Source organism: Schistocerca cancellata, chromosome 8, assembly GCF_023864275.1.
Source record: "Schistocerca cancellata isolate TAMUIC-IGC-003103 chromosome 8, iqSchCanc2.1, whole genome shotgun sequence".
In the NCBI taxonomy this organism is placed as follows: domain Eukaryota; kingdom Metazoa; phylum Arthropoda; class Insecta; order Orthoptera; family Acrididae; genus Schistocerca; species Schistocerca cancellata.
In genome coordinates this window covers 532,574,740-532,863,097 of record NC_064633.1, presented here as the reverse complement: position 1 = coordinate 532,863,097, position 288,358 = coordinate 532,574,740, and the positions used below count along the sequence as shown (strand labels likewise).

Here is a 288,358-nt window from a genome sequence, read left to right as displayed (position 1 = left end):
TTTAGTGGCTCATAGTTGTACCTCAGGCCACTTTGCAGCCTTCTTCTTATAAACTTATAATACATTTGTTTTCAGAACATTATCTTATTCAGAAAGAAGCATACTCTAATCTCCAATATTAAACAAGTCCAATTATTGAATTATTTAAGCTATATGGAAAATAAAAATTTGGCCTTATGTACAACACCTTTCCCTATGTCAATAAGCCTTTAATCACTGTCATTCAGCATATGTGTGAAAGGCAAAAATAAATTTTAAAAAAAGATACTCTAAACACCTAAAGCACTGCATAGTGGAAACACATACGTATACTAAATTTGCAAACCAGTTCATGTAACAAAATCACCACGCTTCTGGCACAAAACGTCAGTAAGTGGTAATTATGATTTGAAGACAGCTAATGCCCACATATCGCAACCCAAAACGATCCACTACAGTAACTTTAAGCGTAAGATATGCCATCATTGTTACATGAACAAATTATTTTTTGATGTTATAATCTATACCTAATATTTCCAATAAGGATTTTGCCTAGTTGTGGCTTCCAATAAACCAATGATGAGTTCATAGATTTTGAACTATATCATGATTACGAAATTTTCATCTTCATGACGCCAAAAATTCCTCCTCTGACTAAACTTATCAGTTTTTCTATAGTCCATGTTTCATGTTGTGTTGGCCATTATGACCGGAAAAATTTATATTTCACTGACTGTTATCCGAAATCTGTATTTTCGGGTGACGCGATCAGCTACATGGTGATTGCGAAAATAGTGTTGTATTGTTTTGTAAAGATTGGCTGTCTACAGCACATGCGCTTATTTCCTCGACCAACAATACGTTCAATTCCAAAGTTAAGTCTTGACTGTGCAGTCAGCCAATTAGAACCAAGTTATCATCAGCCAATGAGAATGTTCGACGCTAATCGACTGGAAATGAACTTCTGACATTGACAGATCATTTGTATGTCAGTTAGAGCAGTGTTTGAACATGACTCGAACTGTTCGAACAGTTTACGTCACAGTTCGGGAATCTCGGGTTGTGTTCGATCTTTTTATCACCCTGCTATCAGGCGACTTTTGATTGTACTATCACAATGACCAGTCTTAACGTTTTTAATGCACAACGGATTTTAACAATAAAAAAAATTGTGAAACACAGGCTGAAGTATCTTCAACAGTGTAGGTCACATGTAACAACAGCAACTAATATATAAATAAAAGATTGCAATCATGATTCCATATAATTCTCCAGGTTTCAGTCGTCTTGTGATCTGGTGAGGTCTGATGGTACTATCTGCAAGGGGGGTCACTCTGCTGTTATTTATTCTTGGATTGAAAATTAGTCACTTTATCATGATAAATTTCGTTTGTTCAGCATTTAATTCTTGATTAGTTGTCTTGATCCTTTCACCTGTATGTTGCAATGTTGGTTTCAAACTGATTTTAATCTGCTAACGTTTTTACGTATTATTGAGATATGTGAACAGGGACTGAATTGCTTGTTTCCAACCTATCTGGTGAATCATTACCGCCTCTGATAATCATATAATGTATTATACTGGGTTCAGTCAACAATATTTTTTGTAGGAGAACATTTTCGTCATTGTTATCTTTACTTAGAAATCGGCATAAATGTTTATAAATCTATACATACTATTATGAGAGCTCAGTATTTTAAATATGTTCAAACATAATAGGAGTTTTACAGTGGTAGAATTTAATGCTGTTTCCTCCACTTAACGAAATTGAGAAATTTGTTATGGCTAGTTCACAGTTCCTTTCACATCCTTTGCACTCTCCCATGCAGGTCAAATGTCAGTTGATTGTTCAAACAAGCTCAATACGTTTATTGAATGCAGCAGTGTATCAGGAAATCTCAAACCTGTTTTTTGACCCTAGTGTCCGTAACGAAATGGCTGTGAGTTGCAAAAGCCACAAGTTGTATCAGTTCTGCAAACTGTGACACTTCATGTGTTGCCTCCTTTTATCCTCACAAAGCCATGGTTCACCTTGACATTTAATATTTCGTGTTTGTTAATGTAGTAATGTGGAATTCACTGAATCTGTTAATATGAAGACAATGGCAGTGTAAACATTGTGAACCAGTGAAATATGGAATGGGTGCATTCATGCACCTACAAAACTAAGATTCGACATGAAGTTTCATATTTTGTGTATATAGATCTAATTTGAAGTTGTATTGTGAAAGTCATTAAAACCTTGACTACAGAGTGGTTAGAGTGTTTTTTCGTAACTCATAGTGAAACTTTTGAATTTGTACCCTCTATGGCTTTGGGTAATATTCTAAAAAGCTAATGATAAAAAAATTGTGGAATAATACTTCGTTACAACTTGTAGTGAAATGTGTGTTAATGCTAGAAATTACCAGGCGTTTAGATAAATAATACCAATCTATTACTTAACAAAATTCCAACCACAATACAATCATAATCTGATTTGGTTTACTGAGCCATCTTTAAGCATTTTCCACACAGTTGATAATGTCATTTATATGCATTTTATATAGCTAAATACATTGTACATAGCTACATAATAAGTCACACATTTTTAACATTTTCAAGGAATATATATGGTTTATACTGGACACATTTACTGACCATTAAACATAAATTCCTCATGCAGAATGACAAAAGGAGAAACATTGTGTGTAACACACTACATATGCTGAGAAAAACATTTAAACAAATATAAATGAGATATGTTTGATACATGCTCATCATTAAGTATAAATGTACTATTAAAATGAAATGCAACTGTATGATACAATAACATTTTTGGAACGTCTCAAATAATATGGTGGTCATATCATACAGCAAATTTACTAGATTAGATCATTTTTATTACATATTTTAAATTATTCTGTTGTATAGAATTCGTTTTGTTCAAGCCTTCTTTTTGTATTATCGCTGAAGAGCTTCAGTTATAAAGGTGTGCTGTGAATGGTTGCATATTAAATAATTGTATCCCCATGTACGTGTAATTATTTTAGGTGTCTTTTAGTGCAGTTATGGGATGTCCAGCATCTGCCTTTGATGTGTGTCATGGTGATGTGTAGACTGTCTTTCCATGATATGTACCAAGCAGCTGACACCCAAACCTCCAGACATCAGTCAGATTGGTACCAAATGTTGTATGTCGATAGTGTATCAACCAAAACTCCGGTTTAGTTCGAGCTATGTGCTGTCATCCAACAGAACGGGCGGAAACTTTAATTAAAAGTAACACCAGAACTATGAAGGACAGGAAAAGCATAAGTGTGAGTTACTGATACTTATAGCTTCCATGGGGTAGTTGGTCAGAATCAGAATCAGAATTTTTATTATCCCATAACATACAAAGTCAAATCACAGATCTCATGTACTGGGGACTTGTCAAAATTACATTTACATTACAGTTACAATTTGGATATACAGTATTACAAAAGCAATATATCAACACTCCAGTATAAATGTATTACAAAGTAATATATAACAACAGCATTTATGTAATGAACATATTTTTACAAATATTTATTTGACACAAAACTGCTAAGCTTAATTTACAGGTGATGTTACCCTGCTCCGACTTCTACATCATCAGTCATAAATTCTTCTATGGAGTAATAACATTTTGCCACAAATAACTTGTGCAGCTATGGTTTTAGTTGCCCTAGCTCCATGCTGTTTATTTGTTTCTTTTATAGCATGTTGTAGATTTTCATGCCCATATATACTGGGGTTTGTGGATATAACTTTAACCTGTGAATAGGAAGCATGAAGTTTGTCTTATTCCTAGTGGTGTATTGATGCTTAAAATTGTTGTTTGTGAATAACGTAGGGTTACTGTATACAAAAATAATCAATTCATAGATGTACAAACAGGGGCCACTTACTATTTTTAGATTTCTTAACAGCGGGAGACTATATTCTTTTGGTCTTGCGTTACACATATTTCTAATAATTGGTTTTTGTAATTTTAATATTCTAATGATTTTGTTTGTATTACCCCAAAAGATAATGTCATTCCTTATAACCACTTCAAAATAGCTGCGATAAACTACTTTTCTTATCTCCATGCTAATTGAATACGAAAAAATCTTCATAGTAAAGGTCAGGTTGTTTAACTTATTTGCTAAGTATTCTATATGTGAAGACCAGGATAAATTTTGGTCCAAATGTATTCCTAAAAATTTAACACTATCTGATTCTTTCAGTTTCTGGTTTTTGCAAGTAATATGAATTTCATTTATCTTAGAGTTTTTACTTTTAAACTGTAGTAAATGTGTTTTTCCAATATTCAATTTTAACCTATTTAATTGGAACCAGTTTTCTAAACTGTCTAGCAGATTTGTGACAGTTCAGGGAATTTGTTCTGAGTGAATGCTTTTGATGATGGTGGACGTATCATCAGCAAATAAAATTGAATGTGAATTTATGTTTAGTGGCTAGTCATTTATGTAAAGTAAGAATAAAATTGGACCCAGAATTGAGCCTTTTGGAACGCCTTGTGAAATAATCATCCATTCAGAGAAGAAATTTCCCTTGCTTGATGATACGACTACTCTTTGTTTTCCCTTTGTGAGGTATGATCTGAACCAATCTAAAACACAACCTCCAATTCCATATTTTTCTATTTTATACAGGAGCAATTTATGGTTTACACAATCAAATGCTTTTGTGAGGTCACAGAACAATCCTGCAACTTTGCTAGACTTGTCTAAGGCAGAAAAATATTTTTTTCACAAACTCATTTATGGCGTCTATTGTGTTTTTGCCTTGATGAAAACCATATTGATTGTCTGACACTATGTTTGATTTTTCTATAAATTTTTTGATTTGCATTACTACCACTTTTTCAAATATTTTTGAGGAAATTGGGAGAATAGAGATTGGGCGATAGTTCCCCATATCTTCTCTTGAGCCGTTTTTGAACAAAGGTTTTACCTCTGCAAGCTTCAGGGCATCTGGAAAGTGGCCTTCTTCGAGTGATTTAGCAAAAGGGTGAGCTATTATCCTGGCACCTGACTTAACTGCTTTAGTAGGTATGCCATCCCACCCTGCGGTATTTTTGTTTTTAAGCTGTAATATAGTGTTCCAGTATAACCATCTACATCTGCAACTGATTTTATACATTTATAAGTAATTGTTAAAATATTCTGAAATCAGAGCAGTATTTGTTATAGCTTTATTTCCCACCTTAATTTTGGAGATAACTTTGCTGTTAGTTCTCATCCCCAGTTCTGATTTTACTACAGACCAGACTGCCTTTGATTTGTTTTCATGAGCCAAAATGTATTTATTATTTACCATTTCTTTTGCAGCTTTCACTACCCTTTTAAATAAGTCTTTATACCATTTGACATAAAACAGGGTCTTTGTTGTATTTCAACTCATTGTGCAGTTGTCTTTTCTTCCAACAGGATATTTTTATTCCAGCAGTGATCCAATTTAGCTTATTTGCACCTTTGTGTGGAATACTCTAAGTGGAAATATTTCATTAAATACATGTAAGAAACTTTCTACAAACCTGTTAAATTGTAGTCAGATTGGAGTATTATCTACAACTTGCCACTCCACCTCTTCTAATTTAGAGCAGAACTGTTATAATTTTCAGCAGTAAAATGTCTTTTGCTATAAGTATTTTTAGTGCTTGTTTCATTTGCATTTGCTGTTTCAATAAACAGAGCAGAGTGGTCTGAGAGTCCTAATTCCACACGTAACTTCTTTGCATCAACAAATTTATAATTTGTTTAAATGTTATCAATACAACTTTCTGTATTTTCTTTTTCTCTTGTGATTTCCCTGAAGTTTACCTTGAAGCCAAATTTTTGGATTAAGTCCATAAACTTTATTGAGTCATTGATTTGATAATAAATTTATATTGAAATCAGCTGCTATTAATACCTTTTCCTTTTTCTCATTCATGACTTTCTGTAAAAGATTTTTTAATTTCGGTAATAATAATTTTGTTATCTCTACACCTGTGTTTCTATATATAGAAACAATAATAATATTCTGTGTTTCTAATTAAATGAGCAGCTTTCAAATACTCCTTCTTCATTTAGAAAATGGAAACTGTCTTTTACTTCATACTCTACAGAATTATTTAAAACTATGTCTGAGCCCCCACGAGTAATATTTGCTCTACAGAAACTTGAGGCTACATTGAAATTTTTTAACTTATTTAAAATTATGATACTATCTTTTGTAAGCCAATGCTCATTTAAACAAACAATTTTAATATTTTTACATTCTGAGAGTTAAATTGTAGTTCATCAATTTTTTTCGTTCTTTCATTCTGATGGGTTGTAACCATGCGATTTATGTTCAACTGCATTAAAAAAGTGCTGTTTTTTGCCTAAGGTTTAAAGAATAGCTTTCTTTATAGGATTTTTGGAATTCCTGTTGTTTTTTTCCTTATTTACAGTTTTTGTTGGAAATGTTTGGGAACCAGTACAATCATGTATAGAAACGTTTCTTACCTTTGAATTTGCCTTAGACTCACTGGCACTAAAACATCCTTTAAGTGCAATGGTTGTCTGATTTTTCTATTTGGGAGTCGACTGGTTGTTGCTGTCATACTGGCAGTTGGTGGTGGATTTATTCCTGTTGCTGTTGGGCTGGCTGTTAATGGTGGGATGGTTTCTTCTGCTGGGAGTCAAGTGGTTGTTGCTGTCATACTGGCTGTTGATCGTTTCCCCTGCTGCATCAGTACCGTCTTCAAGTTGGTGAGAGTGATCGTTAGATCTTTGCATCAAGCATCGTGGGTTCAAACCCCAATGATGAGAATTATTATTAATACTATTAATACTTCTGTACATGCGATGCAATTGTTTCTTTATTCCACTGTTCCCGGTTCCGTTTGTTTATATTTATTCTGTGAAACTACAAATGCTCTATACTCTGTTCATCATATTTTGTGGACATTATATTGTGGCAGTTTTAGATGGGGAGTGTTTTGAACTGTGGTTGCGTAAGATACTGGTAGAGGTCGGGCCCACACTACCACTGCCAACTACAACAAGCAAGTTCACTATAGCGGCTACCAAATGATTTGTGTACTCCAACTTGCTTTGTGTTGTGGATTGCTTGTTTCTTTTTCTTTCTTATTATGAAATGAGTGAGGAGACTAATGCAGGTGCATAGAGGGATTCGAATGCGTCTCCCATCATAACAAAAGCAATCAGCGATGGCTACGACCGTCACATCACTTTCACTTTCATGGTAGCGCAGAACGCAAACGTAGGCTGCCAGCCCTTCGAGAGGGAGGCGGGACTTATTGCCCTGCACCACTTCTCTTCCCTTGGGGATCAAAGTTGTCGTCTGTTTGCGGTTGCGGCCGACTGCCACTATATACTGTCCATGTAATAAGAAAAAACCTGATGTAAACAAACACAAACGCGAGGATTGGTCAGAGGCCGTAGCAGATGTACACTGGTGTTGCTATGGTCTTGGAAGTACGTCCTACTTATGTATCAGATACAATGTTATTACTAAGATACATTAAGTGATGCTTTTAAGATATTTTAATGCATTAACAACCATCAACGTTTTTCTTAATCACGCTTTAACTATGTAGTTTTTAATTAAAAAATAGTGTGCAGTCACAGTCTCTGTACTGTTGTGCTCTTGATTGTTGCACTGTTAATACGCAGTAGGAGAATGGCTGAGACTGTTTCCTCCTCGCAGTGAAACCCGAGTGTGAAATATGGCTAGAAGTGCCGAAAAATGGGTTGTTCTTAATGTTTTTTCATAAATTTACAGAAAACAGTTTTTTAAGTTATACAATCGAGAATTACAGACGGTGAAAGCTCTCCCGAACATGAGTATAGATATCAAGAAACCGACAAGCTCTACAGCAAAATGCACAAAGGAGCAGAAGGAAGAATTAAAAGAGAATGGAAGAGCAGTCACCATTCAGCAATAGATAACAAAGGAGGTAACGAATTCGACTACATTCAACACAGGTATGTCAGACACTTTTAATTTAAATGAAGAAAGTCCCCATCCCAGCAGGGGCTTTGAAGACAGCACTAGGTGGCAACTCCTTTAGCACACAACTTATGTAAGAAAAGAATGATATACCAAGGGAAAATCCTTCGCAAACAGATGCCCAACTAATATATGATCAAAATAAAGATATTAGATATCATAGTGATACAGTAGGCCCATTTTATGTGTATGTTGGCAGACTTAATGGTAATGTGCGTATTGTCACCGATGGCCTTGGGGAAGGTACTATTTATCTCAGATTCTGAATAGAAGCAGAAAATTGCAAATCTCAAGGTTGTGGGAAGAAACAGAATTTATATTAATTTGTCAACGATGGAGGCTGCAAACAAGTTTATGGAGGACAATCCATTACATCATAAACAGATGGTAGCATACATTCCAAACCATAGAACACTTCAACAGGGAGTTACCAGAAATGTAGATCCAAAATTAACAGGGTTAGAGCTGAAAGGTGCTTTTCAGTCTACAATTATAGTCACCAATATACACAGCATCATGAAGAGAATAAGTAATTTATAAACAATGAATTACATATCCTGGCAAACATGTATGTTCACATTTTCATCACAGTTTCTACCAGAATATGTGACATATGGCATGAAGTGTAATGTTAGACCACACATACGCCTAGTGAGGCAGTGTTTTAGATGCCTTCTTAGTAACCAATGTGTCACAGACTCAATGCAATCAGTGTGGAGAGAACCATGAGACAGCTCAGTGCACAAGAGGAATAATATACTGTGTCAACAAGATAAAGCTTGTCCATTATACCTAAAATAACAAGAGATTAAGGAAGCGTCAGCAATATACAATATATCCTTTAAGGAAACTGAAAAATATGTAAACCAAACACCTTATGCTGCTGTGGTAAGGAATCTTGAGAGGAGTAAATCAGAATGGCAGAAAGAGTCCCCCACCCCCCTTCCCATTAAAAGTATTCAGCTGAGATTCACAATGATTGTTCACCACAGTAGACCAAAACAAATAAAGAATATGCAGATTCAAAGTCCTCTTTTTGCAAATATAAATTTACCAATATCACCTGTTAAAGGGAATCCACATGTTCCATCACCATATACAGCTGAACCCCAACAGGCAAGGAGGGGAGGATAAAAAAACAGCAATAACTGAACAGCTGGTGGCTGAAATAACAACTCTAATAACACAGTTTACCTCATTAAACAAGGAAAGTTCAAATAAAGCTAATATATATAATATAGTTGCTTCAATAGTATCAAAAAAATAAATATGGATCACAAGAGAAATAGGCTGTACTTACATTACACTTCTATAAACAGGATAATGGATATTAAAGTTCACAAATGAAATTCTAAATCCTTACATGCTAATTGAAAGTCATGCATGAATGATCTTTACACTAATGGCTATTCTATCGCTGTTATAAGTGAAACTTGGATTAAAGCAAACATGTCCATTAGATGTCGAAGATATCAAGTAATAAGACCGGATTGAGAGGATGGGAAAGATGGAGTAGCCATACTAATTAGTACAAAACTCAACTATGAACATATTACTATTGCAGTACCCAACCTTGACTTTCAAGCAACAGCAGTAGAAATAAGTACTATCAAAAGCCGATTCTCCATTGCGTCTGTATATCGTCCCCCCCAACCTGTAGGAATTTTGAAGAACACATCAGACAATATTGTAACACATAACAAAACCGTTCGTAATCTGTGGGGACTGTAAAGCCCAGCACACAGAATGGGGGTGTAATTTGAATAATAAGGGAGAGGGGTATGTAATGTCTTGCACTGATGATTATAGCTTGATCATATACAGTTACAGATCCTTAGCATTAAACCAAGGACTGTGAAAGAGACCAACTGCAATGGATATAACATTAACCTCTCACTATATGAATCAAATCACAGCATGGTCGTTCTGGAGAAAACCATGGGATCAGATCATTTTCTCATAACTATGAATATGCAGTGTGATCAGTGCTACAAAAATAACCAAGCTCATATTGCCAACAAATTGAATTGGAACATGACCAAAGTCGATTGGTATAAATTTTGACAAATTCTTGAATTAGAGGTTAAATCAATAGGAAAAAACCAACAATATCTACACAGGGCTTACATGCAACTACAGAACAGCATGTATCACATAGCAAATGAGTCCATCCCAAAATAACCTTTATAAACGAAAGCAAGATGACTGGGTTATCCAAGGGGAAATGAAGACTGCACTAAAGCAATACAAGACAGAAGGGCAGCGTTATGTGAATGTGTTAAACAACCTAGAGTGAACAACTTTTTGTTCTATGAACAAATGACAGCTATAACCAAGAAAATACTGAAATCCACCAAGAAGAGTAGTTGAATGTATATTGTAATAGTCTGACCAAGAATACTAAACCATCAGAGATATGGCAGAAGGTCAACAGATTTAGGAACACAGACCCTACAGTCAAAAATATACCATCATGTGAATGGATAGAAGAGTTCTGTGTGCTTATTGCCCCACCAAGAGTTCATAATAACTTATTCAGAAGACAAAGGGAAACTCCTGTAAATAACTACACAGTTCAGTATCGATGAGTTGACATTAGTCATCAAAAGCAGCCCTAACACTTCCCCAGGAATGATGATTCAGGTCACATATTCCATTATACAAAATGTGCCTGACAATGTTGTAGAATTGCTTCTCCAAATCTATAATGCAATTTGGATGCATCAAGAATTAGTCCAAAAATGGAAGGCCCAAATCAAAGTCCCCATGTATAAAAACGGAAAGCTCCACTATTAGCCACTTCTTACGGACCAATTGCACTGTCATCATATATTATGAAAGCATTGGAAAACTAAAAAAAAAAGGTGATTGGAATGGTTGGTATAATCCTCATCCTTACTAGTTGGTTCACAATTCAGGTACCATGGAGGTAGAAGCTGCAATGACAATGTTTAAATATTAGTTTCCTCCAGGTTAGCTGGCAAATATACAGCAGCACTATATTTGGATGTTGCAAAAGCATATGATGAAATTCAGACAAATATACTATTATATAAGTTATTTACTTTTAGGAACTCACTTCAGTTTGTAGAAGGTACATCATCATTAATCAGTGAATGAACTGTGTATGTAGAAATGATACTTGGTTCAAGGGGTCGTGCATGGTGGACAGTATCATACCACAAGGATTTGTACTCAGCCTACTGCTATGTGCAATATGCACTTATCAGCCAGAACATTATGACCAACTGCCTAATAACTGGTATGTCCATCTTTAGTAAAAAAGTAATGAGGCCTTGGTAGGCCTTTGGTGGGAGATGGCACCACATCAGCACGCACAATTCACCTAATTCCAGTAAATTCGGGGGAGGGGAGGTGATGAGCTCTGACACCACATTTAATCACATCCGAGGCATGTTTGATCAGATTCAGATCTGGTGAGTTGTGGGGCCAGCACATCAATTGGAATTTGCCACTGTATTCCTCGAACCACTCCATCACACTCCTGGCCTTGTGACATGGCAGGTTATCTTATTGAAAAACGCCACTGCCATCGAGAACCAGGATCGTTATGAAGAAATGTACAATGCCTGCAGCCAGTGTACAGTACTCCTTGCGGATCATGCTGCCTTGCACGAGCACCACTGGTCCCATGGATGCTGAAGTTAATGTTCCCCAGAGCATAATGGAGCTGCGCCATCTTGTCCCCATTACTCAGCACAGGTGTCAAGAAGCTGCTACCATGTAAGATGACAGATTCACGCCGTCCCATCAGCATGATGAAGAAGGTTTTAACGTCAACAGTATATTTAAAAAAAAATAAAAGCCAACTTAACACTATTTCTCATGGCCTAATATTTGAAACAAAAGATCCTCTGCATGAAGCGCGCGATATTCAAATGCGTGCACCTGATATTCTGATTTCTAATAACAGTTCCAGTTGTAAATAATTAAAGTAGCAATCCGAGAAACATCTACTTCGACCGATTCATCAAATCTGCAGAATTAATTGCGTAACATGAATCAAGCTGAGACAACTTATGCTACCTACACATTATGATCTTTGTATAATTGTCGATATATTATCCAGAGGTGCATAGTTACATTACTTAAGGCAAATTTCGTGTAAAAGTTGGGGACGTTATAAGGCACCACGCTTCATCAAAGCATGCAATGCTGTGCCACTGTGCCAACGTTCAGTGCCGATGGTCACGTGCCCATTTCAGTCGTAGCTGCTGATCTACATCTACATCTACATCCATACTCCGCAAGCCACCCGACGGTGTGTGGCGGAGGGTACCTTGAGTACCTCTATCAGTTCTCCCTTCTATTCCAGTCTCGTATTGTTCGTGGAAAGAAGGATTGTCGGTATGCCTCTCTGTGGGCTCTAATCTCTCTGATTTTATCCTCATGGTCTCTTCGCGAGATATACATAGGAGGGAGCAATATACTGCTTGACTCCTCGGTGAAGGTATGTTCTCGAAACTTCAACAAAAGCCCGTACCGAGATACTGAACGTCTCTCCTGCGGAGTCTTCCACTGGAGTTCGTCTATCGTCTCCGTAACGCTTTCGAGATTACTAAATGATCCTGTAACGAAGCGTGCTGCTCTCCGTTGGATCTTCTCTATCTCTTCTATCAACTCTATCTGGTACGGATCCCACACTGCTGAGCAGTATTCAGGCAGTGGGCGAACAAGCGTACTGTAAACTACTTCCTTTGTTTTCGGATTGCATTTCCTTAGGATTCTTCTAATGAATCTCAATCTGGCATCTGCTTTACCGACGATCAACTTTATATGATCATTCCATTTTAAATCACTCCTAATGCGTACTCCAAGATAATTTATGGAATTAACTGCTTCCAGTTGCTGACCTGCTATATTGTAGCTAAATGATATGGGATCTTTCTTTCTATGTATTCGCAGCACAGTACACTTATCTACATTGAAAGTCAATTGCCACTCCCTGCACCATGCGTCAATTCGCTGCAGATCCTCCTGCATTTCAGTACAATTTTCCATTGTTACAACCTCTCGATATACCACAGCATCATCCGCAAAAAGCCTCAGTGAACTTCCGATGTCATCCACAAGGCCATTGATGTATGTTGTGAATAGCAACGGTCCTACGACACGCCCCTGCGACACACCTGAAATCACTCTTACTTCGGAAGACTTCTTTCCATTGAGAATGACATGCTGCGTTCTGCTATCTAGGAACTCTTCAATCCAATCACACAATTGATCTGATAGTCCATATGCTCTTACTTTGTTCATTAAACGACTGTGGGGAACTGTATCGAACGCCTTGCGGAAGTCAAGAAACACGGCATCTACCTGGGAACCCCTGTCTAAGGCCCTCTGGGTCTCGTGGACGAATAGCGCGAACTGGGTTTCACACGATCGTCTTTTTCGAAACAAATGCTGATTCCTACAGAGTAGATTTCTAGTTGCCAGAAAAGTCATTATACTCGAACATAATACGTGTTCAAAAATTCTACAACTGATTGACATTAGAGATATAGGTCTATAGTTCTGGACATCTGTTCGATGTCCCGTCTTGAAAATGGAGATGACCTGTGCCCTTTTCCAATCTTTTGGAACGTTATGATCTTCTAGAGACCTACGGTACACCGCTGCAAGAAGGGGGCAAGTTCCTTCACGTACTCTGAGTAAAATCGAACTGGTATCCCATCCGGTCTAGCGGCCTTTCCTCTTTTGAGCGATTTTAATTGTTTCTCTATCCCTCTGTCGTCTATTTCGATATCTACCATTTTGTCATCTGTGCGAAAATCTAGAGAAGGAACTACAGTGCAGTCTTCATCTGTGAAACAGCTTTGGAAAAAGACATTTAGTATTTCGGCCTTTAGTCTGTCATCCTCTGTTTCAGTATCATTTTGGTCACAGAGTGTCTGGACATTTTGCTTTGATCCACCTACCGCTTTGACATAAGACCAAAATTTCTTAGGATTTTCTGCCAAGTCAGTACATAGAACTTTACTTTCGAATTCAATGAACGCCTCTCGCATGGCGCTCCTCACATTACATTTCGCTTCGCGTAATTTTTGTTTATCTGCAAGGCGTTGGCTATGTTTATGTTTGCTGTGAAGTTCCCTTTGCTTCTGCAGCAGTTTTCTAATTCGGTTGTTGTACCACGGTGGCTCTTTTCCATCTCTTACGATCTTGCTTGGCACATACTCATCTAACGCATATTGTACGATGGTTTTGAACTTTGTCCACTGATCCTCAACACTATCTGTACTTAAAACAAAACTTTTGTGTTGAGCCGTCAGGTACTCTGTAATCTGCTTTTTGTCACTTTTGCTAAACAGAAAAATCTTCCTACCTTTTTTAATATTTCTATTTATGGGTGAAATCATCGATGCAGTAACCGCTTTATGATCGCTGATTCCCTGTTCTGAGTTAATTGTTTCAAATAGTTCGGGTCTGTTTGTCACCAGAAGGTCTAATATGTTATCGCCACGAATCGGTTCTCTGTTTAACTGCTCAAGGTAGTTTTCAGATAAAGCACTTCAAAAAATTTCACTGGATTCTTTGTCCCTGCCACCCGTTATGAACGTTTGAGTCTCCCAGTCTATATCCGGAAATTAAAATCTCCACCCACAACTATAACATGGTGGGGAAATCTACTCGAAATGTTTTCCAAATTATTCTTCAGGTGCTCAACCACAACAGCTGCTGAGCCAGGGGGCCTATAGAGACATCCAATTACCATGTCTGAGCCTGCTTTAACCGTGACCTTCACCACCCACATTATTTCACATTTCGGATCTCCGTCAATTTCCTTCGATACTATTGCACTTCTTATCGCTATAAACACGCTTCCCCCTTCACTGTCCAGCCTGTCTCTGCGGTATACATTCCAATCTGAGTTTAGAATTTCATTACTGTTTACATCTGGTTTCAGCCGACTTTCTGTCCCTAGTACTATGTGGGCATTGTGACCGTTTATTAATGAGAGCAGTTCTGGGACCTTTCTACAGACGCTCCTGCAGTTTACTATTAGCACATTAATATCGTAGTGTTAAACGTTGGTACACACATGGGTCGCCAGGTGCAGAGGCCTATTGCTAGGCGTGTTCTGCGCACTGCGTGTTCGGACACACTTGTATCCTACCCAGCATTAAAGCCTGACGTTAGTTCCGCGACAGTTCGCCGCCTGTCCTGTTTTACTAGTCTGCCCAGGCTACGAAGTCTGACATCTGTAATGAGGGTTGGCCGCCCAACCCCACGGTGTCTGGAAGTGGTTTCACTTTCGCTTCGCAACGTGTTGAGTACACTCACCACAGAACTCCTCAAACACCCGCCAAGTCATGCAGCTTCCAGAATGCTAGTGCCAAGCCTCCGGACCATTACAATCACGTCTCAGTCAAACTCAAAAAGATCTCACATCTTCCCCATTCTACACACGGACAGCATGGTCACTCATACTGATGCACAGTGTGTGCATCTGACTTGCAGTCATTCCCTGCCAGGTTATGCTGATATTGCCTGCTTCAAAATCGCTTTGAGCACTGTGGCACTTAACTTATAAGGTCATCAGTCCCCTAGAACTTAGAACTACTCAAACCTAACTAACCTAAGGAGATCACACACATATATGCTCGAGGCAGGATTCGATCCTGCGACCGTAGCGGTCGCGCGGTTCCAGAATGTAGCGCCTAGAACCGCTCGGCCACTCCGGCCGGCTGATATTGCCTGGATGGGTTTATGTCAATAGTAGGTCGGTGGTCATAATGTTCTGGCTGATCAGTGTATACCTGTGATTGTTGTTGTTGTTGTGGTCTTCAGTTCTGAGACTGCTTTGATACAGCTCTCCATGCTTCTCTATCCTGTGCAAACCTCTTCATCTCCCAGTACCTACTGCAGCCTACATCCTTCTGAATCTGCTTAGTGTATTCATCTCTTGGTCTCCCTCTACGATTTTTACCCTCCACCCTGCCCTCCAGTACTAAATTGGTGATCCCTTGATGCCTCAGAACATGTCCTACCAACCGATCCCTTCTTCTAGTCAAGTCGTCCCACAAACTCCTCTCTCCCCAATTCTGTTCAGTACCTCCTCATTAGTTATGTGATCTACCCATCTAATCTTCAGCATTCTTCTGTAGCACCACATTTCGAAAGCTTCAATTCTCTTCTTGTCTAAACTATTTATCGTCCATGTTTCACTTCCATACATGGCTACACTCTATACAAATACTTTCAGAAACGACTTCCTGACACTTTAATCAATACTCGATGTTAACAAATTTCTTTTCTTCAGAAACGCTTTCCTTGCCATTGCCAGTCTACATTTTATATCCTCTTTACTTCGACCATCATCAGTTATTTTGCTCCCCAAATAGCAAAACTCCTTTACTACTTTAAGTGTCTCATTTCCTAATCTAACTCCCGCAGCATCACCTGACTTAATTCGACTACATTCCATTATCTTCGTTTTGCTTTCGTTGATGTTCATCTTATACCCTCCTTTCAAGACACTGTCCATTCCGTTCAACTGCTCTTCCTAGTCCTTTGCTGTCTCTGACAGAATTACAATGTCATCGGCGAACCTCAAAGTTTTTATTTCTTCTCCATGGATTTTAATGCCTACTCCGAACTTTTCTTTCGTTTCCTTTACTGCTTGCTAAATATACAGATTGAATAGCATCGGGGAGAGGCTACAACCCTGTCTCACTCTCTTCCCAACCACTGCTTCCCTTTCATGTCCCTCGACTCTTATAACTGCCATCTGCTTTCTGTACAAATGTGATATGGAAAGGGTAATAACTCAGATAGAATAATACAGTTTACAGATGATATATGTGTGTTTATTTCCCATTTAATATAACACAAAGCAATGAACAACTTTATGTCACGATAAGGAACGCGAGTCAGTGGGTTCGTGAAAATGGCCTGATGACTGCACTGGAGAAATCTTCGTTAGTCATACTCACTAGGAAAGTCCATGCACCAAGAAACTATTTGATGCATGAAAATTGTTAGCTGCAGCAGGCAGAACATGTGCATTGTTGGTGCTGCACATTTTAGCGATTTTGATCTACATAAACTTACAATCAGTGTTCTTTTTCGGCACGCCAGTGTGAAAGTGTGCACAGAATTAGCTTAGTAAAAAATCCGTGCAATGCGCGCGTATATTTATACACTAAAGAGCCAAAGAAACTCGTACACCTTGTAATGGTCGCCTGGTCGTAGATATTGCTAATTGCTATAATCGCACTATTTCACTCCCATTTACGGAGCTTGTTAGCACTTGATGTTAGGTTGGCGCCATTAAAATGCATTGTAGTAATCACTGCTGCTTGCTGGATCGCTGCTGTGTCTCGATGTTGATGCTGGCTCTAAATCTGGTTGTCTAGGGTTAAAACATGAGGTCCCGTGTTTTTTATGTGCTTTTGATGATAAAGAACGAGCGAAACCACAAATATGTAAACTTCAAATATTTGTTGCTCTGGTGGCCATCTTAATTCCACTGTCCACCAAAGACCATGACACAACACAAAGTAGTACTTTCTTTACATGTTCTTTGCATTGTTTATCCACCTCAAACAATAACACACAAACACACTTTACCAAAGTGACATTCCGACTGCCTCTCGACCGTTCTTGCTGCTTGTATTTATAACATTGTCAAAGAACTACTAAAAAGAGATATAGTTTACAAGTCACATGTACATCTGTTATCATAATTTGTGCAGAGAAGTTATTAATTTGCATCGAGTGACATAATTTAACATGTTATTAAAATGACAGACAGATTTGTTGACTTGACAGAATAATTCTTTGTTACAAAAAGGCCGTTTTTTAGAAGTTTGTCAATTGACTTCTCTAATTTGCATAAATAAGTAAATAACATGAATTATTAAGAATTACATTGGTTATCGTCTAAAATAGGATTGCTTACGTGAATACTGAGTGAAAACGCTCCTAGTGAACAAATAGGTTTCACTGGGTGATTTTTATTTAAGGAGATCCAAAATACCTAAGTTGGCCACTATTTTTCGTACTTCATATTAATTATTTAAGATGAACTTAGTGTTTTTACATGATGACATTTGCTGTATCAGTGATCAAGTGATATAAACTTTTGTGTGGGTCAGTTATTCAGTATAATTTAATGGGTTGACTGTTTAAGCAGACATGTTATGCAATCATTGTTAACATACACAATAACTTTTCTATAATCATAAATTCTCATTAAACTGGTTGAATTTGGAGGGTATCGCATACTTCGGTAAAGTAAAGCCTTTAATATGATCCGTTACAACCTGTCTAATATCGTGTAGGACACTCGCGAGCACACACAAGTGCCGCAACACAACATGGCATGGACTCTAATAATGTCTGAAGCTGTGCTCGAGGGAATTAACACCATGAATACTGTAGGGCTGTCCATATATCTGTAAGGGTACGACGGGTGGAGATCTCTTCTGAACAGCATATTGCAAGGTATCTCATGTATGCTCAATAATGTTCATGTCTGTGGAGTTTTGTGGCCAGCCGAAGTGTTTAAACTCAGAATGTTCCTGGAACACTCTGTAGCAATTCTGGACAAGTGAGGTGTCGCATTTTCCTGCTGCAATTGCCCAAGTCCGTCGCAATCCGCAATGGACATGAATAGATGCAGGTAATCGGACAGGATGCTTGCATACATGTCATGTCAGAGTCGTATCTAGACGTATCAGGGGTCCTATATCACTCTGCCTGCACATGTCCCACACCATTACAGAACTTCCCCAGCTTGAACAGTCCCCATGCTGAAATCTAAGGTCCCTGGATACACGAAGTTGCCGCTACACCCGTACAAGTCCAGCTTGATACAACTTGAAACGAGACTCGTCCGCCCAGGCAACATGTTTCCGGTCATCAACAGCCGTGTCGGTATTGACGGGCCCAGGCGACGTGTAAAGCTTTATGTCGTGCAGTCATCAAGGGTACACGAGTGGGCCTTCGGCTCCTAAAGCCCATATCGATGATGTTCCGTTGGATGGTTTGCACGCTGACACTTGTTGATGGCTCAACATTGAAATCTGTAGCAATTTGTGGGAGAGTTGCACTTCTGTCACACTGTACTATTCTCTTCAGTTGTCGTCGGTCCCGTTCGTGCAGGGTCTTTTTCCGGCTGCAGGTATATCGGATATTTGATGTTTTACTGGACTGCTGATATAGGTACACTCCTGAAGTGGCTGTACGGGAAAATCCCCACTTCATCGCTACCTCGGAGATGCGTGCCCCATCGCTCGTGTCCCGACTAACACGTTCGAACTCACTTAAACCTTGATAACTTGCCATTGTGGCAGCAGTAACGGATCTAACAACTGCGCCAGCCAGTTATTGTCTTCTATAGCCGTTGTCGATCGTAGCTTCGCATTCTGTCTGTTTACATATCTCTGTATTTGAATACACATGCATATACGAGTTTCTTTGGCGCTTCAGTGTACCGGTATATAAAAGCTGACATAAATTTTTCCTTGTGTGAGATCACGTGTACAAGTCTGTGAGCCAGTTTAAGGACATAGATTCGCATATTTTTACTGTTCCCGTCGCTCCTGCATAGTCTTTTATTGACTGTTTGTATTGTGATATATTGTGAAATTTCAAACATTCGCGAGAGCCGCGATAAACTGGGACTGTTATCTTCAATTGTAGGCTTAAACTAAATTGTGATCTTTGAAAATTTTTGAGAAGAATAGGCCTATCCTCGTTCAGAACAATCGTTCTCTACTTTCATTGTACAATATTTACTTACAAATGTGCTCAAAGAAGAATCCTACAGCTTATGTACTCTGTTGTAGGTACTAACTGTATGATTTACGTAGGGTTTATGTTTTCCTCAGAATAGTGTACGTTACACATGCTACAAAGTATTTATTAAAATTTTCGTTTCTTAAGCGCTTAGCTTCGCGTCAGCGTGTAACAATTACACGTGAAGTCACATTCACAAAATTCCAGCGCTACAGTCTGTTCCTCAGTTAATTGCGCGATATTCATTTCTGAGTTTCAAGTAACAACACTTCACTGTGTTTCACTTTAGCGGATCATCACATTACTTCAATGCTGTCGTCTCGGTGAGTACACAAATTCACTTGCTGCTAAGAGTGCCGTCCATACTCGATATTTCAGCAGGCGAAACTGTATTATAACACATATAACGTCTCTTGAAAGCAAATATTTCTTTTTGCTCTTGTATAAAGAGTCCTCCCGTGAAATGCAAATTTATGTGCACAACTTCACCACTAACAGTTATGTTTGTCATCGACAACTTATTACTCAGCCCCTGTCGGTAACTGTCATGTTACTTACAAATGTGCTCAAAGAAGAATCCTACAGCTTATGTACTCTGTTGTAGGTACTAACTGTATGATTTACATAGGGTTTATATGTTCCGTAACTTTCTCACTTTTTTCTCTTTCTTGGCAACATTAATTATGTTGTGTGGCTGTTTACAGTAGTAAAGCCTAGGTTTACAGTGTTTTTTTCAGTATGTAGTGCGAGTTTAGTCATTACAACTGGAGCTAAGGACATCACTGACTGTTTTTACCTCACACAAACTGGTGTGTACCGCTGAAATTAGTCGCGAGAATTAGTGAAGAATACAAGTCTGCTTATGGCACAATGTTGCATTTCCCTACTATCGGACTAAAATCTCAATAGTTTTATTACTTCCCTTTAAAAATACTATCCACAGTAACTTGCTGTTTATGTTTACAAACTACATGTTAGGCATAAATAGAAAAATTATTTTAAGCTACAAATCATTGCATCTGTACAAAACTTAAAATATACTGATGGAAAAACTTCATCATCTGTTGGCTTCTGCCTTACTTTCTTTCCTTAAAATTGCATAGCAAAAAAAAAAAAATTGCATCCATGAAAATGTTAGTACGATTACATCTTACATACCAACACATTTACAAATTCTCATAATATTTACATAGTAACATCCACTCTAGGAAATGTTTACTCAGCAAAATATTTCTTTATATTCTGGTTTAGCCACTGCAAGAAGTGGACTGCTGTATGATTTCATGGATGGTCCTATAACATCCCATTCTAACATGCAACGGATCTCATTTGATACAGCTTCTCTGTTGGCCCACAGGACAGAATAGGTAGAGTGGAAGAATGTTTTGTGAGGCTTTACTTGCATTGTATACAAATATCCTTTAATTATACTGGGCTTTTCATCAAAAACAGATATATATTTGTTTTGTTGTACAGTGTTTAAATAAACTGATTCATAAACTTTGATTTGTATATCTTGTCTGCAAGCCTGTACATCAAATTGCTGTTGACTGGGCTTTGTTTGGTCTGGCAACATAGACAACTGATTGTCACATAAAATTACTTCTGGTTTTATGTATTTGATTCGTGCTCCTTGACTCAACTTACTTTGAACCAGCTTGCATTTAATGACTGGTAGAGCTATACCCCTCCCATTCACTTTTAATACACATGGGCCACAAGAAAGGTCAATTATTGCATCTCTTTCTTGTAAGAAATCTACACCCCATATGCAGCTCACTGATAAACCTTCACAAACTAGGAATGTGCTCTCTATGGCTACATTACCTGCCTCAACTAATACAGGAGTCTGAATACTTACTCGCTTTGACTTATTTCCAAACTCACCAATGGTCCTACAATTGTGTACCGGCAGCGAATGTCGTGTTTGAAGTTCACAAATCTTATTATAGAATTCTAAAGCCATACAATTTGTAGCTGCGCCCATGTCAACAGTAAGTGTGGTTGTTATTCCACCTACTACTGTGTGAAATGACGCTTAGATTGTTTCCTTTTCTGTTAGTTTACACAAAAGGTTTTCTTCGCAAAGTTCATCACTCAGATTTTTGCCCTGATTATATATTATTAAATACACGCTCTCATGACATTGATCCCCTGTTTCTTCAGCGACCGCCATAAGAGGGCTGTATGAAGTCACATTTAATTTAACGCCTCTGAAGTGCTGGGCATAGTGTTGCCCACCGCTTCTGTAATTCTTAGCGGTAGCTGTTGCCTCCAGTTTTGTCCAGAACTATTATGTTCCCCTGGCACTGTTCAGTGGTGCAGAAGCGCCAGCTGATTGTGCATTGGTTCATGTATTAGAATGCCAAGTACTGTTCGACTGCTGTGGTAGTGGTTGCCAGCGGTTTGGCTGATTATTGTTATTACTGTTGTCTTGCCTACGCCTCTTATTAAAAGGAGGAGAATTTCTTCCATCCCTTTGTCCTAGATTATTATTACCATTGTAAGATTGAGGCAAACTATTCCTATTTTTGCTAACATTACCGTTTTTATTGTGATTATAATTACTGTTGTTAATTGATATTTGAGCATTACTGCTCCCCATTCAATTTCGCTTCTTCATGCAACAGGTCAATAGACTCAAGGGTTGACATGAAAAGTTCTACATCTGAATCTGGTACATAAAGTTATAGTTCTTTTATTGAGACTGGTAATTTTGATTTTAAAAGCCATATGACTTCTGCTTTGGCCATTAGTTCATCCCAATATTTCATCTTGTTTATATTCTTCTCAAAATATTTACGCAGTGTACCTACTTTACTATTGTAAATCTCGGGATTATACACCTCACGCCATAAACGTTCTTGTGTTTTAGCTGACCAATACTTATTTAGAAAAGCTTTCTCGAATTCCTCATAAGTATGCCAATAATCTATTACTTCACTTGCCCATAAGGCTCCATCACCTTGAACATGGGTAGTGACAAATTGTATTCTGTTCATCATTCCATGATTCTGGTAGTATACCAGATAAATGATAAAAATGACAGGTTGTGGTATTTTGCGATCTGATGTAAAACTTTGGAACTGTCTGTATTTTAGTAAATTCTCCTACACAAGTATGTTAGAAAGAGAACTGGCCTCCCCCTGTTCACAAGCTACGTGAATGGGTTGCAGATTGGGCAATGTTGCCGAACAGCTGATTAATGTCGCTGCTCAAGATGTCACAGTCTGCTTCCCTGGCAACTTATTGACACGTAAATCAGACTCGCCTGCTGCCTTTTTAACGTGTCTAGTTCTTGTGTAATTGTCTGTTTCCATTCAGAAACCTGTTCGGTGTTTTCACTTAACATGTTTGCTGCCGACAAAGCTTCATTTGTTGCTTTCTTTAGGGTTACAGGCAGTTCGTTCTGTAAACATTATTGAAATTGGTTATCTTTCATGTTCAACCAGTTTACAAAGTCCAGAGTAAACTGATTGCCTTTCTCTACAAACATCGCTTCTACAGATTTCTCCTGTTTGATAGCGAGTGCCTGTACCTGTGTAGCTATTTACTGCACAAAATTTTCGAATGTACTTTGGGCTGCATTAACTTGAGCGACCTGCTTGGTTACATCATTGGCAGCTTCAGGCAAGTTCTTGTATGTTTTTCACATTTCGACAAATTCATCACAAATATTTTTTAAGTTAGTTTCAATTTTACTGAATTTTCTATCAACTTCGTCACGAATTTGTGTGTCAATATTTTCTTGTACCTGATGGGCTATGGCGTTCAAATTTTCGTTTACTAATGTTGTTGTATTATTTTGAAATTCAGTAGCTCCACTTTGAAGTTTTATGTTCAAACTGTCAGTCAAAATGGCTCTGAGCACTATGGGACTTAACATCTATGGTCACATTTTGAAGTTTTGCGTCTAAACTACCAGTCATACTAGTTTTGATATCAGTGTCTGCAGTTTACAGTTTTGCATCTAAATTGTCAGTCACATTTTATAGTTTTGCATCTAAACTGCCTGTAACATTTTGTAGTTTTGCATCTAAACTGTGTCTTACATTTTTCTGAACTTCTTTAAAGTGTGCATTTCGTTCATGAACAGCGCGATGTAAACCTTGCATCTGTTCTCTGAAAAATGTGAACAGCTCAGCGAAATTAGTAGATACTGATCCACTCTGGGTGGGTTCGTCAGTATGTTCGGTCGTAGGTGCATTTTCACCCACCGATAATTCATAATTTTTAGTTTCCTGACTCGCCATATCTTACTCGTCACTGTCTGTGTCTGACTCTATTACTACTGGCGTAGCCATTTTAATGTTTCTACCAACTTCGGCCATGAATTAAAAAAAAATACGCTTCATTGAATTTAATAAAATTGACCATTAATTCTACTCAACTTACATGCGGCAAATTTTATTTAATAAGAGTTATTGTTAATGGATAGCAATGTCCTTACCTTATTTCTTACTGCGCTTCAGCAATGTCTCGAGTCGTGATTCTTGGTTTCAAGGACTGTACTTCACGTCTCGTAATACCCAGCTAGTTGTAATTGTCTCGTATCTCTTTACAGTGGTTTTTCATGTAACAGAAATAAACAAATTTTTTAGATATCGAAATTACAATGATACATATACATACATATGTACATACATAAATAGGTCCTGTACTAAGGGAGCCATTTTAATGGGGCCTTTTTTATTATTATTGTTTATTATTATTGGGTTTTCATATTAGTATTTAATTTTATATTATTCTGACTTTTAAAATGTTTGAACTCAAATGCAAAACTGAGCCAAATTAAAATTATCTTTGGCTAAATGAGTCGTCAGTTAAAGCAAGAAAATTACATAGTTGAAAAATCATGGAAAAATATTTTTACATATTGAAATCTGAACGCAAGTACCACCACAATAATTAATGATTGATATATTTTTATCTACGCTCCTCTACCGATATTGTCTGTTGGCGAGTATAATTTTGGGACGTGATTTACGCCTAAAAGTTATCGGACTTCGTTTTGTGAAAAGTGCAATTTTAGATGCAGGCTCTATTCTGAAAGCAAACCAAACGTATTACATTGATTGGTGCCGTTTTTATCTATTTACTCGTGTCCAGAACATGACATACATCAGATGTGTGTGCTGGCGGTGGAAAGATTTGCCGCTGGAACGTTGCCCAGGGTACGCCCGATCGTTTGGTTTTTCATGACATTAACTGAACGATCTGCGCGGAGGCTCTTTCTGTGTACCCCATTGGTGCCGTTAATATGCGATCACTCACTAACAGACATCTCCACACAAAGTAAGCCACATTTAATTATCAAATTCATAAAAATGCTAAGGAAAAAAGGTATGATTAGTCGTAATAACAAACACAATGAAATTAAATAGTTATTATTATGCAAATTGAGCACAAATAACAAATTCTCTACGTAACATAGACCGAGCAATATATCTTATGACCGTACCACACAATGGCTGAAAAGAAAGAGAAAGAAAAAAAAAGGTTGCACTTCCTTCTTTGCTTAAATTACATAGATAATCCAATTACAGATATATTAATTTCATTGTAGTCGCAGTGTCTATTGTCAGCGATAAATAGTCTCAGTGCTACTATGCGAAAAACAGTCACGAAATTCGCTAACACTTGGGGAAACATTGCAACTTGCTCTCAGTGTGTATGGCTAGGGGCCTAATTCAGCCTGTTGAAGAGACTATGCCAGCAGACGTGAGGGAATTGGATGCATCCAGCTGCAGATTGTGGCGTATGTAGGAACAAATGATGCCTTTCATCTGGGATCTGAGGCCATTCTTGGGTCATTCCAGCGACTAGCACGGAAGGTTGAGAACATCCGCCTTGTGCTTAGAGGTTCAACGAAGCGCACAATTTGCAGCAATGTCCCCAGGACTGATAGTCTCCCTTCGGTTCAGTGGCAAGTGGTAGGACTGCACTAGAGATTTCGAAGATTCTGTGACAAGCTAGGCTGCGACTTTCTGGACTTGCGCCATAGGGTTGAGAACTGTAGGGTCTCCCTGAATAGGTGAGGTGTGCACTACACATTAGAGGCTGCTTCTCAGGCAGCTGACTGTGTTTGGCGCGCACACAAGGGTTTTTGTGTTAGGCAATTCTCCATCCAATCCAGATAACAAATGGTTCAAATGGCTCTGAGCACTATGGGACTTAACATCTGTGGTCATCAGTCCCCTAGAACTTAGAACTACTTAAACCTAACTAACCTAAGGACATCACACACATCCATGCCCGAGGCAGGATTCGAACCTGCGACCGTAGCAGCCGCGCGGTTCCGGACTGAGCGCCTAGAACCGCTAGACCAACGCGGCCGGCTCCAGATAACAATAGCTGTAGGAAATCCAGAAGTATCAGTGTATCAGATCGAAAGAAATGCCTCCCACACGTGAGAGTAATAAGATCTTAATGGTAAACTGCTGAAGCATTTGCAAAACAGTAGTAGACTATGAAGCTCTCATGAAAATCAGTGAAGCTCACATAACAGGAAACTGATTGAAACCTTAAATTGATTGCAAAAAAATTGATGGCAGTGAGAGTTTTGGGGAAAATTTTAATGTATATCGAAAGGATAGTTAAATGGGAAATGAAGTGGGGAAACATTAGAATTTGCTCTCAGTGTTTATGGCTAGAGGCCATGCCAGCAGACGTGAGGGAATTGGATGCACCCAGCTGCAGATTGTGGTGTATGTAGGAACAAATTTTAATGTATGTAGGAACAAATTTTAATGTATGTAGGAACAAATTGTAATGTATATCGAAAGGATAGTTAAATGGGAAATGAAGTGGTGTATTTGTCGCAGTAGGCAAGAAACTCAAATCAACCGAGATAGAAGTTAAAGCTGCATGTGAGATTGTTTGGGTAAAGCCCAGTATCAGTTGTGGACATAAAATGGTAATTGGATCCTTCTATTGCCCACCGATTCATCCGCTAATGTAACCAAAAACTTGAGAGAAAACCTCAGTTTACTTGTACATAAGTTCCCCAATCATACTGTGACCATCTGTGGAGACTTTAAGCATCAAACAATTAAATGGAAAAATTAAAGTTTTGTTAGTGGTGGGCATAATAAGGCATCCTGTGGAACTTTATTAAATGCCTCCTCTGAAAACTGCCTAGAACAGATAGTTAGGAACCCCATTGTAAGAGAGGATTGGTCACGCGCTGCCTGCAGACCAGAGCGCAGTGTCAGCAGCAGCAGTAGTAGTAGCTCGCAGTCGGGCAGTTGGGCAAGGCCGGTCATGGAGAAATATGCTGATGCCTGAGCGATGTAGTATAAGGTAAAAGCAAAATATTATTGTTTAGCTACGGTCGCAGGTTCGAATCCTGCCTCGGGCATGGATGTATGTAATGTCCGTAGGTTAGTTAGTTTTAAGTAGTTCTAAGTTCTAGGGGACTCATGACCACAGATGTTAAGTCCCATAGTGCTCAGAGCCATTTGAACCATTATTGTTTAGTGCCACGTGCATATGTTAATTGTTACGATTGATTTTGCACATGTAAATATTTTTCAGTAATTTTTCAATAATAATCTTTCTTATAAAGATAACTTTTGACAGTCATTCATCTGGATTTAAAGTTTTTACTAATTTATCCTATCCATAGTCATGCCAATTATAGTAAAAAATATTTGATTTCATACATAACAAAATCTAGTGGGCAGCATTGCACTGGGCTGTGCCAGAAATGTTTTTTATAGGAGCAGATATATACGCATTATCCGGCGACATCATTGAGGTAAGAATTTTCAGTTTATTCAGAATGATTTTCAGGGCCATGTCGCAGCACTGCTGACATCCAGATTTACCAGTTTAGATTCTTAGTCAGTTAATTATTGAAAGGTTACATTACGAGATTTTTTTTGAAACGTTATATACGAGTCACATTTTTGTTGACAGATTAGTCACATTTTTATTGGGAGGTTACGGACCATATTTATCTGTTGGGAGGTTACACTTGGCGACAGCCGGCCAGGATCGTATTTTTTTTTTTGGTGAATTTCTGAGAAGTAGTCAGTTATATATCTGCTCTTATTTACCTAATGTTAAATGTAGTTTGCATCTGGCGCAATGCATTTACTTATTTGTCACTCCTTCTTCCACAAATCATTGGAAATTTATTGCACCTTGTTATCATTGTATTTGATCCATTTTTGCTTTGTCTTTGTTTGATTTTGTGCCTTCCTTTGACTTGTGAAAATGCCGCGAAAAACTGCTCACAGTACTTCGCGATGCATAATGAGTGAAAAAGCCGACTTGAATAATTTGACTGATAATACTAACGACACTCAGTGTCATAATGATAATCCTCCAATTACAGATAATCAGTGTGTGCCGACCACCAGTAATAATTCTAATCTAAATGATGAGCAAACAAATTCAATTATGCCCACAGTAACTTTAACAATTGATGACGTGGCACGTTCCGCTACAATGAGCGCTGCCCAGTTTGACACACGTGATTTGCAAAATTTACGCAGTGAACAGATAAATGTTTCTAACGAAGATGAACATTGTACTCAAAATACGTCTGATTTATTTGATTCTGATGCAGTGACCAACAGTGCATATCCAGCTAGTGAACCTTTTCATGAATCAATGACCCAATGGTTACAAAAAACGTGACAAGTGTAGATACACCATCACACAGCACAGAGAATAGAGTCGCTAATTTTGGCATGCATCAAGTTGTGGCATTATTGCTAAAACTTAATGACAAACGCGACAACCTTAATTAATCGAACAAACAACTTAATGAAAATCTCAAACAGTCGAATGAAAAACAAGACAACAATTAAAAACAAGACAACAATTACAGGCAACTTAATGAATCTAACAAACAACTTAATGAAAATTTCAAACATTTGAATGAAAAACACGACAACAATTACAAACAACTTAGTGAACAGATTACAGCCGTTGCTGTGCAATGTGATGATACCAAGGAACAGTTACGTGAGGAAATTAAGGCTTGTGCTAGGAATAGTAGTGAAGAAATTAGATCTGTTGCTCAAGAAATAAGTAATAAACATGCAGCCACAACAAAATTACTTGGAGATGAAATGAGTGCAGTTGCTAAACAATGTTCAGAAACCGCAACACAGTTACAGGACGAATTTAATGTCAGCAGAACTTTCACACACGCTGGATGCGAAAGTTGACAAGAAATTTGAACAACGGAAAAGCCAAACTGATGAACGTTTTAATCACCACCTACAAAACAGCGAAACGCGTTACCTTAAATTCATACAGGAACAGAACAAAGTAAAGAAACAAGACATGGAAACAATTACTACACAGAGACAGGAAGACAAGCGTAAGTTGTTTATGAAAGCAAAAACATATCGTCGATGAAGAAACAATACCTCGTAACTGACAAATTTCCGATTTTTCGTTTTTCAGTCAGATGACGTCGTTGGGCATCTGCTCTTAACGCCATAATGCCGAATTTTTAATTATTTACCATGAAAAAATTATCTAAAACAATACCGCGTATGTGACAAAGCAGATAAATAGATGGCAATACCGCAGAACTGTAGAGAATTAAATACCACGTGTCTACAATCTCAGGATACTGTAAACAATACCGCGTAAATACAGAGGCGCGCGTAGCCACAGCACATTGTTACTGCCTTATTACGTATTTAACAGTGCTCGAAAGTGGTTCCATGTTTGTAGCTTCATTCGTGATAATGGACAGCGATATAGATGACGATCTTTTTACTGAAGAAGAAATTGTTTCTCAGCTGAAATCAGCTTATGAAAGCGGAGAATCGTTCCTGAGAGTGACTGACAGCGGTACGAAAATTGTTTTATTATTTATCTTTGAGTGTTAGTAGCACCGCAAGTGTCTCATTGTGATATAAATCAGAGCGCCCCCACTTCACCCGCTCTGTGCTTTATTCATTTCTGCCAAATATTTCTAGACTGTTCACTTTCTTGTCTGATCTACCGTAAATGCAGAACAAACAACAGGCGAGAAAAGTCGTAACGCTGAAGTTACATTTCCCGAAGGAGAATTAATTTTGTACATGGGGTTCTCAGTTACTGTTCCTGCAACATCTAATGACGCAGGTAAATTTTCTTGGAATTATTGTTAATAGTATTACTGATACATGAATTTGAACTTCATCTTTGTCTGCTTAAATTAATTTATAAATATTTATCCATCTAGAAACTTCAATGGCTGTATCCAACAATGCTCAGAGTGAAACCACAGTCACAGTTTCCACTAGTTTCATTACACTTCAATGAATATATGCCGTAGTGTGCACACGGCCCTGAGCCGTAGTAGTGCTATTTCTTGTTTAGTTTTCTGCGCTGCTTCCAATTCTTTTACTATCCAATTGTCTATCAAAACAACTCTTCAACTATCGATCTATCTAGGGTTAGGAATGAGTAAAGAAAACTTGACATGACAAGTTTTACCTGAAAGTGACAGTTTTCATTAGACGCTCCAGAAATGACAACTACCAGAACTTTAACACCACACAAAATTTAATTATCAGCATCGTCAAAATTATTGGCAACAGCAAACACATATTGGCAACAATAGAGGTCATTTCTACATCGCGTAACATAAACAGTCATTCCACATTGTTCACAGATATGTATGTACACAACTACAATACACCAGACGAAGCCGACTATGACGTTATGCAAATGATTTCTGAGAGGGTAAAGCAGAGCAGTGCAAATACAGATGACGAACGTACTCAACTACGCAATATTCTTTTACAGCAAGATCCAGTTTTTGACAACATCCCTGGTACTATGTCCGGTTTTATGTATGAATTCAAAGTTAAACAGCATGACACATTTAAAGACAAACATTATCCCATTCCATATATCCACAGAGAACAAGTCAAAAAAGAATTGCAAGCTATGCTTGACCAAGGTATTATTGAACCAGCAATTAGTGCGTGCATGAACCCGCTCCATATTGTTAAGAAAAAGGATGGCTCACTTCGCCTCGCATTTGATTCGCGACATGTCAACGACATTATTATTAATGAAACAGATCGCCCACAGACAATAGAAGAATTTCTACAGAAATTTCATGGCAGGCCTACTGCTATTTATTCCACATTACATTTAAAATAGGGATTTTGGCAAATTCAGCTCCATCCGAACTGCAGAAACTACACAGTATTTCTCTGTTTTGGTGATTGTTGTCAATTTTCCATATTACCGTTCGGTCTAACAATTTCTTCAGCAGCATTTATTCGAGGTTGAATACTATACTTCCGACAGAACTTAAAGACAGAATCACAATGTATGTAGACGACATCCTTGTCGCAGAAGCTAACTGGTCTGAACATAATTTGATTCTTGACCAACTGTTGCAGACTTTTAATGCACAAGGACTCACAGTTAATCTTAGCAAATAGTACTTCGGCAAAACTTCCATAAAATTTCTTGGACATGTAATTTCAGCAGAAAGTATTGCGCCTGACCCGGAAAAACTTCAAGCTTTACGTGACATTACTGAACCAACGACCAAGACACAGCTAGGCAGCTTTCTGGGATTAATTAACTTTTTCTGTAAATTTATTCATTACTCTGCTTTAGACATCCATAGATTATGTTAGTTGACGGGTAAAAACTCTATTTGGACCTGGGATAGCCAAGCAGTTTGAATTTGTTAATCTGAAACATGCCTTGTTGAACACACCACTTTTATCACACCCAGATCCTACCAGAAATTTTTCCATTGCCACCGACAGTTCTAACACCGCTCTAGGCGTACACATTTTTCAGGAAATTGAAGAAGACGTTACTACAGTAATTAAAAACATCGCCTTTGCAAGTCGCATTCTGTCACCTGCTGAACGCAATTGTTCTGTTACAGAGCTTGAAACATTATGTGTTGTATGGGCATTTACCAAATGGTTCAGAGCGCTATGGGACTTAACATCTGAGGTCATCGGCCCCCTAGAACTTAGAACTACTTAAACCTAACTAACCTAAGGACATCACACACATCAATGCCCGAGGCAGGATTCGAACCTGCGACCATAGCGGTCGCGTGGTTCCGAACTGAAGCGCCTAGAACCGCTCGGCCACATCGGCCGGCGGCATTTACCAGATTTAGGCATTTTCTTTATGGAAGACATACTATGGTTTGTACAGATCATAGAGCTATACAGTTTTTACTTTCCGTTAAATTTACAAATGACAGGTTAAGCAGATGGAAGCTTTATTTACAGGAATTTAATTTTACAATTGTTCACATTCCCGGTACACAAAATATTGTAGCAGACGCACTATCCTGTTCACTCAGCAACGATCAGCAAGACATCGCCACCGACTTCTGCCAAGCAAATTTTAGCCTCATGTATATTCAACAAGTTGCATTTGAAAATAACATTTCGTCGTCATTATGAGACATAGCACAAGAGCAGAGCAAGGGCAACGCATGGAAAGAAATTAAGCACCTTTGGCAAGATAGGAATAACGTTAGCATTAAAAACAATTATACTGTACGCAACAACGACGTTCTGTTTCGCCGCTTTCACCCTGACAGCAACAAACTGCTTATTATGCATTCCTGACGAGCTTGTTAACACATTAATTTGGTATACTCATTTAAGTTACACACATTATGGAGTCAGAAAATGTTTTCTTACACTGAGACAGAACTGTTATTTTGCCAATATGGATAAACGTATTCAATGAGTTTTAGTGTCATGTAAAATCTGCCAGAAAGCTAAATCAGACACGACCTCACATATTCCACCGTTGTATCCAATTCTACCCATTAAATTGAGACATATGGCCGCTGTAGACATTTTTGGACCGATTCCCAGATCTAATAGAGGTTTTTGTTACATCTTTGTAGCTCTTGAATTCACTTCGAAATTTGTTACCTCCGCTCCGTTACGCAAAGCTACTAGTAAATCTATTTCGAATGCATTTGTAAAACATTTTCTATTTCATGTCGGGCATGTATTGAAAGTAATTTTGGACCACAATTTCGATCTGCGATATGGACACGCATGTTACGAGCTAGAAACATTTCTCCAATCTATATATCCAGATATCACGCTTCTTCGAACCCTTCTAACGATTGATAAAAGAAATCGGTAAACTATGTAGAATATACAGCCATAAAAGACATAATGATTGGGACACACACACATACTCCCATGCAGCAAAGGGTGACCTGCTAGAGGCTAGAAAAGTGAAGACCTGGAGCACTGGTACCTGATGGTACACACTATATTACCACCATAGGATGCACAGAGCTTCATCTGCCTTGTACAACCTGCCCAGGCTCCAGGATGATACCACGAACTCCACACCCCACTGGCTGTATGTGACACTCCGATGCCCCCCTCCGCAGTTGGCAGTGATCTCCCGCTATCACTACCAGCCTCTCTCCGCTGCCACCAAGCTGTCACCCACCACAGAGAGCCGCATTATGTGTGGCTACTGTGTCTATCAGCCGACCATCCCCTTCTCACAAAAGGGGAGGGGGGAGGGTGGACTGTGTGGTGATGCACAAATTCCTTACACAGTGGACCACCTGTCTGCTGTAACAGATGGGCTAGTACCATGCACCACCTGTCTGCTGTAACAGACGGGCTAGTACCAAAGCATCTACATCTACGTAACTACTCTGCAATTCCTATTTAAGTGCTTGGCAGAGGGTTCATCGAACCACAATCATACTATCTCTCTACCATTCCACTCCCGAACAGCGCGCGGGAAAAACAAACACCTAAACCTTTCTGTTCGAGCTCTGATTTCTCTTATTTTATTTTGATGATCATTCCTACCTATGTAGGTTGGGCTCAACAAAATATTTTCGCATTCGGAAGAGAAAGTTGGTGACTGAAATTTCGTAAATAGATCTCACTGCGACGAAAAACGTCTTTGCTTTAATGACATCCATCCCAACTCGCGTATCATATCTGCCACACTCTCTCCCCTATTACGTGATAATACAAAACGAGCTGCCCTTTTTTGCACCCTTTCGATGTCCTCCGTCAATCCCACCTGGTAAGGATCCCATGCCGTGCAGCAAGATTCTAACAGAGGACGAACGAGAGTAGTGTAAGATGTCTCTTTAGTGGACTTGTTGCATCTTCTAAGTGTCCTGCCAATGAAACGCAACCTTTGGCTCGCCTTCCCCACAATATTATCTATGTGGTCTTTCCAACTGAAGTTGTTCGTAATTTTAACACCCAGGTACTTAGTTGAATTGACAGCCTTGAGAATTGTACTATTTATCGAGTAATCGAATTCCAACGGATTTCTTTTGGAACTCATGTGGATCACCTCACGCTTTTCGTTATGTAGCGTCAACTGCCACCTGCCACACCACACAGGAATCGCTTTGCAACTGATACTGATCTTCGAATGACTTTACTAGACGGTAAATTACAGCATCATCTGTGAACAACGTAAGAGAACTGCTCAGGTTGTCAGCCAGGTCATTTATATAGATCAGGAACAGCAGAGATCCCAGCACTTCAGTTTTACTCGATGATTTGCCGTCTATTTGTGTTGCAGACTATTCGCTTTAGGGTGCGCTTGGGCATCTAAACGAGTCAGGCAGTTTTTTACTGGCAGTGCTCGTTCATGATCAAACGAGTTCACAGTAGTTTACTACTTTATTTGAAGTATTTGTTGCTTTTAAACACACTGTGTCGTCTGAAATGAACAGAGTGCGAATTATAAGTATATTGTTATTACGTCGACAAATGAAAAGGAGAAAAAATAATCTATTAATTTGGGTGCATCCAGTTAATGAAAGAAGAAGGGAGTTTGGAGCTTTCTACACGTTGTTTGAAGAGTTGAGGCAGGATGACACGAAATTCTTCAATTATTTCAGAATGTCGGTGTCTACCTTTGACAGGCTCCATGGGCGGTTGGAAGATACTATTCAGCGGAAAAATACCAAAATGAGAAATTGTATTCAGCCTGTAGAAATGCTGGCAAAAACACTGAGGTAAGTTTGGGATAATCATTTTCAAGCTAGTTTTAATGTAACGGTATTTAAAATTCCGAAGAAAGATACAAAATATCTACATTACCAAAACTTTAACCGAGCGAGGTGGCGCAGTGGTTAGACACTGGACTCGCATTCGGGAGGACGACGGTTCAATCCCGCGTCCGGCCATCCTGATTTGGGTTTTCCGTGATTTCCCTAAATCACTCCAGGCAAATGCCGGGATGGTTCCTCTGAAAGGGCACGGCCGACGTCCTTCCCCATCCTTCCCTAATTCGATGAGACCGATGACCGCGCTGTCTGGTCTCCTTCCCCACAACAAGCAACCAACCAAAACTTAAAATAAACAAACGCACATTAGTATACAATATAGTATTAGAAATTGATGCCCATTGTTGTGGACGGATTCATTATCTATGTCTAGATTACTCACGTCTGCAAGAAGAAACCAGTTAACAACTGTGGACATCACGACTCGACTCTATTCACACTGAACAAAACCGCTGTCGACGGTAGAAAAACCGCTACGTGTGTAAGCGTGCATTTGGTCAAGTGCGCAACTACTTTAAATTTACCGCTCGTTTTTTCTTCCGTTTAATGTGCAAGCTCTGACTTACTCCTGTGCACCACTGTGGGAACGGCGGCGACGGTCAATTGACCGCTGCGGAAAAATCCGCCGTGTGTGCAACCGGCCTAACACTACCACCGGCACTGCGCAGCGAGGATATTGGCTGCGTCTTGCCGCTTGTGTACTTTACATACGACCATAATTTCTTCGGATTTTCTACCAAATTTCGAGACAATGTTTCGTTGCGGAACCTATTAAAGGCATCTCGCATTGAAGTCCTTGCCAAATTTCGCGCGTCTGTAAATTTTAGCCAATCTTCGGGAACTCGCGTTCTTCTGAACTCCGCATGCTTTTTCCGTTGCCTCTGTAACAGCGTTCGGACCTGTTTCGTGTACCATGGGGATCAGTTCCATCTCTTACCAATTTATGAGTTATGAATCTCTTAATTGCTGTTGCTACTATATCTTTGAATTTGAGCCACATCTCGTCTACATTTGCATAGTCAGTTCGGAAGGAATGGAGATTGTCTATTAGGAAGGCTATTATGACACTTTATCCGCTTTTTTAAATAAAATTATTTTGCGTTTGTTTCTGGTGGATTTGGAAGAAACGGTATTGAGCCTAGCTACAACGACCTTGTGATCACTAATCCCTGTATCAGTCATGATGCTCTCTATTAGCTCTGAATTGTTTGTGGCTAAGAGGTCAAGTGTGTTTTCGCAACCATTTACAATTCGCGTGGGTTCGTGGACTAACTGCTGGAAATAATTTTCGGAGAAAGCATTTAGGACAATCTCGGAAGATGTTTTCTGCCTACCACCGGTTTTGAACAAGTATTTTTGCCAACATATCGAGGGAAGGTTGAAGTCCCCACCAACTATAACCATATGAGTGGGGTATTTATTTGTTACGAGACCCAAATTTTCTCTGAACCGTTCAGCAACTACAGGGCGTTTCAAAAAGAAAGAGCAGATTTCAAACATTTATTTCTCAAAAACTACAAATGATAGAAACACAATTCCAACGGTCCTTCACTCAATATGAGTACCAAATGTTACACAACAAATATCAAAACTGTACCTCAATATGAGCACCATTTGTTACACGACAAATATCAAACCGGTATCTCATTTCTTGCCACACACGACGCAACTGGTCTTTAGTTACCGAATTCACGGCCGCAACAATTCGATGTCGTACCTCTTGAAGAGTAGCGGGCATAGGTGGGACATAAACACAGTCCTTTATGTACCCCCACAAAAAAAATCGCAGGGAGTAAGGTCTGGTGACCTGGGAGGCCACAGACGATGACATTGATCTTGTGCTCCTGCTCTTCCAATCCACCGTCCTGGAATGGTGTTATTTAGGTACCGTCGTACAGGTTCAGAGAAGTGTGGTGGGGCGCCATCTTGCATGAAGATGAAGTGATTTGAATCTTCCTGAAGTTGAGGAAATAGCCAGTTTTCTAACATGTCCAGGTAAATGGTTCCTGTGATAGTTTTCTCCATGAAAAAGAAAGGTCCATAAACTTTGTTTACCGAAATTGCACAAAAGACGTTAACCTTTGGTGAGTCTCTTTCATGTTGAATAACGTCCCTCGGAGTTTCACTCGCCCAAATTCGTACGTTATGCCGATTAACTTTACCAGAAATGTGAAACGTTGATTCATCTGAAAAAATTAATCGTTCGGCAAAATTGTCCTCTTCCATGTCCTGTAGAATTGCAGTTGAAAATTCGAACCTTTTGTTGTGGTCGTCAGGACGCAATGCTTGCAATAACTGCAGTTTGTACGGCTTCATGTGCAGACGGTTACTCAGAACGCGCCATACCGTTGTTTTAGACATGTTTAGTTCGTGACTTGCCCGTGTCGTGGATTTTCTAGGGCTCCTTTCGTAAGCTGCACGGACACGCTCGACATTTTCATCCGATGTGCGTGGACGACCCGTGCTTTTTCGCTTGCAGATGCAACCATCTTCTACGAATCTGTGATGCCACTCATAAATTTGCTTATGACGAGGCGGCTGTTTGTTGAATTGACGGCGGAATGCACGTTGCACACCAACAATGGACTCTAACTTTGCAAATTGCAGCACACAAAATGATCGTTCCTGTGGTGTCGTCGCCATTTTCCTACAAACAAACGCCAGCGCCACTGCGGATTTGCATGGAACTTCTGCGCGGACCATTGAAAAACTTTGAACCTTTCTCTGACAAGAAACGTTTGAATTGTGTTTCTATCATTTGTAGTTTTTGAGAAATAAATGTTTGAAATCTGCTCTTTCTTTTTGAAACGCCCTGTATATCATCGGAGTCTGGGGGTCGGTCTACTATGCTATCTCCGACTGTTTTATTGAAAAATGTTGAACCACCCAACAAAATGAAAGAATTAATATCATTTCCTACATCTTGTCGACTATGCCATCATGAAATAATTGACATTGCGCTCAACAACATCAAAAGTGCCGCAGAAAACAACCATAACAGGTTTGTACACGCAGTGAATTTCACATAGGACAGAAGATATTAGTACCCACACACTATTTATCCAACAGAGGAAAGAGTAGATGCAATGAAATTGAGCTTCTATAAGCTGGTCCATATAGAATTCGCAGCATTCTTCGCCCCAATGTAGTACGTGTCGAAACTTTGGGAACCAGAGAAACCAAGGGCAATCACCATATTTCCAATATTAAACCGTTTATGGAATGAACATACTTTATGATTTATCACATCGTAATGCCATCTCCAGATATTTATAGGACCACTTATTGATGATATTCACAATTTTTTCTTGGCAAGTGCCCGGCAAGGTAAGGTTCGTAGGTCGCTTTTCTTGTCGTTATATATCAGACTGTGCACATTTTCCATTTTTTAAAAAATGTATATATGATGGTTCCCCCCCATGAACCATGGACCTTGCCGTTGGTGGGGGAGGCTTGCGTGCCTCAGCGATACAGATAGCCGTACCGTAGGTGCAACCACAACGGAGGGGTATCTGTTGAGAGGCCAGACAAACGTGTGGTTCCTAAAGAGGGGCAGCAGCCTTTTCAGTAGTTGGAAGGGCAACAGTCTCGATGATTGACTGATCGGGCCTTGTAACACTAACCAAAACGGCCTGAGTGTGCTGGTACTGCGAACGGCTTTAGGCAAGGGGAAAGTACGGCTGTAATTTTTCCCGAGGGCATGCAGCTTTACTGTATGGTTAAATGATGATGGCGTCCTCTTGGCTAAAATATTCCGGAGGCAAAATAGTCCCCCTTTCGGATCTCTGGGCGGGGACTACTCAGGAGTACGTCGTTATCAGGAGAAAGAAAACTGGCGTTCTACAGATCGGAGCATGGAATGTCAGATCCCTTAATCGGGCAGGTAGGTTAGAAAATTTAAAAAGTGGAATGGATAGGTTAAAGTTAGATATAGTGGGAATTAGTGTAGTTCGGTGGCAGGAGGAACAAGACTTCTGGTCAGGTGACTACAGGGTAATAAACACAAAATCAAATAGGGGTAATGCAGGAGTAGGTTTAGTAATGAATAGGGAAATAGGAGTACGGGTAAGCTACAACAAACAGCATAGTGAACGCATTATTGTGCCCAAGGTAGATACGAAGCCCACGCCTACTACAGTAGTACAAGTTTATATGCCTACTAGCTCTGCAGATGACGAAGAAATTGAAGACATGTATGATGAAATAAAAGAAATTATTCAGATAGTGAAGGGTGACGAAAATTTAATAATCATGGGTGACTGGAATTCAAGAGTAGGAAAAGGGAGAGAAGGAAACGTAGTAGGTGAATATGGATTGGGGCTAAGAAATGAAAGAGAAAGCCGCCTGATAGAATTTTGCACAGAGCACAACTTAATCATGGCTAATACTTGGTTCAAGAATCATAAAAGAAGGCTGTATACATGGAAGAAGCCTGGAGATACTGACAGGTTTCAGATAGATTATCTAATGGTAAGACAGAGATTTAGGAACCAGGTTTTAAATTGTAAGACATTTCCAGGGGCAGAGGTGGACTCTGATCACAATCTATTGGTTATGAACTGTAGATTAAAACTGAAGAAACTGCAAAAAGGTGGGAATTTAAAGGGATGGGACTTGGATAAACTGACTAAACCAGAGGTTGTACAGAGTTTCAGGGAGAACATAAGGGAACAATTGACAGAAATGGGGGAAAGAAATACAGTAGAAGAAGAATGGGTAGCTTTGAGAGATGAAGTAGTGAAGGCAGCAGAGGATCAAGTAGGTAAAAAGACGAGGGCTAGTAGAAATCCTTGGGTAACAGAAGAAATATTGAATTTAATTGATGAAAGGAGAAAATATAAAAATGCAGTAAATGAAGCAGGCAAAAAGGAATACAAACGTCTCAAAAATGAGATCGACAGGAAGTGCAAAATGGCTAAGCAGGGATGGCTAGAGGACAAATGTAAGGATGTAGAGGCTTATCTAACTAGGGGTAAGATAGATATGCCTGCAGGAAAATTAAAGAGACCTTTGGAGATAAGAGAACCACTTGCATGAATATCAAGAGCTCAGATGGAAACCCAGTTCTAAGCAAAGAAGGGAAAGCAGAAAGGTGGAAGGAGTATATTGAAGGTCTATACAAGGGCGATGTGCTTGAGGACAATTTTATGGAAATGGAAGAGGATGTAGATGAAGATGAAATGGGAGATACGATACTGCGTGAAGAGTTTGACAGAGCACTGAAAGACCTGAGTCAAAACAAGGCCCCCGGAGTAGACAATATTCCATTGGAAGTACTGACGGCCTTGCGAGAGCCAGTCCTGACAAAACTCTACAATCTGGTGAGCAATATGTATGAAACAGGCGAAATACCCTCAGACTTCAAGAAGAATATAATAAATCCAATCCCATAGAAAGCAGATTCAGAAGGATGTACGTTGCGGTAGGTACTGGGAGATGAAGAGGCTTGCACAGGATAGAGTAGCATGGAGAGCTGCATCAAACCAGTCTCAGGACTGAAGATCACAACAACAACAACAATATATTATGGTTTCCCTATCAAAAGTAGAATTTTCTCTGTATGCACTATGAAATATTTAAGATATAACAAACACCAGTTGACTTTGACAATTTGCTTATATATCTTAATATCTTGACTATTCTACATTTTTTTGCTACCACATTATGGTATTGTGTGAACATTTTTGCACTTGAAAATTGTCTATGGTTTTTACCTAATACGTTTTCTGTCATGCTATGCTGTATGCTTAGTCATATCACTAGAAACAAGTTTTCATTTAATAGGTATATGATTTAAATGCAAGATATTAATCCATATTCATCATTTTCAGAAAGCAATAATGTATAAAGGAAATAAATTAAACAACCACAGTGGTTTACTATGAAATGGAAATCCCACCATCGGAATGAACGAAAGGAAATGCAATACCTAGTGTAGTTCTAAATGATGACTTGCATAAGACTTAATGTATCGTTCACCTTCTGACCTAATTACCACCAGTAACTGCGATATTCATATGTCCTGTCCATACTCATGGTCATGGAGCACTCCATTTGGTTTTTGCACTAATGCTACGATGATGTAAGATTATGGATTCTACAAGACTGTGGTGTGGACATATCAAGCTTCCACCACTCTGACCAACGGAGATGCCATTGTGGTTCCTACTGTTTGGTGTACCTACTGTACTACCAAAAGGACAACATACAGTCTTAATACTACATTTCAGTGTCTTGGCTACACTGATAAGTATTTCAGGGAAAAGAACTTCAGTGTATCACACTTGGTGTTGTGCTTCTGTGAAAAGATATGGACTTTTGTGCAGTGATGTGCAACCCACTGTGCTAAAACCATGATGCTATCCTTCCCATTCCTTTCCTAAGTCTTGTAAAATTGGCAAAGAATGTTATAATGCATATGCACTCTATTTCATTTCTTAATATGTTCTGTATGTTCTGTTCTTAGTGTGTGTGCGCTTTATGTCATTTCTTAAAATGTTCTGTACTTATATTATTTATCAATAATGTTATATATATATATATATATATATATATATATATATATATATATATATATAATGAAAGGAGGCTGTATACATAGAAGAAGCCTGGAGATACTGACAGGTTTCAGATAGATTATATAATGGTAAGACAGAGATTTAGGAACCAGGTTTTAAATTGTAAGACATTTCCTGGGGCAGATGTAGATTCTGACCACAATCTATTGGTTATGAACTGCAGATTGAAACTGAAGAAACTGCAAAAAGGTGGGAATTTAAGGAGATGGGACCTGGATAAACTGAAAGAACCAGAGGTTGTACAGAGTTTCAGGGAGAGCATTAGGGAACAATTGACAGGAATGGAGGAAAGAAATACAGTAGAAGAAGAATGGGTAGCTCTGAGGGATGAAGTGGTGAAGGCAGCAGACGATCAAGTAGGTAAAAAGACGAGGGCTAATAGAAATCCTTGGGTAACAGAAGAAATATTGAATTTAATTGATGAAAGGAGAAAATATAAAAATGCAGTAAATGAAGCAGGCAAAAAGGAATATAAACGTCTCAAAAATGAAATCGACAGGAAGTGCAAAATGGCTAAGCAGGGATGGCTAGAGGACAAATGTAAGGATGTAGAGGCTTGTCTCACTAAGGGTAAGATAGATACTGCCTACAGGAAAATTAAAGAGACCTTTGGAGATAAGAGAACCACTTGTATGAATATCAAGAGCTCAGATGGCAACCCAGTTCTAAGCAAAGAAGGGAAAGCAGAAAGGTGGAAGGAGTATATAGAGGGTTTATACAAGGGCGATGTACTTGAGGACAATATTATGGAAATGGAAGAGGATGTAGATGAAGATGAAATGGGAGATAAGATACTGCGTGAAGAGTTTGACAAAGCACTGAAAGACCTGAGTCAAAACAAGGCCCCGGGAGTAGACAACATTCCATTAGAACTACTGATGGCCTCAGGAGAGCCAGTCATGACAAAACTCTACCATCTGGTGAGCACGATGTATGAGACAGGCGAAATACCCTCAGACTGTAAGAAGAATATAATAATCCCAATCCCAAAGAAAGCAGGTGTTGACAGATGTGAAAGTTACCGAACTATCAGTTTAATAAGTCACAGCTGCAAAATACTAACGCGAATTCTTTACAGACGAATGGAAAAAGTAGTAGAAGCCGACCTCGGGGAAGATCAGTTTGGATTCCGTAGAAATGTTGGGACACGTGAGGCAATACTGACCTTACACCTTATCTTGGAAGAAAGATTAAGAAAAGGCAAACCTACGTTTCTAGCATTTGTAGACTTAGAGAAAGCTTTTGACAATGTTGACTGGAATACTCTCTTTCAAATTCTGAAGGTGGCAGGGGTAAAATACAGGGAGCGAAAGGCTATTTACAATTTGTACAGAAACCAGATGGCAGTTATAAGAGTCGAGGGGCATGAAAGGGAAGCAGTGGTTGGGAAAGGAGTGAGACAGGGTTGTAGCCTCTCCCCGATGTTATTCAATCTGTATATTGAGCAAGCAGTAAAGGAAACAAAAGAAAAATTCGGAGTAGGTATTAAAATTCATGGAGAAGAAGTAAAAACTTTGAGGTTCGCCGATGACATTGTAATTCTGTCAGAGACAGCAAAGGACTTGGAAGAGCAGTTGAACGGAATGGACAGTGTCTTGAAAGGAGGATATAAGATGAACATCAACAAAAGCAAAACGAGGATAATGGAATGTAGTCAAATTAAGTCGGGTGATGCTGAGGGAATTACACTAGGAAATGAGACACTTAAAGTAGTAAAGGAGTTTTGCTATTTAGGGAGTAAAATAACCGATGATGGTCGAAGTAGAGAGGATATAAAATGTAGACTGGCAATGGCAAGGAAAGCGTTTCTCAAGAAGAGAAATTTGTTAACATCGAATATAGATTTAGGTGTCAGGAAGTCGTTTCTGAAAGTATTTGTATGGAGTGTAGCCATGTATGGAAGTGAGACATGGACGATAACTAGTTTGGACAAGAAGAGAATAGAAGCTTTCGAAATGTGGTGCTACAGAAGAATGCTGAAGATAAGGTGGGTAGATTACGTAACTAATGAGGAGGTATTGAATAGGATTGGGGAGAAGAGAAGTTTGTGGCACAACTTGACTAGAAGAAGGGATCGGTTGGTAGGACATGTTCTGAGGCATCGAGGGATCACAAATTTAGCATTGGAGGGCAGCGTGGAGGGTAAAAATCGTAGAGGGAGACCAAGAGATAAATACACTAAGCAGATTCAGAAGGATGTAGGTTGCAGTAGGTACTGGGAGATGAAGAAGCTTGCACAGGATAGAGTAGCATGGAGAGCTGCATCAAACCAGTCTCAGGACTGAAGACCACAACAACATATATATACTCTGTGACTGTATGCTTAGTAAACTAAATAGGTTATAGAAAAATTTGTTGCTCATGGCAAGTCCAATTGACTCACCATCGCTGCCAAATTTTTATCCCCCACCCTCCCCAGTGGAGGGTTATGTAAGAGGTCCATGACTAAGGAATTTATTGCTAGCGCACTCGAGCAGATGTAACTTCGATAGATTGCTCACTCTCTGCCCGCGATATGTAAGCTAAAATTGAATCGCAGACTAAAGAGCAGTGTCAGCAGCAGTAGTAGTAGTAGTAGTAGTAGCAGCTCGCAGTCAGGTGGTTGGGCAAGGCTGGTCGTGGAGAACGATGGCGGTGCCTGAGCGATGTAGTATAAGGTAAAAACAAAATGTTATTGTTTAGTGCTGCACGCATATGTTAATTGCTACTACTGATTTTGTACTATTGTTATATCAAAGTCACATGTAAATATTTTTCAATAATTTTTCAATAATTATCTTTCTAATAAAGATAACTTTTGATCGTCATTCATCTGAATTGAAAACTTTTACTAATTTCTCCTGTCCATAGTCATGCCAATTATCATAAAAAATTATTTGTTTTCATTTGTATCAAAATCTAATGGCTAGCATTGCACTGGGCTGTGCCAGAAAAATTTCTTATAAGAGCAGATGTATCCGCATTATCCGGTGATATTATTGAGGTAAGAATTTTCAGTTTATTCAGAATAAGTTTTCAGGGCCATGACGCAGCACTGCTGACGTCCAGATATACCAGTTTAGATTCATAGTCAGTTAATTATTGAAAGGTTACATTACGAGATTTCTGTTGAAAGGTTGTATATGAGTCACATTTTTAGTGAGAGGTTAGTCACATTTTTATTGGAAGATTATGGACCATATTTGTCTGTTGGGAGGTTACACCATTCATGATGGAAATACACTCCTGGAAATTGAAATAAGAACACCGTGAATTCATTGTCCCAGGAAGGGGAAACTTGATTGACACATTCCTGGGGTCGGATACATCACATGATCATACTGACAGAACCACAGGCACATAGACACAGGCAACAGAGCATGCAGAATGTCGGCACTAGTACAGTGTATATCCACCTTTCGCAGCAATGCAGGTTGCTATTCTCCCATGGAGACGATCGTAGAGATGCTGGATGTAGTCCTGTGGAACGGCTTGCCATGCCATGTCCACCTGGCGCCTCAGTTGGACCAGCGTTCGTGCTGGACGTGCAGACCGCGTGAGACGACGCTTCATCCAGTCCCAAACATGCTCAATGGGGGACAGATCCGGAGATCTTGCTGGCCAGGGTAGTTGACTTACACCTTCTAGAGCACGTTGGGTGGCACGGGATACATGCGGACGTGCATTGTCCTGTTGGAACAGCAAGTTCCCTTGCCGGTCTAGGAATGGTAGAACGATGGGTTCGATGACGGTTTGGATGTACCGTGCACTATTCAGTGTCCCCTCGACGATCACCAGTGGTGTACGGCCAGTGTAGAGATCGCTCCTCACACCTTGATGCCGGGTGTTGGCCCTGTGTGCCTCGGTCGTATGCAGTCATGATTGTGGCGCTCACCTGCACGGCGCCAAACACGCATACGACCATCATTGGCACCAAGGCAGAAGCGACTCTCATCGCTGAAGACGACACGTCTCCCTCCATTCACGCCTGTCGCGACACCACTGGAGGCGGGCTGCACGATGTTGGGGCGTGAGCGGAAGACGGCCTAACGGTGTGCGGGACCGTAGCCCAGCTTCATGGAGACGGTTGCGAATGGTCCTCGCCGATACCCCAGGAGCAACAGTGTCCCTAATTTTCTGGGAAGTGGCGGTGCGGTCCCCTACGGCACTGCGTAGGATCCTACGGTCTTGGCGTGCATCCGTGCGTCGCTGCGGTCCGGTCCCAGGTCGACGGGCACGTGCACCTTCCGCCGACCACTGGCGACAACATCGATGTACTGTGGAGACCTCACGCCCCACGTGTTGAGCAATTCGGCGGTACGTCCACCCGGCCTCCCGCATGCCCACTATACGCCCTCGCTCAAAGTCCGTCAACTGCACATACGGTTCACGTCCACGCTGTCGCGGCATGCTACCAGTGTTAAAGACTGCGATGGAGCTCCGTATGCCACGGCAAACTGGCTGACACTGACGGCGGCGGTGCACAAATGCTGCGCAGCTAGCGCCATTCGACGGCCAACACCGCGGTTCCTGGTGTGTCCGCTGTGCCGTGCGTGTGATCATTGCTTGTACAGCCCTCTCGCAGTGTCCGGAGCAAGTATGGTGGGTCTGACACACCGGTGTCAATGTGTTCTTTTTTCCATTTCCAGGAGTGTATATTGGACCTAATCGCAACAAATATACGTGGCCTCTTTGAGGATGTCCACAGTGAAACTGGTATGAGTGACCATGACACGGCCGGCCGGAGTGGCCGAGCCGTTCTAGGCGCTACAGTCTGGAACCGCGCGACCGCTACAGTCGCAGGTTCGAATCCTGCCTCGGGCATGGATGTGTGTGATGTCCTTAGGTTAGTTAGGTTTAAGTAGTTCTGAGTTCTAGGGGACTGATGACCTCAGAAGTTAAGTCCCGTAGTGCTCAGAGCCATTTGAACCATTTGACCATGACACTGTTATGGCAATAATGATTATCAAAGTTCAAAAAACAACTAAATAAGCAGAAATATATATATGTTCATTAAACTAGATAAATAATCAGTAGCGTCATATCTGAATAAGGAATTTGTAACTTTCAGCACATGGCAGGAGCATGTAACGAATCATTGTTCAGATTTAAAACAATAGTTGACCAGTTGCTGCATCGATATGTACCCAAAACAGTTCATAATGGGAGGGAACCTTCATGGTATACATTCACTGTAACGAAACTTCTAGAGAAGCAGTGATTACTGCATAATGGGTGTTAAACAAATCTTAGGGCTAAGGATAGACAGATGCTGAATGAAACACAGTTGGCAGTCAAGATAGCAATGTGTGATGCATTCAGTGACTATTGTAGCAAAATATTGTTAAGTTCTCTTTCATAGAACCCAAAGAAATTCTAGTCATATGTAAAGACTGTTAGTCCAATCTCTAGTGAATGAGGCAGGAACTGAAACTCAGAGTAGCAAAGTAAAAGCTGAAATGCTTAACTCCGCTTCCAGGCCGGCCGTTGTGGCCGAGCGGTCCTAGGCGCTTCAGTTCGGAACCGCGCTACTGCTACGGTCGCAGGTTCGAATCCTGCCTCGGGCATGGATGTGTGTGATGTCCTTAGGTTTAAGTAGTGCTACGCTAGGGGACTGATGATGTCAGATTTCAAGTCCCATAGTGCTTAGATCCAACTTCGTTTTCAAATGTCCCTTCACGAAGGAAAACCCAGGAAAACTGACCCGATTTAATCCTTGTACCACTCGAAAGATCAACGAAATAAGTATTAGTATCAGTGGTGTTGAGAAACAGCTGAAATAGTTAAAACTGAACAGAGCTTCAGGCCCCAATGGAATCCCTGTCAGACTCTATACTTAATTTGCGGCTGAGTTAGCCTCTCTTCTAAATATAATGTCATAGATTCCTTGAAAAAAAGTGCCCAGTTCTTGGAAAAAGGCACTGATCACACCTGTCTGCAAGAAGTGTGGTAGTGATGATCCACAAAACTAACTTTCAGTATCCTTGAGATCGATTTACTGTAGAATCTTATAAGATATTCTGAGCTCAAATATAATGAGGTATCTTGAACACAGTGACCTCCTGAATGCCAACCAGCACGGATTTCCAAAACATCGATCGTGTTACACCCAACTCTCACTTTTCTCACGCGACATACTGCAAGCTTTGGATCAAGGCAACCAGGTAGATGATGTATTTCTTGATTTCCAAAAATCATTTGCCTCAGTACCACAGGTGCACTTATTGTAAAAAGTACGATCATATAGGGTATCAAGTGAAATTTGTGACTGCGTTGGGGACATTTTGATAGGCAGGACACAGTAAGTTATCTTGGATGGAGAGTCTTCATCAGATGTAGAAATAGTTTCAGGTGTGTCCCAGGTAAGTGTGTTGGGATCCTTGCTGTTCATGTTGTACGTTAATGATCTTGCAGACAATATTATTAGTAAAATCAGGCTTTTTGCAGCTGATAGAGTTATCTATAATGAAGTACTATCTGAGAGAAGCTGCATAAATATTCAGTCAGATCTTGATAAAATTTTAACATGGTTCAGAGATTGGCAACTTGCTCTAAATGTTCAGAAATGTAGAATTTTGAACTTCACAAAAAAAAACCGTCCTACCCTATGACTATTAATATGAATGAGTCACTGTTGGAATTGGCCAACTCATACAAATACCTGGGTGTAACACTACGCAGAGATATGAAATGAAATGAACACAAAGTTTCAGCCTTGGGTAAAGCAGGTGGTAGACTTAACAATCATTCTACAAAGTAGATTGCCTACAAATCACTCGTGCGACTAGTACTAGAGTATTGCTCAAGTGTGTGAGACCTTTACCAAATAGGGCTAACAGAGCATACTGAACATATACAGAGAAGGGTAGCATGAATGGTCACAGGTTTGTTTAATCCGTGGGAGAGTGTCACAGAGGTACTGAAGGAAGTGAACTGGAAGACTCTTAGACTAAACAATCCCAGGAAAGTCTATTAACAAAATTTCAAGAGCTGGCTCTAAATGATTCATCCAGGAATGTACTACGGCCCCCTACGTATCGCTCACACAGCAATCATTAGGATACGATTAGAATAATTACTGCACGCACAGAGTCATTCAGACAAATGTCAAGAGCTGGCTCTAAATGATTCATCCAGGAATGTACTACGGCCCCCTACGTATCGCTCGCACAGCAATCATTAGGATACTTACTGCACGCACAGAGTCATTCAGACAATCATTCTTCCCGCCCTCAATATGTGAGTGGAACAGGAAGAAATCCTGATAACTGGTACAATGGGATATACCCTCTACCATGCACCTCACTGTGATTTGTGGAGTACGGATATAGATGTAGATAATGAAATAATACAAGTTAAAGCACTGATTCGATTCTGAGGAATGACACTGGACAGCAAGCTTACATGTATGGCACATTTCAATGCCTAAATGGTAACTATATCCCACTTCACATAGGACGGCGCTTCCGCGCATTGAGGCGGAGCGGAAATGAAGCGGTGGGGGGGATTAGAACTGCGCATGCATGGTAGCAGAGAGCAGGCAAACAACAGTCCATGTTATCGAACACTATTGCTGCGGACAACAGTCAGGCTCGTTTGCTTACAGTACATCGTATTCTACATTCTGATCTATGAGGGAAATAGTAAATATTAAAACCAGTTCCGATCAATAGTCGTGAGAGACATCTTAATTCATGTCTTGACGAAGTTGCGTCCACTGCTCCACAGGTTTACTCTGCATGACGTGGGGAGGCGAGAACAACTGGCACAGCTTTGTGAAGATGTGAAGTACAATTTTTCTCAAAATGACAATTGTCTAACGACAAGATCATTGAAACTGCTTGCAATAATTGTCATTTATTGCGATATGAACTGTATTATAAGCAAAAATTTAATACACAACAAAATTAACTTCAGGCGCAAACCTAAATCATTATATTTGCTTGACAACTGCTGCTGCTCAATAGAAGTTTTAAAAATTTGTAAGGTGTGTGTGTGTGTGTGTGTGTGTGGATGTGTTTGACTATAATTGAGTGTAGTCACTACGCATAAAAAAGAATTAGTGGTAGAAAAGACTAACCTAAAAAGACTATCGTAAAGATGGTCAGTAAGTTTGCATATTTTTCGCTATTAACAGACATTAGAGGTGTAAACTAACTCGTTTGACATTACAGTGAGAGACCGAATTCATAATCCATTGACCATGCAAACATTTCACTCTCATCTGCGAAGAACTCCAGGGAATGCTGACCGATAACATCAAAAACCACCGATATCTCGACAAGTAACAGTTACTGTCATTTTAGAGCCTAATCCAGTTTGTGACTTGAAAATGGCAAGGGTTTACATGTGGAAATATCGCACTTCTGTCGAATTTATCCAGCTGCATTCTTGTGTGTCATTAGAGCATACCTCATGGTGAGAGGAGCTTAACTTCTCGTTGAGCAAGATTTTGAGCATTATAGTGTGCATAATTCAAAGGATACAAAGTCCGAATCATAAAGGCTAGGAAGTTCTCATTATTATGTACACAACTGATATGTTGACAAACACATTGTTTAAGCCACGAGTCCTTAAAACTAAGAAATAGTATTAGTTTGTTCCAAAGTCTACATCATAATACCATCGTCACTTCTGTTTGAGTCCGTTTCCAAACAATGTGATGTAAATTTACAATGATAGGTCTAAGGCTTATATCCATCATGATTTCAAGGTTAAATTCTTCTTTCTGAAGCATTTCAGTATGCCGCACAAACTGTGCCCACCCTACTGGAGGGATGTCGTCTATTGCCTTATGCACAAGTGATTCAATGTATGTTATCTTGAATGTTTTTTTTCCCTCCCACATAGCCTTAACCTTTTGCCCAAATTAATTCCACAGGGCTACATTGACAGTGATACGTGGGTAAATGCAAAACTGTATGACCCCATTCACGTGCAAGGAAGTCAAGTTTGTAAGTTCTGTCACATGACTTGCATAAATTAACGAGCTGCATGAGATCAGCACGAGTCTGGTTTATTCTATGCTTGATATTTTTATTTGCAAGCCAGGGAGAAATATCCGCTTTTCTTGTGTTTGTACTTGGTGTTTTCTCTGTAAAGTTGAATTATAACTGGCAATGACCGATTTCGAAGCAAGGTATGACAAGAATTGTGAATCACGTCACGAAACTGCATTCGTTTCCGAATGGTAGTCACTGCTGTTTTTATTACACGTAAATACAAGTTTACTCTCAGAAACAAAACCAGAGGAAGAGTCAGCATACAGAATAATTATCCGAGAACCTATTCCTATGAGAACTTTAAAACCACCAGTACCATCACTCACTTTCCAGCAGATCTTCCTGGAGTGATTCTAATTGACTCATGTTTCATCAAGATAATACACTGTTGAACTATACCTCCTTCTCTTGTATCGTGAATCTTTATATGGGATGTAGTTCGTGCTGCACCTGTGTCACTTCTTTGAACTAAAAAATGCTTTTCTTAACATATGTGGAACCAACGTCTTTTAAAATTCTTTACATTGACTAAATGCTTACCATCGAAGCCAATTTTCTCCTGCATAACTGTAACACGTTTTTGTGGTGTCGGGCATTCATCATTCACATGGAGCAGATTAAAATACCGTTGTTAAAACCATCAATTCGTGTTACAGTCTCCTTGCGATTTCGATGCATTCCAGGTGACACAAAACAATCTTTTTATATGGTTCCTACAGCTCTGACACTTTCGTTTACAATTCTCTGTACAGTTTTCTTGCCGACACAACATGGTTCTGGAGTCAGTTCTTGTGTCTTCAGATGTCAACTGTAGGAGGTCTGCTTTCAATTCATATTTTAAAAAGTTGTAAATGCGGTAAATAATTCCCTTCGCCTGCTCGTGAAGCACTTCACATTCATTCCCATCATCTGACATTTTTTAATCACACTTAAATATTTACAGATACACATTCACAGCTGTACTGCTTCAAGGAAAAAAACAAACAAAAAAAAGACATCTGAATTAATAATTCAGTTGTTGCCACGTATGGCAACAATGCAGCATGTAGGAGGGAGATTCTTGCGCTCTAGCTGTAACTTGCTGCCAGTCTCTCGGAAAGAGAATGAATATTATTGGCTGTCAGTGGCTAGTGGAAGGGGATGTGCAGAACTGCTGAAAACTGGGCCACCTTCCTACATGATCTTTACTTTAGTTAGCAAATGCTTAATATTATTGAATCACTTACTACAACATGGCGGGGCGCATCCTTTAGGCTGCTGCACCTATATTGCTCTCTCATTAAATCCAGATTGGATTACAGATGTATGTACTACAAATAAACGACTTACAAAATGTTATAAAAGCTGAACAGATCACTGTACTGCTTTATACGCACATACTTAAAAGTAATGAAATCCACACCAACATATGCACTCTTGGTGGAAGTGCATGAGATGCCCCGCCATATAAGGAAGAAATGGCTCAAGGTACCATGCATAGAAGAGAACTTATCATGCTCACAGAATCAAATTCATCATATTCTATGACTGAACCGTCCTTCTTCAAGAAACTGGGGCAGAAAGTCTTTTGACTTCATTTCGGCATATAATGATTTGACAGATGAGTGCAAAGATATTGCCACAAGTATACAGTGCCAATATGACTATTTCATCATCAGGGATCGCATCTCATTCCAAACAATAGAGGGAATGTTTCATTTCTTGGAGACAGTTACGATACAGCACTGCAAAGAGAAATGGCGAAAACAAGACACTGCGTAATCCACATACATAGACAGATGGATCCAACGTAGCAGGAGAGGACAACACATTATCTGTTGAATTTAGACCACAACTGAAGATAGCCCAGAAATATAAATTGTCGGCAACTACTTCTAACTATATGGCCAAAACAATCACAGCATTAAAGATGATACAATGGTGTACGAATGAGAAATACATATCCCAATGCAATATCATCAGACTCAAAAAGATTAGTTCAAGCAATATCAAATATAAAAGTCTCAGAAATCACCAATGAGTACCTACTCCAAGTTCGTTATTGGTATTATGAATGTCTAAGAAGGCAGAAAAAAATTTGTCTTTACGTGGATTTAAGCCCATTGCGGAACCCGAGTAAGCGAAAAGGCAGATCAATTGGCAAAGCAGGCAACAAGCAATGGAATGCCAAAAGGGCATTCGAATCCTAGCAGGTAGAATGGACGCAGAGCTCACAAAACAAAGTAGGCGACTATACGCAAATACAATCAGTTGTTGCTGGGTGTGCATTGAAAATTTGCACATGCATACCTCTGGTACCTTCATTCTCAATTTGGGTCATTCAGAAAAGATAAAAGACCTCTAGCATTTCTTGCCACTAAATATCTTCTCTCACTATCCCCCATCAAGTTCCAATCGAAAAGGAAGAGCTACAGGGAAAGTGTGGCAAAAGACTTGCTGTGCAGAATAATAAAAGGTGTAGCATAAACTAAACTTAAAATTTATTTAATATGTTGCAGACAAATTATTATATAATATTTATGATGGTAGTAGGTAAAATGGCGCCAATCGATGTAGTAGTTTGTGATTCAGCTCCCAAAAACAACAGGTTCATCCATGATACTAAATGTGTAAAATGTAATATAAACATAAGAAATGGTGTTTTGTGTGATTCCTGCGATCGTTGGAATGATTTTGCGTGTGCAAACATTACCGAAAATGACCTACCTGAAGAAAGTGCCGAATGTATCTGTCCAAAGTGTGCTGATGGCCACTCCAGTAAGATAGGTAGCATTGTAAAACCTAACACGGTATCTGATGATCATAAAAACTCTTTATTGTTAATTATTGCTGAGCTACAAGAGGACTTGAAAATTCTGAGCAATGAAAACAGAAGATCAAGCTTTACTTGGAAGAGAGTAATCAGCAGGTATGTGTTAACGTGTCTAAACCCGTGTAAGGACTGCCAGAAGGTGAGGTTAGGACTATAATGGTTCATAATAACAGGTCACACAGTAGACGGGTAACTGTAAAAACGAATGGGATTTCTTGCAAACCTGTTAACAATAAATATGGGCAGGACTTTGTTCTACCAATGAATAACAAATATGATTCACTTCAAAACACAGATGATACAGAAATTGTATCAGCATGCTCATCATATAAGGTGGTACAAGAGACTTGGAACCTAGTAAATCTGTAAGAAAGAACGTAAAATCAAGATTTGCGCAGACAGTTATGGACGAGAGTTGTCAGGTATGATAATGGAAAGTAGGCCTTCCGTGAGTAACGAGTTTGTACTTGAAGCAATCGTTAAACCATGGGTTGGTTTATGAGAGGTTTCAACATCAATCAAGAAAGACAGCACAGCCCTCACAGGCTAAGACTTTGTAGTGTTAATGGCCGGAGCAAACGACGTCATCAGAAACGAGAGGAAGATAGCGACATCGACACTGAAGAAGACTCTGGAAGTGTAAACCCACACCAATGTGATTATCATTAATGTGTCTCATCGACATGATTTGTTTCAGTGGTCATATGCGAATAATGAAAGTGAACAACCTAAGAAGGAGTATAAAGCTGTCTGCAAGCAGTCTAAAAATGGTACTATAATTAATACCAGAGTTGTAGCAGAGACTGGTATACCAGGCATGGCCAGCACTTCAACAAACTAGGTAAACGTTTTTTAAGTGATACTGTTCTCATAGTAATATCGGATAAGCTTGGGAAGGAAGAGAGGCCAGCACTGTGTTTAGATTATATCTCAACTGAAATGACAACAAACTTATAGGCACAAATCAGGGTGGATGTTCCAGTAGTACAGGGACACTACCTGGTCAACTTTCATATGGTAACATTAGGTTGCATCAACTAAATAAAGATGCAAATAAGGCAAAGCCACAAGTAGAGTTTTAAATAGGCTTCCAGCAGTTTAAAATGTTATCATAATTAACACCAGTAGTTGTGGCAGGGATTGGCATACCAAGCATGGCCAGCACTTCAACAAACTAGATAACATTTTTTAAGTGATACAGTTCTTAGAGTAATATTGGATAGACTTGGGAAGGAAGAAAGACCAGCATTCTGTTTAGATTATGTCTCAACCGAAATGACAAAAAACTTATAGGCACAAACCAGGGTGGATGTTCCAGTGGTAAAGGGACACTATCTGGTCAACTCTGATATGGTAACATTAGGTTGCATCAACTAAGTAAAGATGCAAATAAAGCAATGCCAAAAGTATAATTTAAAATAAGCTTCATCAACATTCAGGGTATTGCAGACAAAAATTTAATAGTTAATGAATTTTCCAGTTAAAACATGATGGATATTTTGTATTTAAGTGAACGTTGGTATAAAGTATTGGATGATTACACATTGCTTAGTTGCTACAGTAGAGAACATCACTTACATGGAGGTGTAGCAATATATGCAAAAACATCTCTTGCACCAAACTGTGGTAGGATAATCTCCACCCACTTTGTGCTGAATTACATTTTGAAATATCAGGACTAGTAATTGAGAGTATTTAGCTAGTAGTAGTCGTAGTAGTAGCAGTGTACAGGCCACCTTGTGGTGACCCACATGTCTTCCTTGATAAATTTGAGGACCTCCTAATCTACTTCAATATACCAAAATGGGAGAAATATAATATTGTCGTTGGAGGGGATGTCAATTCAAGCTTTAATGTTCTGCAGAGCAAAAAAACTGTGACAGAGCTCATAAATTTGCTTCAACAATGTGACCTATACTATGTCAACTGTAAACCTACAAGGAGCTATGCCTGTCTAGACAATGTATTTACAAATATTAAGAGAACTTGTATGTATACTGATGTAATTAGTATTTCAAAAATCATGAAACTTTATGTATTAGTATTAGTAATGTAACTTGCTACTAGACCAATGAATAGAGAGAGGATGGATAGGATTAGACATGAAACTTCCTGGCAGATTAAAACTGTGTGCTGAACTGAGACTCAAACTCGGGACCTTTGCCTTTCGCAGGTAAGCGCTTGCCCGCGAAAGGCAAAGGTCTCGAGTGCAAGTCTCGGTCTGGCACACAGTTTTAATCTGCCAAGAAGTTTCATATTAGTGCACACTCTGAAAACATCCGCTGGCTGTGGCTAAGCCATGTCTCCACAATATCCTTTCTTCCAGGAGTGTTAGTACTGCAAGGTTCACAGAAGAGCTTATGTGGAGTTTGGTACTGGCAGAAGGAGAGGAGATGAGGTACTGGCAGAACTGAAGCTGTGAGGAGTGGTTGTGTGTCGTCAATTTAGGATCTACTTTGTATGTTTCCAATATCTGTAGTAACCATGGGTGGGGTACACTATCATAAGCATTTTGGTAATCAATGTATGCGTAGTGTAGCGACCTTTGTTTGGTTTTAGCTTGATGTGTCACCTCAGCATCTATTATCAGTTGCTCTTTACATCCTCGTGCTCCTTTTCAGCAGCCTTTTTGTTCTTCATTTATAATTTTGTTCTGTGTCGTATGTGTCATTAATTTCTGTGTAATGACTGAAGTTAATATTTTGTATATTGTTGGTAGGCATGTTATGGGGCGGTATTTTGCTGGGTTTGCTGTGTCTGTCTGATCTTTAGGTTTCAGATAAGTTATTCCATGTGTAAGTGTATCAGGGACTGTGTATGGGTCTGCAATGTAACAGTTAAGTAATTTAGTTAGATGTGAATGTGTTGAGGTGAACTTCTTTAGCCAGAAATTTGCTATTTTATCTTTTCCAGGGGCTTTCCAATTGTGCATAGAATTAATTGCTCGGGTGACATCATGTTGCAAAATTATCACTTCAGGCATTTGTGGTATCATCTTACATGTGTCTGTTTCTGCTTGTATCCACCGTGCATGTCTGTTATGTTGTCCCGGGTTTGCCCCAGAAGTGTTCCATGTCTGTTATGTTTGGTGGATTGTCTATTTTAATGTGTGTGTTATCTATTGTCTGGTAAAATTTCTTTTGGTTTGTGTTGAATGTTTGGTTTTGTTTCCTTCTATTTTCACTTTTTTTGTATCTTCTAAGTCGCTTGGCCAATGCTTGTAATTTCTGCTTCTTTTCATCTAATTGCTCTATCGCTTCTTGGTGTGAGATTTTACCTAACCTTTTTCGTTTTTTGTCTGATATTTCATTTCTTATAAATTGTGTTAGCTGTCCGATATCTTTTCTCAGTTTTTCTATTCTGATCTGTAGCCTGTGTTGCCATGCTGGTTTTGTGGGTTTCTTCTGTGTGTTGGTTGGTTCTGATCTCTGCCTAGTGTGTATATTTAGTGTAGAGAGTGCTCTTATACAAACCAGTAGTTATAACTCTTCCATAGTTGTATTTTCATTTATTTTGTTGTGTATGATTGTGTTGCTAGTTGTTTCGACTTGTGGGTATCTGGGGGTCTGTGCAAGAATGGTCTAATGTCTGTATTTATGTCTTTGTATTCTATATATGTCAGCTGAAATTTTTCTTCTATATCTAAGATGTGTGTCACTTCGTGCTCTATTTGTGCTTATTCTGGTGGCTGTCTTAAGATTTCTTTTCATTCTGATTGTTTAATTGATGCGTGTTGGTCTTTGTTTGTTTGCTCTGGGATGTTTGAGTCCATTACTGTATTTTCTTCTTCTTCTGATTGCACATTATTTTGTTCCAGTATTTGTTGTACTTGTCGTTTGATGTTTTCTAACTCTGACTGGGGTATTCTGTTATTTTTGATTATTACACGGGTCTGATCAGCTAGTCATTGTTCTGTTAAAAATTTTAACTCTGGGTATCTGGTAATAAATGTTGTGTATACTTGTGATCTGTATCCAGTTGTGTTGGTTCCTAAGTTTGTTGCTTGGTAATAACAGAACATGAGGTGTCGATTAACTTCATCTGACCATCTCATCCTCTGTCTTTGTTTCCATTCTAGAGTGGTTGCAGGAAGAATATCCTGCAAAACACCTCTATTTGGATTTAAATCATTTTCCGTGTGGCTAGCAGTGTCGTTACCATTGTGGACGGGCATAGGGTTCAAGCGTCGTCCCCGACCATGACAGCGCTTGTCCGAGGCTTCATTAGTTCTCTCCTGAACCAACTAATCACACTAAAAGGGGGGTTAGCGCTATTAGTGGTTTGTTCTTTTCGTCGCCTTTTACGACTGGCAGAACATACTGGAGGCCTATTCTTTTCCCGGGCCTCCACGGGGTTTATTATTATTATTATTATTATCACGATTTCCGAAACGGTTTTGGTTTCAGTACTTTTGTGGACCTCGACAAGCAACATCCACATTAAGTAGAATCACAGGATATTTCCAGAGCAATTACATCGACTGCATATAAACCAAACACCAGCCTGTTCTTGTGACGATACTACTGAGGGAGATACGGAAGTATATAATGTCAATACAGAAAATATAGTGAGGCGAGGAACAAGTTTTTAGCATTTGCTATCGTGAATAAAATCCCACAACCAATGTCAGTGAAGTCCTTGCTATCTGAACCCAACATTAAAACCTACAACAATGTACTCTAATATTTATATGCAATGGACAGATAAAGATATAAAATTTAATAATAAACAGGAAAAGCGAAGCTACACTAAAAGAAGCGTATATTGAGTGAACAAAGATATTATTATTACGCAGCAGTGACTAAATGGTACCTAACGGAAGTCGAAGAAAACAAAACAAACAAACAAACAATTCACGCATTCTGTCCTACCCTTCCACTTTTTTCCGTACGTGTATTGTTGCGTAGCTAACAAAAAATTCGTTGTCAATACTTTTACTGTGATCTGTCACTGCACTGAAGTGGTTTCATATGCAAAAAGTCTCTCTAAAACCTGAATAATTGTCATCATCTCTTTAAGAATCATAGTATAAAATAAAAAAGGAGGTAAAATCCAACTATTTATAATGTCGTCAAGAACCACCACAAGTGTGGCATCAGTAGAAGAGGTCACGGTAAGGCTTCGAAATACATTACTGGCGGATACGTAGGCTATTTTAAGACAAGCGGTTCTGTGCGTGATCGTACACTACTTTATAGTTTACGGTTGCTATGAAATTTATATATGTGCAGCTGTTTACTGACCTTATTTATAATCGTTTGTATAATCATCTGTCGATGCCTATACAACACAACAGCTGTCTACAGGCAAATAAATATGAAATATATGTGAAATACATTGTTAGCCGCGCCAAGCGGAAGATGCGCTTTGTCGGGGCGCATCGTTCAGTTGACAATGTGTTTACGGTTAATCCTAGTGCGGGCACACCTACTATGTGTAGCAAGCTAGCTACAAACAACATTGCCTTGTACCGTTGCATTGATGTTTTACAATTGGGAGCCCATACTTCCTCATTCATTACTGCCTGAGCTGTCAGTGTGATAAGTTATGTTGTCTTTCATCCAAGTGAGCATCAGTAATATAAAATAAACTAGGAGCTACGTGATAACAAATTTACAGTTCGTTCAAGGAAATGACCCACGTTACGAGCAAGTGGCAGAATCCCACAGTGAGGCAGTTGTCTACGAGATGATTAGTATTTGAATAAGTGGTTGGAGACCTGACGCAGTTGCGCTGTTTCGAGGGGTCACTACTGTGGGGTTAACACTTGCACACGGCGATAGAGTAATATAATGAAACTTTGTTTTATCATTGTTTTAATTGAAGAGTGTTTCAGCTCATGAATGTAAGGTTATGTTGTCGTTGTTTGAGTAAAGTGTGCAATATAAAGACAGCTCTTATTTACATGTGTACAACTACGCCGCGCCCTCGCGCATGTAATGAAAAACGGCGTACCCGCTCGAGGGTTAAAGGTATATTTTTCATGTTTGCCTGGAACTTAACGAACGTTCTGCGTAACATATTTCAGTATAAGTCAGTGACCATGAGCTACAGTTGTGTTCGGTATTCTGCAAATTTTGACAGCGATTCCTTGTTTGGTAAATAATGAGAAAAGTGAACGCAGAATTCCCATATTATAGGGTTACATACCGAATGGGATTATGTGATACTTGAATTTTTTTACCATTTTTGACCTGTTTGTTCTAAGTTAATTCTCATTGCGATGTAAATGTGGGTCATAAGAAGTCAGTTGCTGAGGTGTCAGATTGTGTTGTGTGTATATTATGTTCCACGTACTCACTTGCGTAAGAGCTGATTTGTGTGTGTGTGATAATGGAGGAAGCACAATAGTTTATCATTTCAAGAAGATGTAACAGAGGCAGATAAACATACAAGCAAATATCAACAGACATATTAATGTAAATAAATAAACTTGCAAATGAGAACAAATTCTCGACACGTGTTGTGCTTACTGCAGAAACACAATGAAAGGTGGAGGATCATGTATTTATCTTAAGAACGGCAATGAATTTAAAGTCAGAAATGATATTATCATGTTAAGTGTAGACAAAGACTTTGAAGTGTCAGCAATAGAGATAGGGTGAAGGCTCTAGTTTTGGCCACTACCCCACTTATGGCCACCTTGATGTCAAAGGTTAATTTTTAAGCTTCTCTGGAATACCAGCCAGTTCTAATATAGATTATTACAAACTTTGTGAAAGGCTCTATTCATTTGTTTACATAATCATTCTTTTGTCTGTTTTTGTTTGGAGACACCATTTTGTGAAATGACCAGTGTTGCAAAAGCTGGGTTTTGCAGAAGTTTTCTTTAAGCAACACATGATCTGTTTTCTTGTATTTTACATGTTTAAATAAAACATCATAAGAAACTTAATCTGTTCAGAGGTAAGATAAGACATTATATTTTCATTTCTTTTAAGTTTTATATCGCTCAGCCTAAAAACATGCTATCAAAAGTATGTGGCCATTAACAGACCCATATTTAGCCCTGGTTCCGTGTTATGGCCATGCACGTGGCCGTAAGTGGAGACATATATGTATCCTGTTTTGGCCACTTCTAAAAACTGATACAAAAACATCAATATTAGTGTTCTGTCCTACATTACACTAGGCTAATTTTATTTAAATAGGCTTATTAAATTAATTTTTGGTATTTTTATATCAATGTATACCTCATTGTTAGTATTGTCTTGGCATATCATACTAATTTACCTATGCTTGTAAGATACAAAATATGCAATAGGCACTATTCAAATATGCAACATTCTTTAACTCAATCTTTGTGCATTATTTATAGGAAAAATGAGTCAACCAAAGAATAAGAAGTTTCAGTATTCTCCCAGCAAAGTTAAAGATGCTCTAAAGGCTATTGATGAGGGAATGAAGGTTGCTACTGCAAGCAAGTTGTACAAAGTTCCAAGGACAGCATTAAGAAACAAAATTTCTGATGTATCTCCAAAAGAATCTACAGGGCACTGTGGTCCACATTCTGTCTTAGATGAACAAATTGAAAAAAAATTGGTCGACTGGGGTTTGGAGTGTTCTAGCATGGGATTTCCAGTTACTAAAGAAAATCTCTATGCATCTGTGCAAAAACTTATTGAGAGTGCAGATATGGAAAGTTTTAAGGCTACATTTAGCAACAATCGACCTGGAAAAAAGTGGTATTATGGATTTCTTAAGAGACACAAAGTTCTGTCACAAAAACATGCAGAATATGTCAATAGGGCTAGAGGTTCTGTCACAGAAGAGAAAATAAGAAACTGGTTTCACGAAGTATCCATCACTTTAAATGATATGGATGTGTTAAATGACCAAAACAGAATTTTTAATATGGATGAAACTTTTTTTTCTGGCTCCTAAAGGGGAATTAATCATAGATCCTCGTGGCCATCATGTTTATGATGAGTCATGTAACTCTGACAAAGATAACGTTACTACATTGTTTGCAGTGAATGCTGCTGGAAAATTTGCTCCTCCCTTAACACTGTTCAAATATGCAAGGATTCCAGCATCATTGGTGAAAGCAGCTCCTCCAAACTGGGGCATTGGAAAAACAGAAAATGGGTGGATGACAGGTGAAAGTTTTTTTTGAGTATATAACAAATGTATTTGATCCGTTCTTGAAAGAAGCTGAAATTCCCCAGCCTGTAGTAATATTTTTAGACGTGCACTTCTCTCATTTGACACTTCATGTGAGCAGATATTGTAGGGAAAATCAGATCATTCTAGTTGCTCTCCATCCCAATACTACACACATCTTGCAACCATTAGATGTAGCTGTCTTTGGACCTATGAAAAAAATGTGGAAGAAGATTGTTCAGAAATGGCATTTTGAAAATAATGGCTCAGAAATTTCAAAATCTGATGTACCTTCTGTTCTGTCACAAATTATTACAGAACCTAAAATGGTGGCAAATATTCGTGCTGGTTTCAGGGCAACTGGTCTGTTTCCATTTAATGTGAACAATGTAGATTACAGCAAGATAGTTGTTCGTAGTATACCAGCGTCAACCACAGTTCAGACAAGTGAGGAACTTCAGAGGAACTTCAGAGACATTTCTCATATATAGAAAAGCAGTTTGATCGTGTCCTTCTAGATGAGTTCAGAGCAACCAAGAGAAGGAATAACGAGTAGGAAGGAAATCAAGAAGCATTATTACTTTTCAAGTTCTGGAGAAAAATAGCTGATAAGGTTGAAATGCATGGTGCTAGTGGTAACACTGATGACATTCTGACAGATAGCATAGCGCCTCCCTCTGAAGATAACCAAACAGAGAATGTTTCACAAAACACAGACAGACTTAATTCTTCATCCATTCAAATATATGTTGATGATATTGACATATCTTCAACACGCAGCAGCATTTTTCAGATTTCAGATATTCCTTCAACACCCACCAACAGTCTTATTCCTGCAGATATATCAACAACCCCCAACAGTATTTCACATAGTTCAGGTACTCCAACATCCAACCACAGTCCATCTTCAGTGCGTATCCAAGTGACACCACCAAAATCATTAGCGACAGTTTTTGAAAGTGTCATCACTTGGCCAGAACCTAAACAATGAGGCACAAAGAGAAAGAAAGAACATACACCCACTGTTGTGACTAGTGACGAGTGGGTGGAATATCATGAACTGAAGGAAAAAGAGAAGCAGGAGAAGGAGCAGGAAAAAAGGAAGAGAAAAGCTGTGAAGGAGTTAAAGTCCAAAGAGCAGCACTTGGCATTATCTCACGTAAAAAGGGGAAGACAAGAAACAGACAACAGTTAAGTTCTTCCGAGGAAGAAGAATGGACGGGCAGTGGAAGCAGTTTAGATGACTAGGTAGATGGAGATGAAGATGAAATACCAGAAAATGTGAAACTATCTTCGAGTGAGAATTTGAAAGTAGGGGACTTTATTTTGGTAAAATTTAGTTTAACAGGAAATAGAAGAACAAGACCTTCAATTTTTAAGTATTTATCTGTAATTTTGAAAGTGCTTTCTGACTCTGAATATGAAATCCAGTGCCTAAAAAGTTCTAATGTTCAGAAAACTTGTTTCGAATACATTGAAAATGATGTTTTGACTATAAAGGGTGAAGATATTATAGGGAAACTGCCAGATCCAGTCTTGATGCAAGAAGGACTTTCATTAAAAACAAAGTTCCCTGGTTCCATTGATACTCGTGAGAAATAAACTTGTCTGGAAGTTGATTTAATAATTACTGGGACAATACTTTGCCTAATGATTTTTTTTCCCTCTGTTCATTCAGTTTCTGTACCTTTTAACTATTTGATGTATGTTTGTTGTCTTATATACTTGTATAAAGCACAAATTACTTTCTGGCACATGGACTGACAATTATTTTAGCCATAGTTTTATTATAATATGAAGTGGCCATAAGTGGGGAAACAACTGGCCATAGGTAGGGTTAACATGGCCAAAACTGGGGAAATGCGCCATTTATTTTTCAGTATTTTTTTCTGCTTTTGTTATACAACTTAGAATATTTGTTTTTACATGGTTGTAATGTGTAGACTTTGAAACAATAGATACGATTTTTTGAAGTAATTTGTATACTTTCTTCCTATACTAAAAATGTGATGTATCTCGAATTGCCCTTAATGTGGCCATAACTGGGGCCTCAACCCTAGTTGCTATAAATATGCCCAAGAACCTAACTATATTATGTGTATATCGTTATCCCAGTGGTAATTTTGAGATATTCTTTTCAAAACTTATACAAAGCCTAGAACTAGCTTTGACTCTGAAACATAATATCCTTTTGTATGGGGACATTAACATAAATGCAACTAAAACAGATGACACCAGTAACATATTTATGAATATCCTACATAGTTTTGGTCTATCATCACTAGTCAACTGTGCAACAAGAATAACCACACATTCATCATTTACCATTGACCATGTAGCTACAGATGTAGGCAGAGAAAACTGTGATGTACTTGTGAAAACTCTGGGACTGTCTGACCAACTGTGCAACAAGGGTAACCACACATTCATCATCTACCATTGACCATGTAGCTACAGATGTAGGAAGAGAAAACTGTGATGTACTTGTCAAAAATCTGGGACTGTCTCACCATCTATGTCAGATTATAGAAGTAAAGGCTTGTGTAAAAAAGAATCAAAACTGCATGTATATAAAAGAGTCTACTCTCCATCAGCTTTGCAAGAGTTTTCCTTAAAGTTAGCACATGAAAGTTGGGAAGGAGTATACATAGAAGCTAAAGTGACTAGCAAGTTCTCCAATTTTATGTCTGAGTTTAAATTAAAATTTGGAGAAACATTCCCCAAAGCATTAATTCCCATTGGAACACCCACCAACAATAAATGGATTACTAAAGGAATTAGAAAAAGTGCTCAAACTTGTAAATACCTAAACTCCATTAAAAAGGACAATAGTGATCCAGTTTTTTTGCACTACCACAAAAACTACAAGAGGATCTACAGGAAGCTACTCAACACTGCAAAAAGATCAGCCAACGATAGGTTCATAAATTTAGCCAATAATAAAAGTAAAGCTACATGGGCAGTAGTGAAACAAGAAACAGGAACTGTGAAGCATAGAGTTACAAACACACAAATCAGGAACTAGGAAAACTTAGAAAGTGACCCGAAAGAATTAGCAAATTATGTGAATACCTACTTTAGCAGCATTGCAACGAACTTACAGAAAAATTTTCCAAAAGTTGCTAATCAACCAATACAGAAGCATATAGCAAACTCAATGGTATTGCTTCCAACTACTGAGGAGAAAGTATGCAATGTTGTAAGGCAATTAAAGAACAAAAACGCGGCAGGTTTAGATGAAATCCCAATGTGTGTGCTGAAAAAATGCATAAACGGTATCAAAGCTCCACTAACAGGAATCATAAATGAATCCTTCAAAACTGGTTGCTTCCTTGACTATCTGAAGCATGCCAAAATTTTACCAGTTCACAAGAAAGGTGACGTAGAAAACATTGAAAACTACAGACCAATAGCCCTATTGTCTTGCTTTTCCAAAGTGATAGAAACAATAATGAGAAACAGGCTTTTGAGCTATCTAAGTAAATTCAACCTCCACTGCAATGACGAGCATGGTTTCAGGCCTGGTAGAGGTACAGAATCTGCAATAGCACAATTTGCAAAAACAGTTTTTGAAGCACTAGATGATAACAACTATGTAACTGACCTTTTCCTAGACCTGTCTAAAGCATTTGCTACAGTTGACCACCAGAAGCTGTCGCTGCAGCTAAAGAAGCAAACACCAAATGGAACCAGTTGTTTTCTTTATTCAATTATTATTATGATGTTACATGTCCTGTTAGCAAAGGGCTTGTCAAAAAGCAACAAAAAAAGAAAAGCTGGGTGACTGGAGAAGTAATCCATGCCAGAAATAATCTGAGAGTGAGTCATTCCAATCCCGGGGACTCCTTACCCTCTCCCTTAAAACCCACATCCTTTCGTCTTTCCCTCTCCTTCCCTCTTTCCTGACGAAGCAACCGTTTGTTGCGAAAGCTTGAATTTTCTGTGTATGTTTGTGTTTGTTTGTGTGTCTATCGACCTGCCAGCGCTTTTGTTTGGTAAGTCTCGTCATCTTTGTATATATATATATATATATATATATATATATATATATATATATATATATATATATATATATATATATATATATATATATATATATATAATAGAGGGAAACATTCCACGTGGGAAAAATATATCTAAAATGAGAGATGATGAGACTTACCAATCAAAAGCGCTGGCAGGTCGATAGACACACAAACAAACACAAACATACACACAAAATTCTAGCTTTCGCAACCAACGGTTGCCTCGTCAGGAAAGAGGGAAGGAGAGGAAAGACAAAAGGATTTGGGTTTTAAGGGAGAGGGTAAGGAGTCATTCCAATCCCGGGAGCGGAAAGACTTACCTTAGGGGGAAAAAAGGACAGGTATACACTCGCACACACACACACACACACACACACACACACACATATCCATCCGCATATACACAGACACAAGCAGACATTTGTAAAGGCAAGGCAAGGCAAGGCAAGGCCTTTACAAATGTCTGCTTATGTCTGTGTATATGCGGATGGATATGTGTGTGTGTGTGCGAGTGTATCCTGTCCTTTTTTCCCCCTAAGGTAAGTCTTTCCGCTCCCGGGATTGGAATGACTCCTTACCCTCTCCCTTAAAACCCAAATCCTTTCGTCTTTCCCTCTCCTTCCCTCTTTCCTGACGAGGCAACCGTTGGTTGCGAAAGCTAGAATTTTGTGTGTATGTTTGTGTTTGTTTGTGTGTCTATCGACCTGCCAGCGCTTTTGTTTGGTAAGTCTCATCATCTTTCTTTTTAGATATATTTTTCCCACGTGGAATGTTTCCCTCTAATTATATATATATATATATATATATATATATATATATATATATATATATATATATATATATATATATATATATATATATATACACACACACCTAAAAACAAAGATGATACCAAATGAAAGTGCTGGCAGGTCGACAGACACACAAACATACACACAAAATTCAAGCTTTCGCAACAAACTGTTGCCTCATCAGGAAAGAGGGAAGGAGAGGGAAAGACGAAAGGATGTGGGTTTTAAGGGAGAGGGTAAGGAGTCATTCCAGTCCCGGGAGCGGAAAGACTTACCTCAGGGGGATAAAAAAAAGATGATGAGACTTACCAAACAAAAGCGCTGGCAGGTCGATAGACACACAAACATACACACAAAATTCTAGCTTTCGCAACCAACGGTTGCCTCGTCAGGAAAGAAGGAAGGAGAGGGAAAGACAAAAGGATTTGGGTTTTAAGGGAGAGGGTAAGGAGTCATTCCAATCCCGGGAGCGGAAAGACTTACCTTAGGGGGAAAAAAGGACAGGTATACACTCGCACACACACACATATCCATCCGCATATACACAGACACAAGCAGACATTTGTAAAGGCAAAGAGTTTGGGCAGAGATGTCAGTCGGGGCGGAAGTACAGAGGCAAAGATGATGTTGAAAGACAGGTGAGGTATGAGCGGCGGCAGATTGAAATCAGAAATTAGCGGAGATTGAGGCCTGGCGGATAGCGAGAAGAGAGGATATGCTGAAGGGCAAGTTCCCATCTCCGGAGTTCTGACAGGTTGGTGTTAGTGGGAAGTATCCAGATAACCCGGACGGTGTAACACTGTGCCAAGATGTGCTGGCCGTGCACCAAGGCATGTTTAGCTACAGGGTGATCCTCATTACCAACAAACACTGTCTGCCTGTGTCCATTCATGCGAATGGACAGTTTGTTGCTGGTCATTCCCACATAGAAAGCTTCACAGTGTAGGCAGGTCAGTTGGTAAATCACGTGGGTGCTTTCACACGTGGCTCTGCCTTTGATCGTGTACACCTTCCGGGTTACAGGACTGGAATAGGTGGTGGTGGGAGGGTGCATGGGACAGGTTTTACACCGGGGGCGGTTACAGGGGTAGGAGCCAGAGGGTAGGGAAGGTGGTTTGGGGATTTCATAGGGATGAACTAAGAGGTTACGAAGGTTAGGTGGACGGCGGAAAGACACTCTTGGTGGAGTGGGGAGGATTTCATGAAGGATGGATCTCATTTCAGGGCAGGATTTGAGGAAGTCGTATCCCTGCTGGAGAGCCACATTCAGAATCTGATCCAGTGCCGGAAAGTATCGTGTCACAAGTGGGGCACTTTTGGGGTTCTTCTGTGGAAGGTTCCGGGTTCGAGGAGATGAGAAAGTGGCTCTGGTTATTTGCTTCTGTACCAGGTCGGGAGGGTAGTTACGGGATGCGAAATCAGCTTTTGCATCCCGTAACTACCCTCCCGACCTGGTACAGAAGCAAATAACCAGAGCCACTTCCTCATCTCCTCAAACCCGGAACCTTCCACAGAAGAACCCCAAAAGTGCCCCACTTGTGACACGATACTTTCCGGCACTGGATCAGATTCTGAATGTGGCTGTCCAGCAGGGATACGACTTCCTCAAATCCTGCCCTGAAATGAGATCCATCCTTCATGAAATCCTCCCCACTCCACCAAGAGTGTCTTTCCGCCGTCCACCTAACCTTCGTAACCTCTTAGTTCATCCCTATGAAATCCCTAAACCACCTTCCCTACCCTCTGGCTCCTACCCCTGTAACCGCCCCCGGTGTAAAACCTGTCCCATGCACCCTCCAACCACCACCTATTCCAGTCCTGTAACCCGGAAGGTGTACACGATCAAAGGCAGAGCCACGTGTGAAAGCACCCACGTGATTTACCAACTGACCTGCCTACACTGTGAAGCTTTCTATGTGGGAATGACCAGCAACAAACTGTCCATTCGCATGAATGGACACAGGCAGACAGTGTTTGTTGGTAATGAGGATCACCCTGTGGCTAAACATGCCTTGGTGCACGGCCAGCACATCTTGGCACAGTGTTACACCGTCCGGGTTATCTGGATACTTCCCACTAACACCAACCTGTCAGAACTCCGGAGATGGGAACTTGCCCTTCAGCATATCCTCTCTTCTCGCTATCCGCCAGGCCTCAATCTCCGCTAATTTCTAATTTCAATCTGCCGCCGCTGATACCTCACCTGTCTTTCAACATCATCTTTGCCTCTGTACTTCCGCCCCGACTGACATCTCTGCCCAAACTCTTTGCCTTTACAAATGTCTGCTTGTGTCTGTGTATATGCGGATGGATATGTGTGTGTGTGCGAGTGTATACCTGTCCTTTTTTCCCCCTAAGGTAAGTCTTTCCGCTCCCGGGATTGGAATGACTCCTTACCCTCTCCCTTAAAACCCAAATCCTTTTGTCTTTCCCTCTCCTTCCTTCTTTCCTGACGAGGCAACCGTTGGTTGCGAAAGCTAGAATTTTGTGTGTATGTTTGTGTTTGTTTGTGTGTCTATCGACCTGCCAGCGCTTTTGTTTGGTAAGTCTCATCATAATGTAACACCTTTGTATGCTTATAGACTATTTCTGTTTAATTATTTGTTTCATTTATATATAATGAAATCAAATTTGATGTTAATAGCCTATTGTATGACACACCCAATACTCTCAGCTGGATTTTCAGCTGGAGTTCATGGGCAAAAAATAAATAAATAAATTAGAGGCACTAGGAGTAAGGGGAGTGGTTCTCAAATGGTTTCGTTCATATCTAGAAAACAGAGTACAGTCATTAGAGATCACACATGTCTCCAGTGGATCAAAGTACATTGAGACACATATATCTGATCCACAATATGTCAATATTGGGGTCCCTCAAGGAAGTGTACTAGGCCCTGTATTATTTCTGGTATATATAAATGATTTCCCGCAACATATCAGCCATGGAGAGAAGATATTGTTTGCGGATGACAGCAACATAGTAATCACCAGTAAGACACCACCACAAATGTTGGAAAATTGTACTTAAGTGCTGAGGGATGTTCACAAATTGTCTCAGGAAAACAAAGTAACTTTCAACGTAAACAAAACAAATACCATATGCTTTAGAACGAACAGAAAACAGAGTCCCTTAAATTTAAAACTAGATAACATCTCCATAGATGATGTACCTACAACAAAATTCTTAGGGTTGCACATTGACAGCCAAATGAAGTGGAATGAACATGCAATGAAACTCTTGAAAAAGATATCCACAACATGTTATGCACTTAGAGTTCTTGTATCCGGATGCAGTAGTGAATGTTTGAGAACTGTATACTTTAGTTATGTTCATTCAGTAATCAGTTATGGTATTATTTTCTGGGGAAACAGTGCTCAGAATTTACAAACAGTATTTAAAATGCAAAAGAGAGCAGTAAGAATTATATAAAAAAAAAAGCAGTTAGTGGGCCCACTGCAGAGAACTTTTCAAAATTTTAGAAATTCTAACTGTTCCTTGTGAATTTTTATTCCACACCATAGTGTACATCAAGAAAAATATAGAAAATTATAGCACAAATATCAGTTTTCATAACTATAGTACGAGAACAAGTCACTGTCTTCACCTAGACAGGAAGAATAAATGTAAGACTCAAAATAGCTTCTTGTATGAAGGTGTAAAACTGTATAATAAACTGCCCCAGAAAATAAAAGAAGCAGATAACGTACCACTTTAGGAGAAATCTTAAATTGTTTTTGCAGGAACACTGCTTTTACACTATAAGTGAATTCCTTAGTACAAAATGATTGTAAATAGCTTTTATTTCACAATATTTTGATAAGAAGCAAAAATGATTGTAAATAACTTACATGTCGCAGTGTTTAACGACATGTAACAACAAACTGTATAAATATATGAATGTATGCAACTGACAACATCCATACATTTTTAAAATGTCCACGGATGGCTAAATAAATAAAATAAAAATAAAAAAATAAAAAAAAATGAGTAGGTTAACTGGTCCAGTGTTCATTATTTAAATCATGCTTATTTAAATCAGGCTTTCCCGAAACGTGAGATATGATGAACAAAATTAAGTTCTCCCGGGTTTTCCTTTGTAAAGGAACATTTGAAAATAGTTACGTATTTCAGCTTTTCCTTTGCAACCTTCAATTTCAGTTCCTGTCTCATTTTCTAAGTACTGAACACTAACTTTGGTGCCACTAACAGCCTTTACATATGGGTAGAATTTGTTTGGGTTTTGTGAAAGATCATTTGACAATATTCTGCTGTAGTAATTATTGAAGACTTAATTTATTGCCCTCTTGGCAGCCGAACATATTTCATTCAGCATCTCTCTGTCCATAGGTGTAGCTCTTTTTGAAACCTATGAAGCAGTAGTCTTTGTTTCTTTAGAAGTTTCTTTGCAGTGACTACATATCATGGAGATTCCCTCCTCATTATGAACTGTTCCACTGGGTATATATCTATCCAATGCGTGGTCATTTATTGTTTTAAATTTGAGCCAGAGTTCCCCTACATGTTCTTGCCCTTTTCTGCCACCTTTATGTACCTATTATTATGTGTGCTTCACTATTTTTCAGGAGTGCTTCGAATTCTGACACTATGTTGCAAATGCTTTGGCAGTTAACCACTAGGTTTCTAATACTCTCACCTGGGGGAGGAATTTCTTTTGATCTTGTAGGTTTCCTACAAGCATTGTTATCTGGATTGGATGGATAATTGCCTATTTAAAAGACCCTCTGATGTGTAGTGCACACTTGAGCCACTTTTCACAGAACTTTTGATGTCTCTGGTTCAGTCCTTCCACTCAACTGAGAACCAAGGGCCACGATTAGTTCTGGGGACAGTGCTGCATACTATGAACTTCGTTGAAACTCCGTTACAAGGCTGGTCCTCTCACCCTTCTCTGCCAGTCACTGGAATAATCCAGTATGACCTCGGAGCTCAGACCGCAGGCATCATTTGTTCCATTGTGCACCACAATCTGCAGTAGCTTGCAACCTGTTCCCTCAGTGGCTGCCAGAATAGCATCTTTACCATGTTGAATGAGGTCCCCAAACATACACACTGAGTGCACCTGGTGCCCTTTCCTGTCCCTTCATGATGATACTCGAAATGGATGATATGAAAATAAATTTTAATTTAGTGCTATTCACTTCAGTAGAGATGATTTGTTGAGATAAAATTAGTGAAGCTCTGGTGAGCAGAAGAGAACCAAGTTGCTGTATGTAACTCATTACGCACATGTGCTCAGGGGATACAATGGCGAAGTGTTAGTGTCATGATTTAAAATGCTTAAATCTCCTGGTAAAATGTTGAAATGCGCATTTTGGAATACAAATATCAAGCACAGCCTGTGAAGTGGAATATTGTACTTGTCATATTGCAACATGTGCAGTTCAATGCTTTATTGGGAAATTGAGCATTTAAATGGTGCCACAGACACATTTGTACCACATGTCATGTGAGGATGTTCATATGGAATGAAACCAACGGCTTAATAAATGCTCATAAAATAAAGATTGAGATGGTTTTCATAACATTCATATTAAGCACACGTGGAAGCACATGATCAAATATTAACCTCCCTTCCATTTGTTTGAGTTGGGTGAAGCATATATGCCATTAGCCACTTTTCTATGTAGCAAATAATGAGCTTGCAGCATAAAACAGGAGCTTGGCTAAAAGATTTTATAAAACCAGTTCAGTCACACGGACTCAGAAGTATCATGAATGTATTTCTATGAGCAAAGCTATAGCAAAATATCGTTCTGGGTTTAAGGAATTTGTTGTTCATAAAATTCAGGTGAGTCCAGATGCTGCGGCATTTGAACAGACTACATGACTTGTTGCTTGTGGCTGTGCCAACAAATGGTGGATGGCCTCTGTGCTATCAAGAGATTAAAGAGGAGAAATAATCCTGGTCATTAAGGAATAGAGAAACTGTAAATGTGAAAAAGACAAACTATATAACCTTTTGACTAAATAAAAAACCCAGTGATACCATAATAAAAGTAAATAATGATGTACTAGATTGTGTAACTGTTACCAGATTCTTGGAGATGAATGTAGAGTGTCAGTTGAAATGGACAGAACATGTGAGAATTTTGGCAAAGAAGGTATCCTCAGCATGTTATGTCCTGCAGATCTTTGCACTGTGTGGAGCATTTCATGCCTCAAAGTAGCCTACTTTGGATACATGCAATCAATCCTCAGTTGTGGGATAATGTTTTGGTGAATAAGTGCTGGGAAAATACAGACTATTTTCAAGATACAGAAAGTAACTGAATGAATAGTAACAAATAGCAGTAACAGGGCACTTGTAAAGATTTATTCAAAAAGGTAGATATTCTGACAGTTTGGCGTGTGAATACATCTATCAATACATGACCATAAACCGAATCCAGACAGTATTTACATCTAAACAGAAGAAACAACTCAAAAGCTCAGAATAGTGTGTCATACTATGGAACAGAATTGTACAACACTCTGCCAGAAAGATGCAAATGGTCCCCACACCTTTCAACAAAGCCCTAAAAGTCATTTACTAAATAATAGCTACTACACTGTGAATGGGTATTTAAAATAATTATAGATTGTAACTTAATGTTCATAAACATTGCACTATGTAAAAGTTCTGTGATATGATTAGAAAAGTAGAACTAAGTAAAATACTGTGAGAGGAATGTTTATGTTATTGAGAAATATATGTACAACCACCCCCCCCCCCCCCCCCCCCCCCCCCAAGAACCATGGTCCTTGCCATTGGTGGGGAAGCTTGCGTGCCTCAGCGATACAGATAGCCGTACCGTAGGTGCAAGGTGCAACCACAACGGAGGGGTATCTGTTGAGAGGCCAGACAAACATGTGGTTCCTGAAGAGAGGCAGCAGCCTTTTCAGTAGTTGCAGGGCAACAGTCTGGATGATTGACTGATCTGGCCTTGTAACACTAACCAAAACGGCCTTGCTGTGCTGGTACTGAGAACGGCTGAAAGAAGGGGGAAACTATGGCCGTAATTTTTCCCCGAGGACATGCAGCTTTACTGTATGGTTAAATGATGATGGCATCCTCTTGGCTAAAATATTCTGGAGGTAAAATACTCCTCCATTCGGATCTCTGGGCGGGGACTACTCAGGAGGACGTCGTTATCAGGAGAAAGAAAACTGGCGTTCTACGGATCGGAGCGAGGAATGTCAGATCCCTTAATCGAGCAGGTAGGTTAGAAAATTTAAAAAGGGAATGGATAGGTTAAAGTTAGATATAGTAGGAATTAGTTAAGTTCGCTGGCAGGAGGAACAAGACTTTTGGTCAGGCGAATACAGGGTTATAAATACAAAATCAAGTAGGGGTAATGCAGGAGTTGGTTTAATAATGAATAAAAAAATAGGAGTGCGGATAAGCTACTACAAACAGCATAGTGAACGCATTATTGAGGCCAAGATAGACACGAAGCCCACGCCTACTACAGTAGTACAAGTTTATATGCCAACTAGCTCTGCAGATGACGAAGAAATTGAAGAAATGTATGATCAAATAATAGAAATTATTCAGATAGTGAAGGGAGATGAAAATTTAATAGTCGTGGGTGACTGGAATTCGGTAGTAGGAAAAGGGAGAGAAGAAACGTAGTAGGTGAATATGGATTGGGGCTAAGAAATGAAAGAGGAAGCCGCCTGATAGAATTTTGCACAGAGCACAACTTAATCATAGCTAACACTTGGTTCAAGAATCATAAAAGAAGGTTGTATACATGGAAGAAGCCTGGAGATACTGACAGGTTTCAGATAGATTACATAATGGTAAGACAGAGATTTAGGAACCAGGTTTTAAATTGTAAGACATTTCCAGGGGCAGAGGTGGACTCTGATCACAATCTATTGGTTATGAACTGTAGATTAAAACTGAAGAAACTGCAAAAAGGTGGGAATTTAAAGAGATGGGACCTGGATAAGCTGACTAAACCAGAGGTTGTACAGAGTTTCAGGGAGAGCATAAGGGAACAATTGACAGGAATGGGGGAAAGAAATACAGTAGAAGAAGAATGGGTAGCTCTGAGGGATGAAGTGGTGAAGGCAGCAGATGATCAAGTAGGAAAAAAGACGAGGGCTAGTAGAAATCCTTGGGTAACAGAAGAAATATTGAATTTAATTGATGAAAGGAGAAAATATAAAAATGCACTAAATGAAGCAGGCAAAAAGGAATACAAACGTCTCAAAAATGAATTCGACAGGAAGTGCAAAATGGCTAAGCAGGGATGGCTAGAGAACAAATGTAAGGATGTAGAGGCTTAGCTCAATAGGGGTAAGATAGATACTGCCTACAGGAAACTTAAAGCGACCCTTGGAGAAAAGAGAACCACTTGTATGAATATCAAGAGCTCAGATGGAAACCCAGTTCCAAGCAAAGAAGGGAAAGCAGAAAGGTGGAGGGAGTATATAGAGGGTCTATACAAGGGAAATGTACTTGAGGACAGTATTATGGAAATGGAAGAGGATGTAGATGAAGGTGAAATGGGAGATACGATACTGCTTGAAGAGTTTGACAGAGGACTGAAAGACCTGAGTTGAAACAAGGCCCCGGGAGTAGACAACATTCCATTAGAACTAATGACAGCCTTGGGAGAGCCAGTCCTGACAAAACTCTACCATCTGGTGAGTACGATGTATGAGACAGGGGAAATACCCTCAGACTTCAAGAACAATATAATAATTCCAATCCCAAAAAAGGCAGGTGCTGACAGATGTGAAAATTACCAAACAATCAGTTTAATAAGTCACGGATGCAAAATACTAACATGTATTCTCTACAGGCGAATGGAAAAACTGGTAGTAGCTGACCTCGGGGAAGATCAGTTTGGATTCTGTAGAAATATTGGAACACGTGAGGCAATACTGACCCTATGACTTATCTTAGAAGCTAGATTAAGGAAAGGCAAACCTACATTTCTAGCATTTGTAGACTTAGAGAAAGCTTTTGACAATGTTGACTGGAATAGTCTCTTTCAAATTCTGAAGGTGGCAGGGGTAAAATACAGGGAGCGAAAGGCTATTTACAATTTGTACAGAAACCAGATGGCAGTTATAAGAGTCGAGGGGCATGAAAGAGAAGCAGTGGTTGGGAAGGGAGTGAGGCAGGGCTGTAGCCTATCCCCGATGTTATTCAATCTGTATATTGAGCAATGAGTGAAGGAAACAAAAGAAAAATTCGGAGTAGGTATTAAAATCCATGGAGAAGAAATAAAAACTTTGAGGTTCACCGATGACATTGTAATTCTGTCAGAGACAGCAAAGGACTTGGAAGAGCAGTTGAACAGGATGGACAGTGTCATGAAAGGAGGGTCATCAACAAAAGAAAAACGAGGATAATGGAATGTAGTCGAATTAAGTCGGGTGATGCTGAGGGAATTAGATTAGGAAATAAGACACTTAAAGTAGCAAAGGACTTTTGCTATTTGGGGAGCAAAATAACTGATTATGGTCGAAGTGGAGAGGATATAAAATATAGACTGGCAATGGTAAAGAAAGCGTTTCTGAAGAAGAGAAATTTGTTAACATCTTGTATAGATTTAAGTATCAGGAAGTCGTTTCTGAAAGTATTTGTATGGCGCGTATACCATGTATGGAAGTGAAACATGGACGATAAGTAGTTTGGACAAGAAGAGAATAGAAGCTTTCGAAATGTGATGCTACAGAAGAATGATGAAGATTATATGGGTAGATCATATAACTAATGAGGAGGTATTGAATAGGATTGGGGAGAAGAGAAGTTTGTGGCACAACTTGACTAGAAGAAGGGATCGGTTGGAAGGACATGTTCTGAGGCATCAAGTGATCACCAATTTAGTATTGGAGGGCAGGGTGGAGGGTAAAAATCGTAGAGGGAGACCAAGAGATGAATACACTAAACAGATTCAGAAGGATGTGGGTTGCAGTAGGTGCTGGGAGATGAAGAAGCTTGCACAGGATAGGGTAGCATGGAGAGCTGCATAAAACCAGTCTCAGGACTGAAGACCACAACAACAACATATGTATAAACATTTGATGTCATCCATACAATGTATATTATTTTACAGATGAATGATTAAATGAATAAACCAATTTATACATCCTTGTGGACCAACTTTTTCTTTTTCATAAGCAAGAAAACCAGATAAATTGAATGCAATAAAAAAGCACTGGAAGATCGTATACACTATCAGATGAGGAGCTGCAAAAAGCCTCTCGTTATATTGGAAAAGAATGTTGCTACATTAACCATCAGTCATTATTGCCTGGGAGAACTCCATTATTGCTTGAAAGAAAACCTGCAATACATAATTTTAGACTCAAATACAATTCATAGTTAATAGCCATACAGTCTTTCTTGTTGAAGATGAGTAAAAAAAAATATCTTTGCAAGACACTCAAATTTAGCACATTGTCAATTAATAACAGCTTCATCACTGTTTAATAATTTGTGAGTCTGTGTTGTTATGGCCTACCTAGACAGGTTGGTGCTTCTCCTAGATCTTTAACTTCGAAATACTTAGATAACACTGATACAAGTTTTCTTTCATCGCATTGTTATTACATAAGACATAAAAATCATCTACATACAGAGCAACAACTGCATGATTTGTACCTGACTTCTTAATGAACACACAATGCTACTGAACCATCTGGTTGCTTCATGAGAATGGTTTCATCCCAAATCCACATTAGACAAGCAGTTTTAATATCAAAGTCATTAATCTTAAGATCAAGATTTACTGCAAAACTAATGACAATTGTAAGAATATTAAATCTCATAAGTGGTGAAACTTTTGAGTAAATCCATTAACACCATCATCAAAGTGTTTTATCTTGAATCTGAGGAAATAACGATGCTGGCTTCGCAGCAATCTTGAACTGAACCTTCAACTCATCAACAAACTTTCTGGAAACCTACTGATAACTCACCATAACTAACTTGTCGTCTACATAAAGAATGACTAACAGTTTCTTGCCACCTTCTTCTCTGATATGTAAGCAAATATCTGCATCACTTGCCTTGGAACCTGCTGTCAAAAGAAGTGCTCCGAAATTATGCCAACATCTCAAGGCTTGCTTAAGTGCATATGAACTTTGCCTTAATGCACCATCATTGTAGTCTTCAGGCTGTTGCATAATACATTACTTTGTCTAGTTATCCGTACAATAATGCTGTGGACACATCAAACTGTGTGAGATGCATCTTCTCACCTGCAGCAACACTTAACATTGAACGAATTGCGCTCAGCTTAGCTACTGAATTGAAGATTTCACTGTAGTTTATGCCATAGCATTGATTAAACCCCTCGACAACAAGCCTTGCTTTACATTTTTCAGTACTTCATTGTGATTAGTCTTTACACGTAAAACCCATTTACAATATAACTCTTGCTCCTTTTTGTAGAGTAGTCAATTACCATGTCTAAATCTCTAGTAGTGACTTCATTTCATTTTTCATAGCTTGCTTCCAGTGATTTCTTGATTACAGCTTCTCCATATGATTCTGGTTCTTCATTTTTTTTTTTTTTTTTTTAAAAAATCATCTCTTCAGTGGGCATTCCAAAGTTATTTAGCCATGAAGGTTTCATTAATGTTGAGTGATTTTGGAGCTGTTTATGAGACTGGTTAAAGAGTTCCTCTTCTCTGGTATTGGTATCAGCACCTCTTCTCTGGTATCAGTACTGTCCTCTTCAGTCTCTTGGTTCTTCAGACTCTTCTTTGTTGGAGTTTACCTTATTTTCTTCCTGAGCTGCTCACTTTCCCTGCTTATTTTGCTCAGCATCCTGCAATGGTAATTTGACTTGTGCTTCACAACTTGCAACTCTTTCGTGGAAGATTACATCTCTGCTAACAGTTTTCTTTTCTTCTTTCAACCAAATTCTGTAATGCTCACATCCATCTAACTTTACAAGATAGCTCTTGAGAGCTTTCTTATCAATTTTCTACACTCCTGGAAATTGAAATAAGAACACCGTGAATTCATTGTCCCAGGAAGGGGAAACTTTATTGACACATTCCTGGGGTCAGATACATCACATGATCACACTGACAGAACCACAGGCACATAGACACAGGCAACAGAGCATGCACAATGTTGGCACTAGTACAGTGTATATCCACCTTTCGCAGCAATGCAGGCTGCTATTCTCCCATGGAGACGATCGTAGAGATGCTGGATGTAGTCCTGTGGAACGGCTTGCCATGCCATTTCCACCTGGCGCCTCAGTTGGACCAGCGTTCGTGCTGGACGTGCAGACCGCGTGAGACGACGCTTCATCCAGTCCCAAACATGCTCAATGGGGGACAGATCCGGAGATCTTGCTGGCCAGGGTAGTTGACTTACACCTTCTAGAGCACGTTGGGTGGCACGGGATACATGCGGACGTGCATTGTCCTGTTGGAACAGCAAGTTCCCTTGCCGGTCTAGGAATGGTAGAACGATGGGTTCGATGACGGTTTGGATGTACCGTGCACTATTCAGTGTCCCCTCGACGATCACCAGTGGTGTACGGCCAGTGTAGGAGATCGCTCCCCACACCATGATGCCGGGTGTTGGCCCTGTGTGCCTCGGTCGTATGCAGTCCTGATTGTGGCGCTCACCTGCACGGCGCCAAACACGCATACGACCATCATTGGCACCAAGGCAGAAGCGACTCTCATCGCTGAAGACGACACGTCTCCATTCGTCCCTCCATTCACGCCTGTCGCGACACCACTGGAGGCGGGCTGCACGATGTTGGGGCGTGAGCGGAAGACGGCCTAACGGTGTGCGGGACCGTAGCCCAGCTTCATGGAGACGGTTGCGAATGGTCCTCGCCGATACCCCAGGAGCAACAGTGTCCCTAATTTGCTGGGAAGTGGCGGTGCGGTCCCCTACAGCACTGCGTAGGATCCTACGGTCTTGGCGTGCATCCGTGCGTCGCTGCGGTCCGGTCCCAGGTCGACGGGCACGTGCACCTTCCGCCGACCACTGGCGACAACATCGATGTACTGTGGAGACCTCACGCCCCACGTGTTGAGCAATTTGGCGGTACGTCCACCCGGCCTCCTGCATGCCCACTATACGCCCTCGCTCAAAGTCCGTCAACTGCACATACGGTTCACGTCCACGCTGTCGCGGCATGCTACCAGTGTTAAAGACTGCGATGGAGCTCCGTATGCCACGGCAAACTGGCTGACACTGACGGCGGTGGTGCACAAATGCTGCGCAGCTAGCGCCATTCGACGGCCAACACCGCAGTTCCTGGTGTGTCCGCTGTGCCGTGCGTGTGATCATTGCTTGTACAGCCCTCTCGCAGTGTCCGGAGCAAGTATGGTGGGTCTGACACACCGGTGTCAATGTGTTCTTTTTTCCATTTCCAGGAGTGTATTTCTTTGAACTGGGATGTAGGCTTAGCATGTAGAGCCAATTATATGTAAATGTTTTATTCTCAGATTATTACCTAACCTTAACTCAAAGGGACTAATACCTTCCACAGATAATTTTCCAGTTCGATTTAGAAAGGTACACTGATGCTCCAAACAATTCTGCCCACATGGCTGCTGGGAAATTAACTTCTTTTTTTGTGTACTTGAAGGTTCTTGCCATTTCAACTACAGTTCATATCTTACTCTCACTTCCACCATTTGGCTGTGGTGTGTAGGGTACTGTCAGCCTATGAGTAACACCATGTGCATACAGTAAATTCTGAATTCCTTACTGTCAAATTCTTGACCATTGTCACTTAGTAGACCTTTGACTGTGTGACCCAGCATCTTCAAATGTTGAAGAACATATTTCAAAGCATCCTTAACTTCAGATTTTTGCCTGATGATGTAGCAATATTGAAATTTTGTGTAGCTGTCTTTGAACACAACCATATATATCTTCTTCTTCAAAGATTCATTAATAGGTCCACAGACATCAGCTTTTGTCAGTTCCTCTTTCTTGGTTGTCTTCTCTCCCAGACCAAGCAGCAAGCAGTTTGCTTTGCCATAAATGCATGGCTCACGGAATGCCTTTTCCAAGGGAAAACTTATGCCTAATTCTCTTCCTAACATTCCTTTGACATGGTATTTGTCCTGATGTCCTCATTTCTCATGGTACAGTGCAATAATGGAGTCTCTTTAATTTCTTTTACTGCAGCAATTTCTTTGAGCAAAGTTGGTTGAATTTCTGCCTGTATGAGGGTTGGAACTTAAATAGTGGCAACTATTTATTCACAACTGATACAAAAAAGTTACATGTTTGCACCTGTTACTGTCCTTCAAAGTAGTCACCAGCATTGTGTAGAACCCGTTGTGAGCAGTCCGGAAGGCATAGTATACCGTTAGCAGAGCCTGTTCTGCTGATGGTGTGAATGGAGCGGTCTACTGCCTGTTGAATCTCTGGAACAGTTCTGAAGCGAATGCCACGAAGTCATACCTTCATCTTCGGAATCAAATCAAAGTCACGAGGACTTATGTACAGGGAGTATGGTGAATGGTACAGCATGTCTGTCACATCGATGGAACAGAGCAGCCACAGCTTGCGCTGTATGCGCCCATACATTGTTGTGCAAAATGATGGGTGGGTTGCGCAGAAAGTATTGCCTCTTCTTTCGCAAAGCTGGTCGTAGGTGATGCTCCAAAACCGAACAGTAATACTGTGCATTGACGGTCTGCCGTGGAGGAATGTAATGCATTAGGATAACACCATCACAGTCGTACTCGAGAATCACCATAACTTTAGACCACTCCATTTGCACCATTAACAGAACAGGCTATGCTAACGGTATACTATGCCTTCCACATCGCTGACAACAGTTTCTATACAATGCTGGTGACTACTTTGAAGGACAGAAACAGGTGCAAACATGTAACTCTTTTGTATCGGTTGTGAATAAATAGTTGCCACTGTTTAAGTTCAAACCATCGTACATGGCTCCAGAGGGCTTCCGGGTTCCATGCAGTACTGCTTTGTCATCAATTTTAAGCCAACCCTCCCTTGTTGATGGCTTAAATTCACTGATTCCGCTCTTGAGTGGCTGACACTGAACAAGTTTCTAGATAGATGTGGAACATACCACGCATACAACAGCATCATATTGTGACCATCAGTTACAGATCCACTGCCATAAGGGTTTCTTTTCCAGCTGCCTTTACACAGCATGGACTGTCAAATTTTAGAAGGTCTGTAAAATACTCTGACCAGCTGGTCACATGCCTTGTAGCTCAGCTTGTTGCTTAATCTACTTCAACTGAATAGGCTTCTTCACAGCAGACATCAGCACAGCCCTAGCAGCTGCACAACTTTCCTGACTGCTATTTTTGTTTTGTTTTCCATCAGAAATCCACTTTCTGCTATTCTTTTTAGCCCTTTCATTTAGAATAATTGCAAATGTAATCTTGTCTTGATTCATTCTCAACACAGGTGTCTTTACCATCTGGTTTTTGTTTTCTTACATATACTGTTAATGCTTCCTTTTGCATTTTGTCACTTTTTGGATTCTTCATGAAATTCTTTTCTAACATACATAACTGTTCTATTAATTTACTTGTTCTCTTTTCATCCTGTGTTAGCAACATCCAACTTTATTGAAAGGTTTCAAGTTCACTTGGTCAAATATGCAAGGTTTTGTAAACTAGCTTAAGATCTGGTTAGCTTCAGGTCCGTTGTTCAACTCATTTCACAAACCCCTCAGTTTTGCTGTACACACAAAAACATCTTCGTCTGGTATCCAGCTAAAGGAGAAAAAGTCTGTGCAGAGTCTGAATAACTGATTCGTGGATGAAATTTCAAACTGCTACTTTAATGCCTCCTGTGTGTCATTAGCTATTTCCTGTTCCATTACCTTTTGATTCATTCATCACTAATTGCACTAGTCATGGTACATTTTGGGTAACAGTTTGACTTTCGGTACAAGTCAAACTGTTCTTTGTGCTTTTCGGCTCTTTTGTCTGTTGCGCTGTCTTCCAGCGCTTTGTGCTTCACTAATCTCTTAACAGTGACATCCACTGCAACTTTATGGTAATCCAACAAGTCTCTTATTTTCCTTTTCCAAATTGGCCTATCCATGTCTCCAGTTAGTAGTTTAATATTCTTTTAACATACACATTTTTGCAGAACTCTGTCTCAGAATACAGTGTGTGGCCCAAAAGATACTTACTGAATACTAATCTTTTAACCTAAAACTTAGTTGTCAATGTTTCTGCCCTCAAAATGGTGATATATCCCATAAAGAGATCAGAATAGAGATGAAATGCTAGATTGCATTTTACGTCAGAATGCTAACTGTTTGGAGGTGGAATAACTCACAAAGGATACAGTGGGAGTAAAAATAATTATGTTAATTTCCAATCAGGATTGGATTCAAATAAAACTCTACACTGAACTCAAAACTGCACTTTGTTGACCTGTTACGATGCAACCAGGCACAGATATCACTGTAGGAGAGAATAAATTGTGTGATGGTGGACCTTGTTAATATGCTGTACAATGCGACAAAATATGTGACAGTGCACAGCAAAAATAATCTAACTTTGTATATAAAATTAAAACAGCACGTTCTAATAGAAAGAATGCAAATATGCATGTGATACCATGCTGATAGCGTGTAATTGTCGCATTACTAAACTGCTCAAACATAAAATAAATCTGTACAAAAATTAGTGATGGGTAAGATACATGTCCAAATTTTAACACAACAGTAATATTATTATACACAATTAACTTAGAGGTGAAAAATGGTGTTCTTAATTTATAGAGAAAGAAGAAGTAACAGATCAGAGAAATCCTCCTTTGTGTTTTATGCAAAAGAATAATGTTGTGGGAACTGTGCTGTGGTTCCAAAGAGCTACTCTGATCTCTCTAAATATGGCATGGTAATGGACATGGCGGAATGGCCTGGAACATATGCTATGCACAACAACTGCATACGCATCACAAATAACATTTTTATTCAGTGAAAGAAGAGAAAACAATAAGCAGATTACAATTGTGAAACAGTTGTGAGGATCTACAATCTGTGCTAAACAATAAAGAAAGAAAAAAGATGGTGCTGCATGGGAAGCAAACACCAATGCACTGATATGCAATTTTAAATCTTATAAGTTTTGATTCCACAGCTAGTGCAATTAAACTAAGTCTAAAAAACACATAAATTGTTAATAATAATCTGGACCATGTATGTGGGACGAAAGTTCCTAACAACGTCTGGTAATAACAGATGATTATTGATCACGGTACTGATATACCTAATTTAACCTTAAATTTAAAATACTGGGCAGAACTCACCCATTCTGGTCATGCTATCTGCTCTACATATGTTCACATGCTGTAGCACTGTTCAGTGGATGGTGTTCACAAAAAGACTCGATGATTACACTATGTCTGTATATACAGAAATTCAAGTTCAGTCAGTCCGCATGTGTGGTGCTGTTTTATCTATTCCATGTATACAAATCATCTACTTCCTAGCAGGCCTCACCAACCGTTTGCAATTACTCCTTGCCTTTTCTTTGTCTACCTTCAGCTCTTCAAAGGCAATGCAGTGTGCTGCAGTGCTTCTGTACATTTAAAACAGACTCCTGCATCATCTTTTTGCTTGAATGTAACTAATAATTTGGCAAGCTGTTAAATATTGATGGCGTTTCCTAATGAACTTCAGTTATGGTCTGTAGCAAAACACATGCGGACACATCCATTGTGTACCCTTCTCGGTGTCTCCATAGGAAGTGCAGTCTAGAAGAATGTTTCCAGCTGCATGGCTTTTCTGGGAAAACCCAGGCTTGGCAAAGAGATGTGTGTGAGGTATAACTACTCTTCATTGCCACACACGCTCTGTGAGACTGTGTGCACCGGCTGATGCATCATCTGCTTTGGTACTAGCCCGTCTGTTACAGCAGACAGGTGGTGCATGGTACTAGCCATAACTACTCTTCATTGCTACACATGGTCTGTGAGACTGTGTGCACTGGCTGATGGATCATTTTATTTAAAAAGCGGATAAAGTGTCACTAGAAGCCTTCCTAAGAGACAATCTCCATTCCGTCTGAACTGACTATGCAAATGTAGACGAGATGTGGCTCAAATTCAAAGATATAGTAGCAACAGAAATTGAGAGATTCATACCTCATAAATTGCTAAGAGATGGAACTGATCCTCCGTGGTACACAAAACAGGTCCGAACGCTGTTGCAGAGGCAACGGAAAAAGCATGCGAAGTTCAGAAGAACGCGAAATCCCGAAGATTGGCTAAAATTTACAGACGCGCAAAATTTGGCACGGACTTCAATGCGAGATGCCTTTAATAGGTTCCACAACGAAACATTCTCTCGAAATTTGGTAGAAAATCCGAAGAAATTCTGGTCGTATGTGAAGTACATAAGCGGCAAGACGCAGTCAATACCTTCGCTGCGCAGTGCTGATGGTACTGTTACCGACGACTGTGCCGCTAAAGCGGAGTTATTGAAGGCAGTTTTCCGAAATTCCTTCACCAGGTAAGACGAATGGAATATTCCAGAATTTGAAACACGAACAGCTGCTAGCATGAGTTTCTTTCAACCTTAGGGGTTGCAAAGCAACTCAAATCGCTTGATACAGGCAAGTCTTCAGGTCCACATTGTGTACCGATTAGGTTCCTTTCAGATTACACTGACACAATAGCTCCCTACCTAGCACTCATATACAACCGCTCGCTCACCGATAGATCTGTACCTACAGATTGGAAAATTGCGCAGGTCGCACCAGTGTTTAAGACGGGTAGTAGGAGTAATCCATCTAACTACAGACCTGTATCATTGACGTCGGTTTGCAGTAGGGTTTTGGAGCATATACTGTATTCAAACATTATGAATCATCTCGATGGGAACGATCTATTGATACGTAATCAGCATGGTTTCAGAAAACATCGTTCTTGTGCAACGCAGCTAGCTCTTTATTCGCACGAAGTAATGGCCGCTATCGACAGGGGATCTCAAGTTGATTCCATATTTCTAGATTTCCAGAAAGCTTTTGACACCGTTTCTCACAAGCGACTTCTAATCAAGCTGTGGGCGTACGGGGTATCGTCTCAGTTGTGCGACTGGATTCGTGATTTCCTGTCAGGAAGGTCGCAGTTCGTAGTAATAGACGGCAAATCATCGAGCAAAACTGAAGTGATATCAGGTGTTCCCCAGGGAAGCGTCCTGGGACCTCTGCTGTTCCTGATCTATATAAATGACCTGTGTGACAATCTGAGCAGTTCTCTTAGGTTGTTCGCAGATGATGCTGTAATTTACCATCTAGTAAAGTCATCCGAAGACCAGTATCAGTTGCAAAGTGATTTAGAAAAGATTGCTGTATGGTGTGGCAGGTGGCAGTTGGCGCTAAATAACGAAAAGTGTGAGGTGATCCACATGAGTTCCAAAAGAAATCCATTGGAATTCGATTACTCGATAAATAGTACAATTCTCAAGGCTGCCTATTCAACTAAGTACCTGGGTGTTAAAATTACGAACAACTTCAGTTGGAAAGACGACATAGGTAATATTGTGGGGAAGGCGAGCCAAAGGTTGCGTTCCATTGGCAGGACACTTATAAGATGCAACAAGTCCACTAAAGAGACAGCTTACACTACACTCGTTCGTCCTCTGTTAGAATGTTGCTGCGCGGTGTGGGATCCTTACCAGGTGGGATTGACGGAGGACATCGAAAGGGTGCAAAAAAGGGCAGCTCGTTTTGTATTATCACGTAATAGGGGAGAGAGTGTGGCAGATATGATACGCGAATTGCAAAGCAATTGCGGCGAGACCTATTTACAAAATTTCAGTCACCAACTTTCTCTTCCGAATGCGAAAATATTTTGTTGAGCCCAACCTACATAGGTAGGAATGATCATCAAAATAAAATAAGAGAAATGAGAGCTCGAACAGAAAGGTTTAGGTGTTTGTTTTTCCCGCGCGCTGTTCGGGAGTGGAATGGTAGAGAGATAGTATGATTGTGGTTCGATGAACCCTCTGCCGAGCACTTAAATGTGAATTGCAGAGTAGTCATGTAGATGTAGATGTAGATGCTTTGGTACTAGCCCGTCTGTTACAGCAGACAGGTGGTGCATGGTACTAGCCCATCTGTCACAGCAGATAGGTGGTCCACTGTGTAAGGAATTTGTGCATCACCACACAGTCCACCCTCCCCCCTCCCCTTTTGTGAGAAGGGGATGGTCGGCTGATAGACACAGTAGCCACACATAGTTCGGCTCTCTGTGGTGGGTGACAGCTTGGTGGCAGCGGAGAGAGGCTGGTAGTGATGGCGGGAGATCACTGCCAATCGTGGAGGGGGGCATCGAAGTGTCACACACAGCCAGTGGGGTGTGGAGTTCGTGGTATCATCCTGGAGCCTGGGCAGGTTGTACAAGGCAGATGAAGCTCTGTGCATCCTATGGTGGTAATATAGTGTGTACCATCAGGTACCAGTGCTCCAGGTCTTCACTTTTCTAGCCTCTAGCCGTAAGTGCAGGTCACCCTTTGCTGCATGGAAGTGGGCTGGCATCACAGTGTCAGTGGACCACTTTTCAGTGTCGCGTGACTTGGGCAGGTAAAATGCAGCACTGGTAGGATGGTGGTGTGCAGGTCTGGTGTCAGGAGCAAGGTGGCGGCAAGGGCCATGGACAGCTCTGCTGAGGTACATGGTGTTGGAAGGGACAGCACATCTGGCGGTTTCTGGCGACTGTAGGAAGTCATGTGGTGCTGGTGTGCAAGACTCACTCATCCCCTTCATCGCTGGACTTACTTGGAGGTGCTTTGCCGATCTTCTTTTCAGGATAGCCAGTTGTGTTGATCTGCCCAACTTCTTCTCTGAAGATATAATGCTGTTTGGAGGAATTTTCTCTACTCTCAAAATGATTCTGTACAATCAAGATAGTTTTAAATCAATCCCTTTATATTTTCACTTCCACAAACAGAACACCATGTAATAGTTTTCACATAAATAAACAATATTTTGTAAGCCCAATGACTCACAGACTGTCAGAAGTATTGAGTACTTTTACAATAAATTCAGTTCTAGAAATCTCTCAAAGTTCTCGCAAGCCCACCATTAGACTCTCAAGAGAGTAAGTAAGTAAGTGTCTTTTTCTTTTCTTATAACATAATTCAACTGTTCACAATAAAGACTGACATGGCACCGTCACGGAGTAAGGCGCTCATGTTCCTTGTGCTGGGCATGTGGCTTCTGTGGCAAGTGTGGCAACCACTTGCCCGCATCGATCAACCGTCCACATTGTAGCATTCTCTTGATACACGTCCACCCTGCACACACAGAAAACCGGCACGAGGTAGACACTCTCCCGTCTCTCACTCTTGTACGTAAAATATCGGGTGTTCGAAATGGTGGCAAGCCGAGGGTCTCTAGAACTGGCATTGAAATTCATGAGGCACTACACACAGTGCCTTTGACAGGCATCGTGGGTAGCTCTGCTGAGGTAAGTGGAGATGGGAGCGGCAGCATGGCCCCTGCGGCAGCTGTTAACAGGTGCCTGGGTGGCTCTGCCAAGGTAGGCAGTGGTGGGAGCAGCAGCATGGCCCTCAACCTGTGGTCCCACACCCTGAGTTGGTGGCAGTGGCTGGGGTTTGCTTGCAGCACCTGATGGCAGCTCAGTCTCAATGTTAGGTATTGTGCACAGGTTGAGCATGTATGCCAGCTTTAGAGAGTTGATTGAGACTATAGTGGGGTTACTGTGGAGGAACACAGAAAAAGTCTTCTTTCCTCTCATGAGCACCAGGTGTGGACAGGAGAAGTGTGGGTGGAGCAGTAGCTTGTTGGCGTCAATTTGAAGTACAATATGTGTACACGTGCGCCCACGTGTGGATGTCCTCGTGTACACAGGACTCACCCCTACTGTGGAGCCACAGTGGTGCCAGACGAAGGTGTGCCATACCATTGTGGAGGTGTCGCACAAAGGCTGGGATGTGAGTGATGATTGGCAGGGGCTCGTGCTCGATGAATTCACCCACAATGACAAGTGGTTGCCCGTGGATGACTTTGGCAGCAAAAGCACCTGAGTTGACTTTGTGGGTGCGTTCAAACTTACGAGAACTAGCGGCAGGGCATTAGATGAAGCTGTGGTGTGAAGTGTGAGGGCAGCTTTTAATGTTCTGTGAAATCTTTCCACTATCCCCTTAGTGGCAGGATGGTAACTGATCATGAAATGTATGAGCCTGCCACATGTTGCTCCTAGTGTTTTAAATAGGCCTGATGTGAACTGCTGTCCACAGTCTGCCATTATCTGGAAGGGCTACCCAGACTGCAAGACCAAGTGTCCACAAGTGATGTTGCGCTATGGTACTGTCTTTGGCTGCTGGGTGAACCTGTCAATGACAGTGAGTATATACCTGTGGCTATTTGATGACGAGAGGGTTCCAACAAAGCCAGTACTTACATGGGAAAAATGGTGGATGGCAGGAGGGAAAGAAGTGATGGAAATTCAGATGTCATTACCTATTGTGGCACACTGGCAAGGGAGGCAAGAGCATGTCAAGATGGTGCAATCGTGTTGTACACGGGGCCATGCAAAGCGTTTTTGTGTGAGGACCGAGGATGCCTAAAAACAGGGTGAGACAGGCTGTGGAAGTGTCCAAAAGCCTACTGGAAGAAGTCAGGAGGTAGATAGGGGCATATTAATACTGTGGGGCTGTCTGGGCGGTCAGAACTCCCCTGAAAGTTGCACCAAATATACGATGCTGCACAAGGATCTGTATATGATTGAAGGTAAATTTGGGGTCACAGCACAGCTTTTGAAGTTCAGGATTTGCTTCCGGGGCACCTGTTGTTATGATGTAGTCGAGGGGGGCGGTAATGGTGCTGTAGCAACTAAACAGTGACAATGTTGACAACACCTGTCACATGTCATATGTCGGTCATAAATTGTGCGATGTATTCCTGCTAGCAGAACTGTTGAGGGGAAATTTGGCTGCTGTCTTTTTGGCTGAAACCTATGGTGACAGGCAGTGGTTAGTGAAGCTGTAAAGGGGCATCCTTCAAAGGAGAAGCATAAATATCTTATTGCCTTATACATGCCAAGGAGCTTGCAGTCGTATGCGGCCCAGCTCTGCTGCTGCTCAACCAGCTTCGCAGAGAAAAACCTTTGACATGTTGCAGAACGACAGCATCTGTGGTGGATTGGTTGGCATCCGTGATGATTGCAAGAGGGGATAGATGGATGTAGGTGGGACAGAAGGATAACATTGGAAAGGTCTTATTTTGTTAACTCAGAGCTGTCTGTAATTTGCACTGTCCAGGGTATGGGTCTGTTGCCTCTAATGTGGTCGCTCTGGAGGGCAGTACTGATCGATGCCGCACTCTTCAGGTGATGTTGGTGAAAGTTTTCCCCCTCTTTTGAATCTTTAGAGTTTTTTAAATGTTTTGAGGTGTGGGAATTCGACTATGGCACAGAATCTCTCGCGCAGTGGGCAGTAGCTGATAGGATATATTCTATTCCCCTGGAAGTCCATCTCAGAAACACCGAAAATGCACTTTTCCAGGTTGATAATCAATCCTGCACAAGTGGATCAGGACATTGTCCAAGCATGCAAAGCAGCCCAAGGGGTTGTACAGAAAGGCATGATTACTGCTGTCTTTTCCACGTCCTCTGAAGTGGCCTGAATTTGTGTGAATGCTTTAGTGCAGTCTAACTTGCTGAACAGGGTTGTGCCCAGCAGGCTGTTACTTTAGCTGTGTAATAGTGGAACGGGATAGCGGGCAGGAACTAGCCAGGCATTGAGGCCGCAAAAGTCACCGCATGAGCACCAAGCCCTAATGTTTTTGGGAATGAGGTGCAAGGTTGAGCCTGGTGGGTTTTTTGAGGGGCATAACACCCTGGTAGTGATGGCTATCTCGTTTTTGGCTTGCGCGGACCATCGCTTGACCAGTGGGATGGGGTAGGGTCAGCAAAAAACAGCGTGTGGTTTCCAGACTTGTAATGTAGTGCAGCATATTATGGCATGCAACTCTGGGGTCACTAGAAGGGCAGGTGAGGAGGGGAAATTCAGCAAGGAGGTAGGCAAAGGGGTTGCAATAGGAGAACTGCTTGATGGCGAAATGGGGGTGCAGGAAACACAAGGAACAAAGCAGTGGGAAGTAGCATTGACGATGCTGTGGTTTGGCTGGTCAAGGAGGAGGCCATAGTGAGCGATGAAGTCAGTGCCAAAGATAGAGTCCATAATATTGGCCATAGCAAAGTCCAGTGTGAAACCTCTGCTGAGGTCAACAACCGGTTGTAGGAATGATAGGTGGTGTGGTGGAAAAATTTGCCATGGTGAGGAGGGGGGAAGAGTAGAGGAAGATAGTAGCCAGAGGGGGTATACGGTGAGATAGGAGCCAGTGTCAAGCAGGTAAGCTGATGGGGGCAGGAGGAGAGTTGCCACAGTAGTGCATGTACAGGCACTGAGACACAGCAGAGCCATTGGGCATGCTTACTGGTGGCTGCCATCGGAGTTCGGGCCCAATGCACAAGGTGTCCAGCTGTTGGCAGTATCATTGTCGAAACACTCAAGGTACCGTCACAAGCTGTTTCTTCCCAGTTTTATTTGGTCGCTACCTGTTGGTAAGGGGGGGGGGGGGGGGGGGATGAACGGGTGTGCAGGTGGGCGTGCTGGTGGCTGGGTGTCACATCCTGTAACGCCGGAAATGCATATCCTCCTATTTCCATCTATTTTACTATGAATTTTTTCCTTATTTTGTTACCTGAAGATATGACATTTCTGTGTCTTTATATATCATAATTGTTTTACTATTTATGCATTTATGTCGATGCATAATTGGTTTGTTTTGTAAATATTATTTGTATTTTTACACTGGGTCTGGCCTAGGGAAAACTATGCTATCGAAAGAACTACATCGATAGGTCGTGTGGACAACCAAAGTGTTCAGGATCTTTGGTAGTGTTAACTCTGCCGCGTGGAGCGCGGGCAGAGCAGAGAGAGTCTGGCTGGAGTAGTGCAGTGGAGCAGGTGTGTTGTGTGATGCTCCCGCGAGTTGCCGCACTTTCAGGGTTTGGCAACATGTAATTGCGCTCGAATTGCTATGATAGTTTCTGACACGGCGTCGCGGACGGGAAGCATTAGCTGGTGCACATCAAGAGCCCGTTTCGCCTGGTGACCGTGTCGAGAAGAAGGCGCGCCAACATCCAGCTTCTGCAACAGCGACGGCCGACAACGAGTGACTGTCGCCACCTCCTCGATTGACGACTTCAAACCTTCAATCAACCAACAAGGAAGACTGGAAGCACGTAAAGTTTTATAACTGTATGGCAGACCTCAGCTTTTCAAACTGTTCAAATCACAAAATTACAGGAACGTAGCATGAACCTTTGTTGCTCATTGTCCCAGTTGCATTACCAAGCAGGGTCCCTTCCTTTTCCGGAATGAACCAGAGTGTCGTTGAAATTCATACGCCAGCATTAAAGTAATGTCATTCCATTTCACTGCTTTAATTTCACAGTTCAATTAAAGTATTCATAGCTGGCTACAATATTTAGATTACACAAGCACAAATTAAGAGTGCGAGTTTTGTTACCATATTTTAGCTTATGTGTGACTGCAGCTCAGCTTGGTACGTACTAAATTTTACTATTGTTAATTCTTCAGAATCATTTAATTCAAGTTCAGAGTTAAATCTCCTATTTCTAAATTGCGTAGATTCAAGTAGTTTTTGAAATGATCGTTGAGGTAGCCCAAGACTAACCTTATTTTACTGAATTTCGTAGTGCTTCAGAAACAAAGCTCACTATTAATTTCAGTCACTAAATTAAGTTTCAATTTTCCGATTTTATTAATTCTTTTGCTAAATTAAGTCAGAGTGTAGCGAAATTTATTACTTCTGACAAACATTCAGTCTTCACACAACACGTGTCAACCTTCAGTTGCCACGTTTTTAGTGCTAATTATATGTGCAATAACCTTTCTTTTTCAGTTACTATAGTAATTGTCCATAGGACTGGCGAGCGTAATTTTCCCAAAATCTCAAATATCTAATTACCGCTAGTTAATTGTTAACGTAACGACCGCACATTTACTTTCTTTATTAACTTTACCCTTTTTCAAAATTAATTTCCACCAGTTTCATTTGCATTTTTCCTTTCATTTAGATGTAACCCTTTCCTCCCTCTTTACCGACAGATTAACTTCGGTGATGATTGCTTTTCCCAAATTTCCATTAGGTACACACGGTTTAATTTTTCACTGTCATTAAGGTTGATAAGTGAGGGGGAGGTTACAATCCGATAGGCCTGTGTTGGTCATGGGTGTCACCAAGCGGTGTTAAGAGCACCAGAATAGTGGTAAAGTTTTCTTGTTTCCATGATCATGCTGTTCATGAGTTGTGTCCTGTCTGTGATGGCCATCGAGTAGCATGGAGGGTGGGGACCTGACACAGTTCATGAGTTGTGCCATGTCTGTGGTGACCATCGAGGTGCATGGAGGGTGGGGACTTGACACAGTTGTGAGGAGGGATAGCTTTGTATAGGAGGGTTGTTGTGGCTATCATGTGAGTATTGAGTGACTCAAACACCCTTTCAGCAATGACAGCTGCCAAATTTATATTCATGTAGTCATGTGCGGCCAGTGCCATATGAACTATGGCGGGTAGAGATGCGACCCAATTTGTGAGTAATAGATTATTTGGAATTACTGTGGGTTCAGCCAGAACTCGAAGGTGTTGGAGGCACTGTGATGGTTGCTTATCAGTGCATTCCTGTGATGAAAATAGCACACATGTGCGCTGCATTTCGATGAGGCGAGCTGTCCTATCTGTTGATCTCTGAGCGCATTGAATTTGCAGAACTTGGGTAGAACAGTGATGACATAAAATTTCCTAGCTGATTATAACTGTGTGCCAGACTGAGACTTGATCTCAGGACCTTTGCCTGTCATGGGCAAGTGCTCTACAATGTCCTTTCTCTTAGGAGTGCTAGCTCTGCTAGTTTCGCAGGAGTGCTTCTGTGAAGTTTGGAAAATAGGAGCCAAGTTACTGGTGGAAGTAAAGCTGTGAGGACTGGTCGTGAGTTGTGTTTGGGTAGTTCAATCAGTAGAGCACTTTTCTGCAAAAGGTGAAGATCCCAAGTTAAAGAGCCTAGGTCCGGCACACAGTTTTAATCTGCCAGGAAGTTCCATATCAGCACACATGCTGCTGCAAAGTGAAAATTTTAGTATGGTGATGATGTTGCTTGCGTCCATAGCAACCGAAGGCTCAAACTGTGCGACTGTCAGAGCGAACTGTGTGGCATTGCTAGCTACCGAAGTACCTGCAAATATTGCTTCCATGGAAATAAACTGCAGACGGAGTTGCGAGAGTTGAATGGTTGTACATGGACCTTGGGACAGTCTGGCTGGGGGTGAAAGGGGGAAGAGGGTGTGTTGAGGCAGTGACATTTTGCGCAAACTGCACTACTGACATAGGAGCAGGTGCAAGCCAGCCATTGGGTCTGTCATCGTAGGAGGGTTGAGGGGGGGGGGGGGGGGGGGGGGGAATTGGCCATTGGCTGGGGCCAAGCTCAAAGGAAGGGGTTGGCCGAGGTGGAATCATTTCTGGTTTAGGTCACAATGGTATGCTTGCGGGGTGCTGGCCACCTGGAGCGTAGAATTACATGGTGTGAATGGTGGAGAGGGTTGGGGGTAGCAAGGTGGGGAAGAGCTGATGTCAGTAGTCAGTCTCTGGAATTCATATGGGGTCACCAGTGTGAGAACGGTATTGTTGTCCCAAAGAACTACTCTGATCTGTCTAAATGTGTCATGGGAATGAATGGTTTGGAATGGCCCAGGACTTACGCAATGCACAACTACTGAATGTGCATCACAAATAACATTTTTATTCAATGAAGGAAGAGAAAACAATAAGCAGATTACAGTTATCAAACAGGCGTGGGCATCTACACTCTGTGCTAAATAAAGAAACAAAAAAGAAGGCACTGTGTAGGAAGTGAACACTGGTGCACTGATACACACTTTTAAATTTTCCAAGTGGTGATTCCACAGCTAGTGCAGTTAAACTAACTCTGATACTAAAAGTAACATAATAATCTGGATCACTTGTGTGGGACAACAGTTCCTAACAATGTCTGGTAATAAAAGATCACACTACTGATGTAGCTAATTTAATCTTAAATTTGAGATAGTCTTGTGCAGAGCCCTCCCATTGTGCTTGCCCCAACTACTCTACAAATGTTTACATGCAGTAGCACTGTTTATTGGATGGTGTTCACAATAACAGCTCAACAATTACACTATGTCTGCTTATCGGCAAATTCATAACATTGACACAAGCAAGTTGAGTTTAACTAGAGGCAAGACTTAGTCCAGTCAGTCCATATGTTTGGTACTGTGTCACCTCTTTACCAACTGATAAAAGAATTATGACTCATTTGATGCCATCACAGCAGTCTCCATGTACACACATCCTCTTGTTCCCAGTGGGCCTCAGGAACTGTTTGCAATTGCTCTGTGCTTTTTCTCGGTGTACCGCCAGCTCACCAAAGACATCCCAGTGCGCCACAGTGCTGCTATGCATTTCAAATCCAACTCAGCCACTATGTTGTCCTCTTGCTTGAACTAAACTGAACACTCAGCAAGCCGCTAACTCTTAACTGCCCAAATTTTTCAAAATTGGATATTTAAATTTATTTTCAATTTTTTGACTTCTTGTGCATCTAAGTAGTGCATTTAAGATATTATTTGACTCTTCTCTGTCTTAGTTTGTCTGTAACATAATGTGTCCATATGGACATGCTGGGCACTCAGATGCTTATTTGAAATATTTTCTGTGATATTGAAATACATTTGAAGATATGTTTTATTAATCAGATTTTTAATACAAGTAAGGCAAAATTTGAACAAAATAATTTTTACAAACCAATTTATAACACCATACACAAAATAATTCACAATAATTTGTTTTACTGACTTTCTAGGTACACTTCAAAGCATTCTAAACACAGTCCTACATCACATTTGAGTGAACAGCTGATTATTTCTGTTTGCAGTACAAACCTACACATCTGCTCTTTGTTGTGACTCACCGATCATTCAAAGTGCCGCCGCACAATTACGCGCATCCTTTGCATGCAGCAGTGTCTGCCAGCCATGCAGCAGCCACGCCACCTAAGTGGCCAGCCAGGCAGCGGCCGCTAGACTTGGACTCAGTGTTCATTTGAATGTTACCTTGTTCACATGTCTTGCTTCGTCAACTTGCTCAGTGACTTATATGTGTTGTGTCGTTTTGAAATAGATGTGTTCAACTTGACGTTATAACAATTGGCGATGAGGTAATGGATTTTTACTTTTCATTGTTGACCCACAGGTTTCCATGGCTACTGTCGAGCAACTATTGCAAGGTCTCATTTAACAGCAAACGCTTCTAACATTGACGATTCGCTATTTCGTCGTGGCATCAAATGTGGGGCGTTTCTCGTCATTGTCTATACCTCCTTTTCCTCCTTACGACGAGACGGCAGAAGACTGGTGTGATTACGAAAAACGTCTTCAACAGCACTTCTTGGCATTTCATGTCACGGACGAACAAACATGTAAGTCTCTGTTCCTTTCATGGATTTCACCTCAAATGTATCGGTTGTTGTCACAATTGGCTCCTTTGAAAGATCCTGCGTCTTTGTCCTTTGCTGAAATGTGCTCACTTCTGTCTGTCTATTTTCAAAAGCAAACGCATGTGGTAGCCTCTCATGTTGCCTTTTATCATTGTCAAAAACAACCGCATCAATCCTATCGCGCTTGGGCTGCTGAACTTCATGGCCTCAGTCGAAAGTGTCAATTTGTTACTGCCGTTCACAAAGAAACCTATGCCGATTCCATGGTACGGGATGCTATTATCCAGTCGGCGTCTGACAAAGAAATTCAGCAACGTGCCCTTCAGTTGGAAAATCCGACTCTAGATGAAGTCCGATCCATCGCGCAGTCTTTTGAAATTTCTCACGCTGCTGGGGCGCAAATAGAGGCGTGGGGTGACGTCGGGGAAATACAACCTCTGTGCGCTGTTGACGACGCGTGCGGTGCGTCCCCGCCGGACGACGTGGCCGCAGTACGCCCCCACGCGCACCGTAAACAACCCTCTAAGAAACTGAAGCAAAACCCACGGAAATTCCTTCATGGTTGGTTGGTTTTGGGGAAGGAGACCAGACAGCGTGGTCATCGGTCTCATCGGATTAGGGAAGGATTGGGAAGGAAGTCGGCCGTGCCCTTTCAGAGGAACCATCCCGGCATTTGCCTGGAGTGATTTAGGGAAATCACGGAAAACCTAAATCAGGATGGCCGGACGCGGGATTGAACCGTCGTCCTTCCGAATGCGAGTCCAGTGTCTAACCACTGCGCCACCCCGCTCGGTAAATTCCTTCATGTTCGCGGTGTTTTACGAAACATTCACGGGAGGACTGTCCCCAACGTTGACACTGATTCTGCTTCTGTGTTGTCTGTCAATTGCACTTCTTCCCTTTCAGGGAAGTTATTCCTCACTGTCCAAATCCTTGGTCAGGATGTTCGTATGCAGCTGGATACCGGTTCTGCTGCCACTATCATCAATTCTCAGACGTATCTTCAGTTGGGTTCTACACTTCCATCACCTGTCACTCGGCAATTACGGATGTGCAATAAACAGAAGATTTCTCTCTTGGGACAATTTAATGCTGAGGTATCTTACAAATCCGTTGTTCGCACTGTTTCCATATTTGTGGTCGACCAGAGTAACACAGAGAATCTTTTTGGTTTCGATGCCTTTCGCGTTTTTGGGTTCTCCATAGATGACTCTTGTCAATATTGTCTCTGATGCTATTCCTTATGCTCAGTTGGATTCCTTGTCAACGACATTTTCGTCCCTTTTTTCTCCTGGGTTAGGCCGTGCAAACGACTTTGAACCTCATATCACGCTCCAACCCACTGCTCGGCCTAAGTTTCTTCGGGCTCGGCCCATTCCTGTGGCCCTTCGTGATCGGGTAAAACGGGAGCTGGATCATCTCACTACTTCAGGGATCTTGCTTCCTGTCACTTCCAGTGAGTGTTCCTCTCCTGTCGTTGTTGTTGCTAAGCCAAATGGTGATATTCGTCTCTGTGGCGATTTTAAAACCCCTGTAAATGTGCAATGCCTCATTGACACTTACCCTATGCCCCAACCTGAAGAATTGTTCACTAAACTTGTGGGAGGCCAGTATTTTTCTAAAATTGACCTGTCAGAAGCTTATCATCAACTTCCTCTTGAAGCTGCTTCCCGGCAGTTTCTGGTCCTTAACACGCCTTTCAGCCTCTATCAATACCATCAATACCAACGATTGCCATTCGGGGTTGCCAATGCCCCTGCTCTCTTTCATCGGTTCTTGGAACAATTGTTGCTCCCTGTCCCTGGGTGTATAAATTACATGGACAACATTGTTGTCACTGGCTCCACCACAGAAGAACATCTTCAGAACCTCCGCACACTTTTTCATGTCTTACAGACTGCCAGTCTTAAGTACAATCTTCAGAAATCACAATTTTTTCAGGAATCTGTCACATACTTGGGGTTCAACTCTCTCGGGATGGTATTCGTCCGCTTCAGCAAACTGTCGCTGCGATCGATGCCCTTCCTCGCGCTACATCTGTTAAGGAACTACAGGCCTTCTTGGGGAAAATAGCATACTATCACAAGATTTTACTGTCTGCTGCATCGGTGTCTCAGTCGTTGCATCGCCTATTGCATAAAAACGTGCCTTTTCACTGGTCAGTGTCATGTGATGCGGCTTTCCAGAAATTGAAGACTATGCTGAAACAGGCCCCGTGCCTGGCTACTTATCGACCTGGCCAACATCTTGTTCTTGCCACGGACGCCTCTCAATACGGGGTTGGCGCAGTCCTTGGGCACCGTTTTTTGGACAGCTCTGAACAACCCATTGCTTATACCTCCAAAACGCTCATGGATGCCCAACAAAAGTATTCTCAAATTGAAAAAGAAGCTTTGGCCATTATTTATGCTCTTCATAAGTTTGGTGTTTTTCTCTATGGATCCAAATTTCATCTTGTTACGGATCACAAACCGCTTGTTTTCTTGTTTCATCCATCATCGTCACTTCCCGACAAGGCTGCACACTGCCTCCAGCATTGGGCTCTTTACTTGTTTCAATTATGAGATTCATTTCCAGCCGACGGCTCAACATGCGAATGCTGATGCACTGTCTGGCATTCGATAGGGACGAACTTTTGTGTTTCCATCTGGATGTTACCAAGCAGCGGGTTGTGGACTGGTTCCCCATCACCGGGGACTGGCTGGCGGCTGCTACGGGTTCTGATCCTACCCTCTTCCGGGTTTTACGCTGTATTCAGAAGGGGTGGCCAGATCGACCGTCTGCTAAGACTTCTGACCCGTTGCGGAACTACTACGCTTTGCGCTACCGCCTCATGGCTAGGGATGGTGTTATCCTCCTTTCCACCGACAATGCTTCGCTGCCTGTTGTGGTACCTGCGTCTTTGCGTGCTTCGGTCTTGCGCCTCCTTCACCGAGGGCACTGGGGTGTGTCTCGCACAAAATCTCTGGTGCACCATCATGTGTACTGGCCTGGCATCGACTCTGAAATAACACACATGGTCGCTGCCTGCGGCCCTTGTGCGTCACAGGCCGCCGCCCTGAAGTCATCTTTGTCACCGTGGCCTTCGCCTGCAACGCCCTGGGAGCGCATTCATGCTGACTTCGCCAGACCTTTTTTAGGTACTTATTGGCTCCTCATAATTGACGCCTACTCTAACTTTCTTTTCATTGTCCATTGCACGTCGGCTACCACCGCGGCAACCACAAGTGCTCTCGCCCGCCTTTTTCCATTGGAAGACCTTCCCTCTACTCTTGTTACTGATAATGGTCTGTACTTTGCCTCTTCTGAATTTGCGGATTTTTGTGCTTGTTACAGTGTTATGCATGTCACGGCCCCTCCGTTCCATCCACAATCAAATGGTGAGGCGGAACGACTGGTCCGCACATTTAAGGCTCAGATGCGGAAACTTCTGACTTCTTTTGCTGCTGATGATGCGCTTCTCCAGTTTCTGGCTTCTTACCGTTTCACCCCCATGGGCGACCGCAGCGAGGCTGAGCTCTTACATGGCCGACAGCCCCGCACACTACTTCATCTTCTGCGGCCTTCCACCTCACGGCCGCGGGTGCATTCTCTTGGCCAGTTCACTGCCGATGACCTCGTCTGGGTACGGGGATATGGCAGGCGGCCAAAATGGAGTCCGGGCTGCATCTTACCACACCATGCCTGACGCCTGTGTGAAATCCAGATGTACACGGGTGTTGCAGTGCGTCATTCGGACCAGTGTTGGCCTTGTGTGCCGGCAACGCCTGTTCCGAATGCCGCTACACCACCTTCGGCTCTACCTAACGCTTGGGATCTTGGCATCTCTCAATACTCACATCGCAGCCCTCTCACCGTCATTTCAGTGCCAGCACAAGAACGGATGCCACCAGGAGACGTGCCCATGCTGGAACCAAATGACCATCATCTGTTGGAGCCAATCTACTCGCCTCCTTCTCCTACGGACGCCGACACATCTCCCATGTCTCCTGTTATATCAACGGGACTTGCCGCAATGGGCAGATTGGTGCACCGGGCCCCAGCAGATTCGACCCCTATGTCTCCTGTCATCTCGACCCATTACCATGGGGGACACTTCCGTCCGTACGGGAAGCCTCCTGCTCGAGACTTTACGGCCAGTCAAACAACGCCTATGGACATTAGCAATGTCCAGGCCACCTCCATCAAGACCAGTGCAAAAATTTCAAAGGGGGGAAAAGTGTTGTGACTCTCCGATCATTCAAAGTGCTGCCGCGGAATTACGCGCATCCTCTACATGCAGCGGTGTCTGCCAGCCATGCAGCAGCCGCACCACCTAAGCGGCCAGCCAGGCAGTGGCCACTAGACTTGGACTCAGTGTTCATTCGAATGTTACCTTGTTCACATGTCTTGCTTCGTCTACTTGCTCAGTGACTTATATGTGTTGTATCGTTTTGAAATATATGTGTTCAACTTGACATTATAACACTCTTCTCAGTTTTCTAGATATAGTGCTTTATACCATCATATATGATATCACTTGGAACATGTGATTTGTATCCACACATAAGGACTGATAGAAAGCCTGCCTGCTCCTTTTACGGGATTCTTATATCTTTTTAGGTAAACTTGTACAATTTCTCTTCTGAATTCAAGTTGAGTAGTCCTACCTTCCTTTCCTTTCTTCAGCTGCCACACATTATATACAGATACGCCAATCAGCCAAGAAAGTAAAGCCCAGTACCACTTCTTGTTTCGAATGTTTATTCTGCACATGGCAATGTTTTCATCCATTCTATCCACTCCTCCCATGTGTTTATTATAGGCTGTGATAATTTGAGGACATTGTACTTGAACTGTCTTCTTCTCCTTTGCGGAATATCTTTTTACAAATGATACAGGCTCACCTCCTTCACAAGTAGAAGCTACAGTAACCACTGAATTGTCCACCGACTATAACACCATCATCCTTGCAAAGTGAGGGTTCAAAATACCCCCTTTCCTTTTTAACTATCGCTTTCTTTGAGGAAATTGGGCACGATTTGGGAACTCTGTTTTCTCTGGCAGTGCCTGGTGCTCCATAGCCCTTTTCTCTCAGGTATGACAGAACAGAAAAACCTGTAAATAGGTTGTCAAAGAAAAAGTGGAATGGCAGTAGCTTTACATCCAGTGTCAAATCATCTATCATCTGAACGAGTGGGGCAGTAGCCTTACCAAACTGTGCTTCATATACTGTATTTGGATTGGGTGATTTTCCTTGATAAAAGGAAAAATTTACCAGATATCCAGAAGTAGTGCATAAACACCATGCTTTATATCCAAATCGTATCAGTTTCCCCCTGATAAATTGCTTGCAAGAGTGTCTCCCAAAATATTTTATCATTGATTCATCATAAGACAGATGTTGCTGAAGAACAAACAGCTTATTACATTTGTCTCTTACTATTTCAAAAAAGGATTCTAATTTTCCACATCTTGTCCTTTTCATCAAATTTTTTATTGTCATTACTGTGCAGAAATCTAAGAATTTGTTCAAAACGATTTCTCCTCATGGCATTGCATACAAAATCATTTCGTGTGTCTAAATTGGAATCCCAGTATAACCTCTTGTTAGGGAGAGAGTTATAACTACTTAGAATGAGGATCCCAGAAAACACCTCATTTCTTCACAAGTTATATTAGGATTTGGAAAGTTCTTGAAAAGTGTGTAGTTGTATGACTCATCAACTAGGAATTGTATCAGATCGTCATGAAAGAATAATTTGAAAATTTCCACTGCAGACTTATCGACATACGTGTCAAAACACGAATCAGGAAAAGACTTCAAATTTGAAATTGTGCACCATGAACCCAGGTTTTTTTGCATATTTCTGTTCCTGTAATCTATATTTCTGAAATCTGTTTCTGTGTGTGTGTCTGTTAATCTTATTTCAGCTTCAGCCCGGAGTTGTCTAGGATTGAGATTATCTGCTATTCCTCCTTCATCCTCATCATCCGAATCCTCATCCGTGAGGACTGCTGGATCAGGGGGCATGATGTAAATTCCATCAGCCTGAGGAGTGTTTGAATCCTCAAACAGGATGTCTAAAATATCCTGCACAGTCAAACCAGGCTCTAAAGATTCTGCCAGACCTCTGTTATAATATGAAAAGAGAAAAAGAAACGAAATCATTTTTGACCCTGCAACTGCCCAGCGTGTCTATATGGACACGGCTGAAATAATCGTTCCTTAAACATAAAGTGAATCGATGGATAACAACTTTTCTCAAATGAAAATCTCTATAAACGTATTTAGATATACTGCAAACAGTTTCACATGACAGAACGAAGAAGTTCTTTACAAAACATTACTTACTTTACATCAACATGCTCCATTGCGGACGTCAAAGCACTCCCTGAAATACAGGCTGTCACAATCACAGTGTAAATGGTAACAATGAAGTGTTAACACAATGTATGTAAAATTCAAACCCTCCCTGAAAACAATATGTGACTGCCAACGCTAAAAATAATTGTAAGCCAACAATTAAGTAAAAACAAAACTAGTCAACAATTGTGTCCATATGGACACGCTGGGAAGTTATGGGTTAAATATCTGATGGTTTTTCCGAGTGAACTATAGTTTATAGTCACTAGCAAAACCCGTGTGGACACGTCCAACATGTGTGCATTGCTCAGTGTCTCCACAGGAAGTGCAGTCGAGAAGGATGTTTCCTGCCACAAAGAGTTGTGCGAATGACATAGCCACTCTTAATTGCTATGCGCAGTCTGTGATGCTGTGAGCACTGGCTGTTGCTTCCTCTGCTGTGGTGCTAGCCCACCAGTGACAGCAGGTGTGTGGTGCACACAAAAATGAATTTGTGAGTCACATAATACGACGGGTGTTCAGTAAGTAATACAACACTTTTTTTTTCGGAAAGCACTTAAGTTTTATTCAGGATTCCATTACATCCTATTATTACCCAGTCTTTTGGCTACAAAATCCTATTTTTCAACATAAATCTTCATCCTATGCGATTGACTTATGCCACCTTACTGGGAAGGCTCTTATCCCAGCATGGTACCTCTCTTCTTATGGTGATGTTGGTGACAATGCACCACCATCCAGGTACTGCTTCCTGCAGAGGTTGTTCTTCCTTGGATCAAACAGATGTAAGTTGGAAGGTGCGAGATATGGGCTGTGGAGGTGGATGAAGAAGAGCAGCCTAATGAAATTTTGTGAGCTTCTCTCGGGTGTGCAATTTGTACGAGGCCTTCATTTTCTTGGAGAAGGAGAAGTTTGTTTGCATTTTTGTGATGACAAACAAGCTGAAGTGGTTTCTTCAATTTCCTTACGGTAGCACGATACACTTCTGAATCGATCGTTGCTCCGTGAGGGAGAACATTCGAACAGAATAACCCCTTCAGTGGCCCAGAGACCATCGCCATGACTTTATCAGCGGAGGGTGTAGATTTGGAAGTTTTTGTTGGAGGAGAGCTGGAGTGATTCTGTGGATTGCCGTTTTGTTTCTGTTTTAAGTAATGAACCCGTGTGTCATTCCCTGTGCAGTGTTAACAAAAAATTGACATGTGCAGCCTTGTAACATGCAAGCAATTCCACACAGCTGGTCCTTTATTACCTAACAAGGCAGTGGGGAACCTAGTGGGCGCACACCTTTTAGTACCCCAACTGGTGGACGAGTGTGTCAGCACTACCAACAGGGATGTCAAGTTGTGCAGTGAGGTGTTAGATTGTGATCTGTTGATCACCTCAGTTGAGAGCATCTGCACGTTCCAACATTGCAAGGGTCACTGCTGTGTGTGGCTGGCCAGCACACAGGGGATCGGACAGGTTTGTGTGAGCTTGTTGTGACGACAATAGATGCTTTGCCCAATGGCTCACCTTGCTTTTATTCACTGCCAGGTCTCTGCAGACATCCTGCAAGTGCCAATGAAAATCTGCAATGCTCTGGTTTTCTGACAAAGGAAACTCAATGACAGCTCTATACTTGGAATGTACCTCTGTTGCAGATGCTATTTTAAAGGCTGCATATAGCACCATTACCTATTGGAACTTCCATGAAACTACATGAGCTAAAGTGGAAATATTCCATGATGCCTCACAACAAACTCTGTGGTTTTTCAATGGAAAGTTGCCAAGAAGAAAATGTGTTACATTACTTATTGAACACCCCTTGTTATTCCATTGATTTGTAACATATTGCATCCATGGATGTACATATTTCTCACCATGCTACTTAATTACATGACAAAATTTAATTTGTTATAGTGCCCCTTGGAATGGGTGTGACAAGGACTAGGACAACTTGGGGTGGCTGTTTACATGTTCTTGAAAGAAATACAGACCAGTACTTTCTCACTGACTTGTACTCTGAAAGAAGCCCGCTCCCAAAAACAACTGCCTGGTCTCACACTTATGGATCTCTTCTACAGCTCCAGGTGGTGAATCATACTCCTATTAAGCTGTATGGTATTACCACCTGCACTGTTGATTTAGGTCTAGGCATCTCTACATCTACATCTACGTACATACTCTGCAAACTGCTGTGAAGTGCATGGCATAGGGTAAGTCCCATTGTACCAGTTATTAGGATTTCTCCCTGTTCCATTCACATATGGGGGGCAGGGAAAATGATTGTTTAAAAGCATCTGTGAGTGTTGTAATTAATCTAATCTTGTCCTCATGACCATTGTAATGCAGTCCTAAAGTCATCATTTTAAGCCAGTTCTTGAAATTTTGTAAGTAGGCTTTCTTGGGATAGTGATGTCTATCTTCAGGGTCTGCCAGTTCAGTTTCTTCAGCATCTCTGTGACACTCTATTACAGGTCAAGCAAACCTATGACCGTTGATGCTACCCTTCTCTGAATACCTTCAATATCCCCTATTAGTCCCATTTGGTACTCTGGCGGGGCGGGTTGCTCTCTCACTATCCTGTAAACAATCAGTCCACCTAGCTGGATAGCCTTCAGGTTGTCTGCTCCTTCACTCTGAAATAGTAGATACTGATTTAACCAACAAAAGCAGCATTGACGAAAATTAGACTAAATACCTGCTATGCAAAGGCCAAATAACTCCAGTCCATGGGCTGGCAGTCCATGGCTGAAAGTTAAACAGTGAATTATTCAGTATTCGTGCATGATTCATTTGAAAAAAATGTCTAAATTTCCTTTAAGTTGGTTTATTGTCTTTAAAACATGGAAAATGTACATCAAGTCTGTATTTAACCCTCAAGCAGGTGCGCCGATTTTTGTAACACAAGCGGGCGCACAGTGCACTTTGTACACATGTAGTCAAAAGCTGTCATTATGCTACCAAGGGAAACATGTATGAGCTAAATAACAGTTTTATATTAGTTTATTTAAACAACAATACAAGAAACTTATATTACATCGCTAATTTACTATTTGATGAAACAAATAAGAAACTGTCATATCATTCTGTTGCTGCAGCTGACACACCAATCTATTCCAACACTTTTTTAAGCACATACTGAACAAGAACACTCTTTCATTGCAATATAAGAGGACAAAGACTTTACATATTGAAGAAGTATCGGTTATCACAAAGTACCTTCCATCTACACAGTTATTTGATTTGTGCATTTTTGGGAAAGGCTCTACACTTCTCACATGTATACACTGTTTTTACATGTCCTTTGCAAAAAAAAAAGCTGTGGCATGAGTTACACCTTATGGTAGTAGATATGTTTCTTGCTTGTCCACATGTCACACACTGATCTCTTTTCTTGGTGTTCCGCTCCTCAGTTCTTTCAACACTTTGATCTTTGTATTTCATAAGGAAAGTTGCAATGTCGGCAGGAAGTGAAGGAATATTAGCTTTTTCCACTAGAGACAGTGCTAAATCTTTCAAGAAAATTCTTCTCTTCTTTTTTGGATTTGCCTCATTTGCATGAAAAATTATTTGAGCATTGATTCCTGCTGTGTCCTTTAGAGCATAGATTACAACCAGTGGCCATCTTCTTGTCACCTCCCAATTGATTGACTGTGTCGACTCCTTCCTTTGTTATATTGTAATCCAAAACTTTCTCTGGTTTACCTGTAACTTCGTCAATGGTTCCAAAATTGTGCATAGTTGAAAGTAATATAACTGCCTTGTTTTGTTTTGGCACATACGAAACTAGTGTCATATCATTCTGAAAACCGAATAAAGAGCAGTGGATAGCACCATGTTTTCCAGGTAAAAGTTCTTGTGGGATCTCACGTTTGTTTTTCTCAACGTGCTGATGCACGTTAATCGCTTTTGGAAAATGGAGTTGGCTAAGGAATAGATAGTGTACCAATTATCCATTGTAATGTTTCTTCCTGAGCCTTCAGTGTGAGTAACTAACCTTCCTGCAATATCACATGGAGAATTAGGAACATTGTATGGTCCTTTAGGTTGTCTTCCACAATATACTTCAATATTACTACAAAAATCTTTATCCCGTACTTTGCTGCTTTGTTCAGGATATACTGAAGAAAAGAACAGCGACTCTGGAGAGCTTGCAACTTTTTGTTTACTGTCACGAATTGCCCTACACTATAACTGTTCTTTCAGTTCAACACAAAGGCATCTAAAATTTGCCTTATTGCAGCAAGTTAATCAGTTACTCTTCTTTCTTGCCTTGTACTCTTGTCGACAAAACGGATACATTGTAATAGGAACAGAAATCTTCTGTAGCTCATCACAGCTGTCATAATATCTATGCAGTACCATCTGCCGTCCACATTTCTATGACATTTGTGTGGTTTACTTTCTTAGTCCAGATGAAATACAGCAACCCCAACAATGCCATCATTTCACACCTTGAAGTTTCCTTAGTGTCCCTTTCTCTGGAATATTGTACACATTCTTTCTTATATGTATTTTACAATTTCATCAATCATTTCCAGGCTAAGTATTGTCCATAAAGCTTCTGTTTCACTTGTGACCCCTTTGGCAACATATGTAGGCCCATGGAATATTTTCACAATATTGTTTCTTTTTGTTTTTGAAGTCATAATAGGGCATATTTTATTCCATTTACACGTTTTGTTCCTCCCAATAAAAATACCATCAGTGGAGAGTGGCTCTTCACAGTCATCATCTGAATCATGGACTTGATCAGAACCTGAATCGTGGTCACTTGGTGTGATAAATTCCTCTTCTGCTTCAGAGTCATCATCATTTTTGTTGTCTGGTACAGAGTTAAAATCTGGATCCTCGTTGAGTAATCAATCAAGCTCGTTGTCTGTCAGCTTTTATCTCGCCCTGCTCAGTGATATACCCGTTATACATACATATACATGTTATCTTTTGATTTGATTAAAAAGAGACGAAATAAAAGTAAAGGAAAAATCACCTACGTGACCGGGTGCATGGCATGCTTTGTACACTAAGATGACACACTTGCAGTTTATTTTAAATTACTGTAGTTCACGTCAACCTATGACAACTTCTCACTGTGGTAGCTGAAACAATAATGTAGGAATTGGTAGGGGCTTGCTATTGTAAAACAACAATGGAACTGTAAATGACAGTGTTATTTGCAGTTGATGCACTTTATACACAGGTGCGCCCGCTCGATGGTTAATATCCCATCAGTTATGCAGTGTTACTGAGTGTCGTGTTACTGAATGAGTCTGCTGCAAGTTCACATCTGAAAACAGCTGGAAGATATTTAGTCCGGCCTGATATTTTGGATGTCCTAAACAGTCACTGACCCATGACTACTCTAGTCAATAAGAGTCTAGGCCAAAGACGTGTTTGGAGATACCCTGGACATTGGCAGGATACCAACCTGACTGTTGTTTGCCATACGGCTCACCAATCAGGAGTGATGGTCTGGGGTGCAATTTCTTTTCATTGTAAGATGCCATTGGTCATCATCCATGACACCCTTATAGCAAAGTGATATGTCAACAATATTCTATGTCCTGTTTTGTTGCCCTACATGGCAAGCTGTTCTGGGCTTTGCCCACCTGCCCACGATGACAGTTTCTACTGCTTGTCTTTGTGTTTGTCAAATCCTACCTTGGCCAGCTAGGTCATCACATTTCTCCCCAATAGAGAAAGTTTGGAGCATTATGGGCAGTGTTCTCAAACCACCTCAGGATGGAGATGATCTAACATGCCAATTGGACAGAATTTGGCACTATGGAACTTTAATTTTTTGTTCTCTAATTTTACATTTTTTGTGATTCTGCAGCATATATTCGTAGCCCCTGTGAAAAACCCATGAGATCATTGCTAAAAATTCCCCAATTTTACGTTTGTTCCTACTAGGTACCTTACCTTGGTTCTTACACAATATTTCTCTTGAGTTTGTCCCTTTTCTTCCTATTGAAATTTGATGTAGCTGAACAAGTTATAAGTGGCCCAAAAGACAGATGATTTGCACCAAGGGTGGTGGCTGAGTTAAGGGAATATTTTAGACTGTTGTGGAGGGAGAAGATGTGAGAGAGGAAACACTGACATAATTCATGATCGGCATTGCCAACACAACTTGCAACATATAGCTTCACCATTTGATTATGATACAACTACTGCTAGGTTGCAGGGGTAATGGAAAAACAAGACAGTTGATGCAAAGTTCTCCAGACCAAGACAATACGTGACAAAGGGGCCCAGTCACCACCTTTTCTTGTGCCACATGTAACTCAGACTCATCTTTTTGCATGTAATTCTGATGTACTGTATTCAGCAGCAACATCACTCTTCAACCTTTTAAATTCAGACATTGAGTCTCAAAGAATATGTTCAGTCATAATCAAGGAAACATTGCCCATTTTGGGCTGGTAAACTCTTATTGGCTTGTGACTTGTTAAGTCACCCAATAGCCAGCACAGCTAGCACACCATAATCACATATGTGTAAAATGAGCTCACCTACGGGATGTGTGGAGAGGGGGAGTGACTCTTCAATGACGGGAGGGCAGGTAGGGGTGAAAGCATTTTGTGAAATACTGTAAATATACTTTTCGTGTGGGTGATGTGCCATGTCAGAGATGTCACATGGAAATAGAACAAGGGTTCTGCGATAGCACATTTTGAAAACTTTTGTGTTCAAATATGATATGATACAGTTGCAACAACTACATACACTACTCACGTACATATATACTTTGCACCATACTCACCACACACTGTAAATCATAAAGATTGGCAAGAGCGACAGAGGGCATGTAATGAAACTGTAGCACCTGAGCTTTCTTTCAAACTTACATTTTACACAGAGTACAGAAATTCACTGAGCCAACTTCTAATAAGGTTGTAATGTCAGCTGGTGAAGTAAACTCATTTTCTCATTAAGCAGACATTCGCATTTTTGCTTACTGTTTAAACACTTTGCAGCTGTGGTGTTTTTGGTTTAATTCAACATGCTCATCAATTTTTGCTTTTTTTTGATTGAGGACAAAGGATGATATTTCAAAAACAAGTGTTTTGAACGTATAATTCATGATCATAGCATGTCAGAAAACAGCTTGATACAGATACCCATTTCAATCTTGTGATGGGTTTTTACTTGCTGTTACATGTGTGTGAGTTTTTAAGAACTGATGAAATTCATTACCACAATTACTGTATAAACATTGTAGTGTACATTTAATTTCCTTCACGTAGACAGGTTTTATACAAAATGCTGCAGAGAATTGGGATTTTTAATCATATTTGTCAATTACATGTGTTTTTACTCATATTTCGAGGGGTTTTAATATTTTCCTTGATTCAGCATTTTCCTCAAGTTTGCGTTTTTTAAGTGTAGACTGCATGAAACAATAAAATATGGGTTTCACTATATATACCTCAGAAGGACATCCAAAACTGTTATCAATCAGTGGCGAGCCAAACAACTGCTTGCATAATGGCCAGAAGTGGACCAACACATTATTGACTCGCTCAATTTGTGAAGCTCTTTCTTATGAGTAAATCACCAAATTTTTCTGAAATTGTACTCATTTGTTTCTTGTCTGTACATGTATGTCATATCTAGGGATTTCCATCCTATTCAGATAATTCCTTGGTGATGCTTCATTTTTTTGTCCAATCATTTTCATTGTGGTTATATGTGACTCAACACCTCCCCTATGTGGTGAGTTACAATGAAAGTTAAAAAGACCCCTTTCGATGTTTCTGAACCCCATTATATATTTCTCTATTTTTTGTATATGTAGAGTCAAGTATATTAGTAGTGGTAAGTACGAGGGTATACTGAAAAGTACTGCCTTTGAATTTTTTATGTGAAAACTTTTACTGCTTTTTAAACAAAACAGACATTACTAACATTCTACATCTTTATCGTTCATATCTACATATTTATTTCTCAACATAGCCACCCTGGTGATGAACACATTCCTCCCAAGTAGAGCAGTTTCTCGATACCGTCACTGTCAAATGGTTGACTTTGTTGACAGAGCCACAACCTCACCTCTGCTTGCACCACTTCATCACTATCGAGGTCAAGTCCTCGGAGCTATTCTTTAAGGTTTGGAAACAGATGAAAATCAGATGGGGCCCAAGATGGGACTGTATGGAGAATGATTGATGGCAGTGAACCTGAGGTGTCAGAATGTTGTATATGATGCAGCACTTCTGGTGGCCTGGCATTGTAATGCTGAAGGAGAGGATTCTCCATGTGTGGATGAACTCTTCAAATTCAAAACTCAACTACAGCATGCTGTTTCTCATGCACCGATGCACTTACAGTATACATGGTGTGGACAAGAAGAATGAGAAATGAAACTTCCTGGCAGATTAAAACTGTGTGCTGGACCGAGACTCAAACTTGGGACCTTTGCCTTTTGCGGGCTGCAAGAGCAGCTTCTGTGAGGTTTGGAAGGTAGGAGATGAGGTATCAGTGCACACTCTACTGCAGAGTGAAAATTTCGTTGTGAGTGAGAATGGTTTACAGCTACATGAATTTTGTGCCAAATACCAACTGTGCATCGCTGACATGTACTTTGAAGGCAAGATGATGCACCTTCACTCCAAACATTGCTATCAACAAGATCTTATCTTAACTAAGGGAAAATCCCTTCCCCATTTTTTCCACAAGTGCTCATTCCATAGTGCTGATTATGACACTGATCAAATACTAGTAGTGACAAAAGTTAGCTTTGTGTTTAAAAATATTCACTCTGCTATGACACATAGCAAAACCAAGATGAATGTCTGCAAAATTAAGAACCTTGCAACAGTATAAATATTCAGTGATAGAGTTTGGAAAGAAGATAAGATAATTGTATTGCCATTAGGCCTTTACAGCATTTTTTATGTATATAACACAATCATTACATTAGCAAATAGCAATGTTTGGCCATGTCAGTTGCTAACTTACAATTCCATGTTGCAGTCAAAAAATTCTTTTAATTTATGGGGTTGTCAAGAAGCAATTTATTTAATGTTTTACTAAATTCACAATCTGGAAGGTCTTGTACCATCTGAGGAAGCTTATTAAATAGTTTTTGGCCTACTAGCTCATAGCTATTGACTGACTCTGATAATCTATGGTATGACGTGTATGTGGATTTATTATTTCTAGTGTTGTGATAGGTTAACACTTGGTATACATACAGATTTATAACGGTCATTTTTTTACATTCAGAGAACAAGGGCTTACAATGTGCTTTATGATGAGAACATGTAATGAGTCTGATTACTTTCCTCTGCAATAGTAATATGTTTTGAATATGTCTTAAGTTTCCCCAGGGAATAAGTCCATAGTAGACATAGTACTTTGAAAAAGTGCAAAATAAGGTGTCTTAACATATACATTTCTTCTGTTACACATTTCACAAAACATCTTAATAAGTAAATTACTCTGGATAATGTAACACTAATGTATTTTATTTGTTGCTCCCAGGACAATTTGTCATCACAGTATACCCCCAAGAACTTTATATAACAGGGATCATTAAAAGGGCTTTTGTCCTTTAGGCTAGGCTAAGTACCATTTTTTGTGTTTTGTTCTCGATCAGGACAAACCCATTTGACCTGAACTAATATGATGCTTGGGCAAGTGTATTGTCAGCAGAATCATTTAACATATTTAGATCGTTGTTGTAGTTTAGGATGATAGTCTCATCTGCAAAAAGCACTTTATGCAACTTATAAAGGAGGGTAGGCCATTGATTATTACCAAAAACAAAAATGGTCCCAACACAGATCCCTGCGGAACTTCCAACTTAGTTTGTTCCTCAATAGACTTTTCTGTGCTGATATACACAACTTACATACGGTTTTGGAGACAAGATTTTAGTAGTTTTAGGCTGTTGTCCCTGATGCCTTAAAAATGGAGTTCCTGTAGTAATGTGTCATATCCTACACAGTCAAATGCTGTCCCCAGGTCACAGAAAGTGGCATGAGCAACTCTTTTCTCCTCAAACACTTTAAGAACATATTTAATTACGGAATCAGTATTGTGCTACATTAAATATTCCAAGTTTTTCAATATGAGCAGACAACTGATGGTAAATGATGTATTCTACTATTTTGGCTGTGACTGGAACTATTGATATTGGTCTGAAACTTGCAGGGTTGTCTTTGTCACTCTTTTTATACACAGGAACCACTCTAGATAATTTCAACTCCTCTAGAAAGTATCCCTCTGATAAACATTTGTTTATGAAGTGGATTAACAGTGGTATGATGATTTTCTTCAGTAAATTGCAAGTCATGTCATAAATATCAGCACTATCTGATAACTTAAAGTTCCTTACGGTTTTTAATACACTACTAGGCATAACCTCCAGTCTTCCTTTTTGAATTCAATACCAAACTCATTCATCAGACCAGGAATGTCTGAGCAGTACACTAAATCACCTTCTTGTTGAAAAACCTTGGAAAATTGCTGCTCTCTCTTTCTACACGTGTATATGCTGGTTCCAACTGCCAATAAGTTCTTTTCTTTTAATGTAGAGCCAACCAATTCAGCTTTTTCTTTCGTTAAGCCCAGATCCCTAACCAAATTTCATGCTCGGTCTGAGTAAACAATTTGGGTTCTAGACTTTCTGTATTACAATGGAATTCATCATCATCTGGTTCATGCAAATCAGATTGTACATCAGACAACACTTCTGTTGGAATAGAATTTAAATCATCTGATGGTTCAGGAACTGGCAAATCTATGCCATTACCTACTGGTTGGATGGCGGATAGAAGGTTAGGGTAGCTTATTACCTTCTTATTTTTCGAATTATGACCAGTAATATCGACACTGCAAAAGTAAAAATCATCGGAATGATTTCTTGGGTCCCTCCATATCATAGGAACAGCAAATCTAAAGGCTATTTTTCTCCTTTTTGGACCATTTTCTCAGATCTTCAACACACACATAACATACCTTATGCGGCGCCCAAGATTTATCATCATCACCAAATTTAGATCCAAAGTATGATAGATAAATCTTTTTCACAAAGTCTGTAATGTTTCTTTGGTGTTTTTTAGTCACAAATTCACCACAAATATACAAAAACTGTCAGCAGAGTTTTTACAACAACCACCATTAGACATTGTAATGAGCACATGTTCAGGAAATGGGAAAGTGAGGTTAGGTTGACAGTAAACAAAAACCATCCGTTGACACAAAAGCAGAATCGACCATTTTTTGGCAGCAAATGTTTTTCAGCAGTGCTACCAACATCATCTACATTCATTACATTTCCTTTTTAAATTATTTTAACTATATAAACAGTTAAATTCTTTAAAAAATCGCTTTATTTAATAAATTTAACTGTAAAATGTGAAGAAATGGTGGGAGATACAGTTTTTTAAGTATCATATTTGGATTGCCCAACTTAAAAAACATAGGAATAAGGTAATTTCGGCAAAAACGTTTTTCCACCATTGGCCTGTGTTATCGAGCGATCTCATTGTTATCAATGTTTTCCAAAATATTTGAAAGAGCTGCATGCAACCAGATAGTTAACTACAATAATCTGCATAATATTATCCAGAACAATCAGCATGGTTTCCAAAGAGGCCACTGCACTGTGCAAACCATTAATGAACTTATTACAAAAATTAGTAGTAGTCTAGATAAAAATATGAATGTATCGGGCATCTTTTATGACCTAAGTAAAGCCTTTGACACAGTAGATTACAAACTACTACTTCGCAAGCTACAAGCATGTGGTTTAATGAAAAGTCACTGAGATGGACATCATCTTACCTATAAAACAGGAAACAATGAACATTAATAGAAAAAACTGGTAAGAGAGTCTTCTCAAGTTGGGGAAAGGCAGAACAAAGTGTGCCACAAGGATCTATCCTTGCACAAATATTGTTCTTGTATTATATAAATGACCTGCCGACTAACATAAATTCAGACACTATTCTTTATGCAGATGACTCTACAGCAATAGACTGTTACAAGAAAAATGAAAATTTAATTAGTTATCTTCATCAGTCTCTGGCTGAAATTGAGGCCTGGGTGAGAAATAATGGTCTGAAATTAAATCTACCAAAGACACAAATCATTCACTTTACCACAAAACGAGCTGTACAGGATATACTAGAAATAAGATATGAGGACAATCACTTTGCCACCACGAACAGTACCAAAATTCTAGGTGTAATGCTGAACAAGAATTTATCATGGACAGACCACATAGATGATATGTGTCACCATCTAAATAGTCTAATATTTGCAATGAATGTTATAAGCAGTATAATAGAAACACCAGTCATAAAAGTTGTACATCATGCATATTTTGTATCTGTGATTAGATATGGTATAATTTTTTGGGGATTAGAGAAAGCAAACTTACAGAGAGTCTTTAGGCTACAGAAAAAACTCATTAGAGCCATGGCAGATGCAGAAAAGAGACAATCGTGCAGACCCCTGTTCGAGGCCCTTGATCTTATGACTGTTCCTGGCCTCTATATCTATGCGACAATTAAGTGTTCTAAACAAAACCCACAACTTTTTGAGGATAACCTGTTTAAGCATGATTATGAAACAAGAAACAAATATCAATATAAGTTACCAATTCATAGGCTAAAACTGCTGCAGAAGACACCTTACTATATGGGTATGAGGCTGGAAAATAAGGTCTATGAAAAATTTAAAAATTATGAACCAGGAGAAGTTGGACATCATTTTAAAAAATACCTAGGAAGTAAATATTATTACAGTGTAGAATAATTATGACTGACTGTCACAAATAACTGTGCCTGATGTTACGTTTTATTCTGTCATGCTAAAAAAGTACTTTAAGTAAATGTTTATTCCTAATTTTACTTTATTTTCAACATGATTATTTTAAATCATTTTGTGGTACTTAAAATTACAAATTACCTGTAATTATTCTGTATACTTACAATTAGAAGTAGCTTTAAACTGACAAGTCACCTATGTCCCAATCAGCTGATTGTATATGACATGTTATGTGTAAATAAAGTTTCTATTCTATTCTACCATCGATCTCCTTACGTGAGGCAGTCTTCTTAGAAGTGGGCGCAATAGCCCTTTTGATACCCGAATACACTACACCAATGTCTCCAACACCTAAATACTCCGGTATACTTGTACAAAGTTTCTCCCAGTATGTATGAATGCGGTTGCAAACTGTGCATTTAACAACTGCCTTTGCTTTGTTTAGATCATTGTGGGTAGTGTTACAGTGGTTTCAGTTCTAGTTGATAGTTGCGTGACACTTAAATACAAGGAGGGGTTTCAGCACATCAATATTCTCAAGGACCCAATCCCAATGCAAGGATTTTGTACCAAATGTAGTTTATTGATTCATCCAAAACTAGTTTAAAGACTGCTTTATTACACGATGGTAACACGTATGCATCTATACCTGTTGGATGTGCTGTACATATGAAGGAAAGCTATGAAAACCTAGAAATAGTGCTAAGTAAAATGGGCTATTCTGCTCATGGTTGGATGATGTGTTGTGATCTAAAAATAACATGCATGCTCCTTGATCAGCAAGGTGGCTTTGCCAAATTTCCACGTTTCTTGTGTGAATGGGACAGTAGGGCTAGGGATCAACACTGGTGCAGAAAGAACTGGCCTGTGAGTGGGTCTTTAAAACCTGGTGAGAAAAACATTCTACGCAAAAACCTTGTAGATCCAAAACACATACTCCTACCACCTCCGCATATAAAGTTAGGCCTAATGAAACAGTTTGTAAAGGCTTTGCCTAAAGATGGACCTTGTTTTAAGTATCTCTGTCAAAAGTTTCCACACCTTTCAGAAGCTAAACTAAAAGAAGGCATCTTTGTTGGACCTGACATTAGAAAATTGATGTTTGATGTTAACTTTGAATCCACAATGACCTTAAATGAGAAAGAAGCCTGGGTATCATTCAGGCAAGTCATTACAAAGTTCTTAGCAAATGAAAAAGACCCAGAATATGTTTCTGTTATAGCTACAATATTGTTGTTGTTGTTGTTGTTGTTGTGGTCTTCAGTCCTGAGACTGGTCTGATGCAGCTCTCCATGCTACGCTATCATGTGCAAGCTTCTTCATCTCCCAGTATCTACTGCATCCTACATCCTTCTGAATCTGTTCAGTGTATTCATCTCTTGGTCTTCTTCTATGATTTTTACCCTCCACGCTGCCCTCCAATACTAAATTGGTGGTCCCTTGATGCCTTAGAATATGCCCTACCAACCGATCCTTTCTTCTAGTCAAGTTGTGTCACAAATTTCTCTTCTCTCTAATTCTATTCAATACCTCCTCATTAGTTATGTGATCTACCCATCTAATCTTCAGCATTCTTCTGTAGCACCACATTTCAAAAGCTTCTATTCTCTTCTTGTCCAAACTATTTATTGTCCATGTTTCACTTCCATACATGGCTACACTCCATACAAATACTTTCAGAAACAAATTCCTGACACTTAAATCTATACTCAATGTTAACAAATTTCTCTTCTTCAGAAACGCTTTCCTTGCCATTACCAGTCTACATTTTATATCCTCTCTACTTCGACCATCATCAGTTATTTTGCTGCCCAAATAGCAAAACTCCTTAACTACTTTAAGTGTCTCATTTCCTAATCTAATTCCCTCAGCATCACCCAACTTAATTCAACTACATTCCATTATCCTCGTTTTGCTTTTGTTGATGTTCATCTTATACCCTCCTTTCAAGACACTGTCCATTCTGTTCAACTGCTCTTCCAAGTCCTTTGCTGTCTCTGACAGAATTACAATGTCATCGGCGAACCTCAAAGTTTTTATTTCTTCTCCATGGATTTTAATACCTACTCCAAACTTTTCTTTTGTTTCCTTCACTGCTTGCTCAAGATACAGATTGAATAGCATCGGGGATAGGGTACAACCCTGTCTCACTCCCTTCCCAACCACTGCCTCCCTTTCATGTCCCTCGACTCTTATAACTGCCATCTGGTTTCTGTACAAATTGTAAATAGCCTTTTGCTCCCTGTATTTTACCCCTGCCGTCTTCAGAATTTGAAAGAGAGTATTCCAGTCAACATTGTCAAAAGCTTTCTCTTAAGTCTACAAATGCTAGAAACATGGGTTTGCCTTTTGTTAATCTATGTTCTAAGATAAGTGGTAGGGTTTATTACAATATTAAGACGTTTGAAACTTTAAGATGTTTAATGAGCCTGAAAGTTCACTTTTTGAACAGTCACCTTGATTACTTCCTGGACAATATGGGACATGTTAGTGAGCAGCGAGGAGAACGATTTCACCAGGACATTAATGTGATGGAAAAACACTACCAAGGCCACTGGAACACCAACATGATGGTGGACTACTGTTGTTCACTTCACCGAGAAGTTCAGCAAGCAACTCATTTTAGAAAAAGTTACACAAGAAGCTTCAAAGAAAAAAGAGAAAAAAATACAAACCAATACTAGCTGACAAGTGAAACCTCTATTAACACATATCATTTTTAAGTAGCTTATTGTAAATACAAACCATGCTTATGTTGTAACAAAGCATTTCATTAATTTCCCCATTTACGGTATAGCATAGGATTTTTATGCTATATAATAAAAAGCATATTGCTCGAAAACTATGGGTGATACAAAAAACTAAGGGTAGATTTGGATTCAGCTCATAAAAATCTATAAAAATCAGCTGTCAAAGGAAAAAAATTTTTTTTTTTTAAATTTTCGTTGTCCTGTGTAATTACTCACTTCATCGTGTCTGCCTTTTTTGTAAATGGGTCGTATTTCAGCATACTTCAGTCTATCAGGAAAACATCCTTCCTCCAAAGATTGATTCATTATAAGGGACAGAGGATGTGCAATACTATGGGTGACTGCCTTTATAGTCATCACGGATTGTAGTCAATAAATGCAACAAAGGGTGGAACACTATTCCAACCTCTACACACACACACATCCGGTCAACACCAGCTCAAAAGAAATGGAAAAATTTCTCAGCTGTCAACTTGCCATGAGCTGGATGCTGTGCCTGAGGAGGATCTTCAGAAAGCTGTAGTGTGGCTTAAATGCAGGAAACACCGTGGTAAAGACAGTATCCACACACAACTGATTAAACTCCTCCCAGTGCTCTACTGCCTTTGTTTGAAGTGTTGGCCTGAGGGTACTGTACTGCAGAAGATGTGTGTTGCCAACATTGTCACTCTATATGAAGGTAGAAGCAGTCATGGTGATTGCAACTGCCACTGTACAATTTCAGTTCTTAGTACCATTGGAAAAGCGTTTGCCCATGCGGTGCTGTGTAGACTGGAGAAGCTTGCCGTGCATGTATATCGTGACGTGGGTTTTGAGCTCAGTGATCTACTACCAAGTGATCTTCACGCTCTGACAAATTCAGGAAAAATGCCATGAGAAGAAGACCCCATTGTTGATTGCTTTAATTGATCTAAATAAGGCGTTTGACACAGTAAGCAGGGATGGACTCTATTAGTGAAGATAAGGTTCCCTCAAAAACTTTTGAAGATGATCAGGGCTCTTCATGATGAAGGAAGCACAGCAGGTCCTTTTCTTGCAAAAAAAGCAGTTTGTCAAGGCTGTGTACTGGTCCCCACCTTGTTTGATATTCATCTTTTGGGTTTACAGCTCTTGTCTTTCTTCTGTGTTTGCTGTTAAATTATGGAATATAGGTTCCACCTTGTTACATCCTAAAAGTATGTTCACTTTTATAGTAGTCCAATAAACAAAACCCTCTGATCATGGCACAGAGATGCTGAAACATGTTTGGGTAACATGAAAAATCAGTGATGAAAAAAAAAAGGCAGAACCTATATCCCTTGTATGCCATATTCTTCTCGTTAATTCTCAAAGTTACTTTTGGTGAAACATAACTTTGCATCCATCTGCATACCAGACCTGACAGGAAACTTTACAAAATCTTGTTACTCAGATCCAAGCACTACCAGCATTACTGTGAGAACTTATTTGTAAGTAACCTTTATTTGCTGACAATGCAGCATCATAATACATACTCAAGACGACCTTCAAAATCTTATGGTTCTGTTTGCTGCTACATGCAAGCTCTTCTCCATGTCTGTGATTGTAAAGAACACTGCAATTATAATGAAAGGATACACAGATATGCCTGACGTAAGATTAGATGGCTCCTTGTTGAATGTAATCTACAAATTCTGCAACATCAGTTTGCTGGTGTCAGAAGATCTTTCTCTACGCAACGAAATTAATGCAAGAATTGGCAAAGTGGTGAATGCTTTTGGGGAGTTCTGCAGTAGAATGGGGATCAACAAACACTTTATGGTGCCTGCAAAAATGATTGTCTATCAAACATGCATCCTGAGCTCACTCTTGTATGGTGTTCAGACCTGGACATCAAATACCAAACAAGAACATAAGCTCAGCACCTTTCATCTGCAGTGCTTATGAAACGTTCTTGGCATAATGTGGAGGGTCTGTGTGACAAATGAAATGGTTCCAGAATGAGATTTTCACTCTGCAGCGGAGTGTGCACTGATATGAAACTTCCTTGCAGATTAAAACTGTGTGCCCGACCGAGACTCGAACTTGGGACCTTTGCCTTTCACGGGCAAGTGCTCTACCATCTGAGCTACCGAAGCACGACTCACGCCCGGTCTCACAGCTCTACTTCTGCCAGTATCTTGTCTCCTACCTTCCAAACTTTACAGAAGCTTCTCTGCGAACCTTGCAGAACTAGCATTCCTGAAAGAAAGGATATTGCGGAGACATGGCTTAGCCACAGCCTGGGGGATGTTTCCAGAATGAGATTTTCACTCTGCAGTGGAGTGTGCGCTGATATGAAACATCCTGGCAGATTAAAACTGTGTGCCCGACCAAGACTCGAACTCGGGACCTTTGCCTTTCGCGGGCAAGTGCTCTACCATCTGAGCTACCGAAGCACGACTCACGCCCGGTACTCACAGCTTTACTTCTGCCAGTATCTCGTCTCCTACCTTGCAAAATCTCATTCTGGAAACATCCCCCAGGCTGTGGCTAAGCCATGTCTCCGCAATATCCTTTCCTTCAGGAGTGCTAGTTCTGCAAGGTTCGCAGGGGAGCTTCTGTAAAGTTTGGAAGGTAGGAGATGAGATACTGGCGGAAGTAGAGCTGTGAGACCAGGCGTCAGTCGTGCTTCAGATGGTAGAGCACTTGCCCGCGAAAGGCAAAGGTCCCGAGTTCGAGTCTCAGTCGGGCACACAGTTTTAATCTGCCAGGAAGTTTCATATCAGCGCACACTCCGCTCCAGAGTGAAAGTCTCATTCTGGAAACATCCCCCAGGCTGTGGCTAAGCCATGTCTCCGCAATATCCTTTCTTTCAGGAGTGCTAGTTCTGCAAGGTTCGCAGGGGAGCTTCTGTAAAGTTTGGAAGGTAGGAGACGAGATACTGGCAGAAGTAGAGCTGTGAGACCAGGCGTGAGTCGTGCTTCGGTAGCTCAGATGGTAGAGTACTTGCCTGCGAAGGCAAAGGTCCCGCGTTCGAGTCTCGGTCGGGCACACAGTTTTAATCTGCTAGGAAGTTTCAAATGAAATGGTTCTGAATGCTGCAAATCTACCAAGTGTCCCTGCCACTCTCAAGGTACATTGCCTGCTGTGGGACACTTAATCTTATGGACCACTCCCGTCTTCCTTACCACAGATTAGTTAGTGTGATAGCACATGCCAAGAGACCCCCTGGAAGACCTGCTTTGCACTTTGCTGTGAGCATGATAGGAATGAATTTAATATTGACTGTGACAAATGGGAGGAGTTTTCTGAAAACTGTAGCAAATGGAGGAAATTCGTCAAGGATGGTAGCAAGTTCCATGGTGATGCCTCGCTCAACCATTTATCTGCAAAATGAGTATGTAGACAAGCATATCTGATGAACCCTTCTTTTCCTTTGGTGTGGCATACACTCGATCCAACTGTGGGTACCTGGTGATATATTGCATTGGACCACTGAGTCACTAAAGAAAGTGCCTGTGTGATGCTACATAAATCTTTCATTAGGATACATATGTCATTGATGTGCTCATAAATCTTCCATTAGGATATATATGTCATTGATGTGCTCTTCAGGCTAAAGACTGGTTTGATGCAGCTTTCCATGCTAGTATATCTCATTTATATCTTTTCATACCTACACCACACTGCATGTACTTGAACCTGCTTACTGTAGCGATGCCTTGTTATTGCTCTACTATATTTACCCCCCACACTTCCCTCCATTACCAAACTTATGATTCCATTATGACTCAGCATGTTTCCTTTCAACTGACCCCTATTTTTACTGAAGTTGTTTTGTAAATTTGTTTTTCGTCAGTTTGATTCAGGACCTCTTAATTAGTTACTCAGTCTCCTCATTTACTCTCCAGCCATCTTCTGTGATACTTGATTTCAAAAGCTTCTATTCCCTTCTTGTCTGAACTATTGTTCATGTTTCAGTTTCATACAAGGCCGAACTCCAGACAAATAACTTCACAAATGGCTTCCTAACACTTATTTTCTTTTTCAGAAAAGATTTTCTTCCTATTTGCTAGTCTGCATTTTCTATCCCCTTTAGTTCTGCCATCACTGTTTGCTGCCAAGATGGAAAAACTTGTCTACTACTTGTAGTGTCCCATACCCTCAGTGTGATTGGATTTAATCAGACTAAATTCCATTACCACTGTTGATGTTTATCTTTGAAAGACATTATCAGTTCCATGTTCATCTGATCTTCCAAGTCCTTTACTGTCTTTGAAAGCAGTATAATGTTTTTTTATCAGCAAACTTAGCTTTAATGACAATACTGAAGACTGTAATGCTGTTATGTCCAAATAAAGATTACTGTTAATGCTATGGCAACTACTACAATTACTAATAGTTCACTCCTCATGATCTCATTGTTAACAATATGGTTGTCTCTAAATTTCCTTTCTGTCTTTATTCTTTGATTGTGGAATTGGCATCATGAAGCTACATAACTTGACGGTGTTATTGCATAGTAATGCTTACTGACGTCTAAAAATGTCTGACTCAGTTGTGATTCATTTTTAGATATTTATAGTCTTTGATATGAAATGTCCTGTGGGCTATATTATGTTGCAACTAGTTGACTGTGCGATTACTGGCATTTAAAGATGTGCTTTTGCATTGTTGCACTTGTGCTTTAGTCCTGTCATATTGTTGTGGTTTATGGAAGCAGTTCAGTTTAAGTCTAGATTGTAAATGTAATTATTACTGTACTGCGACTCTTTAGGTGGATATTTTTTGATGCTCCTTCATTCTGCATACAATATACAGAAATCAACACAAACGGCTCTTGAACAAACTGGCCTCCTAAGAAGAGGGAAACATTACGTTATAAACTACTCCACTGTATCAAACATAAAGAATATACAATTATTTAAAGTAGTTACCTGTTATATAAATTGTACTATAGTATAAGCGAATACCTTATATCACAGATGAAAAAAAGTCTACCTAAATTTACTATCTACTAACATTTTCTTTTATATTTAAATGCATATGTAATCACATTTGTCTACTGAAATATTCCTATTTTATTAAATATATCATGCTGTAATGTTATCATCACATTACATATCTTCCAGTTAATACATACTGTGCTCGTTCTCATGGCATAATCTTCACTATATTTATATTAACATGTCCAACATCATACTGTGCATATTGTACAACAAATAACCGAAAGAATCAATAAGAATGAGAGGTATCTCTTAGAAAGTTCTTCTGTTTCAGGTGACAGGTGAACCAAAGCTAAGAGGTAAGCTACGATTCCGTGCAGTTGTGAGGAAAGTGTTTGCCAACCTCTATTGGCTGACTGAAACTGAAGAAGAGGAAATAGATGAAACTGACCAACAGAAAATCTTGGCTCTGAAGCGGAAAAGGGGCAAAAAGGGCACACTTTCCCTGCAGGTAAACTTAATCTTAGTTTGTTTCTCAAAGAAAATGCTTAATCTGCTCATTAGTGATGTGATTATTTGTGTTTCAGGACAAAGCATCATTTATGAAACCAGCAGAATATCGCTCTGAGAAGGAAAGAGAAATCCTTAGTAGCATTGTTTGTGGACTTCAGTGCTTCAAACGTTATCCTGAGGTGTATGTTCATAACTTCACATTATAAAATTTGTGTATTTGTATGTGTGTGTGTGTGTGTGTTTGTGTGTGTGTGTGTGTGTGTTGTTGTTGTTGTTGTTGTTGTTATACTGAATAATGAATTTGTTTTAAAGCTTGGCATGTTATGATCATTTTATATGTACTTGCTTATGGCTAAGTACTTCCTGATTCCTAATAATCTCTGCAGAGATGTGATACTACTCAGGTACACACACACACACACACACACACACACACACACACACACACACACACACACACGGGGTGGGGAGGTGGGGGTGGGGGTGGGGGGTGCCATCTGCTATTTGGGTGTGTTGCCTTTTCTTCATTTTAATTGGTTTCTACTCATTCCCTGCACCATAACTATCTGTTTGTCCTTGTTTGGTTTTTTCATTTCAGGACATACTTTTTTACCTGCATGTCAGTTTGTGATGAAGCAAGCTGGGTTATTTTTACTTCACCTCTTGTTTTGCCATCTGACTCCTTAAAAATAATTTTTTCACTTGTAACTAATTACCATTAACATACCCGAGTATAATCTGCCTTTCCATAAAAGAGAAAAATTGGCCCTCAGTTTTAAAGACTATAACAGCAGATCTAATTTTATGTTTATTTTTATTGATGTGATTGATTTTCTAATTTATTTTGACTATTACTAGTTAGTATATTTACTGTTCATTGTAGTGATGGATGATATAATGAGTACAGTAGCACAAGTAATTGGTGAAAGGAGGATGAAAGCTATGGTGTTTGCAGATGATCTGATTTGGGGGAATAAGGAGGAGGAAGTACAAGAGCAGTTGGATGTATGGGAATGAACAGTACAGGAATATGGGATGAAATGTAGTATAAGTAAGAGTGAGGTAATTATCACAGCAAGAAAGAAGGAGAGAGGAACAATGGGAATAACAATTGGTGGGGAACGATTGAGGAGAGTGGATAGATTAGATTAGATTAGATTAGATTAGATTAATCCTAGTTCCATGGATCATGAATACGATATTTCGTAATGATGTGGAACGAGTCGAATTTTCCAATACATGACATAATTAGGTTAATTTAACAACATACTTAAGTTAATATAACAACTTTATTCTTTTGTGTGTTTTTTATTTTTCTTTATTTTTTATTTTTATTTTTTTTATTATTATTTTTTTTTTTTTTAATATTTCTTTCTTAATTTATATCTAAAAATTCCTCTATGGAGTAGAAGGAGTTGTCATTCAGAAATTCTTTTAATTTCTTCTTAAATACTTGTTGGTTATCTGTCAGACTTTTGATACTATTTGGTAAGTGACCGAAGACTTTAGTGCCAGTATAATTCACCCCTTTCTGTGCCAAAGTTAGATTTAATCTTGAATAGTGAAGATCATCCTTTCTCCTAGTATTGTAGTTATGCACACTGCTATTACTTTTGAATTGGGTTTGGTTGTTAATCACAAATTTCATAAGAGAGTATATATACTGAGAAGCTACTGTGAATATCCCTAGATCCTTAAATAAATGTCTGCAGGATGATCTTGGGTGGACTCCAGCTATTATTCTGATTACACGCTTTTGTGCAATAAATACTTTATTCCTCAGTGATGAATTACCCCAAAATATGATGCCATATGAAAGCAATGAGTGAAAATAGGCGTAATAAGCTAATTTACTAAGATGTTTATCACCAAAATTTGCAATGACCCTTATTGCATAAGTAGCTGAACTCAAACGTTTCAGCAGATCATCAATGTGTTTCTTCCAGTTTAATCTCTCATCAATGGACATACCTAAAAATTTGGAATATTCTACCTTAGCTATATGCTTCTGATTAAGGTCTATATTTATTAATGGCGTCATACCATTCACTGTACGGAACTGTATGTACTGTGTCTTATCAAAATTCAGTGAGAGTCCGTTTACAAGGAACCACTTAGTAATTTTTTGAAAGACAGTATTGACAATTTCATCAGATAATTCTTGTTTCTCAGGTGTGATGACTATACTTGTATCATCAGCAAAGAGAACTAACTTTGCCTCTTCATGAATATAGAATGGCAAGTCATTAATATATAATAAGAACAATAAAGGACCCAAGACTGACCCTTGTGGAACCCCATTCTTGATAGTTCCCCAGTTTGAGGAATGTGCTGATCTTTGCATGTTACGAGAACTACTTATTTCAACTTTCTGCACTCTTCCAGTTAGGTACGAATTAAACCATTTGTGCACTGTCCCACTCATGCCACAATACTTGAGCTTGTCTAGCAGAATTTCATGATTTACACAATCAAAAGCCTTTGAGAGATCACAAAAAATCCCAATGGGTGGTTTTCGGTTATTCAGATCATTCAAAATTTGACTGGTGAAAGCATATATGGCATTTTCTGTTGAAAAACCTTTCTGGAAACCAAACTGACATTTTGTTAGTACTTCATTTTTACAGATATGTGAAGCTACTCTTGAATACATTACTTTCTCAAAAATTTTGGATAAAGCTGTTAGAAGGGAGATTGGGCGGTAATTGTTGACATCAGATCTATCCCCCTTTTTATGCAAAGGTATAACAATAGCATATTTCAGTCTATCAGGGAAAATGCCCTGTTCCAGAGAGCTATTACACAGGTGGCTGAGAATCTTACTTATCTGTTGAGAACAAGCTTTTAGTATTTTGCTGGAAATGCCATCAATTCCATGTGAGTTTTTGCTTTTAAGCAAGTTTATTATTTTTTTAATTTCAGAGGGAGAAGTGGGTGAGATTTCAATTGTATCAAATTGCATAGGTATGGCCTCTTCCATTAACAGCCTAGCATCTTCTAATGAACACCTGGATCCTACTATATCCACAACATTTAGAAAATGATTATTAAAAATATTTTCAACTTCTGACTTTTTGTTCGTAAAGCTTTCATTCAATTTGATGGTAATACTGTCTTCCTCTGCTCTTGGTTGACCTGTTTCTCTTTTAATAATATTCCAAATTGTTTTAATTTTATTATCAGAGTTGCTGATTTCAGACATGATACACATACTCCTGGATTTTTTAATAACTTTTCTTAATATAACACAGTAGTTTTTATAATTTTTGATAGTTTCTGGGTCACTACTCTTTCTTGCTGTCAGATACATTTCCCTTTTCCGGTTACAAGACATTTTTATACCCTTAGTAAGCCATGGTTTGTTACAAGGTTTCTTACGAGTATATTTAACTATTTTCTTGGGGAAGCAGTTTTCAAATGCATTTACAAAAATGTCATGAAATAAATTATATTTTAAATTGGTATCAGGTTCACGGTACACCTCATCCCAGTCTAACTGCTGTAGGCTTTCCCTGAAATTTGCAATTGTTAAATCGTTGACTGAACGTACTACTTTGGAGGACTGTTTAGTATTGCTGAATGGAGCTATGTCATATATTGTAACTAGCTGTGCACCATGATCAGAAAGACCATTCTCAACAGGCTGAGCATTTATCTGGTTAAACTTATCTTGGTCTACAAAGAAGTTATCTATCAGTGAGCTGCTATCCTTTACCACCCGAGTAGGAAAATCAATAATGGGTGTCAAGTTGAAAGAACCGAGTAATACTTCAAGGTCATTTTTCCTATTACCCTCTTTCAGAGAATCTACATTGAAGTCCCCACAAATAATAATTTGCTTCCCCCTGTCTGACAGATAGCACAACAAGGAGTCCAAATTTTTCAGAAATAGATGAAAATTTCCTGATGGGGACCTATATACAGTTACAATTATAAATGTGCCTTTATTTAATTTAAGCTCACAGGCACATGCTTCTATATGTTTCTCTACACAAAACTTTTTTGTTTCTATACTTTTTGCACAATGATAACTTTTGACATATATGGCAACTCCTCCTTTCTCCATATTTTCTCTCATTACATGTGCAGAGAGCTTATAACCACTTACATTTACCTTATCTATATCAGTAACAATGTGATGCTCAGACAGGCATAGTATATCTATTTCATTCTCAGCTTCTAAATCTTCTAAACAAACCAGAAGCTCATCTACTTTATTCTTTAAACTCCCAATATTTTGATGAAATATACTTACATTATTTTTAATTATACTTTTATGAGACCCTTTCCTTATTCTAACATTTGCAGTACTCTCCTGTCTGAGTTTCTCATTGTGCTTAGGCCTAGTTCCTATACCAGTGGTCACATGGTGTTCAGAGAGGCAGATTATGTCAACTGGGTTGGGTGACTTTAATTCATCAATGCAATTACCTAGGACTGAGATACAACTTGGTGGAGATAAAATTTCTGGTGATTGGTGAAAATTTATAATTGGTAGCTGTGATTGGTGATCTAATGTGCTAGAATTGTGCTGTTTAATTTCTTTCCTAAACTGAAGATTTGTTTCAGTCCTGACCTCTCGTAGAACTTGACATCTTTCTGTCTTACCTATCCTAAAAAAGGTGCTGCTCCAACACCTGTAACCACTGGTATTTTACCATTCATGGCAGTGCCTCCCCCCCTTAAATTTCCTGCTATTACCCCAGCCAGTTTCCCCTTCCCTTTCCTGTTGAGATGTAGGCCGTGCCTGGTATAGTCCCACCTTTCAAGTACCTAGGAAGCCTGATACAGGAAGGCGGAAATAAATGAGCGGGGGAGAAAAGCAGAAGCATTTCGGAAGTGTGTCAGAGGCCTGATATGGAGCAAAGATGCACCCCAAATCAGTAAAAAGGTTATATACCAGTCATATTATGTCCTAATCCTGACATATGCATCAGAAACCTGGGTTATGAAAGGAAGAGAGAAAAGCAAAGTACAAGCTAGTGAGATGAAATTCTTGAGAAACAGTATTGGAGTGACAAAGATAGACAGGTTAAGAAATGAGAGGATCAGAGAGTTAATGAAGGTGGAACCATTAGAGGAGGAGATAGAGAAATCAAGGCTGAGATGGTATGGACATGTGAAGAGAATGGAGGAGAAGAGGATACCCAGGAGGATACACGAGATGAAACTGGAAGGAAAGAGACCAAGAGGGAGACTGAGAGACAGATGGCTGAAAAGAGTGGAGGACTGTGTCCAGAAGAAAGGAGAAGACTGGACCAAGGTGAAGATGGAGGGATGGTGGCAAGCCAGAAGATGATGTAGAGGTCTGTGTTCCTTACAGACCTAGCCAGAGGCTGGAAACTGTCCAAGATGATGATGATGATCTTTGTTATAAGGTGAAATCAGTAATTGTTTCATAACTTAAACTCTATTGTTGACTTGTAAACAAATATAAATTCTGTACTAATTATAAATATTTGGAGGAACAACTAATAGTATTCGTAAAGGATTTATTTGGCTCTATTCGAAAACATGTTAGCAAAGCCAGCCCTTAATTAATTCCAAAGTAATTAACAGTTTTGTCAATAGTATTGTTTGCGTAACTATGTGTGTTAATTTATATCTAAAAACAAAGATGATGTGACTTACCAAACGAAAGCTCTGGCACGTCAATAGACACACAAACAAACACAAACATACACACCAAATTCTGCAACCAACGGTTGCTTCGTCAGGAAAGAGGCAAGGAGAGGGAAAGACGAAAGGATGTTGGTTTTAAGGGAGAGGGTAAGGAGTCATTCCAATCCCGGGAGCGGAAAGACTTACCTTAGGGGGAGAAAAGGACGGGTATACACTCGCACACACACACACACACACACATATCCATCCACACATATACAGACACAAGCAGACATGTCTTTTGGAGGATCCTAATCCTACTCCTAATGATCCAACTCCCCAAGTCACTATCCAAATTGAACCCTGCCTGGAACAGTTCCAGTGGGACCCACCTCCTCTTCCTCAAAATCACCCTCTCCAAACCTTCCAGGAATTTCTGACTTCCAGCCTTGCCTCTCAATCCTTCTTAAAAAACCTTAATCCTACTCCCAACATCACCACTGCTGAAGCCCAGGCTATCCGTGATCTGAAGGCTGATCGATCCATCGTCATTCTTCCGGCGGACAAGGGTTCCACGACCGTGGTACTTGATTGTCGGGAGTATGTGGCTGAGGGACTGCGTCAGCTTTAAGACAACACTACTTACAAAGTTTGCCAAGGTAATCCCATTCCTGTTTTCCAGGCAGAGCTTCAAGGAATCCTCAGAAACTTAGGCCGCCTACAAAACCTTTCACCTGACTCCATCAACCTCCTGACCCCACCAACACCCCGCACCCCTACCTTCTACCTTCTTCCTAAAATTCACAAACCCAATCATCCCGGCCGTCCCATTGTAGCTGGTTACCAAGCCCCCACAGAACGCATCTCTGCCTATGTAGATCAACACCTTCAACCCATTACACGCAGTCTCCCATCCTTCATCAAAGACACCAACCACTTTCTCGAACGCCTGGAATCCCTACCCAGTCTGTTACCCTGGAAACCATCCTTGTAACCATTGATGCCACTTCCTTATACACAAATATTCCGCATGTCCAGGGCCTCGCTGCGATGGAGCACTACCTTTCACGCCGATCACCTGCCACCCTACCTAAAACCTCTTTCCTCATTACCTTAGCCAGCTTCATCCTGACCCACAACTTCTTCACTTTCGAAGGCCAGACATACCAACAATTAAAGGGAACAGTCATGGGTACCAGGATGGCCCCCTCATACGCCAACCTATTCATGGGTCGCTTAGAGGAAGCCTTCTTGGTTACCCAGGCCTGCCAACCCAAAGTTTGGTACAGATTTATTGATGACACATGATCTGGACTCACAGTGAAGAACTCCAGAATTTCCTCTCCAACCTCAACTCCTTTGGTTCCATCAGATTCACCTGGTCCTACTCTAAATCCCATGCCACTTTCCTTGATGGTGACCTCCACCTGTCCAATGGCCAGCTTCACACGTCCGTCCACATCAGACCCACCAACAAGCAACAGTACCTCCATTATGACAGCTGCCACCCATTCCACATCAAACGGTCCCTTCCCTACAGCCAGGTCTTCGTGGCAAACGAATCTGCTCCAGTCCGGAATCCTTGAACCATTACACCAACAACCTGAAAACAGCTTTTGCATCCCGCAACTACCCTCCCGACCTGGTACAGAAGCAAATAACCAGAGCCACTTCCTCATCTCCTCAAACCCGGAACCTCCCACAGAAGAACCCCAAAAGTGCCCCACTTGTGACAGGATACTTTCCGGGACTGGATCAGACTCTGAATGTGGCTCTCCAGCAGGGATACGACTTCCTCAAATCCTGCCCTGAAATGAGATCCATCCTTCATGAAATCCTCCCCACTCCACCAAGAGTGTCTTTCCGCCGTCCACCTAACCTTCGTAACCTCTTAGTTCATCCCTATGAAATCCCCAAACCACCTTCCCTACCCTCTGGCTCCTACCCTTGTAACCGCCCCCGGTGTAAAACCTGTCCCATGCACCCTCCCACCACCACCTACTCCAGTCCTGTAACCCGGAAGGCATACACGATCAAAGGCAGAGCCACGTGTGAAAGCACCCACGTGATTTACCAACTGACCTGCCTACACTGTGAAGCCTTCTATGTGGAATGACCAGCAACAAACTGTCCATTCGCATGAATGGACACAGGCAGACAGTGTTTGTTGGTAATGAGGATCACCCTGTGGCTAAACATGCCTTGGTGCACGGCCACCACATCTTGGCACAGTGTTACACCGTCCGGGTTATCTGGATACTTCCCACTAACACCAACCTGTCAGAACTCCGGAGATGGGAACTTGCCCTTCAGCATATCGTCTCTTCTCGCTATCCGCCAGGCCTCAATCTCCGCTAATTTCTAATTTCAATCTGCCGCCACTCATACCTCACCTGTCTTTCAACAACATCTTTGCCTCTGTACTTCCGCCTCGACTGACATCTCTGCCCAAACTCTTTGCCTTTTCAAATGTCTGCTTGTGTCTGTGTATATGCGGATGGATATGTGTGTGTGTGCGAGTGTATACCTGTCCTTTTTTCCTCCTAAGGTAAGTCTTTCCGCTCCCGGGATTGGAATGACTCCTTACCCTCTCCCTTAAAACCCACATTCTTTTGTCTTTCCCTCTCCTTCCCTCTTTCCTGACAAAGCAACCGTTTGTTGCGAAAGCTTGAATTTTGTGTGTATGTTTGTGTTTGTTTGTGTGTCTATCGACCTGCCAGCGCTTTTGTTTGGTAAGTCTCATCATCTTTGTTTTTAGATATATTTTTCCCACGTGGAATGTTTCCCTCTATTATATTCATACAATTACATTCATTGTTAGACTCACACAACCCTGTGGCTGCATTGTAGGACTCACAATATATTTTCTATTGAGTTTCTTTGTGTATTCTGTAAATGGTTAGGGTGGTGTAATGTGTGTGAGTTGATGGGTCTGAATGCTGCAACAAATAAATAAAACCAACTCCTGACTTACATTTTTGTAATGAAACAATTCATTATATGCCTACAAATTGTGTAATCACAGCATAGTAAGAGCTAGTAAGTTATCAAGCTTCCAGTTTGAAATAATATTGTAAATTGTACAACATCTTGGTGCTCTGTATGAAAATTCACTTTCAATCTCATGGAATAATAATTGCCACTTTTTAACAAAGTTAAGGCTACTCTCTTCATATGTATGTGTGAGATTGTTGTAACTCTCTCATTGCCTTCCACATGTACCCTAAAACAATAACTGAAACAAAAAAGACACAGTTCTCTTTCTCATTCCAAAAACAAACAAAGCTACAGTCTTATTTCTTTATGAAACATAGTAATATTGGTAGTTAATTTTTGTGTTCTGCTACCTTCCTGTTCTCATTGTCAGTTTTTGCAGGTACTTCTGATAACACAAATACTGACACAAACATTCAGCTGTCACAGTGTCCTAACACTTCATTCTCATAAAACAAAACAGTGCATGAAACACAAAGTAAATTCTTATTTAGATTAAATTTCTTCCTGGATGATACAATGTTTTTCATGCTCACATCACAGAGGAAATGCACAACTTCAATTTGTGTTGCTAACTTTTGTTTTCAGTAGAATGGTACATTCATGGATGTGAAACCTTTTCGAGTCTTTATAATTTTTCAAGTTCAGATTTTTAATTGGATGTTTCATTCTGCTGGCATTCCTTCTATTAAAGTTTGGAATGTGTAGTGACTTTTTTCATTTTTGATGACAGGATGTGCAGAAGAAACTAGCAGAAGTTACTTATCTCCTTTGCTATGGGCCAGGCAGAGTTGTTGTCAAACAGGAAGGTCTTCCAACGGGCATTTATTTTATATTGTCGGGTAAAGCTGGTATAACACAATCAGCTATAGACCCGGTGTCAAATGAACCTGTCATCATTCCAGCGGGTGATTTGGAGCCAGGAGATGTATTTGGAGAAATTTCTTTAATACATGACATTCCTAGAACGGCTACTGTAACAACTTACAGTAAGTTCACATATTATTTAGTGCCTGAATAAGTGTCTGTGATAATACGGCACTAGAGCATTTATTGAAGAGTACTCAAAATTATTTTCTTTTGTACCTCTTTTCTTTACCTGTTGAAGGCTTCTTTTAGAGACTACTTAATAAGCAACAAATGGTTCAGTATTGAAACAATTTTTGTTTATTGTAATAAATTAATTATCCACTGTTTTGTGCTCAAGAAGTTGGAAGTAAGTACTATAGTGAAATTTAATGAAAAAATTTCAGCTAAAATGAAATGTTTGTCAAAATTAATAGATAATTCTCTAAAGTTGAGATGTTGGTAAATAAATAGTACATTTAGTTTCGTACTACACATGACGTGACCTCTGCCTCAACAGCAGTTTGTGAGGAAGAAGTTGAAGAAATAGTCCGTGTAGGTATGCAGAGATACACCATGTTGTCATAGTGTCACAACTGGACAAGTCATACATGTTGCTGAAAGCTCTGTCAAAATATTGTGGTACATCAAAACACTGGTAAGTCTGCCAATACTGGCACTTGTCTGAGATGTGCAATTGCCGCTTTCAAATTTCCACACATAGTACAAACAAAATGGTGTGTAGAAATCTTTGTGTATTTACACAAATCTGAAACTGTCACAAAGTATCCAGAATGAGATTTTTCACTCTGTAGTGGAGTGTGCACTGATATGAAAGTTCCTGGCAGATTAAAACTGTGTGCTGGACTGAGTCTTGGTCCAGCACACAGTTTTAATCTGCTAGGAAGTTTCATATCAGCACACACTCCACTGCAGAGTGAAAGTCTCATTCTGGAAACATCCCCCAGGCTGTGGCAAAGCCATGTCTCTGCAATATCCTTTCTTCCAGGAGTGCTAGTTGTGCAAGTTTTGCAGGAGAGCTTCTGTGAAGTTTGGAAGGTAGAAGACAAGGTACTGGCGGGAGTGAAGCTGTGAGGATGGATTGTGAGTCATGCTTGGGTAGCTCAGTTGGTAGAGCACTTGCCCGCGAGAGGCAAAGGTCCCTAGTTCGAGTCTCGGTCTGGCATACAATTTTAATCTGCCAGGAAGTTTCAGTCACAAAGTAATATGTAGGGTTTGTCATCTTTGCACCCATCATCATTCCATCCAGTGTGATGAAGTTGACTTACTATCTATATGCTGCTGTTTGAATATTTAATGCTATTATTTGTGCATGGCAGTGACAAAGTTGGGAACACTGTGAAGGTAGAGGAGCTGCATATTTTAGTAATCACGAACCAGCAATGAATCTGCACATGTTTGTTTAGGAACACCGGAACTACACTGCATGAAAAAAAAATGCTGCTGCACTCTGAAGGGTAGGAGGAAACAAAATTAAACTACACATGTTGAGAGGGTTTACGATGTTATTTCAGTGATTATAAAGTTGAGTCAGATTTATAAAGAACTTGTGCCATGTGTGGATGAGCACTGTCTTGTTGAAAAAAGGCACCATGACACTGCCACATGATTGGTAGCACATGAGGACAGGATACCCATGACAAGCCATTGTACCACCAAAGTTCCCTGAATTGTTACCAACTGTGGTCTGAACTTGTGCCTGATGACACCCCACACCATGACACCGACAGTAACACTGATGAGCCTCTCCAAAACATTAGAAAAATGAGACCTGTCCCCAGGTCACAGTCATACTCACCAATGATGGTTATTCGAGGTAGCACAGAACCATGATTCATTGCAACACCATTAATCAGTAGTCTGTGCTTCCTGGTCATGACATCACTACAAAAGTACCCATTTGTTTTGTGACATTAATGGCAGCCTATGCACAGGATGGTAATTCTTATTCCAGCTTCTGCCAGCCTCTGATCAGTAGTGTGGGATGACACAGGGGTCCATTATTTTTTCTTGAACAGATAGTCACAGATGTGAAGGAGTTACAAATTGCTTGGTACACAGTACAGTGATCCTCCATTGCGGTGGTCAGAAGTGGTCAACTGTAACGTTGAGGATGGTTATGCCTGCCTTCATGTTCCCTTATAGTTCAGCATGGGCCACTGTCATATCTGAATGGCCCACAAATTTGGATATTGCATGATTCAATCAGCTGGCATTCTGGCCCGAGATGCTGGAGTTGACGGTCATGGGTGCTTGAGGTGTGCTTCCTTGTGTATATAAATGGTGTGTTTCTCAGTGCTGATGAGGGCTGTGGCCGAAAGCTTTATGTAAATGTCTTTTAATTATTCCTGTTTCCAACTTAATGTGTCGTCTTTACAGTAAGTAGCAATCTGTCTTTTTCCTACATTGTTGATATATCTATCTGGAGTATCCATTGTATGATTTTGTTAAAGTTGTTTGCTATTTCTAGAGAATCTAGAACACTTTTGCCGTATTTGAGTCGACAGATGTCCTCTGTCCGTTTTATTAGTTTTCATCATTTATGAAAGACAATAGGTCTTTTGAGTGATTATGTCCTTTATCTTCAGCTATCTTAATGAATAATGCCTTTGTTTCTCTGTTGGTCAGCAGTACTCATTCTTTTTTGTTTTGAACACTCCACTCTGCTTGTCCGTACTAAGACTGTGTGCTTGTCCCGCCCATAATCACCAACTACACTTTGTAACCTCCCTGCCCGAAGACCTGTCAGAACTGAAAATCTATTTGTGTGCTGTACAGTAATAAATTTGGAAAACTACAATATAGCATTGAGAACAGTTTATAGTGCCCAAGAGGAAATATTTTAAACTTCGTTAAGTAATTTGAAAGGGTACTGATAAGACTAAGCAGAAATAACTAGAAATTGATTATATGTGAGATTTTCGGTATAGAGTATATTGTGTGGGCTACTGTGGCAATCAGCACTGTCACAACAAAGGAAGAAGAGAAGTTGTGATGTCCAGTAGCAGGAATCCAAAATAATCTGTACAAATCACATGAAGATTAAATTAACATTTTACTTCTAAAAAAAATAAATATAACTTAACTTCTCTTCATGAAGTGGCTGCCTGTGCCTCCTACTTGCAAGTACTCAAATAATCTATTACTACTGACAGAATGCAAGTTAAGTAACATCTTCCTATTAGTCTGTACTGATGCTCTTGAGGGCTGCGACTGAACTGGGGCTACCACCGATGGGCAGCTAGTTAAATTAATGTTGACACTGGCTGCTGAACTCTGTCTTCTTGTAGGTGTGGTTTTGCCCGTTCTTTCCATTGGCATATGGGTCAGCGTCTTCTTGATGCCATTTCGTGGCACTGCGCTGGTCAGTGTGCAGTCGATGCTTTAGGACTGCACAGATTTCATTTCAGATAATTTTGATCAAGGGATTGTAGAGCCACTGGTGTCCATTTTGATGGACTATTTTTTGTGTCTGTGTTTTCAGTTACTGTTACGATGAATTTATTAAATTTTAGTAGCTAGTGATTTAAATTTCATATCTTCTGTCTCACTGCCTTTGTCATCTGAGAATTCAATATCATTTGCCTTACTAAGTTTATTTGTTTCATACCTTAGTAATCCTTTTTTTTTTGAAATTTTATAATTTTTATTTATTTACATTTTTAAATTGCATTAATCATTTTGCATGGATGCCATGGCGAGTTGATTGTGGCTTGTGAAAAGAAGTCAGTGATGTATATGTAATTTAAGTGCAACACAGTGAAATGATATTAGATTGCTGGTTCTAATTATGAACTAACCAGAAACATTCAATTTAAGAGTATAAAAACACGCTTCAATGGAGCAGATGGTGTTTCTCAGCAGAAAGTTCTATAATTCAGTCTTAAACTCCACCATGTTATCTACGTTACATTTAAAGTGCTCCGGTTGGTTGTTGAATGCAACACCAACAATTCTGTACCAGTTCTGTACCCTTGGGAGTCTTTATAGAGGTTATTATTTTAGCCTGATGTTATGTTCATGGTTTTCACTCTTTTTTTTGAGAAAAGAGTAATATTGGTAATAACAGAGATAATTATGCATTTGTATGTTGTGAATTAGTTGTTAAAACACCTTGCTTTTTGAACAAGTCTTTACAGGATGCTCTAAAATTAACAACAGATACAATTATTAAAAACTTCTTATGTTTTCAGGAAACATAGTTCCTGTACATTGAGTTCCCCACAAAATGATTCCATTACTCAGTAGTAAGTGTAAATATGCAGAAGAAACTAGTTCCTTAGTTTTTAAATTGCCTGTATCAGTACTTATGTGTATTGCAAACACGGGTGAACTAAGACACACACACATAAAAAAAAGTTTTGCATCATCCCGGTTCTCAGAAATCCTGAAGATAGATGTTCACTTTGGATATTGTATCACAGACACAGTCAGTTTGACTGTTCAGAGATGTCACTAAACCCACCCAAAGATGTAAACAACCATGCATGAAGAGCACCTATTAGATGGAGGGTGTGTGACAGCCAATCAGCTCCAGTCATTCCACCAGGAAGGAGGTACACGGCTTGTTTTGTCTGTAGTTCAACCATGCCTAGATGGTCAATATCATGGTTCAATTGTGTCCGCATTTTTACTTTGTGCCAGGAAGGGCTCTCAACAAGGGAAGTGTCCAGGTGTCTCGGAGTGAACCAAAACGATGTTATTCAGACATGGAGGAGATACAGAGAGACAGGAACTCAAGGGCTATTACTGCAGTGGATGACCACTATCTACGGATTATGGCTCAGAGGAGCTCGGACAGCAATGCCACCATGTTGAATAATGCTTTTCGTGCAGCCACAGGACATCGTGTTACGACTCAAACCATGCGTAATTGGCCTAATGAAGCGCAACTTCACTCCTGACTTCCATGGCGAGATCCATCTTTGCAACCATGACACCATGCAGCACGGTTACAGATGTGCCCAACAACATGCCAAATGGACTGCTCAGGGTTGGCATCACATTCTCTTCACTGATGAGTGTTGCATATTCCTTCAACCAGACAATCATCGGAGAAGTGTTTGGAGGCAACCCGATCAGGCTGAATGCCTTAGACACACTGTCCAGCAAGTGCAACAAGGTGGAGGTTCCCTGATGCAGCGCGGTACAGATGTGCCCAACATGCTGAATGGACCGCTCAGGATTGGCATCACATTTTCTCCACGGATGAGTGTTGTATATTCCTTCAACCAGACAATCATCAGAGAAGTGTTTGGAGGCAACCCAATCAGGCTGAATGCCTTAGACACACTCTCCAGCAAGTGCAACAAGATGGAAGTTTCCTGATGTTTTTGGGTGGCATTATCTGGGGCCAACGTACACCGCAGTTGGTCATGGAAGGTGCTGTAGTGGGTGTTCGATGTGTGAATGCCATCCTCCGACCGATAGTGCAACCATAGTGGCAGCATATTGGCGAGGCATTCATCTTCATGGACGACAATTTGTGGCCCCATCATGCACATCTTGTGATTGACTTCCTTCAGGATAACGACATCACTCAACTAGAGAGGCCAGGATGTTCTCCAGACATGAACCCTATCAAACATATCTGGGATAGATTGAAAAGGACTGTTTATGAATGACATGACCTACCAAACACTCTGAGGGATCTACACTGAATCGCCATTGAGGAGTGGGACAGTCTGGACCAACAGTGCCTTGATGAACTTTTAGATAGTATGCCACGACGAATACAGATATGCATCAGTGCAAGAGGACCAGCTACTGGGTATTAAAGGTACTGGTATGAACAGCAACTGGACCATGACATCTGAAGGTCTCGCTGTATGGTGGCACAACATGCAATGTGTGGTTTTCATGAGCAATAAAAAGGGCAGAAATGATGTTTATGTTGATCTCTATTCCAATTTTCTGTACAGGTTCTGGAATTCTCAGAACCGAGCTGATGTAGAACTTTATTTCATGTGTGTGTATTTCATCAGCTACCTTTTCAGTAAGAGGCTGATACTATTTTTTATTTCTGTACTCATGTGTCCTGCAAAAAAGACAAAATTTGCATATTCTGAAGCAGCAAATGGAAGAATCATAAAACAGAGAGGGTCCAAGAATGAACTTTGTGGTAAACAAGGCATGATGCTCATGATGCTTCAAATTCTGAGTGCCTATTGTTAAGTAATGGACATATAACTACCTCAGATTAATTTCTGTCATTCAGATAAGATAAAAAATATGAACCTGCTGTGTCTTATTACTCCATAATATTGAAGAACGTAAAATCCAGGATGGAAAAGTGAGTCTGGTCTTGCGAGACAGAGCATGTGGTCATCTGTGTGTGTGTATGTGGGGGGTGGGCAGGGGGGGGGGGGGGGGAGGAAGCACTTGTGTTTGTGTGGGTGCGTGTGGTCTATCGGATGAAGGCCTTTCCAGCTGAAAACTTAACTTCTTGACTGTTTTTGTTCTACCTACCTGTGTCTCAACATCTCCACTATATGGTGAGTAGCAGTCTCCCATAATATTCTAAATTTTGCATTAGAATATCATGAGTCATGCAGATCAAAGCTTTAACCAAGTCACAAAATATTCCCAGTGGTAGTAATTTCTGGTTTATTGAATCTATTTTCTCATCTGTCAAGATAAATACAGCCTACTCAGTTGACAAACAATGGAAAATCCAGGATGGAATGTAACAATATTATGGAAGGAAAGTTGCTACTCACCATATAGCGGAGATGCTGAGTCACAGATCAAAAATAGACTACACACACACACACACACACACACACACACACACACACACACACATGACTGCAGTGTCTGGAAACTGAAGGCACATTGTGAGCTGCAGCACAAGTGTATGATGGGAGTGGCAACTTGGTGGGGTAAGGAGGAGGCTGGGGTGGGGAGGGGGAAGGATGTAGGTTAGGGGTGGAAGACAGTGAAGTGCTGCTGGGGAGCACACAGGGACGAGGTGGAGAGAGGGTAGGGCAGCCATGTGCAATTTGGAGGTTAGACAGAAGACAGGGAGTGGTGGTGGGTGGGGGAGGTGTAGCAGGAAAGGAGAGCAGTAAAAAGCCCAGGTGTGATGGTGGAATGAGGGCTGTGTAATGCTGGAATGGGAACAGGGAAGGGGCTGGATGGGTGAGGACAATGACTAACAAAGGTTGAGGCCAGAAGGCAGGAACATATGATGTATTGCAAGGAAAGTTCCCATCTGCACAGTTCAGAAAAGCTGGTGTTGGTGGGAAGGATCCATATGACACAGGCTGTGAAGCAGTCATTGAAGTTAAGGATAGCGTGTTGGACAGCATGCTTTTCAACAGGGTGGTCCATTTGTTTCTAGGCCACAGTTTGTCGGTGGCCACTCATGTGGACAGTCAGCTTGTTGGTCATCATGCCCACATAGAATGCAGCACAGTGGTTGCTGCTTAGCTTGTAGATCACATGACTGGTTTCACATGTGGCCCTGCCTTTGATGGGATAATTGATGTTTGTGATCAGACTAGAGTAAGTGGTGGTGAGAGGATGTATGGACAGGTCTTCCATCTAGGTCCATTACAGGGGTATGAGCCATGAGGTGAGGGATTGGGAGCAGTGGTTGTGTAGGGATGGCCGAGTGTATTGTTTAGGTTTGTGGATGGCGGAATACCACTGTGGGTGGGGTGGGAAGGATAGTGGGCAGGACATTCTCATTTCAGGGCATGATGAAAGAGGTAGTCAAAACCCTGGCAGAGAATGTAATTCAGTTACTCCAGTCCTGAGTTACGAGGGGAATGCTCCTCTGTGGCTGGACAGTGAGACTTTGGGAGGTGGTGGGAGACTGGAAAGATACAGCATGGGAGATTTGTTTTTGTACATGTTTGGAGGATAATTATGGTCTGTTAAGGCTTTAGTGAAATCCTCGATATATTTCGAGAGGGACCACTTGTCACTGCAGATGCGAAGACCACAGGTGGCTAGGCTGTATGGCAGGGACTTCTTGGTATGGAACGTTGGCAGCTGTCAACGTGGAGGTATTGCTGGTGGTTAGTTGGTTTGATATGGACAGAGGTACTGATGTAGCCATCTTTGAGGTGAAGGTCAACATCTAGGAAGATGGCTTATTAGGTTGAGTTGGACCAGGTGATGCAAATGGGGGAGAAGTTGTTGATGTTCTGGAGGAATGTGGATAGGGTGCCCTCACACACTATCCAGATCGTAAAAATGTCATCAGTAAATCTGATCCAGGTGAGGAGTTTAGGATTCTGGGTGCGTGGGAAGGATTACTCCAAATGGCCCATGAATAGGTTGGCATAGGATGGCACCATGTGGGTGCTGATAGCCATACCTTGAATTGTAGGTAATGCATTCGAAGGAGAAGTATTGTGGGTGTGGATTTAGTCACCCAATAGAACAGTATAGGCCTGCTTTACAGGCAGACTACACATCAGAGACAAGGTAAGACATTTCAGCCCCTGCCATATAGGCTGCTCCACATGATAGGCATGTTTTGTGGGGATATAATGGGCCTATCTTACTGACCTGCGTTTTAGGGCAGCATATACTTCAGAGTCAAGGAAAGGTTTTCCAGTCCATGATATCCTTCCATACCATGTGTGTTGTGTTTAAGTAGTTTTGGCTTGTTTTATCGACCTGATTTGCATGTCAGCATATTAGTCAGTGGCAGAAAATTGATTTCTACTCCCTGACATGGGAGTGGTATTGCTCTGCTTCACCAGCAGGTTGTGCAGGGGCTATACCTGCAGAACGTCATGGCTGAGGGGAGGATGAGATGGATGGTGGAGGGAATGGACAGAGATAGGGGGTCAGGACAAGATGGATAGGGTAGAGGGGGCAGAAGAAAATGGACAGAGAGAGGGTTGCATCAGGGGATGGACAGAGAGAGGAGGAGGAATATGGATAGATTGGGGAGGAAGAGAAGAGTTGCAAGAGGATGCAGAAACAGATGGATAGGGAGAGGAGGGCTGGAGAGGTGATGAACAGAGAGATTGGGGCACGAGGAGGAGTGAGGATGTGGTGGACAAATAGAGGGGGAGGATGAGATGGATAATGAGGGATGGTTCAGGTGGAGTAGATGGACAGAGAAGGGAGGGAAGAGGAGGTGGACAGAGAGGATCGGGGAAGAGAAGATGTTCAGAGAGGGAAGGGAAGAGGAGATGAACAGACAGAGAGGGACAGGAGGAGATGAACAGAGTGAAAGTGCAGGAGGGATAGGCACAGAGGGTGACAGGAGGAGATGGGCAGAGTTGTAAGAAGCAAATGGACAGAGAGATGGGGGATGGATGAGATGGTCATAGGCTGAGGAAGGAAGAGATGAATCTAGAGATGTGGGGAGTAGGAGATGCGTGTCACAATGTTTCAAACATGTGCATGGGCAAAGCTTCTGGAAAATGACTAGTGCATATATAGAGCACTCTTGTCAGTAAGTTATATACTAGTACTACACACTAATATCACATAGCAATGCTTAAAATCAAACACAGTTCACAAAGTACTACACATCTCCAAAAAATTACTGTAAAAATAGGAAGTACTGTCACAAATATGAAGTTTTGACTGTTTTTTGAATTTTTCCAGATCCCTAATGACTGATTTGATGTGACTTGGAAGTTTGTTATATACTTTTATGCTTTAATAATGTACTCCTTTCTGTATCATGCTGAGATATTTTTTGTCTTTGTGAAGATGATGTTAGTTCGTGTATCATGATCATGACAGCCACTGTTTATTTTGTAAAATGTACAGTTGTTATTGGCAAAGGACATAATCGACAAAATATTCAGGCATGGCATGGTGAGGATTCCCACTGTTTGAATAAATGTCCGCAAGGGCATCTGGGGTGAACTCTGCTCATAATTCTGACGAACCAATTCTGTCCAATAAAGATTTTATTTACAGGTGACTGATTTTCACAGAATATGGTCCCATGTGTCATAAATAAATGGAAATGTCTAAGCTATGGAACTTTGATTGTTTCCAAGTCACAAAGAGATGCAATCAAGCGAATGGCAAATGCTGCCAAATTTAGGAGGTCAGAGGTGTAAAGTAGGGGAATTAGGTTGTTATTAGTATGTAATCCCAGGAATTTGGAAGACTCGATTCTCACTACATCTCTGTCACCATATTTTATTTCAACATCATCTTGTTTTTTTGTGTGGTGTGTGAAACTGAATGAACTGAGCTTGTCAACACTGAGAGACAGGCAATTTGAAGTGAATGAATCTAGAGCTTCTTTGAATGCAGTGAATGCAGTGTTCTCTAGATTCCAATTGGCTATTTTGCCAGTCATAATGGTTCTCTCATCTGCAGACAGAGTGAAGTGTACTTTTTGGCTCATACACCATGGGAGGTCGTTTGATAAAGATCAAGAACAGTAAGGGGCTAAGTGTTAAGACTGCGATATATACATTTCTTTGTGCCACAGACAGAGCAGGCTGGTGCCATTGCAGAATTGTTCGACACTATGTTCTGCTTTCTGTCATCTAGATAAGACTCAGTGCACATCCCTATGTTAGCATTTAAGAATGGCACTCAGTCTTCCCAAGCGGAAGTTTTTTATGAACACTCTCAAATGCTTAGGCAAATCACAAAAGATTCCAACTGGTGACATTTTATTGTTCATGTATTTGAGAAGTTGGTTGGCTAGTGAGAAAAAGGACTGTTCAGTTGAAATACCCCTTTGGAATCACAGCTGATTGTTATCAAGAATACTGTGTTTATTAAGATGGCTGATTGTTATCAAGAATACTGTGTTTATTAAGATGATTGGAAATCATCTTGTGAACAAGCTTCTCTAGGATTTTAGGAAGACATCTTAGCAGTGAATTTGAGGAGGAAGCTCGGGTTGGTTACACCAAACAACACTCCCATTCTACAGTAGTTCATTTATTCACCTAAACACATCAAAGGCTTACAAAGAAATGACATGGTGGAACTGCACAAAGATAATCTTAGCTTAGTTCAAAGACAATACTCAGATCAATGCTGGTATCGACTTCATCGGCGCCACATAGCACATAGTGCCCCCCCCCCCCCTCCCCCGCAGTACAGAGTACTCTTGAGAGGCTGGGGGGGGGGGATGACTATGGCGTTGCGGGAGCTGGACCACCATCAGCTCAACAGTGTCGTTGGGGAGCTGTGTGGGTAGATGTCATGAAGGAAGGTTCGGCCACTGAACCTGGAAGTCGTTGAACTGAGCCGGGCATCGTACTGGGCGTGCGGCGACAGGTAGGCCGGGTGGAACGGAGCGACAACGCCGATGTCTCTGATGGGTGTGGCGAACACACGAACCATGTCCAGGTCGACTTCGGACGAGAGGGGAACACATTTCACCAGGTGGCAGGGAATGGCAGAGGTTGTGTCATGGGTGAAGGGAAACACATGACGAACAGTGTATCTTCACGTAGTATTATTGAGATGTCGTGGATTATCTCTGGGGGTACAGGCAAAAACACCTCAAGCGAGGGCACGTTCAAGATGGGGGGGGGGGGGGGGGTGAGAAACCTCGACAGGGTGAGGCAGGCGATGGTGGGGAGGTCAAACAGAATGGCAAAGGGCCCAGCGGTGAGGGCATGATTGTAGGTAAGCTCGACGTGGGGAGCATGTGGTCACTCAAAGGAGTGCGTGAGACCGGAGTAGGGAGCGAGGTCGGAGGAGAGCTCGACGATTGGAGCTGGAAGTCACTCGATTGAGTGTGTAAGTCTGATGTGGAGGGAGTGGTTGGAGCGTTGTGAGCCACGACAATGAGTGGTGTGGTCATGGCCTGAAGGGGGGTAGAAGAAGGCTCGACATGAGCAGGCTTAAGTCTGTTGAGAGAGACTGTGACAGCTGAATCTTTCATCTGGATGTCATAGGTGTTGCCTGAGCGCCGGAGAACTCGGTACGGGTCAGTATGTGGAGGTTGGTGGGGAGCACAGACAATGTCATCTCGGAGCATGATGTACTCACAATTGTCCAGAGATTTCGGGATGTGAACCTTAGGGCGGGAATGGCTGGCGGGCGGAGGGATGTGGAGGTTGATGAAGTGGTGTCTGATGCGGTCCACGAAGGAAGGTAAGTCAGACTGAGGGAGAGAAGCAGAAGGGCTCACGAGTTCGCCAGGGAGCACAATGTTCTGGCCGTATACGAACTCGGCTATTGTGCCTTTGAGGTCTTCCCTATAGATCACACGTATGCCGAGTAGCACAAGGGGAAGGGCCTCTGTCCATAGAGAGTCATGGCATCGAAGAGATGGGGTGGGCTAAATTATGCAATGCGTTGAAGACAGCTCAACGGAGCATGGTTGGGATGAGGGGGCGTAACGTGCCTGCACTGTCATCGCACCAGATCTCACCAGAAATGCCAGGGAAGGTGATGCGGATAAAGTGTAGTGAAGAGGTAGAGTCTGAAATCAGGTTTTCTGTCTCCTCGTCGGCAGGTTGGAGGTTAGCCAGTTCAGAGAGGTCTAACAGCGAATGGACGGCGTCGACCAGTGAAAGGAAATCAGCAACTATATTGTTAGCACCCTTTATGTGTCTGACATTGGTGGTGAACTGAGATATGAAGTCCATGTATCTGAAGTGGTGAGGAGGCGGTCAGCTGGCGGGTTTGTAATGGACACAGCCAGGGGTTTGTGGCCCATTAAAAGATAGAAACGGTGTCCCTCAATGTCAGTCTTGCTTCGTAGACCGCGAGCAACTCCCTGTCAAACGCGGAATATTTCCGTTGTGCATTGGTGAGCTTGCGTGAGAAGAACTCCAGAGGCTAAGTTTGGCAGTTGATTGTCTGGCTAAGGACAGCGCCGATGGCTGTATCGCTCGTGTCTGTGGTGATGAAAAGCTGCGTATTGGGATGAGGATGCACGATGGTGCAGGCCTCGGCAAGAACATTTTTGAGGGCAGTGAAGGAGTCAGTCATAGCAGGGGTCCATGGAACGGGCTGAGATCCAGAAGTGTTGGTGCCTGCCAAGGCGTCCGTCAGTAGAGCCTGAATCTCCGCAGCCCAAGGTAGATGTCGGCGATAATAATTAACTGTCCGCAGAACGCACCAGAGCTCTTTGAATGACGAAGGTCCGGGTAGGTTTAGTATTGTTTGTACTTTCTCAGGGGGCGGTGAAATGCCGTTGGCAGAGGCCCGAAAACCAAGAAAAGTGACAGCGGGTTGATGTAGCTGCAATTTGTCCTGGTTGGGCTTGATGCCTGCTGCCACGAGAGGGTTCATAACAGTTTGCACATGTTGAATGTTGTCCTCGACGGACAAGCTGAACACAGGAATGTCATCAAGATATGCAAAGCAGAATTTTAGGTCGAATAGCACTTCGTTGATGAAGCGTTGCCAGGTCTGGATTGCGTTTTTCAGACCGAAGGGCATGAATCGAAACTGAAATAGCCCGATTGGGGTGGTGATTGCTGTCTTCTCGATGTCTTCAGGTGCCATGGGGATCTGGTGATAGGCCCGTTTGCAATCCCTGACAGAGAACGTGGTCGCAACTGCGAGAGAACTGGTAAAGTCGGCAGTGTTGGGTATAGGGTAGGTGTCCATAATTGTTCGTGGGTTTAGTTGACGGTAGTCTCCGCGCTTGCGCCACGACCCGTCTTTCTTGGGTGTCATATCTATGGGCATAGACCAGCTACTGGCAGAGGGTTCAATGGCGCCGGATCTTAGTAGTTCCGAAATCTGCTTTTTTAAGGTCGGAGAGGTGCTCGGGACAAAATCGACGTGGTTTACTGGAGATCGGGGGACCTGGCGTCAGGTGAAGCTTGTGAACCGTGCTGTAGGTGACAACGGAAATGTTGCCGGTGGCACGGGAGGCGGTTTGTTTACAATGTGTGGCGGGCGGGCAGGCGAGGTGTGGTCGTGGTGTTTGGAGCCACTTGGCGGATCCGACGGGAGCCGAGGCAGCGTAGTGTCCCAGGAGTCAACGCAACAAGATGGCCACCGGCCCGAAGCAGTGGCACCATGGTCGCGTGAGCTCGGTAGAGCTCAGGAGCCGTTAGTGATTCCATTGTCCAAGGGTGCGGCCTGTGGCAGCACGGTCGCGGGTGAGTCGCTTGGCACGAGTGCACTGTTCGTGTTGTCAGTGGCGGTCGCACGGCGGCGCACAGGAGCCGAAGTTGCGTAGTTTGAGGTGCTGTCCGCGAGGGCGGGGTAGGATCCATCAGTTTGGAAACACTTGACGCTTGTCGCGCATGTGCACTTGTGTCCAGCCAAGTGTCAAGGCAGGGTGTGGCCCTGTGGAGCTGTCTAGTAAGCTATCTAGAGTAATTGATTTATTAAGACAACTCAGAAATTGTGTACATGAAACATACATCAGATCATTTTATTTTGCATTTTTCCAAAGTATAATATCCTATGGCATTATCTTGTGGGGTAACTGTAGTCATATACATGTTGTTGTTGTTGTGGTCTTCAGTCCTGAGACTGGTTTGATGCAGCTCTCCATGCTACTCTATCCTGTGCAAGCTTCTTCATCTCCCAGTATCTACTGCAACCTACATCCTTCTGAATCTGCTTAGTGTATTCATCTCTTGGTCTCCCTCTACGATTTTTACCCTCCACACTGCCCTCCAATGCTAAATTTGTGATCCCTTGATGCCTCAAAACATGTCCTTCCAACCGATCCCTTCTTCTAGTCAAGTTGTGCCACAAACTTCTCTTCTCCCCAATCCTATTCAATACCTCCTCATTAGTTACGTGATCTACCCACCTTATCTTCAGCATTCTTCTGTAGCACCACATTTCGAAAGCTTCTATTCTCTTCTTGTCCAAACTAGTTATCATCCATGTTTCACTTCCATACATGGCTACACTCCATACAAATACTTTCAGAAATGACTTCCTGACACTTAAATCTATACTGGATGTTAACAAATTCCTCTTCTTGAGAAATGCTTTCCTTGCCATTGCCAGTCTACATTTTATATCCTCTCTACTTCGACCATCATCGGTTATTTTACTCCCTAAATAGCAAAACTCCTTTACTACTTTAAGTGTCTCATTCCCTAATCTAATTCCCTCAGCATCACCCGACTTAATTTGACTACATTCCATTATCCTCGTTTTGCTTTTGTTGATGTTCATCTTATATCCTCCTTTCAAGACACTGTCCATTCCATTCAACTGCTCTTCCAAGTCCTTTGCTGTCTCTGACAGAATTACAATGTCATCGGTGAACCTCAAAGTTTTTATTTCTTCTCCATGAATTTTAATACCTACTCCGAATTTTTCTTTTGTTTCCTTTACTGCTTGCTCAATATACAGATTGAATAACATCGGTGAGAGGCTACAACCCTGTCTTACTCCTTTCCCAACCACTGCTTCCCTTTTATGCCCCTCGACTCTTATAACTGCCATCTGGTTTCTGTACAAACTGTAAATAGCCTTTCGCTCCCTGTATTTTACCCCTGCCACCTTCAGAATTTGAAAGAGAGTATTCCAGTTAACATTGTCAAAAGCTTTCTCTAAGTCTACAAATGCTAGAAATGTAGGTTTGCCTTTTCTTAACATATACATGACATCCTATTATTGCAGAAGAAAGCCTTTAGGATAATTACAAATTCTTCACATAAGGCTCACTGCAAACCCATATTTACCAAAACAATTATGGCAGTAATAAACCTCTATATATACAATGTCTTAATCTTTACAAAGAAGAACCTATAAGATGTGAAACGTAGAGAAAATGTACATTGTTACAACACAAGAAGCATCAAACACATATACACGTCTTACCACAGATTATCAAAATCAATAAGTAGCTATGTAGTCACGGGCACAAACTACTTAATAAGCTGCCACTTGCTATACAGTATCTACCTGAGCATACATTCAAAGAAAGACTGCATGAATGGTTTATTGCCCACCCGTTCTATGATATCAAAGAATTCTTCAACTGTAAAATGCAGTAATCCAACAGATGACCCACTGTACATTTATTGTAATATAAGCTAAAATATTTCAGTAGTCAATACCTTATCACACTGTATTATAAATTGTATCTTCATTTGACATTGTCAATTGCTGTAATGGCCTAAAGACAATAAAATCTTTATTATTATTATTATTATTATTATTATAGTGCATGTTATAGCACAGTTGCGAGGGGTAGTGGGAGGTAAACACATGGAGGCTTGATTGCTGGGATTGCAAGCAGATTCAGCACACTTACTGACCTTGCTTTGTGCGTGCTGTAGTGTCTATAATTACTTTGCTGTATTGGAGGGCTGGAGCTGTGTTTCGTGGAGTCGGAGGGAGAGCTCGAAGTTTTCCTTGTGTAGGCGAGCGATGTGTTTAAGCTCGACAAGGGGCGTGTGCGTGGTTTCTTGTAATGTCGTCAACAGAGACAAGCATGTATGGATGAGATGAGCCTGGACCGATGTGTCATGGGGGTGGGGGGGGGGGGGGAGGGAGGGGGAGGTTTAGGTCTGGTGCAAGTTTGTGGTGTCGCAAGAAGTCAATGCCTAGTATAGGTTCGTCAATTTCGCACACTAAAAAAGTCTACTTGAGTTTGCAGTTTGCGGAGAGTGAGACGATGTGTGAAGTTGAACACGAGCATTGTAGTTTAGTTGAATTCATGGCTTGCAGTGAAGTATGATGAGGGCAGATGTTCGACGACGCTAAGGACGTGGGCAGCAGTGAAACATCGGCACCTGTGTCCTCTAGGAAAAGGTATCCCGACGAAATGTCTTTAATTGTCAAGTCGTCCACAATTATCCAGTCATTCCCGGACAGAATGGAGCACTGTGGGTTGCCTGTCATGTTGTGCTCAGGAGGCGGCACCCGAACCTACCTGCAATTGGCGTTTGGGAAGTAGCAGAGTGGTCTGCAGTTCTGTGCCACCTCACCAAACTGTGTGTGGAAGTAACAGTACAGGTAGTGCAGTTGCATTTCCTGCAGAAAGTTCGTTTCCAGTGGCGGTGACCGAGGTTTGGTGGCCGCAGCAGGTTCGGTTGAAGAGGGGGCGTGACTGCAGGAAGAGCCGGTGACGTCCCAGTTGCTTATTTACTGCTTCCCGGAGTGAGCAGAACGGTCGGCACAGTACAGCTCCGGCTGCAGGGCGATGAGCCTGAACCTGAGATTTGTGAGGTAGGCAGGGGCTGGCGAAGTGGAGCAGTGATGCATCGTGTAGCTTGTCAGCAATCGTCGTTCTTTGCTTGACAGGTTCAGGAGGCCTTTGAGCCAGAGCAAAGCGGATGCGAGGAGATAGTTTATCTGACCAGATGGTAAGGAGAGCTGTGTCAGAGAATAGATCTGCGCTGACCAGAGCACTTAGCCGTCTACAGAGCTCGGAAGGTTTGTCATTGCCTAGTTGCTCGACGTGGAGCACTTGCCATATTGCTGCCTCAGTTGAGCATGCAAGCCGATGTAGAACTGTCTCTTTGGCTAGAGTGTACCGGGTAGATGAGTCCGGGGCATCGACCAGGTCAGCCATCAAGTCCTCCTGGTCGTGCAGGTTGGTGATGAGGCACAGAAACCTGGTTGACTCATCGAGTTTGTAATGGTTGAACACTTCGTCCGCAATTTTGAACCAGGTTGTAGCTCTGTCGGGATTAAATAGCAGCAGTGTCGGTAAGTTTTGTAGAATGTTCGGAAGAACAGGTTGAATTCAGTTGTCGGCGCACTGCCTGAAATGAGCTGTTGTTGCTGTAGTATTTGAGGAGAGTGTGCCTCCAGGGCATGTACCAACGACAGCTTTTCGGGAGGCAGAATGAAAGTGACACGTTGTGATTGAGTGCGATCCATCGCGACGCGTAAGGCCGACGAGGGGGAGACACCATAATGTGTCGATTGCGGTTGCAGAAGCTCAACACGTTGTGGGTGTATTCTGATTGACGCGTCACGGAAGACTGACGCGGATGAGGCACCGAGATGTGCCGAGAACGGTAGCGGAAGCTCGACTGGAGCCGGTGCGTGGGCGACAGGTGAGAAAAAGTTCAAAGTTTGAGAACGCGTGTTAGTCCACGGAAAGCTCGACATATGATCAGAGCCAGGGCCACCTGTGTTGCAGAAAGGCTGTGGAGATATGGACTGTCCAGAAGCACATTGTGGGAAATGATGTCGAACGTGGGTCGGAATGTGTGAAAGTTCACTGTACATATAGTCACTCCACTCAAAACGGTGTGCGGATAAGGTGAATGTCGTGGCACAAAACACTGAGGCGTAGCAATGGGACAGAGGTGGAGGTCAGGCACAGATAACAAGTTGTTGTTCCTGTTGCAGGCCGAGGTATTAAAGTAGGAAGGCAAGTGCTGATGCTGAACCAAGGCAGGTGTGAGCGTGGTCGGATGCTGAGTAGGTTGACCTGTGAACGAAGCAGTTCCGGCCGCGTGGCAGGTATCCGCGTGGTACTGCACGGATTGCGGCATGGCAAATCTTTGTCCTGGCAGTGGTACGTTGTCCAATGAAGCATTTTCAGAAATCAGCATTGGTCCCGCACTGCACGGAGATCCATAAGAGGTAACTGCACAGTCGATGAGGGAGGGCACATGTGGTGGGAAGAAAGGCGTTTGATAGTCGGAGTCATGCACACTCCTAACCTTACAGGCTGAAAAATGTCCTGCGAAATTGGCGTAATCGTTGAGTGAGAGGCATCATGTTGCAGTCCTGGCGGGTGTACATCACCCGCAACATGATGCATGTCGATCACAAAATCCGGCGCTAGGCGTTGGTGCTGAAGTCATTGTTCGAATGCTGTGTCGATGTAATACACGTGAAAATAACCGCTGCGGAGGTCGCAGCCACAGTAAAATGGTGAAAACGGAAGACACAACTCAGGGTCACCAGTGAGGAGGAAGTTTGGGTCGATTACATCAAACAACACTCCCATTTTGCAGTAGTTCATATATTCACCTAAACACATTAAAGGCTTACAAAGAACTGACATGGCGGAACTGCACAAAGATAATCTTAGCTTAGTTCAAAGATGATACTCAGATTGATGCTGGTGTCGACCTCATCGGCGCCACAAATTGATTGGTACTTGGAAATGTCAGTTTTATCACCCTTTTTGAATAGTGGTTTGACAATTGTATACTTGAGTATGTTAGGGACAGTATCTTGACTTAGAGACTTACTGAATATGTGATAGAGTTCTTTAAGAATAAATTTACAGCAGTGCTTCAGTACTTTGATATATTCTCCACATCAATGGCATTTTTGTTTTTTGTTTGGCTTTTCACGTTCTTAGTCCCATCAGTTGTGATATAGCTAACATACGTCTGGCTGATTTAGTTCCGCACTGATCTATTTATCAGGTTCATGACTTCAGCCATGGACCTTTTTAGAACCAATTTGATTGACTACTGTCAAAAAATGGTTGTTGGAGTTGTTGGCAATTATTTCACCTTCATCTACCATGGTGCCATTATGACACAATTCAGTATTGTCTGTTCCTCTGCCTCTTTTTTACCAACTTCCAAATTGTCTTTACTTTGTTACTTGAACTGTCCATTTAAGATTTAACAAACATACTCTAGGATTTTTTTAATCATATTCTTTAGGATGCTACAGTATTTTGTATTGATCATGAGGTTTATTAGAATTGCTGAGTGAAGTATAAAGTTTGTTTCACAGAATTTTTTGATGCCATTAGTGAGTCACTGTTAGCCTCGTCACTCAGGTTGGCACATTTTAAATACAGCTTGAATCAGGATACTTTAGCATTCAAGAATAGTTTAAATTTGTCATTGACATTTTTGTCTGATATGCTGTGTATTCCATTTGTGATGTAATCAGAGATAAGACCTATTCTGTATACTTTGATACTGCTAGGAAGTGGTAATATCATTTTATAAATCAAAATATTCATATAATGGTATGAATATAATAGAGGGAAACATTCCACGTGGGAGAAATATACCTAAAAACAAAGATGATGTGACTTACCGAACGAAAGTGCTGGCAGGTCGATAGACACACAAACAAACACAAACATACACACAATTCAAGCTTTCACAACCAACGGTTGTGTCTGTGTAGGTGCGGATGGATATGTGTGTGTGTGCGTGAGTGATACCTGTCCTTTTTTCCCCTTAAGGTAAGTCTTTCTGCTCCCGGGATTGGAATGACTCCTTACCCTCTCCCTTAAAACCCACATCCTTTCGTTTTCCCCTCTCCTTCCCTCTTTCCTGACGAAGCAACCATTGGTTGCGAAAGCTTGAATTTTGTGTGTATGTTTGTGTTTGTTTGTGTGTCTATCAACCTTTTGTTCGGTAAGTCACATCATCTTTGTTTTTAAAAATATTCATATAATATTATACTTCCTGAAGATCGTTATTTCACACACAACCATTTATATTTGATATGTCAAAATAAATTATGAGCTTTAAAATAAAAGATCTATCAATTAAAATCTACCAAGTTTTGTTAATGTCTTCGACTATGATGTAAACCTCTTTGCTTTAAAGAGTATCTTTTTTCATCTTGGTTGTGAGGATTTGCAGGATGCAGCAGAGCTATGGTGACATGTTGGGTTTGGGATTTGGCAGGAAGCGGATAGTGTGATTGAAATTCCTTACTCATGGAAGCAAATAATTCTTACATTTTGTGGTTCCAATATTTGAAGAGTTCAACTACAGATGTTCAAAGTGCAGATAGTTTTTATTTAATAGTTACTGCATAACCAGACTGCTTAACCAGGCCGTCAGAATCCTAGTATTAGTGCTTTTTCTTTGTACATAGCACACCTATGACATTATCATACCTCTTTATGAGTACAACAAATCCAACTTAAAGAGAATCAGCTAAGCAAAAACTATATTTTAGCAAACTGAATATTCCTTTCGATGCAACACCATCCAAAATAATGACAAACACCCATTTCCAGGAAAAGTTATTGTATATCAAGAAATGAAGAGATATGTTATACTTTGCTGCAAATGCCTGCTGAAGGTTTGTAGATCTTCATTGTTGATCAATGTAAAGGATCAGTTGATAAAATTAACCTTGTTAGCAGAGCTTACATCCACCATTTTCAACAGCTTATTATCACTATTAGTTACTGTAATGACATCATCTTTCCTCATTACCAAACATTTGCTCTTAACTTTCCTGTCAATTTCTTCAGGTTTGTTCTCCTGCCTTGTATAACTTCTTGCAAATGGTTGATATCATGCTTAATTTGTTGATTGCCTTCCTCCCTCTGTGTTGCTGTTTCATCCCTCAAATTCATAGCTAGTTCAGTTTCCTGAAGTTTTATTTTTGTCAGGGGTCTGCCCATCTCTTCTTCATTTTCTTCAATTGGCTTCTCTTTACCTGTATCTGTGGACAAAAATTTATCTTGTTCCAGATCCTGCATTTCCTTCATAACATTGTTCTCTGCTCTTCTGTTACCTTGACCCTCATATCATACATATTGTCTCCAAGTTTACCTCAATTTTCATGCAGTCTGACATGTCTTTCTTCGCAGTCTTTGTTCCTTCCTTCTTCCTCCCAGTGTTCATTATTTTCTTATATATTTTCTGTATTTTCTCTTTATTCTCTTGGGACAACTTTTGCAAGCATTTGCTGAATTCTTTATTTTCTTTAGCTAATTTTGAGTAGTGGTGTTTGAGCATAAAGTTTTAAATTATGGGAGGAAAGTTTGAAACTGTGTCTGTGACAAGCACTGTAATTGTGGTTGAAATGAAAATTGTCAAGTGAATTTTGATTTTTATAGATGAAAATCAAAATTTCGTAGGGGTACAGAGAAAGAATGGTTAGTATTTTTAATTTTTTAAATAATGGGTGACATGATGTTCTTTTTTGGACTAAACACATGTTTCTTATCATTCTCTTTTGAAGTGTAAGTAATCTTGAGCTGTTTGCAGAGTTTCCCCAGAAAATTATTCTGTATCGAATTATAGTCTCAAAGTAGCTGTGGTAGACTGTCTTTCTGGTGTCCATAATGGTGGAGCCAGGTAAGACATTCATTGCATAAGCTAGGCTGTTTAGTTTGCTTGCTAAGAAGTCTACATGTGTCTTCCAATTTAAATTTTTGTCGAGATTTAGACCTAGAAATTTTACATAACTTGTTTCAGTCATTTCCTGATCGCCATGCACTATTTTTGTGGGAAATGCTGATGATGTTTTAGCACTAACTGCACTATTTGTGTTTTTGTGACATTCAGTTTTAATCCATTTTGCTGAAACCATAATTCTAGGTTTCCCATTATATTTTCCACAGTATCATGAACAGAAGAATGCTGAAGATAAGATGGGTAGATCATATAACTAATGAGGAGGTATTGAATAGGATTGGGGAGAAGAGAAGGTTGTGGCACAACTTGACTAGAAGAAGGGATTGGTTGGTAGGACATGTTCTGAGGCATCAAGGGATCACCAATTTAGCATTGGAGGGCAGCGTGGAGGGTAAAAATCGTAGAGGGAGACCAAGAGATGAATACACTAAACAGATACAGAAGGATGTAGGGTGTATGGAAGCGAAACATGGACAATAGATAGTTTGGACAAGAAGAGAATAGAAGCTTTCGAAATGTGGTGCTACAGAAGAATGCTGAAGATTAGATGGGTAGATCACATAACTAATGAGGAGGTATTGAATAGAATTGGGGAGAAGAGGAGTTTGTGGCACAACTTGACAAGAAGAAGGGACCGGTTGGTAGGACATGTTCTGAGGCATCAAGGGATCACAAATTTAGCATTGGAGGGCAGCGTGGAGGGTAAAAATCGTAGAGGGAGACCAAGAGATGAATACACTAAGCAGATTCAGAAGGATGTAGGTTGCAGTAAGTACTGGGAGATGAAGAAGCTTGCACAGGATAGAGTAGCATGGAGAGCTGCATCAAACCAGTCTCACGACTGACAACAACAACTACAACAACAACACCAAGTTTATCACACTGGTAGCTAATATCATTGTTTATTTTGTCTACGTAAGAGTCACTCACCGATCTCTTGTGGAAAATACCACTTATTACCTGTCTTGATTTACTATACAAAGATTTAGCAGTACAAATCAAGTTTCGAGATTCACTAATAATTTCGGCCTCACTGCTGTGTCGAACAGAGTTTTTCCCAACATGCATGAATATGCCCTTGAAATTTGATTTCACTTTGACACCATTTTGGATAGTAGCAATGTTTTAAATGGTTGTTTAGTTGATCCAGCCTAATGCCTGGATGCAAGTCAATTTCTGAATTTGGCACAACAATATTTTTAAGTAAGAATCTCCTATGAAGAGAAATTCTTCTTTCCCATTTACAGTAACCTTACTTTGAGGCTTAATTTTCTTTTTCTTGTAAGTAACACTGCACGACTGGTATTTATTTTCCGAGTTTGTGCTGTTTAACTGCAGGCCTGCATCATTACAAACTGATTTAGTCCCATTTGTGGACTCTTGTTAAATGTTACTAAGTTTGCCAAAATTTCTGTTTTCACTTTGGACTTGCTCTAAAGCCACTATAGATGCATTTTTTACTTCATCTCTTTGTGAACTGGACTGATTTGGCTTGTTTATAGACCTATCACTACACGTGGTCTTGAGGTTATGTTTTCCACTTTCATGATTCACACAGCTGCATATTTTGAGATTCATCAGTATTTTCTTTCTTGAGTAATAATAGTTCTGATTTTAGAGTGTTAATTTTGTTTTGCAGTCCTTTGATGATGAAATCTTTTGTTTGCACTTCCGAAGCTAGCGATGGTATTTTCGTCATGTAAACAATCCAGACATGACCATTGAACATTGTCATCGATGAATTTTAATGATATTTTTGCGCACTTTTTGTGCAACAAAAATTTGCATTTCAAGCACAGAATACCTTTTACCTCACATTTTAAACTTTTTTACACAACGAGCTGCTAATCTTGGCTTTTTTCACAAGACTTGTAACACTGCTTTGCTCTAAGGCGCCATATTTCCAATCAAAAATTGTGTACTACTGCATGATGCAACACTTAAATCAAATTGCAGTTTGAATTTCCCGCCATACCATAGTTCTGCCAGAGGTTGCAAGTGGCGTTCTTGAAAGCCATAGGCAACTAGTAAACAGTCAGAACCTCAAAATGGCTGAGATGTTACAGACAAGTGCAGAGTACAACCGTAGAGCCGGATTATCAAAAGTCTTCGTGTTGGTCATTTGCCCATTGAAATAGTTAGATTTTTTGGGTATCTGAGATCAACTGTTTATGATACTGTGGCCAAGTATAATGTTTTGGAGAAGTCTGGGGAAGGTTCCACTAACCTGGTGAGGGAATCTCATTTGAGGAAATGTGTGTCAAGAACTGCAGATGTCATCAAAAAGGCTCAGGCATTGATTTAGGAGGATCTGGGGTAATTGCTGGGTAATTGCAGAGGAAATCAGTCGAAATTGGGATCAGTAATGAATGTCAGTGAGGGAACAATGTGTCAGATGGCAGAGGAGGACCTCATACGAGCCGTTTAGTCCAAAATTGGCTCTCGGATAATGTTGACATGCTCTGGTCAAAGGAGTTCTGGCCCCCAAATAGCCCAGATTTGAACCTTCTTGACTACAATGTTTTGAGCCTAGTCAAAAGAGTTAGCAATAAGATGAAGCACCCTAATGTCGCATCTCTACGCACTGCTATCAAAGCAACATTCGCGAATGTGGACAGCATTGTTTTAAAGAGTGTGTATGATTGGTTCAGGACAACATTGGATGCGGTCATTGCAGCTGAAGGGAATTACATTGAGTAATGTTACTCTTGAAAGATATCACTACTTATATGTAAAAGGATTTTCATTTTCATTTGTATTTTGTTTTAATAAATTTGCTTCTAAAACAAAGTTTCATTTGTCTGGATTTAAGCGCTGCACCCTGTATATGTAACCAAACAAACTCTGTTGGTGATTTCCATTACACTCTTCACTGGTAAGTACTATTAAAGAATCTTTGGTAGCCCCAATCTCTTCCTAATTAACCAATAATTAAGTAAGCTTTCACAGTTTCACTTCAGTTCGCCAAAATGACAAAATAACTATCACCATTGAGTACAGTAATAAAGAGGAGGAAGGGAGGAGATCAGTGTTTGACGTCTCGTCGACAATAAGGTCATTAGAGACAGAGTACAAGTTCATATTAGTGAAGGATGGGGAAGGAAATGGGCCGAATCCTTTCAAAGGAACCATCCCATCATTTACCTGAAGTGATTTAGGGAAATCACAGGAAACATAAATCAGGATGACCAGACACAGGTCTGAACCATTGTCTTCCTAAATGTGAGACAATAATAAACACAAGCCTACCAAAACCAAACACTAACATCAAGATTCACAATTCTGCATAAAGCATTGCAATAATTACACGCCGTAAATTAATAAATATATAAACATGTATTTACAGTTATTGTTATAGTGCATTGGAACTGCAGGTGCTATCTATTGCCCTGTGGGTTTAAATGTGCACTCATAAGCGTACCATACTTCAGAGCAAAATTTCGAAAAAATCTCAAGTGCTTTTTACAGTATTATTTATTTATTTATTTCTTGTTCTGGTGATCCATGTTGTGACAATATCACAGGATATGGAACGAGTCAGAAGTCTTTGGTAGCAGATAAAAACAAAACAAAATGATTTCATATTACAGTAAACAGTAACTTAGGTTCTACTACAGAAAATCAGTTTCGAGAGATAAATAAATATTTAAAAATAATAAGTGTTACAGAAAAAAATATTGCAAAATATTTGTTTGGGTTGGGTTTTTTGTGGGGGAGGAGACCAAACAGTGAGGTCATCGGTCTCATCGGATTAGGGAAGGACGGGGAAGGAAATCGGCTGTGCCCTTTCAAAGGAACCGCCCGGCATTAGCCTGGAATGATTTAGGGAAAATATGTGTTTACAGTAAAGAATAGTCAGGATTACAATTGTAGATTTGGGCATATATTTGCATTCAACAATAGAAGAAATGCTAAACACTGTAGTTCAGGAACTCTTCTATCCTATAAAATGATCCTTGTAGGAGGAACTGCCTTAAAGTCTTTTCTGAACAAGAGCTCATCTTCTACCAAACTCTTCATTTTTGATAGGCGGGCATTAAAAATCTTACAGCCAGTGAAATAGATTCCGGAATTTTCTTTCCTTATGAAGCACACCAAAGAGAATATAATTGTACAGTGGAAGTAAGGATTCCAAGTTTCTTAAAAAGATCTGCATGTGGCTCTAGGATGGACTCCACACGTGATTCTTATGGCTTTTTTTTGTGCACACACTACTTTTTTAGGCAGTGTCTGATTACCCCAAAATATAATTCCATATGCCATAATGGCACGAAAATAACCATAATAGGCTGCCTTTGTGGTTTCCATACGTGTATAAGAAGAAACAATGTGTAATGCGTAAGTTGCTGAGTTCCAGGATGTGGTTTGACCAGTTCAGTTTGCTGTTAGTATGCAAGCTTAGGTATTTTGAGGTATCCAGCCTGGTTATCACTTGCTCATCTAATTTTACTACTATTTCTTCATCTTTGGATGTTGTGTGGAACTGAATGTAGTTTGTTTTAGTGTAATTTAAAGAAAGGCCATTAATATTATACCAGTTCACTGTTTCACTTAAAACCTTATTTGCTGTTTCCTCAAGTTTGTGTACTGAATTATCAATAAGTAGTGTAGTGTCATCAGCAAAAATGGTGAGTCTACTATATTCTGTACAGAGAGGAAGATCATTTATAAAGATAATAAAAAGTAGGGGGGGTGCAGAACTGAGCCTTGGGGCACTCCATATTTGATGGTACCCCATTCTAAAGATAATGGGACTCCATTTTGACTAACCACTACAACTTTCTCTTTCCTGTTTGATGGTTATCTGTAATAATGCAAAATACTGTAAAACTTGCTCAAAACAGAATTGCCTGGGACTAAAATAATTTTCCAAATTGGACAAGTTTCCGGATTACACAAAACTCACTGGCTACATCAAATTTGTCAGGCCTCATGCACCAAAGTTCTTTAAAAATTTTTAACTATCCATATACTGTATTTAAGTACTTTCACTCCAACACAGTAGATGTTCATTTACTGTATATTGGACAATAGAACACTGGACTATTACATTAATTGATAAATAACACGGGATTTCTAAATTTTTACTCAAACTTTAAATTCATTTATAATTGTTATTGTAATTTTATTTATCCTGTGGATCATACGTTGTGTGCAGAGAAGCACATGATGATACAGGACAAGTCAAAAATGGAGATGAGGTGATTCATGGTTAAAATGATTATGACAGTGCTCTTATAATGATACAAGTGTTCATATAATTCATGTGTAATGACAAGAAACAGAAAAGTGTATAGGTGAATATTTTGTGAAAAATTCAGAATTGCACACTATTTCTAAATAATTTAACATTATTAAGGGAAAGAAACAAAAAAGCAAATAACATGGAAATTCAAAAGTACAACATATATTTAAAAATCTATTACTAATGTAAAACAGTAAAGGTGACACACTTCTGTATTAAGGTGTTCAGATTTACATATAAAGTACAGAACATGGACAGAACAAATTTTTATGTTTCAAGTTATTCATCTATACTGTAACAACACTTATGCAATAAATATTTATGGACAGCAGTTTTAAATTTTGAAATGTCTTTTATTGTTTTAATGTTATTAGGTAGCTTATTGTATAGTCTGTTTCTGTTTGCAGTGGTCTATTCTGTTTTAGTGTTGTGTATGTATATTGAACTTGTATATCCTGCTTTCTCCTTGGGTTAAACAGATGGATACTCAGTTGTTACAAGACTGTTGCTATTTTCTAAGATTTTCCTAACAAATATTATTATTTGTAAGACATCTAGACATGTTAGTGGTAGGATGTGAAGTTTCTTAAATAAGGGCTTGCTTGAGCTTCTTGTGGCAACATTTTCTATGGCTCTTACAATTCTCTATTGGCAAATAAAACAGCTTGTGCTGGCAGATGCATTTCCCCAAAGATTATGCCATATCGCAATAAAGATTCTGCTGGGCGAAGTATACATTTTTTAGTGTCTCTTTCACTGTGCTACCAGAAAGAATTTTCATAGTGTAACAAATTGTATTCAGTTTATTTGTAATGTATTGTGCATGTTGGATCCTTTTTAGATATTCTTGGATCCATATTCCAAGAAATTTTTTAGAGCTTACATTTCCAAGGGTTCTGGTAAACAACTCTCTGTCTAGTGTTAGTGGGCATTTATTCTGCACTGTGTGTAAGCACATTGTAACTGTTTTTTGTGTGTTTATTACTAAATTGTTTCCAGAAAACCAGTCTGTAATGTGGGTGGTACACTTTTTAAACTCATGCTGTAATTCTTCTCTGGTCCTTCCTGTTATTATCATATTTGTGTCATCTGTGAATCTTATGTAATTATGTGGTCAGTTCCAAGTCATTTACAAAGAGTAGAAACAGAATTGGTCCTAGAATGGAACCATGTGGTACACCATACTTAATGCTCTGCTTTTCTGAGCAGAAGGAGTTCATATTCTTCCGTTCTTGGATAGCAAGCTCAACAACTTGCTCTCTGTTTTGGAGATATGATTTGTTTCATTCATAGGCTGGACCCCTAAAACCTTCAGATTCAAGTTTCTTAAGCAAGATGTTGTGATTGATGACATCAAATGCTTAGAGCGGTCTAGAAATATAGCTGCGATATGCTCTTTGCTGTCTTCATTTAGGAATACAAAAATAGCAGTCTCAGTAGATTTTGATTTTTGGAATCTGTGTTGTATATTTGATAACTAAATATTTCTTTCTATGAAATTGATTATTCTTTTATAAGAGAGTTTTTCAATTATTTTGGAAAAACCAGATAGTAGCAAAATAGGCCTTTAGTTTGACACATCTATTTTTATACCTTTCTTGTACAGACATCTTACTTTTGCTCTCTTCAATTTTTCTGGGAACACCCCTTCTGATAGAAAACAACTACAGATATCAACAAGTGGCATGGCTATGACTGGAGTACATTTCTTCAAGATGTAGTCAGGGATATTGTCAGTACCAGCAGAGAATTTGGGCCTCATTTCTTTGATTATAGTAGCAAGTATAGAAAAATAGATTTATTATTTATAGCACATCTGGATTGATTTCTTGGAGTATACTGTAAATTTTGATTTATAAGATGTTCAGCTATCAGTGTAAAGTAGGAATTAAGTTTACTTGCAATTTTTGTAGGTACACTTAATCACAGTGGACTTTTCCATTAGGTAGTTAATATTATGGAAATCTGTCTGTTCTTCTGCAGTTTCCTTCCTTACAATATTCCATGTGGCTTTCATCTTATTGGTGGAATTTGTTTATCTGTGTGTCATTTGCCATTATTTTTGCTTGTATGACAACATTTTTGAAGATCTTTTCGTAGATTTTGTAGATTCGGATTTTTAATTTTCCATTGACCACATGCAGTGAAATAGGCTTTATAATGATGATGTCAAGATATGTAAGAAGTTACGATATTAGTTAGTATTTACATTACAAGTACAAATTATTTGTGCTACATTAATCAACTGTACTCTATTGCAATCATAAACTTAAAACTCGATTTCTATCTTACAAGTATCCAAGAATTCTGTAAAACTGTAGTAGGGATTGACTATTTACCATTTGTGCAGTTTAACCATCAAGTTTCAGCTTTGAATAGTGCGATCCACAATTATCAAACAAGGAACAGGGATGACTATCATAGGGATGTGCACAGAAAATCAATATATCAGGACAGTGTTGTTTACAAACCAAAAAGTCTGAGCAGTGCATTGCTAGATAGCATCAAAAAAATAGCAAACATTAATACATTCATAAAAGAACTAAAAAATCTACTAGTAAACAACAGCTTTTACAGCATTAATGAATACCTGGAATTTTGCTCAAATCTGTAGGTCTGCTTCGTAACTCACTAAACAAAAATTCATAATTATCAACCATTCCTATATAAAACGAAACTTTATTTTGTTCCTGTATGTATCCAATTATGCACCTAGCTTTTGTGCCATATGTTACTATGCCTAGTTAACTAAAGTACTGCTATTTAAAAGTTTTAGTAAAGTCAACCAAGGGGTTTCGCTAGCTTTTATTCTATCTGTATGTACTTATATAATTTTATAATCAAATTAAGCAGAATAATGCCTTTGTTACAAAGTTGCTTTTGATACCAATGATAAGATTTTGTACATGATGTAAATATGTAATATTTTATACTGTTCTGTACCTTGGCAAGTCCAATATCATGAATGTGATAATACAGATGATAAATAAATAAATAAATAAACTTTTAAATTTATTGAAAGGTGTATTGAGTGCAGTATGTGTTAATTTGTTAAATAATTTCAAACAGTTCACTTTGTGAGAGTTGCCTGTTTTTGTCAGCCTATGCCTAGGAATGTCAATACTCTCTTTGTTCGTATGTTCTCTCTGGTGTTAAATTTTGTTCTGTTCTTTTTAGCATATATCAGTGATGCATAAATATAAAGATTTCACTGTCATTATATCCATTTTTATGAATAAGGGACGGCAGTGTTCCCTTGGACCAACCGTGCACATTATTCATAGCACCTATTTTCTGCATCAGTAGTACACCACTCTCATGACATGAGTTGCCCCATAGTAACATCCCATAATATATATGAGACTGAAAAAGTCCAACGTAAGCTGTTCTGAGATATAAGTTTCTCACTAGGTCAGAGAGTTTTCAGATGAGAGAGAACACCCTTGATAACTTTTTGCTGACCTGGTTGATATAGGGTTGCCAGTTAAGTTTGGAATCAATGTGTATCCCAAGCAGTTTGATGGATTTTGGTTCTACCTTGTCAGCCAGTTCCAACTGCAGATTCTGAGTTTTCTCTGGATTACACAGAAGTTTGTTAGCCGAGAGCCAGTTTAGTGTTAAGGTGAGAGTGTCCTGTGATTTCTGGTGTAGCTTTGATAAATCTCGATCTGTTATGATTAAAGTTGCATCATCCGCATAGCAGATAACTGACTCTGGCCCAACATAAGATGGAAAATCATTAATTGCAACAATGAAAAAGAAAGGACCAAGGACAGAGCCCTGAGGTACACCAGATGTGACATTATTCACAGAAGAGTGTCTGTTTTGAATTGACACAAATTGTCTCCTATTATGTAGATAGGAGTTGATTATTTTTAACTCTGTATAATTTATACCATAATACTATAGTTTGGCTAGTAGGATGTCAAAGGGAATGCAATCAAATGCCTTGCTCAGATCACACAGTTCAAGTGAGACTGTTTGTTTATCTACATCTACATCCATACTCCGCAAGCCACCTGACGATGTGTGGCGGAGGGTACCTTCAGTACCTCTATCAGTTCTCCCTTCTATTCCAGTCTCGTATTGTTCGTGGAAAGAAGGATTGTCGGTATGCCTCTGTGTGGGCTCTAATCTCTCTGATTTTATCCTCATGGTCTCTTCGCGAGATATACGTAGGAGGGAGCAATATACTGCTTGACTCTTCGGTGAAGGTATGTTCTCGAAACTTCAATAAAAGCCCGTACCGAGCTACTGAGTGTCTCTCCTGCAGAGTCTTCCACTGGAGTTTATCTATCATCTCCGTAACGCTTTCGCGATTACTAAATGATCCTGTAACGAAGCGCGCTGCTCTCCGTTGGATCTTCTCTATCTCTTCTATCAACCCTATCTGGTACGGATCCCACACTGCTGAGCAGTATTCAAGCAGTGGGCGAACAAGCGTACTGTAACCTACTTCCTTTATTTTCAAATGCTGTTAATGTCTGATTAACTAATTCAAGGACTGCAGAAGTGGTATTTTTCCCTTGTCAAAAAAGTGCTGTGTATTACAGAGAAGGTCATACTTTTCAAAATAGTTGCTTAGCTGTTTGTGGAAAATTGCTTCAAATATTTTGGAAAAGATTGGTGCAGTAGACACTGGTCTATAGTTTTCAGGGAGGTGTTTTTCCCCCTTTTGGTATATAGGTATAACTTTGGAAATTTTGAGCTGATCAGGGAAAACTCCATAGGCATTTATTCATAATAAAACCAAGTGGATTGCAAATGAGGTGTATTGTCCTTTTTATTGTGTTGTTAGATAGCCAGTAGTAGTCCTTGCTTTTCAAGTTTGAAAATTTTCTAACAATATTTATTACATCTGTGGGTGTGATAGGGTCCCAGTGAAATTCATGCCCTTTAGCTGATCAGTAAGTATATCAATTGCTAGTATGTCTGACTGTTTAATTTTTTATTTAATTCATTTGCCGTAATTGTAAAATATTTACTGAGCTCTTCTGGCTTAAGTAGAACATCTAGTGTTTGGGTAGAGATATGTCCTTGTTTAATAATAGACCAAGCAGCCTTCATTTGTTTGGTGCTCCTTCTATGTAATTTTCATAGACAGCTTGTTTGGCAAGTTTAAGGTTTTCTTTGTAATGTTTTTTATATTTCAGTTAGTTTTTATAATAAGTATCATTTTGTTATGTTCCAGATTTGCCATTGTTTTTATATGTTTTGTACAGTGAAAGCATCTTTTCCCAGATACTAGCAAGGTCATCAGTGTACCTTTTAAGCTTTTTGCCTTTTCTATTCAGTTTAGTACTGATTCTTTTCATTGGTGAACAAGAGTACCTTAAGTCAGTATATGTCTTAAGGAAATTATTAAATAGAGTTTCAACAGTTGATTGATCTGTATCATATTCATAAACAAAGTCCCAGTTTACCTTTCTGACCTTTAACCCATGTTGTGGCTTCTTATTTGCAGCCTTATAATTCTTATCTGACTGGTATGTTAGGTACATACATATTATTCCCATGTTTATTTGCTTTACATTTCACTTTTTTCACCACATACCAAGGAGGGAAACTTGTTTTAATTTCCTGTTCAAAATTGTTTTTCTTTTCTATGCTCTTTTTTTTTTTTTTTTTTTTTTTTTTTTTTTTTTTTTTTTTTTTTTTTTTTTTGCACCATACAATAGTTCCAAAAGTTGGGAGAAATCTCTATGATGTGGATTTCTATTAAATCTGTTTGCTGCTAAAGTGAAAGTGGAGTGATTTGACAGAAAGTCAATGTAATCATCTGCACTACATGAAATGTTTTGCATTTAATTAATTCAGCAATTGCTGCTGCATTTTCTTGAACTTCATTGGTCATGGTCACAGAAGCGTCTTGTTCTTGACCCTGAAACCTCACTTTGTTGAAGCACTTGGTGACAGTTTCAGGTTTTATTTCCTTTAATGCCAAGCCAATCCAATTTACTGCATCCAGGACAGAAACTGACCATGCAAGAGCAAACGCACTTTCGGCTTCTTCAGCACTAAGAATAAGAGAGTGCATCAGTAATTGCCTATAATGACACTTGAATGCATAAATAATCCTCTGGTCCATGGGTTGTGTGAGGCTGGTTGAACCTTGAGGGAACCAAGCCAATTTCATGTTCGATAAAATTACTTACAGCTGGCAGGTGGCATAGTCTAGGAAAAGGAGAACTTGGGGATTTCATTTTTTCATTTTGGTGTTGAAAGAGCCCAGCCATTCTTCCATAAGATCACTCACCATCCACGCCTTTTAATTGCTTTGCCATGTGATTGGAAGCTTACTAATGTCTTATGTTTTTGAAACAATGCAGTTTTGCCACCTTTTCGAGTCATCAGTGGCTTCTCCATTTCAGCTAACATGTTTCCACACAGCAGTACAGTGAGCCTCTCCTTGGACGTTTTTCCGCCGGTGCAGTTTTCACCTCGAATTGCTAGTGATTTTGAAGGCAGCATGCAATAAAACAGTCCCATTTCATCAGCATTGAACACATCTTTCGGGTCATAATTCACAATTAAGTTGGACAGTATTGTCTTTCGTTCTGTTGCTACACTTTCCTTCACATCCTTAGCTTCCCCATACACTTCATTCCATACAAGTTGTGCCTAACTTTTAAACTGTCCAGCCATTCTGTGAATGCCTGAAACATTCTGTAATTCCAAGCTCTTTAGCGTCTTTCAGAGCCTCACTCTGCAAAATGGGTCCAGATAAAGGTAAGTTTTTTGTCTGCGCACTTATGAACCATACCCATACTATTTCGTTAATTTTTTAATTTCCGGTCTTCTTCACCTTTCTTTTCATCTGCCTGTTCCCTTTCATCCATTCATCCCACATATTATTCTTGTTTCTTGAAGTCTCATAAATTTGTGTTTTACCACATTTGAAACTCAACAGAATTTTGCACATAGAGAGTTTGTCTTTCTCACTTGCCTCAGTTACATTAATCTTTTTGTTAAGTGTTAATGACACATACTGTTTGTTCAACATCATGTTGCTGTATCTTTTAAAGTGCTACTAGTCAGCTGACACTGGTGAAAATAATGAGCTTGCCTGGTAAAACCACTGTTTGACAGAACAATACCCACCTCTTTCATTGTGCACATTGCAGCTGAGAGTTTGTAGATGTGCAACAATATTCCTATGTGTGACGGTGTGCATCAATAATGAGGAAAATGAGAAAGCCAACAAACAGAACATTGATGAACAAACCATTTCCTTTGATGTACTGTACCGACACTGAGCACAACTTACTCATTGCTGAACAGAGCAGGTTTTAGGTCCACACCAGCAATGCCGCACTACGGTGGACCTCTTTCTGTGGTTTTGCACCACTTAACAGAGATGTTAAGAGTAATGTTCTTGTAGAATCATGAATAACTAATGAACTGTTATAGAGTAGTACTGTATAGGCTCTTTTCTGCATAATACAATGAATTATTAAGTATGTTCTAACATTTGCTTTTCGTTTCTGCATTAGGCACGTTCTGCTTTATACAACAAATCAGCATATAAAAGTGCACTGAATGTGATGGGACTGAAATGCTTGTTCGGTTTGGGCAGATTTCCAAATTATACGTGCGCCAATTTGAACAAGTTTGACTGTATTATTTGAAGTCACTAATATGCTCTGAAGATAGTGTAATGTAGTTTGCTATTGTGCCAGCAGGCCATCTTCACTCATCCTTTGACTGTAGCTCAAGTTGTGATGTTTGGTGTCTGGTGTAATAGTAGTAGTAGTTATAGTAGTAGTAGTACCTTTATTCATTCGTAGATTTCTTTTTACAAGTGTATAGGACATGTCAAAGTATTTACAAATTTATATCAATTTAAAATAAACTAATTCGTACACACATATATTTACAGAGTTCTGTAGTTAGAGACAATCATTAGATTTACTCCTGGTATACAATACTTTTTTTTACAAATAACTTATTAAATAATGTAATGCCACAGTGTTCACTCAAATCTCACTATCAGTCATTGCACACTCTATACACACATTGTTTCATAGCACTTCATTCACTACACACACACACACACACACACACACACATTGGTGATCTCTGAGCCGTTTCCTGTACTGCAACTTCCCATTTGCTATCCTGAAACACTGAGTCAGCATCCCTCCATAATAAGTGCGATGTTGAGCTCAGAAAGAGGAAGAGGTGTAGAGGTGTTAGTATTGTGCTATGCATAGCCTGGGGGTAAGTATTTCTAGAAAGGAAAAAAAAGAAGGGAAAAAAAAGCAAAAAGTGAAGGTGTTATGTGGAATGTTGGATATTTTATAATCATTATTATTATTATTTATTTGTATAACTTTTTTTATCAAACCCCTACTCTGTTTTAGCTAAGTAATCCTTCAATGTATAAAATGTATTGCATAACAGGTACTTTTTAGCTGCCTTTTTAAATAAGTGTATTTTTGCAATTTCTTTAATCTCTTTTGGTAATCTATTGTACAGTTTTATTCCTTAGTAGAAATGCTGTTTTGAGTTTTGTGTTTACTTTTTCTTGGTAGTTGTAAGTTGAGTCTATCTCTTGTTGCATGGTCATGGACAGTGCTGTTTGTGCAGTAATTATCAATGTTATTTTTGATGTGTACAACTGACTGGTAAATGTATTCACATGGAGCAGTTAAGATCCCCAGTGTTCTGAACAGATCTTTACAATGAGCTTGACTAGTATTTTTGGTTATTATTCTTATGGCTCTTTTCTGGAGTTTGAAAATTGTGTTCATATTTTGTGCATTTGTTCCCCCCAAAAAAATGCCATAGCTAAGAATTGAGTGTACATATGAATAATATGTAGCTAAAAGACACTGCATGTTACACACTGATGATATGATTCTAAGGGAATAACATGCTCATGACATTCTGTTTGCAAGTACCTTTGTGTGTCCACAACACTTCAACTGAGAATCAATATTCATTCCTATAAATTTTGCATTTGTTACACAGTGTATAGAGGTGCCAGCTACATTTAATTTAACATTTTCATTTTTCCTCTTCAAACTGAAATTGATGGCATTAGTTTTGTTTATGTTCAATGTCCTTTTATTACTTATTGACCAATCATAAACTTCCTTGAGAGTTTCATTTGCTTTCTCGGCAAGGAGTTCTCTTATTTTCTCAGTGACTATAATATTTCTGTCATCACCGAAGAGGATTTTTTCACTATGAGTAACACTACTGGGAAAGTCATTGATGTATATCGGGAACAGTATTGGTCCTAATGTGCTACCTTGCAGAGCCCCTATATTAATGTATTTTGGTTCTGATAAGTTTTTTACTAAATGTTTAGATGTATTTGAAGTATGTGTTGTCTCTACTCTTTGTACCCTATCTGTTATGTATGATCGAAACCAGTCATTAGCTAACCCTCTTATTCCGATTGCTTCTAATTTATTTAATAGAATCTTGTGGTCGACTGTATCAAATGCCTTAGAAAGATGTGACACACTCATCTTTATCAAGAGCATCAAGTACAAATTTTGTGAATTCCACTATGGCTGACTCTGTATTTTTGCCACTCCAGAAACCAAACTGTGATTCCTTTAAAAGATCGTATTTATTCAGGTACCAGTACTTCGTTAATTTGTCTTTCATAATTGCTTCTATTATTTTTGAGAATGCTGACAGCAGGGAAATGGGCTGGTAATTTTCTGTGTCTTCTGCATTACCTTTCTTAAGCAAATGTACAACTCTTGCCTGTTTTAACTGCTCTGGAAATGTCCCTGATGTGAAGGATTCATTTATTATATTTGTTAAGGGGCCTTGTATAATCCCTATGCATTGTTTTAATACACATATTGGCACTTCATCTAAGCCTACTGACTTTTTTTTTTTAGTTTTTGAATTGTTTTACTGATTTCACTCTCTGTGGTTGGAAGTAACATCATTGTATTTAGTGCAACATTATTTACAGGTGCTGTATTTGTTTGGGGGAACTTTTGCTGTAACTTCTCTGCAATACTTGAAAAATGTTCATTTACGTAGTTTGCTAAATGCTGTGAATCATTTATTACTTTATCCCCCTCCCTTAGCAGTATGTTATTCTGGGTTTGTTTGCCTCTGCCCATTTCCTTTTTTATAACATCCCAGACTGCTTTGCTTTTATTCCCCGCATTATATATTATTTTGTCATTAAATGACTTTTTTTGCAGCAGTCAGCATCTTCCTATAGATTTTTCTGTATCTGTGATAGAAATTTAAGAATTGTGGATCATTGTGAATCTTTTTAATGGAACTGAGGTGTTTTAAGTGTTTGGGTGGATTTCTTAATACCTGCTCTTATCCGTCTGTTTTTGTGAGACATTGATACAGACATGCATACTTTTGGAAATGCCTTTTCAAAGTTTAAACAACATGGAGAATTTTGAGAGTTTCATATTCACATTGGTTTCCTTTTACACTTCATCCTTTCTAGTTCTTTTGAAAAATCTTTTATTTTGATTTTTGATAGATGTTGTTTGTAGGCTTGTAGTTTAAGGAATGATTCGATGTCTGGCTTTACTGTTGTTATTTGACAGAGATGATCTGATAGTCAAGATCTTTTACAGCTACATCACATTTTTCCCTGTTCATATTTGTGGCCACATGGTCAATTACTGATGAAGTCGTTGTGGTAACCCTTGTTGCACTATTAACCAGTAGAGACATGCCAAAACTTTGAAGGATGTTTATGAAGGTGCTGCTGGATTCATTTATGATGTTAGTGTTGATGTTAATGTCCCCACAGAGAATTATGTTGACCTTTGTACTTGAGACTCTGTCTAGAACTTCTGTTAACTTATTGAAAAAGGTGTCCACTGGGAGATCTGTACACACACAAAATGATTAACTTGAGACTTTATCTAGAACTTCTGTTAACTTATTAAAAAAGGTGTCCACTGGGAGATCTATACACATGCAGAATGATTAATTTCTTGGAGATATCAAGCCCTGTTAATTCAATAACTGATATTTCAAAGTGTTTCTCTTCACTTACGGTACTGAGGTTATGTCTTGATTTGAACTGTGTTCCTTTTCTGATATAAATGCATGATCCTCCCCCCCCCCCCCCTCCCCCCTTGAATTAGTTCTGCAGTAAGATTTTGTTTGGCTTTTCATACAATGATAACACTAAATGTTGGATTTGTGTGTCTCTACACCAGTGCTCAGTAATACAAACTACTGTACAGTTCAAAGATTGGAGCTCAACTTCTAATAGTTGTATTTTATTTTTTATTGATTGTCTGTTTTGATGGAAGATTGTTAAGTCTGTGAAATGCCCCATGTCACTCTTTCCAATGGTTTGTTTTTGTTTGTTAAAATCTGTCTTGTGAGTGATTGTTTCAGTATTTTTTAAAGTGCTGGAGATACGCTTTAGGCAGGAAAACCTGTTGTCTGAATTTATCGTAAAAAAGACCTACTTTTACTACCTATGACAACAGGTATTTGACCATGTGTGGCCTGAATGAATCATTAATCAGCTGTACCAATCTTCCCTTCCCAGTCCTGTTTAGGTGTAGGCCATGCCTGGTGAAACCCCATCTGTTGATAGTCCTGACGGGCACCACTGAAACATTAGCAAAGTTGGCTGTCCTCAAAGCCATCCCTAACCCCACATAGATTCGCCTCACAGCTCCATCAAGGTGTGGTCGATCATGACGCAGGAACAGCTCAGCAAAGTGTATGTTGGTGCCTTGAGTCAGGGAAGCTATCTTGTCCAGGTCACCACCTATGTCATATGCCCCATTCCTGTCCAAACTATATCCCGCCCCACCCACTATCACTATACGGTCCTCTTTTGTAAAGTCCTTACATAAAGACCCTAGGTCCTCTATCACATGACTTAGCCGTGCATTTGGCTTGAAGATACTGGTGGCCTGGTACGCTGCCCCTAAACTTTCCTGTAACTGAGGGCCTACACCTTGCCCATGGCTACTACCTAGCAGCAGCACTTTCTTCTTCCTAACGCTTTGTACATTTCTAGGCTACTTGCACTCGGTTGAAGTGTGCTGCACATCTCCTGCTCCTCATTCTACCTGAGGCTCTTCTCCACTTGACTCTGGCAATGGTAGATACCTGTTTTTGGTGCTGATGATGAAACTGTCAGATCGTTCTCTTTCTTCCAATCCTCCTACCAGCTGCCAGTTCCCAACCACCCTCCTCCCCCCTATCTCCCTTGATCCTTCCTTCCTTGCTTCCTCCAACTGTGCCTGAAAGGCACAGATTATCCTTTGCTGTTCTCCAATCAAAATGTTCCTACTGCACACTCTGCAGTTCCAGGAGAGAGCCTCTTTTGTTCTCCCAACATTCTCCCCACTGCATCCCCCCCCCCTCCCCCCACCAGTGAAAATGTTTCCTACAAGATTGGCAACAAATCCCTCTACTCACTACCCTATAACAGCTCCTATATTTCTCACTCATGGTCAGTTTTGAAAGAATAACTAAGTTTAAAAAATGTTTTAAATTTGTCAGGGATGGGAGATTGGCTATGTGTAAACAAAAAACGACACAAAAGTCTTATGTGTGTTGGTTGCTTTTTTTTCTGATTTAGATACACAATGACAGAAGGCTGATTTGAAATTAATTTGCTTTTAGAGAATTTACGTTATCAGGCATGTTTGGTCTGGTTTTTGAACGTTTATAACTCAGAAAGTTTACGCCTAAATCGTGTCTGTCTAACTAGTAAACAATATGAAATGTGTTAGTTAAATACAATTTTAAAACGTTTAATTGCACTTCAATTGTGACAATAGACACTGATGAAACTAGTAGCAGTCTTTTTCAAACGAATTTTGCACTATTAAGAAAACTTGAATAGAATTTTTTGTGTTTATGTCACACAAAATTTCGCGATTATTGGGACTTCAGCTAAAGAGCAAGTTTTTTCAAGAACAAGGGCTACTGGGATGTTAATATTCAGTTGTGTGACAAGAACGGACACTACAGAAAGTATACAAAACAAATAAAATTTCCTCTTAAATAAGTTCTTTTAGCAGACGAAGAAAATATCTGTGATCTCACTCGGCGGCCATCTTGCAATGGATCCATCTCTTTACTTACAATTTGCTGTCCGCACAGCAGCTAGTTGCACTGTGGGGCTATGTGCACCATCCGATGCTGCGACTATTGACAGCACATTGCTCGCAGTTCACTGGTCTGCGGCCAGGTGGCATTGTTGTATGTGGTTTGATGCTTCACTACTAGATGTTGAGCTCAGTGCCCCTGTTGTTCGCAGCTTGCCACTTGATGTCATTGCAGTCACGATCTATTGTGGTCCTTCTGCATTGCCCTAATTCCTTATATGTTTTACTGTAGGGACTTGTGGAATCACCTTGCTGCCCACTACTCTTTTACTTGATTTCTCCACACACCTGTGTGATGTCACTCAATAATTGTGCCACCATTGTTGGAGCCAAAGTATACATTCCAGTTCATGATTCCACGTAAAGTCAACCAATTTTAACCGTTCAAAAAACAATTTTGGCCCTAAAATCACCAAAGTTCACTTCCCTGATATGTTCGTGATGAAAATTTGAACATGTTGACCACATATGTCTTTCTTTTGCACTGGACTTTCACAGTTTCTCTTGTGAATTTTAATGTTCACACTTTTAGGCACTGTTCAATGAACTTGCTCCCACTATTTGATATTGTAAAAACAAGTTTACTCACAGTATGTCAAGTACTACTGCATTGTACAGTCCAAATGATATTGTTCATTCCTTTGATTTTTGACTTTCAAAATTATATAGTATCACAGTCTCTCGAGTTTAATATTCATTATTATTTGACCCAAAGATCAGGTCCTAGGCACAGTAGCCAAGGTGAAACACTCCTGATTAAATTCTGTCAATGATTAATAACTGAATAGCTGCTTGAGTTCTAATTTTTATGTGACTGTGACCTTATATATAAGTGCTAATCAGGTTTAGCTGTTTTTGGAGTCATTTCAAATCAGAATTCTGCTGCTCAGCAGTCTTGAACACAACAGTGAGTGATGTATGCAATAATTAGTGTTGAGATTAAAACACTATTTGAGCAATATATTCTAGTTAGACACGATGTGTGGCAAACACAACTTTCATCTTCTAATTACTGTTAATCTCAACACAGGTCAGTACTTTGGTATATTGTCACTTGCTGTAACAGTAGGTAACACAAACACAGTCCTCCATGCAATCCAGATTGTTGTCTGTGCACTTGATGCAGAACACGAATTTTCGACACGCCCTGCAATTTTTTAATTTCAAAATTATGTTGTATCACAGCTTAATCATTACATTAATATGTCAGCACAAAAATTGAAGTACCAATTTTTAACATTAATTACACAAGGAGGCCAACGAAACCTATATAATTTGACAGGCACTTTGCCATAGATATGCACAAAGAAAAAAATTGTATTTGTAAGTAGCCATTAAGAGTGGTAAAAATAAATATATGCTTTATGGACCTTGGGGAGGCTCGCATACCTCAGCGATACAGATAGCCGCACTGTAGGTGCAACCACAATGGACAGGTATCTGTTGAGAGGCCAGACAAACATGTGGTTCCTGAAGAGGGGCATCAGACTTTTCAGTAGTTGCATGGGCAACAGTCTGGATGATTGACTGCTCTGACTTTGTAACATTAACCAAAATGGCCTTGCTGTGCTGGTGCTGCGAACAGCTGAAAGCAAGGGCAAACTACAGCCATCCTGAGGTCATGCAGCTTTACTGTATGGTTAAATGATGATGTCATCCTCCTGGGTAAAATATTCCAGAGGTAAAATAGTCCCCCATTTGGATCTCTGGGTGGGGACTACTCAGGAGGACCACATTATCAAGAGAAAGAAACTGGTGTTCTATGGATCAGAGCCTGGAATATCAGATCCCTTAATCGAGCAGGTTGTTGTTGTTGTGGTCTTCAGTCCTGAGACTGGTTTGATGCAGCTCTCCACGGTACTCTATCCTGTGCAATTTCATCCTCTCCCAGTACCTACTGCAGCCTACATCCTTTGGAATCTGCTTAGTGTATTCATCTCTTGGTCTCCCTGTACGATTTTTATCCTCCATGCTGCCCGCCAGTACTAAATTGGTGATCCCTTGATGCCTCAGAACATGTCCTACCAACCGATCCCTTCTTCTAGTCAAGTTGTGCCACAAACTCCTCTTCTCCCCAATTCTGTTCAATACCTCCTCATTAGTTATGTGATCTACCCATCTAATCTTCAGCATTCTTCTCTAGCACCACATTTCGAAAGCTTCTATTCTCTTCTTGTCTAAACTATTTATCGTCCATGTTTCACTTCGATAAATGGCTACACTCCATACAAATACTTTCAGAAACGACTTCCTGACACTTAAATCTATACTCAATGTTAACAAATTTCTCTTCTTCAGAAACGCTTTCCTTGCCATTACCAGTCTACGTTTTATATCCTCTCTACTTCGACCATCATCAGTTATTTTGCTCCCCAAATAGCAAAACTCCTTTACTACTTTAAGTGTCTCATTTCCTAATCTAATTCCCTCAGCATCACCCGACTTAATTCGACTACATTCCATTATCCTCGTTTTGCTTTTCTTGATGTTCATCTTATATCCTCCTTTCAAGACACTGTCCATTCCGTTCAACTGCTCTTCCAAGTCCTTTGCTGTCTCTGACAGAATTACAATGTCATCAGCGAACCTCAAAGTTTTTATTTTTTCTCCATGGATTTTAATACCTACTCCAAACTTTGCTTTTGTTTTCTTTACTGCTTGCTCAATATACAGATTGAATAGCATCGGGGATAGGCTATAACCCTGTCTCACTCCCTTCCCAACCACTGCTTCCCTCGACTCTTATAACTGCCATCTGGTTTCTGTACAAGTTGTAAATAGCCTTTTGCTCCCTGTATTTTACCCCTGCCACCTTCAGAATTTGAAAGAGAGTAATCCAGTCAACATTGTCAAAAGCTTTCTCTAAGTCTACAAATGCTAGAAATGTAGGTTTGCCTTTCCTTAATCTTTCTTCTAAGATAAGTCGTAGGGTCAGTATTGCCTCACGTGTTCCTACATTTCTACGGAATCCAACTGATCTTCCCCGAGGTCGGGTTCTACCAGTTTTTCCATTTGTCTGTAAAGAATGCGTGTTAGTGTTTTTCAGCTGTGACTTATTAAACTGATAGTTCGGTAATTTTCACATCTGTCAACAGCTGCTTTCTTTGGGATTGGAATTATTATATTCTTCTTGAAGTCTGAGAGAATTTCACCTGTCTCATACGTCTTGCTCACCAGATGATGGAGTTTTGTCAGGACTGGCTCTGCCAAGGCTGTCAGTAGTTCTAATGGACTGTTGTCTACTCCTGGGGCCTTGTTTCGACTTAGGTCTTTCAGTGCTTTGTCAAACTCTTCACGCAGTATCATATCTCCCATTTCATCTTCATGTACCTCCTCTTCCAGTTCCACAATATTGTCCTCAAGAACATCACCCTTATATAGGCCCTTTATATACTCCTTCCACCTTTCTGCTTTCCCTTCTTTGCTTAGAACTAGGTTTCCATCAAAGCTCTTGATATTCATGCAAGTGGTTCTCTTTTCTCCAAAGGTCTCTTTAATTTTTCTGTAGGCAATATCTATCTTACCCCTCATGAGATGAGCCTCTACATCCGTACACTTGTCCTCTAGCCATCCCTGCTTAGCCATTTTGCACTTCCTGTCGATCTCATTTTTGAGACATTTGTATTCCTTTTTGAGAGATGAAATAGTGGAGGCAGCAGACGATCAAGTAGGTACAAAGACTAGGTCTAGTAGAAATCCTTGAGTAACACAAGGGATATTGAATTTAATTGATGAAAGGAGAAAATATAAAAATGCACTAACTAAGGCAAGACGTATGAGACTGGTGAAATACCCTCAGACATCAGTTCCAATTCCAAAGAAAGCAGTTTCTGACAGGTGTGAAAATCACCGAACTATCAGTTTAATAAGTCATGGTTGCAAAATGTAACATGGATTCTTTACAGATGAATGGAAATACTGGTAGAAGCCAACCTCATGGAAGATCAGTTTGGATTCCGCAGAAATGTTGGAACACGCAAGGCAGTACTGACCCTACAACTTATCTTAGAAGATAGATCAAGGAAGGACAATCCTACGCTTCTAGCATTTGTTGACTTAGAGAAAAATTTTGACAATGTTGACTGGAATACTATCTTTCAAATTCTGGTAGAAATGACACACAAAATTAACAACTTTTCGTGAAATCGCATTACAGGGATATCCATGTTTACGTGGCTCATTTGCAGTAACACACACATACCGAATAGCTACAATGCAGCAACAGCTGGGTTGATAATGTTGTCAGCTGTGGAAATCAAAATATCGCAGTAACAAAGTATATAATTTTTGATTTACTCATTTTGAATAGCACTAACTTCTGTCTTCCCTCATTACGTAGAAACAAAATTTGTCTTAGGCTATGCCTAGAAGGAAATGCTGATGGGTCACAGTGAAAGATACAAAGCTAGCCAGACAAAATTTTTGTGAGCAAATGATATTGCAAATGTTGTATTTAATGGTACATATAAATGTCTACTTAAGGTAATTCTACAAATTTTAACAGTTACAATTGTGGTTTGATGGATTTATAGTGCAGATTTTGTAATGCAAAACATTTTGCATCAGAGTTTACCATACATGATAGATCAGCATTCACATTGTGAATTCATAAGGGAAAAGAGAACTTGCCAGTGTTAACACAAAATTTATTTTTTGATGAACTTTTTCAAGGTCGCAGTTCAAATGATCCAAGAATTCAAGAGAAATCAAAGAATTATCTCAATAGTATTTATAGCTACAATCAGCCTTTACTATGGTCAGTTTTGATGCCAAAATTTCACACCCAGTTTTGTGTGGAGTGTATTACATACGACATTTTTCTATCATAGATTAGGTCCAATGACTTCTACATGTGGTTGTTCCCTATGTTATATGGAATTATATTTTTATGAAATTGATGCTGCTGTTTGCTACAAACTGAATGATCGAACAGATCAATCATGCAATAATAATAAGAATGTAAAGTATGAAATTGCTGTTGAATTAGAATGCGATAATTATTTTGTGCATTCTTTCACTGTGATGAAAGATTACTGTGCAAGAGTTCAAAATGAAAATAGAGAAATTTGTATGGTTACACGGTTAATAAAAATCTAGGCTTGTGGCATTACAATGATGCAGCTCAAACTGATGCAGTCTCTATTTTTGCCATAATTGACGATGAGCCACCGTTAGACAGAAATACTTTGCCTTCTTTAACAACAAAAGCAATCAATTACTGACAAAATTGTCTAATTGCATAGATAAAAAATCTACTCACCAAGCGGCGGCAGAACACATACATAAAAAACAGTTGTAATTGGCAAGCTTTCAGAGCCAATGGTTCCTTCTTCAGGCAGAAGGGTTAATGGGGAAGTAAGTAGGGTACAGAAAAAGGACTGGATTTGTCTAGGGAGAGGGGTAGATTTCGGGAAAGTCACCCAGAACCGATGGTCAGTGGAGACTTACTGTATGGGATGAGAGGGAAAGACTGATTGTTGGGAACTGCACTGAACACATTTGAAAACCTGAGAGCTTAAAGGTGGTTGCTTGGAGGGGGATTTCCTATGATCTATAAGTGTTTAGCTCCTCATTGGGTTTAGATATTTTGATGATATCTTTGCCATATAGACTCATAGTGAGGCTGACCTGCTAAAATTCCTGAGAACTCTGATACCGTCTCCCAATTAAATTTCACATGGCCCTATTCCGAAAACCATGCCAGTTTCCTTGACGTTGATTTCGTCGTCACCGAAGACCAGCTACACACTTCTGTCCATGTTAAACCTACCAATAAACAACAATACTTATATTTTGACATTTCCATGTCAAATGTTCTCTCCCATACAGCCTTGTCATCCATGACAAACATGTTTATTCAGATGCAGACTTTTTACAGAAATACACCACAATTTTCACCTCAGCCTTCACTGTACGTAATTACCCCATCAGCCTAGTTAAAAAGCCGATTTCTCAGGCCATCACACCCAATCCTGGTACTGATGATCCCACCACAAAACAGCTTTGTAACACACCACTGGTGACTCAGTATTATCCTGGTCTAGAATATGTTAATCAGCTACTTCGACAGGGCCATGACTTCTTAAAATCATGCCCTGAAATGAGATCCATTGTGTCTGAAATTTAGCCCACCACACCTAGAATGGATTTCTGGCACCTTCTCAAACTCTGAAATGTTGTTGTCAGACCCTACTACACTCCTTCTGCACCCATCTCCCTACCCTACAGCTCCTATCCCTGTGACCATCTCCGCTGCAAGACTTGCCATATGCACCCTCCTACTGCTACCTATAATAGCACTGTAACTGGAAAAACATATACAGGGTTATTACAAATGATTGAAGCGATTTCACAGCTCTACAATAACTTTATTATTTGAGATATTTTCAAAATGCTTTGCACACACCTACAAAAACTCAAAAAGTTTTTTTAGGCATTCACAAATGTTCGATATGTGCCCCTTTAGTGATTCGGCAGACATCAAGCCAATAATCAAGTTCCTCCCACACTCGGCACAGCATGTCCCCATCAATGAGTTCGAAAGCATCATTGATGCGAGCTCGCAGTTCTGGCACGTTTCTTGGTAGAGGATGTTTAAACACTGAATCTTTCACTAACCCCACAGAAAGAAATAGCATGGGGTTAAGTCGGGAGAGCGTGGAGGTCATGACATGAATTGCTGATCATGATCTCCACCACGACCGATCCATCGGTTTTCCAATCTCCTGTTTAAGAAATGCCGAACATCATGATGGAAGTGCGGTGGAGCACCATCCTGTTGAAAGATGAAGTCGGCGCTGTCAGTCTCCAGTTGTGGCATGAGCCAATTTTCTGCGGGCTACGCGTGAAACTTGCCCGCACGCGTTCAACCGTTTCTTCGCTCACTGCAGGCCGACCCGTTGATTTCCCCTGACAGAGGCATCCAGAAGCTTTAAACTGCGCATACCATCGCCGAATGGAGTTAGCAGTTGATGGATCTTTGTTGAACTTCGTCCTGAAGTGTCGTTGCACTGTTATGACTGACTGATATGAGTGCATTTCAAGCACGACATACGCTTTCTTGGCTTCTGTCGCCATTTTGTCTCACTGCGCTCTCGAGCGCTCTGGCGGCAGAAACCTGAAGTGCGGCTTCAGCCGAACAAAACTTTGAGTTTTTCTACGTATATGTAGTGTGTCATGACCATATGTCAATGAATGGAGCTACAGTGAATTTATGAAATCGCTTCAATCATTTGTAATAGCCCTGTACTATCAAAGGGAAAGCCACCTGCATAACGACATGTCATATACCAGCTATTATGTAAACACTGTTGGGCCTTCTACATCGGCAGGACTACCACCAAATTGTCAATGGATGAATGGGCATAAGCAGAGGGTGTATACTAGCAACTTGCAATATCCTGTTGGAGAGCATGCTCTACAACATGACATTCGTGACTTCAGCACCTGTTTCACCACACGCGCCATCTGGATTTTTCCCCTAGACACCAGTTCCTCAAAACTCCGCAGGTGGGAACTAGCCCTTAGTTTTTACCACCTACCTGTCCTTAATTTATGTTAATTTCTCCCATTTCGGCATTTCTTCACTGTAACTACTCTTTGCTTCATTCCGATTTAGTTTTCTACATCTTTCATTGTCTTTTCCACCTCTGTTACATACAATGCACTTAGCTTTCCACTCTTATCAACTCATGCATGATGTTTAAGTAGTAATGTCTGTCTGCATATTACACTGTCTTCCACCTTTAAGCTCTCAGGTTTTCAAATCTGTCCGGTGCAGTCCCCAACAATCAGTCTTTCCTTCTCATCCCATACAGTAAGTCTCCCCTGACCCGTGGTTCTGTGTGGCTTTCCCGAAATCTACCCCTTTCCGTAGATATCTCCAGTCATTTTTCTTCCTTCCCCGTCAACCCTTCTGCCTGAAGAAGGAGCAATTGGCTCTGAAAGCTTGCCAGTTATCTTTTATGTGTATGTTCTGCTGCTGCCTGGTGAGTAGATTTTTTTTTTTTTTATCTTTGTGTTTTTTCAAAAACTCTGCTATGGTCAAAAACATCTTGGTTATAGATTCATCATTGGATTCATTAGAACATCTATTAGTATTTCCTTATGGAGATACTGAGTGGCATGTTAATTTGTTCAATAATGCACCAAATGCATTCGCTGTGAGACAGCCTAGAAATGAAGTTACTCTCTCACAATATGCATGCTGTTGCTTTGCAACTAGAGCATAATGTTTAGGTAACACTAAGAACCTGCATATGAATAAATCCCAGTTGATTACATGGAAAAGTTTGACTAGCTTTACTTTATAAATGCAACTGGTCGAATTTTGATCACAGGCAATACTAATATTCGTTATTATTTGATCCAAAGAACAGGTCCTAGGCAAGGTGGCCAAAATGAAACTCTCCCAATTAAGTTCTGTGAATTTTTAATAACTGAACAGCAACCTGAGTTCTAATTTTTATGTGACCGTGACCTAACAGATTAGTGATATTGGGTTTAGCTATTTTGTGAGACATTTCTAATCAGAATGCTGCTACTCAACCATATTAAACACAATGGTTAGGGTTTTTTGCAATAACCAGTGTTAAGATATTTTACTCTGTTTGAGCAGTATATTGTGATTTACTTTTATCTTCTAATAAGGGTTAATCCCAACACAGGTCAATACTTTGGTCTGTATTAGATGCTGTAACAATACTTAGCACATGCAGTTGCCACTGCAGTCCACTGTGTGGCCAGTGCACTTATGTGAAAGACAGATTTTCAGCACTCTATAAATTTTTTGAACATTCATTAGTAACATTATTTGTCACAATTTGGTGCAATGTATTACTGAGGATCAACCTGCAGTGATAGGACCACTCTCAGCTGATATGACATCACGGGATACTTCCCCCCATCATTCCAACCACAATATGCTCACTGACCAATGGCTACATCCAGACTGCTATCACATTCATTCACTTAGCACTGACAGTGCTTGATAATCAATTCTGTCTACCATCAACCTGTGTGAGGCAAAATGTGTTACTCTCTTAAATAAGTGGCCAGAGCCCTCTTGCAACCTGTCATCGTCACAGTGCAAATCAAATTTTAATTCACAATTTTAAAATCACAACTGATGCTTGACCAGAGCCCTCTTGCAACCTCTGTCATCATCACAGTGCAAATCAAAATTTTATTCACAATTTTAAAATCACAACTGATGCACATACTTTGGCTCTGTTTGAGCAAAACACAAAACATATATATAAGATTAGGGCTAATAACACTGATGGCCATATGTCCTGTTCACTGCCAGAACATCACACAATTCACAGCAGTTCACGTCATGCCCAGTATCAAACTGCATTCTTATTTGCACCTTTAATTAAAATCACCAAAACTTCTGTTTCGTTGCTCAAAAGCAGCATAAACACTGTGGCAGTCCAGAATGAAAACAGTTTGTTTAAGATAGTGAATTGTAAATAGTGCAGCACTTGACACCAACCGCTGCTAGCAAGGAGGGAAGGAGCAGAATATGTAAAGAAACACCAATAACCATGGAAGCTGCTTTATAAATAAAAGCGAACTGGGGTAGGTGTAATTTTTTTTAATCAGACTGCAGTGAGCTCAAGGCAGATAACCTATAGTAACAAATGTTAACAGCTGCTGCGGAAGATGGCCATGCAATCAAACATATTAGTGTGTGGGCATTTGTGGTCATCACATAGCCACACTTCAACTTCCTTGGTTCTTACTTTAATTGTGAACTGTGATGAAAGATCTTCTCTGGCACCTGCCTTGAGTTTAACATTAGATCAAAGTGGTATGTACTTTCATTTATATTTATTTAATGTAAGGTAGCCTACACACTAGGAAAAATTCCTTTCCTGTAATAATGTGTTTGATTTGATTTGACTAATTTTATTTTATTTTATTTCATGTTCCATAGGTCCAACTGTGTTGAGTTCACAAGGATGCGGAACAAATCAGTTTTTTACAAATACAATAATATAATCTTATAGCATATACAGACATGTACATATTTATATAAGAATTTATACAGTAATTTCTTTGAGTGGCAATACAGAAAAAAGAAGATACATATTTTCTTAGGATCATTGAAGCACTACAGAAAAACAGATACAGAGCACAAACGGTTACACAGCTCAAGTTAAATTATATTCTTAGTGACATTATGTCATCTTGTATTTTATAAGATTACAATCTAACAATTTATTTATTTAAAAAATCCATCTAGACTATAAAAAGCTTTTTTTTAGCAGAAATATTTTAATGCTGTCAGAAACTTTCTCTTGTTATGAGTCTCTGTCTTAATTTCAGGAGTAAGAGCATTGAAAAGTTTTGTTCTAGTGTAGTGGACCCCCTTTCATACCAAGCTCACATCTATGCACACTGTGTATGTCATTCTTCCTCTGTGTGTTATACTCATGATAATTACTGTTTGGTTGAAACATCTCTATATTTTTACAGACCAAACACATGAGAGAAAAAATATATTGGCATGTAGTTATGTATATTTTAAGTTTTTGAAAGCTGTTTATATATAAGTCTCTTGGGCGCAATCCACTTATAACTCTTTAAAAGTTTGCATCTGAGCAATAAACACTTTCCCCAAAAAAATAAAACCATATCCAATGAGTGAGTGAAAATAGCCATAGTATGCCACTTTTGCAGTTTTAGGTTCAACACATGTAGTGACAACCTAAGCTTCTTACAGAGATATTTTATATGTGAAGACCAGTTCATTTTCTTGAAAATGTGAATTCCAAGAAATGTTGTTTCCATTCTTTCTATTGGCTGATTACCACATGTCAGACTTATTTCTCTCTCTTTTTCTGTTTTTGTACAGAACTTAATAAAACTGGTCTTACTAGAATTTGATGGGAGATGATTCACCTTGAACCAATTAAGCACATCTGAGAGTATGTGATAATGGATCTCTCAAGATTACTGTCTGTTCTACTGCTCATAAAAATTGTGGTATCATCAGCAAATAAAGTAAATTTACATGGCAGGCTTGTTCATGATGGTAGATCATTTATAAAAATTAAGAATAATAGTGGTCCAAGAATTGAGCCCTGAGACACTCCACACTAATGTAACTCTATTGAGAATGTGCAGAAACATCACATACTCTACCTGAGCAATTCAAGACAACTTTTTGTTTCCTGTCTTGGAGATACAACTGTAACCAGTTACCTGTAACACCACTTATTTCTTCTAATTTTGCTTTTTGCAAGAGAATCTGGTGATCATCACAGTCAATTGCTTTAGACAGATCACAGAAGACACCAATTGCTAGCATTTTCTCATTAATGGTTACTAGGACTTCATTTGCAAGTGCATAAATTGCATTTTCTGGTGAACGACACTTTTGACAGCCAAATTGATGTTTCGCTGAGAACTCCATTTTTCACGAGATGATCAGTAATTCTTAGATGTATTAGTTTTTCTAGAATTTGAGAGGAAACTGTCAGCAGAGAGATAGGTCAATAGTTAGTTAATTCAGTTTTATCAAGCTTTTTGTATAGGGGCTTCACAATGACATACTTAAGCCTACTGGGAACAACACCTTTATGAAGGGAAGCATTGAAAATATAACAGAGAATGTCCATTATCCACATGCAAGACAAGAATATTTCAGTAAATTATTAGAAGTATTATCAACTCCTGCAGAGTCATCAACTTTGGGCTTGCAACCAGTTTGTTGAGTTACTGATAGGAAGTGTTTATTAAAATCCTCAGCCACATTTTTTGGGTTATCTATTAGGGTTCCTTTATACCTGATTTTATTTACATCTTCTCTGCTTGTTGTTTCTCTTCCTGTTTCTTTTTTTACACTGCTCCAAATTGTTTTTATTTTATTATTAGAATTATCTATTTTCTTCTCATAATAAAGGGCTTTTGATTTCTATATTAGTTTCTTTAAAGTTTTACAGTATAATCTATAGTGTTCCCATTTTTCTACATTTTTAGATAATATTGTTCCAGCATAACTTTCCCTTTTGGTGTTACGTGACTGTTTTATGCCTTTTGTAATCCAAGGCTTACTTACAGAATTGGAAGCACTGTTTCTGATCCATTTCTTTGGAAATATTTCTTCAAAAAGAGCACAGGATTCTTTATAAAACAGTTAAATTTAGTATCAATATTATCAAGGCTACATACTGAAGACCATCTTTGTTCATTACTCATATGAACTTCCATTGAGCAAATTTTTTGTTAAACAGATTAACATTAATAAAGAGTGAGAATTTGTCCATCATGATCTTAAAACCCCCTTATAACCTGCCAGACAGTATAATTCTGATGTCTGCTTACATCTAAAAACATGTTATCTATTATAGTTTGGGACTTTGATATAATTATTGTTGAAAATTTTATTACTGATATCAGATTATATAAGATCATTACAATCTCAAAGTCAATTTCATTCTTATTTTCTGTCAAAAAGTTTATATTAAAATTGCCTAAAACTACAATATCCTTTGGATTTGCATGTAACCCTGACAGCAGGAGTTCCAATATATGTAGAAAAGTTTTTATGTCACCTGAAGGTACTGTAGACAGCCAGCACTGTTATTATCTAGAAATTAGTTATTGTTTCAGTTGCACATGCCTCAAATTTTTGTTCCATATGGTATTTCTTAATATCTATAGCTTTGTATGCTACACTATCCTACTCCACCTTTGTCTTTACTTTCCCTACAGTAGTTTGTTACTTAACTATAACTTTTAGATGGCAAGGTGCATTGATCAGTAACATGGTGCTCAGTTAAGCACAAAATCTGAGCATTATTTATAAATCCTTTTGATTAATGTTAATAAAAAGTTGATCTGTTTTGCTTAGGAGGCCTCTTATATTTTGAAGAAAGAACAAGATGCATTCCTCTTGCTTTTTTATTCTACACTGGTCAAAACAATAAGGGCATCAATTGAGATATCTAGGCTGTGACGTATTGTCATCAGCAGAATGAACTAAAATGGTTCGACATCTTTCTGTCAGTTCTATGGAGTGCAGTCAACAACATTACAGTCACCAAGAAAGTGTTAATAATGGAAAGTTGCCGCAGAGGGGATTGGTGTTTACTCTACCAAATGAATTACACAAGCATTTGGGTTCAGATAGTGTAGTGAGCATTTAGTACAATGCAACAACAATGTATCTTACCCAGAGCTATGGCATGGAGAGCCAGAGGACAGTTGGGAGAGCCAGAGGACATTTGGAAGCAGGACAAACACAGAAGGTGGTGCCTGCAGCTATTGGAGTGTCCCAAAGTGTAATATCCAGGACCTGGACATGATTTCAGACAACAGGAACCATTAAAAGAAGGCAAGGCCAAGGTTGTACGGGTAACATCAGCAAGAGATGACCATTATCTCTGGTTAACAGCCCGTTGAGACAGGAGGCCTCTGTCAAGACAGGAGGCCGAATGCAACTCAGCTGCAGCACACCCTCCAGGCAGCAACAGGATGTGCAATATCAACACAAAGAGTCTGAAATTGCCTTTGGGAATGTGACCTCTGTGCATGGAGGCCTATGATGTGGTCCCATTAAATTCACAACACTGTTTAGCCTGCAGAAACTGGGCGAAGAAACATCAGGATTGGAGTCGTAATGAGTGGTGCTGTGTGCTGTTCACAGCTGAGTCAAGATTTTGTGTTCAGCCAGACAATTGTTGTTCCCTTATCTGGAGAACACATGGAACTTGGAACAGTCCTACTTATGTGCATGAAACATCACCATATCATGATGGTGGACGAATGGTGTGGGCAGGAGTCAGTATTGGTGCACATACGAACCTCTACGCCGTTCAGAATGGTGCTTTGACTGTTCAGAGGTAGAGTGATGGGATCCATTGACTTTTTGTTGTGCCTTACGCTAGTGCCATGGGAGATGGGTTCCTTCTGGTGAACGATAACAGTCGTCCCCACAGAGCTGCAGTGGTGGACAATGTGCTTGAAGTTGAGGAAATTGAATGGATGGAGTGGCCAGCTTGTTCACCCGACTTAAAACCGATTGAGCATGTCCGGGATGCACTTGGCAGATGCATTGCAGACAGACCAGCACCTCCCACAGTGGTTGCAGAGCTGGATATTGCACACATGGAAGAATGGCCAAATATCTCTCAAGAGGTGATTGAGAATATCATACTGTCCATTCCACGCAGATGTGCGGCTGTACTGGCTGTCCGAGGTGATCACACACCATATTAGAGGGCAACGAGAATGACTGTTTTGCTGTTATGGTAGCCCCATGGGGCCTCCCTCTACATAAATGCCATATAAAACTCAAGTAAAGATCTATGACAGCAAAATATTGTACTATATCACACACAAATTACAATTATAACTGATATATGAGTAAAATACGTTACCATATGATGTGTATAATATCTCACATGATCCCTTAATTGTTTTGAGCATTGTATTAGTGACAGTTGCCTTCTTTTATTTCTTTGTTTGTTGTCACCAGTGTTGATGTACTGTGTTGTGATATTGTCCGAAAAATGGGCTGAGGAAGTACAACACTGACTACTGTAAGTAATGTAGCTGACAGGTGCATAGTTGCATTTCACAGTTGTTTACTTTCACTGTTTGCAACCCCCCAATAACAAACAGTGCCAGCGCACTTTTGTTTCAACATTCCATAAGCCTCATTAATAGTTTGCAGGCAAACCTCCACATACTGATACAATAGTTTACTATTTAACATCTACGAGCAGTAAAAACCTAACCACAAAGTTCACAGTCCTTGAAGAATAGAAAGGTACATAAGGAGCAGACACTGTCATTGTTTTAACACACAACCTAATTGTGTAACACATATTTCATGGATGCATTGTTATCGTTCTAACCAACACAGGATCCTTGTCTCAAACTCGGCCGTGGACTGACTGACTCATGGCCAAAACTTGGGCCCTTATATATCCTCACAATAATAGGTACTGAGACTACACATTGTTCAAAGTTAAATTTATAGAAATTACTATTAAAATTTAACTCATTAAATTAACTGGGTCATTGAAAAGCAATTGTGTAACACATATTTCATGGATGCATTGTTATCGTTCTAACCAACACAGATTCCTTGTCTGAAACTCGGCCGTGGACTGACTGACTCATGGCCAAAACTTGGGCCCTTATATATCCTCACAATAATAGGTACTGAGACTACACATTGTTCAAAGTTAAATTTACAGAAATTACAATTAAAATTTAACTCATTAAATTAACTGGGTCATTGAAAAGCTGGTTCTTTTTAACAGTTTCTTCTACTACAAGGGTTAAGACGAAGTATTTGTTTAAATCATGAAATTAACCTATATAGTTACACAAACAATACTTTTGACAAAACTGTTAGTTACTTTGGAATTAATTAAGGGCTGGCTTTGCTAACATGGTTTCGAAATAAATACTTAAAGATTACTATTAGTTGTTCCCCCAAATGTTTATAATTAATACAGAATTTATATTTGTTTATACGTCAACAATAGAACTTAAGTTCTGAAAAATTACTGATTTCACTCTGTAACAAAAGATACTAACTAGGAATAGTCAAAATAAATTATAAAATCAATTACATGCATAACACTAAGCATAAAATTAGATCTGGTGTTATATTTTTCGAAACAGAGGGTCAACCTTTCTCTTTTATGAAAATGCAGATTATATTCACGTATGCTAATGGTAATTGGTTAAAAGTGAAAAAATGAATTTAAGGAGGCAGGTAGCACAACAAAAAGGGAAGTAAAAATATCCTGGCTTGCTTTGTCACATCACCCCTTCATTGGATAGACCAGATAGATATTGCAAATAGCTAACAGGCAATTCAATGACCACAAGTGATCCCAGGCAGTGGGTTAAAAACCTACACACAGAAAGATGTTACATACGAAATCTTATCAAAACTACAGTACATTATTTTTCAAATTCATACTTATGTGAACTGGCCATATGAAAATTCCCATACAACATATTTACGTACAGTACATATTGTACATTTGCACAAAATATCCACAATTAGGCATCTTCATCATAAGTGATGTCCTTTTTGGGTAAACAAAGATTACATTTTAAAATGCACATCACTTTATACGAGTCTTATCTTGCTTAACAAAAAATTAATCCCCATGAGTAGCAAAAAAGTTACATTACACTGCGCATTGCTGTTCACTTTTTAGACAGAAAATTTCACTTCCTCAATGTTTAGTATTTTTCACAAGCACATTCACACTTTTAATGAACTTTAAGCTTGTAAAATTGACACGTTCCATATCCTGTGATACTGTCACAACATGGATCACTGGAACAAGAGATAAATAAATAAATAAAAAATAAATAAATAAATCTTACACATTCTCTCACCAAGTAGTCCATGCCATCAACAACTCCAAGTGGCAGTTACTAAGGAAATACACTGCTATCAGTTCCCTTGGTGGTGGTTCTCCTCCAACACAGTACACGAAAAAGTAAGATAAAATACGCTACTTTAGTGCACTTACTTTTACTTCTAATTTAAGTATTAGAAAAAATGTTGCTCACTAAAAATGATAGTCATTACTTCATAAATGGATACATTAAAAAGTTCTCATAATATTAGAATAATTAGCACTAAAACTGACTATAGTATGAAAGGTGGTGACTAGAAAAAATTTTAAAATTAAGTACACATTACACTACAAAACATTACTGCAAGTCATAACTCTCTGAAACTGGTAAAAATTGAAAGATTTGGGTCTCTCTTCCACATGCAAAGTAGCCAAAACTCAAGATGTGCAGTAGCATAGATTTACTAAACATTGCGTTATGAAAAAAATAGTCACCACCACATTGTATTGTATTGTATGTATTGTATAATAACCGGGGACCTAGAAATGACAGAGAGGCTCAGTCCCTGCCGCAGCCGCAGCCGCAGTGGTCCACAACCCCACGACGACTACCGCAGTCCACTTCACCCCTCCGCCGCCCCACACCGAACCCAGGGTTACTGTGCGGTTCGGCCCACGGTGGACCCCCCCCCCCCCCTGGGAACATCTCACACCAGACAAGTGTAACCCCTTTGTTTGCGTGGTAGAGTGATGGTGGTGTACGTGTACATGGAGAACTTGTTTGCGCAGCAATCGCCGACATAGTGTAACTGAGGCGGAATAAGGGGAACCAGCCCGCATTCGCCGAGGCAGATGGAAAACCACCTAAAAACTATCCACAGACTGGCCGGTTCACCGGACCTCGACACAAATCCGCCAGGTGGATTCATGCCGGGGACCAGGCACTCCTTCCTGCCCGGAAAGCCATGCGTTAGACCGCACGGCCAACCGGGCGGGCCTCACCACCACATACTAAATTACTATTCAAATCAAAATTAAGGGGATGGAAGTTGTACCAAATCATTGCCCCACTTCTCTACTCAACTCTGAGCACTGCTCTCATTCAAACAGAAAATTAAATCCTCACAAAATCACAAAATGTTACGAAATAGTTGACTTGTCAGAATCAGTTAATCAGCAATGTATCCCAGTATTACCACTTTAAGCTCATAATTCCTCAGAAAACAAATAGAAGTTTTCAGATAACATATAGATCCAATGATGCAGCGTTATATGACTTGTACCTCACTAAAATTTTGCTCTTTCTGTTAAACTCTCATTCCCAGCTGCAGTGTCATGAATTACACAATATACGCAGTACCCAATGTTCCCTAGTTCAAAATTAGATCATCAATACAGCTACACCACATTCCTTGGTATACAGTTATCTTTTTCATTCCTCAATCTTGTCTGTCAGCTCCATTATTTTACTTACATTTTTTACCTTGTTAGCTTGTGGAGTACATTCTCAAAAAATATCCATACCGCAGAGACAGGCTCCCTAACCATTAAGACCCTAACATTATTAATTTTTTTATTATTTCATTATTTTCTTCATTATCTAATAAATAAACACCTGCTCTGTTTATCCCTTGCAACATTGACTCTACTGAAAAACACACCACAGTAACACATCTTTATGCTGAGGCAAACTTAACACTCATTACCGATGAGACAAAATTATCACTTAGAAAAACTATTATTTGCTTGACATTCTAGCCTGAAGGGTGATATACATACAACTCTTGCTTATTCTTTCCGCATATTACTCCAGGCAACTATGTCTAAAGTTGGAATTCCTTAATGTCAGAAAAGGCTGTGCCAGTACGCAGACAGATATCTCCATATATTGATTCCACACAACACAAGCACTTCTATTATACCACAGTTAATATTAAGTTCTCATATTCAAGATGGTTCATACTGCATATTGCCATTGCTGCTACACCCATGAGCTGATTACTTCAGATGTTAATTATCCTCCACATATGCTGACACCGTTCATTTTCTGTTTACCTTACCTCTTTGCCTTCCATCCTCTTATGATTCTATTACTTATAACTAGCACAACATTTTGAATTCCATGATGTCAGGGTGGCTGTGCCAGCAGCCGACTCAGCGGCCATCATGCTCGTGTCGCGGCACTGCTCCGCCGGGAGCTGTAGGCCGGCCCCACAATGCTTCTTCCTCACTGGCATAGCTAAGATCGCAGTGGCAACAAGCGCCTGCTATCCAGCAGCTGAATCTGCGGCCCTCGCCTCAGTAAGTTTCCCGCATGTGTCGGGAGCCGAGACGACTGCCCGCGGTAGCGAGCCGAAGAGTGGCCTGCCGCTGGCTGGCTGCAGACCCTGCTTTGGCCTCAGAGGGTTGAACCAATGACCCACCATGGACTGGAATGCTGGCGCCCCGTCTATTGCTGTGTGTAGCCCGGTGGTGTGACACATGTTGCCGTCCAGGAGAGCTGCTACACTTGAATGAATCTCATTAGAAAATGGCCCCTATTTATACTCGGCTGTGCGCCTCTGTTTTGTCAAGTGTGCTGCTTTGCATCATGTATGCATAACACTTAGGTTGGCCAGTGGCCCCCTTCTGCCTGTGACTTGTGCCATGAAAACTGCTGTGTGTGCCCTCTCCGGCAGTACTACACACCTGTGGCCTCTGCCTTTGTAACTGCTGGTATGCATAGCCCACTGCAATCCGGCTCGCACCTGGCTGCAACTTATGCTCAGAATATCACACAAAACTAACTTTCCCTGTCCTAAACAGCAGTGCCGCTACATTATCCCCCTCTTTAGAAAGACCCAGTCCCTGGGTTGACCCTTAACTAGCTCTTAACTTGTTTGGGTCGGCACCAGTGGCATATTTCCTTACTACTAGAAAACTTAAATGTGGTCTAGTGCCCTCTTAAAACCATGACATGAAACAGTACGTAAAAATTCCTTACTGGACGGCCACTGCTGAATCAACCCCTTAACTACTTGTCTCACACGCTCGATATCCAATCCACTGGGTCTTGGAATTAGCTCTCCACCTGATCAGAAGGAAAACAACACATAACAAAGTTAAGGCTGCAATGACACTTGGCACAGAGGTGCTCAAAATGATCGGTCTTTGTCGTTGCCTTTCCCTATACTGAGGGACATGTTGCACAAACTGTTTGGCTGATATGCACCCCTCTTGCTCTAAAATGAACTGGTTTGTGGATCTCACCAGACCTGGCTCCAGAGTTTGATTTAACAAGGTCAGATTCTGCATTGGCAAAAACCCTAAAGTGGCTTCTAGTCAGTACAGCTGTGGCTGTGTAACATTTAATTGCGTGACTCTTGAAATTGATGCTGGCAGGTGGAAGGTTGATCCTATTATATTACACATAGTTCCACTAATTAAAATTCCACTCCCCTCGAGCTCTATACGTTTCGCTTCCCTGCTCAAATCAACTTGCTACTACTATCAAATTCTCGTAGGTGGAGAAGATCCAATGCATCCCGACCCATTGCAAGCTCAATTTTGGCTCCACAATGTCCCTTGGACAGTCTTCCTTTTCCCTTGGCTAAAAATAACTGCACTGTGCACGTATCCCATATTTGTAGCTTCACAGATTTTCCTCCAACATTCACTATTTTTGATCCAAACCCCACACCGATTGTGTGACCACTTTCATCCGTAAATTTACATTATATGAACTGGTGCAATAAACACGACTTTCCTGGCCCAGCACTGTAGATAACGAAAAATTTAAACAGGAAATCGTATGACTCTGACATCGTTCAACACATATTTATTACGACTTCGCCTCAAAATTTACTCCTACACATTTATTTCTCCAGAACTGTGTTTGATTTCTCCTCCAACAACACTCCACATATGACAGATGCTACACTTCCCTTTTCAGTGACCTGAGGACAGGGATCATCATCACTCTTCCTCCCTCTTCAAAAGACTCCTGCCCCTAGCAGGCTCACAATACTCAAAAACACAGATAAAATACAATGTCTAATTAATCTATGCAAACCCAATGATACATAACAAGAAAACAAAAAGAACTACAAATACTCTACTATTTTCTAGATCGCAAAGCATACGGTACTTCATGCTGTACTCTATTTTCCTGGTTTTCTCTGTGCTTAGCACCTCTCCTCACTCTCTCTTACTTCCTCTTTCCTTCCTGTGACATGCCTGGAATCACATCCGGGCTACCCTGAAATGGCCGTAACCGCCCAATGTGTACTATCTTTGTTCTAGTTGGCAGCTGAAGCTTAATATTAACGGGGGATGTGGTTTCAGCAACTTGGTATGGCTTTTGATACCTCGTGAGGAACTTCTTCGTTTTCCCTTTTTGCATGTAGGGGTGGACAGCATTACCCATTGCCCCACCATATACTGCAGTAAACTTCCTTTCCACTTTACTGTGTCTTCCTGCCTTTCCAAAGCCTTTGTATTCACCTTTTGTATTCGTTTCCTAACATCCCGAATTGTTCTCACAAATTGACGTACAGATTCACCAGTCCTTCCTTTCTGTAGCTTCACTAAATCAAATAGCGACGGCATTTTTCACCCGTACACTACCTCATATGGAGACAAACCGGTATTTGTATGGACTTTGGCATTGTATCCGCATACAATATACTTCAAATACTCGTTGCACTGATGGTGATGAGAATCCACATAAAAACTCAGCATCTTCCCGATTGTTTGTGTACCCATTCTGTCCTTCCGTTCACCTGTGGATGCAACGTGCTCGTCCTCAACTTCTTTACGTTGAGCAATTTACACAGTTCCTTTATTAAATCTGACATGAAGTTGGTCCCTTGGTCAGTAATTATTGTCTCTGGTACACCAAACTTCAAAATCCAGTTGTTTACTAATGCTTGTGTGACCATTGCCGCCTGTTGCTTTGGCATAGCCTCCATCTCCACATACCTCGAAAAATTATCTATTATTGTCAGAACGAATCTGTTCCCCAATGGAGTTTGTCTTAAAGGTCCTAAGACATCAGTCCCCAGCAAAGAGAATGGACATGTTGCTTCTGGTAATTGTTGTAGCTGTCTCTGTTTCCGACTCAAATCTGCTCTCTGCGCACATGGTATACAATTCTTGACATACTGATCCACATTGCCTTTCCTACCTCTCTACCAATACCTTGTAACCTCCCCCTCACTTATCGACCTTAATGACAGTGCAAAAATTAAACCGTGTGTACCTAATGGAAATTTGGGAAAAGCAATCGTCACCGAAGTTAATTTGTCGGTAAAGAGGGAGGAAAGGGTTACAGCTAAATGAAAGGAAAAATGCTAATGAAACTGGTGGAAATTAATTTTGAAAAGACGTAAAGTTAATAAAGAAAGTAAATGTGCGGCCGTTACGTTAACAATTAACTAGCGGTAATTAGATATTTGAGATTTGGGGGAAATTACGGTCACCAGTCCTAAGGACAATTACTATACTAACTGAAAAAGAAAGGTTATTACACATATAATTAGCACTAGAAGCGTGGCAACTGAAGGTCGACACGTGCAGTGTGAAAACTGAAAGTTTGTCAGAAGCAATAAATTTCGTTACAGTCTGACTTAATTTAGCAAAAGAATTAATAAAACAGGAAAATCGAAAGTTAATTTAGTGACTGAAGTTAATAGTGAGCTTTCTTTCTGAAGCACATCGAAATTCAGTAAAATACGGTTAGTCTTGGACTACCTCAACAATCATTTCAAAAGCTACTTGAATCTACGCAATTTAGAAATAAGAGATTTAACTTTGAACTTGAATTAAATGATTCTGAACAATTAACAATAGTAAAATTTAGTACGTACCAAGCTGAGCTGCAGTCACAGGTAAGCTAAAATATGGTAACAAAACTCGCACTCATAATTTGTGCTTGTGTAATCTAAATTTTGTAGCCAGCTATAAATACTTTAACTGAACTTTGAAATTAAAGCAGTGAAATAGAATATTACTTTAATGCTGGCGCTTGAATTCCAATGACACTCTGGTTCATTCCGGAAAAGGAAGGGACCCTGCTTGGTAATGCAGTTGGGACAATGAGCAACAAAGGTTCATGCTACGTTGCTGTAATTTTGTGATTTGAACAGTTTGAAATGCTGAGGTCTGCCATACAGTTCTAAAACTTTACGTGCGTCCAGTCTTCCTTGTTGGTTGATTGAAGGTTTGAAGCCGTCGATCGAGGAGGTGGCGACAGTCACTCATTGTCGGCCGTCGCTGTTGCAGAAGCTGGATGTTGGCGCGCCTTCTTCTCGACACGGTCACCAGACGAAACGGGCTCTTGATGTGCGCCAGCTAATGCTTCCCGTCCGCGACACCATGTCAGAAACTATCATCGCAAGTCGAGCGCAATTACATGCTGCCAAACCCCGAAAGCGCGGCAACTCGCGGGAGCTTCACACAACACACCTGCTCCACTCGCTACCCCAGCCAGACTCCCCCTCTGCTCAGCCCGCGCTCCACGCGGCAGAGTTCACACTACCAAAGATCCTACACACTGTGATTCTTCACACGACCTATCGACGTAATCGTTCGATAGCAGTCTTCCCTAGGCAAGACCCAGTGTAAAAATACAAATAATATTTACGAAACAAACCAATTATACATCGACATAAATGCATAAATATATATATACAAACAGTAAAACAATTACAATATATAAAGAGACAGAAATGTCATATCTTGAGGTAACAAAGCAAGGAAAAAAATTATAGTACAATAGATGGAAATAGGAGGATATGCATTTCCGGCGTTACAACCTTTCCGCCACTCTCCTATTCGTCGCTGTACATCCTGTATGACCGGATAACATGCGATCATGTGCTTCCTTTAAACGCTTGTCCCTCAGTTTCACTGGCACTACTACCCTTGGCCCTAACTTTGTTTCCCTGCACAGAAGATTGTCATACATATTAAATTGTGGCTATGTCCGGTACAATTTACAATCATTGTCAGCATCTTGTAATTCTTGCCATACTGCTAGGTCATAACCTATGACTTCTACTTTTGTCACCTTAGGTCCAGCACTATTTCTAATTTATATTAATGATTTCCCACAAAGTATAAAGCATGGGCACACAATATTGTTTGCAGATGACTTTAATGTGCTAATCAATGACACATCACATGTAGATCTAAGAGAAAAAGCAGAAGAAACACTAAAAAGTGTATATGAGTGGGCAGCTAACAACAAAGTCACTATTAATATTAAGAGAACAAGTGCTATGAACTTTTCCATAAACAAACAACCATATTATAATAACCTGAAGTTATGTAATGAAACCATACAATGGGTGGAAAGCACAAAATTTCTTGACATGCAAGTGGATAGTCAGCTGAAGTGGGAAGACCATGTAAAAGTACTTCGTAACAGAATCTCTAAGGCATGCTATACCCTCAGAGTTCTTACTTCAGCATGCAATATTTCATGTATTAGATCAGTATACTTTGTGTATCTCCATTCTGTTATTAGTTATGGGATAATATTCTGGGGAGTGAACAGGAAAAATATCGAAGCTATATTCAAATTGCAGAAAAGAGCAGTACATATAATGACCAAGAGTGGCATCATGGCTCACTGTGTTGAATTTTGTAAAATTCTGGAAATCTTAACTGTCCCATGTGAATATATTTTTCAGAATGTTATGTACATTAAAAAAAAATATCGGACACTATGTTAACATTGGTTCTGTACATGGTTACGAAACTAGGAACTGCAATAATCTGCATATGGATAGAAAAAATAAGGTTAAAACGCAATAGAGTCTGCTGTACAATGCTACCAAATTATATAATAAATTACCACAAAACATAAAAGGCATAAAGACAATCTCCTCCTTCACAGAAAAACTAAAAAAAAATTTACAAAATAAAAGTTACTATACAGTAATGGAGTACTTGAATTAAAAAAGGTTACTTAAAATCTGAAAGTTCTGTGTTAAACTATATGGAGAAATAATAATTATATAAGGCCGAAAAATGAAATTAGATTATAAGAAAATTTCACTGTCAACTATTATGTAAGAAACAAATTTAAACTGTAAAATTGTCTATTATTCAATGACAAAATCCATACAATGTAAATTGTTTCATGGATTAATAAAGAAATCAAATCAAATATAGTTACACAAACAATACTTTTGATAAAACCATTAATTACTTTGGAACTTTTTTTCAAATAGAGCCAAATAATTACTTTAAGATTATTAGAAATTCATCTTCCAAATGTTAATAATTATTACAGAGTTTATATTTATTTATATGTCAACAATAGAATTTAAGTTATTAAACAATTACTGATTTCACTCTATAACAAAAGATACTAACTAGGAATAGTCAAAATAAATTATAAAATCAATTATATACATAAAACTAAGCACAAAATTAGATCTGGTGTTATATTCTTTAAAACTGAGGGCCAACCTTTCTCTTTTATGAAAATACAGATTATAAGCATGTATGTTAATAGTAATTAGTTAAAAGTGAAAAAATGTATTTAAGGAGGCAGATGGCAAAACAAGGGGAAGTAAACATATCCCTGCTTGCTTCGTCACATCACCCCCTCATTGGATTGACCAGATAGATATTGCAGATAGGTAACTGAGCAATTCAGTGACCACAAGTGACCCCAGACAGTGGGTTAAAAATGTACGCAAAAAATATTACATAAGAAATCTTATCAAAAGTACAGTACATATATTTTTCAAATTCATACTTATATGAATTGGCCATATGAAAATCCCCATACAACATATTTACATTCAGTGTATTATATATTTCCACAGAATATCCACAAGTTATACTTTTAACAGAAATTTATGCATCTTCATCATAAATGATGACCTTTTTGGGTAAACGAAGATTACATTTAAAGATACATTTTATACAAGTGCTGTCTTGTTTCAAATAATAAATCCTCATGGGTTGCAATAGACAGAAAATTTCACTTGCTCAATTTTAGTATTTTTTACAAGCACTTTCACACTTTTAATGGTCTTTAACACACTTTCTCACAAAGCTGTCCATGCCTTCAACAGGGCCAAGTAGTAGTAAGCAAGGAAATGCACTGCGATCAGTTCCCTTGGAGGTGGTTCTCCTCCGCCACAGTACATGAAAAAATGAGACTAAATACTCTACTTTAGTACCCTTACTTTTACTTCTAACTTAAGTATAAGGAAAAAAAAATGTTAACGCTAATGGCAAATGATAGCCATTACATCACAAATAAATACAGAGTTCTCATAACATTACAATAATTAGCACTAAATTTGACTATAGTACAAAAGGTGTGGACTAGAAAAATTTTTAAATCAAGTACACATTACACTACAGTACATTAAAAACAAAGATTCCATGACTTACCAAACGGGAAAGTGCTGGTGATTTGCAGTTTGGTAAGTCATGGAATCTTTGTTTTTAATATATTTTTCCCATGTGGAATGTTTCTTTCTATTTTATTTACACTACAGTACATTACTCTAAGTCATAACTCTGTTTCAAACTGGCTAAACTTGAAAGATTTGGGTTTCTTTTCCATTTGCAAAATAGGAAAACTCAAGATATGCAGTAGCATAGATTTACTAATCATTACATTATGAAAAAAGAATAGTCACCATCACATAACTTAATTATTACTCAAATCAAAATTAAAGGGGAAGGAAGTTGTACCAAATCATAGCCCTACTTCTTTACTCAACTCTAAGCCTGCTCTCATTCAAAAAGAAAATTACGTCTTCACAAAACGCTACCAAATAGTTGACCTGTCAGAATATTCACATCAGTTTAGCATCATAGTTAATAAGCAAACTTAGTGTTCTTCGTTCCAGTATTACCACCTTAAGTTCATAATTCCTCAGAATACAAATAGATGTTTTCAAATAACCTATAGATCCAATGATGCAGCATTACATGACTTGTAAATATTGCTCTTTCTGTTAATCTCTCATTTCAGCTGCAGTGTTATGAATTGCACAATATAAACAGTACCAAATGTTGCCTAGTTTACAATTAGATCATCAATATAGTTATACCACATTTGTATGTGTACAGTTATTTTTTTCAATTCTCAATCGTGTCTGTCAGCACCATTATTTCAGTTACATTTCATACCTCATTAACTAGTGGAGTGCATTCTCAAAATATATCCCTACTGCAGGGACAGGCTCCCTAACCATTAAGACCCTAACATTATTCATTAGTTTATTGTTTCCTTATTGCTTCATTATCTAATAAATAAACACCTGCTCTGCTTATCTAATGTAAAATTGACTCTACAAAAAAACACTCCACAATAACAGAGCCTTATGCTAAGACTAACTAACTCTCATTACTGATCAGACAAAATTATCTCTTAGAAAAACTATTATTTCACTGTATTCCATCACATTGCTTAAGATTCTAGCCTGAAGGGTGATATACATACAAACCTTGCTTATTCTTTCCACATACATTACTCCAGGCAACTATGTTTAACGCTGTGATTCCTTAATGTTAGAAAAGGCTGTACCATGGCACACTTCTATGGGTAGATAGTTATCTACATATACTGATTGCACAGAACACAAACACTTCTATTATTCCACAGTTAATATTAATATACCAGTATTCAAGATGGTTTTTACTGTATATTGCATCTGCTGCTGCACCAATGAGCTCATTACTTCAGATGTAAATTATCCTCCACATATGCTGAGACCTTTTATGTTCTGTTTACCTTACCTCTTTGTTTGACAGAAATTCTTTAATTACTTATCACTAACACAACATAATATATACATAGATAACACTGGAAAAACTTTTTCTAAAATATTTCTATACTAAAGAATCCTACTGCTCAAAATTACATGAAAGTAGAAGATAGAATGGTTCTCATTTACTTATGAGCTACAGGTAGGATAGGAGAAGAGTGTGACTGCCTCAGGAAACATGAAAAATGAGATAGACAGCTGGGGTAAGTATTATCGCCACATAATGAATGCAACACAGAATGTTGAATCCCCTACTTGCTATTTGCACAAGACATTAGTCCCAAATATTACACCAATGCTGATATTTTGAATCATCAACTAATTGCGCTCCAACAGCTGTCCTGCCAATTCTACAGTTAATAGTATCTCTTGTTTCACACTCTTTAATGGCTTACCAGTAGCATGAACAATTTTTATTCCAGAAACATGCATCACTACTATACCTTCTATGTTCTGGATAGATTCAAAAAATGCCTGTGAAGTGCCATTCAACCCTGTATTAACAGCAAGTGTACAAAGTATATCGGTGTTAAGTGTTTACTGGACATTGGCAACATGGACCTCCACTCACGCCAACACCAGCAGAAGTGCCGATGGTGTGATGCGCGGGAGGGCGTTTACCACATCTTGGTCCATTTTCGCCTCCCCTTGCACAGTGATTCGCTGTCGACATGTGTGCCGCCCCTTCCCGCAGTCATGGCTCTTGAGATAACTGCAGCCAAGATAGTTGGCAGCATGTGCACCACCGCAGTTGGAACATGTAGCGGAGGTGGCCCTAGGCTTCATCCACTCGTGTGTGAGGTGTGGCTTTGCACACTTTAAACATGCAAGTACAACAGTACTGTACATGGCGAAGTGCCCCAGCTTCTGATAGCGGAAGTACTGTACAGACTTCTTCCTTTTCTGCTTGCTATCCAGCCCCAGCGCTTGGCCTAGGAGGCTGACGATCGCGGCAACTTGTTCTCCTTGTCTTCCCTTTGGGCGTCCAGGCATGTTGGGGCAGCGAGTGAGAGCAGCAGTGAGCAGCAGCGATGTGACCTGCAGTGAGTCAGCAGCAGAAGTCCTGGGATGTAATTCTATCAGTGATGCATCTTGTTTATATCCGGTCAGCTGTGTTCACTTGTTTGCTGATTGGCTGCTCCTGTACTCAATGGCTGCTTCCATAGAACCCGGTTGCTGATTGGCTGTTGTCATACTGTGGCCATGAAACCCATGCATTGATTGGCTGTTGTACCACTGCACTGTAAACTGCTGTCAAATGCACTGCTCAAAATTCATGAGTCCTTCTTTATTATGGTTACGTTCAATATTCCTCATGTTGGGGCACCATATGTAGTGGTTTCTTCGTTTGTTGTCCTCGCTGTCGACATACTGGCTGAAAACAAAAAGGGGGGTGGACGTGCAGTACTGTCTACTGTAAATGACTGTAGCTGGCAGATGCACAGTTGCATTTCACAGTCTTTTACTTCCACTTTACACAACCCCCCAATAATACACAGCTATATGGCCAGTGCACTATCGTTTAACTTTCCATAAGCCTCATTAATAGTTAGCAGGCGAACATCCACATACTGCTACAATAGTTTACTATTGAGCAAGTATGAGCAGTAAAAACTTAACCACAAAGTTCACAGTTCTTGAAGAATAGAAAGGTACGTATGGAACAGATACTGTTATTGCTTTAACACATGATCTATTGGTGTAACACTTATTTCACAGTTAAGTTGATACATTGTTGTCATTCTAGCCAACACAGGTTCCTCGTCTGAAACTCAGCCGTGGACTGACTGACTTGTGACCAAAAATCTGGCCCTTATATATCCCCACAATAATAGGCACTGAAACTACACATTGTTCGAAGTTAAATTTACAGAATTTACAATTAAAACATAACTCATTAAATTAACTGAATACATCGAAAAATTGGTTCTTTTTATCAGTTCCTTCTACTACAAGGGTTAAGACGAATTATTTGTTTAAATCATGAATTTAACTTTTGACAAAACTTAATTACTTTGGAATTAATTAAGGGCTGGCTTTGCTAAAATGTTTTTAAAAAAAGCCAAATAAATACTTTAAGATTACTAGCATTTCGTCTTCCAAACATTAATAATTATTACAGAATTTATATTTATTCATATGTCAACAATAGAATTCAAGTTACAAAACAATTACTGATTTTGCCCTATAATGAAAGATACTAACAAAGAATAGTCAAAATAAATTAAAAAATCAATTACATATATGAAACTAAGCACAAAATTAGATCTGGTGTTATATTCTTTAAAACTGAGGACCAACCTTTCTCTTTTATGAAAATACAGATTTTATTCACGTATGTTAATGGTAATTAGTTTAAAGTGAAAAAATGAATTTGAGGAGGTAGATGGCAAAACGAGGGGAAGTAAACATATTCCTGCTTGCTTCGTCACAAATACTAGTGTCATTTGCAAAAAGAACTAACTCTGCTTGTTGTATATTAGACAGAAGATTGTTTACATATATGGGGAACAATACACGATTTCTTTCCAGCCAAAATTATGTGCCCTACCTATATTGTTTGAATTATTAACTACAACTTTCTGCATTCTTTTGGTTAGATATGACTTTATCCATTGGTTGGCTATTTCATCAGCCCCATGTAACTTCAATCTGGAAGAATACTGTGATTCACTCAGTCAGCTACTTTAGATAGGTTGCAGAAAATACCATTTATCACTATTTTATTATTTAATGCTTGTTAAAATTTGGTAAGTGAACATATACATAGCAGTCTTAGTGGAGCAACCCTTCTGAAATTCAAACTGTGATATGCTGAGGATCTTTTTGTTGCTTAGGTGATAGACTATTCTAGAGTACAGCATCTTCTCAGATATTTTGGAAAATGATGTCAGTAGTGAAACGGGTTGGTAGTTAGTGACTTCTCTCTTATCACCTTCTTAAAGAGGGGCTTAACAGTGCCATATTTCAATTTGTGTGGAAAAATGCCTTAAATTAATGATGCATTACATGTTTCTGATGAGACTGAGTTTATTATATAGGAACAAATCTTTAGCATTCTACTGGAAATAACTTAAAAACAAGATGAGCTCTGATTTTTGAGAGAGTGTATAATTCTCTTAATTTCAGAATGATGAGAGTTGTTTTTGCAACTTGGTGCTGTGATTTTTCTCTTGAACTGTTTGTTTGTATGCATTCTACTGTATTTAAGGAACGGTTATTAAAAATATTTGCTACTGGTACCTATGACTCATCATAGATGGCCCATTCATTATGGGGGAATGCTGACTGAGTTTTTCAGTGGTAAGGGGGGGGGAGGGGGGTGCAATGTTGCATAACAGCATGTTCCTGATCCAGGAGTCACCTGTGGGTCTCCTTAAGCTTTGCAGTGTTTGTATAGTTTGCAGTGTTTGTATTGTAGGGACCAACAGGAGCATGCAGTGCAGTTTTCAAGACACTGACTTCATATTTAAGAGGATAAAGTATGCTCTATCTAGCCATTCTGGTTTATGTTTTGCTACATCATATTAGTAAAATGCTGGGATGTTTCCTTCATCAAGGCACAGTTAACTACCTGTCCTATCCCCATAAAAACGTACTTATATGTTCTGTATGCATGTATGTTGTAAGCTGTTTATTTTCACTGTATTATGATGATAAATCCTATATCATTAAAAGATGATCCATGGATGAATAAATAAATCAAATCAAATCAAGTTGACAGATTGGGCAACAATGACCCGATGCTCAAGACAATGTGTAGCAAGATTGTCTGCAGCAGTCAGAGGTTTAAACACAAGTTGAGTTTCATGATTCAACAGTGACAGAGTGTCAACTACACAATTTACAATGTCACTTTACAGTCTAGATGTGTCTATAGAAATGTTAGCAGTAGCAGTGCTGCTAGTTTCTGTAATTCCTGCAGCAAATTTATGATAAGAATTTAATCATATAAACTGGCAAGGAACTCCAGTGCAGCTGTAGGATAAATATACTCTAAAAAATTAAATTAGATATAGTAGCTGGAACTATGCATATTGTGACAATTAATGTTAACTTTCCATGAATTTCTGCATCTGTAGAAAAATGCTTTTCACTATAGAAACTAAGGATGTCAATGTTTCCATTATTTGTATTCCTTCTTAATGTAAATACCAACTCTTTTTCTCCATACCTGCAGTAACTTCATGGTGAAACTATACCCATCCGTAATCAGCATTCCTGTTTCAGTGGTCAGGTGATATTCAGAAACAAAAATCACATAAATATGATTTGATGGCTGTAGTTCATCTAAACAAATCAGAAGTCCCTTGAATTTATTTTTTAATCATTTACCATGTTGGTATCTTTGCTGTTAACCTCTCTTGTATCTTAATGCAGTGCACACTCAGGATTCTCATTCATATTAACTTGTTTTGACACTGAGACTCTGAACTTTGTATCCTCCCGGAATGCATGTGTGATATTAATTAATGAGGTCTTAACATGGACCAGGGAAGTATTGATCAAACATTTATTCAGGTACTGCCTGGAGATGTCTACAGACAGCCCAACAGAAGGTCTGAAAATGTACACTTTTCCAAAAGTATTTTCTGTGTAGTGTTCTTTTAATAAATGTTCAGCAAAAGTTTGAGCAAAATTTTTATGGTATCTGCCTGAAGAAAAAAAATCATCATTTATTCATTGATTTGTAGATTTGTTACTTTTCAGGTGGTGTGATACACAGCAGTTTGTATGACTTTCCTCTGCCAACTGCAATAAATTATTGAAGCAAATAATAGTCCTACCAGCTTTTTTAGAAAAAAAATATTAGCAAGATTGATGAATCTTCAACAAATTAATTTGTCTTTAATTTCAGCTTTATTACCAATACAGTTTATGTGAACATCTTTACTATTGAAATTTCTTGTTCAGTAGTTAAACATCCAAAAAAATTATTAACATATGTGGAACTGACATTTTCAGTAATCCACCATGATATAAGCATTTCTCCAGTTAGTTCTCTAGTTATTTCACTACTTCACACATGCATAATGTTTAATACAGCACGATAATTTTCAACAATGTGGAGAACTCGAGGAATACATTAGCAGATAGAAGCAGTTATTATAAGTAGAGTCGTACACAGTATTAACTACTCATGTTTCTCAGAAATAATCTACTCAAGCAACGTTAATCAACAACATTTTATTTACTCTTGATGTATTTAAAATTTATGCACAAGGGCTTGTCATAGAGTACACAGACAGATTACAGCAATCTCAGAATTAAGAGAATTTATGAGAATGACCAAGTACTAAGATCATTACTTAGAAAATTTATGCAGAATCATAATGTAATCCCATTTTAATTTTAAAACAGGTACAATGTTTATGTGTTTCCATTGTGTATGTTTCAATTTGTTTCAAACTGATTTTTGTCATTAAAGAACAATGTCCGCCCATGCATATATTTTAAAAGCAGGAAGATCCAAACATAAGATTAGACTAAATAAACTGCTCAGAGGAGCACTTTAGCAGTCATTCTTCCCATACTCCATATATGAATGAAAAGGAAAGAAGCTCTAATATCAGCTACACTGGAAACTACTTTCTACCATGTACTTTGGTTTGCAGAGTTTGGATGTAGAACAGGAGATAACAATCCAAACTATGTAGAAGTGACCTATAAGAGTTTTATTTTTATTAGTCCAAACTATCTAGAAGTGACCTATAAGAGTTTAATTTTTATTTAATCAAACCATCAGAGAGAAATAATAGGATTATGTATACTTACCTACATAATGATTATTAGTGGAGTTTTTAATGTAAGAGACAGTATTGATTGAGGACAACTAAAGTTGCTGATTTTTATCTTTAACTTCCTTCCAAGAATAAATTCGTCAACAAGGGCAGAAGGGTGCCGCATAATTTCTTTTAGCAAATTAGATGTAAATGTAACAATAAACTTTTTTTCTAAACTCTTTGGTCAGTTGTTAGCAACAAAACTGCTATCAGAAGTAGACATTGATTGTCACTCATTGAATTAAACCTAAGAAATTTCTTGTGTTTATATCAACAATAGCCAAAAATGAAATGGTGTATTAATACACTGATCAAACACTCAGTTTGATTTTATGTAATTTCATTGTCTGTTCTTTTCTTGTAGTATGATAATAAGTATTTATTCTGCAAAAATAGTACGATAAAAATACTGCATGGAGCAGACATCAGAATATTTTACAGGGTTGTCCTCAATAACATTGGAACTCGTACTGAAAGTACATATAATATTTTTATTATTTGGTAACAATGAAAATCATTTTCAGATTAACAGTGACACACATAAGCAATTGAATTAGACTCCTGCGTATCAACAAATAACATCCCCCGTTGGCCCACTGACCATAGTGATGTGTTACGGCATAGACACTGTTAAATGCTAAAAGTGTTAAAATGTTAGCATCCTTATTTGTGACTGTTCATTTGCTGCCCATACCTCTCAGAGTTTTCATTTATAGACAGCATAGTTCATATCTTTGGGGAAATTTTGATGGCTGTTTGATTAGATGTTAGGATGTGCTGGTGCTTATGATGGTAAAGGTAGATTCCAATCGGATTATCTTGAAAATCGATTACATGATTTTGATACTTACTATTTAACAATTCTCCTGTCAGCCATCTCAAATATACTGCATCTTTGGTTGAAGAATTTCAAGCCCCACGGGAAAGGTGACTGAGTTTATATTCTTGTAACTACTAGTTATATCAGTTATGTCATTATGTCAGGTGATGCTCAGGGAATTAGATTAGGAAATGAGACACTTAAAGTTGTAGATGAGTTTTGCTATTTTGGAAGCAAAACAACTGATGATGGCCGAAGTAGAGAGGATATAAAATGTAGACTGGCTATGGCAAGGAAAGTGTTCCTGAAGAAGAGAAATGTGTTAACATTTAAATGTCAGGAACTTCTTTCTTGAAAGTATTTGTGTGTAGTGTAGCCATGTATGGGAGTGAGCCATGGATAATAAACAGTTTAGACAAGAAGAGAATAGAAGCTTTTGAAATGTGGTGCTACAGAAGAATGCTGAAGATTAGATGGACAGATCACATAACTAATGAGAAGGTACTGAATAGAACTGGGGAGAAGAGAACTTTGTGGTATAACCTGACTAGAGGAAGGGACAGTTGATAGGACATTTTGAGGCATCAAGGGATCACAAATTTAGTTCTGGAGGGAAGCATGAGGGATAAAAATCATAGAGGGAGGCCAAGAGATGAATACATAAGCAGATTGAGAAGGATGTAGATTGCAGTAGTTATTGAGAGATAAAGAGCATGGAGAGCTACACCAAACCAGTCTTTGGATTGAAGACCACAACAATAACAACTACTACTAGTGCCATCTGTGAATGAATGCATGAATTAAATAGTGTGTATGTTGACTACCTTGCATTTTAAATTTAACAGTGCTGGCATTACAAACTGGTGAGAGTATCAATGTGCAAACATTAAGTTTTGGTTTAAATATGGGAAAAATGTCACAGAACTTTTGAAATGATAAAATCTGTTTTGATAGTGAAGAAATAAATCTTAAAATATTTTAAGTGCATGCACGGCTTTGTGATGGCAGAGGCAGCGTCGAAGATAATCCATGTTCAGGAGCATCATCAAGAATTTGAGTCTAAGAAATTTTTTTTTTTTTAAATGATTGTTGTGCATGGATCCAACGGGAACCCCTAAAAAAAAAAAAAAAAAAAAAAATTGTGCTCCATTTATTCACTGGTGATCAAAAAGAATGTAAGAATGTGGAGTGGAACACCATAGAGATTTGAAAAGATCTGTTGCTAGGGAACCAAACCTCATATCTTGCATCATCACAGGTGAAGAAATGTGGTGTTTTCAGTACAAGCCATGTACAAAGTGGAATTGGAAGGTCCAGAATCTCTATGACCAAAAAAGTTGACATGCAAAAAACCGTGTCAGGCCACTGCTCACTTTTCTTTGATTCAAAGGGAATTATCCATAAAGAATTCCCTCCAGAATGTCAAATAGTGAATGCTGGCTACTACTCAGGTGTTTTCAATTGCTTATAGCTGAGGAATATTTGGGTATGACCTGAAGGTGAATGGTCAACTTTTTGTTAGTGGAACGGTTTTAGGAAAGTGTGATTCATCTGTAAAGAATACTACATATAGGACACTAGTACAACCCATTCTTGAGCACTGCTCAGGTGTTTTGGATCCACACCAGATTGGAGTAAAGGAAGGCATCAAAGCAGTTCAGAGGCAGGCTGCTAGATTTTTTACTGCGATGTTTGAACAACATGCTAGTATTACAGAAATGCTTCAGGATGGAAGGTGATGATCTTTTTGAGAGATGCTATTGAGAAAATCCAGAGAACTGGCATCTGAAGCAGACTGCAGAATGATTCTACTGCCACCAGTGTAAATTTCATATTAAGAGCCACAAAAATAAGTAACAAAAATTGAGGCTCATATGGAGGCATATAGACAGTCATTTTTCCTTTGCTTTATTTGCAAGTGGAACAGGAAAGGAAGTTGTACAAGGTACTCTTCCCCACATACTGTATGGAGGCTTATGGAGTATGTGTGTAGATGTAGATGTAGAATACTGAAATCAAGGAACATCGTGTTTGTTGCACAGCAGTGTACTGGCACATAAAAGCAAGATTGTACATGATTACACGATTTCTTGGCTTAAAAATGTACTGTGGTGTTTGAAAGCCCCCTTTATTAACCTGATTTGTCTCCATGCTTCTTCAGGTCCTGAACTGAAAATGGCAATGTAAAGAAAGAGTTTGGACCCAATTTCAGATATCCAGAAGGCTACAACAAAGGTACCGCAGGCTATTTCAAGGACTGAATATTAGAATTGTTTCAAACTATGGAAAATTCAGGGTTGTTTCAAACAGTTTTTCCAATACTTCTGTTTTGCATTGATTCAGGAGGAGCCTATTTTGAATTGAAACTAAAAATAAACAATGTCTGTTATTTTATTTCACAACAGTCACCTTTCCTTTGGGATGGATTGTGCATTCAGCTTCAGTAGTTGAGGTGGCAGCTTTGTTCAGTTTCCTGTTCTTCCAGGAAAATATATTTTTTTCACAACAGAAAAGCACTCCCATATTGTGACAACCTAGAAGCTAAATCATCTACAAAATTTGAGTCACCAAAACCAGTTACATGCAGATATTTAAAATCCCCTTTGTTAAACAGAATTCCATGGTTCATAGCACCCTTTAGGTAATGAAGGACTCTTTTTGCTGCGTTCTAGTGCATACTAGTAAACATACAATTATATTTGTTTAAATACTAGCTTCTTGATATATGCCAGATCTCGTATTAGTATTGATATGCAGCAAACATACCACAAGTTAGTGATGTGGCACTTAAACTTTATCATTTTGCACATGCCAAAGCTTTAATCCAGTCTTCATTGGTGTTTATCAGAGTACAGTCAAACATAATAAAGTGTTTCAGAAAATCTACAATATAACCCTTCTGGTCAAGCCTTTAATTACCTTCCCCCCAATTTCTAGGTACACATATGCCTAGACAGAACTTTGCTTCTCCTGATTCTTTAATTTCAGAATGCTCAGTTAACCTCTGATATAAATAATCTTCCATCACACTGTTATGACAAACCACACAAAAATCATCTATACACAAAGCAACAATTGCATGATTTTGACCTGATTTTTTTTAAAGAATGCACAATCTTCATCAGTATTTTCAGCATAATCTAAGTCTAAAAGTACACTTTTGCTTTTTCAGTCCCATGTCTAGCTGATTGTTTTAAACTATAAATGGCCTAGAATAGTTTGTAGACTTTACCTTCAGTATGTTTTGATACATAACCATCTGGCTGCTTTATGACAATGGTTTTCTACAAGTCCAAATATAGAAAAGCAGTTTTAATATCAAAATCAAGATTTACAGATAAATTAATGTGAACTGTAAGAGTAATATATCTCACAAGTGGTGAAAATATTTCACCTTAATATGTGCCAAACTTTTGAATGACTTCCATAGCAACAAGTCTAGCACAATAGAGTGCTGTACCATCTGCATTCTGTTTGAACCTTTATACCCACTCATTACCTAAAATACTTTTACTCTTGGTCAGTCCACATGTTCCAAAACGCCATTGTTCTGGAAATATTTTGTTTCCTCTTTCATGGTCTTTATCCATTCATCCCTGTCACTTTTCAATGCGGCATCCTCCAGGTTCATGGGGTCTCCTCCTGGAAGAATCATTTACCAGATGGGTGATATAATCTGGGTACACCTTGAGTTTGGGTACACTGGGTGACCTGACTGCCTCTTCATCTTACGGAGCATCAGTGTCTATCAGAATTTGGGATGTAGTCCGAGTCTTTATCTTTGTCTGCATGGTCACTCCCTGCACTACTCTTTTCCACTGCTTTCTCTTCCTTGTCCTGTTCAGCAAGGTGTTCCATTGGCCAGAACATACTGTAATCTTCACTTGTGGCTAATGTACTGGTACCGTCAATCCTGCACTCATTCTCCAGTGAAACAACACTCCTGCCTTTCACAATTTTCTTGGAATTCTGTGGATCAGTTAGTCTGTAACTTTTAGTGATCTCATCTTAACCTGTGAAAATGTTTCCTAGCCTTGGAATCCCATTTTGTTCTATTTTGATCTGGTATAAGGGTAAGGTCTGTACAATCTGTACAACCAAACACTTTTAAATGGTTCAAAGAAGCAACTTCACTATTTTGTAACTCCTGTTGAGCCATTAAATACTCTGTGAGAAAAGTTGATCTTTAGGTAAACAGCTGTTTTGCAAGCCTCTACCCAATATTTCTCAAGTAGATCAGAGACAAATAACATAAATCAAACCATCTCACTAACTGATCTGTTAGTCCTTTCCAGTGCACCATTCTAGTCTGGACTAGAGAACACACTAATCTGATGCTCAGTCCCATTCTCTATGAAAAATAAATCAAAGAGATCTGAAATTCACTGCCTTTGTCTGATGTAACATCTTAGAGTTTTGAACCAACCCTATTTTCTATCCAATTTTTAAACTCACAAAAAAAAAAAAAAAATCAAATCTATGATCTTTATTCTTAAGAAAATAACAGAATGTCTTTCTGGAACAATCATCCACTAGTACATACATGTACTTAGCAATACGGTATGACATTTGTTCCATAAGGCCACATGCAACAAACCAAGCATTTCAGATACTTGTTGTCCTCCAGTCTTAGGCAATGGAAATTTATAGGTAGTTCTTACCAGACACACAGGGGCATATTCTCTGTGACGGCAATGCAAGCACTGCAAGCTCTGTTTAATATATGAATCGTTAAGTTACAAATTTTCATTATAAATCCATTTGTAATAATCAATTCATAACATAATACCTGTTTCACAGTCCATATTTTTTTCTTTGAACCAGCAACTAGTTCTTGTGCTGCACAAGATATTGTGCGCCTCCATGGGCACTTCCTCGTAATAGTTCTCAAAATGTCTAAGCAAGAGGCTATTGTAGTCTTGACTCCCGTTTGGCCATTTGTGACATCACACCAAACTCACGTGTAATGTGGGTAGATGCATGTAATAGGCAGATTGCATTCAGCACATGTCTTATCTGCCATCCTGAATTCACTGTGCATTAGTAAGTTTAGGGAAGGATGAATGCATTGTGTCTAATTTGTATGAATGACATTTTAGCCAGCAGTTTCGCAAAATGAGTGATAGTAATAGTGATGTTGTAGTAAGTGTTTTTGATGGCTTTCTGCTCATGGCCATTCAGTGAAAAGTTAGAACTTGTTAGGAATGTTTGACCAATTCCCTGTCTCACAAATTAAAGATGGAGAACAAATACAGAAATTTTTTTATGAACACTTAATCCTGATAATTACAACAAAACACTTTGGTTATGCAGTAGTGAACTACTGTGTGAACTCTTCTGTTGGCAATGTTTGTTTCTTGGAAAAGACAAGAATGATAAATATTGTGGTTATTTGGACTGTGGTAATCTGCACACTGCAATTTCACTGTATGATAAATCAGAATCTCATATCCATGCATGGATAGCACTGGGCATATTTGGTAAAAGTTGGATTGATTTGCAATTACATGAAAAGAAATGTCTAAGCATTTTAAAAGCACTATGAACCAGTGAGACAGAACCAGGAAAGCAGCCTTATCCTTTGTAGGACACCTACAGTTATCATTTAGAGGATACAGGGAAAGCTGTGACTCCAACAATCAAGGTAATTACTTTAGAAAATCTACAAAATTGGGCACAACTGGTTTTAATTAGGCATGTTGATTTCTCAATATGTTATTTGAAGAACTGATTTCACTGTCAGACATTACATTTAATGTTGTGCAGTCAAAATCCTTAGAACTGCATTTTGCAGCAAAGAAGAGGAGGACTTGAAAGCTGTGCATTAAGAGATACAAAAGCTTTGAAAAAATTTGGTGCAAGGCTGAAACCATTTATGATACTCCAATGGATAGAAGAAAGGAAACCTGCACATAAACATATCAGAAGATGACTACAGAAGGATGTACCTTGAGATATTAGATACTATAATCATGCTGTTGAATGACAGACCTGATTCACTGCCTGACTTAAAGTTTATTGAAATGTTTGACTAAAAGAAGTTCTCAAGTTTTGTTTCCAGTGCAGACATTTGAAATGCCGGCCGCTGTGACTGAGCGGTTCTAGGTGCTTCAGTCTGGAACCATGCTGCTGCCAATGTCGCAAGTTCGAATTCTGTCTTGGGCATGGATGTGTGTGATGTCCTTAGGTTAGTTAGGTTTAAGTAGTTCTAAGTCTAGGGGACTGATGATCTCAGATGTCAAGTCCCATAGTGCTTAGAGCCATTTGAACCATTTGAAAAATTAAGGACAAAATGGGAAGTTTTTCCATATTTTTAGATTAAAGTGTGATGTGCAGGCTATGTTTACATCTCAACATCTTTCTGCTATGTCTGAGAAGTAATTACAAGGTTTCCTGTATCAAAATTAACCCCACACTGGACTTCCAGAACCCTATAAACTCTGTCAACTTATTTCAACCATGCCAGCTACATCGTCACCAGCCAAACAATCATTGCCCACACTGGAAAGAATAAAGGCCAACATTGGGAATGCACAAGAACAAACACATCTGTCTGCACTCTCCATCACATTCATTGAAAAGGATTTGTTGGTGCAGATGAAAGTTAAAAACTCATATTTTGACAACGTTATTGAGGAATTTTGCAAGAAGAACCACAGAGGGGTGTTCAAAAGACAGATAAAACCATGCTGAATGGACAATCACAAATACACGTACAACAGATAAGTTTCAGGTTGCATGCCTTACCATCATTTTCAGGATAAGCCACTGTAAGCACACGACTCATGCTTAACATCAGAGTCATAATCACGGCACTCCAACTTTATACCTCAAAACATCTATCCAATGTGTGCTCAATTATTCTTTTAAACTTGGGAAATAGAGTCTATACACGGCTCCTACCATGAAAGGTTCAAGTTCCTCGTTGAGATACGACACTACTGATTTTTTATCTAGTTTACTGAACATAAATGTATTTTTGCTTGTTTTAGTCATCCTTTGTACTTTGGAAATAATTGTTCCTACAACTGTGTCATGATCACTGACACCAGTTTCGATGTGAACATTCTCAAAGAGGTCAGGGCTATTTGTTGCCATTAAATCCAACATATTTCCATCATGAATAGGGTCCATAACTTTCTGTTCTAGGTTCTTAACCAAAACTGAAACTGACAACTAAATAGTAGCTAAGCCAGGCAGAAGAACAACATTTCTGATTGAATATATATCTGGTAAATTAACAATAACATTTCCCTTCTCTTCATTTACAAATTCAACATTATCAGCCCACTTCAGAATTTTTTGTTTACAATTTTTCTGATACAAAATCTTGAAGACATTGCTTTGTTGAAATCATGTACAGTGATGCTTCAGAAATGATACACTCATTCTGGTTGAAATCTGACATACCAAATGTGCAAAACAATTACTTGTATGCTCCCTTGGAATGATTCTTGCCTCTGGAGACAGTTTCGAAGTGACTTCCAGCAAGTGAAAATTTTATTTTCTTCTTTTCTTGTTGTATCTGTGATTTCTTACAATATTTTGTGGATAAAGCCATGTGACCACCACCTTTGTCCAACATGTGCTATTATTCTACATTTTTTCAATGATAAATTTTGATCCATTGTACTGGTTTCTATACACATCTTGTAAGGCAGACAAAATCTTACTAAACATCTCAGCATAATAAATGCAATTAGCATTGCATTATCAACTAGTTTGCCCATGCTCTGCACTTTGTTGGCTACACACAGAATATGAGTTAGATAATTCTGAATGTTTCCTTCACATTTGGATAATTGCACAACAGAGTATCCCAGATCCTTCCACTTAGTTGTATTCACCCAGTAAGCAGATTTCCCAGAGTATCCCAAGCTTCCCTTGCTTGCATTGTCTTTTCTACATGTTTTTACAGAGATTTGTCTATGAGCAAAAGAATAAGTGTTCATGCACCTGTATCTTTTGTAACGGCCCTTTCATCCATGGCATAATCCCATAATTTTTCACACTTTAGTAGTAATTTCATCTCAATCTTCTATGATTGTAATCATCCATGCCTTTTAGTTTGTCTACCACTGGAGTAGTGATTTTCATTGCATTTACATTTGAAGACACTTTGGAAACCTGAATTCACAGGCACTGAATCACGTAACCGGGTTCTTCCAAAAACAAGGTTTCACATGCTGATGTGTTTGATGAAACAAAAACCATAGCAAGTATCACATAACCTAATATGCCTGTTTGGTTATTTATACTCCTACCATCATGACATACATAGTTCCCTCTAAAGACTTCCTGTGCGGAGACCATATCTCTTTGAATGTGCTGGTAGTTATGATTCTCTTTACTTCTCTTCTCCTCTCAGCGATTACAGGCCCTGTAGTCCATGCGCTGCATCAATGATCTGCGTCCACTGCCTTCTGTCTCTTGCAGCCTCTCTCCACCCTGCGGAAATTCCTAATGCTGCGATGTCCTTCTCTATGTTATCTTTCCACCTTGTACGGGGTCGGCCTAATGGTCTTGTTGCCTGGAGAGTTCCTTCAAATGCTTTCTTGGTGATTCTGTTGTTTTCTATTCTAGCCACATGTCCAGCCCATTGCAGTCTCCTTACTTTTTAATTTCTTGATGATATTGGGTTGCTTCAGTAACTGATAAATTTCATTGTTCTTTTGAATTCTCCTTACACCATTCTCCAACACAGGTCCCCAGATTTTTCTCATTATTTTTCTTTTGAAACCATTCAGTTTTTCTCTTTCATCCTTTGTAAGCGTCCAGCTTTCTGAACCGTACAGTACTATGGGGCAGATGATAAGTGTTGTATATCTTCATCTTTGTGGTGATTGACAAAGCTTTACTTTTGAGTGGGTTGCTTACATCTTTACCCTGAGGCTATTCTTTCATTTATATCCATTGTTATGATATTTTTACTGTTGAAATGTGATCTAAGGTATTTAAACCAGATAACTTTTCTGAATTTAGAATGCTGGTCAATTTCAAAGTAAGGATTTGGGTTTATGGCTCGACCTATTTCCGTATATTTGGTTTTCTCTTGGTTAATCAAAAGCCCCATTTTGCCGGCACTGTGCCTGAGAGATCTCTACATGTCTTTCAGTTCTTCTTCAGTTTCACTCAGCAACACTATATCATCTGCATAAGACAGGAGTTTTACTTCACTGTGTTCGAATCGGAGACCATTGTATAGATGTAAATTACTCTCCCGAACCACTTTCTCTAATGCAAGGTTGAAGAGGACACATGAAAGAGCATCTCCCTGTCTTAAGCCTGTTTTAATTGTAAAGGTGGGGAATATGGACCCTCTGAAGTTCACTCCTGCCTGGAAGCCATCCACGCACAGTTGTATCATCCTAATGGTTTTACTGGGTATACTAAATTCTCGTAATGTGTTGTAGAGGCTACTTCTGTGGACGCTGTCATTGGCTTGTTAGAAGTCAATGAAGATACAGTGGATGTTTTTGTTAAATTCCCAGTATTTCTCAAAGATCTGTCGTATAGTAAACAAATTATCTGTTGTGGAGTGGTTTGTTCGAAATCCAGCCTGGTAATCTTGATTAATGTTTTCTGTGTAAGGTTTAAGTTTTTCCAGAATGATTGCTCAGAGGATTTTGTATGCTATGTTCAGCAAACTGATTCCTCTGAAATTTCCACATTCCATTCTGTTTCCTTTCTTGTGTATTGGACAAATTATTACAGTTTTCCAATCTTCCGGCAGTGTTTCAGTTTTCCAGATCATTGTGATAAGGTTATAAATTTCTTTGTGTAGTTTGCTTCAGCCCTCTTTTAACATCTCTGCTGGTATCTGGTCCTCACCTACTGGCTTGTTGTTTTTGAGCTTTTGAATGGTGTGGATCACTTCCTGTTCTGTGATTCTACATTCGTCATTATTAATGCTGTCACTCTCAGACATTGCATAATTGAAGGTTATGTGCGGATCAGTGCAATTTAACATTTCTGAGAAATACTCTTTCCATCTTTCTAGGATATCTTCCAGCTGCGTTAACATATTTTGATTTTTATCTTTTATGAATAGGTTTTCATTTTGATAACCTCTCTTACTTTTCTTTGTATACTGAAACAAATTCTTTGAGTTTCCATTCCTGCTTTCCACTTCTATAGATTCTAGTACTCCAGTTAGATATTTCCTTTTCTCTGTTCGTAGAACTCTTACTGTTTCTCTTCTAACTGCCTTGAAGGTCTCTCTCCTATCCTCACTCTCCTTATTATGCAGCCACAGCATCCTGGCTTCTTACCTCCTTTCTACAGCTCTCTGACACTTTTCATTGAACCATTTCTGTTTCTTTGTTTTCTTTTTCTTGCCCAGTGTTTTTTATGCTGTATCTGTTACTACAGTCTTTATTCTTTCCCAAGCCTTTTCGATGCTATTTTCCTCCTCAGCTTCTCGCAATACTGTAAATTGGTTATTTATTTCAATTGCATAGGTTTCTTTAACAGACAGTTCCTTCAGTCGTTCAATGTCTAAATTAGGTTTTGGTGTGGATTTTGGTTGTTGATTCCAAATCATCTTGATTTTCATCTTTGCTACCACTAGGAAATGATCTGAGCCAATTTCAGCTCCTCTGTACGTTCTGACATCTCTTATAAATAAAATGAAATGTTGATCTGTCATAACATGGTCAATCTGATTTACTGTTTTGCCATCTGGAGAGCACCATGTACCTTTGTGTATATCTTTGTGAGGGAATATCATCGAGCAAATTCTCATATTCTTTGACAGTGCAAAGTTGATCATTTTTAATCCATTTTCATTTGTGGTCGAATGCTTGCTATGTTTTCCTATTGTGGGGATGAACATATCCTCTTTACCTATTTTTCCATTAAAGTCCCGTAAGATAATTCTCATATTTCTTTTTGGAATACTTTTGACTACTCTCTCTAATTCTTCATAGTACTCATCTTTCTCATCCTCAGTTGAATCTTCAGTCAGTGCCTGGACATTTACGTATGTTATATCATACCACTGGTGTTTGATTGTTATGTAAGACATTCTTTGGTTAATGGGATGGAATTCCTTAACCAGATTAACAACCCTGTTCTTAACAGCAAAACCAGTACCAAATTAATGATGTTTTTCACCAATGACACAATTATCCTTCGTGTGTAACCCTTCTCCAAGCCACCTAACTTCCTGTAGGGCTACAATGTCTGTCTTGTATGTTTTTAGTTCAGATATCAAAGTCGCTGTTGAAGCTGGTTTATTAAGACTATGAACGTTCCATGTCCCAAATGTGAAGCAGTGTTTCTTGTTTCCATCTTGCGAATTCCTGTTCCATAGCCTATGTCCATTTTCTTTGAATCCATTATTCGAGGCAAATTGTTGATGTGAGCCAGTAGGTATAGAATCCCCTGGCCGCGTTACGAGCATTGCGCAGTTTAAGCTTGGTGATGGGGCTGCCACATCACAGCTTCCACGCTCGCTGAGTAATATTTTGGATTACCATTTCCTAGGCAGATTGCCTTTCCCAGGCTCTGAGCTCTGCCTGCTCCATAGAGATGCCTTCCTCCTCTTCTACTGTTGGAATGCTATAAAAACATTCTCTTCTGGCAATGATGGTAAAGATAAATGACAAGTATATTGTTCAGAATATATATACTCAACGGTGGAGCCAGGATGGACTCCAGTGGAAAGGAGGGTATTTTCCAATGATCTGAAACTGTTGAATGAATGTTACCACTTTATTAAACTATTTTCCAATGATCTGAAACTGTTGAATGTTACCACTTCATTAAACTATTTATTTATGGTGCTTTTCACTACCAGTAACCAGATCTAGGACATTTAGGGCTGCCGAAAAAATAAAAATAAAAGGTACATCATTTTAGGTTGAGTTATGAGGACCCGAAATTTTTCGGCGTGGGGGGGGACTCTTAAGCACTGCTCTCCCCTCAACCCATCAGTGCTTGTATTTACACATCAGCATTACATCATATACACAAACATGATTCCCAACTTATCAAGAGATATTCATCTTTTTTTTGTTTTCCTCTTCACCAATTTAATGCAATTTTGGATGCTAATATGTTATTAAAGTGCTACATTCTTTGTGTCTGTATACAAGCTATAAATTAACACAAAAAAATTAACAGAACTGCCACTTCATTGGTAGACAGTCATTACCTATTCAGCTATCCTAAGTAGCTCTTCATGTACTAATGTTTCTCTTTTTTAAATTGATGTAAATACACTGATAATTATCATGTAACAACAATCTGCCACAAGCTGTAATGATAGAGGCATGTTTAAACTGAGCCTTTCTACTTGACACGCTAATAATAGATTTCAGTCACTGAATGTAGTTAATCAAATAATTATTGAAAGTGTTAATTTTTCAAAAAATAAAGTTATCCAACTCCTTGCTGTATATTTGCTGGCAGCTTGTGAAAGATCTTTACAGATCAAGATAAAAAACTTCACTCTGAGTTTATGCAAGGGAACAGAGTCACCAAGAACATTTTAAATATTGTGTTTATGAATATGACATTTCATGTAAGAATGATTTTTATTATTAGCTACAAGTACCATTAATGTTGTGGTGCCAATGAGGTCAACACCAGCATCGATATGCGTTTGTCTTTTGACTCTGAGCATCGTCTTTGGACTCTGAGCATTGTCTTTGGGCTGTTCCGCCATGTTCAGTTCTTTGTGTGCCTTGCATGTGTTTAGGTGAATAAATGAACTACTGCTAAATGGGTGTTGTTTGGTGTAACCAACCTGAACTTTTCCCTCACTGGTGACCCCTAGTTGTAACGTCTTCCATTTTTGTCGTTTTACTGTGTCTGGGACCTCGCCGTTTTACTGTGTCCGCGACCTCCCCGTCGGTTATTTTCGCGTGTATTACACCAACACAGCATTCGAACAATGACTTCGGACCAGCGCCTAACGCCGGATTTTGTGATCGACATGCATCGTGTTGCGGGCGATGTACACCCGCCAGGACTGCAGCACGATGCCTCTCACTCGATGATTCCGCCAGACGTTTTCGAGCCTGCAACAGTAAGTGAGGTTAGGAGTGCACATGACTCCAGCTATCAAACACCTTTGTTCCCACTACATGTGCCCTTCCTCATTGACTGTGCAGTTACCTCTTACAGATCTCCGTGCAGTGCGGGACCAATGCTGATTTCTGCAAATGCTTTGTCGGACAACCTACTACTGCCAGGACAACAATTTGTCACACTGCAATTTGTGCAGTACAGGTCCACCTCCTCAGCATCTGACCACACCCCCCTGCCTTGGTCCAGCATCAGCACATGCCTTCCTACTTCGATACCTCGGCCTGCAACAGGAGCAATAACTGGTTATCTGTGCCTGACCTTCAGCTCCGTCCCACTGCTACACCTCAGTGTTTTGTGCCATGACATTCACCTTATCTGCACACTGTTTTGAGTGGAGTGACTATGAACAGTGAACATTCACACATTCCATCCCACGTTCGACATCATTTCCCACACTGTGCTTCTGGACAGCCCGCACCTCCACAGCCTCCCTGCAATACAGGTGGCCCTGGCTGTGATCAGACATTGAGCTTTCCGTGGACTAACACGCGTTCTCAAACTTTGAACTTTTTCTCACCTGTCGCCCCTGCGCCGGTTCCAGTCGTGCTTCTGGTACCGTTCTTGGCACATCTTGGTGCCTCATCTGCGTCGGTCTTCCGTAACGTGTCAATCCAAACACACCAACAACGTGCTGAGCTTCCACAATTGCTCTGTCGACACATTACGGTGTCTCACCCACGTCACCCTTCCATGTCATGATGGATCACGCTCAACCACAACGTGTCACCTTCACGTTGCCACCCGAACAGCCATCGTTGCCACAACCCCTGGAGTCACGCTCTCCTGGAATACTACAGCAACAACAGCTCGATTCAGGCAATGCCCCGACGAACTCAACTCAGCCTGTTCTTCCGAACATCCTACAACGCTTGCCAATGCTGACGCCATTTAATCCCGACAGAACAACAACCTGGTTCAAAATTGTGGACGAAGTGTTTGACCATTACAAACTCAACAAGTCAACCAGGTTTCTGTGCCTCATCACCCACCTGCACGACCAGGAGGACTTGATTGCTGACCTGGTCGATGCCCCGGACTCATCTACCCGGTACACTCTTTCCAAAAAGACAGTTCTACATCAGCTTGCACGCTCAACTGAGGCAGCAATACGGCAAGTGCTCCACGTCGAGCAACTAGGCAATGACAAACCTTCCCAGCTCTGGAGACGGCTACGCGCCCTGGTCAGCGCTGATCTATTCTCTGACACAGCTCTCCTCGCCATCTGATCAGATAAACTATCTCCTCACATCCGCTTTGCTCTGTCTCAAAGGTCTCCTGAACCTGTCGAGCAAAGAATGGCAATTGCTGACAAGCTACATGATGCAACACTGCTCTATTTCGCCAGCCACAGCCTACCTGACAAGTCTCAGGTTCAGGCTCATCGCCCTGCAGCTGGACACTGCCAGGGCCGTACTGTGCCAACCGTTCCGCTTGCTCCGGGAAGCAGTAAACAAACAACTGGGACGTCACTGGCTCTGCCCACAGCCTGCAACCGAACCTGATGCGGCCACCGAACCTTGGCCACCGCCACTGGCAATGAACTTTCCGCAGGCAATGCAACTGCACTACCCATACTGTTACTTCCACACACAGTTTGGTGAGGTGGCACAGAACTGCAGACCACCCTGCTACTTCCCAAACGCCAATCGCAGGTAGGTCCGGGTGCCGTCTCCTGCGCACAACACGACAGGCACCCCCCCAGTGCTCCATTCTGTCCGGGAATAACCGGATAATTGTGGACGACTTTACATTAAAGACATTTCGTTGGGATACCTTTTCCTAGTGGACACAGGCACCAATGTTTCGCGCTGCCTATGTCCTTAGGGTCATCGAACATCCGCCCTCATCATACTTCACTTCAAGCCGTGAATTCAACTAAACTACAATGCTCGGGTTCAACTTCCCACGCCATCTCACTCTCTGCAACCTGCATACTGGAATGGACTTTTTTAGTGTGCGAAATTGACAAACCTATACTAGGCATTGACTTCTTGTGACACCACAAACTTTTACCGGACCTTGTGCGAAACACCGTGTTTCATCATCCATCCAAGACTCACTTCCCCTGTTGCTCAAGCTTTCGTTGAGTCATGGGTATCATGTTTCGGATGTCCAGCTATCATCATGACTGGCCAGGGCAGACAATTTGAGTCAGCTCTGTTCAATGGGATTTGTAACACTTGCGGCATCCGGCACATCCATACCACAGCATATCATCTGCAAAGTAACGGGCTAGTCGAGCGCTGGCACTGCACTCTCAAGGCGGCTCTTCGATGTCACAACTCTCTGTGGAAAGAGGCCCTTCCCCTTGTGCTACTTGGCATTCGTACAATCCATAAGGAAGACCTCAAAGGCACAATAGCCGAGTTCATATACAGTCAGAACATTGTTCTCCGTGGTGAACTTGTGAGCCCTTCTGCTTCTCTCCCTCAGTCTGACTAACCTTCCTTCATTGACCACATCAGACGCCACTTCATCAACCTCCATATCCCTCCGCCCGCCAGCCATTTCTGCTCTAAGATTCACGTCCCGAAATCTCTGGACAATTGCGAGTACGTCGTGCTCCGAGATGACACTGTTTGTGCTCCCCTCAAACCTCCATATACCGGCCTGTACTGAGTTCTCCGGCGCTCAGGCAACACCTATGACATCCAGATGAAAGATTCAGCTGTTACAGTCTCTCTCAACAGACTTAAGCCTGCTCATGTTGAGCCTTCCTCTACCCCCCTTCAGGCCATGAGCACGCCACTCACTGTCATGGCTCACGACGCTCTGACCACTCCCTCCACGTCGGACTTACACACTCGATTGAGTGACTTCCAGCTCCAATTTTCAAGCTCTCCTCTGACCATGCCCTTTACGCCAGTCTCACACACTCCGTCAAGTGACTTCCAGTTCCAATTGTCGAGCTCTCCTCTGACCGCACTCTCTACTCTGGTCTCACACACTCCGTCGAGTGACCATATGCTCCCCTCGCTGCCGGGCCCTTCGCCGGTCCCTTCGACCTCTCCACCATCACCTGCCTTGCCCTGTCGAGATTTCTCACGCCTCCCCATCTTGAACGTGCCCTCGCTCGAGGTGTTTGTGCCTGTCCCCCCGGACATAATCCACGACATCTCAATAATACTGTGCGATTATACACCGTTCATCATGTGTTTCTCTTCACCCAGTGCTCATGACACCAACTCCACCATTCCCTGCCACATGGTGAAATGTGTTCCCCTCCCGCCTGACGTCGATCTGGACATGCTTTGTGTGGTCGCCACGCCCACCGCAAACATCGTCGTCGTCGCTCCATTCCACCTGCAAACCGCTGGCCTACCAGTCACTGCACGCCCAGTACAACGCCCGGCATGCTTCCAACGACTTCCAGGTTTGAGTCCGAACCTTCCTTCATGACATCTACCCACACAGCTCCGCAACGACGCTGTTGAGCCGACTGTGGTCTGGCTCCCGCGGACCACCTCTGCCAACGCCTTACCCCCCCTGGCCTCTCAAGAGTCCTCCATACTGTAGGGGGGGGGGGGGGGGGCTATGTATCGCCAATGAGATTGACACCAGCATCGATATGCGTTCATCTTTGGACTCTGAGCATCGTCTTTGGACTCTGAGCATTGCCTTTGGGCTGTTCCCCCATGTTCAGTTCTTTGTGAGCCTTGCATGTGTTTAGGTGAATAAATGAACTACTGCTAAATGGGTGTTGTTTGGTGTAATCAACCCGAACTTCTCCCTCAGTGTGAATATGAGTAAGATTGGAGTCTAGAATTCTGAGATCTTTCAAGGTGTCTGTTGAGATGACTCAATATTGGTTTTGCTCTTATTTGCCAGCTAAATATTTTATTGACTTATGAAACAATATCTAAGAAGACAATTCTGCAAGGCAGCAGGAAGTAACTGTAGTTCAAAATAAGAAATTTACCCTTGTCTGTATGTCAACACAATATGACAAACTTTTGAGAGAGAAAAAAATCCGAATGAAATTTACTGAGTAATTTGGTTATCTGTTAACACTGTTGTAGTTTGCTATGCAGCTGGGCACCAAAGAATTATAACTAAAGTATTTGATTTAGTGCATGGCCATAAAGACTGTTTTTGTATTGAACAGACAATGTTATTCATTTGAAATTTGATAACATGGGTCCATATGTGATTAAAATCTAAACTGATTGTCTTAGTGGTCATCACTCCAACTGTGTTTTGTGTGATTAAGTTTGAACCTTTGATTAACATGATTTTGTTATCATTGCACATTACCATTTTTGAACAGTCCTTAGAAAATCTTTCAAAATTTATTTATGCAGTTTAAAGGTAAACTGTAAATCCTGTGATGTGGCTTGTCAGTATGGCTCTCTGCTTTCTGTTTTGAAGCTTTGAGACTGCACGTGCAAGACAGATGTAAATAATGCCACAGCATTTTAATCTTTCAATTAGAATTCAATAGTTCACACTATAAAAGGCTTAATCAAAAACAAGGAATAATAACAAAATAATTTTGCTTATATAGCTTGATGAAGGCCTCATTTGTGAAAACTTGTATGGCTTTGCCTACAGTTTGTCTACAGAAACAAAACTAAGAAAAATTAAAGTTCTCAATGAAAAGTATTTCACTGGTCTACTATAGGAAGAGCCCAGCTGTAGCAGGTACAAGCAAAGTCTGAACAGCAAAACTAACACAGCTCAAGGAAACACACAGCTTGTCTTATAGGAGCCACAGAGACCGCTGTACAGTGCAGGCAAAGGCATACACTGATGTAGGTTACAGCAGGCTGTGGCCAGCCTTTCATTGACCCAGGCATGTCTCCGATGGACATTGTAGCAATTACACAAATTGATGATTTTCAAATCAACATTCAGTTGGACTACTGAATGCCTTACCCCTCGAACTGATCAAAGAGCTGAATGACTTGGTCAATCCAAGGAGGATGTATGGTATGTGATGTTCAGCGCCATAGCCACAGTGTAGGATGCTGGAAGTAGCTGCTGATGGCAGCATAGTCTCAGTGTCAGAGCCAGCATAAGTTCATCAGATTATGGCTGTCTGTTGAACTGAGAGCTTGGAGGTGATTGCAGCCATAGTGATCCTTGAAATGGGCTGAATGCCGGAAATGCAGCTGATTTTAGTGTTTTCACAGCTGGCCCTCATATGTCACAACCACATCCAACTAACAGCTGTAACAAGCCACAGTGGATCCCTGAATCCATCCTTGTGTGGCCCAAATTGAACTTACCCACACTGGAATTCCAATGTGGAATACTGTGATGTTATCCTCATATTACACTGGCAGCAAATTGAGGATAATCTGATGATGGTGGCTGTGAAGCAGCTCATCCAGTGACCTTGCTTGAAATGCCTTTAAAAACTGTTTTGAAACTGTTCACATTTAATTATGTAAGAGTTTGAATTTTAGAACTATGCTCAAATTTCCCTACAAATCAACTGTATGCAGGTTGAAATTTGGAGCACATTTTCATGTTGGATGCTGTTGCAAGTACAGAAGTGAGTGACTTGGCTGCCTTGAACTGTGGACAACTGTTAGTTACAAGTGTGGGTGCCATGCTTCAGTGGAGAAGATCTGCAATAAAGCATACTGGTGGCCACCATGGCAGTAAGCTGTAGCTTGACCACATGTGGGAAATGAGTGATTGCAAGAGATGTTCCCATGGCTGTATTGGCTCTAGCCATGAGGCAAAGTGTTTGAGAAGGTGCTGGTTGATGCATTATATAATTTTTCACAACGTGTGTAATGTCTTCATCCATTTTTGGCCAAGAAACATACTTTTAGCAAAGATTTATCATCCTTGTAATTCCACAGTGTGACAGGTGAAATAAGTTCAAGGCGCGTTGTTGCAACAGAGATGGTGTAATAATCCTGCATACTTCATTTTAAAATACTGAGAGAAGCATTTCTTCAAAAGCTTGCTATAAATATTGCTTTGAAAAATATTACTGAAGTCAGGGATTTTCTGTTGTTGATAGTACTGTTGACCACTCTTGTTGCATGTAACGTATTGCTATATCAAGGTTAGGATGTTTCATCGTAGCTGTTTCTGTGTTCCAAAATGTGATGGGAAATTCTTCCAGATGATTTGATGGTGTTCTGTCTGAAAGCAAATAGCTTCTGGGCTGTTGAATTACCAGGTCACATATGCAACATAAATAATGGATTTGCATTTGAATATTATTTCAAAGGCCATTAATAAATGGAATATAGATTATTTGACAAGTATTGAGCCCAGTGCTTGAGCAAGTGAGTAGTATGATTGGACAGTGTGTGTTGTAGTCAAAGAATGGAGAATAAGGTTTCGTGGCCAGTAATTTTATGTAATTTGTTTGTTTATTTAAAAAATTAAATTTCATTATATCAAAAATGATGGCCAGGAGCTCCTTGTCAATTTGAGACTGGAATGGCCAAAGGAATCTTAGAATCACTGAGAAATTTATGTGTTAAAGACTACCAATTTCATGTGCTTCGGTGTCAGTTGCTAGAACCAGGGGCAGACTTGGTTGATACATTGCTAGCCAGCTTGCTGACTTTAGTTTGCTTCTGAATCACTGAAACACTTGTTGACATGCCTGTTATCACTTAATTTTTTTTGCATTTCCAGTATATGAGGGCCAAAAGGCGGAGACATTTTGGATGCAGTGTAACAATTGATTTTGTGTAGGAACAGTCTCTAAGGTTAATGGTAGCAGGCAATTTCCCTCTGTCTAGGAATACTTTAAGATCTCTAAGGTTAATGATAGCAGGCAGTTTCCCACTTCCTTCTACATATTCTTGAGAATGTTTTGGGACTTCTTTATATGTGGCAGTAGATGGGGAAAAAAAAGAATATTTGGAATTGTCTCATTTAAGCCCATGCTATGGCAATGTATCAGACATGCAAATTATGCAGATATGTAGCATGTGTTTCACCTGTGACAATAATATCATATAGATTATTTATAAACTGTGGAATATCCATTATAAGTTGTTCTAGATATCTTTAGAAAATTGGAGGATTACTGTTGTCCATGAATGGTCAGCTTTTGTGCATTCACTGTTGCTTTAAAATTGCCACAAAGACTCAACATTTGTTCTGGTTTGCAACCATTCACCAGTGGTATTGTCCACTGGCAGTTGAGTGTTGGTATCAAAACATTTTTGTGCTCTACCCAGTGTACAGGGAGTGGGCAAGAACATGGAAACACCGCAAACACACTATATTATCATGCCAGTACGATGAAGGAAAATTGCTGGCATTCATAACAGCTTCCAGTCAGCTCAGAATGGATAAATACAGGTCTTGTGTGGTGGTTTTAATGGGAATCTTGTACCATTCTTCCTGCAAGATAGAGGCAAATCAGGTAATGATGATGCAGGTGGATAGTGATCACACACACTTCTCTCCAAAATAGATATGAAGGCTGAAGGCTCAATAATATTGAGAGCTGGTAAATGTGATAGCCAATGGATATGTGACTATTCATCCTTAGGCTCACAAAACTAGTCCTGGATGATGTGTGCTGTGTGAGCAGGGGCCCTTTCTTCTTGGAATACAGCGACACCAGTGATGAAAAAACATTGTACTGTGGGATGGACCTGATCATCCAAAATGGTCACAAAATTCTCGGTAGTAATGTGACTGTGCAGAGTAACCATAGAGCCTGGGAAATTCCATGACATCAACATCAAACTGCCATCATGTTTCACTCTTTGAATGCAAATTCAGGCTGAAGTTGTAAACAGCGTGAAACAAGACTCAGCTGACCAAATGACATTCTCCCATAGTCCAAGTTTTGTTTCTTTGACATGATATTGCTGATGAAATGTTCTGGAATTCTAGCTCATCATTCAGTTCCTTGCTTCTGCAGCTCTCTTCATGTTGGTTTGGTGCTGACACGGTTAGTGAGTGTGCCAGTCAGTTCTACAGTGACTTTTGCAGTTCACCACAGACCTTTGTCTGCACTGTAACTTAGTGGAGGATGTTTTTCCTCTTTCCTGTATGTGACATAAATCTTAAATCTTCAGTATGGCACCTCTTGAAACACCAAACACTCAGCTGCCTTGGTTTAAGTAAGCAACCACCATATGAGCACCAACAGTTTGCTCATGTCTGAATTCTCTCAGCTGTGACATATTGTATTTGCAACTACCTAGCCCTTTCTGAACATGACTGACATTTGCAACAGGTTGAGGACATTCCACTGGTGCCATTTGGGGTCATATACAACAGTGCAACCCACAGGCTTGACTAGCATCTGCATTTATATTCAATCATGCATTTCTTGCAGTTTTTTCATTGATTTGTCCAACCACTGTAGTTCTTTGTTGACATCAGCATGAAGGGCCAATGGTATTGATTGCAACTGGACTGCGAAACCTTTAAGCTTAATGTGATAGTCAAAATCTGTTATAGTTCCCAAGTCTGATTCATGGAGAAAGTGAAACATTGTAAAAAGTGTGCCTATTTGAGTCCAAGGATAGGATACTGGATGGCAAGAACAGATTCTTGAACAGAAAATCTGAAGACAGTATGAGCCGCGGTGCCGAAAATGTTAACTGTATCATCTGCTACCACTAAGTATGTTGGACATGGGTCACATGCTTATATCTCAAGTATAGTTAATTGCGAAATGGGCAGAACTTAATGATTGCCACATGGAAGCTTATGACTGTATGGGTTTTAATTGTGGTGTACTGATGCTCAAGTATTTGGATTGCTGTAAAAGGAAAACTGATGCGCTGATATCATAAACAAAAATAATTGGCATTTCTTGAATAGGAACTGAAAGTATTAATTTGTTTGGAAAGGAGGCATTGCTGTGGCTAAGCAGTTTGATACTATTTGTATGTTGGGCCTGGGCAGTGAAGCTGTGAGGATGATTGTAGCTTCAATTTGTGTGTTGCCTTGAAGAAGTTGTAGCAGATTCAAGCTTTGTAATGCAAGCATTCTAGATGTGGATGCTTCACAAAACACTTAGGACAATTTTGCAAATGGCAATAGCTGTGAACATGCAGTTTTGAAACATGCTTGTTGAAGCAAACACCATTGTGTCTTGCTGTTCTAGTGAGTGGCCTGGTGAACAGCGGTTTGAATTCTGGAAGATGTATTGAAAAGTGCAGAAATTACACATTCTGTTGGGAAAACTTTCCTGTGCTGCTTGTGAAATCTCAAAGACTTTGGCAAATCAGAGCAATTTTACCGGGGAGGGAACTGACTTACTTAATGCCTGTGAATGAGCATCTTGGTTTAATGCGAAATGTTCCATGGGTTTCAGCATAGTATTTGTCACATGCATACTAGAAAGTACACGTACAGCCAAGTTCTTGTAGATATGCCACCCAGTCTTCTACAAAGTATTGCATTTCTGTTTTCCTATGCCAGAGGAAATTCAATCTAGCTACAACATGCACTTTTTGTGTAATATGGCTGTGTGCGTGCACACATGTGTACCATGGTCAAGAACTTGTAAGCGCATTCTATTGTTGCTCAGTGTCATCAAGATTTCATTGTAATGCAATGTATTGATGCCTTCTCCATCTTGGGAAGAGTTGGCCACCAATATCTACGACCTATGGTATTTAGTATGTTAACCAGAGTTTCAAGTTTAGCTGCTGCTTTAATTTTACATATCCCCTATTGAAAGCCAGTGTCCATTTAAACAGAATGCCTTTTTCCATATTTGATTCAGGAGGTGAGTAATCATTGTAGCATGACAAAGGAAAATGGCATAATAATTTAGGTTCCCTAAAAATGGTGTGGAGCAGTGGGTTCAAAGTTATGTCACTTGCATCAAGTTTGTTTTTGGTGCATTTAGTATGTATTTGTGCACTCTTTAAATACTGCTGTTGTTTACAAGAGCCTAAAAATTATTTGTGTAAACAGCCAGAAAGTAATTGAGGAATCTGCTCCCCAAAACCTCCAGTCGACAGTCTAGCTTATCAAACTGAATAAAATATTCTAATTCTCAGTTTATGATGAAAAGGAGTTGGGAACTACAGCAATAAATGAAAGTTTACTGTTTTAACAAATCAGTGTATTCAAGAAAAGTGCACATGCACAGAAATATTTTTGAGGTTCATTAAAGTTTTCTCAATAAATGAAAGTTTACCATTCCAACAGGTCAATGTAATCACGAAAAGTTTACACACACAAAAATATATTTGAAATTCATTAAAATTTTCTTACCATAATCAGCACTTGATGCAGTTCAGAGATGGCCTCTGCTTGAAGTTCCAAGTATTTCTGATTATCACTTCATCTGATAGTTAAGTATAATTAATTGCTCGCCTTAAAAGTTGTGAACAAGGGAGGCCACTTGCCATATCGTTTTCTGCACAACACTACAGGTGGCACACAGAACAAAAACATTGTAACTAAAACTCTGGATTTCCAGTAAATTATCAAACCATGAAAATACATGTCTACAAATTTTGCAAAAAAATAGTTGAAGGCTAACAATTTTCCCAAGTTTTCTATGAGCAGTACTGTACTCTGCGTTTTGGTACAGGTCCATCATTATTTCTAGTGAACAAAATTGCTGTAATTTTGTCATTGTAACTTACATCTAAAGGCTACTTAATTTATCATGATTTTAAAAATTTTAGTACAAAAACCAGTTTTTATTTAATAACTTGAAAAGTAAAAGAGGTAACTTCATAAAAACCCCTACCATATGTTTCTTACATAAAATGGAACCTACAACAAAAATTCCAACTGTCTGTCTTTAATGTTTCATGCTTTTGAAATTACATAAAAAGTTGAATTTTGTAGAAATTAATCAGCGGATCTCATTGAAACTCAAAGTACATAACACTGGTATGGTTTTACATCATCTGGCAAAGTACTGTGACATTACATAAATTTTTGATTTTATTTTAGATTGTTCCACAATGCTTTGTCCGAATGCTCATGCATACACTTAAGCACAGTCAGCTTAGCCTTGGCTGATTGCTCAGGAGTTACTGATATCATTCGCTCATCATTATTGATATGTAGCCACACTGCATCATTATTGATATGTAGCCGTACTGCTGGCTTCCCACATCACCTTATATTTCATTGCATGATAAAAACTTTAACATAAAATTAAATAATGTATACAAGTGAAGTATAATTGCACATACTTCTAGGAAATACCTATTATTATAATAATGAATATAATCAGTTTTTGACTATGTAATGTAATCAGGTAGACAAAAAATCTACTCACCAAGGGGCGGCAGAAAATACACATAAAAGAAGGTTGTAATTGCGTAAGCTTTCAGAGCCAGTGGTTTCTTCTTTCAGCAAAAGGGTTGAAGGGGAAGGAAGAGGGGTGAAGAGGAAGGACCGGAGAAATCTAGGAAAAGGGGTAGACTTCAGAAAAGCCACCGAGAATTGCAGGTCAGGGGAGACTTACCAGATGGGATGAGATGGAAAGATTGATTCCTTTATGTGTGTGTAGATTTTTTAAATTCCTTTTATTAGCACTTCTCTTACTTACCACAGTAGACATAAAGAACACTTACACACACAAAGAAACACAAATCAACATATTAATACATTTGTATAGATAAATAAGCAAAAAATTTATTTCATATCAAAGAATAATTTGATTTCAGTTTAATCATATGTTTATACCTAAAAACAAAGATGATGTGACTTACCAAATGAAAGTGCTGGCAGGTCGACAGACACACAAACGAACACAAACATACACACAAAATTCAAGCTTTCGCAACAAACTGTTGCCTCATCAGGAAAGAGGGAAGGAGAGGGAAAGACGAAAGGATGTGGGTTTTAAGGGAGAGGGTAAGGAGTCATTCCAGTCCCGGGAGCGGAAAGACTTACCTTAGGGGGAAAAAAGGACGGGTATACACTCGCACACACACACATATCCATCCACACATATACAGACACAAGCAGACATATTGAATATGTCTGCTTGTGTCTGTGTCTGTATATGTGTGGATGGATATGTGTGTGTGTGCGAGTGTATACCCGTCCTTTTTTCCCCCTAAGGTAAGTCTTTCCGCTCCCGGGACTGGAATGACTCCTTACCCTCTCCCTTAAAACCCACATCCTTTCGTCTTTCCCTCTCCTTCCCTCTTTCCTGATGAGGCAACAGTTTGTTGCGAAAGCTTGAATTTTGTGTGTATGTTTGTGTTCGTTTGTGTGTCTGTCGACCTGCCAGCACTTTCATTTGGTAAGTCACATCATCCTTGTTTTTAGGTATATTTTTCCTTCGTGGAATGTTTCCTTCTATTATAACCATAATCATATGTTTATATTCAGTGGAACAGCTTTTTATTTGTAATGCCTCTTTTTATTTGGTGTATTTCAGTCAATAATCTTGAAAAGACTTCACACTTACAAATTTTGCTACTCACTCATTTATTTGCAGAAGATAATGAATTTGGAGAGCGTGCTAATGACCATTCATTCATTGCTCACTTGAAGTAGATGGGGGAAGTCACTTCGGTGCATGTCCTTTCACAGTTCCAATATATTACGAGGAAAAGGGGAAGAGCCACTTTGGCTGTGCCCTTGCCACTTTTTTAACACAGCTGGCAGGCTACTACAGATACACAATGCCCACATGTCCATGGCAAGCAGATAACACCATACCATGCTAAAGGAGGACAAATAATTTAAAAACCTACTTTCTCTCTTTTCTTATTCACATCATTACAACAGATGTTAAAATAAAGAATGTTTCTGTTTCACTATTAAAATCTCTCTTTTTTTTTCAGTATTTCTACTGGCAGTACATCATTTCACAAAATGTACAATGCTATTTCTTGTCATCTTAATTCTTATTTTGGTACAGGTCCTGAGTCACAAACTCCGCTCTCTGTAAAAAGTTGTGCTTATATTTTAATATGTCCTTATCGGAGTTTTCCTCTGTCACATATTGGCTAGTTTGCATTATAATTATTACACTAGTTGTTCACCTCTCTCATAAGGTTGAGAGACCACTGTGGGTTTTCATCTTTGTATGGCTCAATTATAATACAGATTACTTTACTACAAAAGTCATTTTCTTGTCAGCAGCTATCTTGCATTGTTGTTACCTCTGTCAAAACCTGTTATTTTATACTTATTATTATACGAGGTGTATTCAAGTTCTAAGGCCTCAGATTTTTTTCCTCCGGACTGGAAAGAGATAGAAACATGCGCATTGTTTTAAAATGAGGCCACGTTCATTGTCAATACGTCCCAGAGATGGCAGCACCGTATGGCAGATGGAATTTTACCGCCAGTGGCGAGAATGAGAACTGTTTTAAATACTTAAAATGGCGACGTTTTCCTTACTTGAACAGCGTGCAATCATTAGTTTTCCGAATTTGCGTGGTGTGAAACCAATTGAAATTCATCGACAGTTGAAGGAGACATGTGGTGATGGAGTTATGGATGTGTCGAAAGTGCGTTCGTGGGTGCGACAGTTTAATGAAGGCAGGACATCGTGTGACAACAAACCGAAACAACCTCAGGCTCGCACAAGCCGGTCTGATGACATGATTGAGAAAGTGAGAGAATTGTTTTGGGGGATCGCCGAATGACTGTTGAACAGATCGCCTCCAGAGTTGGCATTTCTGTGGGTTCTGTGCACACGATCCTGCATGACGACCTGAAAATGCGAAAAGTGTCATCCAGGTGGGTGCCACAAATGCTGACGGACAACCACGTGGCTGCCCGTGTGGCATGTTGCCAAGCAATGATGACACGCAACGACAGCATGAATGGGACTTTCTTTTCATCGGTTGTGACAATGGATGAGACGTGGATGCCATTTTTCAATCCAGAAACAAAGTGCCAGTCAGCTCAATGGAAGCACACAGATTCACCGCCACCAAAAAAATTTCAGGTAACCGCCAGTGCTGAAAAAATGATGGTGTCCATGTTCTGGGACAGCGAGGGCGTAATCCTTACCCATTGCGTTCCGAAGGGCACTACAGTAACAGGTGCATCCTACAAAAATGTTTTGAAGAACAAATTCCTTCCTGCACTGCAACAAAATTGTCCGGGAAGGGCTGCGCGTGTGCTGTTTCACCAAGACAATGCACCCGCACATCAAGCTAACGTTACGCAACAATTTCTTCGTGATAACAACTTTGTGGTGATTCCTCATGCTCCCTACTCACCTGACCTGGCTCATAGTGACTTTTGGCTTTTTCCAACAATGAAAGACACTCTCCGTGGCCGCACATTCACCAGCCATGCTGCTATTGCCTCGGCGATTTTCCAATGGTCAAAACAGACTCCTAAAGAAGCCTTTGCCGCTGCCATGGAATCATGGCGTCAGTGTTGTGAAAAATGTGTATGTCTGCAGGGCGATTACATCGAGAAGTAACGCCAGTTTCATCGATTTCGGGTGAGTAGTTAATTAGAAAAAAAATTGGAGGCCTTAGAACTTGAATGCACATGCATTCTCAAAAATCTGCATTTCTGAAACCATTTTAGGTGTCTGTATTACTGTTCATGTTTGTCAGTATCTACATCTTACATTACCTGTTGCCTCACAAGTAGTATAAGTGTTCTTAAAACTCTTTCTTGAGACTTGAGAAAAATAAACATACACCTCCTTAAATAATCTCCTTTTTATTTCCAATTACTCCATATAATTGTTCCTTCATCCTCCATTCTTTTTTCATCAGACTACTAACCTCTACACATATTTCTGGCATATGCATCACCCACTTTCCACCCCCCTTCAGTTAATGACAAATCGCTTTTGCATTCCTCTATGTGGTGTAATCTTACCACTCTTAATTACAGACAAATTAATTACCAACTTAAAAATACAATTTTTTACAGACTTCATTTCCAGAGATTTCAGGAAACTTCAGCTTTTACAATTTTTTTATGGAAAGTATTTATATATTTTCCTACTAATCCAGATTTAAGATTTGACGACCCATGTTTACTATTATCTTCTCTACTGTTGTCTAGAAGTTACATGATTTCAATGAAAATTTTAAATCCACTGATACAAAGTCTCCTCTTGTGGTTGCTAGTTCACAAATCAGGTACATCAAAATTGGTAAATAATTCTTACACTACCAAGTCCTTACACAGTACTAGCTTATATATACACATGAAGACATATAATTCTTATTAGCTTTGGACAGAAAAGAAGAAGGAATGCGATCTGAAAGTGAAAAGAGTTTCATTTACCTGGGACTAGTCAGTATGCCATATCGTGTATCCACCAAAGAGTGGCAGATTCCCCACAGGCTCTACTCTGTTGATAGGAAACAGATGAAGGAGGAATGAAATCTGAAAGTGGAAACAACATTCACTCAGCTGGGACTGCACAGTATGCCAAACTGTGTATCTGTCAAAGAGTGGCCTATTCCCTACTGACTCTTAATTACTGTTATCCATAAATTTCTTCCAGTCCACAATGCTTCAGAATTAACTCTGGGTACTCAAGTCTGTAAGCATTTTTTTGTGGATTACCTGTTATTCTAAATGCTGCTTGGTGCATATACATAAATTTCTGTGTTTCTGCTGAAATTTTCTTTTTTCCTGAACTAACGCTAGGTCACCTGTTTGCTTTTGCGTCATGATACCCCTTTCTGTCCAGTGCTCTTGTATGTATGTTAGCTCTTAAATGTACTTTCTTTCCATCTAGTGAGATCCTAGACAGAAAGGGAAAATCAACCATATTCGAAACGATGTTATGAGGGTCATGATTAAACATCAGTTCACAATGAGTAAATCCTGTTGCATCAATGTTTCAGGTTGCTGATGATTTCTTCAAAGTTTCTGGTATGATCAGTCCATGTCATATGCTTTCTTGCACAGTAGATTTGACATAATCGATTCAACTCACTCACAATCCCCTCACTAATATTTCCTCATGGGAAATATGCCTCAATTCTTTTAAGTCAAATTCCTGCATTCTCTAAACATATTTTAAATTTATACGATACAAATTTTTCACCATTATCCAATAAGGGTCTCTTAAGCTTGCCAGTTTTTACAAAATAGTCCTTTCGCGTCTTGTCTATCTGAGTTTTGACATTAGCTCCCTTTACTGGATAATCTTTGATCTGTTTTCTGAAACCATTAACCAACATAAAAACATAAGTACATATTCCTTTAGATATGGACAGGGGCAAAACAGATCTGTTGTCAGTTATTATAGGGGTTCACTCAGCTCTGCAATGTACATTTCCTCTAGCACTATGCTGTTTATTGCAAGCACCTTTCGACATACAACACAGGATATCAGTCTCTCTGCTGCTCTATGATACATATTCTTGAAAATCACTTTTTCTCTCTGTTTGGAGATGCATTTCTTATTTCCATAATTTCCATGACATAAATGCAGATAATCTACCAGTCCACATATTGGGGTGGAAAACAACTTCCATTTCGCTGAATCTAGTTTTCTTCTTTGGAACAAAATTCCATTATGCAGACAGTAGTACTGCACTACTTTTGAAGAATTAGGGTGGCCTAAAAGACTTTTTAGTAATTTCAACTGATTGTCATCATTTTGCTCTCTCCTTAAGTTCTTACAGACTTTCTTTAAGGTACTTTCCTCCTTGACTTCATTCATAGTAAATACATGTACACTGACAATGTTGAGTGTTTATGGAAAAAGTTCAAGGCAATCGTAAAATGCGTTTTACACAGGTACATGCCGAGTTAAACTGTGAGGAATGGGAAAAACCCACCGTGGTTCAACATCAAAGTTAGGAAACTACTGTGAAAGCAAAGAGAGCTTCACTCCAAGTTTAAACGCAGCCAAAACCTCACAGACAAACAGAAGCTAAACGATGTTAAAGTTAGTGTAAGAAGGGCTATGCGTGAAGCGTTCAGTGAATTCGAAAGTAAAATTCTATGTACCAACTTGACAGAAAATCCTAGGAAGTTCTGGTCTTACGTTAAATCAGTAAGTGGCTCGAAACAGCATATCCAGACACTCCGGGATGATGATGGCATTGAAACAGAGGATGACACGCGTAAAGCTGAAATACTAAACACCTTTTTCCAAAGCTGTTTCACAGAGGAAGACCGCACTGCAGTTCCTTCTCTAAATCCTCGCACAAACAAAAAAATGGCTGACATCGAAATAAGTGTCCAAGGAATAGAAAAGCAACTGGAATCACTCAACAGAGGAAAGTCCACTGGACCTGACGGGATACCAATTCGATTCTACACAGAGTATGCGAAAGAACTTGCCCCCCTTCTCACAGCCGTGTACCGCAAGTCTCTAGAGGAACGGAAGGTTCCAAATGATTGGAAAAGAGCACAGGTAGTCCCAGTCTTCAAGAAGGGTCATCGAGCAAATGCGCAGAACTATATACCTATATCTCTGACGTCGATCTGTTGTAGAATTTTAGAACATGTTTTTTGCTCGAGTATCATGTCGTTTTTGGAAACCCAGAATCTACTCTGTAGGAATCAACATGGATTCCGGAAACAGCGATCGTGTGAGACCCAACTCGCTTTATTTGTTCATGAGACCCAGAAAATATTAGATACAGGCTCCCAGTTAGATACTATTTTCCTTGACTTCCGGAAGGCGTTCAATACAGTTCCGCACTGTCGCCTGATAAACAAAGTAAGAGCCTACGGAATATCAGACCAGCTGTGTGGCTGGATTGAAGAGTTTTTAGCAAACAGAACACAGCATGTTGTTATCAATGGAGAGACGTCTACAGACGTTAAGGTAACCTCTGGCGTGCCACAGGGGAGTGTTATGGGACCATTGCTTTTCACAATATATATAAATGACCTAGTAGATAGTGTCGGAAGTTCCATGCGGCTTTTCGCGGATGATGCTGTAGTATACAGAGAAGTTGCAGCATTAGAAAATTGTAGTGAAATGCAGGAAGATCTGCAGCAGATAGGCACTTGGTGCAGGGAGTGGCAACTGACCCTTAACATAGACAAATGTAATGTATTGCGAATACATAGAAAGAAGGATCCTTTATTGTATGATTATATGATAGCGGAACAAACACTGGTAGCAGTTACTTCTGTAAAATATCTGAGAGTATGCGTGTGTACGATTTGAAGTGGAGTGATCATATATAATTAATTGTTAATTGTTGGTAAGGCGGGTACCAGATTGAGATTCATTGGGAGAGTCCTTAGAAAATGTAGTCCATCAACAAAGGAGGTGGCTTACAAAACACTAGTGTGACCTATACTTGAGTATTGCTCATCAGTGTGGGATCCGTACCAGATCGGGTTGACGGAGGAGATAGAGATAGAGAAGATCCAAAGAAGAGTGGCGCGTTTCGTCACAGGATTATTTGGTAACCGTGAAAGCGTTACGGAGATGTTTAGCGAACTCAAGTGGCAGACTCTGCAAGAGAGGTGCTCTGCATCGTGGTGTAGCTTGCTTGCCAGGTTTCGAGAGGGTGCGTTTCTGGATGAGGTATCAAATATATTGCTTCCCCCTACTTATACCTCCCGAGGATATCACGAATGTAAAATTAGAGAGACTCGAGCGCGGCGCGGAGGCTTTCAGACAGTCGTTCTTCCCGCGAACCATACGCGACTGGAACTGAAAAGGGAGGTAATGACAGTGGCACGTAAAGTGCCCTCTGCCACACACCATTGGGTGGCTTGCGGAGTATAAATGTAGATGTAGATGTAGATGTAGATTGTTCTCTATCAAGTGAATTTCTGATTCATTTGTACAGCTCAGTGGTTCTCAATAGCCCATTTTCTATCAGATTGTCATTTCAATGTATATGTTTAATTTCAAAGACAAACTGCTGAAGAAGGTACATGGCCTGTCATATTAGTCGTATTAGTCATGCATGTCTCAACTTGCAAGTTTTAAAAAAATGTAAAAGCCATGTGCACCCTACATATTAAAATTTTGTGGCCTAATAAGTAATGTTCAAACTTCTGCATACAAAACATGATAGCCTCTGATCAGAGGTTCCATAATTATGCTCTGCATGTTGCAATGAATGACTTGTGGAGGTGATTGTTTCAGGTATATCTTTATCGCCTTCTGTTTCCAGCTGAAGCACCTCTACTGCAATTCCCTACCCAGTTGCATCAACTGACATACAAAAGGGCCTTCCAAAAACTGGAGGATGCAGTAGCAGACTACATACCAAACAATTTTTCAAAAGCAGACAGGCACTCTTTTGTCCAAACCCAAGGGGTATCCATTACTGATAACTGGTGTATGCAAGGTGCATTAAATGACTGGTCTCCCACAAAATGTCAGTAGAACCCAAATAATCCAAACATGGATATGAGTTTCCTTTTATTCTTTGAAACCTTAAAGCTCTCAAACACTAACAGCATAAGGTAATGTAACGTTCCTGCTAATTTTATGGCCCAAGAAATTTAAGTTGTTTTTAATGCATTTGGTTTTTTCTCACTTTAACTTCACGCCTTCTCCTTATATTGCTTCTAGCACCCTGTCTAGTAGACTAATATGTTCCGCGCATGATGAACTTGCCAACAGAATATCATCTACATGAACTGTCACCTGCTCTAACAGTTTTCCCCATTATGTAAGCCATCACTTTTACAGTAGCACACACAGAAATATTTGATACAAAAGGGACTACTCTGTACTAGCTGCAAACACTCTCATATAAAAAGGCCATCCATCTATTTACAAGATTCTTTTGTCAAACACAAATTCCAATGTCATCAGTCCACCTGTTTAGCTGAGTGGCAACATGTTTGCCCACCATGCAGGGGGCCCGAGTTCGATTCCCAGCCAGATTGGAGGTTTCCTCCGCTCATGTACTGGGTGTTGTGCTGTCCTCACCATCATTTCATCATCACTGACGTGCAAGTCACCCAGTGTGGTGTCAACCGAAATAAGACTTGCACCAAGCGGCCGAACTCCCCCAGATGGGGCCTCTCGGCCATCAATGCCGTAAGATTCTTTTATTTTCCAGTGGCCACACATTATATCCATTGAAGTAAAGTATTAAGCCATTCAGAATTTTTGTAGTAATTTGTCCATATTTTTGGGTGAAGTCTCTCTCCACCATTACAATTTCATTTAACCAGCATGCATCCAACACTAATCTGATGCATCTGTCATATTTAGCTACTACCAACAGAGGATTATTAAATTATCTAATTGCTTGTTCAATTACCTTCCAATCCAATGTACATTGAATTTCTTTCTTGATGGCTTTCTTGCTCAGGCTATACATTTAAATTACAGTCACAACTTTTTCCATGCCTGGCCTATTTGAAAATTCACCGTGATGACGAGTTATTACTTTTCTCAGTTCTGCCCTTTGTTCACTGGAATTCTGTTCAGCTGACTGTATTTTAGCCTCTAGTTCCTCCAGGATATATTTCTCTTCCTCATCAGCAACCTTCATATTTCTAGTTAATTCAGTATCTTCCCCTGATAATGATAAAGTCCCATACTCCGTGACGGAGTGTAGGGGATACCCGCACCGCTGTACTAGGCAAGGTCCTAGCAAGGTGGTTTGCCATTGCCTTCCTCCAATGGACCCACAAGTACCACTATTTTTTGTCATGCTTATGGGTATCTCTCATGTTTCATTATTATTAACAACATGCTTTCCAATTAAAGGCACAGTAATTACAGCAGAATTTAACAGCATTCACATTACTTGGCCCTGATCAAAGTTGATCTTTCCTTGGTACTTTGACACAAAATCAGTGCCAATTAACATATCCAGATTTAAACCTAACACACTTAAACAAGATGCTGAGTTGCAGATAGGCACAACAAAAAGACTGTCACAAATAATAGCTTTCGGCCAGCAAGGCCTTCGTCAGAATTAGATGGCAAACACAAGCATACATACTCATGCCAATTGCAACTCATACGCATGACCACAGTCTCAGACAACTGAGGCCACACTGGCAGTGTGGCCTCGGTTGCCTGAGACTGCAGTCACACTGGCAGTGTGGCCTCAGTTGCCTAAGACGTCAGTCGTGTATGTGTGAATTGCATTTGTGTGAGTATGTATGTTTGTGTTTGCCATCTAATTCTGATGAAGACCTTGCTAGCTGAAAGCTATTATTTGTGACAGTGTTTTGTGCCTATCGGCAACCCAGCATTTCCGCTATATGGTGAGTGGCAACTTCCCTTTTCACAATATTGTTACGTTCCATCCTGGATTTTTCATTGTTTGACACTTAAACAAGAATGATCTATAATTGTGTCTTGTATACCATTGGTATCAAAGCTTCTTGCTTTACCAGTCTAGATATTTTTCTATCAGCAATTGTTATTCGTAAACCAGTTACTCACACTACAGCCAGCTTATTGCTGTTAGGAGTATAATCTGAATGCTTGGATCAATGCACTTGCTTCACTGCCACTATCAAGAAGATAGTGTACTATTCTGCCTGAAATATTTGGCTCTGTATAATTGGGTGGCTTATTTTACTTTGTACAGGGATCTCATTAAATTCATCAAGCTAATCTTTCTCAGTCTACCTTCAGCTAAAATGATTTCTTTCAATTGCAGTTACAATTATACTTAGATTCACAGGATATCGTACTTACATTCACAGATACCTATTCTAATCTGTCCGTCAATTTTATTTGATAGCTTCTCCATTTGTTTGCTGCACATCAGCTTAACTTCTATTTATGTTCAAGCAACAGTGTTCCTTCACTACATTGGTGCAGAAATGATCATCTGCCACTACTTATTTTGACAACATAGCAAAGCTCATAGGATCCTCAACTTTATTATACTTGGAGGATTTCAAATACCTTTCAGCCATCAATTTTCAACCTCATTTTATTTGGCAACTAGTTTCAGTGTTTTACGACACCTTCTTCAGGCCCCTAACTGATGTGCAGGGAGAATTTACCTCGATTGTGATCAAAACAGAGGCCAGCAATACTGGTATTAGTAGATATTTGCTACAGTGATCACTTCACCCATCACCTGCTGACTGGTAGCTGTTTTACTAGCAATATTTCTTCCCAGATATCACTCCCAAATGGAAACGTGGTTTTGGAGTGGGAGAGGGGAGGGGGTAGTAGTATTCTGCCACACAAGGTACCATCTTTCACACAATGTATGGTGGTGGCTTGGAAAGTACAAAATATGTCCACTTGAACTCCATTGGTCACAGAGAAATGGTCCAGCCATGCCTTCCTTTAGGACTGGCCACAACATGGCTGGTCATGCAAGCTTGCCTCCCAACACTGGCCAACCACTAAATTGTATAAAAATATTGTATTCTTCATAACTGTAGTATCAATGGACAGTTTAATTCTAATAAACATATATAAATGTTAACAGGAAGAGGATTAAAAAGAAAACTGCTTTATATTTCAAAATGTTTCTGTTGCTTGGATTTCTCACATATTAGCAGCTTTCTATATGTCAGTAGTTCAATGAATATACTGATATGTTATCCACGTTGCTGAGTGTATATTATTAGTACACACTATATATTATTAGTATACACTATTTTGTCCTGTTAAAATTTATTTTATATCAACTTGGATTTCTCATTTACCATGGCAGTTGTCAGAGAGATGCTACAGCATATGTTAAAAAGACTTGTCAATCATCACTGCTGTAATTATTATAAGTTACTTTTATTGATTTTTGGACTAACTTACTTTAGTTAAACTTCTTACTGTATTTAGAAGCCAAGTTAGTAGTATTACTAATCCTCAACAACTTGGATTAATAGCAACATGCGAACTGCTTCATATTGAGAAAAAAGATTTTGATAAGGTGATAGAGGAAACAATAAAGCCAGACTGGGATATGTGCAAATATGCTATGGCAAGATTTCCATATTTTGATGAATGGAGTTCAGTTGCTCTTCACGAGTGCTGTATGCTTTCAAGAATTAAAACATATGAGCCAAATGAAACAATATTAGGTAATAATGTGTTAATCATCAAACTACTGTAAATAATATATGGCCTTCAATCTTAGGCAATAAGAAGTTCTATTTTGAAGTCAATCATGTATCACTGTGTTTGTAATTCATATCTTTTCAAATTCTACAGCCTGTGGAGCACGAACAAATTATGTGTTCTTCGTATTAAAAGGATTGTGCCAGATAATTCAACATTTAAATATAATTGTAAAAGAAACAAAGAAAGATCATCAAAGGTGTAGATTACAGACATTTGGGACAGGAATTCAACCTGGCGAAATTGGACAAACACACTTTATGCAAATATGTATTCTTAGTGAGCTTGCTACTTTTGGTCTTGGTAAGTATGTTGAATTTTTATTTTTATGCTAATTGGAAATTCTGGATGCAATACAAGTTATCGGAAGGAGTAAAGGTAATGCTATTCCTGTCCTTTGTACTCAAATCAGATCAAAAGCCTCAATCAGTTGGAATAAATCAAAATAGAAAGTAAAATGATTTTTTTCATTCACTTGCTGTCATAATCAGGCAGAAATAATTCACATTAGTTCACCTGTCAGGTATGCTGGACCTTACAAAAGGTCAAAATTTTATGAACTTGTGGTATGTTGTATGTAAATATGTAACTATAGAAAAACACATTTTTTGGTCTGTTCAGTGTATATTCTTTAAAAATTTCCATTACATTTAATACAAACTCATCTCTTAAGAGTTAAAGGTTTGTTTAAAAAATGAAAATCACTGCTAATTATGATACGTGTGAGACTATCAATGGTGAACTCAACAAATTCGATAATTGTATTGGAGATCTTTGACTTCATTCTCTGGGTTTTGCTTCATCGTGTTGATGCACTATGCTTATTTGCAGCGTTTTTGTGACACAAATAAATAATTGTGTTACTTTTAAATTCTTTGTTTATCAGTTCATATGGTATTCAGTGTTCGTTAATGGAAACGATGGATTGCCTACTGTGGGGTGCATCAGACTCTGTGTTTCTTATGTACATAACTGACTGTGATTGCGAAGCACAGATGCTGTCAACAAAGCAAGAGATGGTTGCAAGTGAACATATATATTCACATTCTAACAGGTCAGCACTAAGTATTTGTGCTACCCAAACACTTCATCACATTGTACTCTATGGCCTATCCCATGTATAAGTTTTGTTGTTTATTTCTTTAGCAGTAATATTCTTTTTAATTAGACATCAACTGCAGAGCATTGTAATTCCATCCTATAGTTAATAAAGTGGTAAATCATTTTGCAGGATACTATTTTTTATGTTTTGCCAGAAATTATTTATGGGAGGTGGTGAAGGTGGTACAAGCCACTACTGACTATTCCTCAAATGAAATCAATGTGGTTTGTCCATTGCAAATTTTCATCAACATACAGACCCAGAAATTTACAGCTGTTAGTTACTATTGCCAAGATGTTACATACATTTCCTGCATTGGTGGGGTGAGAACTGACTGTTTTAAATGTCAATAATTGAGATAGATTGACATTCCTAACTATTCAAGTATTTTGTTAATTCTGTTACCCTAATAGTAAGAAAATATTATAGTTCCTCATGTTCTCTAACACAAAATAAGATTGTCAGTTTTTGAAAATACAATGTAATTGGTTAGATAAAAAAGTCTGAGCTGGGGAACAAACATTTGAAGGTATTTAAATATGCTAGTTTTTGGAGCCAATGACTCATTCTGGCAGAAGGGTTGAAGGAAAAGGAAGATTGGTGATGGAAAAAGACTGATGAGGTTTAGGAAATGGGGAGAGTTTGGAAAAGTTGCCCAGAATCTTGACTCAGGGGGGACTTACTGGATGGGATGAGAAGGAAAGACTGATTGTTGGGGACTGCACCGGACGATATTTGAAAACCTGAGGGCTTAAAATCGGGAGATAGTGTAATATGCAAGGCAGAGATTACTATCAAAACATTATGCACAAGTCAATAAGAGTGGAAATCAAAGTGTGTGGTAGAGATGGAGGGAGGGGGGCCAGGAAAAAATAGACAGGTCAGGAAATGAAGGCCATAGAAAACTAAAAGGGAGTGAAGAAAGGAACAGTTACTGTGCAGAAATGTGGAGACCAAAGACACTGACGTAAATTAAGGCCAGGTGGGTGGCAACAACCAAGGACATGTTGTAGTGCTAGTTCCCACCTCCAGTGTTCTGAGAAACCGGTGTCTGGGGGCATAATCCAGGTGGCACTTGTGGTGAAACAGGCACTGAGGTCATGACTGTTGTGTTGTAGAGATTGCTCTGTTACAGGATATTGTTTGTTGTCAGTATACACCCTCTGCTTATGCCCATTCATCCGGATTGATAACTTGTGTTGTTTCACAGGTGGCTTGCCCTTTGACATTGTATGTTTTGCCAGTTACAGGGCTGATATAGGTGGTTGTAGGAGGATGCATAGGGCAAATATTACAGTGGGGACAGTCACATGAGTAGGATGATGATGATATTTGATTTGTGGGGCACTCAACTGTGCGCTTATCTGCACCCGTACGAATTACCAATCTTTACACAGTCCAGTCTTGTCACTTTCACAAATGATGATGAAATGATGCGGATAACACAAACACCCAGTTCCTCAGTGGAGAAAATCCCCAACCCAGCCAGGAATCGAACCCACGACCCTGTGATCCAGAGGCAGCAACGGTAGCCATGAGCTGCAGACACACATGGGTAGGGGCCATAGGGTAGGGAGATAGGTGCAGAAGGAGCATTGGTCTCTACAAGGATATTGTGGCATTTGGGAGGCCAACAAAAAACTATTCTAGGTGTGGTGGACAGAATGGATCTCTTCCCTCTTCCTTCCCCTTCAACCCTTCTGCCAGAAGAAGAAGCCACTGGCTCCAAAAGCTTGCAAATAAAATAGCTTTATGAATTGGTCCTCCTGCCACCACTTGGTGAGTAGATTTTTTTATCTTTCCAATTACCGTGTAGAACAAGATAGAGATGACATCTGTATAGCTTATAATAAGGAAGTTAATGGGCTGTGCAGTGTTGTTAATGCAATAACACAAGAAACAGTCAAATGAAAATAAGACAGATGGAAAAACCAAGTAAACTGTTTACTATTTCAAAAGTAATCGCCATATTCTTTGATACATTAATCCACTGTGTGACAAGACAGTCAGTACCTTCAAGGAAAAATGTTTGTGGTTGTCTATGGAGCTGCGATTGTAGACAGGTGTGCACCTTTTCGTATGAAGCAAATCGGCCACCATGAATGTTTTTCTTCAGGGCTCCAAAAAAGTGGAAGTCTCATGTGGTGAGATCAGGACTGTATGAGGGATGTGTAAGGGCTTTCCAGCAAATTTTCTGCGGCATTCTCAAAATGTGGGCACACCCATATCTTGTCAAAGTTGTTTTGACTGTGCTGCACACGTATCGCTCCATTAAGTGCTAATCTCACCCCATCCATTTTCCATATTTTTGAACACTGAAGAAAACATTTGTGGCCGTTTATTTGCTTCAGATGAAGAGGTGCAAGCAGCAAACATGTTTTCAAGAAGGCACTGACCATCTTGGTCTCTCAGCAGGATAAATGTATCAACAGATATGGCAATTTCTTATGAAAGATTTAAACAGTTTACTTCCATTTTTCCATGTGTTTTGTTTTCATCTGACTGCTCCTTATATAAGGGAGAGAAAAGGACCAAGGATTGAGTTCCTCTGCATACCTTGTATTACTGTTTCACCGGTGAATTGAAAGTTTAAATTCTATCACCTGATTTGTAGGTCAGTTAGCATTGCTCATGATGCATTATGTGTATTGCTAGAAGATGCATGAATGGGTGCACAGTGTGAAACACACCAAGATGGAATTACTCTACTTGCTACCACACTATTTTTTTCTTGTCTTACTTTTCCATAAAATGATTCTTTTAAGATACAGTGATAGTTGAAATTGTTTCCATTCCATGTGATCATAAAATTAGCAGGACATAATAACTTTGTATTCACAAAAATATCTAGCTCATTATAAAGTTCTTATTTAGCTTCGTGCAATAACCTTTTACTTTCTCTGAAAACTGATTAACTTAGAAAGTATTTGTAATTACAGTTTGGACACATCTAAAAATACTTCCATTATTTGAACTTTTAGTTCTTCATTTCACAGATTTTACTCTCACTTTTGTTATCCTAATTTTTGTGTATTGGATAGTGCTTTTGGCTATCCAAATAAGCAACTAATTTAGAAACTGCATAAATTAATGAAATGCGAACCAAAGGATTTTACACAAAACTTAATAATTCTCATAGGTATGCAGTGTTCATTTAGTAAGCCAGTCAGTCAGGCTCCAGCTCTCAGCTGATATACATCTACAGTAAGCACATTAAGTGTTTATCATTTTCTGTTTTTTCCTCATATTAGGGTTTATTAAATTTCATGTTTATTTTTCTGTTTAAGACTTTCAATCTCACATTTTTGTAAGTTATGAATATAATAGAGGGAAACATTCCACGTGGGAAATATATATCTAAAAACAAAGATGATGTAACTTACCAAACGAAAGTGCTGGCATGTTGATAGACACATGAACAAACACAAACATACACACAAAATTCAAGATTTCACAACCAACGGTTGCTTCATCAGGAAAGAGGGAACGTGAGGGAAAGACGAAAGGATACAGGTTTTAAGGGAGAGGTTAAGGAGTAAAAAGGAGAAGGTGAATACAAAGTGAAACTACTTGCAAAAACAGAAAGAGAAAGTAAGGTGACAGAAAAGATTTGGAAATGCAACAGTGACAATAACAAACGTAATTGTTGGGTTCAAATTAATGATATGAATATAATAGAGGGAAACATTCCATGTGGGAAAAATATATCTAAAAACAAAGATGATGTAACTTACCAAATGAAAGCGGTGGCATGTTGATAGACACACAAACATACACACAAAATGCAAGCTTTTGCAACCAACAGTTGCTTCATCAGGAAAGAGGGAAGGAGAGGGAAAGACGAAAGGATACGGGTTTTAAGGGAGAGGATAAGGAGTCATTCCAGTTTTGGGAGTGCTCCCGGGACTGGAATGACTCCTTACCCTCTCCCTTAAAAGCTTGAAAGCTGCTGGCCTTGCGTGTGTGGTGCAAGCAGAGCTGGCAATTTGCTGTGTTGTTCCAGAGCTGATTGGAGTCCCTTGGTTTAGAGCCGAATGGAGGGTCTCATCCAAAGGCTTCATTGACTCTGTGACCGTCTTGACAGCAGCTTTCTAGACCTGCATTACGTTTGGGGAATTTAGAACTCCCCTTGATAGATCAGGGTGTGCTACACAAAGAAGGCAGCCACTCAGGTAGCAGAGTGATTGTGGGGTGCACAAGAGGGTTTTTCAGGCTAGGTGGTAGTTTGAGGTGCTCTGATGAACACTTGCCAGTTGATACACAGCAAAGGAAGTCAGATGGCATTTAGAATAAAGGCACTCTGACTGTCAAAATTTTGTCAGTAAACTGTTGAAGCATTCATAATAAAGTTGCTTAATTTATCACACTCTAGGAAAGTTCTCGCACTCAAATTATTTTTGGGACTGAGTGCTGGCCAAGACCCAAGGTGGAAATCTCTGAGTTATTTAGTAAGTTGATGATGATGATGAAGTCCCATACAGAGCATAGTGGACCCGCACCACCATACTAGGCAAGGTGCTAGTGGAGGTGGTTTGCCATTGCCTTCCTCCGACCATAAAGGGGATGAATGATGATGATGATGATCATCATCATCATCATTTAGTAAGTCATGGAACATATGTTGGAAAGACAGATTAGGCCATAGGAGGGGGAGTGTTCATTGACAAAAAAAAAGTAAAAAGAGGGTCTCCATTAAAGACAAAGTTGAGTGTGACAGTGAAGTTATCTGGTCGCTTATAACAGGTATAGGTCAAAAACCAAGTTAATGGCTGGGTGTTTTTACTGGCCACACAATTCTGCTGTGACAGTTCTAGAGGCATTCAAAAAGTCTACAGTCAGTAACATGTAAATAGCCAGATCATGCAATACTAGTTTGAGGCAACTGGAACCTACTGCGTATAGATTGGGATGTCTAGGGGTTTGTGCGTGGTGCAGACACACAGTCATGCAAAATACTTTTGAACACATTTTCTGCAAATTGTGTTGAACTGCTAGCTCAGCGGCCCACACATGATGGAAATATCATGGATCTTGTAGCTACAAATAGGCCGGACCTTATCGACAGTGTCAGTATAGAAACAGGAAGTAGCGATCATGATGTCATTGTAGGTTACAGAAGTTCATAAATCAATCAAGAAGGCTGCAAGAGTGTTTCTGCAACATGGAGCAGATAAGCAGTTGTTAGAATTTCACTTAGACAGTGAACTGGCGTCACTTAGTTTCAGAAATATGGCCATAGAGGAATAATGGGCAAAGTTTAAGCAGATTGCAAATCATGGTCTGGAGAGTTACGTGCCTTGTAAGTGAATAAAGGTTGGAAAAGATCCACCATGGTTTAATAATGAAACTCAAAACATGCTGAGGAAGCATAGGCTGTTGCACTCCCTGTTCAAAAGAGAATGCACAATTGACGACAAGTGAAGGTTAGTAGAGATTTGTGCATCTGTAAAAAGATCTATGCGCGAAGCATACAGCTACCACTTGTAACACTTATATTGATTAGAAGTAGGTTTATATTATGTAACTGTGTATCTGCCAGTTATGGAGTGTGTATTCTTTGTTGTTTAAAGTCACTGATTTGTGACAGGAAATTTAGAGTTTTGTAATATATATATGAAAAAAGAAAAATGATTTGTTAAAATAATGAATTTTATAATATGTGTATGTTTATAAGAAAGACAATGTTAACTGGAAGCTAGTTCATGTTTAGGGCAATTGTATTGTAAAATGTTAAAGCTGTAATGAAGTCCCTCTGCAACGGAAGTTGCATGGCGTGATGTGAAAGCTGGGTTTGGTGGTCAAACTAGGCGGCTCCTTGGTGTGAATAGTATGCAGTAAGTGGCCAGCCGTAGCATGGCACACTTCTATGGTGCCAAGAGAGGCAATTGAAAGCTGCTTTGCAAGGCATTTGCCTCAGATGTGGGTCTGGCTATTGTTTGGTATTCTCAGCAAAAAGGAATGGCTCTAATATGTTGAAAATCGAACGCCAAGGAGAGATAGAGCATTCGAACATCAAGAGCCATGAATACAGCTAGCCGCCATGTCGCTTGCTGCAAAAACTTCACCACCGCTTCACTAACTTCATACATCCAGATATGTATATAGGCATGGACCAGTTAATTTGTGTGAGTGATTTTAATAATAATCCAAATACTATAAATCTCTGTTCAGAACGATATCTTCTATCCCGATCACGAACCTATGCAGGGTCCTCTCCTAAGTGTTTCTAAAACCAAGTATCCTGTTTTAAATGAACTATTCTTGCTTTCAAGTGTTTTCAGAGTGGTTTCTTTTTGTTTGTCAAATGTGAAAGGAGTAGCAAAAGTTAAAGCTAAGACCTCAAAAGTGAAGTCAGATAGGATTTTGCTAAAGTACTCTCAGTTTATTGCAAAGTATAATTTTGCAAGAATACAGTGCCAGATTGTGTAAATATTATTGTCTAAAATGCCTGCTTCATAGGTGGTAAAAAGGAGACAAATAAGTTAAGCTCGTTTTAAAATTAGTGGTGTCTTGTTTCCTATCATGAATGATCCCTTTTTTAAAAAAGTTAATTGAGCTCAGTGTTGAATATTTTGCCTTGCAAAGTAGGATATAAACTATTCCAAGTGACGTTAAGGAGTAGCTTTGTTTGATTAGTCTTTTCTACTGAAATAATCATAGAGCCTGACTAGTGACATTATACTAGTTTATGGGTCCCCATCATATTCTTCACATATTAGAAAGATAATTGAACTATTACTTCTGTAATAATGATATTAACTATCTTTATTTGTCGTTTTACATGTCAGTTAAGATAGAAGTCCCCCATGTCCAAATTTAGTTCAGCACTTCATGCACTAACATTTCAGTATTGGTTTAAGTAAATGTCTTGAATGTACCTATTATTAGTATGAGTTTAGTGCAAATTTGCTTTCCATAATTACTGGAGTGTGCGTTATTGATAACTGCCACTACACATAGCTCAGAGTACCCTATGTCAGTTTGTATCCTGTGCGCTATTCAAAGGGAAATATTAATGAAAGTAACTTTAGTAACCATTATCCAATTTTCATAAACATATCTTTCCAAATTAATGTGCCCTATTGGGCTGGCAACCATTCATTTTTTTCATTCAAATATGAATTTTATCACTTCCCCCCCCCCCTCCCCCAATGAACCATGGACCTTGCCATTGGTGGGGAGGCTTGCGTGCCTCAGCGATACAGATAGCCGTACCGTAGGTGCAACCACAATGGAGGGGTATCTGTTGAGAGGGCAGACAAACGTGTGGTTCCTGAAGAGGGGCAGCAGCCTTTTCAGTAGTCGCAGGGGCAACAGTCTGGATGATTGATTGATCTGGCCTTGTAACGCTAACCAAAACAGCCTCGCTGTGCTGGTACTGCAAACGGTTGAAAGCAAGGGGAAACTACAGCCGTAATTTTTCCCGAGGGCATGCAGCTTTACTGTATGGCTAATGATGATGGCATCCTCTTGGGTAAAATATTCCGGAGGTAAAATAGTCCCCCATTCGGATCTCCGGGCGGGGACTACTCAGGAGAACATCGTTATCAGGAGCAAGAAAACTGGCATTCTACAGATCAGAGCGTGGAATGTCAGATCCCTTAATCGGGCAAGTAGGTTAGAAAATTTAAAAAGGGAAATGGATAGGTTAAAATTAGATATAGTGGGAATTAGTGAAGTTCGGTGGCAGGAGGAACAAGACTTTTGGTCAGGTGAATACAGGGTTATAAATACAAAGTCAAATAGGGGTAATGCAGGAGTAGGTTTAATAACGAAAAAAAAAAAAAATTGGAATGCGGGTAAGCAACTACAAACAACATAGTGAACGGATTATTGTGGCCAAGATAGACATGAAGCCCACGCCTACTACAGTAGTACAAGTTTATATGCCAACTAGCTCTGCAGATGGTGAAGAAATTGAAGAAATGTATGACGAAATAAAGAAATTATTCACACAGTGAAGGGAGACGAAAATTTAATAGTCATGGGTGACTGGAATTCGGTAGTAGGAAAAGGGAGAGAAGGAAATGTAGTAGGTGAATATAGATTGGGGCTAAGAAATGAAAGAGGAAGCTGCCTGGTAGAATTTTGCACAGAGCACAAATTAATCATAGCTAACACTTGGTTCAAGAATCATAAAAGAAGGTTGTATACATGGAAGAAGCCTGGAGATACTGACAGATTTCAGATAGATTATATAATGGTAAGACAGAGATTTAGGAACCAGGTTTTAAATTGTAAGACATTTCAAGGGGCAGATGTGGACTCTGACGACAATCTATTGGTTATGAACTGTAGATTAAAACTGAAGAAACTGCAAAAAGGTGGGAATTTAAGGAGATGGGACCTGGATAAACTGAAAGAACCAGAGGTTGTACAGAGTTTCAGGGAGAGCATAAGGGAAAAAATGGCATGAATGGGGGAAAGAAATACAGTAGAAGAAGAATGGGTAGCTTTGAGGGATGAAGTAGTGAAGGCAGCAGAGGATCAAGTAGGTAAAAAGACGAGGCCTAGTAGAAATCCTTGGGTAACAGAAGAAATACTGAATTTAATTGATGAAAGGAGAAAATATAAAAATGCAGTAAATGAAGCAGGCAAAAAGGAATACAAACGTCTCAAAAATGAGATCAACAGGAAGTGCAAAATGGCTAAGCAGGGATGGCTAGAGGATAAATGTAAGGATGTAGAGGCTTATCTCACTAGGGGTAAGATAGATACTGCCTACAGGAAAATAAAAGAGACCTTTGGAGAAAAGAGAACCACCTGTATGAATATTAAGAGCTCAGATGGAAACCCAGTTCTAAGCAAAGAAGGGAAAGCAGAAAGGTGGAAGGAATATATAGAGGGTCTATAGAAGGGCGATGTACTTGAAGACAATATTATGGAAATGGAGGAGGATGTAGATGAAGATGAAATGGGAGATATGATACTGCATGAAGAGTTTGACAGAGCACTGAAAGACCTGAGTCGAAACAAGGCCCCGGGCGTAGACAACATTCCATTAGAACTACTAACTGCCTTGGGAGAGCCAGTCCTGACAAAACTCTTCCATCTGGTGAGCAAGATGTATGAGACAGGCGAAATACCCCCACACTTCAAGAAGAATATAATAATTCAAATCCCAAAGAAAGCAGGTGTTGACAGGTGTGAAAATTACCGAACTATCAGTTTAATAAGTCACGGCTGCAAAATACTAACGCGAATTCTTTACAGACGAATGGAAAAACTAGTAGAAGCTGACCTAGGGGAAGATCAGTTTGGATTCCGTAGAAATATTGGAACACGTGAGGCAATACTGACCCTACGACTTATCTTAGAAGCTAGATTAAGGAAAGGCAAACCTACATGTCTAGCATTTTTAGACTTAGAGAAAGCTTTTGACAATGTTGACTGGAATACACTCTTTCAAATTCTGAAGATGGCAGGGGTAAAATACAGGGAGCGAAAGGCTATTTACAATTTGTATAGAAACCAAATGGCAGTTATAAGAGTTGAGGGGCATGAAAGGGAACAGTGGTTGGGAAGGGAGTGAGACAGGGTTGTAGTCTCTACCCGATGTTATTCAATCTGTATATTGAGCAAGCAGTGAAGGAAACAAAAGAAAAATTTGGAGTAGGTATTAAAATCCATGGAGAAGAAATAAAAACTTTTTAGCTTTGCCAATGACATTGTAATTCTGTCAGAGACAGCAAAGGACTTGTAAGAGCAGTTGAATGGAATGGATAGTGTCTTGAAAGAAGGGTATAAGAGGAACATCAACAAAAGCAAAACGAGGATAATGGAATGTAGTCGAATTATGTCGGGTGATGCTGATGGAATTAGATTAGGAAATGAGACACTTAAAGTAGTAAAGGAGTTTCGCTATTTCGAGAGCAAAATAACTGATGATGGTCGTAGTAGAGAGGATATAAAATGTAGACTGGCAATAGGAAGGAAAGTGTTTCTGAAGAAGAGAAATCTGTTAACATCGAGTATAGATTTAAGTGTCAGGAAGTCGTTTCTGAAAGTATTTGTATGGAGTGTAGCCATGTATGGAAGTGAAACATGGACGATAAATAGTTTAGACAAGAAGAGAATAAGAGCTTTCGAAATGTGGTGCTACAGAAGAATGCTGAAGATTAGATGGTAGATCACATAACTAATGAGGAGGTGTTGAATAGGATTGGGTAGAAGTTTGTGCCACAACTTGACTAGAAGAAGGGATTGGTTGGTAGGACATGTTCTGAGGCATCAAGGGATCACCAATTTAGTATTGGAGGGCAGTGTGGAGGGTAAAAATCATAGAGGGAGACCAAGAGATGAATACACCAAGCAGATTCAGAAGGATGTAGGCTGCCTTAGGTACTGGGAGATGAAGGAGCTTGCACAGGATAGAGTAGCATGGAGAGCGGCATCAAACCAATCTCAGAACTGAAGACCACAACAGTAACAACAACAACACTTTCATTAACTCCCAAGGTTAAAGTCTGTTTAGTTTTCTGTTAAGTTCACCATATTTAAAATTATAGTCCGATACTTTTATCCATTAGACACACGCGCAGTCAAAATTTAAAATCCTCACAGAGGGTAACATTTGCTTGTTCCACAGCAAGTTAGCATTATACGTGGTGTTATACACTGTCACACTTTAGCAAAAGACCTGGCAGAGAACCGAGAAAATTGTGGTCCTGTGTAAGATCACTAAGCAGTTCTAAGGCTTCCATTCAGTCCCTTGTTGACCAATCTGGTGTGGCAGTTGAACATAGCAAAAGGAAGTCAGTCTGACCATCATACAGACTCCTGTATGGATGACATAGTAATAAATATTCCAGGCATAGAGAAACAACTGAAAGATTTGAAAGCCTGTATGGACGACATAGTAATAAGTATTCCTGCCATAGAGAAACAGCTGCAAGATTTGGAAGCAAATAAATCACCAGGTCTGGATGGAATCCCAATTTGGTTTTACAAAGAGTACTATACGGCGTTGTCCTTTATCTAGTCTGCATTATTCATGAATCTCCTGCACAGCACAAAGTCTCAAATGACTGGAAAAAAGCACAGATGGCTCATGTATATAAGAAGGGTAAGAGAAAGGACACACAACATTACAGAGCAATATTCCTAACTCTGGTTTGATGTAGAATCATTGTGAACATATTCTCAGTTCAAATATATTAATCTTTCTTGAGACTGAGAAGCTTATGTCCATAAAACAGCATGGTTTCAGGAAGCATCACTCATGCGATACTCAACTTGCCCTTTTCTCATATGGTATACTGAGAACTATGGATGAAGGGCAACAGACATATTCCATATTTCTACATTTTTGGAAAGCATTGGTCATGGTGCCCCACTGCAGGCTGTTAATGGAGGTACAAACATATGAAATAAGTTCATAGGTATGTGAGCAGCTCAAAACTTCTTAAGTAATAGAACTTAGTATGTTGTCTTCACTCGTAAGTATTCATCAGAGACAAGGGTATCATCAGGAGTGCCCCAGGGAAGTGTGATAGAACATCTGTTGTTCTCTACATACATTAATGATTTGGCAGATAGGGTGGGCAGCAATCTGTGGTTGTTTGCTGATGATGCTGTAGTGTACAGTAAGATGTCAAAGTTGAATGACTGTAGGAAAATAGAAGACAACTTAGACAAAATTTCTAGTTGTTGTGATTAATTGCAGCTAGCTCTAACCATGGAAAAATGTAAGTTAACGCTGCTCATTAGGAAGAACAGACCTGTAACGTTTGGATACAGTATTACTAGTGTCCTACATGACAGTCAAGTAGTTTAAATATCTGGGTGTAACATTGCAAAGCATATGAAATGGAATGAGTATGTGAAAACTGTAGTAGGGAAAGTGATCGGTTGACTTTGGTTTATTGGGAGAATTTTTGGAAAGAGTGGTTCACCTGTGAAGGAGATCGCATATAGGGCTATGGTGCAACCTATTCGTGAGTGCTGTTCGAGTGCTTGGGGTCCATGCCAGGTTGGATTGAAGGAGACATTGAAGCAATTCAGCGACGGGCTGTTAGATTTGTTACCAGTAGGTTCGAACAACATGTAAGTGTAATGGTGAGGCCTTGGGAACTCAAATGAGAATCTCAGGAGGGAAGGTGATGTTCCTTTTGAGAAACACTATTGAGGAAACTTAGAGAACCACCATTTGAAGCTGACTGCCAAATGACTCTACTGCTGCCAACATACATTGTGCATTTAGACCATGAAGATGAAATTCAAGAAATTAAGGCTCACACAGAGGCATATAGACAGTCGTTTTCCCCTTGCTCTACTTGCAAGTGGAACAGGAAAGGAAATGACTGGTAGTGGTACAGGGTACCCTCTGCCACACATCATACCGTGGCTTGCGGAGTATCTTGATGGGTGTAGATACTTTTTTAATAATCTAACATACAGTTAAAGATGATTATTGTGGGGCTAAATAGCTTGACACTACTGCTAAATCTGTCCGTTACATTATTATAAACTAAAATATAATCATTAGTTCACAAAATATCCATATGTCCATCTTTATATACTCCCTCCAGACAAGGAATCCTCAGTCCATGCTTGGGAACAATCCCTATAACATCTGCGTGTAAAGGGACCACGCCTAGCTAGCTACCAGCTGATTAACACTTAAATGTCGAAGTCCGTGGGTAGACTTCTTTTGAGCAACATCTCCATATTACTCAACTTAAAAGTCTGTGATTAGTAATGAACACTTAAAAGTCTGTGATTAGTAATGAACATGCAGAAATCTGTGTGTAACGATATTCCACTGTGTTGTGTCTTTCTTATGAACTCCTTTTGAGAAAATGGTCATTTGTGTAGCCAGTAGCTCACAAACACCTGTGAGTGACTATAGGTATATAATTTTGTGTGTGAACTCAGTTGGACAGTCAGTAAGTGCTGTGTGGAAGTATGGTGAAGAAAGACATTTAACAATGAACTGGTTAAAAGAATACTGATGAATTATTCTGCCACTGTCTGATATCCATATATAGGATCAGTAATGTGATTCGTAGTATTATCGTCTTGTAGGAGAGTGGACTTGAAGGAATGATTTAGGCTCCCTTCTATTCTTCAAGGGACTTACATACCTAAGCGATGAGCTAGTTCTGAAATATTATTGCTAAAAGCCAACAACTACAGGAAGATTTAATGTGTTACTGCCTCTTAATCGAGGAGGGCCCTCACTATGTGTGGAGCCTCTGGACCATTAATGGCTTACAGCCTTTGTAAGATGTCATTTGCAGGGCAGAAAAACCCACTACAGTGGCATGCTTAGCAGCAAAGGAGTGCCAAAACAGCCACAGATGGAATGGTAATAAACCCGACTGGCACTCTTGGTGCGCACTGCACTTCACTTCACTATTTACACCACACTTCACACAATATTCTGGGTGCTGGTACCAGGAGGACAAACCAGGCCTCCAGCATTGGGCTTCGTACACCCATAGTCAATGGAAGCACCTTGAGGGAATGCAGCTCGGGATAGCGGCTTAGAAAAATGTGGTAGCACTCCTCTTGCTAAATGAACCGCGACACAACACTGACACTGAATGCGGATAACAGTTCTGCTCTTCAAGCATGCCCTGGAAAAATGCGGCAGATAATGATGTAAGCCATGTGGCATTGCATGAGTGATTTGCCAACAGCATGGCCACTTGGTGTTGCTTCATCAGAACGAAGCAAGAGACTGCTCAAGCGACAGTTCGGCATGCATGACATGTGGAAAGCATGGCCGTCTAAACTCTCCCTCTGGAGGAAGTGGCCAGTGAGAGTGCTGTGGGGGGGGGGGGGGGGGGGGGGGGGGTTTGGTTGGTTTCCAGTCTGTGTAGCCCGTCATCTGCTACTCTGCTACTGCAGGTGGGATGGAAGGAGTCATCCAGTCATCAGCAGTTTCCCCCTTTTGAGAGGAAAACAGATGTGCCAGCTGTCCAGAGGAGTGTTTGAGGCTGACAGTTTATGCTTGCTGGGAGGCAGGCACAGGTTGTCACTGCTGTGCTCATGCTCCTGCTGCGATTTCTGGTGAGAGGAGGAGCATGGGAAAATCCTGTGTGTGGGTTGGGAGTGTGTGAAATAGTGTCACTGCTACAGTGGTGCAGGTGCTAGTGTAGTGGTGTTGACATCTTGTTGGGAGAGGTGACCGCCGATGGGGTCGAGGCGCTGTCTGCATTGGCTGGAGGCTGTGAAAAAGGTAGTGTACATGGTAACAGGTAAAAATGGTAAAATTATTATTATATTCTACTTCCATCATTTTAACTTAGCCTCAGGCAGTGGTGTGACCTGTTACGTAAACTACTTTGCAGTACTTGTGGCTGGCTCCCATGTCATTACGCTGATCTAAGGACGTCACCACAGTATTGCTGACTGAGAGATGCCAACTTTCTACCTCAAACCTGCCAATGGGAGGACCAGGTGCCATCGCATGAGGTATGTGAGAGGGTTGGTGAGGTAGTGGCCGCAATAGCATGTCGCTCTCTTTCCTGCCAGCTTCCTTACCCTCCGACATGTCAGCCACTCCTTCCTATTAAGGGCGAAATGCTCTTTCTGTACCATGTGTGGTTCACTCCACGGCTGTAGCCAGTTTTTATGAATGTTGTATCCCAGTTCTTGGGAATAAATCCCATCTCTTCCACGAATCCTGGCATTTATCATTTTACATCTAGGAAAAACACCTCAGATGCCCACCAGATACCATCCTGATGTGCACAGTAGTGTGGTGGTGACATCAGGGTCTCAGGCAGTGGGGGTTTGTCAGTCATCTAGTCGGTTGGCAGTGGACCATAGGCGGTGTCGGCTGATAGTGTGTCAGACACGGCGTCTGCTGGTGGCATGTTGGGAACAGTATATGAGAAATTGTTGGCCTGCACTGTATCAGGCACTATGCTGATGGTGCTGTGACTGGGACTGGCAATAGGCGAGGCAACTCCACCTCGATGGTGCTGTGCTCATTGGCTGGAGGGGCTCTAGGCTGGCTTGAGCTTAACACCAAGTGTGGGCCCGAATACTGAGGGCAGAGTGGTGGCTGGTATGCATCCACCAGAAGCATGACATGTGCATGCTTTGAGGTCACGGTGGATGAAGGTACAGTGCTCACCATGATGTTGCGGAGGTGTTGGTTGCAGCTGAGCCATGAAGCTCTGGAACTGGTGCACAAAACCTGGGATGGTACTGTCAGGAGGGGGCGGGGTCACTTCCAAAAAATAACAAGGAATGACAAGTGGCTGTCCACATACCAAATCAGTGGTAGAAGTTCCCGTGTCAGTTTTGTGAGTGATCTACAGGCCTAGAAGTACCAGGGGTAGGGCAGCGGACCATTCGGAAGAATAACATGTGAAGGCGGCTTTAAGAGTGCAGTGGAACTGCTCCACCGTGCCATTAGCTGCAGGGTGGTAGCTGGTGGTATTGTGGAAATTGGAGCCCTAGGTGGCTGTCTGTGATCAGAAGAGGGCTGAAGTGAACTGGAACCTGGGATCTGTAGTGATCTCATGTGGGCATCCAGAGCTGGACACTCAGGTCTGAACAAAGGTTGCAGCCCCAGTTTCAGCGGAAATTTCAGAGGTAAGGTGTGGCCTCTGGCCAGCTAGTAAATGTCAGTAATTGTCAGCAGATATCGATATCTATTTGAGGAGGGTAGTAGGCCAACAATAATGTTGAGGTGAACGTGTGCATGAACTGATGTTGTGCGGGTAGATGGGGGGGAGGGAAAGGCATCTGCAGGGGAGTGAACTTGCCGTTCGACCTTGGCGCAATGGCATGGAATATAGTACTGGGCCCAGTGCTGCACTCATATTGGAAGCCTGGCTGACGAAGCATTATTTCATGATGGTGGCAGATGCGTGGATGCCTGGGTGTACAAGGCTGTGGACACGGTCAAATGCCAGTTTTTGGAAGGTGGCTGGGAGGAAAGGGTGGGGCCAACTGTTGGAACTTTCAGACTGTGAAGGACCCGTGAGAACATCATACCACATCTTACAGTTGGAGCCGGGTATGGATCGTGGCTGAGGTTGAGGCCAGAGTCCACATTCTGAAGCATGTGGGCTAAGTCCATGTCCTCCTCTTGAGCACCTGCCAGGGAATTGTAGTCAAAGGTTTGGGTGATGACACAGGAGGGGATAAGAAAATCTTCCACAATGTTATCAATGCCAGCAACACACTGTACATCAGTAGTGAATTGTGTGATATACTCCTGTAGCCTATACTGTTGAAATGAGATCTGACCTATGTCTTTCCTGCAAAAACCTGAGGCGAGGGGGTGGTGGTCTGTGAAGATCATAAAGAAGTGTCCCTCAAATGAAATTAGGAAAAAGTGGATGACTTTGTGGTCTGTGAGCAGCATGCGGTGATACCATGCTCCAGCAGTGTTGTGCATCAGAGAGCTTGGATGAAAAGAAGACAAGCAGTTGCCAGACATCGTTGACCAATTGTTGCAGGATGGCCCTGATAACCGTCTCGCTCACGACCACCGCTATTGTGTGGGGACACTAGGGTGAGGGTGGGCCAAAATGGCCAAGATTTCAAGGTCCTGTTTTGTTTTTTCAAAGCTCTCAATTATGGCCTGTGTCCAAGGACCAGCTTTTTGCCTTTGTTTTATCACCACAGAGAGCTGTAGTAATGAGCTCTTGAGTGGCAGTGGCATCCTTAAGATGGCGATGGGAAAAGTTGTCCCTGCCAATAAAATGCTGGAGGCCTTTGACAGTGATAGGGTGTGGAAAATCCAATACTGCCTCTACTGTCTCTTGGAGTGGCGGGAGCCAGCATCAGAGACTAGGTTTCCGAGGAATTCAACCTTGCTTGCCCCAAAAAAGCATTTTTCCACGTTGGGAATCACTCCAGCATTCTGTAGGTGGGAAAAATTTTCATGTGGGTGCTGGTGGTGTTTGGTAGCGTCCCTGGAGTATATGAGTGTATCATCTAGGTAGGCAAAACATCCTGGTGGACCCTGGAGGATATTGTCCAAAAATCACTGATTATGGCTGTTTTCTCAATCTCCTCTTTGGCGACTGGGATATGTGTGTAGTCTTTAGTTCAAACTGTCTTACTGAAGATAGTAGCTCCTGAGATGACATCACTGTAGGTGAGAAGAGTGGGTTAGGATGGTGGTCAGTGATGATGTGGGCATTGAGTTTATGGTATTTGCCACAAGGGCATCAGGAACCATCCTTCTCAGAGACGAGATGAAGAGCTGAAGCCCAGGGGATTTTGGAAGGACAAAGTATGCTGGCAGCGAACAGCTCTTCAAACTCTTTTTGTGCGATTTTGCACTTTTGAGGGAGGAGGGGACAGAGACAGTAGAAAACTGGGCCGGGGGGGGGGGGGGGAGGGGGGGGCAGGTGTAGTGGCAATGTAATGAATAGTGTCATGCTGAACATTCCAGGGGATGCTGGGTGGCTGGATGAGGAGTGGGAATTCTGCAGGAAGCTGAGCATATGGGCCTGAAACTGCCAGCTGTTTCATGGCAAAACACATGGCAGGGTGGGAGGTGCAGTGGACAAAGATGTCTTCAACTGAATCATGCTTCATTATATAGGCCTGCAGGCTGTAATAGTGAGGAAGTCCGCACCCACAGGTGGGTTGTTAATGTCCACAACCATGAAGGTCCATGGAAGTTCACGCTGGAAGCCTAGATTGAGTGAGCAGGTATACACCCCAGAAATAAGTATGGCTGAGTTGTTGTTGTTGGTGGTGAGGGAGGGAGAGTGGGGGCTGGGATTTAGCAGTAGTTGGTGGGAGTATATGAGTAAGTCAGAGCCAGTGTCAATGAGGTAGTGGACAGGAGGACTAGCATAATTCAAGTACCGTATGAATACGTACTACGGAATGGTACAGCGATTGGTCGTGCCTACAGCTGGTGGGTGCCGGGTTTTGGGACCAGGACCAATGGAGGTCTGCAATTGGTCACATTTTTGCCAAACATTTGGTGCTACCATCAAGCTGTGCCTGCTTTATAGTGGTTTTGGGTATCAGGAGGATGGTTAGAACCATGCTGGTGGGGGTAGTTCCACATCTACAACTGCCTCTACATAGATGATCCACAAGCTACCGAACGGTGCATGGCGGAGAGTATCCTGTATGACTACTTGTCATTTCCTTCCCTGTTCCACTCTCAAATAGGGCAATGGAAAACAACTGTCTGTATGTCTCTGTATGTGTCCTAATTTAATCATATATTATCTTTGTGGTCCTCATGCACAATGTATGTTGGGAACAGTACAAATGTTCGGCAGTCAGCTTAAATGCAGGTTTTCTAAATTTTCTCAGTAGTGTTTCTCAAAAAGAATGTCACCTTCCCTCCAGGGATTCCCATTTGAGTCCCCGAATCATCTCCGTTAACACTTTTGTGTTGTTCAATCCTACCGCCTCTGAACTGCTTCAATGTCTTCCTTCAATCCGACCTGGTATGGATCCCAAACATTCAAACAGTACTCAAGAATAGGTAGTACCAGTGTCCTATATGTTGTCTCCTTTACAGGTGAACCACTCTTTTCTAAAATTCTCCCAATGAACTGAAGTTGACCATTCACCTTCCCTACTACAGTTCTCACACGCTCATTCCACCTCATATCCCTTTGCAACGCTATGCCCAGGTATTTAAATTACTTGACTGTGTCAAGCAGGACACTAGTAATGTTGTATCTGAACATTGCAGGTTTGATCTTCTTACTCATCTGCAGTAACATACATTTTTACACATTTGGGGCAAGCTGCCATTAATCACACCAACTGGAAATTTTGTCTTGAGCCCTCTTGTATCTTCCTACAGTCACTCAACTTCGACACTTTACTGTACATCACAGCATCATCGGCAAACACCCGCAAATTGATACCCACCCTGTCAGCCAAATCATTTATGTATATAGAAGCACACTTCCCTGGGTCACTCCTGACAAATACCTTTGTCTCTGATGAACACTCACCATGGAGGACAACATACTGTGTTCTATTATTTAAGAAGTATTCGAGCCACTCACATATCTGTGAACTTATTCCATATGCCCATTCCTTTATTAACAGCCTGCAATGGAGCGCCATGACCAATGCTTTCCAGAAATATAGAAATAGGGAGCCTGCTTGTTGCCCTTCATCCACAGATCATAGTATATCATGTGATAAAAGGGTAAGCCGGGTTTCACATGAGTGATGCTTTCGAAAACGATACTGATTCATGGACATAAGCTTCTCAGTCTCAAGCAAATTTATTATGTTTGAACTGAGACTATATTAAAGGATTATGCAGCAAACAAAAGTTAGGGATATTGGTCTGTAATTTTACGGGTCCATTCTTTTACCTTTCTTGTATACAGGAGCCACCTGTGCTTTTTTCCAGTCACTTGGGACTTTGTGCTGGGCAAACTAGGTAAGGGGCCAATACTATAGAGTACTCTTCGTAAAATTTACTGCTTTGTGAAATTTATTTGCTTTCAAATCTTTCAGTTGTTTCTCTGTGCCCAGTATGCTTATTACTGTGTCATCCATATGGGAGTCTGTGTGATGGTCAAATCATGGTATGTTTGTATGATTCCATGGTGTGAACGATTTCTTGAATGTGAAATTTATAACTTCATCTTCAACTGCCACACCAGACTGGTCAACAAGGTACTGAATGGAAGCCTTAGACCTGCTTAGTGATTTTACACAGGGCTAGATCTTTTTCTAAGGTGTGACAGTGGTAGTAATATGTTTTTTGTGCAGAATCTCTACTAACCATCTCTTGTTATCATTTATGCATTCCCTTTTGAACTGAGAGTGCAACAGTATCTACTTCCTCAGCACCTGCCTGATTTCATTATTAAACCATGTTGGATCTTTCCCATCCTTTAGCCACTTACTTGGCACATAACTCTCCAGACTATGATTTACAATCTGCTTAAACTTTGCCCATAATTTCTCTACATCCATCTTACTGGAACTAAATGATGCTAATTCACTGTCTAAGTGAGATGTTAATAACTGCTTATATGCTCTATCTAACAGAAACACTCTCCTAGCCTCCTTAACTGATTTATTAACTTTTGTAATCATAGTTGCCATAATGACACCATGTTGTTTTCACATGGTCCGGCATTGCTTGGGTGGGGCAATCAACACCTAGTGGCAGGCGCGTGAGGTGTTGGCAGGTGATGCTGTTGGTAAGTGGGAGAATCTGGTGAGGTTGGGGACCTGCATGCTAGGTGGAGGGTCATTAGCTGCCAGTGGTGTGAGTAACATCATGTGTGTGGCGGCTTTCGGAGAGGTGGATGAATAGCCAGCCAGAGCCCTCGGTGGTAACTGGCATTTTGCGCTGCAGCCGTGGTGGTGGAGGAGTTCAGAGTTTTGAAAAGTATATCAGCCAAGATCATTATATTGTGCTTGGGTGTGATCTAGCAACAGCAAGGGGCATATGTCATCATACTGCTTAGATAATAACAAATTACTTGCCAGTTGCAGCTCCAAGAGTGTGGAGCCAGATATGATGCATTCTTTTAATTTAGTGTAGCTGCCGGAGAGGGATGGGTCTGAAATAACATGCTGGACTTCGGCAGAGGTGGTCGGATCAACATGGCAGACAATCATACCGAATTATGTTGCATTGCTTGTGATAGAGCAACCTGCAAAAACTGCATCAGTGGAAGCAAACCCCATAGGTGGGTCTTGTGGGCTGAAGGGGGGCAAGTGAGCATGCACAATTGGGAGGAGGGTCTGCAGAGTTGACTTGTGCTGGGTGCGCTACCCTGTTGGTCAGCTGTGGCAAGTAGTTCTGTAGTGCTGACAGTTCCTTCCGGAGTTCTGACACCTTTGAAGTGCTTGTTAGTACTGGGGTGGGAGGGGTAATGAGGGCTTCTGGCTTGAGAGCCCGCCAGGTGTGACCACCGTAGGGGTGGGAATGTGTGGTAGCAACACTGTGACTTAACAGTGTGAGCAGTTTGTCACAATATGTGGGGTGGTGCTGGCAAGCAGTATTGCACAGAAGAAGGTAGGCAGGTCGCACACAATGTTGACCAAGCAATACAATCTTCACCATGTATTATTGCACGAAGGAGTGTTCAGTACATTACACAATAAAACTGAGGCTTGTTTGGGCATATGGCTGTCAGCTGCAGTTGAGGTGCAGGGGGGCATGGTGGTGCATGCGGGATGATGGCACACACAGAGAGGCATGGGGAGGGGTGCAGAAAGGGAGTGGCGGTGTGTGCAAAAGGGGGTCATGCATGAATTGGTGTGGGAGAGAATTGATGATGTGTGTGGAGGGATGGCATGAGTGGAGGGGTGCAGGAGGGGTGGAGAAGGCAAGGGACAGGTGTAGGTGTGAGCAGGTTGTGTCTCATCAGTTGAATGGGAACTGATTTTGTGACACATGGAGTGGTCTAATTGGAATAATGATAAAGGAAAACTAGTGTGTTTCGGTAATGAGACTCAGTGTGTTGGTTTGGAAGTCGTCACCATGAAGGAACGATCTAGGTTCATTTCCATACCCCTAACGGGCATACATACCTAAGTGGTGAGCTAATTAAGGAAGATAACAATAAATAACAGTGTGTGTTGGAAGAGCTGTGTGAGCTTTTTCTGATATATTATTCCTAAAAGCTAATAACTACAGTAAGATTTAATGAGTTACTACTTCTTAATGAAGGAGGGACATCATTCAGGGTGGACTCTCTGGACAGGGGAGGCCATGGAAGGCTTACAGCCGTTGTTTGGTGACCAAGCGAGGTGGCGCAGTGGTTAAACACTGGACTCGCATTCGGGAGGACAACGGTTCAATCCCGCGTCCGGCCATCCTGAATTTGGTTTTCCGTGATTTCCCTAAATCACTCCAGGCAAATGCCGGGATGGTTCCTCTGAAAGGGCACGGCCGACTTCCTTCCCCATCCTTCCCTAATTCGATGAGACTGATGACCACGCTGTCTGGTCTCCTTCCCGAAACAACCAACCAACCGTTGTTTGGTGTCATTTGGCAAGATGAAATAACCCACTTCAGTGGCATGCTTTGAGGCAAAGGGATGCCAAAACAGCCAGGGATGGGATGGTAATAAACCCATCTGGTACTCCTGGTGCACACTGCGCTGCACTTCACATCACTATTTGCATCACACTGCATGCAGTATTGCAGGTGCTGTTACTGGGAGGATGAAACAGGCTTCCAGTATCATGCTTTGTAAACCCAGAGTCAATGGAAGCAGTTCAAGGATGCGCAGCTGGGGAAGGCAGTGCAGAGAAATGTGGTAGCATTTCTCTTGTTTAGTGAACCATGACAGATGACTGACACTGAATGTGGGGTAAGAATTTTGCTGTTCACACATACCCTGGCAAAGTGCTGCAGATGACTAACAAGCCACGTGGCGCTGTGTGGGCGAGCTGCCGAGAACACGGTTGGGAGGTGTTGCCTCATCAGAGTAGAACAAGAGACTGCTCAAGCAATGGTTCAGCATGTGTGAGATCTGGATAGCATGGGCATCTAAGTTCTTCCTCCGGAGGAAGTAGGCAGTGGGGGTGTTGGGGGGCCATCATCTGTTGCTACAGGTGGAGGCCATGGAAGGAGTTGCCACAGACTGATCAGATTGGAGTTAACAAATTTCTTACCAGTGAAATGCTAGTTACATGAGGAAATGTTAAAAGCTGGTCATCACTCAAATGGGAATTAATCAGAGTAAATGTGCAAATAAGTGAACCTTAAAGCAGTGGTGCTGCAGCTGTTATTGCTCAGTTTAGTTACAAATACAGACAGTTTTCAGCACGAGACTACAGAATTAAGGAGCTATTGAGGAACAACAGTCAGCAATCAGGTTAGTAATTCTGCAAATTCAGTGTGATGTCAGTTTTCTGAGAAGTAAGCTATGATTTTCTGTGTCGTAAGCTTCTGCCATTCTGAAGATATTTGTGCTGTCTACATGCTCTGTGAAATTGCTGTGGTAGTGCTTTTCTAAAGCTGTACTGAGAATTTGTAAGCAGTGTATGTTTTGTGAAAAAGGCATTAACCCTTTGCACTCCGTAAGGCAGACACAGGGCAGCTCCGCACGCTCTTATTTAAATGGCAGTGCACTGCTGAGATTTGCGCAGATCTCTTTGTGGAAACAATGTGGCCGCGGCCAACAATTGGGGTATACATTAAAACAAAATGTGTGCTTTCATTCGTATATTTACATAAGCTTTAACAGTACAAAACTTTCCATTGTGTGGTATTTTTTGAAACACTCTTCAGGGTGGAGAGCTGAGTTTCATGAGCACATTTCCTAGTAATACAAAGTTTCATGCCTGCCACATTTCTTTTTTCTGTCTGAGCACACTGCACAATCCTTATGCTTGTTCCCAGGAAGCTCGTTGATAATGTGCAACTTCCCATTCAAGCGTTCCTCGTCATCAGAAGTTAATGACTTCCTCATTTCTGTCCTTGAGTTCTTTCTTCGGCAACTAATCCTCTTATAACACTTTTACGGAATGCTTTGTGAGACGATATTGTCAACTTGTTTTTCTCACTGTGGTTCTTGTATAGTAAATAGCTGTTTACAAGTCCTACCTCCAACAGCCAGAAGTATAGTTTTCACCTCCACTTGAGACTTTTCATTAGAAAACCGTATCTGGAAATAAAATGGTCAGATCGATCAACTCCACCCATCTTTGAAGTATAATCAATAATCACATTTGGTTTCTTTATTTCTTCCCTTTCCTTTCTGTTTCTCCTTTCTATAAGTGACACTGAGTTATTGGCTTTTGTAGAAAGCATGAGAACTGTTCGTTTATCTTGCCATGCCAGAACCATCATTTTGTTGTTGCGGAGGCATTTTATTTCATGCTTCCTTAGACGCAGAGCTATTTTCTTGATTGCAGCTGGAAGGTTTTTGTAATTGGCCTGAATCGTTCCTGTGAGATGCATGTTCTGTTTCAACAGCTCATCAGCTCATGCAACACTTGTATAAAAACGGTCAGTGTACAAACGATACCCTGATTGCCCAGTAGCATTTGTGATATTAGCTAGCTGCTGAAGAACTATTCTCTCAGAAAAATTCAAGCATGGACAAATCAATGACTCAGTTGTTACAGCGCCAAAATAGGGTATCAAACTGCAGATATAACCATTTGATGAATCTGAAATTACATAAACTCTGAGTCCCCATTTTGTTGGTTTTTGAGGTTTGTGCATTTTTAATAATCCATGACCCTTGAACGATACTGTAGATTCATCAGCAGCTAAATACTGATATGGTCGATTAAATTTCAAGAAACATGCCAGACAAGTAATTCAGTACATTTGTCACTTTATTCAGATGTGACTGAACCTGACTGGTGACATGTGCAGCACTCATCGGATTAGAAACATGAAGTGCCCAGAAAATCTGCATAAATCATCAGCAACTAAAACAGTCTGGAAAGAAGTTGGATGATTGTAACCATTCTCTTGAAAAAAAGTCCTGCAAGTTCTTCCACTTCTGTAATGCCATATTCAGTAGCACACCATGGAAGCATTTCATTTCTTCCATGGTAACATTTATCCAGTCCCACCATGCAGAATGTTGTGAAAGTGGTGTCACTTTACGTATTTTTGATGTAGCATACCTATTCGTTTCATCTGCTGTTTGTTGAAATAGGTTATCTGTAAAAATTAATTGAAAGAATCCAATTGGCGATGATGGAACAGAACTACTTTATGTTATAAAACCACACTTTTGATTCGTCAAAAGGAAAATCTGTGAAGTCAGTGTCAGTGTCGCTCCACATTCACCATGAATCCTCTGCTGAATCACTAGAAACATGCACATTGTCACTGTTTTCTTCGTCATTGTCACTCGAATTGTTTTGAAATGAATCACTATCATAATCAAAATCATTTTCACTCTTGTTTTCACTTAGAGATTGCTCTAAAAGATTTAAAATCTCTTCCTCAGAAAGGACTGTATGTGAAGAACTAGCCATTTCGAGTGCGTGGACTTGAACGTAATAATTACAATCTTTGACTGTTCGACACCGAGTTAACACTAGTTCTCCTAGATGGCAGCACACTGCAGCAATAATGCCTAGTAGACTCAAAATATGTCTGGGAGCTTCGAAAAGTCATGTCGAATGAGGTTCGACATCAGAGCGGAAAACAAATTTGGCAATGTCGAGTGGCACTCGACATTGAAGTGGAAAGGGTTAAGATGAAGTGGAGATATCTTCCTGCTTCCCTTTTTACACACTAATTTCACAACACTGTTTTTTAGAATAGTTTGATACATATTTTCTCTAATGCTGCTGTTAATCAGGTAGGTAAGCGGTTTAGAGATTCCCTTTAGCTACACCTTAGTAATTGCACTGGATATGCTATCCCATCAGATGAAAATTCTTTCTTTATCATGTGTATTACCTTGCATTCTTCCTCCTCAATGACCTCCACAGTTTCATATGCTGTACAATGAATATGGTGATATGGGGCCATGACATGTGCATCTACAGTATGTATTGGTTGGTAAATAGAAGTAGTGATACAGTTTTTAAAATGTTACATATAGGATTTGGATTTTTGAAAATGTTACCATCATGTCCTAAGCTGAATGTTTTTGTGTTAATTTTCTTGGGTTCTGCAATGGTCCCCTTACCTGTTGTTAGATGTTGCACTCAATTTTGCTAAAACCTGAAGTGCCTTATATCGTACTGTCCTGAAATATTCTGCGAACTGGTGCTATAACTGGTAGTGCCAAATGATATCAACAGAACAAGAAATGAATTTTAAAAGTGGCATTATTACATAGTTGATGGCCAGTTCCAGTTTCACAGTTTAATCAAGTGAAGTGGCACACAACACATCTCTTCCTCTGTAAATATATCCTGAAGAGAAGTAATTAAACCATTAATTACAGTAACAGTACTTATTGAACTTCACAGAGGTATAAAAGTAGCTGTGCACATGAAATAATTTGTAATAAAAACAAACATTGCAAACTCAAGTATGGAATATCAACAACATTATGAAAACATTAGATTGCTGTCCACTGTAAAGATGACATGTTGAGTCTGTAGGCAGGCACAACAAAAAGACACATTTGACTCATTACACATTGGTTTTTTTGGCCAAAGCCCTCTTTACATAGGAAAAGACACATATATATTCACACAAGGAAGCTTACCTGATGCTCACGTGACTACTATCTTTGTCTAGAATGCAACTGTTGCACTGAATGAAAGCAGCAGTCTGAAGTGGAGTGGGGAAGGAAAGCAGTAGCAGGCTACGGGTGGGAGGAGAGAAGCAATTTAAGTTTTGAAAGTTTTCTTTGTGTGGTTGTATTCTTCCTTAAATACCTGCAGATTAGTTGATTTATAAAACATGTTTAGGTGATGTATACTTTGCCTGAGCCTAATCAGACTAGTTGGGAGTTTCAGTCTAGGATTACATCCATTTTGGCATTCTTTAACTAGCTTCTGGATTCATCTGACAGGGCAACTATAGTCACAATGTATCAACAGCGTTGGTGCACAGAATCCCACTTCTGTGCAAGTTTGTGTTTGAAACCATGAATATTTGATCTATTCATAGTTTGTTACTGCAGAACACCTTTTACTATTTTAGACAAAGCTTAATTTGTATACTCATATCACCTGACAAAAGTGATCAGAATAATGAAAATTGAAGCTACTGCAGTTTACCTTACCTATATAACATTTCTGTCGATTTTAGCATAATCTATTCTAGTGGACATGAATACATTACTGTAGTATCTTTAAATTTAAAACATTATATGAGCTTAAAACATCAGTAAGCTTCAAGCTTACTATACTATTTAAATTTGCATATGTGTTAAAGTCACCAAATGTAGCAAGGCAATTAGGAAAAGTCTGACCAATTACACTTTTAAATCTATCCATAAGGCACATTACACCATTTGGTGGGCAATATACCCTTATTATTTTATGCTTAGCTAACAAAAGATCATTACTGTGAAGGCCAACAACTGTCATCCCTCTTTGGTGTGGTGTTGAAGAAAAAAAAATTTTTTTTTAACTGCTGTATATTTAATAATATAAATTTCGCACCACCATCTTTATGGCATTTTCTAATATATAATACATTATTTCACTAGATTTTAGGCCCTATTTAGTCATTACTAACACAGGTGGTGAGTGTTCCTCTACAATTATTTGCAGTAAGTCCAATTCATTTCTGAGATACTGAACTGTTAAGTGCATCTTCGTTAATGAGTGTTATTCTTTCTTGTTAATTTACCACTTTTAACAAATCACATTTAAGTTAACAATTTTTACAATAACCTAATGCACTGACTGTTTCCTCAGGACTGAGTTGCAGTGACTGGTCACTTATTTACTTTCTCATATGTGAACTTTTGCAACTGTTGTCCTGATCTGGTACACTCTTGCTTCAATGTTGGAGTCACTCTGTAGTGTACTCCTATATATTCAAAATTTATTTTGCTCTTAAGCAATTGATTAGTGGCACATAAGGGAACTGTGGGACAAAAAGTGTTAATAAAAATAAAAAGTCTACTTGTATCATAGCGTTTCTCTTGTAGATCAATTGATGAGTCCTTAAAATTCAAATGATGGATAATACAAGTCATCATGCTGTGGCACCCTCTAAATGTGATCAATATATTTGGAAAGATAAGGGGGGTGTTACAGTGTGGCGATATGTCCCTGGGCCCTGGCACCTTGCTATGAACGGTAGTGTGTCAGCATTTGGATAGCTGCATCTAAAGTAAAAAGTAGGATGACGTTAATTAGAGATGAACTAAGAAAAGTGATGAGGACAGTCATTTTTGCAATTAAAAATATTCCTGTTAATAATGGAGACAAACAGTGTAATGCCAAGGTAAAGTCAACAAAAACATGTAACAGAAAACATTTTAATAAGTTCTGAATGGGAAAGTGCCTCAGGAATAGGAAATGACAGTGTAATAAGTGACCACAAAGCAGTGCAAACTTTGACACCCATGAGTCATTCTTAACTGACAATGGATAACAATGATATAAGCAAATTTGCAGACTACTAAAAATAGTTACCACAGTTCCAACCTGAAATTTGAATACTGCTGTTACAAATTTGATCCAAAGTCTTTGTGAATGAAGTGATGTAATTCCAAAAAGTGAAAAAATGTCAGGATTTCACCTATGAAAGTTCTTAAGAGTAGTAACAGGGAATTTAGAGAGAATGTAGCAATAAATAAATATTGAGAATGATGTTCAAGCATTAAAAGAGGAATTTGTGGAACACAAAATCTGTTGCAAATAAAAAATGACAAATTTATCAATGCAGAGTAAGAAACAAGACAGTGAAATCACAGAAACAAAGTGTTTGCTAAGTAAACAAAGAATCATTAATTAACACTATCATTGGAGCGTAGAGTCTGAACAGAGTGTAACTGCCGAATTTTGAAGGGAAAAGAGAAACTGTGCCAAGGTTTGAAGCTAAACAGAAAGACGTTATTGTTACCACCACCAGTACTGTGAGTGATAATTATATAAGTGTGCATAAATTTCAGTCATTACAGTTGCCTTTTATAAAACAGTTTAGAGACTTGTATCTGGTAAATTGGGATGAACAAGAGACAATAAGTTTTTTGGTTGGCTTTTTGCAATGAGAAATGCATGCAGAGTGATCACAAAAAATGAGATCTATGAACAATTGGAAGATAAGTTTCTGAAGTAGTATTGGTTACAAAATAAATAATGTTCAGTGAAATTTTCACTCTTGACTTTCGCCATTTACTCACATCAATATGTAATAATGATAAATTGTATAGAAAAAATTGGGACAAGAAAGCGTATATGGATGATCCAATTAGTGAGGAAAGACTGATGGAGATTTTGATTCAAAGATTGTCATTGGCAGTGCATGGAAAAATTTCACTGCTGCCAGACCAAAATGTGGAGGAATTATATTTAATGCTGGACAAGATAGAACTGGTGGTGGAAGAGGAAAGCTGGAGAAAGGAAGAGGGCAAAGACAGAATGGAGAGTGCAGCTTTGATTCGAGAAAAGGAGACCTTGGTGATTTCTGTAACCATGATGTACAAAATAACGTTGATTATCAAGGGGATTATATGTGGCAAAATTTTGATGACTGCCTCACATGCAGTGTTTGTGATAGTCACAGAAAAGTTGAAGAAGCAAGGTATTCAGGAGATCAACCTGCCCAAGAACAGTACTTGCGAAATGATTGCCATGAATTTATGAGTGGTATGAGAAAGTCACCAAACTAGTCACTACAAATGAGTACTTATGGAGAACACATGCCTCTACAACAAGAATTGGACAACTGAAGGAGGTTTCTAATGTGACGCAATTGGGTATAAACACTGGAAGTAGGTCATTACCAATATTAATCAAGAAATTTAAAGATCACAGGGACATAAGGCAAGATCTATTGCTTGAAAACAAAATCATACATGCTGAACCATCAATACCTATTTTAGAGACTGAGATATATAGAATATAGACAGATATTTTGAGAGACAAAGGCAGTGAGGACAGTGTGGTCTCAGCTGTATTATATGATCAGTTAAAAAATATTGAAGACATTCCAACCTAAATCCACATTGTTAGTGCTGTAGAGAATGAGAGTAAACTGATAAAGGGGCAAGCTTTAATAAGATCTAAGAGTGGATAGAGGGAATCTCAGAAGAACATATTAACTGTCCAAGTGTTGTGTGTCAGTTTTGTGCTTGGAGTTTGCTTGCTCACAGACAAATGTGTCACACTGGATAATAGTAAAGGAAAGCTGCTTATCAAGGATGGCAAAGAATAATGCAACTGTAGAAGAAGATGAAGAGATTTCTGCATGTAGAGAGTTGAAATCAGTGGATAAAATGAGAGAGATAAGTGTCATAGATAATATGGGAAGGAAAGAAGATAATCAAGACGAGCTTGATGCCACTAGAGAAGTTAATATACTTTATCTTGCTGACCAGAAGATGGGAAAGCTTGCTGAATTGTCTGAGGTGCAACATTGCAAATTGACGCAATATTTGAAAAGAAATTGGTCTGTATTTTACGAGGAAATATGAAAAATGCATGGATGTGCATGGAAATTCCAAGTTATAGAATGTGCATTATTTTGTACAGAGCCACATCAAATACCGTTGGTGAAGAGAGCAGCAGCGGAAGAAGAAATTCAAAGAATTCTAAAAAAAGACACAATTGAGAGATCATGTGGTGGGTAATGTAATTCATTTAACAGAATGTCATAAAAAGGTAGTGGCACACAAATCGTCATCAATACACAAGCAATAAAATAAAATGATTCTGCCAGACTAGGATCAGCCTGAGAAATTGCTGCAGTGTTTCAAAGGTATACACCACTTAATTAGTCTGGACTGAATGAGCAGCTGCAATGGAATCCTAGCTGTCACCAGTACATGGTATTTTTCTTTAGCGGCTGGTCCTACCAATTTAAAGTGTTCAAGTGTAATCTGTGAAGAAAGCCGAGGTTTTCATGAGTGGATCACTGTATAAACACCAAGAACATACGCCACAAAGTCAATGTCCAAAGTGAGGTCAATATCTGAAGAGCTGGTAGATGAGATTTAACTGAGCTCATGGAGTGTACCGAAGAAGACTGAGCCTTACCCATTCACCTAGTGCCATGCTGCTATTAGCCTCACCCATGAGACCTGGTGGTGGCATCTAACCATAGGTAACAGCAATGCTCCTGATCAGCCATTGATTGCGTCCACTGGTGGGGGTATTAACTCTTTCACTCCCAAAAATTGGCACTTAGGGCTGAAATGATGCAGGTAATGTTAACATTGCCAGGGGTGGGAGGTTGGGGGATCTCTCCCAATGGATCTTGCCACACTAGGTTTGAGGCCCAGATGAAACATGCAGGTGTGGCATCATGCCCACAAAGAGAGACTGCTCCAGTGCCATTGGGATGACAGACAGTTGGGACAGAGGGAGCGGTCCCATTTCCATAGATTCTTAAACCGTGATCTATCACCCATCTGTGGACAAGTAGGAGTACAGGAGCAGAGGCCCATACCCACTGCAGGAGGTGTATGGGAAGAGGGCAAGAGACCTAGCTGGTGGTAACCTTTCTGTCCTGCCCATGGGTCAGAGTCAGGGGCACTGATTGCGACTATGATTGCGAAGGGACCGGGTTGTTATGGCAGGTCAGGTAAACGTTCCCAGCTGCAATGTCAAATATCTGACAGTGCCTGTTGCATATGATGACCCCTTCAGCCTACCATGGACACTAGCCTCGTGTGCCCAGACACAGGTGCCCCTTTTTGGGCTTGCATGCAGGATGGACATGTTGCACGTGATGCCTGTGCATGTGCAGAATTTTGGCTAAACTGACATCATTGATGTGGGTGGACCTGTACACTGTGAGGAAGCTGTGCAAGGCATTCTCGGTCGATGATGATAGCAAGGCCTTCCCTGTTTGAGTTTTATAAATGTGGACCTTTCGTTCAGGCTCCAGACTCAAGGTGGGTTGAAAGAGAGCATTGGTCAGGTGTTGATACCATTGTGGGGAAGAAGGGCTTGAAACTTAATTGATGCTATGTATTGAGATATTGCTTGGAAATATTACTTGCAACAAATTTCATTCAGAAATAAATATACTGAGAAGCAGTTGTTAGAATACCAAAAGTTCCTTGAACAGGTTTCTACGTGATGTTCTTGAATTTTCACCACAAATTAGACTTATTACACACTTTTGCGTGCAGAAAACTTTTGCTCAGTTTGACGAGTTACCACAGAATATGATTCCAAATGACTTAATAGAATGAAAGTAAGCAAAGTATTCATTTTTTATATTATATCTCCTACATCTGACATCATTCTCACAGCAAATACAGATTTGTTTAGGCGCTTCAGAAATTCTGTGGTATGCCCTTCCCAATTGAATTTATTGTCAGCTGTAATCCCAGAAATTTAACATTGTCAACCTCTTCAATCTGCATGTCTTCATATGTTACATACATGCCAGAAGGAAATCTCTTACCGATTCTGAATTGCAATGGCCTTCCTGCAGTGGTTACACTGGTTCCCGTGAGATCACCGAAATTACGTGAGATCACCGAAATTAAGTGCTATCAGGCGTGGTTGGCACTTGGATGGGTGACCATCCAGGCCATCATGCGCTGTTGCCATTTTTCGGGGTACACTCAGCCTTGTGGTGCCAATTGACGAGCTACTCGACCTACTAGTAGCGGCTTCGGTCAAGAATACCATCATAACGACCGGGAGAGCGGTGTGCTGACCCCACGCCCCTCCTATCCGCATCCTCCAGGAGGATGACACGGCGGTCGGATGGTCCCAGTAGACCACTCGTGACCTGAAGACAGAGTGCTTTATGTAGAGGGTCTTTTCAAAGTTTAATGACAGTGAATTAGCTTTAAACCATTTATTAATGTCAGCGAAAATTTGATTGGCAGTCATTTCTAAATCTGTACTTGACTTGCTATTTATTGTAATGTTTGTATCATCTTCAAATAAAACAAACTTAGCATCTGGCAGTTAACAGGCAAGAGGTCATTAATGTACACAAGGAAAAGCAGCAGACCCAAATGGAACCTCAAGGAACACCATATGTAATTAATTCCCAGCCAGATGAAGACTGATTGCTTACCCTGCAGGTATTTTGCAACACCCTTTGTTTCCTGTTAATTAGGTGAGACTCAAACCATTTCACATCACTATTGGTGGCACGGTGGCCAAAGTTTTAGCTGCAACCTCCCTGCCAGCACAAGGAACACAATTACATCTTGAATCAAAGATTCTGAATATGAAACTTTACACTTCTGACATGTGAAACTGCACTTGCGTGCAAGATCCTACAAGTTGGATACCTAAGCTGCATTCAACTGACTTTTCTTTTTGTGGAACTGATTAAACTGGAGCTTAGTTGCAAACAAGGTGCATCATATGACCATAGTAAACGGATGGAGAGTTCAGAAGTCATTGAAAGACAAATCTCTATGGTCTGAGAGTGGTTGGAATTTCCACAGAGCTTTGTATAAACAGCTACCAGAAGACAATTGTAAATCACGTTGCCACTCACTGGAAATGTTATTTGCACAACAATGCAAGTCAAAACATGAGATGTAGATTTGCCAGTACTCCAAAGATTTGTTGAAGGAACCATTTGAATGGTGGTAAGGGTGTGATCATGAGCACTGACTCATGTATTACAATTTTCAGCACTGCCATTGGCTGTAACTTCATTATCAATTTATTGGCAACCAGTTTCAGTGATACACTTCCTCATCATCAGGCCCTTTAAATACAGGGTTATTACAAATGATTGAAGCGATTTCACAGCTCTACAATAACTTAATTATTTGAGATATTTTCACAATGCTTTGTACACACATACAAAAACTCAAAAAGTTTTTTTAGGCATTCACAAATGTTCGATATGTGCCCCTTTAGTGATTCGGCAGACATCAAGCCGATAATCAAGTTCCTCCCACACTCGGCGCAGCATGTCCCCATCAATGAGTTCGAAAGCATCGTTGATGCGAGCTCGCAGTTCTGGCACGTTTCTTGGTAGAGGAGGTTTAAACACTGAATCTTTCACATAACCCCACAGAAAGAAATCGCATGGGGTTAAGTCAGGAGAGCGTGGAGGCCATGACATGAATTTCTGATCATGATCTCCACCACGACCGATCCATCGGTTTTCCAATCTCCTGTTTAAGGAATGCCGAACATCATGATGGAAGTGCGGTGGAGCACCATCCTGTTGAAAGATGAAGTTGGCGCTGTCGGTCTCCAGTTGTGGCATGAGCCAATTTTCCAGCATGTCCAGATACACGTGTCCTGTAACGTTTTTTTCACAGAAGAAAAAGGGGTCAACCATTTCTTCGCTCACTGCAGGCCGACCTGTTGATTCCCCCTTACAGAGGCATCCAGAAGCTTTAAACTGCGCATACCATCGCTGAATGGAGTTTGCAGTTGGTGGATCTTTGTTGAACTTCGTCCTGAAGTGTCGTTGCACTGTTATGACTGACTGATGTGAGTGCATTTCAAGCACGACATACACTTTCTCGGCTCCTGTCGCCATTTTGTCTCACTGCGCTCTCGAGCGCTCTGGCGGCAGAAACCTGAAGTGCGGCTTCAGCCGAACAAAACTTTATGAGTTTTTCTATGTATCTGTAGTGTGTCGTGACCATATGTCAATGAATGGAGATACAGTGAATTTATGAAATCGCTTCAATCATTTGTAATAGCCCTGTATACTGTAGCTGAATTTGCCTGAAAGACATCAGTCAGAAGATCCCACAGGAAAATAACTGGTATCTGCATGAGGTCCTTTAGTAAGCAACTTACTGGCTTAAACTACTAATTAAATAAAATTTCTCTTGGCCCTACTTTACATGACAAAGATATAGTGGTCAGCTATGGTTGTCGTTAGTATAAAGTAGTTATACTAACTTCTAGCATATCAGTGAAGACTTAGTAAAACAATTACATATGCATGCATACTCATATTTAAGTGGTCAGCTTATGTGGAAGAAAGTAAACAGCCAAATGCTTGATAAGATAGTGGAACGAAGCACGAGAGCCTCACTGCTTGATGCTTGACTGAAGTAGCTGATTCCAGCTGCCTCAACTTTTATTTTTGAGCTATTTCTCAGATGTTTTTTGCAAAAAGTTTCATTGCCAACATCAAAAAGCTTTATATGGCTGCACTTGTCTTTTCAGGAGCTTCTGGAGGCAGTAGAAAGGCTATCACTCCACATAAGTGTTTCTGTATCTTAGTTGATACAAGTGTAAAGTGCATTACACATGCAACATAATTATGCACCTTTCTATGTATTCTAATATGTTGAAAACCTTGTTTCAGTATCTTTAACAGTTCATGAAATCAAATTGTTGCAAGTTTGGCATCAAACAGGCAACAGACAGGATGGTTTGTTACTTTTACTCCTTCCATTATTTATATTCTGCCTATGACTTCCCTTTATCATATTAATCATCTATATACTAGAAAATGGGCTTATAACCTAAAACCTAGGTCCAACAGTTATAATAATATTTGTGAAATGAGGCTAAAAAAGTGTTTCACTTAGTTAATACCATATTAAGGAGTAAATGAATAGACACCCAAGTGTAACAGTTCCAGAATCTTAAAAGGAGCTTCTGCAAGACATTGAGTTATTCACTGTACTCAGTTACATTGCCTCAGACGATGATACCATGAGATATCAATGACAGAAATTGTGAAAAACAACGTAGTAGTCTACAAGTCAGCATGATGAAAGATGTTTTCAGCTACAAAAGATGTTAACTGAAATTCTTGATATTTTTACTACATGTTGAATCCATTTTAGCTTATTATTCAGCTTATTCCCCAGAAATTTTTCATCAGCTGTATTGTTTAACACATGACAATTAATTTCTGTCTGTCACACCACCAGGCCATTATTAATCATCTGAAATTGCATTCTGTTAATCTTTGTTTGATGCAAATAAATTGCAGGTCTCACTGTTTTTTGTATTTTAATGCTCTAGATTCTTTTTATTGCATTCTTTATTTGTTGTACATAGTTCATTTGTTTTCCTTTTTATCACAGACTTAAAAACATTAGAATACTGGAGCTGATAGATTTTCAACCCTTGATTCCAGTCTGTCTGTCTAGATTAAGTGTAGCTTTCACTTTACTGTATGTTTTCCATCTCTCATCCCTGTTTCCATTTAATTTTGCTTCCATTTGTTTACTGTGGGAGAAAAAAAGATTTGAAGTGCTGTCAAAATATGTCTATGAAATGTTAAATTTCATATTGACAGTATCTAGTAATCTTTTCTGTAATCTGTTGTGTTCTCTTTTTAAATTTTTGCAAGGAACACAACATTTTGTACTGAAAATTGTTTCAGGTGAAAATCTGACAGATCGTAGGATTATTGCTTTAACACCTGTTGAGTGTCTTCTTTGCCCCAGATATTGGATTATGCAGAATAACAAAGCAAATTTGTGGGTACGTATAAAACGTTTCGTGGACCGGCGATTGCCATCCACACAGCAGGTTTTTCACAGCTTTGTTGAAAATAGAAGATGGAGACATTATAGCAGAGATCTAGTCATCGACAGCCTTCGTAATCGTTATATACCAAATGATACGAGCATATGTGATGTTCCATACTCCATTAGAATTAGTGAATACTATGTTGATCGCTAAGAATACCTATTAACAAAGCATATCTGTTAACAGCAGCAGTATTGTAGTAATACATGATGTATTTATTGAAGAAATTAAAGTGAAAAGTTTGTCTTTAAATGTCTCAAAATATAATGGACAAGCTCACACTAACTGCTCTTTAACATAAATGCATGAGTTAGTTTCTTGAAATTATCACAAAAAAATATATAATAGAATCAATAAAATTTCTAAATTACCTACCTCTTTGTACGGACTATTATAAAGGTACCATATTTTCTGTTGATGTCACTGTACTCAGTAAAGCAGAGTTTCTCTCAACCTCAGTAAAACCAGTTTTTTTTTCAGTTTCGGATAAATGGTAAAAGTGTAGAAGAGTAACAAAACTGAATGATCAGCAGGCAACAGGAGAAGAAGGGGCACTACAAAAATATCTACTAGTATGTACTGCTAGCAAACTGAACTGGTCAGACTACATCCTAGACCTGTACAAATGACTGTGTTCTGAAACTTTTGTTTTAAACATTATTTGTTCTTGTTTGAATATGGATGGCATTAAATCAGCATATTATGTTTATTTTTATGGCATTATGGCATACAGAATTATCTTTTAGAAGAATAAGCCATTAGCAAGAGATGCGCTGTATGCCCAGAAACAAATCATAAGAAATATGACTGAAGCTCACCCAGGATCCGCATGCAGAAAACTTTTTGATGAATTTGAAATCCTCACATCTGCACAGTACACATCCTCCCTGATGTGCGTTAGAAGGAAGAAGGAACTCCCTTTATACCCAATACTATATAGAAGAAAAATAGGCATCCACTTTGAACACACAAAATTTATTATGCTTCACAAGGGAGGCATTTCAGTTTCTGCAAGATTTGTAATGCTCTTTCTTTAGAATTTAAACGTATAGTGCATAATGACACCTAGATAAGAAAGACACATTAAGGAATTTCCTCTTTCAGGGTTCATTGTAGGCTGTACATTAATTCTCAAACCATAATTTGCAATCTGTGTCTATCCATTGAGGATATGAGGCAGCAGCTGGTCAAATATTTACCTGGGAAAATTGCCAAACAACCATATGTATTGAAAAGTTATTTTATTTAGACAACCAGTTTCAGCATCTCATTAATGACATCTTCAGGCCCCGATGCACTCCATGTGTAGACAATCAGATATTTATATCTATACTTGGATAACTGGAGCCATCAATATCTGGATTCCATGAGTTCATTTTTGGAGTGTTTACTTCAAAGACTTGACAACAGATGGCATTGATGAGTAGCTGAAACTGGTTCTCTCAGTGAAATAACTTCTCAAACATACTGCTGTTTGGTGACTTTCCTTGGTAAATAATTTTTAATATACGTGTATGTGTAACGTTTAGATTCATCCTCAGATCCTTGCAAATAATGTCATTTCAACAGTTTTAATATGTTGATTGATGAATGTCCAATTTGTGATTCTTTTTGCCATGATTTCTTTATCATAATGGAGACTCCTGCTTTGGTTCTTTCTGCTTTTGATACCCCACTCCAGATATGTACATAATTATCCAGTTCTTCTTCTCCTTGGCCCTTCTTCTTTGTTTCGGAGAGTACGACAACATTCATGTTCAACATGTCAAGTTCTGCAGGTAGTAAATTTATTTTAGTGGAAATACCTCTCACATTCCAGCATCCAAAAATAATTTTCCGTTTCTCATCGCCAGTTTATCATCCAAAGTTCCAATTTTTCCGAGGCATATTATTAGGTTTTTTAGCATTTTTATGTTTTTATGTGAGTGAGGAGCTGGCCCACTGCACAACCTCCAACTCGGAGGATCAGGTAATTTTTACTGAAGGTTTTCTTCCTTTAGCCTTTGATAAGCCGAAATCATACTACAAGGCAGCATTTGCTAGTTTTGGTCCACCCCGGGTATTTTATTTGCCCAGTACCCACCATATCTGGTGAGTATTCCCCTATCCGCCACCTGGGGAGGCGCCCGATGGGAGACCAGCAAACTCCACATGGGTTATGTTCCCCCTTTCTGCTCTTTAATTCCCTTCTTAATTGTTGTTCCACAGACTTGTGTATGTCGTCCTTATCTGCTTTGTCTCCCATATACCAAGTGAACAATTTCAATAAGGGTTCCGCAATGAATTTCTTTTTCATCACCTCTACTGCTGAACATCCTGTTGATAAATGCAGTGGCTCATTTAGAATAATAGGGAACTCTAGGATCCCTTATGCCAAGATAGTATGTTTGGCAGAGCAATTTGTTCAACATAACTGGCGAATTTCTTTCATTATACACCGAGTGGGATTTGACTGTGGATAGTATTTGGAAACAGCAATGTGCTTGATAGCTACTCATGTTTGAAATTCTCTAAAGCTTTTACAAGTAACTTGTGTTCCATTATCTGTGAGCAAACAATTAGGTACCCCCACATCTACAGTGTATTTCCATAGACAGTTAACTACCTTGGTTCAATACGCGACTTTCATGGGATACAATTTCACACACTTAGACCAGCATTCTGCTTATACAAAAATGTGTGGGAAATACCACAAGGCAAATGCCCCTATAAATCTGCAGCAGTTAGATCATGGAGTACCTTTGGTATTACAGGATATAATTTACGAATTATCTGACTGTTGTCATCCTTCACTCTCTGATATAATGTGAAAGTTCTTAAAATACCTTTTACTTCTTTGCTTTTACAGTAATAGAATGTAATCAGCATGTTTAATGCACTTACATATACCAAAGTGTCCATAACCTTTATCCAGAAACTAAATCTTCAATTGTCGATCAAGAAACACATAATTTCCTATGTTTACGGTTTTATTTATTCTCCAAAACAATTAATCTTTATTCACTGTCCAACAACTTTTCTTTTACTGGTAACTTCATTTGTTCCCATGCTATCACTTTGTTGTAGAAGTATTCATCAGACCTCAATCCTCCTTTTATTTTCCCTGCTAAAACAACTTCATTGTTATTATAATGTGAAGTTAATAGCTGAGAGAACTCCTGAGCCCTCTGTTCTACTCATCATACCCAGACCTAGGTGTAATCTGTAAAGGTTATCCAGTAAGTATTAAGTGACCCTTTATGTGGTGTATGTATATCTGAAATTTTTCCAGGAATAATGCCCACCTAATTACCTTCTATGCAGTTGTTGCAATTCCTATTTTCATGGGAAATTGACGAAGAAAGGAGGTCACCAACTCAAAAGGACATACAGAGAAAGCACTTTTACTGTAGTTAGCACAATTCAACACATATAGTGGCAGTTGAAACCAGACTGAATCAAAGATAATCAAGCAGTCCATCACAGTAGTTCTTATTACAATGTGAGATGCTAAATGAAATTCATTTGGTTGTCACGAGAGCAATACATGATGCCTTCAATGACTTCTGTAGTAGAATACTGCCAAGTGATCTTTCATACGAGGCATGTTTTTTAAGTAAGGTCCATTTTGTTGTAGGCACTAGTAGTTCATGTTCCTACCTCAACAAGCGCATGCATCATGTACCGGCATGCCTTAGGAACAACTGTGCTCAGTTTCAGCTCTGTAGATAACCTGTATGGTTCTGTTCACTGCTTTCAAAATGTTTAAGACTATCAAACCGCCCGCCGCGTGTGAGTTTTGCTCTGTGATGCGGTTTTTGTCAGCAAGAAACCTGTTTGCTGCAGGAATTCATTGACAGATTTGCGAAGTGTATGGTGATACTGTTATGAGTGAAAGCAAAGTGCATAAGTGGGTACGAGAATTCAAAGATGGCTGTGACAACATCCATGATAAGGACCGCTCTGGTCGCTCTTCTTTGATTACAGATGATTTAGTGGCTTCAGTTGAAGCAAGGTTTCGTGAGAACAGGCACTTCACAATAACAGGTCTCTCAAATGAATTTCCTGACATGTCAAGATCAGTGCTTTACAACATTGTTTCTGAACACCTAAAGTTTAGGAAACTGTGCTCCCGTTGGGTCCCAAAACTCCTAACAGAGGAGCACAAAAGCCAAAGATTTGAGTGTGCAATGAAGTTCTTGACTCATTATCACGAAGAAGGTGACAGCTTCTTGAGTCATATCGTAACTGGAGATGAAACCTGGGTTTCGCATATCACACCTGAATCGAAGCAACGGAGCATGAAATGGAGACACACACACTCGCCTGTAAAGGTGAAGGCCAAACAGACTCTGTCCCAGCACAAAATCATGGTGTCGGTGTTTTGGGATAGGCATGGTGCTTTGTTGGTCGATTTCATGCAACGAGGAACCACTATCAATGCAGAAGCATACTGGCAAACCCTGAGAAAGCTACGCAGAGTGATTCAAAACAAAAGATGCAGCATGTTGACAAAGGGAATTGTCCTTCTCCATGACAATTCAAGACCTCACACTGCAGGTCAGACCCGTGATTTATTGGACAGTTTTGGCTGGGAAGTTTTAGACCACCCACTCTACAGTCCTGATCTTGCGCTGAGCAATTACCACCTGTTCCTCCACCTCAAACAACACCTCAGTGGCAGCCATTACGATGATGACGATGACGTGAAAACAGCAGTGAACTCTTGGTTATCGAAGCAGGTGACAAATTTTTATGTAGAGGGTATTTTAAAATTGGTTGGGAGGTATGATATGTCTTTGAACAAACTTGGCAACTATGTTGAAAAATAGGCTGGCCATTGTGGGCGAGCGGTTCTAGGCGCTTCAGTCCAGAACAGCGTGACCGCTACGGTCGCAGGTTCGAATCCTGCCTCGGGCATGGATGTGTGTGATGTCCTTAGGTTAGTTAGGTTTAAGTAGTTCTAAGTTCTAGGGGACTGATGACCTCAGATGTTAAGTCCCATAGTGCTCAGAGCCATTTGAACCATTTTTCAAAAAATAGAGTGAAGTATGTACTTTCTGAAAATATATTTACTTGTTTGAAATAACCTTTCCTTGTTTACTTATGCTCAGATGGACCTTACTTAAAAAACACACCTCGTACAACCAAAAGAAAATCTGGTCATATGTAAAGGCTGTTAGTGGCACCAAAGTTAGTGTTCAGTGCCTAGCAAATGAGACAGGAACTGAAATTGAGGATAGCAAAGCGAAAGCTGAAATGCTTAACTCCATTTTCAAATTCTTCTGCACAAAGGAAAACCCAGAAGAATTGCCCCAATTTAATCTTCATACCAGTGAAAAGAGCGGAGTGGACAGCCAGCATGAGAGACAGGGATCAACTGGTCTGTGTCATCGCAGTATCACACATGACAGGGACACACAGATGGAAAGGTGGCCATAGTTGTTGATCAAGGCAGTGATGGTATCTTCTTCCACATTGGGAGGAAAGGTGAAGCTGCACAGGACCGTGACATGCTGCATAGAGTCGACAGGTGAGTGTGGGGCAGGGCGCATGGAGCATGAAGAGATTGCCATCGCTTAGTTGTAAGAGGAGATCCTCAAACAGGAAAGAGGAGGTGTCAGTGTTAAAAAATGCCATACAGGAGGAAAAGATAGACGTGGAAAGCTTGAGATGAGCACCATTGGAGGAAGTGTCAGCTGGAGGGATGTCACACAGTCAGAGGGAGGGATGTCACACACGGTACCTTGAGCTATCGGAACACATGAAGCACATGGCTCACATGCATCAACAGTGGACAGCAAAGGTTCCATGGGAGGGGGGGGGGGGGGGGGAGAAAACTTGTTGGTTGGGTGAGAAGACGCCAAGTTATCCATGAGAGAGAGGTCATCATCAAGTGTCCAAGCTGACTTGAGTCTGTTTATGGAGACAGTTTGTGGCTTACCACATAAGAGGATATCAAAGGTGTGTGTGGAGTGATGGAGCACTTAGTGGTGGTCAGAGTGAGGCTGTTGGAGAGAGGCCGGCACAGTGTCATTGCAGAGCATTACATAGTCACAGTGCTCTAAGTTCGTATGTGGGGCTGCATGTGGGGCAGTAGGTGAGCACATGGAGGCTGAATGTTGCTATGAGTTATGTGAGAATGGACATGATTGACCAAAGCTGAGAGTTTGGAAGGGGGGGGGGGGGGATGGGTTCAGCAGGCAAGACCATGGCTCCACCACATAGTATGTCAGCCAGTCAAGCTTGCAGTTCATCTTAGAATGCTGTGTGAGTTTTGAACAGAATGCAGGTGACGGCCTTGGAGCAGGAAGTGGAGTGACACATTAGAGCTGCTTTAAGCGTACAGTGCCAGCATTCAATCATCCCATTACTTTGGAGATGATAAGCACTGCACAAGTTGCACAGTCTGCTGAAAAGGACAGATTCGAACTGTCACCCCTGATCGATAGTGATAGAAGAGGGTCAACTGAAGTGATCAGTCCAAGAGACGACAAATGCATGAGTGACAGTATCAGTGGTAATTTCTGGGAGAAGCACCATCTGTATTTGAAACTGTCTGAGGAGGAGAGAGGACTGACGAGGTCAAGATGAACATGTCAAAACCATCCTTTGGGGATGTTGAATTGACTCAGTGGAGGTTGGGCATAGTGTCCAACATCATTACATTGGCGTCATAAGCATAAATGTGTTCATATACGACAATCATAGTTAACTGCCATGTAAATGAAGTTTTTGGTGACAAGTCGAGTAGTGGCCTTAATGCCTGCTGAATGAGGAAGTGAATCACTGAGAAGATTTTATGGTGGAGTGAGGCCAGAACGAGGCGATGGAGAGTACCTATGGAGGTGTCACATTGCACAGGACATGAATAACAGCAAGTGGTGCAGTGGTTAGCACACTGGACTCGCATTTGAGAGGATGACAGTTCAAACCCATGTACGGCCATCCTTATTTAGGTTTTCCTTGATTTCCGTAAATCTCTTCAGGCAAATGCCAGGATGGTTCCTCTGAAAGGGTATGGCTGATTTTCTTCCCCAATTTGAACTAGTGCTCTATCTCTAATGACCTCATTGTTGACGGGACATTAAACTCTAATCTCCTCCTCACTTAATAACCAGAGAGGTGGCATGACTCGATGGTCAGTGTGTTATCATCATCTTATTGTAAATGGCAGGTATTCAGTTCACCTTGTGGCATGTGTGTCAGTTCATCCAAGTCCAAGAGTGAAGAGATGGTGTAGATGGCGTGTACAAGTAACATGTAATTGGTGACGATGTTATAGGCTTCTCTGAAGACAGCAGTGGTGTACTGGCAAATGAAGTCCATATGATGGACGTGCTGTGGCAGCAAGTCTGTAGCAGGATTATGGATGGCATCCACGAGTGGATTGTGATCTGTGTACATAGTTACAGACTGGCCTTCTATGTCCTCACAGAAGTGATGGACCACTTCATGTATTGCAAACAGTTCCTAATCAAAGGCGGACCACTTACATTGTGAGGAAGAGAGTTTCTTGGAGTAGAAATGAAGGAGCTGCATCAAGTTGCCCATGTGCTGATGTAGGATGACAGTGTTGCAAGACTTGTTCACATCAGTAGTGATAGAAATGCATGCATCAGTGAGGGGGCTTGCAAGCCTGACAACATTGGTCAGTGAATACCACTTTGTGATAGCCGGGAGTGTTTTTGCCTGCCAAGTCATCTGTCAAAGGGACTTCCAGGGGTGCACCATGAGGAATATGACACCAGAAGGTGTGAATCATCCCAAGGAAATGATAGAGCTCAAGAAGTGTCTGGGAAAATGGCAAATTGCAGATGAACGTGGTGCAGTCAGATACATGGCGGAACCCCGAAAAATGACACTGGTGGCAAGTAAGTGAGATGTGTCATGGTTTATCTTGATACCATTGTTGATGAGTGCTTTGAGAACTTGAGATAAATGGAGCTCGTGCTCTTCAGCAGCAGAGAAGTAGATGAGAATATCCTCAAGTTATGCATAGCAAAAAGGAGAGTGAGAACAAAAGAGTAATTAAAACATTGCCACATCTGTGCAGTGTTTCTGACTGTATATGCATGTAGTAGTATTCAAGTAAGCCAAATGCTATGGTAATGGCTGTTTTAAGTATGTTGTCACAGTGCATTGGGATTTGGTGATCAGCCTTGTGAGTCAGTAATGCTGAAAATCTGGGCACAGTGCAGTTGTTGCACTAAATCCTGGATGTGCAGTGCTGGACAATTGTCAAGGATTGTCTGAGTGTTGAGTATGCGATAGTCCCCGCACAAGCAGAAAGAACCTTCTTTCTTAAGTACAAATTGTATAGGAGAAGACCAATTACTGTCCAAAGGGCACACAATTCTGGAGTGTTAAGAGGTCCTGGATGGCAGTTTTAGCATAGAGGAGTTTGATGGCATTGAGGTGGCAAGCCTTGTACTGGGCAAGGGGACACTCAGTAGTACTTGCCCAATGCAGGTGCCATTAGTAATAGTATCTACAACTGGGGGAGGGGGTCTCACATCTAACAGCACTGGAAAGCAGAGCTCAGACACATGAAACACTGGTAGTTTGACTGTCACTGACCTGCAGAGTTTGCAGCGAAGGCAAATGTGGAGACAGGTCATGAACAGGAGAAGCATCAGCAATTTGATGTTACTGTGATGTGGGTCTTCAATATTAGCCTACTTGGACATTTTTATTATCAACAGTGTCACCGACCCTATACTCAGTGCAGATTTTTTTTGTCTCATTTTCATGTGTCTCTAGCTTTAGTGGACCAACATTTAAATACAGTGAACTGCAGTGCTCATCTGTCAACCATGTCACCTGTGCTGGTAAACGATGAGTCAGTTGTTCCCATAAAATAGTGTGTAAACCACTTGGGAGTGTCACATTATGGCGTCTGTGGATTTGAATGTTTCCTAGCCTACAGTAAATGGTGACAGTCTTTTCAGAAAGAATTTCCTGCAAAATCAGATATTGTGACTAGATCAGGTAGTTTCTGGATGTCCCCACTACATGTGGTGGACAAAAAAGACAGATCCTGGTGATTATCCAGGGATTACAGGACATTC

General features: G+C 39.9%; 1 protein-coding gene across 1 annotated transcript; it reads left to right on the top strand.

Moving 5' to 3' along the window:
• The first annotated feature begins 58,921 nt into the window (after positions 1-58,921).
• On the top strand, positions 58,922-279,461 carry LOC126095671 (uncharacterized). The gene is made up of 7 exons (XM_049910427.1): positions 58,922-59,130; positions 122,705-122,881; positions 122,958-123,062; positions 132,212-132,467; positions 241,978-242,241; positions 242,372-242,581; positions 279,160-279,461. The coding sequence occupies exons 1-7, from the start codon at positions 59,098-59,100 to the stop codon at positions 279,459-279,461; spliced, it is 1,347 nt and encodes a 448-aa protein (XP_049766384.1). The 5' UTR covers positions 58,922-59,097.
• The last annotated feature ends 8,897 nt before the right edge of the window (positions 279,462-288,358 follow it).

What these genes read in the sequence shown, in the direction of transcription:
- LOC126095671 (XM_049910427.1), top strand. Translation starts at nt 59,098, where the DNA reads ATGAAAAACGGCGTACCCGCTCGAGGGTTAAAG. An exon ending in GCCAAATGAAACAATATTAG is followed by an intron (nt 242,242 to 242,371) that starts GTAATAATGTGT and finishes CAAATTCTACAG; the next exon opens with CCTGTGGAGCACGAACAAAT. An exon ending in GCTTGCTACTTTTGGTCTTG is followed by an intron (nt 242,582 to 279,159) that starts GTAAGTATGTTG and finishes AAATTGTTTCAG; the next exon opens with GTGAAAATCTGACAGATCGT.